This window comes from Drosophila sechellia, chromosome 2R (assembly GCF_004382195.2).
Source record: "Drosophila sechellia strain sech25 chromosome 2R, ASM438219v1, whole genome shotgun sequence".
Lineage (NCBI taxonomy): Eukaryota > Metazoa > Arthropoda > Insecta > Diptera > Drosophilidae > Drosophila > Drosophila sechellia.
Window position 1 is genome coordinate 8,686,507 of NC_045950.1, and position 272,474 is coordinate 8,958,980.

The following is a 272,474-nucleotide window of genomic DNA, read 5'->3' on the forward strand; positions in this document are numbered from 1 at the left end:
AATTTTTAAAGTGATGACTTCTTCTGATATAAATGCATATGATTAATATCCCACCAGCAAATGTGCTCGAAAAAATAATATTTGTTGTTTTTGATAATCAGTAATTGACTTTTGTCCTAACTTTTGAATTACGCGCCATTTGGTATAAATTGCTTAACTGACCCTAACGCGTTTTTGGTGGTGTGCACTCCAGTATCGATTGCTTTTTAAGTTCGATGTCAGTCATCAAAATATATTATGATTCAGTTAGGACGAAGACTGAGCACTATTTCCTACGTTACTTATGGAAAACCATTTGTAAAATGATAATGAATTTATAATATGCAAGAATACATATATGAATGCTGCGAAAGTAATTTAATCGTCATCGATAGTAGTATGACAATCGATAAGTATCGATAGCGGATGTGTTTTCGCATCACCCGCGCAGCCAGGGATTTTTTTGACAGTTTCGGATTTTTTTTCGGTCGTCGAGGTCGTTGCGCGCATGTATACACGTTAGTGACGAGAAAACGCGTTTTGCCAATAGTAAAATCCATCACAAATGGGTGGAAAATTACAATAAGTGCAGCCAAAATCGAAAATAAATCAAAAAGGCACTCAAATAATACATAAACCCGATGAAAATGTGATTTAAATAGAACTGCAGCTGCAAGTCCTGATGCCTGCCGAAGGTTAGAGCGAGACGACGTTACTTACTCGAGTGTGTGTGTGCGCAATTTGTTGATAGTATTTTCTGTTGTTGTTGTAAAAAATGCCTCGCTTGCAGGCGTGCAACAACAGCAACAACGAGACCTGAAACAACAACACTAGGCGGTGAATGCCGGCAAAAGAAAAACGCGTAAACGATTGATGCGAATAGCGTAAAACAAGAGAATCGAAAGCAATAATCGCCGAAGAATACACAACAAAAGTGGAGTGAGCAAAAGTCGCGTGTGAGTGTTGCGTCGTGTACCAACGCGCGAGTGTGTGTGTGTGGGTGCAAAGGATACGAATAGGAAGCGCAAAAGGCGATTGGCGAGTATCAAGAGCCAAAATGTTGTAAACAAATCGCAAAATCCAAATAAACCTGAGCCATTCGAATTACCTCCGATCGCAAACGACGGTTTCCAGTCAAATCAGCGAAAAGCAAACAGAAAATGGCCATCACAACAAACAGAAGCAGCAGGACTTTGTGGAACTGGCTGCTCAGCGGTTGTCTCATATTCCAGCTGATTGGAAACAGTTTGGCAAGTCAAGGTGAGCATTTCGATCTAAAATGATAAATATTTTGCACAATAGTGGCGCAAGAGGGCTTTATAAAAGTGTTGATAGTTTCTATCTTTCGTTGTGCAGGTGGTCAATCTATAATTCCAAACAAAAGTCCCATGAAATGCAATCTTAATTGCTTTTACAGAAAGATTATAAAATATATACAACTATGAATATGTGATTGAACTATAATTCTTGGGCTGGGGCTTATTTGCCTTCTGACAGAAGGAAATAATCTAAAAAGTTGTACAAATTCGGTAGATTAGATGAGTTTATAACCACTCAATAAATATTACGATTAAATGGTACAAATGTACATATAAATAAACTTAAGACCCAAAAATCTACAAGGTTTGTCACTCCACTCATCATACCATATTTCATGTCACTATCTGTACTTTACTCTTTGTACAATTCCCTATCTATGTTGTGTATTCGGGGCCATAAAGTTCGATATCTGTATTTTAACAAATATGATTGCAAGTACAGTTTTGGCGACTGGATGTCTGGTCGACGTGCCAGAAAGCAGGCATTGGGACCACAAAAAAATCGTCATGTGCGAAAGGTGATGTCAACGGCGAACTGATCCGATAAGCTGTCATATTTCGCAAGTCGCGCTCTTTTGGCACTCGTAAAATTGAGGGACTTTCGAAAACCATGCCCTATTCCAGACACATGTGCCAATCACCTGGGGTAATTCACCGTAATTGCTTCCCATCATATCACCTGCAGATAAGAACTCGAAATGGGATAGTTGCGAAACCGATAGTGCTTCAAAACTTGAACATTACTAATGAGTTTCGCTTGAAGAGAGATAAACTAAACACTGCACAACATGAATTGAAAACCAGCGCACTTGTTTGCGATTATTTGAGCCAAAACAAACACGATTTCCTGTGAAAACGTATTCTGAAATCGAAGAAATAGAACCTAACAAAATGGTAGCCGTAAGAGTCATTATCATTAGCTCAAACCCAGGGAACAAGTGATCTTAGGGGATCAGGTAAGCGCAGGTAGAACCAGTGCAGGCAAAAATGCAATTAGGTTTAGGGATCAGCCATAGTTTCAGGTCGAGTTTAGGGTGCCAGAAGAAGATTACCCAAGATCGGTGGGCAGCTGCACAATACACCAACTGATTGATTTGGTTTTAAAACTATGCCTGGGGTGGCTTAAAGGCTTATCATATTTCAATTTTCGGCTCGAGAAATAAACAATCGCGGGAAATGAGGGAAGGGATAATGGAAATCCCCGCAAAAAGCGCAAATAATGCAAACAAATTAAATGTCCTGCGCTGAATCTTGTCTCTGCGCCCCTTCGAAACGAGAAGGAAAAGCCACCCCTAAAAGTGAAAAGTGTCCTGGAAAAACGGGGAGCCGCCTTATCAGCTGCGAAATTTATCAATGCCAGCTCCAAGGCAGCCCGAAAAATGACCCCAAAAAAAGTCTGGTCGTAAAAAATTGTCGGGGCATGTCATATGCAAATGGAATGAAAAATCTTTGAACAAATTTTTAGGTCATGGCATGTCATAAGTCGCAGGACTTAATGCCAGATTTAATTAAAAGCATTCCCTCACATAACTTCAAGCTTTATGTGGTGGGTATGTAATTAAAAAAAAACAACTTTACTTACATGGGTGTAACTAGCTGAAAAGAATTGTGTGACAACAATGGACTCACGTGGCTTCTAGACCATTTAGTACCCTATAATAACGGATCAATTAAGGTTGATGAGATACTATAAAAGTAAGACAATGTAAGATACTTCTGTGAAAGTTAAATTAAAATTAAATTATAAAAAAGCATTTTAATAATTTATTTTGATCTTTATATCTATATATGTGGAATTAAGACACCCTGGTGTTTTTTTTCTATCTTGCTATACAAGCTAGTTGATTTTATGGAAGGAAACTACCTATACCGTGTACCAAAAACTCACGTGCGAGCTCCTGTTCCCATTTTCGTGCTTATTTGTGGCGCTCTGTGTTTTCACTTTCCTGGTCATATTTCCTCGCTCTTTAGCCTGGGAATTGTGGCAATTGTTTGGTGTTGTCCTGGGCGAGTCGCCTCACCCTGGCGTTCGCTGGCTTTTACCCGTGGCCAGGAGCACATTTAGCCGCATTACGTGATACAATATATGAGTGACATGTTATTCTAATTTCGCACCCCTTTTCATATTCCTGGACACATTTTTTCCGCTCGTTTCGAGGGTGCGCTTGTCAAAATAAACATTTCCATATGGTGGTTATAGCCCCGGGACTGTGTGTCGCAATGGGAAAAAAGAAGAAAGAATGGCGCATTCGGTCGGGGAGAGAGTGTTTAGAGGTCTCGAATGAGGTCACTTCTTCTCCGTTGAATGCAGACTAATTACGACCCGATACAAAGTCCCTTCTCAATGGTGTTTAAAACGCGGACGTCACTCTGAAGTGTTGACAAAGCGCCGGAAATTGTTCGTCTTTCGAAGGTTGTGGGTTCTTAAGATGCGTACTCTATATAGATGTATGTTCAATGTACATACATATATGCATGACTAAGAGCCGCTTGAAGGACTCGGAAATATCTCACTTCTGTGGCACTTATTGATGGTCGAAGCGAAATGTCTTCTTCGGTTTCTTTCTCAAGAGATTTGCATTGTGCCAGGCTTTTCATCTGCCAACAATGACAACTTCTGTTCCGGCACATAAACTTTTGCCAATGCAGTGTGGTTTAACAAAAGTTGGTCTTGTCATTTAATTAAAAATGTTCTGTTCTATTTGTTTCCTTGCAAGCGGAGGCAAAAAAAAAAACAGCTTGTAGATGTTGCATATACTTGGGGAAACTCATGTTGCGGGAATTTTTATGGAAAACAGCAGGAGGAACCGTATTCGACACCAAATAAACTGAAAAACAAAGCTATCCAAAAGTCAGCAGAATTTTGACACCGGGAAAAAAGTTTAATACACAATTTTCCAAACTAAACAAATCAAATGTTACAAAATGAGAAATAATAATACCTCATTGGTATTAAAAAAAGGAAATAAGTTAATAAAGTTGCTGATAAAAACGAACTGCACTTTTTTTATCTGTGTAACTTCTGCTGCGTTGGCAGAATGCAATTTCGTTTGCAGCTTCGAATTCGGACCAACCCGTCCTCCGCCGATTCGACATGACAACATGAATAATTCACTTGAACCCGCCACAAACACCAAAACAAGAACAACAACAACAACAAGCCGAGACTGATTCTGCAACCCGAAATGTTCGAAAGGTTCAATGCACGCAACCACAAAATCCAGATTTTGACCAACCTAAAGTAAGGAAGGGAGATTCGTTGAAGAATCTGCAAGAAAGAGAAGAGATCTGTCTGCAGTTACAGGAAATCATTCTGACCATAAAAGCATCTGGGCAACAATCTCGCTTTACATTTAGCACACTGTACTTTTTGCGGGGGCGTTACCTCAAGGATTAGGGCCTATTTGCATAGGACTGCGTGGGTGATCCGTAGGTGGGGCCAATGCATTACAGCGAAGGACACGGCTAGAGATTCCAGCGAAGAAATGCCATTCAGCTCACTTGAGAAAAAGGCGATCTTTCCGTACTTAACTTGTTCGGCTGAGTGGCTTAAAGTGCCGTTAAAACAAGCCTGGCCTGGCCTGAACGGCAAATCTCACACCTCTGGTTGGTTGGTGGGTTGGACACACGGAGCTCCTCCATTTGCCCATTTAGCATTCCCGACTCCATACACACCAGCGGGGCTATAAAATATCAGAAATTATCTGCCTCCACGCCTCGAATCGCACTTAATCACCTCGAGCAGATGCCAAAGGAGTGAAACGGCCGAAACGGAAGTCGGCAACAGTTTTTTTAAATGCAGTCATTTAGCCGAAGTGCCAAAGTGCTGGCCATGGGGTACCATGGGTACTCTCTAGCTCTCTAGGCTCCCGAGATTTGTGATATGGGCTGGCCGCCACGCCCTGGCCAAAAGAACTCAATTCTACCGGATGATTTTCTTCACTTGAGGTGGGGAGCTTGGAACTGGCTTCGGTAATTATTTTGTGGCCAGTGGAGCGAGCGATAAGACAGGCTGGCAAAGTAAACAAAGTTTTTGCATTGTTTTTCCACCAGCCCCCCTTTTGCATCTTCGCTTCTTTGGGCTCGCATTTCTTTTTTATGCTTTTTTTTTTTTTGCATTTTCTGGTTTCAGGTTTCGCGTGCCCATGGGCTACATTAATTGAAAAAGTCGCTCGCTTTGGTTGGCAAGCAAATGAAGTTGGTCTTGGCTTTGGAACTTACTTGACTGACGACCACGAGCCACCTCCACCACCGTCTTCGCCTCGTGCTTAACCCCCTACTGCCCACTCTCGCTGCTCCTCGTGCTTAACCCCCTTCGGACTTATCGGTCAACAAAATGCAGTCGCCGGTCGGCGATAAACTGTGGCCATGGCTGCCTCAAAGTAGATCGATCGCTTGATTGGCGACGGAAAAGCGCCTGCCCCATCTGCGGCTCACCCCCTCCCCCATCCCCTTTGTCTGGCTGCTTTTCACTTGGAAAAATAAGTTTACTGATTGGGTCTCGCATGAAAGTTATTTTTAAAGAGCTTAATTCCTCGTTGGTTGACTCCAAGTCATCAGAACTTAGTAGTAGTTCTTTGAAACTACCCATTGGAAAAGTAACAAAAGCTAACAGCAATTAAAGATCTAACCTTTTCTTAGCTTTTTTATTATATTTAAAGCAACTCGATTTTCGCTGTGCAATTATCTGGAGAGCTAATCTATTGACTGCAATTGCCGCAGAAAAATGGAACATGAAAAACGAGCAGTTACAATGGCGACGACATTGTCTGGGCAAGATCACCAAAGATCAGGGAAGCAGCGAAGCGGGGAAGTGGACGGGCCCAGCCAAAAGTAATTTGTTACAACAGCCACAAGACCAAGTCACCAGCTTCGTTTTGTTCCGATCCAATGGTATCCAATCGGATTCGAATCAATTCGATCCGTTCGGTTCGGTTAGGTTCGGTTGCGATCCAAGCGCCAAGACGACCAGCCAGCTCTCGCTCTCGACTCCAGCTGAATGAGCAGCCGTTGCTATTATTTTATTATTATCTACGAAATGCACGTACTTTATACCACTTACGAGTACGAGTCTGCCACAGCCACAGTAGTCGACGTCGTTGTCGAAGTCGTGTGGTTGCAGTTTCAGTTTTGGTGGAGGAGAGTGGTACAGTGGGTGGGATTACCCGATCCGGAGATTCCTAAAACATTGGGGATATACTAGGTGTGTCATTTGTCCGAAATATTACCAGCAACTGTTTATTTCATGAGTTCACCATTTCGCACTTTATTCGTCACTCAAGTAATATTCTTGGAAACTTTGAGTACTTTTTGCTATTTATTAGCAAGTTATTTGTTGTTGCCATTTATTTTTTAACATATTTGAATATTTTGTGAGCAATTTCAGAGGTAACAACATGAAATCATTTGAGTGCGATTCGTCACTACGTAGATTGCCTTGTTGGTTGGATTAAGTGTATATAGAGCACTTTTGAATTGCAAACGTTTGAAATGAATGAATTTATATGCATGCACTAAAAAATATAGTTGCCAGCTTAAGTTTTTGCCCCACTGTGGTGGCATTAAGCCACAATCCGCTTTTGCCGCTGCTCTTGCCAGCTGTGTGTGATCTTATCTGAAGCCTTGTCCGCGTTCGCGCAACTTAAGTAGGTACTAAGTGCTGCATATATCATAGATGGCCATGCCCATGCCCAGGCCCAATCCCTACCGCTCGCATCCCGTCCTCCCTCCTCCATTCCCATCCAGATGTTGAACCCCAAGACCGGACTTTTTTGTTCTTTGAACCGAATGGCAAACGCTGGTTTAGATGTAGTGTGCTGTGCGGCTTATGACGTGCCATGTCCATGTGTGGACTCGGCTGATTAATGGCAATTATCCGCCGCACATTTTCCGTTTCCACATTCTGCGGCATGGATTGGATTGAGCTGTCAATGGATGCGGATGGCGGTGCACATCTGCCCATTAAATCCTGTGAAATGCACCCAAGCGGCGATGGTTTCAGTTCTGTGGCCATTAGGTAAGCGACTTTATGTAGGAACACTTGACGACCGAGTGGAGCCTAATACCCAAAAACAGCAAATGCAGCAGATACACAGTTGTTATCCGTGGCTTTTAAGATTTAGCTTCAGAAGTGGCAAACACTTGACTCGCGAAAGTTGTGGCAGGAAGACATGTTTTCCAACACCGCTTCCCAGCGGTTTTCTAAATTTAGGTCTAGTTTTCTGAGTGCGAAAATATCCTTGAGCTGAGATGAAGCCATTGTCTGTGCTTGGCTTTTGTTCTCGGGGCCTCAGACAATGGCGGATGCAAATATGTAAATCTTGTAATGAGGTGGTAAAATACAAGTTCTCTCGCTCTGTCTCGCTCGTGCGATTCGGTCCCTTTCTACACATAAAACAGTTGCGTCCAAATAAATATTACTAATGATAATAAAATTAAATAAATGTATCTTAGTTTTAACATAGTATTTCCTAATTAACCAGCATATTATTATATTTGCAAAATATATTATACTCAAAATGATTTATTTTATTCTATTTAATGCTTAAAGTACCCATACTTTTATCGTAATTTATACTTACCACCAAAGTGTCACAATTAGATACCAAATTGTTGTCACTTTCAAGAAGTTACATGTCTTGATGCTATTATTCTGACCGCAATTGTGTTATATATGGCTGCTGGCAATGACACAAATTGCTTTTGTCTGCTCACAATTTGCATTTGCCAGAGTTCCGTAGTTTGGCTGAGGATGATGGCACCTACACCTACTCCTAATTGAATGTCGAGCATAAAATTATGTCAGCTGACGAGATGAGGAAGGGGAAGTAGGAGGAGGAGGAGGAGGAGGAGGAGGAAGAGGCCCCTTCAGTATTCTCCACAACGATGATGGAGATAATGACGATAATGTTGACTATAGTCATAGTGAAGTATGTGGGCGTTCGGATCACTTTACAACTAGAAAATTAGAAAACTGACAGCGCCGAGCATTTATCTAATTAAGTTGTCTGTGCACAGAGCCACTACGGAGTGGTTCCATAAAGTTCTTGGAACTTAACCCACTCACTCACCGCTGCATAGTGTTTGGCCTCTAAGCCGATTTTACTTTCGCCGAACAAATGAGCTTTTGTGTTGCCTGCGACACTCTACTGATGTTTCACACTCCATGGCGTTGTGGGCTGTTGGCGCCAGGTAAGGTTAAAAAAATAAAGAGGCAAAACTTTTTCGCCAAACTGACAAGCGTGAAATTGGCGGCAGAAGTGAAGAGAAAGGGCGGCCAAAGCGGCTGGTTAGGACCCGCACTTGAACTTTTGTGCCGAGTGTTTGACATGACAACAGCCAAGTAGATAAATGCAAGAAGAAGCTGGAGAAGCCCCCATTCCCGCAGAGCACAGAGGTTGAGAAACATGGTATCGTCGGGTAGGGAAGTGAAGCGATGGAATAGGAACTTGGAAGCTCGCGGGACAAATGGGCAAGCCAAGTGACGGAAGTCACGTAGACAGGAATAGAGAGGGAAGTACAAACGTACATATGTATGTACGTACGGGCTGAGCTGGATGGAAAGCATGTGGAGCTGCCAAAACGTGATTGATGAGACGAGATCCGAAAGAGAATAGCCAGAAACCAGACGAAGGAATTGGAAAAAGTGTTCCGCAGGGCTTTCGTAGTAACGATTTCTTAATACCTCGTACAAAGGGATAACAAAAGTTGGAACTACCAAAGTCAAAAAGTGCAGAAACACCTCCAACAGGCTACTTATGAAGCCTTGACCAATTTAAATATTAAGAAATTGAGTAGTAACTATATTTTCATTCAATGGGTAGAATAATATTCTACACCCTTTTAACTATATGGTATTCTCTAGGCAGAGCAACCACATCAAATGCGTTTAATTATGCTTTGCGTATGGGAAGGGGATTGAAAGTCAATCAGCAGAGCTCTGTTTATTTTTCATGCAAACACCGTCGTTGTCACTAGAGACATATGCAAATTGATACGGATTCGACGACTATTTCCCATTTAGTTTTTCGGTAGCCAACTGACTATCATCAGCTGCCAAATGCATGGAAATGTATGTATGGATGTATTTATATGTACATGCAATTATTGATGTCAATCAAATCATTTATATAGAGATCGGGATCGGTCACGCTCCGGCGAACGTGGAATGAATATCAATTTAGAGGCGAGTCGCGGAGAGGAGCACCATCATCATCGTGGTTTGTTGACACGCACAAATATTTTTGTCCAAATCTTTACCCCCCAACCCGAATCTGTGGCATTAGTCGTGGGTAAATATTGTCTTTCAAATATTTTCCTTGACACCCAGTCGCATGTGAGTGCGTGTGTGTGTGCATCTCCCCACATTCAGGTAACTAACTTGGGGTTCTGACTTCTCTGATTCGCCCGCAAATATTTACGGCATTATCATATCTAAATATGTTTGTAACTGATTCCTAAACAAACTTATTTGAGATATTCCACTGGCAATTTACTGAGCCCTTTCGAAAGGCGAGCCTCTGCCGAAACTCAATGAACCGCAACATAAATCACCATTAAGCAAGAAATAAACAAAACTGCAATCGAATGGAAATAAACGAAAACCGTCTTAATTGCACTTGGCCCAGCTGATACCACGGAGGTTTCCCCCTGTTTGTCCGCAGGGGGGTTCAATAAACCTCGAGCCGTATGTTTGCCTTATTGATTGCCTTATCACCAACTTGGAACTTGGAATCGGATCGGATCGGCTTGGCTTGGAATCGAAATTGAAATCGACTGGGACGACGCGACGTTGCGCTAGATTTCCCATTTCCATTTATCAGCTCGTACATATATGTAGGAAAATGGCGGGGGGAAAACCGCAGACGTCGGCGATCTATAGATAACTTTTCGGGGGTCAATTCCGATTCGAACTTGGAGTCGTGGCTGCGACCTGCGTGCTGTCATAAATAAATATGTGTACGTACATGGTGCGTTTGTGTTGAGCATGAAAAATTTATTGTTCAGTGCTTTTCTTGTTTTTATTTCGGTTTTCGGTTATTATTTTTTTTTTTCAACCAGCCAGAGCAACCAGACAATCGTATCAGCGTTTACCAATTGGATATGCAATGCATCCCAGAAACGCTTTCTAAATATGAAAGTTACCAGTTGTTGGGGCCAAATTGCTTTCGTGGCCAGCAAACTCCAGCAGCTTTGGGTTATAAGTTCAACTGTTCTCCGCCGCCTAAGTTATAAACGAGATAACGATTTCCCCCCCAGCTTTGGATTAATCAATATTAATTAAGTCTTGGGGTTTGTTTACAGCATAAATCGTACCGTATGCGGTTGCAAAATGGAAGTACGAAAATTATGACCAGTGATGACGGGCAGCATCACTTCAATTAACTGAGTTATTAGATGAATAAATTACCCTACATTGCATCATCTTAAAAGTTGAAAAGTGTTTGGTAATAGTGTTCGAAATCTGTCGAAATTGTAGAGATAATATAATGTAGTCTTGAGTCTTATCCTTAGCAAATCAGATGCAAAAATACTCAAAGGTGTATTCATAAAATTATTCATATGATATATGATTCTTTGGTCACTTCCTGTCACCAAACTATGACCATCTCTATGTCCAGCTATGAATTGAAAATAAAGTTTAAACTGCTCTTGCTAAATGTATAAGCACTCGTATCTTACGGATTAATGCCCAGGGTTGTGAAGGGTGAAGGGCGTAAGGGTTTCAGTGAGATACAAAGGCTGCCACTTGTCCAAACACATTCATTGATTTACCCAGCAGCACTCGACCTGTTCCCAGTGTCCAGTTACCAGTTTCCCCCGGCCATTCGCAACATATTTGCATATGAGTTGCCAAAAACATTCATTGGACAGGATGGGTGAATGGAGGAGTGCAGGAGTGGTGGCGACCAGGCAACAGACCCAGAGGGGTTTTCCTATCTAATGCGGTCAGTGCAGCTCCATACCATCGTGGGCAGGGCGCCAGATACTGTTGTCCAGTTTTGCAAGAGCAACTACAACAGCAATAGCAAATGCGTGTGTGGGCGCCAATTGCTGCCAGGCCATAAAGCCCAATCCGGGCGAATGGCTCTGGAGAATTAAATGCGAAATTGTAAAATGTATCTCTGGCCGGAGTGCAATGAGCTGCCACTTGAACTTAACCCGATGAAGAACCGCAGCTGAATCTCGGAGTGGGAAATCGGAGAAGGATTGGCGGTTGGGTTGCGCACAGACACATAATTCATATGTTCGAGGCATTTATCGATTTTTCCTACCCCCCACCCTCACCTACAGTTCTCAGTTCCACCCACCATCCAACAGCACCACCGCCTCCTTCCTCACCACCACGGCACGTTCTCAGCTGTTGGTAGTTGGTAGTGTGTTGGCCCAGTCCGCCAGAGAGCATCCCTCTTAACGCACAATGTTTTTTCGATTTTGCAACAGACGCTTGCCACACAGGGCATTCCCGCCATCCGTCCATCCATCCATCCGTCCGTCCATCCTCCCGCACCCTGATTCTGTGGCACTCTTCTGGCACACATCTCATCCCCTGCCCCGCGTTCAGATCCCCAACCCTCGGCACAAGCTGTGAGCATCGTCATCGTCATCTAACGCGACTCTCAACAGCTTCACTTTATTATATATATCCCATAGTGTATTTCGTGCACAAGAAACATATTTCTGGCGTTTTCAAAATGGAAATAAACCAAATCAACTAATTTTAAATAATATATTACCCTGTTAAAAGTATTATTGGTTTGAAATCAACACTTTTCTAATACGGATCGGAAATAATATGGTACTAATATAATACGAAATATTTTTATGTTTATCAGTCTATGTAGATGCAGTTAAACGGCAGATTACCTAAATGTTGGCTTCATGAAAAATTGTTTTTAATCTTACAAGACTAATGATACTTTTCTCTGTTTGATTGCTTTAATAATACTAATTTTTTCAATAAAAAAGGAAAATAAATGTGTGTTTTAACTTTACAACATGAACTCAATGAATAGCTGTGCCTCCAAACATAATTTGATGGTTTATTATGTGTATGTATCATTTCTATCGCATAGAAATACCATAAAACCATATGTTCAGCACTATTTATGGATAATTTCTCTGAGTGCATTCGTTGTCGCTGGATCTGTTGGTTGTTTGACTCTCTGCGGTTGCCCAACGCAGAAATGTTGTTTTGACGGGGCCAAACGCCGAGACATCGGGAGAAGTGGCAGAGGGCCTGGGGTTTTCCATGGGTCTGAAGTTGAGCTAAAATAAAATGCCATAAAATTCAGAAACGGGAAACCGGGGACAGAAGTCAAATGGCAAGTGCTTTCGGTTTTTCCAGCTCCTGTTCCTGCCGCTTTTCCTGCTCATCTTTTTGTGATGCTGATGATTCATAATGGGCGCACTATGCGTATTGGGGAAATATGCTGTACATATTTATTTAAATGCAGCAGAAGGGCCACACAACATTTAGGCAGTTAAATGTGATTTAAACGCTGTCATTTGAACAAACAATCGCACTTATCTGAAATGTTTTATACACCTTTATGGCCTCGATTTGTACTTAACCAGTCCGTAGGTTTGGTTTTTCCCCTTTCTTTTGTTTTAAGGGCGACCCTGGTCGTAAATAATAATGCATGTCAAAGTCAGATGATTTACGCTGCTTTGATGGCATTTTTCATTTTCCATAATTTGTTGCCAACTGGAGCGCACAAATATCTGGCTCTGTCTTATCAAAAACTCCCCTTTCTTTTTTGTGTGTGGGTGTTTGGGCCAAACAAAATATAAAGGGGGGCGTACAGGAATTATTTATTCAACTTTTGTGCCCTTAAAATGAAGTTAGCCAAAGTGTGTGTCTGCTCGGAGGTGTGAACGCACTCGTTTTGAATTATGGGCTGCTTAAAAGTTTTGCTTTTTATTTGAAAAACTACAGAACTCATTATTCATTAATTGGATTTCTTCATTCTCCATTCTCGTTTGCAGGTGAGTGCACAAAGCAACGAAAATAAATTTGATAATGAGAAAATTATCATGATAAATGGGCAAACAGCATTTTCTCACTCGTAAGTTTCAAATGGAGCAATTTTAATATTCTTATTTCAAGTTTTTATGGCTTTCGAGTGAATTCTTTCCATGTCTATATGCCAATAAAATGGAACAATAAAATGAAAACACAAAATCCAATCAAAATCATGAAGAATACTATTTTTCAATCGAACGATAAATAACCAAACGGTTGACAGATACTTATTTCGAATTCGGGTTTCATCAAATATAAATCAACAAAATGTAATTCCCAGTTATTGTGAAATATTCCGCCCAACTTGGCGCCCCTTCATTTGCATTTGCATTTGCCAATTTAAATTTGAATTTCGGTTAGCTAAACTTTAAAGAGCATTCTTTTTTTGCACCATTATGCCCCACTAAGTATGCACTTGTTATTGCGGTTGGCTGTCATTATCCCCGATAAAATTATGCGACACATAAATTGACGTCAAGTGCAATTAACACTTGCTGAAATTGACATAAATTTGATCAAATCGAAAGGAAACCCGTTTCATTTTTAGGCAAGCTAGAATTGTGCTGTTGGTATTAATATTATTATTTGTATTATTATTATTATTGTACACGCTTATTTATGAAGCTCATGTCGTTAGGCGAAAAATTCAATTAACAGACTAAATGTGCGCAGGCGGCAGTCGTCCAAGTCGTGCGTGGGATGCAACTTCAAAATGCCACTGCAACTGCAACCCAAAAATGCAACTGCATTTTCCAGCTGCCCCAGACGAGTTGCATAATCCCCGCAAACCAAACCCACTTGCACTGATATGCAAAAAAAATAAAATAGCTTTGATTATGATGGTAACTCAACTCTCTCTTTTGCCTGACAGGCTTTTCAGTTCAAATTATTATTCGCAAGCTACAGGTGAACCTATTTTTTGAAGAGAAAAACATTTTAGCTGGATATATAATTCACAAAACGTCATTTTTGTCAAGGTTGCTGAAATATTTATTCCCTACCAATTAGCTCGCATTTCTGACTGATAGTTGTTCGTGTTATTGATGTCTACCTGTTGTCTGAAAATTAGGGAAATGTCGCTTCAAATTAGAGCTGTCAACTATGGCATAAGATAAATTGAAATGCTTTCAAATCGCTCACATTTCACTTAAATTACGGCAGATAAGTTGGATATGGCCAAACAGCTATATCTACTGACTCAGACAGTGGAAAATAAATTCAATGCCAGACGCCAGCTACCTATTTTACATACAGTATACATACGTACATACTTCGTGGATGCCTCAACAAAACAATTTGAATCCCAGACCACGTACTTGGCGCGTTGTTCCTGCCGCTTCCTTTATTTCCATCGAATGTAAGTTGCCAATATTAAACGCTTCGATGGATTTTATGGAGCATAAACAGGAAATTTGAAGAAGAATGTCCAATTTGCCATGGCCAAAAGCGAAACAAAGACGCGGCGACAGCCCGAAAGAACTAAGAAGAAGTCCGTAAAAAGGGGGAAAGAAAGTCGGGCCCAAGGATTGGCATTTTCTTTTGTCACTCACAGGAAACTCTCCATGGCAAATTGGCATTAGGAAAAGCGAGTGGAAATACCAGAAGGCAGAAAACTGTGGAAATTACTCCCCTTTCTCCAATGTCCAGCTGTCGTATTCATTGCGTTGTGTGTGTGTGTGTGTGCGGTCGCTGCAGAAACCATAAAACATTAATTTCAATTGGAACTGCTGCCAACGGAGGGATAGGTTTGGGATACGATGGGATAGCACAGGATGGGATCCATCCAATCGGCCATCCCGCACACATGTAACCCGAGTGGCAAATGAACTGCAATGCCAGAGTTTATGTTCACGCACAGCCGAGGTCAATGGAATATATACAAATAAATGAAAGATCAATTATATTGTTGTATATGAGGTGTTTATTTAAATAACTTAAATCAGTTATCAAAATAAATTTATAAATATTAGCGAAATCATTTACTACTCTTTTGTGAAGTGAATTTTAAAATCTACTGTATTTCATAAATAAAAGGCACAAAAATTTCAAAAACGTAGCTATTATTTCGGCCGCTGCTGTGCCTATATAAGCGGGCGGTGGTAATATGAAATTAATTTGTTAGACAACCACCGACAGCATAAACGGTAACCGAAACAACAAAAACTGCCTGGGAAAAGTTGCAGACCGCAGCAGCTGTTTGGAAAAGACAAACAACAACAGGACGTCACAGCATATGTTAATTAAAGAAGTGTTCGCTTGCAACACAGCCAACTTGGCCAACTCAATCGAGACCACTTTCACATTGCACATTTTGGCTTTAATCAAAGCAGCAGCGCGATGACTTGACACAATCTGGCATATGCATTTCGCCGCAATGTGTCAAAATCTGTCGGCGGCACTTAACCTGCACATAATTTCTGAATTTTCTGGATATTTTTGGAGAACGCTTCCGACAGCTGCCAACTTCCGCTTAGTTTTGATTCAATTTCGGAAATATATACATACACACACATCTTTGGTTCTTGAGGCAAACTTTGTATGTGAAATCCTTGTCACTTGATGTGGACAAAGTGAAGTTGATTCGTAGGCAGATCCCCAAGGAATGGGCATCTGTTCGCTGGGACATCTGTCGGTGTTTTCCTCGACTTTCTTGGGGGCGTGGCATCTTCGATGTGCCACTAAAGAGCCCATTCGAAACATGCCCAAGTGATTGTAAAATGCTAATAATAATTGAGGAAAAACTAGCCGCCGCTACAAAGTCTCGCTGGTTTGTGCGTACTTCCTGTAGGAGGTAGCGCATATGCTTTCGATAAATCATAAATTTATATTCTCCGGCGCTCTTTGACACCACGATTTATACCCGATACTCGGGGAGCGGCCCTGCCTTTCTTTTTTTTTTATGCATTCAAGAACAACATCAACTTCAAAGGAGGGGCAGGAAAATGTGTGCGCCGCATCCGACTGTGAAATCCATGGATCAATTTGAAAGTTTAACAACTGGCCATTAGCACTGGGGCGAACTATTTCTCATTCTCATTTCCATCGTTGTTCTCATTTCGCTGTGAGCCCATAAAATATGGGAAATGAAATGAAATCCATATTTTTACTGCCAGGGGATTATGGTTTGTCAAAGCGCAGCGATGCATAAGTTCATAGAGCAGACTTGAAATGGAAAAAAAGGCAAAAAAAATATATATATATAAAATAAAGGGATATTTACACAAACTACTGTGACACACGTGCCCAAAGGAAAACTACCCTTCAAACGGAAAATTGGCATAGGGCCCGGATCATTACGAGTCTCGGAAAATGCATTTTAATCCAGCGCCCGGCCATCCCATCAGTGAATCACCCTGTCGCGATTGGGTAACTGATTTTTCCCCTTTGGAACTGAAACAATATATCTAGATCGGGATGAATAGCAAAATCCAAACATTTCGTAATAAAGCCAATTTGATACACGTATTTCAAATGTTGATAGATTGAGTTAGACAACCTATATGGGGGAATATTTTTTAATTTTTCAATTCAATACAGAGAATCCAATGTATTGAATATAAATATCCCATATAATCTTACTCCTCGCACAGAAATCATAAACTGGCTAAAATGTGAAGCCAAAAAAGTTTATTAAGCTGTTTAAAAAACACTTGGGGTGAGCACGAAGAGATTTCAATCATTGATAACTCAAATTACAAAAATTACTTTTCAATCAGAATCAAATTAGAAAATTCTGTAACATGAATTCATTCAAATTTTATTGATACGCAAAATGGGCAAATAGTAATTTAAAATATTTAGTCGGAACTCTTTCTGCCATGAGGTTTACAATAATCAGAGTGTTTTGCACTATAATATTGAGTTTAGAGATCCGCGGAGAAAGTATTACCCGACATACAAATGTCAAGTGTGAAGTATTGGACAAATCGTTTGCAGAATTCTCCGTTTGTAAGCTCAATGTTTTGGGTCGTGGTATAATCGCAGAACTTTGGTGTCTATAAGAAGTTTTCGGGATACCATCCGTTTCTATTCAATGTCAGGGTTGATTTCTGTCACTATATGAAACATCCCAATCCTATGAACATTTTTCATTACTTCTACACCGCTGTGAAGCCCTATAGTAATTTCAATCATTCTTGTCCTTATAACGTAAGTGCACTATATATTATATACTGAAATACTATTATCCTTTATTAGCAAGGCAATTCCTTTATATTTTTTATAGCATGATATACTTGTAAAGGACTTTGTCTTGACCGATCAAATGTTCGCGAAAATTCCCCTTCCAACGGGAAACTACATGTTTAGTATTAAATTGGCCACCGACGATGTGTGGAGAGCGGTCCTTAATACGTATTTTGACGTTAATGTGGAAAAGAAGAATTAAGTTAAATAAAAATTAAAGGTTCAATAAAAGCTTCATTTATTTGTTTGTCTTCAGCTAGGGAGAAATAGACTTAAGTCGAGCAATGAAAATAGCATAAGTTGATAAAACAAATGCTGTGCGAAAACTTTGAACAAAAGATAAGAATTTAATTTCTCACACCACAAACCAAATATATATCTATATAGATGAAAATTCGTTTTAAGGGGTGAAAAAGTTTGTTTTTCTCCTTGGCAAACTGCAAACGATTTTTCTAAAACGTTCGGACAGCTCGAGGCAACCGAAGTGCGTAGTTACACTGTTGAACACGTACTAGTTTCAAGCATTAAAAAGTTAACAAATTTGGGGTTGGGTAAGTGTGTTTCATTATTACAGTTGGTAACACTGGAATCAAAAGTCTGACCTTGTTCATTAAGAATTATGTCCTACCATTTTCATTAGAAATGTATATTACTAAATTTCGCTGAGACTGCAATTCTGTTTTTGTGCTACTTGTTAAGTAAATTTTTGGCTTAACTTATTCTGAGATTTTTGTTAGCAGAAAGACATTTCAGCCACCTGGCTGATGAGTGTTTCTTTCAGATTGTCTGTTGTCTAACATTTACAATTTCATAATGCAAAAGTTTTTGCTGCGCAACAAGGAACGTCCTCCCTGTCGCTGGATGCCAAAGGACAAAGAAAAGGCAACGCCGGCAGCGGAAAAGCGCTCAACTTAGACCAGCTTAGCGACTTTCCTCGGGCGGTGGTAAAATGCGAGAAAATGTTGGAGTCAGTGGGGGTGGAGCGGGACCCAGCATGTGGCCAAAGTCATTTGCCAGAGCAAGTGAAAAATGCCTCTGAGAAACCAATGAACTCTAGGTTCTGGGTGGGTGTGTATATGGGTTTTTTTTCTGTGTGCAGGCTGTTGAGCGGAAGACGTAGGGCGGCCATTTTGTTAGACAACAACAGTTAGGGCGGCCATTTTGCAAATGGCAGGAACAGGAAGAAGTCGAGGCCCCGAAATGCCCCCACGTCATGTGTCAAATTAAAGGCAAATGAAATGATATATGTATGTATGCGCCAGAGGAAATTTCCCAGGTGGCCACCGCCCCGAAAACCATTTGATTGCTGCAACTAAATGTGCCAGGCAAATGGAATGGATGAGCAGACCGAAGCAGCCGCTCCCAAGATTACCCATTTCTTTCCGGCCTTTTGCGATGGTCATGCAAAAAACTCGTTTGTCCTCGAATAATTGAACATTCGCTCAGTTAGATGGCGAGTAAAATTCAATTTCGGCTCCGTTTGCCCAGCAATCAAGCAACTCTTTTATGCGCTGACTCTGGCCTCAGCCCTAAATAAAAACCACACACATAGTCGGACCTCCGAAGGTGTACAGTGGAACTTCGTTTTAGTCAAATCTCATAAAGTTACATATCTACAAGCTTTTTCAATTAATTAGAAAATGTGATTTCCCATATATGAAGTGAAATATGCCTTACCAAATACAAATCATAATAATAAATAGATTAAAACAACCATCATACTTCTAGCAAACGTTATCTTAAGTTTAGTCCACTGAGACTCCACTGTATGTGGCGCGTGCCTGGGCCAAGTTATTGACCGATAGTTGTGCCTGCTAACTGGCGACGCTCCGACCGGGCAGTCGCCTCCGTCGCCGTAGTCGTCGTCGGCTGCCTTAATTAAAACATCACACATAGAAGCAGAAAGGCAGCCATTCGTGGGGACAACTTGAGACGTGGTCAAACCTCGGGGTAAGCCGCTTAAGTTGCCCTTTCCTTGCGGCTGCCACGTTTCGTTATTATGCTAAAGCCCCCTGATCCGACCTTTTCCCTTGCCGGCAATCTTATCAGAGTCGATCGGCGCTGAAAGCCTGGAAATTGATTTATAATTTCCAATGGCAGACCGCGCTCTTTGACACACATCGATAAAGTAGAGTTATCAACTTGGAGCTTTTGTACCGACCCGAGTGCTGTGTGGTCTTCATATGCCACATACTTTGTATATATGCTATATCATATCTTATCGGGCATGTAATCGAACACCGTTTATCGATTCCATGTAACTGCTGGGTGGGGGAAGTCGTTAACATACAGGAATCGAGGTTATGCTGCCCATATTACATTTATTTCCAATTAATTTTATGTATGTGTATCAATTACTAATTGGTTTGTATTTCGTTCTCTTCTCTTTACAGGTATGAAACTAAACGGCACATGCTTTTGACCTGTAATAAGTTCCCAAAAAAACAAAAAGTTATGCACTTCAGGTTTATATAGCTTAAAGTTTGCCACTTATATGAGAAAGAACTCTTTGAAAACGTGGAAACCTTATGCTTTTGGCTGTGGAAAGCTAAGTTAAGCTGCGAGTCGAGTGAACTTGATATTCTCCACTCGACAGCAGCTGCAACGCTATCATCAACATCATCATCGCCATCATGGAAGAAGAAGAAGGGATCCATTGAGGCACGAACTCATTGAATCTGACGCGTCATAAACTGCTGAAGGCTTAACTCTGTACACTCCATTCAATGAATTTCCTTTTGTTGCACTCGCTGCTTTGGAAAAACTCGCAGGTTAGGGAAAACAAAAGCCGCGCGCTGAAAGGAAAATGAGAAGGAAAAGAAGTGGAAAGATCTCAATAAGCTGCTGCACATTGATTGAAATCGAAGACGGTAACGAGTAAACTTGGAATGACACAACCTGAATTCCATGATGGCCATAATTACGATGAAGATGATGATGACGATGATATAACTTGGGCCAACTCCCAGCAGCATTTAAGGGGAAATGCATTTGAAAGCCATCTTGCAAATGCCACTCGTACTTCACCGTCGACTGGTGGCTAGTTACACAGTCGAGAACAACAAAAGCAACAGTTGAAATTGAATAAAACATGAAGTTTTTGAGGCGTAGCTAAGATGACGATGACTGCATTCCAGGAAATGCCTCCAGAAGTCTGCGTGCCTACCTCTTGGCTTGATAAAACTTTAATTAACTTGAGGAATGAATCGAGATGGAGCGAACGAATAGCTCCCTGTATTCTCCTCCAACAAGTAAACAAAAGTCAAGCCAAGATTTTGCTTGCCAAAACCCAGGGAAAAAAGTCAGCGTTTATTACTTGGCTTAAGCATTATTATAGCCAGCAGCAAATTAGCTGCAGAAGAAGGTATATATTCTTGGGAACCTGCAACAGAGTTGCTGTCATCGTCACTGGTTTTTTGTGTGTTTGCATAGCGAGTCTTTTGTGAGCAGGAGGCTTTCACAGCCTGCGGCACTTTTGCTGCCAAGGAGCAGGAACAATAAGGAATAGTTTATTTCGTAATGCCCCCCATATCCAGCCATCTACATAACCTATTTTGTGGCGGCGCTTCACACGCAATGTAGGCAAAAAAAAAAAGAACGAAGCCTGAAAGGAAAAGAAATCTCTTCTGCATAATAAAATTTGTTGCTCCGAAATGAAGTGGAGCAAGCCCTTAGATGATTATCGGATTGCTGCAGACAGCTTTATGGCATACACACACACACATATTAGTTGTAATTTGAGTACTTCATTTCCAGGACAAAAGGCGCAAATCTCCTGACTGTTCCTTTCTTCTCTGTAGTTTTGCGCAGAATTTCAGGGGCAAAAAAAAAAAAATAGAAAAGGGAAGGTGGGAATCTTTTGTCTGTGCGGCATGTTTACAACATCGAAGGGAACGAAACTACTTTACTCCAGGGCCGAGAACGCTATGTTTTATTTACAAATGGAGGAGTAACGCTCTCGAGGATTATGGAATGGGTTCACTGCAAGCACATAAATTAGCAGCCAAACCGCAATAGCTCAATGACAAAGCGCCAAAGAGACAGTCTGCGGTGGAAGGGGACAAATTGGGGTTGGACTTACATAAATCCTGCTCGAACCCCATAGCCATTAGGTGTTTGATGGCTGCTTGTAATTAGCATAATTGAAATGTAGCCACAGAAACCGGGGTTCGCAACGGGGTGAAAAGTAAAGTCATCAATTTGATTGCCTTTTGCCTGGCCATTGAACTGAAACGGCATGAAATGTCAAGCGCCATGCAGAAAAAAAAAATGGAAAAATGGAATCAAAATGAAAGCTGCTACCCACTCCATTCAAAATCTCCATTGATGTTTTCACTTGATGCGACAATTTCCATGAACCTGCCCAGACAGACCAGACTAAATTTAGACCCATCTAATGGGGAACATGGTTTCGGTGTGGGTGTAATGCCACGCCCCAAGCCAAATTGGACCAGAAACTGGGGGGTGTTTCGGTATTCGGTATGTAGAGGGTGGGTATCCAGAGGAGGGAATGGTGGCCATCCAATGCAGAACCTAATGGCCGAGCAGACGTTTATAATTATATTTGTGCAGCTTTTCGGACCTATGTACAACGGTTGGGTTGGCGAAAATGGGATTCAGGATGCGGCATTGCGGCTTTGACTTTATCCTGTAGCTTTTGAATTTGAATCTCTGTTGCTCTTCAAAGTCACGGCCCTCGTTTCTCATCCGTCTGTCTGTCTGACTGACATTTTATTTTTTTAACACACCGCCACTCAACATAAAAGGTTTCCAGCCCCTGGGCAGCTTTTCACTTAATTTTTTTCTCTATCCCTCTTTGGTCTTGCCATTTTGTGGCTTAGTTAGTGGGCCGAGTGAAAAGTGTCGCAAAAGGTGTTAATCAAAACGAAGAAAGTGACAGTCAATCGAGCGGAAAACTGTGGTTAGGTGGGAATTGCTTTATGATCAAAAGAGAAAATTTTGTGTTCAGCCGACTAACTCTAAGCAAATTTCAGCTAAATTTACAAATTAACAAAGTTATCACAATAAATAGCTAAAGGAATCATAAAAAATATCTATAAGAACGTTCTGCGTAGTTTCAGATAGTTGAAAGCATCTTATATTATTCAGTTCTCTTAGCTGTTGAGCAATTTCATGATTAATTCTATTCTATCACTTAACCTTTTAGTTAAATCGAATGCATATGGATACTTATTTAACCCTCTCTTGGGATGCATTATTATTCCGAGTGCTATACACTTTAATCTCTTCTCCCTGTGCGATCCTCACTAGCCAATTAAATATTCATCCAATTTGGTTTAATTTTTTGCTTTCATTTCCCCTGCGCATTTTGCACTTTGGTCAACGTGAGCAATGCGATTTTCTTTCGTTTTTCCTTCGGGGGAACTCCTGCACTGAAATAACCAGCCAGTGGGGGTGGGGAGTTGGGTGAAAGGAAGGAGCAACTGCCTCCATGGCGAATTCACACGCACGTGGGTGGAAAAGGGGTCAATGCAGTCGTTGGCGATGCAGTTTCCGTTCGCAGCAATTTTATTTATTTTTCTTCTTCCCTTACTCTTTCCTTTTCTGCATTTTCTTTTTTTTGTGCATACATTTGCGTTTTCCTTCTTATTTCCTTTTTTTTTTGTTTTTTGAGGAGGGGAATGGGTCTGGAGTTTGGAGGTGAACTAACCAAACGGAAAATCAACATTGGCAAGCCAATCGATGGCGGACGGATGCCCAGCTCTTCGCCCGAAGTCGATGTTGCTGCAACTGCTGCTGCTGCTGCAACTGCCGCAGTTGCAGTTGCGACTTTAGGCGCTGCTGCAGTGGCGAGTGCAGCCTGTGGCCATTTTTCGAGTCGCGTGAGCGTGCGATGCGCATTTCGATAGTGGGGCACAAAATGCAAATGCGGCCAACTGCTGCGAAGCTCAAAGATTTTAGTTGTCGATTTTCGGCTTAGTGTACCATGGATTTTCAAAGTGAAAAGGGGTATTGTGTTTTGGCGAAGGTTAAAGGCTTCTAGAGTAGTAACGAATTCAACGCAAGAAATTTCGTTACCAAGACCAATTCTAATTGCTAGCTTATGCTGTTTTCCGAGTGTTCTTATAAAGATATTCCTAATTATTTTCCTTTTTGCTTCAAGTACTGAGTATATAGGGTACCTTTTCGTTAGGACAGGCTCGAACCTTATCCTCTGTCCCATCTCGTTTCGCTGTTCCCGGCTAGCTGCGTCATTTGCGAACACCCGCCCGCATCTGGCTTATTGGCACATTTAACCCTTAGTTTGCGAGCTGTGCATAAATTTGGCCAGCGATAAGGTGACCAGTTTGGAGCCTCGTCCTGCCCAATTTAACCTTAAAAGGTGCTACCATTAGTTGGCTCTAATGGCCTCCCCGCTGTCGCTGCGATCGTCGTCCGCAGATATGCGAATATTTTTGCTCATTTTGTTTGTCTCTTCGAATATTTTCTGTTTGCCTGAAAATCGCCTGACTGGCAATGCAAATTTCTGGCTAATTGTGCGCTTCTCTTGCGTGCTGCTGGCTCCTTTTTAGGGAGTTTTCTCCTCTTTTGGCCATATGCTAATTTGATTGGCTTCTCCGCTGGCTCTGCTGTTTGATTGGAAATCATGTGAGTGTACTGAAATTTAAATAGATGCTTTTCCCAGGCCTGTTGATTTGGTTTCAAATGTAAGAGGCGTCTAAAAAAGTTATAATAGTAAGAGAATAGCTTTCCATGGAAAGCCGAGTTTCCTTTCAGTGTATCAAATTTTTCCTCACCTTGCACATAACTGTCATGTCTTTCCTGGACAGGCATTTTTCACTAGACCAATGTTTACAAAGTCCTCACCACCGAACTGCTAATTTTTTATCGACCAACATATTGCAATTTGCATACGGCAAAAGCGAGTTGTGTTTATACTTTAGTTTAAAGGAGCTGGAGAGACTGTCGCCATCTAAGCCTGTTCTGCTCCTTCTTTGGGCTTTATCGTCTGTAAACGAAAATCGTAAAATATGCTAATTCATTGGGGGATCATAAATATTCATGTAGCGATAGCTATAGCCTCTCCCTCGCCTTCTGCGTCCACGGATGCGGATCACTTTTTCACTCAAAGCGATGGCAAGAGCAGCTACAAAGTGCATCAAATTCATTTTTAAATTTTAAAAATTTTCCCTCTTCTTTTTTCGTTTGATTGTCGTTAATCTTATGTAAATGCCTGCTGCGTGACTTGTCGAGTTGATTTTGTGGGTCCGGTGCAACAATTAAACTCAATTAAGCCATTTTTCTCCATTTTTCCATCTTCGGACGCAGAGATCCAATTTTTTAAAGTGGAATTTCTAGGAAAACGAACGCACAAATCTGACTGAAATATAATTGTTTAATTTGATTCAATGAACGCGTCCAGCGTAATTACGGAAATGGCAAACTCAATTGAAAAACAAAATTTGTACAATATGTTTGCTCAATTAAAGCAAATCAACTCTTTTTTTTCCAGCTTTATCTTGCTGTTTTTCCCTTTTTTTTGTGTTTACTTTAATTTGCCAGCCGCAAAAAAAAGATTTTCACGATGAAAAAGCCGGTGAAAACTTTGAGGTGGAGCGTTGCGTTTGGGGGAGTTTTTCAAATAATGCAAAAAGGGTTCGTTTCCTGTTGCCGTTTTTTGTTTTGTTCCAGCAGACAAAGGCCAAAAACAGTTTGGCTGAAATGCATAAGGTAAAGGTTTACAAAAAAGTACCCTGAAATAATAATGTGCATTTCCTAAGGTTCCAAGGGCTCACGAAACTTGCATTTACACAAAAGTAGAGGTATTATCTTTTGTTTTTGAGCCACACAGAGTGTCGATTTTCAAGTGCAGAATAATTATAATAATGATAATGCACATAAATTCGCAACTTCATAATTAATTGAACTCGTTCGCCATCGCAAAATGCAAATTAATTTCTCTTCGCAATTGCAGTTTAATGAAATGCCACTTCAAATCGAGTCTTTTGTATATAATTGGTTTAATTTATTAATTATGGATTTTTTCGAGCATGTGTTGTGGTGTGAGTGCACGGGGCGTGGCACTTCGCCGCCCCGCCCCCACTGTCATAATTAAAAGCGTCCAATAGATAACGAGAAATGGAAAAATGTATGGAAAGTGGGCACTAAAAAAGAGGGAAAGAAAACCAATTGACACAATTTTTTTGGGAGCAGCGATAGCCTCTTTTCCCCTCCGACTTTCGAAATTTTATCTCCCTTTCTCTATTTATCTGCTGCCAAAGAGGCGTACAATAAAAATCAATTCGAGCAATAAAGTTTTTAATTGGATTCAGCTCCCTGCTGCTGCGAAGAAGCCATAAAAATCGAATAGTAGCTAGATGTCTCCATTTGATTTAGAACGATACATTCTCCTCCCCCTTTATAATTGTTTAATAAGCTTTAAAACTCCTGAAATTTATTGCAACCCCGTGTCCAAAAATGCGGGTCTGTTCCTCGAAATTGAGTTGCATTACAAAAAAAAAAAAAAAAGTCAGAACAAAAGGGTTGAAAAATGCAGGTAGCAGTCGAACTGCAGCTGCCTGTAAGTGAATTCACTCGAATTCAAGATTTCATGCAGCTCAGTTCACCTTGACAGTTGACGGGGGTTAAAAGGGGTATATAATACAGGGTATATACAGTAAATTATATAGATCAATTACGCATCCATGATTTCGCATCATGTTTGTCTTAACAGCTCCTAAAAGCTGGCCATAAACAAAAGCTGGCAATTCGAAGAGCAGACGGGGGGAAAAGAGAATTTCATCAAGTGAAATGTGGAAGTAAATAAAAAAGAGTTGAGGTTCTGCTCCATCAGGCCAAGACCCCAAAAGCAATAACCATAAAAGCCACACGTTGAGTCTGAAATACTCGAATAAAATGTGAAATACAAGGAACACTCACGCGGAGCAGCAGAGGATTGGAGTGGAGTGGAGAGGAGGCAGCACCAGGGTCGTTAAGTAGTTTACCCTAATAGAGTTGAGTCGAGTTAATATGAAAGCCGAAACCCACATAACTTTGCTTCAACTTTGGCTCAGAATTGCAGGCAGGAATTGGGCGGAAACAGAGCGAATAAATGACAGGCATACTTCTGTGAAATTCCTGGCCAAAAGCGGCTAAGTTCACGAGCGGTCAGCGGGACTATGGAAATGTGATTCCGAGCCGCAGAGGAAACAGTCCAGCAGTCCGGAGCAGCAGGTGCAGTCTGGATCCTAAGTGCACAGGTCCTGCCTGACTCATCGCACGTTGAATTGCAATGTAATTTCATGACGCAAGCATTTTCAGCTTGTACAGCTGAATAAATCTCGTAAATTAAGTCATCATTCCAGCGGCATTTAACTCACGCTTCTCAACGTCGAAACCCGATGCCTAATTAAGGTTGTTCTTCTCGTTTATATATAATTTATTTCGTCCAGTGATGAGTCTGAAAATGTCTGTCTAGGCTTTTAACATTGATGTAATATTTATCTTGATTAACGATTAAAGACACAGCTAAAAATTATCAATGAAAAAAAAACAAAATAATATAATTTGGTATTGCCAGTTTTTGGCTAATACTCCCAAGCTTTTAATGGCTAAAAGTCTCAGCTCCTGCAGATTTTCTGTCTGTATCACCTTTATCCTCGGCATCTAAGCCTTTAAGGATATCATGCAACGCGCCCCTTGCATTGCCCGATTTTTCTTTCAGGAATGTTGGGTTATTCATTGGCAGGTCCTGCCGCCACCCTTGCATCCACCGGTGTCCCGGTTCATTCAGTTGGCCCTGCATCCCGTCGAGCCCAGGCAAAGTGGAAATGCAAATATTTGCGTGCCTCCGGCGACCCCTTTGCAATTTCCTCCGACTCTGCCCCTGCCTTTGCCACTGCATGCCTTCGAGAGAGAGTTGGCCTTTGTAGCCTCAATTATTCAGCCATGTTTACAAGTTGACAGATTGCAGAAGCTGCCGTTCCTCGAGTGGAGGCACACTCCGGTAAACTGGGGGCGTCCGACTTGAGCCGCAGCGCAAACTACCCATTCGACTGTGCCAACCCCACTCGGAAAAAATCACAATAACCAAAGTATTCTAGTTTCATAAGCAATTGTGTAAGATTGTAAATAAATATATATAGGACTGCATCATCCAATTTGTGATTTTCTCCATCTTGGATAAAGTAATTTGAATTCCCAAATGTACCAAGTATATAGCGTATCTTTACATAATCCCATAAATAATTTTAAGGATGCTTTCATTTATATTTCTTGCAGTGCATTAATATCAATCACTTTGTGCATTTTTTTTGCAGCGCTTTCGTTCACCTTGGAGCCCCAGGATGCCGTGGTGCCCGAGGGCCACTCGGTGCTGCTCCAGTGTGCGGGCACTGCATCCACGGGACGCGGAGGCAAGAGCAAGGCCAGCTCACCCAGCTCAGTGAGCATTCGGTGGCGAGGACCTGATGGGCAGGACCTGGTCATCGTGGGCGATACGTTCCGCACTCAGCTGAAAAATGGATCCCTGTACATCAGCTCCGTTGAGGAGAACCGTGGACTGACGGGAGCCTACCAGTGCCTGTTGACTGCCGAGGGTATGGGCAGTATACTCAGTCGACCCGCACTGGTGGCCATTGTCCGACAGCCAGATCTGAATCAGGACTTCCTGGAAACCTACCTGCTGCCAGGTCAAACGGCCTACTTCCGTTGCATGCTGGGCGAAGCCAACTGGCAGGAGGGCGTTAAGCACTCGGTGCAGTGGCTCAAGGATGACCTGCCACTGCCCGTGGATAAGTTGCGCATGGTGGTGCTGCCCAACGGAGCGCTGGAGATCGACGAAGTGGGTCCATCGGATCGCGGATCCTATCAGTGCAACGTGACTTCGGGCAGTTCCTCCCGGCTAAGCAGCAAAACGAACTTGAACATCAAGAAACCCAGTGACCCGGGTGCCGATAACTCAGTGGCTCCATCGTTCCTTGTGGGACCTTCGCCCAAAACCGTGAGGGAGGGCGACACCGTCACCCTGGGCTGTGTGGCCAACGGAGTGCCAAAGCCGCAGATTAAGTGGCTGCGAAATGGCATGGATTTGGATTTTAACGACCTGGACTCACGCTTCTCCATCGTTGGAACGGGTTCGCTGCAAATCTCCAGTGCCGAGGACATTGATTCAGGGAACTACCAGTGCCGGGCCAGCAATACGGTGGATTCGCTTGATGCTCAGGCCACGGTGCAGGTACAGGAGCCACCCAAGTTCATCAAGGCGCCTAAGGATACGACTGCCCACGAGAAGGACGAACCGGAATTGAAGTGCGATATCTGGGGCAAGCCAAAGCCCGTCATTAGGTGGCTTAAGAACGGAGATCTCATAACGCCGAATGACTACATGCAACTGGTGGATGGTCACAATCTGAAGATCCTTGGACTCCTCAACTCTGATGCTGGGATGTTCCAGTGCGTGGGCACCAATGCCGCCGGCAGTGTCCATGCTGCAGCTCGTCTGCGGGTTGTCCCGCAAGGAGGTGAGTGGACTATCTGAAGATGTAACCAAAGTAGAACTAGCTCGGTGTCCAGTATTTGTGCAGCTTAAACAATTGGCGCCTCTTGGAGGCCTGTAAATTGACCCAACGAAATTCAAAGCCGAAAACCCCAACTCCACCGTCTCACTTTGTTGTACAAATATCCTTTCATTCATCCTGCTTTTGTAAAATAATTTCCTATGCTTCTATGTGTGTATTGTTTGTATAGTGATAAATTAAATTACTCGGATTATTTGATCTTAAAATATGGAAATCTCTTTTGTGTGTGCTTAACAATTGTAACAGTTCTTAATTAAGTCTTGTACCTTATGTTCAGAAAGTATTAAACTTGTTTACCATTCAGCAGTTTTAATGCACACATAATTTAAATAGGTTTAAACAATCGGCTTAAGTGAAGTGAATAAATTATTGATTGAGCACACAAGAGAGATTTCAGTACGCATTATCAATATTTAACCACATGAAATGAATTTTATTAATTTCGAATATAATTTATTAACTTATTGTTTATTTCGTTTGTTCTTTTATTTCCTTTTTCCACGCCTCATTTCCATTTAATATCACCCCAATCACAAACATCCAACCACCAACAAATCCCACTCCCAAAGTGAAAATCAAAAAACGAAAATCCCAAGGCCACTCCACCAAATCCCTCCAGACCTTTGACAATCTGACCAAGCGTCGCAAACCCTTCAATTCGGGTGAGCAGCTGCGAACCAAGTCCGGCGGGAGTTTTCCCTTTCCGGACGAGGACGATGACCTAGACGACAGTGACGCCGGTACGACACGACTAAGGATCCCATCCGGAAAGCTTCTCAAATTTGAGCAACCGCTCAACGACCGCAGATTCAATATCCTGAACGCGGGTAGTGCTTTGCCGCTGGAAAACCAATCGAAGAGTTACGAGGACGATGACGATGACGACGACTATGACGAGGACGATCCAGCTAAGGAGGCTCTCCTGGAGGCCTACAAACAGGGCGAGGACGCACATAAAATACTGGACTCCTGGCAGCAGGCCAAGAGCAAGAAATCCCAGCAGCAAAAACAATCCCCTGCTTCCCCAGACTCCCCCGAACAGGATCCGAGTGCTCCGCATCCAGGTGGCAAGCCGTTGGACAGCGGACTCCAGGCCCGATTGCCCAGCCAGCCGCGCGATCTGGTGGCGCAGATAGTGAAGTCTAGATTCGTGACCCTCAGCTGGGTGGAACCACTACAAAACGCCGGCGATGTGGTCTACTACACGGTCTACTACAAGATGAACAACAGCGAGAGGTGAGTGGCGGGAAATCATCGCATTACCCAATCGCATAATTGCCATCCGCTCCATTAGTCAGCAATTAGCAGAGATTAACCCTGTTTGCATAGTTAGCCCATCGCCTAACGACTTCATCTCCTCAGCGAAGCGGAAATGATTTTGCTTTCGATTCAATCTAACTTTCCGTCTGGATTCCATCCTGTGGCCATTTCCTCACCGCCCTTAAGCAAGGTGTTTGAGTGTGAAATCGGAATTCTTTTCAGAAATATGTAGCTTTCCGAAAAAGAACAACATTTAAGTCATGTTTTTGTTGATAACTTGGCTAGAAGCAAAAGAGAATACAAAACATTTTAATAATATCTATTTAGAAAATATCTAATAAACTTTATGTATCAAACCCTTTTAGGGAACAAAAAATGGTTACCAAGTCTCATGACGACCAGCAGGTCAATATTCAATCGCTGCTGCCCGGCAGAACGTATCAGTTCCGAGTGGAGGCCAATACAAATTTCGGCAGCGGTGCATCTTCTGCTCCCCTAGAAGTTAGTACCCAAGCGGAAGTGAACATTGCAGGTCCGCCGCGCAACTTTGAAGGATATGCACGCAGTCACAAAGAGATCTACGTCAAATGGGAAGAGCCCACGGTGACCAATGGAGAGATACTCAAGTATCGAGTGTACTATTCCGAGGTGAGATACAAAGGACACCAAATACCATAAACATAAAGCTCATATTCCGATCTATTCTATCTTACAGAACGACAGCGGTGCCGATTTATATCACGATAGTACTGCTTTAGAAGCAGTTCTTGCCGAGTTGCGTCCACACACGGATTACGTGATTTCAGTAGTGCCTTTTAATCGAAACGGAATGGGGGACTCCTCAACGGAGATACGTGTTAAGACGTTTTCCTCCACACCGTCGGAACCCCCTAATAATGTTACTCTTGAGGTGACCAGCTCCAGCGTAAGTAGATAACCAAATATAAAGTCCCGACCCATTTAACGTATTTAATTTATTTTCCAACCAGTCCATTACCGTCCACTGGGAGCCGCCGGCAGAGGAAGATCGCAATGGCCAAATTACGGGCTACAAGATTCGCTATCGCAAGTTCAAGGATGCACCGCAGGTGAAGAGTACTCCTGCCAATATTCGTTACTTTGAGTTGAGCAACTTGGACCGCAATGCCGAGTACCAGGTGAAGATCGCTGCAATGACAGTGAATGGTTCCGGACCCTTCACGGAATGGAATCGTGCTAACACCCTGGAAAACGATCTGGACGAGACTCAAGTTCCGGGCAAACCAATTTGGATTAGCATTCATCCTGGAGCCAACAACATTGCCCTGCATTGGGGTCCCCCACAGCATCCGGAAATCAAGATACGCAACTACGTGCTGGGCTGGGGCCGTGGCATTCCCGATGAGAACACCATCGAGCTAAAGGAGACTGAGCGCTATCATATACTCAAGAATCTTGAGTCGAATATGGATTATGTTGTGTCGCTAAGGGCTAGAAATGTTAAAGGTGACGGTCCGCCCATATATGACAACATTAAGACACGCGACGAGGAGCCCGTGGACGCACCCACTCCACTAGAGGTTCCGGTGGGTCTGCGAGCCATCACCATGTCCAGCTCCTCGATTGTGGTCTACTGGATTGACACGATGCTGAACAAAAATCAGCATGTAACAGATAATCGCCACTATACGGTTAGCTATGGCATCACGGGATCTAATCGCTATCGCTACCACAACACCACGGATCTCAACTGTATGATTAATGATCTGCGACCCAATACGCAGTATGAGTTTGCTGTTAAGGTGGTCAAAGGACGAAGGGAGTCCTCCTGGTCGATGTCTGTGTTGAACAGTACATATCAGAATGTTCCTGTCACCCCGCCTCGAGAGGTTACTGTGCGCTTGGATGAGCTGAATCCGCCCACTGTGATCGTCCAGTGGATACCTCCGAAACATACTCTTGGTCAGATTACCGGATACAATATTTACTACACCACCGACACCACGAAAAGAGATCGCGACTGGTCAGTTGAAGCATTTGCCGGCGAGGAAACTATGCTCATGCTACCGAATCTGAAACCTTACACCACGTACTACTTTAAAGTTCAGGCTAGAACTACCAAAGGGGCTAATAATGCTCCTTTCTCGGCTCTGGTATCGTACACTACAAGTGCAGCCGTTACCATGCAGGAGCCCGACACCATAGCCAAGGGAATCGACAACGAGAAGCTGCTGTACATAATTATAGCAGCTACAGCTGTAGTGTTGCTTGTGGTGCTCTTGGGCGTCCTATTGCTCTGCCGACGTAAGCCACAATCTTCGCCAGAACATACTAAGAAGAGGTGGGTCTCTCTAAACAATATCTTCAACAACCTTTTCTAAACTTTATGCACTTGCAGCTATCAAAAAAACAATGTTGGCGTGCCCAAGCCACCAGATCTATGGATACACCACGATCAAATGGAGCTCAAAAACATAGATAAAGGCTTGCACACAGTGACACCCGTCTGCAGCGATGGAGCCTCGAGCAGTGGTGCCCTCACCCTGCCACGATCAGTGGTGCACAGTGAATACGAGGTGGAGACGCCAGTGCCCGGTCATGTGACCAATTCTCTGGACAAGCGGTCCTATGTGCCAGGATATATGAGTGAGTGGCAGCAACCTCTTTGTAAGATAACTGAATATTAAAGACACATTTCTTCAACAGCCACATCAATGAACGGAACGATGGAGCGACCTCAGTACCCGCGCACCCAGTACAGCCACCAAAATCGTTCCCACATGACCATGGAGGCTGGCCTCTCCCAGCAGAGTCTCACCCAACCGCAAAGCAACTCGATGGCTCAGACCCCAGAGCATCCTTATGGCGGCTACGATGCCAACTTCTGGTGAGTACAGTGTGCGGTGCTTTAGTAGTATATTTTAGCTTTCGGTTCTCACATTGGCAAGTGCACACATATTTCGGAGATAGAAATTCCAAAAAAATCCCCTAGTTTTTAATTTACGCTGCGAAAAAGACCAAGATACGAGAATGTGCCCGAGGACTCGTTGGGGACGGATCGATCCCACTGTGGAGGTCAACTTGGTGCACGGACCGTCGAGCAAGGTTATCAAGCTTGACAACCAAACGCTGCCACGGCGTGTCGAGCAGCAACTCCTTCTAATGGCCTCACCATCGCCGTTCCTCAATTTTATGAACAAATTTCGCTTGGACGAGATCCTGATTAACCATCAGTACAAGGGCGTCTACAGTATGCGTACCGCGGCCACCATCACCGAACTGGCCATCTACACGTGGAACGTGATGTCCATCTCCGATCGACAGCCGTACATTCGGTTGGCCCGGCTGGCGCAGCAGATTCAGCAATCGCGGAAGCTGCGCTTTCTGGGCCACAGCAGTCGGTCGGTGAACAAAAGGAATCCACAATGACCCATTGTTGTTTAGGACTGTCTTGGTTTTTGTAGCATTAAAAAGTTTTGAATAAATATAAATTCTCCAATTAAATTGTATGCCTTTCTCTTTATACGTTACAGCAACGCGGGAAATGCAGCTGCAGGCAATGGCTGTGTGTCCACCATTGAGAGTTCTAAGCGTGGCCATCCTCTAAAGAGCTTCAGTGTGCCGGGTCCACCACCCACTGGCGGAGTCACCCCAGTTACCAAGCATAGTGAGTATTTTGAACAGCCCAATCAGACTAAAATCAGACTAACTAATCGCAAACTTTGCTCTACAGCTCCCGCCGTCACAATACGTCCACAAAATCAATCGCCCTACAAGAAACCATCTTTCTCGGCTGCCACGCCCAATCGCCTGCAGGGCGGTGGCTCAGTAGTGCACTCAACCGATGAGATTCAAAGACTTGCCCCCAGCACATCTACCGAGGAGCTAAACCAAGAAATGGCCAATCTGGAGGGCCTAATGAAGGATCTGAGCGCAATCACGGCCAACGAGTTCGAGTGTTAACACTGAAGCCGCCTTAATAATGTCCGGCTGGCTGAAAGTATTAGTCGTCAAACAGTGGATGTTACTTGTTTTTTAGTTTCTGTTTTATTTTATTGATTTAACTCGAATTTGTGAAATGCAGTGAACCGACTTGAATTGTGTTCCCCTCCAGCGAGGTCCGTTTAGCTTAAGTTAATCAAATGTGCGATATATTAATGACCGAAAAGAATTGTAAATACGAACGACGCCGCCATATAAATTTTTAAGTCTAGATACACACATTCATAACTATAAATATAAATTAGGCATAGTTAATTATCTGATAAGAAGAGTGTAAAAACGGGGACAGAAAACAGAGTAAGAAATTAGGCGAACAGCAGCGTCTATTGTGCAGGATCGGTTCTGTCTCTAAACTGTCACACGACATTTCATATTTATCAATCTGCATCATCTTAATTTAATCCGCACCCGAATGCGGATAGTCTAAGTCTACATACATATGCCATTCTATATTCATATGCAAGCAGCATCCTAGCTAAGTTTCATACTAGTAAAGACCCTAAGAACGTACTTTTATGCTATCATAACACAATCAAACAATCAAAATCATTCTATCTAGACTTGTCCCCTAAAGTGTTCTTCTAATTTGTTTATCCATTCATACGCATGAGTTTGATACGTGCCATTCAATGAATTACCGCCAATCCAACAAAACTACTTAAGCTTAAGTCAAGGTCTAGACTAAGCCAGCAAAGCATTTACAATTTAAACTAAACTATTATAAAATGGTGGCATTGCATTGTCTGTTTTACCACATAAGGAGTAATTAAACTTTTTTAAAAGATTTTGATGTGTTCAAAGTTTTTATTGCCAAGAAAGTTTACTGTTTTTATGCGTTGTTCACCAAAAACACTGTATTCAACATTGCTTTGCACAACAATCTCATTAAACTCAGCAAAACATTTCAAACAACGCAAATGCACACGAAAGGCATTTACGAATTGTGAAATTTTTATTGTATTAAACGTAAACTTTGTAATCAAAAGAAAATTGCTAAATATATAAAGAATATGTGAAAAGAAGTCTCGTTTTGGTTGCTTATTAATTTTATTCTTTTCTCTCTATGAACACGGTTACCTGTACCCTCCAAACTTTGTAAGTGGCAAAACGAAGTTGTATTTTATAGATACCTTGCGGTAGAGGCAAAGTCTTAAGGAAATCATCTGAAAATTCCATGTTATCCATAATAATGTCGTGCTATATAGTATGGTTGTACAAAATAAGTGATCTTTACTGCGATTTGTGTATTTTCAACTTACGTTATATGGACTCGAGTGATTTAAATTCGAGCCCGTCTTAATGGCATTCATAACGAGTCCTTGAAACGATATGGAATTCGGGTTACCCAAAAGCTGGCAGAGATCGGTGCTGATATTGTACAGAAACGGACGAAATCCATTGTAGCGGCGGTACATGGACCAATTAATCTGAGGAAATTTTTAAGTACATTTCAAAGGAAAGTGAAAATAGGATATAGTTTGATACAATTTTAACTCACCCAACAGTTGTCTATGGGCGTTTGAAACAGCTTTAAATATATGTCGGCCCCCACACGACCTCTTCCAAGTAAATTGAGTTTACATTTCTCAAAAGCTGCATACGACTCATTGTAGGATTCGCACTGCATGTTGATAAATCGGGACTTTGGACGGCATTCGGTTCTCAAACTTAAGCTGCACAAAATAGCAGCGGTTACTATAATCAATCTGCTAGATACAAGATCCGCCATTATTGCAAAAAGACTATGTGTTGCGAAAACACCTATTTTTTTGGTACCAATCAAATGTTTATCAATAATGGCCAATCATTAGCTATAGCTCATTGATTTCGTATTTTGCTTTTAAATAATGTTATAATAATCAGCGTGAAATGATTAATAATGAGCATTAGCATTAAAAAAATTGTACTTTTCAACGTAAATAGACTGTTTTGATTTCAAGCGTTTCATGTTGAGAGTGCTGCATACTTTTGGGCTTATCTTAAATGTTGCATCTGGCTTTTCTATTCCAAGTCTAATCTGATCATTTGAACAAAGTTTAGGGTTCAGAAAATATGGGCGCAGGGAATTTAGCTAGCTGTTTTCCAGCTTAACTATTTAGTTTTCCAAAGAACATCCTAATGAAAGTGGAAATATTATTTCACCATTATTTTTCGAAGATAAGTGGGAATTTTTATATTATATTTTTCTAGGCATTATGAATCTTATGAATAGTGATTTTGCAATTATTTGCAATTAACGGATTTGTAAGCATTTCCTGAAAGGAAATGTTTTCCAAAGCAGGTATTCCTTAAAATTTCTATCACAAAGCTTCTGTAAGAGTTATTCCGGAATATTTCTGCATTTGTTCCGAGTATAACTATACGTATTGCTTGTTCCGGCATAGCTATCTTATGCAAACACACTTTACAACATAAAATTCATGTTGCTTTTAAGTTAACCATCAGTATATGGTACGCATTAATTGACTACAGCAAAAAGTTCGTTGCACAGCGAAGGCTTGCTTCGTTGGCGGCTGAACAACGACTGATTTGAATTTCGTTCGCACGTGCCCAGCCGCACACGCCTGCCAAATCCATTGTATACACTAAGCGACGGGAGGGAAACTCCTTAACCCGCGGGCCAGGAAATTGGACACCTCTGGAGTACAATAATGCGAACAAACTTTTTTCAATAAGTGGAATGCCGTTCAAAGCGATTTTTATGTCATAAAAAAAAGTATATAGCATGCAATAATTTTGTCACTTTGGCTTATGATAAATATCAAGAGGATAATAGGATATTTAAATGCTTTATTTTTTAATGACTGACTGACAAGAAAACAAATAACTTGGAACAATAAAATATGGTAATTGAGCTTAGAGTGTTCAGAACATCATCTACAGAATATATACGAAAAAATTGTTTACATTTCAACAGTTTTTAAAACAAACCGCCTAATTGTAAAGAGCACTTTCTCTTTTAAAAACAGCCAAGAGAGTCAGCTGAAGACCTTCCGAACGTAGCTTGTTTGGATCGGCGGAGCTAGAGCCGCCAGTAGTTTGCGCCAGGCAGCCGTTGAGTGTGGAACTTGATTGCGCTAGAAGCCAGTTTCGTTTCCCCGCCGAGATCAGTGTGTCAACGTCAACAGAAGACAATTGGAAATCGAGGCTTACGACCAGTGAAATCTGATTTGAATTTAAATCGGTTTGGACGAGTAATGAACAATCTGTCGCTGAAAGTTTGGCGTTCCACAGTCTCCTGTGGCCCCAATCTTCGGCTATGTGTGCCGAGGATCGGTGGAGCAGGTTTCAGGCGAGCGCAGTGCCGCGAAAGCTCCACGGGCGTGGCCACTTGTCCACATCTGGCGGATTCGGAGGAGGCCAGTGCACCGCGAATACACTCCACTTCCGAGTGGCAAAACGCTCTGCCCTACAATCAGATTCCCGGACCTAAGCCCATCCCCATTCTGGGCAATACATGGAGGTAACCGAAAACCAAACCAAAGCAAAACCCATCATCAGAAAAACGAAAGACTTAAGACACGAACTCGCTCGCTTTCTCCAAGCTAACTGCAATTGCAATAAAACCAAACACTCTCCGTTTCACTTGACCCAATTAACTTGGCGAGCTTGTTCAACACTTATTGAATTAGCCATGATGATGATGTTCGTTTATTTACTTGGATTTTGTGCAAAAAACACGCAACCAACCTCGTCTAGTTTTTAGCCCACCTCGTAAAAATTATGTATGCTAACTAAATATTTATGTGGGACTTTGGTTTTTCTAACGATTCTTGTTAAATGTGCGTGTGGAATTCCATCAATTTACACCTGTCCAATCCAGAACCTTAAGTTACAATCCGTTCGATGGCACGTCATCCAGTTAATTAGCGTTCAATTAGCGCTAAATTCAAGGTCGCCCTAATAACGTGTGAAATTTTGCTGCATGCTGACGAATTTTGCTCACTAATCATATTTTTGCGCCATTGGAAAAAGTCAATGCATCTTTCATTGTCACAGAGAGTTTGTTTAACCTTGACTATTCCATAGACTGATGCCAATAATTGGTCAATACACCATCTCTGATGTGGCCAAAATATCATCGCTGCTGCACGATCGTTATGGCAGAATTGTGCGTTTTGGAGGTCTTATAGGACGGCCCGATCTTTTGTTCATCTACGATGCCGATGAAATTGAAAAGGTAAGCTTTAAGACACGCCAACTTGGCTTGGGACTTTCCGCATGACCAACGAACCACGAAGGCACCAAGCCATTACACAAATTTATGGCACCGTACAAATTGCCCGCAGTTGTCGGATATTAAGCTATAGCAATTTTATGAATTTCCAGTGCTATCGAAGCGAGGGACCCACCCCGTTCCGTCCCTCGATGCCCAGTTTGGTCAAGTACAAGAGTGTGGTGCGCAAGGATTTCTTTGGGGATCTGGGCGGCGTAGTCGGAGTGTAGGTGGAATCGCCTAATTTGTAGAGCTTCTAATTTATTCTGCCTTAATTCAGGCACGGAGAGCCTTGGCGGGAGTTCCGTTCGCGTGTCCAGAAGCCGGTGCTGCAGTTGTCCACCATTCGCCGGTATCTACAGCCGCTGGAGGTCATCACCGAGGACTTCCTGGTGCGCTGCGAAAACCTGTTGGATGAAAACCAAGAGCTCCCCGAGGATTTCGACAATGAGATTCACAAATGGTCCCTGGAATGTAAGTATTCCTTGCGAATATTATTAAAATACAAGATAACACAATGTTTAATCATCAGGCATTGGACGCGTGGCTCTGGACACTCGTTTGGGCTGCCTTGAATCGAATCTGAAACCGGATTCGGAGCCCCAGCAAATCATTGACGCCGCCAAGTATGCCCTTCGCAACGTGGCCACTTTGGAACTGAAAGCTCCTTATTGGAGATACTTTCCCACGCCTCTGTGGACGCGCTATGTGAAGAACATGAACTTTTTTGTGGGGTAAATACATTATAACAGCATTTGTTCTATAAAAAATAATTTCTATGGTCTCGCAGTGTCTGCATGAAGTACATTCAGAGTGCCACCGAAAGACTAAAGACCCAAGATCCCAGTCTACGTGCCGGCGAGCCCTCGCTGGTGGAGAAGGTCATCCTTTCGCAGAAGGACGAAAAAATAGCCACCATTATGGCGCTCGATTTGATACTCGTCGGAATAGATACGGTATGATATGATAAATTATAAAGAACTTAAAAATTCTAATTGATATGTATGTTACAGATATCCATGGCTGTTTGTTCCATGTTGTACCAACTGGCTACACGTCCAGTGGAGCAGCAAAAGGTTCACGAGGAATTAAAGCGGCTGCTTCCGGATCCAAACACACCACTCACAATTCCGCTGCTTGATCAGATGCACCACCTGAAGGGCTTCATCAAGGAGGTGTTCCGCATGTACAGCACGGTGATTGGAAACGGACGAACTCTCATGGAGGACAGTGTCATCTGTGGCTACCAGGTGCCCAAGGGAGTGCAGGCGGTCTTTCCGACTATTGTCACGGGTAATATGGAGGAGTATGTCACGGATGCAGCCACTTTCAGGCCCGAAAGATGGTTGAAACCACACCATGGTGGTACTCCGGGCAAACTTCACCCGTTCGCCTCGCTGCCTTACGGCTATGGAGCCCGGATGTGTCTGGGTCGTCGATTCGCTGATCTGGAGATGCAAATACTGCTGGCCAAGCTACTACGAAACTACAAACTGGAGTACAACCACAAGCCACTGGATTACGCAGTCACTTTCATGTACGCGCCGGATGGACCGCTGCGCTTTAAGATGACACGAGTTTAGTTTGTAGACTTTAGTATTTCGATTTTATACACTCTGTTGTAAATAATAGGCACTTTACACACCCAAATGTTTAAGCATTTATACATAAGATAACGAGTATAACAAACTACCAATCACGCTATTATTTTCTTTTCCACATACGATACCAGTTTTTAACTGTTTTCAAGCTTGTATGGGCATCAGCCTTTGTCTCGCCCTTAAGTTCGAATACTATATCTGATTTGTAGGAACCACGGGCCTCTTCCAAAATGGTTCCGAAGATCTCGCACTGAATATTGGATGTCAGTTTCTTTTCGTTGTAGTTGCGCTCCTTCAGACGATCGTAGAGCGTTGTATTGGGGCAGGTGACCACGAAGACGGCTTGAAACCAGCGCTCTGGGAAGAAATCACAGCCATGATACTCGACGACGTTGCCCCCCTTTGCCATCAGGGGCTCCAAGTGATCCATCAGCTGAAACAATACCATATATACATAAAGCTTATTAGGTTAATGAACAATATCTATACCTTTTCTTCATCCAGAATGGGACAATCGTACTCCTCGTCATATTCCTCTACAAAATTGTTTTCCTTGGCGATTTTGGAGCAGTCCAGCCACTCAAACTTTAGTTCGGAGGCTATACGCTCGCATAAATACGATTTCCCCGCTCCAGGAGTTCCTAAAAATACATTAGTTTTTATGTAAAACATAAACCTATTAATTTTTGAGGGGAGCAGTAATACCCACCGGTTATTAGTATGTTGGGCTTGACATCTGGTTCTGGTTCCGACATAGCGTTTACTAATCAGTTGGGTATATATTGGACCAGAAAAAATAACTTTTATTTCAACACGTGAAGCAAAGTTGTTTATATTTAAGAACCGGAGCTGTCAACTTAGTTTCTTTAGTGCCCCTGGTAAAGCTGCCAACATGTTTCAGAGCAAGAATAGTGCTGCCAGACTGTTTGCTCGCGTATTCGTTATCGTTGTTTGGCGCAAAATGACTACATATGTAGTTCAATTATTTCAAAAAGGCTTTTAAAAATTGCTCAACAATATAATGTAAATTAGATTTTATTTAATACTTTAGACCAATTAAAATATAGGAATATATTACAATTATATTGGCGTATAATAAATTCGTTTAATTTCCCTAATAATACCTATTTGACCCATTCTAGCATCCAGTTCAACGGACAAAAGTAATTGACTTAATTATGCCATTATTTATAAGTCACTATAAAGTCACTTCGTGACCAATTTTTTAACACTAACAATGTTGCCAACTTGAAACGTACACAGGGGCCCTTTTCGATTCTTTTTGTCTATCTTCGGTTAGTCAAGAACCGTTGCTTTTGCCTAGTTCTCTCCTTCATTCCCTTTTCTTCCTATTCCCGCGAGGAGAGAATCTGTATCTTCCTCTGCTTTGACATTCCTCCTATTGCCTTCGTTCTCGAAAGCTAGCAGGTTCATTTCCATTTATGAAACTGAAAAATGTCCGTAAAATTAGACGGTTTTGAAGAAAAGATGGAGCTGAAAAAACATGTGCCGTACATCCTGAACGGGGAGCTGTATCGCATCGAGAAGCAGGTGGGCGACAATGTTACAGTCAAGTGCTGCTACTGTCCGCCGGATCGGATTTATCGCGGCAGTGTCCGCTCCACCGGGAACTTTCACATGCACATCAAGGTAGGGATTCCACCCATTGGCTAGGGGTAAATGAAAGCTATTAACGTGGTTTTATTTTTGCAATCCCCGGTCGCAGAGACGTCATAGTTTCTTGTTGGGCAAACTCCATGAAATGAAGGTGGCTGCTCTGGAGGAACGCCGTGATCGGATCATAAAAAACCGACGCTTTGCCAAGTCGCGCAAGAAGGCAGCAGTTGCGTTTGCAGCCACATGTACAGCTGCGCAGAGCGATACCGGGGTGTTCGTGGACATGCAAGCTGCTGTTCCGTCAGGAAACGAAAGCCACGAGCTGAAGATCAAAACGGTTTTCCAGCGCCACAAGCAAGAGCAGGAGGGAGCTACCCGCAAGGTATGTTTTGGGTGGGCAGGAGCGAGATGTCGGCATCTCTCACCTTGCCTTTCACCGTTAGAATCGAATACTGTATCTGTTCGGATAGCGAATTAGCTTAATGTATTGTTGTGACATGTATTGGTGAGCTGATATCTCTGTTTCTTTCCAGCTCGAAGATTCCACTTCAGATAAAGGAGTCAAAGCTAATCTACCAAATATCCCTAAGAACTTGGGAGTTGTCATTCAGAACGTAAGTTTCCTTTATTCGCAAATAAATATACATTGTATGTATATTTATATTTTGTAGGTCATATTTTAGATATCTAGTTTTGGACATATTTATATATACTTAGTGAATCCTATTTACATGTTTTTTTTCAGGTCTCAAACATCTCGGTGGAAACACTGCCTAGCGGTTCAACTCCTGCCAGTGTCTCCCTTCTGGGTCGTCCCGTCAAGCCTGAGCAGGGTAGTGGTTCGTCATTCCTGGCTGATCAGCCGGCTGCCATAGATTTGAGCCAGGTTCCGCCAGTGCAGGGCGGGAGTAAATCCAGTGAATCGCTGGCTTCATCGATGGAGGACGTGTCCATGGAGTACTCACGCTCCCAGGCCCTCTCACAATCGCTATCCATGGCCCACTTCTTGGAGCATCCTCAGCGGGATGTACTGCAGCGCCTGGAGCGCTCAATGGCCCAAATAGGTCAGGAATTGCACTGCCGCAACCGCATCGAGCACAACCGGATGCTGTTGGAGGCAGCCAAGTTCAAGTTTCTGAATCCGAATTTTCAGTTTGAGCCGAATCTGTAAGAGGGTCAATAAGAAAACCAACTAGACTGCACGCCAGATTCTGAATCCAAACCAAATGCCAAAACGTTCAAAAATCATGCATTGATAAAAGACCTAAATATATTTGTAAAATTAAAGAATCTCTACAGAAGTTTTTGATTTGATAACAAAAAACGGTTATATTTCGCTTTCCACATATATTTCAATAAAGTATCTTTAAAGGTTCGCTCTCGAGATTATCTGTGAAAAAAGCCCTCCATAAAATACCAAATAATCGAGATTTTGGTATTTCTTAAATGCCCACGAGTAACCATACTCTCATTCGGCTTTTGTTCTGTTGCTGTTTCTTTTTATTGTTTGTTGTCAGTCACTTGTGTTATTATTGTTTTAAATAATGGGCGATTTGAAGGCACTGATTTCCATCGATGGCGAATCAAGCACTGAGGATGATCCAATCGTAATACAAAAGGAGGCAGGTCCAACTTCCAAAGCTGTGCAGGATTTTGGACTCCACCAAAGCGAAACGCCTTCCACTAGTGCTAGAGGAGCGACACTTTCGAGGAATAACCACTTATTGGATGTTGATCAGCCGCTGATAATGGGTAACGATTCAGTGCCTCCCAATATTGTGAGTATCCATCAATGTAACTAATGTAAACTAAATTAGAATGAATCACCGCTTCGGGTTTTGAGCGTGCTTATCTCTAGGGCCTTATATTAATTTTATTACTTTATGCGCATTGTTTTAAGCCAATTAATGGAAGTGCAGGCAGCTCAAATAGGAACATCGACAACAGCGAACCCATTTTCCACCTGAGATCCCGCACAGCAGCTGCATCCACGCCCAATTACGAGGTACGTACATACATATGTTCCCGTATGGGGTGCACCTTGATACGATTACCAAAAACTTATCCACTTACAGAGCTTGGACTACGAAGTATGCGAGAACACGCTCTTCCAGGATGAGCAGCGTAAAAGGCTGACAGAGCGATTCTCCCTGCGCAAGGATATCATAAGATGGATAATTTTTATACAGATTGGCATTATCACCGCACTGATAGCTTGCACCATAGATATTATTATCGAAGAGCTCTCGAAACGAAAGTACACATTCCTTTACAATTGTATGTTTTAGTTTCCCTTTTGATAAATTTATTTCATGGAATATTAAGTTATGAACATTTATTAATGCATACTAAATGTTTTCCTTTCAGCTGTTAAGGAAAATGTACCCCTAAGCGATGCTTCCGATAGAGATCTGCTCATTCCATACCTTTACTGGCTCCTCTTCAGCATTGTGCCCGTGGCCTTTGGAGCAGCCATGGTCACCTACATTGAGCCCATAACCGCCGGCAGTGGCATTCCACAGGTGAAGAGCTATCTGAACGGCGTCAAAATACCGCGTATTGTAAGGATTAAAACGCTGGCTGTGAAGGCCATCGGAGTTATAACCTCGGTGGTGGGTGGTTTGGCCGGAGGAAAGGAGGGTCCAATGATACATGCTGGAGCCGTGGTCGCCGCCGGAATTTCGCAAGGCAAAAGCACCACGTTTGTAAAGGATTTCCGCATATTCAAGGCTTTCCGGGATGATCACGAGAAAAGAGATTTTGTTCTTGGAGGCGGAGCCGCGGGAGTTTCAGCTGCTTTTGGAGCTCCAATTGGAGGCATGCTTTTTTCACTGGAGGAAGCGGCTAGTTTCTGGAACCAGAATCTTATTTGGCGCACCTTGGTGGCCTCCATTATCAGCGTATTCACCTTGAACATCGTTTTATCAGCTTACCATGGCTTAAACGATTTCACATTCACGGGTCTCTTCAACTTGGGCAAGTTTGATACGCCCTTGAAATTCGACTACTTTGAGCTGCCCATCTTTATGATTCTTGGAGTAACTGGTGGATTACTTGGAGCAGCCTGGAACTCTCTTAATACGAAAATCAATAAATTTCGGAAGCGCTTCATTCCGTGGAAAATCGGAAAGGTTCTCGAAGCTATTGTAGTGGCAATGATGGGCGTAACTTTGGCTTGTCTGATGATCTACTTTATCAACGATTGTCGTCCACTGGGCAACGATCCGACCAACAATCCTGTACAGCTTTTCTGCGAGGACAACGAATATAATGCCGTGGCTGCCTTGTGGTTTCAAACGCCAGAGGCTACAGTCAGATCCTTGTTCCACGATCCTCCAGGTGATTATTTTTAAGAATAAACTTCTATAGTTTTAATCATTTTGGTGTTTGTTTCCTAGGATCCCATAAGATTCTGACGCTAGCCCTTTTCACAGTTGTTTACTATGTGTTGTCCTGCGCTACGTTTGGTCTTAATGTATCCTTGGGTGTCTTCATCCCAACTGCTCTGGTCGGCGCAGCATGGGGTCGTCTTTTAGCCATGCTTACCTACTATGTATTTCCACAGGCGGTAAGCAATGTCAGCCATACCGTTTTCAATAAACTAAATCATGATATTCAGGAGTTCCTGCATCCGGGAAAATATGCCCTAATTGGAGCTGCAGCTAACTTGGGTGGAGTGCTTCGGATGACCATTAGCTTGTCAGTTATTTTGATGGAAACCACTGGCGTGGAGACGTCCTTCTTCTTTCCCCTTATCATTGCACTTATCAGCGCCAAGTGGGTCGGTGACTACTTCAACGAGGGCATCTACGATACGCAGATCCAAGTAAATCATGTGCCCATGCTGACATGGGAGCCATTGCCGCAATACAAGGGTCTGAAAGCTCGCGATATTCTGAGCAAACCAGTGGTCTGCATCAAGCTCCACGATTCCGCTAATTACATATACCAGATGCTCAAGAAGTGCGACCACAACGGATTTCCGGTGGTCGATGATGTTCGCGGGGTAGGATCAAAGAAATTTTACATAACTCCATGTTATTAGTATTTTACCAATCTTGCAGGATCGTCGATCGGAGGGTCGCGTTTGTGGCATCATCTTGCGCTCGCAACTGATTGTTATTTTGCTCAAATCCCTGTATGTGGAGAATAAACGATTCTGGCTGCCAGAAACTTCGATTCAGACTTTCAGGGACGTCTATCCGCGTTATCCATCAATCAAGGTATTGATTAGTATTACAAAATTATTAGGGAAAATATTTCAAGTTTCTTATTTTAGAGTGTTCGCAAGCTAGATGACAAAATCAATTACACTGTGGACTTGTCCATGTTTATGAATCCATCACCTATTCGAGTCAATCCGGTGAGTAATGTTACATTTTATGAAATTTCCCCAAGCACTGATTGAATATCAAATTGTTTTTTAGCACGATTCGGTGCCTAGAATTTTTCAGATTTTCCGCGCTTTGGGATTGCGTCATTTGCTGGTCATCAACAATGAGAACCGCATTGCTGGCATTATAACGAGAAGGGATTTCATTTACAAGTAATTTTGCATTCAATGCACTTTTACGAAAATTTATCGAATACCAAAAGTGGGTCTAATTAAATCAAATAATTCCATTCACTTTTGATAAACTTTTGTTTTAATATCTGCGCAATACATTTTTACAATTTAACTTAATAACCTTAAACGCGTAAAATATAAACAATAGTATTCACAAGGAATTGTACAAGGTTTGTATGTGGGTGTTTTGCTTGATTTGTATTAAAAATACGTTACACTTATGATAAAGTAAAAGAGCTTGGTTTTATAAAATCTTAAAACACTAAACAGACGTGTTCTGGTTCCTAGTTACTGCACAACTGTCTCGATCGGTTTCTAGTGCAAAATCGTTAAAATTATCCGTGACTTAAATTGTGGTCTTGCGATTGTGTTTAAGGTGTATGTGGCTCTAGGCATATAAACTTTATATCTTAATTCTAAAAGCGCATCAATAAAACAGGACGCTGCCGTCGTAAAATTAATTCTAAAATTTATGCAACGTAAGACTATAAAATTCTTATTTAGGAGCACTTTCGCCTAAGATTAAATGACTTTTTGTACAATATGAAAAAGAGCTTTCCTTCGTTCATCAATCAATTTCCAGAGCCCAATGCCATGCCGGACATTAAACAGTCGATCGCGGGTTGGTATAGCTGCAATCTCGATGACCGCGTCGAGGAACTGGTATCACATTTAAAACACTATTTATTTTAATGCAGGCAATTCATCCCACATCTTCTCATTGTCGTCATGAGAATGAAGAATCTGGCCATGCAGCGACCACTGCTGTTGTTGCTGCCATTCACGCCGGTTAGCTCTCCATGGGTCGCACCTGTTGCAGTGCCTCTGCATTCGGTGTTGTCGCAGCTGCTGCACTATTGCAATGCTGCTGCTGCTGTGGTGACGCATTGGTATTGGTGGTGGAGTCCGCGGACAAAATGCTACTGTTGCACATCGAGTGGGAAGTCGAGGATACTGTCGCCGATCCCTGCACATTGTTCACCGTTGAAACTGAGCCTGGTGGCACGGAGTTGACCGCCGGAACTGTCCCATCTGGAGTTGGAGCATTGGCACTCATCAAACCGCTCACTACACTCTGCACCACTCTGTATCTGTTGTAGATGCGATACGGTGTCTTCGAAGTATCCTTCTGCTGTACCGTCTTGGTTTTACTGGCGGATCCCCAGCCGCTGGCATTGATTTGGTCTGCCGTCTTGCCCAGCAGCCAGTCGACGCAGTTCTGCTGCAGTTGCTCGCTGACATGTTGCTGAAGCCACTTGTTAACGTACGTTTGGAAGTGAGCGTATTTCGCCTGAGTTACGCGGCAATGACTCTGCACAGAAATAAACAAATCAGTAAAGCTGCTTTCCTCCAAATGCCGCGTTTAAATAGAACACTCACCTTCTTGGCACGACGCACTGCATCGTACTTAAGTAGCTTGAGATTCTTGCTGGTCACAAAACATCGTCCGTTGCTGATATTTGTGCTGATCTCGTCGCGATCATTGAAGGCGTACTGCTCGGCCAGACCCACTTGTGGGGCGCCCAGCCTCTCCAGACGTTTGCCGCCCCAGCTGTTATTGTTATTATTATTATTATTGTTATTACTGCCGCCACCGCCGGAGGTGCTGCTGCTTGAAATGATACTGTCGACGGCGATGGATTCAACTGCCGCCGCAGTACCATGCTGCTCAATGCGATTCCGCTTATGTTCAAAAAACTGACGCACTTGCTCCTCAAGAAGCTTCGATCTCCGCTTGTTGCGCTGCAAAAAGCGCGCTTTGCGTGCTCCTCCGATTCCACCTTCTCTGTAGCGCAACTGGAATGAAAGCAATGCAAAAGTTAGTCTTTATTGTGAGTAATTGCGACAATTGCCGGCGACAATGCAGCCAAGAGCACTTGAAATACGGCGGCAATTTAACATGCTCACAGAATATACGAGAATACTTAAAGCTGGGAATGCTGAGATGTGTGGGCTGTGTATTGTAGCGTTACGGAACAGTTTACAGATATGAACTATATTAAGGGAATTGTAGACATAAAGAACACAAGAGGATGAACACCAGGCCAACAAACACAAAGCCGAAGACATAGACTCACACGCACATGGGGACAAGGACAAACACAAACCAAAGTACATAAAATACAGGGTGAAAGGCGGAACGAAACAAAATCAATCACAACTACAAGTACAATCAAAACACAAAGAACATAAATATAACAAATATTAAGCTTAATCTAAGTGAATCAAAGAGTTGCACAATGCGATGATGACTTACCTTGCTTAAACTTAAGTCTGTGTGGCAATTACTGAGTTCGATTGTGGCTCTAGCCCGGAAAAAGGAAACCCCAGGACCCCCTCAAGACAGACCATCCCATCCCACTGTTTCAATAACTTTGAACATGTCTTTTTAATGGGCTGCTCCAGATATATTTCTCATTTTCACTCTCCAGTAATGTCCACAGTTGTGATTGTGTGTGCCATTTAATTTACAATTATTGAGTGTGTGGAGTGGTGTGTGTGTGTTTTCTTATGCCTAGATATAAAAATGTTTACCGAATTTAAAAGACATTTGTCTGCTTCCTTTACAAAATTAGCTACTACACGTTTTACACATAATAATACATACATTGACCGATTACCATTAGCATTAGCATTACGTTATGTACAGTTAAAACACGTTAATTACTATATACATTTGTGTAAAGTGTAATTTAGGCCTATAGTTAAACGCAATAGTCTTATTAACATCAGAAGCACCACTCACACACACCACAGCCCAAACCACACCATTACCATCTTTGTATGCATCTTCTTCATCTTCATGTTCAACCTCACATCATCACATCATAGGTACCGTATCTTCGATCACCCGATATAAGAAACTCTCTATATCGCTATAGATAACTCTTTTGGGTAACTCAAGGCATAACAAAATCAGAAGGGAATGCAACAAGCGCGTGCCTACGTTATTGTTATCATCATCTACTATTTTACATAATGTCTGTTGTTATGCATGTTCGTGGATGGAATACTACATTTAATTAAAGTGTGTACTTTGGGTTCTGTTTCTTCGTTGGTTCTGCAGGTTATTGTTTGGTGACTCTGAGAAAATAATGCATTACATTTAATGTGTGTGAGTGGGTGGCGGTGGAGGGTGTGTTGAGCGTGGTAGTAGTAGTAGTAGTAGTAGTGGTGGTGGTGGTGGTGGTGGTGAGTGAAAGGGTTTGGTGTTTCAATTTCTCTTATTCCGGTTTTGGTAATCAAAAAACAATTATTACTATTTCATTTTGCAATATGACTTTTTCTTCTTCTTATTCAATGAAATTATCAAAACTATGTTATTTCAAGCCTTGGTATTGACCTGGTACGAAAAAATAAATTGGAAAAAAATGAGAGAAAAGAATGCAAAAAAGCATTAATTAGTGAATATTTTCTTGTCCTTTTTATGTACTTTCTTTGCTCGTATGCAAGCAGCGTATTCTTTTGTATGCATACGAAATGTGGGCGATTAATAAGTTGGCGGCATGTTGATAAATGATACCAAAACGAAAACATACAATAATAGAAATAATGTCACAAGCTGGCGAAACTAAGGGATTTAAATAATAGAAAGTGCAGCGGAAAAAGTCGATAGGTAACAACAGATAGATAACAGAAGATATATTTATATATATAGATATATATATATACAGAATACAGTACGGTAGGATGTGGAATGTCCTGTCCATCGTCTAAATCAGGTGACAGGTTTGTATGTACAGTGGAAGTACCGAAAACACAACTCATGAGTAGAACAGGGAATCAAAAACGTAAACGTAAACATAATCGAAATGAACAACGAAATACACTAACAACATGGTTAACCACTCTTCAAGCACACACCACACATAGCTGCTCCGGCTCCGGAGCATCTCATCGCTGCCTTGCGACACTTACCTCGGCAGTATCTTCGTCCGCCTCCGTCTTGATATCGGACGCCTCTACAACGGTGTCATTGCCGAGCGCCGAATTGGAGCCGGCAGTATTGCCACCACCGCCGAGCGCAGGATTCGCCAACCGCTCCACATACTTGCTGAACTTCTGGGCCTTCAACGCAGCCGGCTTATCGACTTCCTCGGGCTCCGAATCAAGCAGCTCTATGGTTACTCGGCAATCGATTTTATACTGCAAATGTAGTTTTTGTTAGTTAACTTCTTTAACTTCGGTGCTGCATTCTACAACTTACAATGTACACTTTGAAGCAATTCTCATCGTTGAGAATGCTCTCCGCTTTCCGCTGATACGACATCTCCCTGTCAAATGTCTTGTGCGCATCTCGACAGAATCCGCCGGTGCAGCCACGCCTTTGCTCCGTTGCAAACAGCTCCACACAATCCAGTGCTGCTCTTTCCGTGACACAATATTGCAGCTGGCGAACAGCATTGGACACAACCTAAAGATGAACAAATGCGAGAAGTTTAGTTTATTATGGTTCAAAAGAAAAGGTTTTAAGAAAATATAGATATCACTTTTTTGAATAAAATTTGAACACTTACCTTATCCAGCGTGAAAGAGATGTAGGCATAAATGCCAAACATTTCTCGCATCGTGTCCTCGAACGTATTCGAGTCCATGTTGCCGTCTAGGACGTTCTTGAGCATATCAAGGAAGGTGGGATAGTAGTCTTCAACTTGAATCTCCGGCTTGGGCTTAAGCCGCAGCGCAGTGGCTGTGCTCTCCCTTCGATTCACCCTACAGCGCTCCTCCTCGATGGCCAGCAAACGCGCTCGTTCATACATAACATGCAAACGGTCGCAGAGAATCGCATGTAGCCGCAGGAATAAATACCAATTGTTGTTAGCGAAGAACAGCGTGTAGGATTCGTCCTGTTTAGGATAAGAAAACAATATTTAATACATGTTGTTTTTAAAAGCGTTGTTCAACATACTTCACGTTGCCCGTGCGCGTGCGGTGGTAGAAGCTTTGGATTGGAAAAGTCCGCAGGATGTTCCAGTTTGATTTCCACATCGACGCCTGCTCCTGCAGTGTCTTGGGCTTGCCTGGGACTCGTGGCAGCTCCAGAGCTGGTGCTACCGGCTCCTTCCTCTTTGTGCGACGAAAGGGGGTCATCCTTTGGCTTGCCTTCGGCTCCTGAAACAGTTGACGATGCCGCTGATGCTGCCGCCGCTGCTGAGGATGTTGATGGCGTTGCATCGTCCACAGGCGTCGCTGAAGATCCCGTTAACGTGGACGCTGCAGAAGATCCAGTCGTCGCTTTGGAGTCATCAGTCTCTTTCTTAATGCCCGCTGGTGTTCCGCTGCTACTGCTTGCATTGCTACGCGCTGGAGAGGCACTTTCACTGGGCGTACTCTTGGCATTTCGAGTCGAAGACTCCGTGCGACCCAGTGGCGAGTCCACGTCCATTTTCGTATTGTCATCTACCAAAAATGGAAAGGCTATATAGAGAAACGGTGTGCACAACACATATGTTCGGATATTCGATGCAGTTCAAGGGTCAGTGTGTGGGTGTTGGTGCATTGCAGTCCAGTTTTGGTTTTATTTTATTTAATAGCATTTTGATTACGTTAAAAAATTTGTTTTTTTATTTGTTTATGTTTATTTTTGTTATTAATTGCAAAAAAAAAATGGAGAAAAAGAAACAAAAAACATACACTATGTTAAAAAATACAATCGGGCAAAAGTTATTAAAGAGAAACTTTATGAATTGAAAGAAAATTAGTCAATCAAATTTCTATCGGGTAGTAAATTTTTTACATGACTAGTTAACGTTTCAAAATCACAAAGCACAACTCCTTAATAAAAAAAATTAATATAAATATTTTTAGTATGAGTACTGATGATGAAGAGTTTTAAGTCAACGCTTAAAGAGCTCTTGGAAATATTAGTTAGTTTTAGAAGCTACTAAATTAAAGAATAGTGTTAGCGCAACAGAAATAATAAATACGTTGGAGGTTAATTGACAGTGAACTGATGGTTTTAGGAATTTTGACCAAGATAACTTACCGTCATCGCGTTCGTCGTCGCTTAGTGGCTGTCGTGGCGCGAAGAAAAGGTCAGGCACAAATTGTCGGATGATCTGCTTAATCTTTTGCTTCTCCTGCTTCTGGATGCCAGTCTGGCGCTTCACATGATGAATCAGCAGGTTGGCGGCATCGTCCAGAATGGTTTTGTCCTTGTAGGGCAGCACCAGATGCGGCCCAAACGGTTCCATGGCGTCGTCCTCTTGGTCATGCCGCTCATCGTACAGCGTCTCGATTTCGTTAAACAGACTCTTTGAGCGCAGGGCTTTCATGTCGTTGGGCTTGAAGTTGATGGCCTGGTGATCGAGAGACTTGAGGTAGTACTTCTCGTTCTGTTCCCGCCATTGCTTATTGAAGGTCTGAAAAAAGGAAGTGTTCATTTAATTTACATAAATGTAAAGCAATGAGAGAGTTCACTTACCTTTTGCGCTTCTCGCCACTCCTCCTCCTTGACTTTCAGTCGCTTCAGTACAATAGGCACCGCCACAAACGGATTTTTCTTCATTCCCGTGATTATTTCTCCCGACTTGTCGCCGTAGATGCGATGAATGGCCCGCTGGTGTATCGTTTGGGATGTGCCGCCCAGATGATCGTCCAGATGGAATTTGCTCAATTCTTCGGTGGACATTCGTGACATTTTCTTTTGTAAGTTCTCCAGCACTCGAATCGTAGCACTATTAACCTCGATGACCAGGTCCAGCTCGAATCGCTCGTCCTCCGTTCTGTGAATATTCCTTTTGTTTAGAGCGTGCGCATTGGTTAATTGAAATAAACGAAAGCCAAAGAAACAGAAGATCCAAAACAAATGATAGATGTGTAAGTTGAGAGTAGAATATAGATGCGGTTACAAAAAATAACATGAAACTAAATCTATCCTTTTTAATAAATGAAGATTTAAAATTTTTTGGTTTTTTAAAACAAATTTCTTAAAATTATAACCGCACATATTAGACTCAAATGAAAACAGAAAGGAAACAAAAGTACCAATAAAGAAGTAGTATTGATTTTTCTCGTGACTTATTTAATGTGGAACTGTTAAGTAAAAAGGTTAAAGGAATATTTCTTACCGGTAAATTGTCTCCTCGAACTGAGTTTTTCGCGATGTAACAAAAGTGGAATCCTCGCTGGCCCACGTCGGGAACGATACCCATTTGTCGTTGAGCACTTCCCGGCAGAGAGCCGTCCGTCCGCTGCACTTCTTAGGTACTGTGGTCTGCGGCAAAGCACAATAGGATGCACCCAGCCGCTTGCACGAAGACAGATCCACATCCTGGACGTACTCGGCGGCACTCTGGTGACTGCTACCTCGATCATGGGAACTATTACTACTTCCACCTCCCTGACGTTGCGTTGCGGCTAAGGGCATGCCGTCAATCAATCCTCCAGCAGGTTGACCAGAGGGCGGTCCCAGAAAGTCGGTGAACCATCTCAGCAGGTCGGGGAACTTCATCAAGAACGGTGATACCAGACCAAGAAGTTCCGTTTTGGAGACAATTTCCTGGTTAAAAAGGGTCAGGCATCGCAGGAAGTTGTCGTAGACCTCTGGACTTCTTAACGCCTTGCGCACCTTGTCAAAGAACGCGGCGTCGGAGATGGTGCACTTGGTCGATGCTTCGGAAAAGCTGACATCGCGACAATAAGGCTTCGGTCGCTTAGCAGGCGGCGCTCCACTAGAATAGTGTCCGACTAAACTGTCATCACCCGGCCTCCTCGTAGCTGAACCAGAGTTATGCTGTCCATGTGGACCAGAGGACAATGGTGACGTGGCGTAACTAATTCCCGGCGAACTGCGGTCGAGGGAATTGTCCGAAATGTGCGGCATGGAACCAATCACCGAAGGGATGCCATAACTTGGCGATTTCTTTGCGTTATGACCGTGCGTTAGATTCTGGTTTGGCACATGGCCAACGTACTTTTGCACATGATGATTATTTCGGTGCTCCTTATCGTACGACACCATCACGCTGGCTCCCACTCCAGGCCGCCCGATATTGGCGCCCGCTCCAGTTCCGGCCAAATGATGATGGGCTCCAACTCCAGCTCCTCGCTGATGCGCTTGCTGCTGCAGACCCGCGTGATAGTCCTTCTCAAAGAGAATATCGTTCCGCGTCGCACTCAGGCCTGAACCGATCACATGATTCTGCTGTTGCTGATTATTATTGTACGTCTTAATGCTGACACTGGTGTTCACCGCCGAAAGGTTTCCTATAGCCGCTGCATGGGCGCTATTGTCGATCTGAGGAAGAGTCGTTGCACCCAAATGCAGAGGGGATCCACTTGGCGCTGGCGAAGCAGACGACATGGTTATGTGAGCTCCACCGCTCAAAGTAGCCGTGGGACGCTTGCCATGATCATTGTGCACAGATGCTGACTTGGACATGTACTGTCCGGACTGGTTGGTGGCATCAGGAAGAAACTGGCCAAACTCTCTAAGCAAATCCTCATCCTGGCCAAAAAGCTTAGCCACCTGCGTGTACACCTCCTGTTCGGTGAGCATTTTACCCTGGTTCAGGCTGCCCTCCTTCATCACCTTTTGCTCCTTCTGATAGGCGTGCAGAATTTCGAGGAATTTCTTGTACTTGGCCGGCTGGTTTTGGAAACGATTCTGTTTGTGAAAAAAGAAGAAAAGATTATAAGTAACCTATAAAGTTTTTAATGATGTTGAGCAGACGTTACCTTGATCTTATTTACATAGGTTATGGCGTGATTGAACTCCACCGGCTGATTCTGCTGTCCCGTCTCCCCAAGCAAAATCGATTGATGCGCCTGCTGGATGTGATGCAGATTGTGCTGCGCCGCTCCCGCACCTGGCCCACCTCCTGCTCCTCCATGAGGGCTAAGCTCACTTAGAGAATTGGGCGTTGGAGGTCCACCGACAACTATACTAGCAGACGCATTCACGTTTGCCGCAGCCCCAGCCACTTGCCCAGTAGGTGTTATGGTGGCCCTTTCTCGATCTCTCGAGTAGTTCTGCGGTACATTGTGCGCCGATACGGAGATGCCTGGCTGTCCGGGCACTACGGCGTTTGTCGCCGTAGAGTTTGTTACACTCACGTGTACATGACCACCGCCTGGAGATTGTGATTGAGGAGGCGTCGCCTGTTGCAAGGCATGAATAGTGGTCTGGGTAAGCGAGGCTCCGCCGTGGGTCATAAGATTTACAGCTCCAGCGGATTGAATCTGAGCCACAGCTGCTGCTGCGGCCGCTGCTCCAGCCCCTGTTGCCGGTGTTAAAGTTGCAGCATTGTTCGTCTTTATGGCGATATGTCCGGCACCGGACATCGAGCTATTTCCGGTAAGCATGTGCACCGTTCCTGTGCTCGTTGGCGCTCCCGGTGGTGAGGGCATCGAAACCACCGGCACCGAACAGCCAAGAGCATCCGAATGAATTTCGATCTTGTAACCCGGAGGCAAGAACATGTTGAAGCCGTATATCAGCTCTGTGTGCCCCTTGAAGAGTGTGGAGACTCGCTCAATCACTCCGGGTGTGTCGATGCAGTGCGACTTGAATTCCTTCATGATGTCGAGGAAGTTGTTGTAGATTTGCGGCTGGTCTGCATACTGGTACTTTACTTGGTCCAGGTAGCTCAATGCATCCTCCACTTTTAAGCGTGGCGTGGCATTTCCCGACTGTCCTTGTGGTGGGGTGGTTCCACCCACTGGGATACTGTTGGCAACCACGGACGATGGAGGAGTTTGGGCCTTGCCCAAAGGTGACTGTTGAACTGGTTGTTGCTGGGAAATCGTGGCTAGATTGCCCACCGCAGTCGCCACTGTCTGGGTGCCGCTGATTGTACGCTGACGGATTGTGCCCGTTTGTGAGCTGCTGGATACAGTCTGTGCACTGGCAGGATTGTTCGCAGCTCCTCCTCCTGTGACATGAATCTGTACCGTGTTCGCGCCATCCGCTGTGTTGGCTTTCAGAGTTCCACCAGCCTGTATCGAAGCCACACTATAAGCTAATAAGATCAAGAAAAAAATCATATGAATGTCAAATGTATTTCATCAGAGGTGGAAATAGATTACTTACATGTTGTATACTGTAATGTTTGCGTTCCCGTGCTCCCTGTGGAGACCACCACGCCTCCTCCGCCGGCTGCAGAACCAACTCCTACGGCCACCTGGGATCCTGCTCCTACTGGTCCTCCAGCGGTAGTGCTATCCACAATCGAACTTGTGGTCTTCAAATTCGTAGCCGTCGGCGTGGTGGACGGCAAATAGGCAATGGTCTGTGCTCCTCCATGCTGTGGAGTAAGGATGCGATGGTGAATGGAACCGATCCCGCTGATGGTGGCGTTATGAGCACTGGGCACGACGGTACCAATGGTAACGCCCGTCGTATTGACGCCCACAGTAGCAGTGCCACCGCCGCCGGATGTTGGCCCACCTCCAGCTACGCCGACGACACCAACACCCACACCTCCTGAGGTCTGAGGAACGGGTCGTGTGCCAAATTGCACCTCGTCTACGCGGGTGCGTTTCATCATCTTTTTTGTTGCTCTGTTCTTGGCGGAGCTTAAAATCCTGTACTGCTGCTTCTTCTTTCTGAGCACTTTGTTTCTCCCTGGATCCTTGCCCAAGTGCAAGGACTCTGGCTGCTCTATGTGAGTGACCGCCCTCTATGAGCGTATGTAATATGCAACGAACGGTCGGGGTCGCAACTCTTGATCTTGGACTGCTCGTGGATGCGACATATGTTGTCTATGCATTTGGTCGCCCCGCAAGCGGCAAATGCGCTCGAGTTCTAAGGTAGAGAAATTGGACTGACGGCTGGTTATCTGCTGCTGGTATTGCTGCGCCGGTGATTCGCCTCTGCCACGTAGCGTTTGGAGTTCTTTCTGAATATCACTGCAAGCAAGAGAAGGGAAACTGTTACAACAATGTCGACATTTAATGTATAAAAAAAAACCCCAAATAATTAGGTTTGCGTTTCTTTTTTAATGAAGTTAGTCATCATTAAATTCTGCATTAGTTATCTTATACATTAATACTAGAATTTCTTCACTGACACTGGTTTTGCTAAGTTTGGTTTACATTGAAAATGAGAAAGGCATACATTTATTCTTCCAAATATACTTTTCCATATACTTTAGACCACGAGTCTTCCTTATTTTCCCAAAACATGTTAGCTAGTATAGCACAGCTGATTGATCAATTCGGTCTATATCTTCACAGATATCGAAACGATTGCACATTTCAACAAGGAAAAAAGGTGAAATAAAAAGCCACGGGGGAATTCTTCTTTTAGCCGTATCACAAAAACTGCAGAGTGGAGAACGATGTCTCTGTATTGGGGGTTCTGGATTCGGGGGAGGAGATAGAGATGGGGGACAATAGGAATGGAATGAAGCGGTGGAGCTGTGACCAATAACAACAACAGCAACCAGAGAATGGTTCATATAGACGGGAAGGAGATCGTGGAGTGGAAGTTGAGTCTTGGAGGAGAGTGAGTGCAAGGCAAAAGGAGGAGCGCGTAGTTCACTTTGGTGTGTGTACGTTCAACCGGAATTGGGCGCGCGCTTTGTTATTGCTTTCAGCGGTACAGTAAAAACTTCCTAAGCGAGCTTTCTGTGTACACCTTCGAGTGTGTGTGTATGTGTGTACATTTCAGTATTTGTAAATGTGGAAGGTGCCAAATGCCCCATGCACGACATCGGCTTGCATAGAATTCAGACGCACACATAGAAAATATTTATATATCGATACCGCCAAGGGGGAGGGCGGGTTGGTTTGTGAGCACTGCTGGTACATATTCTGTATCTACAACTTACAAGAATAAGAAGAAGAAGAGTCAGAGGTAGCAGCAGCAGCAGCAAACGCAACAATGCAAAGGTGGTGATACGGTGGTGGTGGTGCAGCCACAGAGAGAACCGGAGAGAGCCGCATTTGTTGTTGAGGCGCAGTACATGGCTGATTTTTTTTTCAAAAAGGTATTTCACCCGTTTGGGGCCAAACTCACACACACAAATACATGGACACGGCCAGCATTTGGCGGGCATTCGAGAGAGAGAGCGACAGAAATGGAGAGAGCGCAACGCTGCGCAAACCAAAGAGCGTGAGCAAATATTAGGTGAATGGAAACCGCCTAGAAGATCATCCTGCTCCAACTAATTGAGACACCTCATCGAACCAACAGCTGCCCCCTTTTAGCATTTGTAAACAAATATTGGAGCACAGTACAGCCGCACAAAAGCTTTAGCCCTCGTTCTCTCTCCTGTCTCTGCCACCACAAACTATCCTTTAATAAATGAAGGTAAAACAAGTTCGCTCTTTTGAGCTCTCCCAACTGCCTTTGTTGTTATTGTAGTTTTGGATCCGCCATTAGTGCATATCAAACACATTTGCTAGCTCGCTGGTGTGTGTGTGTTTGACGAGAGAGGCTCCAAATTGGGGCGTTGTGTGCGTGTGTGTGCTTTGGGGAGACATGTGGGCAAATTTTCCCTCCATTTTTTAATTTTTTTTTTTTGGTTCAGCCCGCTCTATTACGTGCACACGTATAATCTTATCTGTTTTGTTATGTGTATACACAGCACAGCAGAATACGCAGCACAAAAGGCAGGCAGCGGAAAATATGCAAAAATTGTTGAGCACTAGCACTCGGTTTTGAACAACTGCAATACGAATCGGAATCATCGCGAATTAATATTTAGTTTTTTTCTGTTACTTTCTCACTCTGGCACACTAACACAGACGCAGAGTGGCGCTGCGCTATTAATAAATTTTGCAAATAAAACATATGGATGTGTAGAGAAATATGTACAATATATTCACATACATATATACTATTTCAGCATGAAGAAGCAACGGCAAACGTTTTGTGTAAATTCAAAACCGAATGAAAAAAAAAAACAGGCGGAGCAAAAACAACAAACGACGGATGGGCTGGGGAGCATGAAGTCGAGGAGCAGAAGGAAGATGTGAACAAAAAGAGGGCCACAAAATGATGCTCTCATTGGGGAGCCACACTCACACTACACTTGGCTGCTCTCGCCAGTACATGCGAATGGCGCATCAAAGCAAAAGTCAAGATAAGCGCACGAACTGAGCAAAGAACGAATCAACGAACGAAAATAAAACGACACTACGTTGAAAAAATACAGTCAGTTCATAAGCGAACCAAAAGCAATGGTTCAAAGCGTATGTATGTGTGTGGCTCTCCTCTCCGCCCTCGTTCAAGTGTGTGTGAGGAGAGCAGAAACTGTAGAGGCAGCAGCAGCAGCAACACAAACAACAACCACGTCTCCGTCGACGACTTTTTGTCTGTGCGCCTTCTATATGTATTCGCTATGCCATTGTTGTTTGAGTGTGTGTGAGTTTGTGCGTGCGTGTGTATATAAACCAATTGAAATTGACCTAACCTAAAAATGTTGTATTTTTCACAAGTTTTCAGTGGCACGAACGAGAATATTGTTTGAATCCGAATCCGCACTCCAAGTGCACTTGAAGGATAATGCTACTCTGCAATTTCCACGCCCCCCAACCGCCCACCGCCCATATTACACTTACATCAGCAATAAGCAGTTAGCTTCGTCGGTTGATATTCGGCTGTGTGTATGTATATTCGAAATGTATGTATATATATATGTACGGGGCGCGTATGTATATTTACTACAAAACTGCCGTTGGTTTTGTGGTGTTATTGGAAACTTTCACGTTTTACGCAGTATTTTGCACTTGCAACTACTATATCCGCACTCACTGGCACACCGAAATCTTTATTTTCACCGTTTTCTTTTCTTTCAGTAGCTGGGGCTCCGTTCCCAAGTTCAGTTTAAGTTTAACGCTTATTTCGATCACTTTGCACTTGGCTCTCTTCCTTAACTAGATCACACGGCTCGAATTTAAGACATTTTCTCCTAGGTAGATTGCTACTGCTATTCTATTCACAAATTTTTGGCGAGAGAACGTTTTCGTACATCTTAACGCCGCCGCAAACATTTTCGATTAAAACAGCGAAACGCGGCGGCCAGTCAGTTGGAGTCAGCAGAGAGAGCGAACAGAGTGTAAAACGAAGAGCGTGAGAGCGCGCGCGCAGTGTTGCTTTGGAATTCATTTTCTGCTGCTGCCGCAGCTAAAACAGGGTGGCAACTCAGCGGCGCAACAACTAAAATCCTCCGTCGAGCGCATTGAAAACACAGCAGTAGCTGACGGCAAAAAAAAAATAGTTTATATATCATTCATTACCTATAAGCAAATAATCACAATCAGTGGTTATTTTTATTAGCGGTGAGCGGTACCGCATGCAAATCGTCGCAAAATGGCGCTTAGAATTTGGATAAGAAACGAAATACGTGAAGCTTACGTAAGTGCGAGGACCAACAACAACGCTAGGAAGAGAGAAAAAAAGTTGTTTAGCAAACAGGGTGTACCGTTGTCACCTAGCCATGTGGTGGAAACGATGATCGGAGCATCTGGGTGAGACACCCTGTTTGCGGCAAAGAGAGAGCGGCTGTGAGAGCAGCGCACCCACACAAGCGAAACGAGTATACAGCGGATAGCGACGTCGGCAGAGCGTTTTAGCCGACCATTGCAGTACATATGTGAAATCGACGAAACCGAAAATCAGAAACCAAACGGACCACTAGCGAGCTACAACTCTGCCACGGCTACACTTTACACACTCATGTACTCCTCCACCACCTCACTCGCCAGCGCACTCACACACAGACGCGTGCGTGCGGAGAGAGGAAGTAAAAAATATGAAGGTAAAAAAAAAGCAAGTGCATCTCACCATGACAATGGCGGAACCATAAAAACACATGTTCCCATCTCGAATCGAACCGAATTCGGCGGCCAGCTCCTTCACAAAATAAAATAATACAGGAAAAAAATCTGTATACGCGCAAAAGTTGAGCTGCTAAAACATGGAAACCTTGCAGTTATCGATTCGTCTCGCTCATTGCGCAATGAAAAAAAAATGCAGCGGGGGCGGCGGATTCGAGAGAGCCTCTCTCTTTGTGAGCCACCTGCAGCAATAGGAAATGCAAATCCAACCGCCTTCCAATTTCCAGCTCGAAAGTTCAAAGTTCACATGCAACTAACTACTGGGTGCAGCGCATGTCCGAGGTGCACCGAAGTCCCTGGACCAAACAAAAAAATGGCACAAACCAAACTCTCCGACTTCCAGGCGCCGCAGGAAGGTTTGTTTGCCCTTCCATTGGGTATTATTGATGCTTTTTTCTATTGATAATAAAGCCAGGTGGTCTAGCATGTTCTAATTATTTATGTGCTTATTTCAGATATCGACGTCATGAAATGCGGCACTAGGAAATATTTACTGAATACAACGCTGATCAAGTGATATCTGAAATGTGGTAAAGTGCTTCTTGTCACACGGACACGGATCTCTATAAAAAACCAATTAGTTTGATATTCGTACGTGTTCTACAATTTATCAGATGTTTTTAACTCTCTTGAGTCACATGATATTTATGGTGATAAATACTTTTGGTTATTTATTGTTTGTTTGTCCTAAAAAATTTACAACACAGAAAATTTAAAATTTTTTTTTTATATTGCTTTACTATAAAATATATTCATTTTTTTGAGAAAAATATTAATATGAACTTTATTTAAATTTATTATTAATTCCCATCAAAACTATAAATCTATTTATGGATTAGAGAACCCTCCTCTTTATGTAAAAGATTATTCATAAATGTGCAGTTGAGCCAAATACGTGTTGTATCAAAATTATAAGCAATTGGAAAGTTTATAAATTAAAACAACGATTATACATTTGGGAATAGAAATAACACGATAGAATACAACGGCTTCAGTCTTGTTTACTAATTCAATACTTATCGAAATGTTAAAATAGTATATTCTAACATTCAGTTCAACTCTTAATAATATTTCGTCATTATATTGACTTGAAAAGGTTACAACTAAATATGTGTAAAGTGTTCAACGTCTAATACACTTCAACTTCGTTCCGACCATCAAGTTCAAGAGACTTGTTCGTTGGCCTCTGGCTAAAATACAATTGCGAATTGCAAACAATTGGTTGGCGACGCGGCAAGTGTTTTTTTCTCGGGAGAAAGATCGAGAGAAGTGTGGAGAGACTGCCAAAACTGGGGAGTTTGAGTTCAGAAGTAACTTGTTTTTCAAGTTTTCAAACAGCCAAAACCAAACCAGACTTAAAAGCCAGTCGAAACTTGAGGCGCTTCACAAAGAAAATTTGAGGAAAACGAGGAAAGCACTGATAATGTGCTTGTGTGTGTGCATTACAATTGGACCTCACAGAAGCAGTGAGCCCGATTTCAACGAATTATTTAATTAGAATCAACGTAAACCCGCAAATTGAAGGCTGAAACTGCTGTCTCGCTCACCTTGTGCACAATCACACATACGCGAGCACCAAAAGAGTACACTGAGCTGCCAACTGATTTGAAAAGCGAAATTAGAGTTTAAAAAATTATTTCAATTTTTTTGGTGATGTGGTTTCTTTTTGTTTTATTTTTTACTGCACAATTTGTATTAACCTTTTTCACGTTAAATAAGTTCTAAATTGTTTATACAAAACAAGAAATGACTATGAATTAAGAATGGTTTTGCGTACAAAGAGTTTTTTTGGCATAAGATTTCAACATCTTAACAAGTTGGCAGTTCTGGAGCGAATAAACGCAACAATAACAAAAGGTGAGCGCGGCAAACGCGCTCTGCCTCTTTCAGACAGCCACACACATAGCTGCATTCGTAGTGTGCGTGACTGCGTCATTGTTGTTGCTGTTCTCAATACCTTCCTTTCTTATTTTTATTTATTTTCTGAGGCACTTCTCTTTTTTTAAGTTATTTTATCCAACCGAAGATAATTAAATATGTTCAGCCACAAAAGCACACGTGCCAACAGATGGCGGAACCTTGTTTTTAATGTACATATACAAAACGGCGATAAGAGCGATTTCCATAAATATACACAATCGCAAAATTTGAATCCCAGATTCAGCTTGAAAACTCAAGTTCCTATCCCCGAAGAGGAGAATATTTAATTGGAAAAAGGCAGCAAATGCATTATTTTAAAAAGATTAATACCACTGGAAGTTGTGGTGCCGCCTAGCGTAATCAGTTGGGGCAAATTGAGGTTAGGTACGAACGTATTCTGGGCACCCACTCACTCACACACACACAAACACTCGACATGCATACAAGGGCGCGCACTTTTATTTTTCTATACATACCTGATTTTAATAAGTGATGTTTTTGTTTTTAAGTCTTCTTTTTACTACTGCCAGCAAGCAGACTTTTGGAAACTTTTGAATGTAGTGCGGCTACAACTTTCAGCTCCTTGAGGAGATAATGGGGGAGGGGGTGGAGAGAGAGAGAGAAAGGAAGAGAGTAGCGCGTGAGTGGCTACTTCTTCTTACATTTGCAACAAACACATGCAAACATTCTGCACACAAGCACATGCACCCGAAATCGATTTAATACTGCCTTTGTTGCAATATCTCGAAATATTTTTTTAAATTTTCGTTTAAATTTAACGCACGTAAATTCACTCGTGCTTTAGATTACAATGGAAATACACACACGTACACATGGGTATATGTATGCGCTATGATCAACCCCACGCCAGGAATTTACATTTTGTTTGACGAGATCTTCTAGATGATTTGAATTACTGCGCGCTGCGTCTGGTCTTTAGCACTTATTTATTAAGGCTCTCTTGTTAAATTTAATTAGTCGCACAGCCGTGAAAAATGACCAGCAATTACAACGAAATCCCAACTCGGTTTGTGTGCGGCGTCTATCGGGCAGTGGACATCGATATGACGTGGGTGGTCTTCAGAGCTGCTATTTCATTTCGATTTCGATTCCATTCGATTTCGCGTTATCGCATCCAAGACGGCAGTTACAATTGCGGTCACAATATTATAAGTTCAAAAAAGGGAAATGCTTACAGCCTTGTAGTTTTGTACTTTAACATATCTATTTATTTAAGGATTTGTGTTCGTTATATAATTAAGATATAAAAAGTTATAAAGTATCTATACTACAATGTATTTCTCAGCTGCGCTTTAATGTGTTTAAAATCTGGCTTTATTAAAATAAGCGAAAATAAGAAAAGAGTGTTGTTCGGAATACAATAACATATTATTGTCTTTCATTCTTCATATGTAAATGTAGTTATATGTAGTAAAGATCAAACATTCCTTAAAGAAAGAACTCCATATTTGAATGCGTGTGAAAATTAAATACAATTTTAGGAAAGTGGTATAGGTAATAGGAATTGGAGAGGAAATTTTGTATGATGCGTTATAGCTTCCATTTAGTTGTTTTATTTGAATTTCCATATAGCTTCGTTGCAAAGTTATTAGCAAGTTTTAGAATAAGATTGGCTTGGGGAAAAGGTTTGGAACACTGCTACCGCTAGTAAAGTTTTCCACGCATCGGGTTTTAGTGCGATGGTATTTCGCTCGCACAGTCACACTGCATGCTCTGCCGCAGCTGAAGTCGCGTTCTCTCGTTTATCACCGTCGTCTTCCACGCACATTCGTCGCCTTTTCTTCTCCGTTCGTCCGTCGACTACTTGTGCCATTTGTTTTGAATATTCCGAGCGAATTCGACGCGCCCGCAGAAGTCGCATTGCCAAAAAAATATCGGGGCCGTAAAATAATATACATAATACCGTTAACAAGTGTGTGGGGCCGATATTGTTTAGTTTGTTTTTGAAACATAAACACAACACACTCGGTTGTTTATCGTGCATTTAAAGTTTCCCGCAAACGGAAAACTGTGCTTTTTCCAGTTGTGCCAATTACTAGCGAAGGCAAAAGTGCATATCTACAAAGATAACATAATATCAAAAATAGCAATCCGCAGCTAAACACATCGCTGAATGACCGAAAATAAAGGCATCATGCTGGCCAAATCTGTTCAAAAACACGCTGGACGTGCCAAGGAGAAGGTGAGTTCGACTCCAGATGCACTTTGCAACGCCCACGCCACACCACGGGAAGGTCATAAAACCCACCACCAGTGCACCGCCACCCCCCCGCCATCGGCCTCGCTAACAAATCCCTTCCAGTCGAAGTCGTGGCCCTGTCCTAGTTCTCCAGCTGGGTCACCACCTGCTCCTGCCCAAGTCCTTCAATTTCCAGTTATCACGGGATTACTTCAGTCCTTTTATACACGAAATCGGATTTTATAATTTAAAACATATATTTAAAACAGTTTGAGGTTGTTCTCAGTACATTCTGCAATGATAAGAGCTTATGGAAATGGAATATATAAGGCAATATACATATATTATTTTATGTACATTGATGCTCAGTGTAATTGAAAGTCTTACACCTGTTTAGCCAAAAAGTACTGTCTCTTTTAATAAACTATAAACCTTGACAAATTGCAACAAGTTACTTTGAGGTAGAAATGTAGTCAAGAGTGTGCGCTTCCCACAAAGATTTCCCTTGAGTAAATCACCCAGAAGACGTGGAGAATGTGTGCGACACCTGTCGCGGTTTTAAGCCCATCCCAGCTCCTCCGATGCTTTTCATCTTGCCCATTCATGAGATGCGTCTGTTGGAGTTTTGAATGTTTTTCATCTTTCCGCCGATGCGTACAAGTGAAAGTTGTGTTGTTGTCTTATTAACATTACTGTCGTTGTTTATTGTTGTATTTTGGTCGTATTTTGTTGTTTTTCCTGCGTTCGATGCCAGGCGAAATGTCAATGAAGCGGCCCAAACAACGTGTAAAAGCTGACCCAAAACGGGTTTAGAGATGCCTCCACTTCACATTTTACTCCGCTTGGTCGGGCGCATTCCAAGATCTCCAGAGTGGCTCGGCGCTTCGGCCAGAAGTGCTGTAATCTCAGCCAGAGCTATTGATTTCTATGTATATCCGTGTGAGTTGGCATTTGGGACCGATTTCTAAAGTTCGTTGGTATTTGAGCTCTTTTTTTTTTTTTTTTTGGGATGCGACGAACTTGGTAGCACCAAAATTCCTCAACCAAATGTCACTGTGAAATGGTTTTGGGCTTAAGTAGGAAGATCTTCCATATACATAGGTATCGAGTATAGACCCAGTTAACTTCCCAATTCGCTTGATTTTCGCCCGGCTCTCTGGTCTAGTTTATTTCATAATTTTCCCTCTAGAAATTTGAAATGTATTTTTAACAAATTTCGTTCTCTGGGCGGAATTCACATAGCTTTATTATTTCGCATGGCGTGTGCTCAATTTTCGAAATTTCTGCTTGTGATTTTTCACATTGAGTTTCTCGGCGGCAGAGAAAACTTGTCATCTGCACACACACACACAGCATCTTGCGGATGCCTAGATACATTTTTATTTGAGGTGCGTTGGATTTTCCCCCGGCCCAGTCAGCCGCGGGAAAATGTCGCCGTCGCTCTTCCTGGCAGTAGTCAATCTTTAAATAGAACTCGCTCTTTTTCGAATCTACTGAATGCGTGTGTTGTGTGTGTGTGTGTGTGCGTGTGCTGTGCTGGGCATTGGGCTTTTGTTTTATAACTCTACGCACACTTTGGCTTTTAGTTTTTCTAAGTTTTCTATTTGCCGAATGGGAGGAGCAATGGGGAAAGCACACAGCATTTCGCCCGCGCCGCTTTTCTCGCTTTTCTTCTCGCTCCCTGGCCATTTGTCTATTTTTATGCGGCACCGCACAACAGCTGCCAAAATGTGCTTTCCCCTGCGGCCATTTGCCCCGCGATTCGGCTCGATGCAGTGCATCAGCACCGATTGACATTTTATTGGCAGTAGTCGATCCAAACTTGCCTGTTGCTTATTGAACTTCTTGTTGCATGCCGACGAAATGTCAACTGTTTTTGGGTTTTTATTTATACACCTCGCTTGTCCGCAGTTCAAAATCAATGCGAAATTCGCTGTTAATTGTAATCACTTGAATTCTTAGCTGATAAATATAGACAATTGGGGCCTAAAAGTCCGGGGAAGTTAACTACAAAGAACTAATAAAACCATTTGATTCGTTTTTATTTGCTGCAGCATAATATATAAAGTTTTGCTGTAGTTCGCACTTCCCACCAGTTCTTTGGTTTCCTTTCCAGTAATTGTGCAAAAAATCCTTAAACTAAGCATTTTAATGCTGATCCCATCAATACACAATCAATTTGGTATCGGTTTTCGCGAACAAACAAGTTCTTATTAACCCCAGAGGGATAGAAATTCAAAACCAACAAATGAAGACCTATCAGATACGTGGAAACATTTGGCGGCTGACTTAAAGAGCCGAAAATAACAACAGAAAAAGCCATGTTTACATATAGTTGACGTGAATGTCTGCACACTGCACTTTGAGACTTTCGAGGGGTTGTATTATATATCACATTATACAAATATATATATATATATATATAGATACGTGGTTAAGCGCAGTCTGGCCTTACGCCCCCTTTTATCCAAGGGGGCGTTTTCAAAAGTACTGACCACAGATAGCTGCTACTTCAATAGCTTTATTAATCGAGCGTGAAGCAATCTAAAAGTCAGAAATACTCAATAAAGATACAGATACAATGCGACTGATGTGATTGTTATGAGTTTATACACAGCGCAGGTTATTATAGAAAAGAGTGCTCAATTATTGAAATTGCCAACAATCGTGCATGAAAGTAAAGGAAACGTACGGAGGAGCTGAGTCTTTGTGTCACTTTTTGATTGCATAACAATTGGAATTACTTCACAGCGTCTCACTTGGGCTCATTATTGCACAATTGTGCAGTTCGTTATGTTTGAGCAGAATGATAAGGTACTTCATTCGGCGGTGTGAAGTTCAAGTGTTAGTCATTCAACTGCCACTAACGCAAAACCCCCAAAAAAGTTCTATTTACAGCTGCCAGTTTGTTGAAAAGGAAAAAAGAAGAAAAACTACAAACACAAGCAGAGAGCTGAAGAAAAACGAAAACAAACTTTTGGAAAATGTGTGGCGCGTGAAAAGACGCAAGGTCAATTACTGTCGATTTGAGCACTCGAGTCCAAAACGAACGAACGCATACCCACACATGTGCACTCGAAAATCACACGGCCACAGGTCGTATGCGTAATTCTTTATTAGCGCACTCACTCAGCACACACTCTTCGCCATCGATTCGATTTGGTAATCGAAAATCGAGCTGGAACTTCATATTCTGAATGGGTCTCGCCTTGCCCACTCAAGAGCACAAGTTTATAGAGTTCTTAATTTTGTGGAATTTTTGCTTATTCCCCGAATTATAACCCCTTTTTTCGTACTAATGAGTGAGTCAATGTATGTACTACTTTTCTGATTTACTGAGTTTATCTAATTGTTTATAAGATAACTAAATGCCAGCAAGTTGTATAAGTTTCTATTAAGTTTCTCCATTTAAAAGTGGCTAAAGCTAGTCCCGAAGAGCAGTGTGTTTGTCTACCTGTCTGACCCTCAACTGTTGCTCCAAATTCGTGGCCCAACGGGGGAAGCTGCGCTATCTGGGCTCCAAGTGGCTGGCAAAGACGTATGTCGCATCTGCCAGTGCATATAATACATGATCGTATCTGGCGACTGTGTCAGAGGGGAAAAAAGAAGGTATCCGATTTAATTCAACTGTGCACTTGCGGAAATGGGTAGGGAAAATGGGGAAAGCCTAGAGGGGAAAGCTAGAACAAAAGGCGGTAGATCGGAAAACAGATCCCAACGCAGATACACAGCACGCGATTTGCTAATGCTGCGGCTGTTGTTCTACTTTGAGGTGCAGTGAAAAATAGAAAAAATAGGGGAACAAATCGGAAAAAATATAAAAACTAAGGCGACTGCCAAGGCATGGGAACCCACTGCTCATACTGCGAAAGTGTTGTCGTTTAGTTAACTTGTTATAATATTTGTTTTTATTATCCAGCGTTGTTTTGGGTGGATTGCAAAACCGGTTTGCCGGACCCTAACTGCGTCTCAGCTTACGCAATCATTGGGATATATTTTATAAATTTAAATATTAATGCGAATGCAAATGCAGTCGACGCCCCTTACAGTTTTAGATGGGAAAACTTTCTTTTTATCGCCCGAAAAAAAGTGGGAAATACTGCTATGTTACGCAAATATCGGTTGCTTTGCAGCTTAATTGTTTCGTTCTCATTTTGGGATTTTTTTTTCACTCGCTTGTTACGCTCAAATGAATCCGATGTTGGTGTGTCTGTGTTTTGGGCATTAGCATCGGAATTAGCATAGTTCAAAATTTGCATCGAACGCCATAGCATTCCCTCTTGTTAGATTGCACTGAGAGAAATTGCAACGTATATACAAAGCTGCTGAGTTCAGTATTCAAAGATTTCATGTGCACTAGTATAACTCAATTCAGTTGAATTCAGTTGATATTGGTTTTGTAAAAGTGCACTGGCTTTTTCTCTCTGTGTAGCACCTGCAGTATTTCATTTTTATGCCAGCAGGGGGCGCATTCGTGCCGCTTGTTTGGAAGCCTTCGAATTTGATTCCATTTTTTGCAGCCAAAGCTATTGCCGACTTTTTGCTATTGCCCAATCAGGGACAATTGTTAGACCGCCCCCCTTCACCCTCCCCTCCCCCCTCTAACCTCACCCCTCTGACCAGAGAGCCAAGTTGCACTCGCAGATGATTTCCCGCCGCTCTGGTCGAGGTTATGAGCAATTTTCCAGCGCTCTGGAAGCGTTTTATGCAATTTCCGAATGCAAGAGATGCAGGTGCCCCTGCAGTCGGGGCAAGTAGTTAATTTCAATGAGATTTACACTGGCTTTTCAGCGGACGTTTATATGCATTTGACTTTTTCAATGTCAGTTGCATAATTTTGCAACAAGAGATTTCTGCGGTTCCATTCGTGTTTATCATTTTAATTGTACAATTTTCAACTGGATTCTTGAAAAATGCATTAAACGCTGGCACGAAATCGCTGTGGAAAACAAACGTTTTCAGAACGTGCAAATGGAAATTGAATTGGGGCACGGCAAGTGCATTTGCTATTTGTTTGATCTCCGAAACTAATGTGAGAAAAGTTTCAGGCATTTAAAATGCCTGAAAACTTAAAATGTATTAGAAAAATGTATATTACGCGGCTGCTGCTCGCTAGGAAATCTCCAGAGCGCATTTTCACCGTAGCCGTTTTTCGTCTTCGATCAAGTGGAAAATTCAGTTTTTCATCGTTTTGTAAATATCTTTATAATAATGTACTGCTGGCCAGCTGCGTGGATTTGTAATTAAAAGCAGTTCACTGACTTTTGCACAGTTTGCCATTGCGAAACGTGTGTAAAAATGTACAGATAAAGGGGGGGGTATAAACGAGGAGCAGAGAAGATTGAGAGATTGCTCGGAAAAATTGTCAATCGCCACTGATGCGTACTGTAACTTTTCATTCCACTTTTCCTGTTTTCCAATCATTGTATTTCAATTTCTCAACGTATCTATTTCGTATCAGTAAAAATGAATTTCCTACGCGTTTATGATGTTTCTAAATTTAAGTCTGATCAACATGACGTATGCGTGATATTCGCAATTGATTGTGGCAAAAATAATTGAAAACTCATACCCTTATCGTTGAGATTTGACTATTATGGCACAGAAACAAAAAAAAAGGTAATGGGGCCTGATAAGCCCTCGTTTCAGTGGTTCTGTAACGAAATGGAATTTTCCAACCCCAACCCCCCAGAAATTCTAACCATTCTATATACTTTCTTATCAGCGAATCGTTTTGTTTGGTTCGTCTATTCTTCGGAGTTTATTCACATATTGAAATAGAGATAAAAAAAGAGTGCGGTTTAACCGTGACCATGTTATGCAACAAACACATTTCACATCAGATTGAACTGAAAGCAACATTATAGTTGAATGGGCAAATGCTGGAAATTTTACAAAGCTCAAATCGGAATGGATATTTTTTTTATGGGAATTTTACTCCATTTCTATTGCTCTTGACCCGATTTTCATACGCCAGTGATTTTGCCGACGATTTGCTAACGATCTGTTTAAAGATTGCCCACACTATCCATGTAATTCGTCACGTGCCATAAAGTAGCTACATTTTTTTTTGGGCTTGTCTATGCAAATCACGTGGAGTTTTTCTTCAATGATCTCTAATGGCAGGCACTTCAATGAGTTCACTTTGCGCTTCAATGCTAAACGAGGCGGGCAGAAAGATACAATGATTCCCAGATAAAGATACCAACTACATGCGGTTGAGCTACTTGGAGATACTAGTGCTAAGTATTCGCTCATGATTTGACCGCGTTCACAAATATTTGTGAGTTACGAGAACATTTGCGGCTGTCTGAGATATGCTGAATGTGTGTTTTTGGTTTTCTCGATATCTTGCGATCGATTAGCATGGATATATCACAAATACGCTTATAATTGTGTAACCGAAAAAGGGTTCTTCTAAAAGTTGAAGGTGAAAAGAGGATGTCGAAGTAAGATCAGTAGCAAATGTTTAGTAAGTTGGCTGCTTGAAAAATTGCGATTTGATATTAGCCAGGCATTAAAGTACACAAATGTTATCTTTAGCTGTGTTTTTAACCTGAATTGGTCACCGCTGCTAAGATAAATCGAGATATATTGTAGTTCATAAAGAAACCATATGACTAATTAAAAATTTTCTGAATTATCACACTCTCTTTTGAATAGAGCAGTATCTGACTATGATTTATTCAAGATATACACGTGGTATATACCTTTCGAGACGTGATCACCGAAATCGTTGAAAAATTCTCGACGTTACATAAGCAGATAGTAATGCACACACAGCCAAACGAAAGCACTTGAAAACAATTCGCAAACAGAAAAAACCTGTCGCCATGCAATAATCTCGCAAGCTGCTGAAACGACAATTATTGTGTGGCTTTTGTCTAGCTATAATTGTATCTGAGTATCTGAGAGATACACACGGCTGAGGCCGAGTCGAGCTTAAATAACTGTCGCCGAATGCGTGCTCAGCGGAAGCTTTTTCTTTCTTAATAATCGCATAAAACCGATAATGAAATAAAAATTAATAAAAACCTGTCCGGCGGACAATCCACCCAAAACCGAAACTTCCCCGCCACTCTCTTGAATATCCGGTTAAGACCGACTCATATTCACTTATTCACTTATTAATTGCATTCGATTGAATCTAACCAATATTCGTTTTGCGCTCGTTAAAACTTTTCACTTTGATGCCGGGGAATCCGCTGACTTTGTAAAACGCTTTTTGGCTTTTCATTTCAGTTGACCGCTTCTTTCTGTTTACTTAGCCCATTCGTATTCCACTTGCAATTAGCCCGTCATGTTTTCTATTTTCTATTTGTTTCGAAATAACAACAAGAGCAAATGTTTGGCTTGGTTCAGTGAAAACGTTTTTCATTTCAAATGCAGTGCCAAATGAAAGTGCTGGGGATCAAGACAAAGGTCTTTATAATCGGGCTCAATTAAGAAAATTAACATAAACGTTCATTATCTATTCACTTTGCAATAAGATCTCATAATAATATTGAAAAATGAATCATGGAAACATGCAGCCATGTCTCAGATACTTTTATCAGCCAGCTGAATAACGATATAACGTTTTGGAAACTTGATAATAAGTTTGATTTATTTAGCTCCGAAATATGCATTTTTTTGAGTGCCAACTCTTCGCTGTTTCCAAACTCGTTTGGCGAAAGATTTCTCTACTAATTAGCAAGAAACTCCCCAAGTTGACTAGAATCCAGCGAAATTTGCCCAGGCCGCTGGCTTTTCTTCGACTGTGGCCAATGGCTAATGCTAATTGATAAATCACATGACAAGACTAGCTGACTGGCTCTGGAAACATCTCATATTCCCCAATCCGTGCATGCATGTGGGATAAATATTAGTTTTCTACGGCTGCCTCTTCTTCTGGCGCCGATTCCTCCCTTCTTTCGCCGATTCCAACTTTCTACGAGTACAGACGAGTTTCACTTTCCACTTGCCTGAGCCGATTTGACCAAAGAAAGCGTTGGAAAAAACAAAATAAGCTAGAAATGAGAGCTCGAATGAAAGATTATGCAAAATGGGAATGGTATTGATATCGTTCATCGATGTTGCGCAACGGAATTCGATTTACATATGCATGTGTGCATGAAAAGAGTCCGTCCATTTGCGTTTTCATCTCAATCTTTACGCGAGCTTAATAACCATTTGAAGTCAATATTAATCGCAATTACCATAACCATATGTCAGTTCTCTGTCACATGACTCTCGGGGGTGGTGTTTGTGTGTACTTTTTGTAGGGGACGAGGTGCCAAAACCGGTTACTGCCCACAAATAATTTTTTGCTGTCATCATCGACTCAATAAGCACCGCTAACCAAACGGGGCAACAAGTTGAAAAAAAAAGACACAGATAATAGTCAGAAAAAAGTGGGTTAGGTCTTTGGCTTGTCCAACACAGATACATAAAGCTTCGAATACCTGGAATCAAATGCGAGTGTTCACCTGAACACTGACTTTCTTAATGAAAACAATACTTTAGTCATTTGATAGAAGTAGTAGTAGATGTAGTATAGAAGTGGTATAGTAAATGCATACTTATGTTCAACTTTTTACAAACTATATATTATGATTTTATATGTAGTATTATTTATTTTCTGAATATTGTACCTTTCTATATGTAGATGCGTGTCATTGAACTGGCCGGCCTCAACACTGTCACAAGGCAAGAGGTTCCGAGTTGGCTCGAATAAAAAGTCTTCTTCGAGCACACTGATCCATAGACTTCCCCCCTTTCGTTTCCCAGCCAAGTCATGGCACATTTCCACATTTCTCTGGCCTTTTCTCCTCCTGCCGGCTATCCCCCTTTCTCTTTTCTGGCTTTTCGCCGGCGGGCGCATTATTCATGCCAATTTCTACAAGTTTTTTCACAATTGTTCTGCGTCTGTTATTTGTTCTCAGTATAAGTAGACAATGTAGATATATACATGGTTAGATACTTTTAGATACTCGGATGTATATAGCTTGTATATCTCCTCTTTTACTTGTTTTAAACCTTCTCTAGTCTGTGATTTATGTAGGGTAAAAATGGGTTTTATTCACTTTGGAAAGTCGGAGAATAACATATCTATTGTACAAAAAAATAAAAAAAAGTTTGCACAGTTTGTAGAACTTGTAACGCAATTTTACAGAATTGGCGCCCAACGTGGGGCCGTCATGTGTAATCAATTGTTGTTAGTAAAAAATCATATTTGATTTAACAACGAAGAAAGTAACATTATTCATTCGTTATAATCAAGTTCAACAAGTTATGAATGAAATAAATATAATTGAATAAAGCTTATAAGTTAATAACAACTTTAAACATCAATATCTTTTTCAAATCTTCCAATAAATGTGATAGGTTTTAAAATCCCTATCCATCAATGAATGAAGTAATGATTGTAGAGCATTACAAGTGTCGAATTGGCTTACTAGACTTGTTGCGCGCCATTGTGGGTCTCTCTTGCAACTGCCACTGTCTGCCACTGTGCATTCCTTGCAAACTGGGCCAACGTCTGCTTATGGCCAAATGCGAGCGAACATGCCCCACATTTCCCCCACCGATGTGCACTTAACTTTTGTTTGTTTGCACTTCGCTGAACGTTCCGTTTCATTTCATTTCATTAGATTGCAGTTGATTCCCAGCTCCGAACACATCCCGAGCAGCTGTGCGATGTTGTCATCCATTTCAGTCATCCTACGACCCACATCCTACGCCCAAATCTGCACATAAAACACATCAAAATGAGACATTTTCCAGTGTGGCCGAGGTCGTTGCTGTTGCTTTTTCTGGTCTTTATTTCTACTTCTTTTGCCAGACAGGCAAACTGGTTAACCGAAAGTTAACCTAAAGTTTAGCCCACGTTTAACTGCAGGTTTTGAATGGGTGCACTCAACAAAAATGTTTACATATCGGTTAGAAAGCCAATGGAGAAATTTACTAAAAATTAATCGGGTTGAAATGTAATATGTAATATATATCTAATATGTAATCATAATTGGATGTTTAGTTTCAGAGTTCCTCACAAACCTTAACATTTGGTCTGTAAAATTACACAATTCCTGATCACGAAGTCTGCTCTTCTGTGTCTGTGTGGGAAGTTCCACCATATGGTATTAAATCTCTGACTAACATGGATTAGCCGAATAACCTTTTTGTGGTTACACGTTTATTGGCCGCAACTTTAAGTTCTTTTGACCCATTTTTGGGCTGTGGTCGGGATCCCCCGCGTAGAAAAGTTAAACGCACATGTTGCATGGGTGGTTGCCGACGAAATAGGAATACACAAATATATATAGGCGTACAAATATGATTTTTGGCAAGAGATCGAGAGAGGAAAAAGAGCTACAGAAGGCGGGCGAGAACGACGTCAGTTCTTAAATAAATGACAAAATCTGCAGAGGCAGACGTTCCACACATACAGACTATATGTACGCGCCTCTAAATATATACACATCAAATGAAAATTGCCAAGAACAAAATTCGGTGACGCAAACTGTGACAGACATTACACATGGCCGACATAAAACTAGAAAGAATCCCCAAAACGGAAGTGACCAGCCACAACTGTCCTTGTTGAGTTCAGCCCCCAAAAAAAACTGATAAGAACTCCAGCCTTGGCAACAAAAGAATCACAATATCTATTCGGTTAACAGTCTGCCCGCTTGATAATAACTTTTAATAAGACAATCTTTAGCTTTATACACCTGACTGACTCACACCGCCACCCACTTTAGTTCGCGCCTCACAGATCGAACCAACTAGGGAAGTGAAGTAAACAAAGGCCTTAACCAGAAACCAACCGCTTGGTTTCAATTACGAAAATGGTCATTATAATGTCTTGAGGGGCCAACCAGTTTGTTGTTTAAGCCATATTGCCAGAGGTATTGAGCGTGTGTGTTTGTGTGTGTTTTGGCCTTAAATGGAGCTGCACTTGCTGGATGTGTGCGACATACTCTTGGCCGAAGAAAGAACTTTGAGTGGCTAATAAGTCGCACAAAAAGATTAACCATCATACATCGAATTCTACTGATTGCTAGCACTTTAGGTATTAGCATAACATCGGGCAACTGGTCTATAAAACACTCGTAACTGACTGAAATACCTTGCCGATAAGATATGCTCGTGTAAGGGCATTCCATGTTCTTGCTGTTCGTTTCTTTCCATGTTTTGACTTGGCTAATTCCGTATGCGTGCCACATGTCGTGGCTCATTTGACAATCGCTCATAACGGGGCTTAAGCGAGCGGTGAAAAAATGGTTTAAAAAAGGCACTAATGTTCCCGCAGAGGAAGTCCAATTCAAAACTTCCGACCGACTCGGTAACAATGTTATATGAATACACACAAAAAAACAGTTTTAACTGGTTTAAAAATAGTTTAAAAACATAGTAACCCTGAATAAGTTACTAATGAAATGTTATATGTTTCTGTTGCCCTGTTATTTGGGATCAATTATAATTAGTATGCAAATTTCTTGCCGTGCATCTATTTAAATGTACGAACACCTGAGAAATAACTGCAGGTATATCTATTTATTTATCTGCCGAGTAGCGCGCAAAATTCAATTAGCCAAGCTTGTTATCTTCTTTTTGTTATTTGGCCAACTCAGATAGGACTGCTAAGGCTGCAAATATTTGGCCAGCATTTGTTGAATCTCGGCAAATAGAGTATATTCTCCGCTTATCGTCGGCTATCCGCTAGCACGTTGCGTATACGCACAGATGGCCGAGAGCAATTTACTCTGAGTTTCGAGGCGTGGGTGTCATTCTGTAATGACGATGATGGAAATGGTTACAAGGCTGCGTTGTCAACGTGTTCCACAGCCACCATCCAAGGCAGCAAAGTATTTCCTGTGCGCCACGCTCCCCATCTCTTTGCACTTTGTTCTGCTCTTTAATTGGTCGTCGAAAAGCCATTAAGTGTGGCACGGATAAGTGCCACAAATTGACCGGAGGCAAAAAATAAGTATACCATCGTTCTTAACCCAAATGCCGTTGACAGCGGCATTTTGAACACACATTGGATAAGCCCAATTCCTCGCCAGCGATAAGATAGATTGCGGAGATCCGCATGTGCCAGATAGCGAGTTTTTCTATTTTCCGACACCAACAGAATGAGAAACAGAGCAACAAACAGCCGCCAACAATTGCCAAATAATTATATTTTATTTCTAACTTTTGGCCCATTTGCGGTTCCGTTGAGTGGAATGAATGAGTGATTTCAAGACGAGTTTAACGCTGCCCACATACCAAACATAGTTGATTTTGAAATGCTGCTATTGACCGACCTTGCCCTGCCCACACAAACAACTCGAAACGAACTCGAAAATCATTCAGATGTGTGGCGAAAAAGTGCAACACCAGGTGTGGAGTGTCTATAGCGGCAATAAAAAGCAAAGTACAGTACATAAACTATTGAAATAATAACATTTATTACTCCAAATTTGTGTACTCATTCGTTTCGTAGGTGTTTGCTTAGCTGTATAACAATTTAGTTTATATTCTTTTTCCTAATCACCGGTTTTATTTTCCAACAGATTCTACAAAACTTGGGCAAAGTCGATCGCACTGCAGATGAAATCTTCGACGATCACCTGAACAACTTCAATCGCCAGCAGGCGAGTGCCAACAGATTACAAAAGGAGTTCAATAACTACATAAGATGTGTTCGCGGTAAGTTCTCGCCCTAGAATTCTGTTAAATCTAAGCTGATTTATATCTAAAATTCCTATAGCCGCACAAGCCGCCTCCAAGACTCTGATGGATTCCGTTTGCGAGATCTACGAGCCACAATGGAGCGGTTACGATGCCCTGCAAGCACAAACTGGTGCCTCGGAAAGTCTGTGGGCGGACTTTGCGCACAAATTGGGGGATCAAGTCCTCATTCCGCTCAACACATACACCGGACAGTTTCCCGAAATGAAGGTGGCCTATGACTAAATGCAGAATATGAAGTTCAATCATCCCAATGTCTTCAATATTTTTCAGAAAAAAGTGGAGAAGCGCAACCGAAAGCTGATTGACTACGATGGCCAACGACACTCTTTCCAGAATCTGCAGGCCAATGCCAACAAGCGCAAAGATGATGTCAAAGTAAGCACTTTTATTGGTTAATTGTAAACGATTTTGTAAGTAATTGGTTATGGATTTTTAGCTAACCAAAGGACGCGAGCAGCTGGAGGAAGCTAGACGCACCTACGAAATCCTGAACACGGAACTGCATGACGAGCTGCCCGCCTTGTATGACTCTAGGATACTGTTTCTGGTCACCAACTTGCAGACGCTCTTCGCCACAGAGCAAGTGTTCCACAACGAAACGGCTAAGGTGGGTTTGGAACTAACAACTAAGTCACTCCATAAGATCACTATAACTATCACTATAACATAAGATATAATCAAATGATTGAAGAGATCTTAAAACTGCTTATATGTCAAAGGAGCGTTGCTTTGTATGCAAATACCCACTAATGGCAAACCTTATTTTCATCTTTGCGACAACAGATTTACTCGGAACTGGAGGCAATCGTCGACAAATTGGCCACAGAATCGCAGCGCGGCTCCAATACGCTACGCAAGCAAACAAGTAGGGAGTCCAGCCTGAAATTACGAAGCATGTACAATAACTATAGTTTCTACTTTTGCACAGGCAATCCCATCAAGACATCGAGCCCAGTGCAGTCGCCAGTGAATAAGTTAAACAATGCCAACATCAACAGCAACTATCAGAATCAAATAACTACAAACGGTGGCTCCAGTTTGGCAAACAGCCGTAAGTCCTTTTATAAGGTTTATTATCCGATCTCCATATATATATATATATATATATATATCTACCCCGAGAAGCCTAAGTATTTTTTATTTATTTATCAAATCTTATGTTTCTTTGCTTTTTCTTGATTTTCTACGTTTTTTAACGGTCGGTTAAACAAACAAAAAATAATCATTATAAATTGCTCAAAACTGTACAAATAATAAACAAACAATCTCATACAAATCCATTAAAGTTTAAATATACATTTATGATTTATTGTGTTGTATAAAAAGAGCTGAATATAATTCACAACATTTAGAACCTTTATACAACTAAACATAATATATCTTATATATTCGCACCATAAAATCTGTATATATCCAATGGAAATTGCTCTATGATGATGGTTCCCCTCAAGTTTTTGGCAATTTATAAGAAATTATTTGATTTATTTGTTTGGCAACTAATTTTCCTAACTATTCGTTTTAAATTTTAACCCAAAGTATCTTTGGCATTGCGAAAACATTCCATTTGTAGACAATTTGTTTGTAAATAAAAACGAAATTGTTGGCGGCGGTCTGGCGATCTGGGCTAGCTTTAATCTAACTGTACAAGGGATCCTTTAACTATTGTAATTTCATATTCTATTATTTAAACAATTAAAAGTCGAGATTGGAAGCCATGTAGATGAGATATCCCAGGTTGCTATCGACTGACTGCTCGAACAAATGGAATGTTGCATGTTCTTGTTGCTTTTTGAAAGTTCTGATTGAGTTTTTCCTTTGCCCTAACTTGCATGTCCTGAGTTTTATTTGATTTGTTCTTTTCTCTTTTATTTTATTTAATCTTTTGTTTGGAATGATGCTAACCACAAAACAATACGAAACCAAATTGAATGATGCAACAAAACAAATGCATTCGACAATCAACAACACCAAAACGTATAAAATAAAACAAAAACCAAAATAAATAAACACACGCGAAACGACACAACAATTAGCGACATCCACCAGCTCGTCGCTGCAAGAGCCTCGATTTGATTCAGTTTCTTCAACACCAGAACCACGCCCGGAATCCCCAGCAGCAGCACTAGTATCAGCCACGCCCAGCAGTCCCGTCGAGAATGGAGTAACCACCAAATCAGTGGAGCGTCCCGAGCTCAGTGGTCTGAATGCGAGTGCCAAGGCAACCACAACCACGCAGACATCGCCCACGGAGGATAAGGCGGTGGTCAGTGAAGCAGTGAAGCCATCGGAAAGTGAGGGAGCAGCGGCAGCAGCGGCAGCAGCTGCAGCAGCAGCAGAAGCAGCATCTGTGACACCTGCCCCGCCAGCGACACCTGCCCAAATCAATGGCAACAACAATGAACCCTCGATTGCAAAGGACGGTGGCAAACAGCCCAAGGAACTGCCATCCACCACATCCAATGCAGAAGCTGCTGCCGAGGCGGCGGCCAACAATGGCAATTCCATCGAGGAGCACAAGCAGAAGAAACTAGGTAATGACACAACAGTCACAGCCACAGAAACAGTAACAGTCACCCAGCACTCAGTTACATCAACAGATACCGATAATATAGTAACCATATCAGATACAAATACAGATACTAAGACCAGCACAGGCACTAGTCAGAAAGGTAGACCAGTACCAGTAGTTAATAGGCACAGCGTAAATAATCTTAATAAGAATCCGTTCGAGGATGACGACGAACGCATCTACGAGGTGCCCGCTGGTGAGTAAACCTCAAAAACGAGTCCACTGGGTGTCCAGCTCGCTTCCTATGTCTCACTCTGTAGTCTCTTCCACACTATCTCTTCACATCCTCCGAAGGATAATGTCTGTCTTCTGTAATCTAAGCTTTAGTTCGTGTGTGTGATTGTTGTTTAAACCGAATTGAGGATTACTGTATTGGTATTGTATTGTAAATCGAATGTGTGGCATGCTGAGTGGCGCATCCACAATGGCAATGGCAGGATCTCAAACTCATTTCCCGGGCTGTGCATCTATCTTCGTTTCTCATTTAGTACCCACCCATAGTATGGACTAATGTTGTCTTTATTCGGGACGCCAACACGTAGGTTATCGTACAACTACAACAATCTATATAATGATCACACATAAATCCAGCATTGCTTGCACGTTCGCTGCTTCAGTCGTTTATCCGTTGGTTGGTTTTTGCCCAACTTGCTCACCCCACCGACAACAAAACTAACAGCCCATAAAAGTAAAAGCCTGAGAAAGTGCTAAAACCCACTAACCCCTTTTGGCCAGGATTGCGTTTCCGTTGTTCTTTGCGTGCCTTTGTCTACTAAACTCGGTTATGCAACTTTCGATGTACACTGTGTGACGACGTATGAGTCTTTAAGGGTTTCGGTGTCCAGAACTTGCAAATGGATCTTAAGATAGAAACCTTTTCTTTCTCTAAACAGATGCCAACACTGCTGACTTGCCGCCTGGAGTTCTGTACCGGGTGAAGGCCACCTATGGCTACGCCAAGGAGGATGTGGATGAGCTGAGCTTCGAGATCGGTGACCTTATTCGCGTTATTGAGTACGACGATCCCGAGGATCAGGTAAAGTGGTTTGGGTTGGGTTGGTATACCCTTTGCAAATGATGTATATATATAACTTCAAACTACTTTCAATGTTAATGGAATTTATTATTCCCTCAATTTTAGTAACCTAAACTTGTTAGACACTATCATTTGCAAGGGTATGACTTCGGAATCCGGAGATACACACTCCCTCGAGCTTTGCACGCGCTAGTTTCCCCCTCCGCGCCAAATGCAGATCTCCGCACTTCCTGTCTATATTGAGTTCAGTTTTTTATTGCCAACTTACAGGAGGAGGGCTGGCTGATGGGTCAGAAGGAGGGCACCAACGAGAAGGGACTCTTCCCCGCCAACTTCACGCGTCCCATCTGAAGCGACGAACTGGGGAGCAACTGGGCTAGCAACGAACCATCAGCAACTTCAGATCAACCATAAAAATCTTTACGAACGGAGGTCCAAATCCAAATACAAACTTTTGGCCAAATTTTCTTTGTGAGCGCTGCTTTTGTTTTTGTCAAATTAATAAATTCTTGTTTTGTGAAATGTATTCGTGAACTGGCAATCCCATTTATAGTGATTGTTCGTTAGGGCAGTGCTTCCAACCATAAAATTGTTATTGTTAACACAAAGAAGAACACGCAGATGAGGAACGAGAGAGAGAATATTTTGAAAATGTTTCAAACATTATTTTTTAGTTCTAAGTTTCAAGAAAACCTAAAGCATAAACCTACGTATACATATATTATTTGTTAATCCTATTATTGTGCTCATAATGCGAACAAAACGTATCTAATTTGTAATTTGTTAATGGCAAACCACAAATGTAAAACATATCACTCGAGAGCCAGAGTAATTGTTAATCAAAAGTCAGAGGAGATAGCCAGCCTGAACCTTTTGTATTTTGTGAATTTTGCAAATATGTAGTACGAGTTTTTTATAGTCAATTGAATGTATATTTGGGGCGATGCAAAAAGGCCAGATGTAATTCCTCTGTGGTCCCCGAAGTTTTGGAAATTGTTTCAAGTAACAACAATAACGTTTAGCGATTACGTGTATCTTAATTTGTACTTTGGTTTTTAATTTTTCGTTTGAGAGACTCGAACTAGCTACAGCTTTATAACGCGAACACAATCCAATAGTCACTAACCGATCGATTCGATGTTTTTATTTTATTTAACTCGATTGTAAATCACACGAAACCCGAAATAATTGTTTAAATTGTGCACACACTGTAAAGTTATTATTTTAATTTTATTTAATTAATTTAAACACTTATTTATCGCATGAACATATTGAACAAATGATAATAATTTACAGAAAGCCAATAAAACATAGATTAAATAATACAAGTCTTTTGATTTCGCGGGCAAATGTCTTCTGATTTCGATGATAGGAAGTGCCTGAAAATTGAACGATTGACCGGTGTTTAACTATATTCGCTTTTTTGTAAGTTCTTAATGGTATTTATAAAACTCATTACGTATACTCAATATCTGAAATTCACACATATAGATAGTTAGTTTTCCCGACTTCAAAATTTACGATCATAGACAATGGTTCGGGTCACAGCTTAACGAATATGAAGTGCATGTCCGTGGTAAGTGTAGTTGCTGTTGTCAGGGAATGAAAAAACCACAACAACTTCAGTAATTCTAAGGCTATCGGCATTGCCATCCTTAATTTTGAGAATACTGCGCGCTGCCATCCTTTTTTCTAAGGATATACGGCGTTGCCATCCTTATTTTTAAGGACGTCAGGCGTTGCCGTCCTAAATGCTAAGAATGTGTATTGACACACATGTGTAGAGTTCGGTATGGCAACACCGACATGTGTTGAGGTGGGGATGGCATCTAAAAAATACCGAAAGTAATAAATTTTCAAATTGAGCTGAACTGCTAGGAAATTCCTTTTTAAATGGTTTAAACCACTTCAATTATTTATTGTGCTGCAATTGAAAACTCTTCCTTATGTAATACAATGAAGACTTTGATTTAAAAGCATCTATTCCAACATCGATGTCTGTCCACCACTAGTTTAAAGACCGTCCGATAGGATCGACCATCGATATCGACGAACGATAGGGCTGATAGGTTCGGACAAATAACGCCTCCTGCTATCGAAAGTCGGGTCGTGCGTCAACGTTAGCGAAAAATGCAAAATTAAATATGTTGTGAGTAGCGAGCGATGCCAAATCGAATATGTTGTGAGTTTCGAGCAAGATCCCCGTCAAACGGACTCCCCGCCAGCCAGCGGTCGCCATCCGCAGCCGCCTGGCAGCCACCCGAAAAAGTCCCCCCCTCGACAAAAAAAAAATTTAGCAGCACCGAAAACGTTCCCCGAAATGCCAGTGTAAAGTGTGTTTTTTCGCCAAACAGTGCTGGCCATTAAGCAAGGCCCCCCCATAATTGTTAAACAAACGGCGAATCGAATCGCGAAATCTTCGAATCGCATTGCTATCAAAATTTTTTCGTTTCGTTAACGCCCTCGCTTATATTTGTGTGTATTCGTTCGTAAAGCAGTGCGCAGCAAGTCGCACTGCTTGCCCGAGAAAAACACTGCGAATAGGAAAAAAGTTGAGAAATATAAAAAAGAAATAGTTTGTTTAACTCAATGTGGTTTTCTTTTGCCACTAAACGGTGCTCCTAACCGAGAAGTTAGTTGGGGTCGCGGAACTACCTAGTGGATTGTGCAAATTTTTGGGCTTAAAACGGGTGGGCTAACCAAAAAATGAAAAAAATGGTAGCTGGTGTGTGTGTGTTTACCTTAGCCAGTATGATGATGATTTTCCGGAATGCATATTCCCACCTTACCACCCATAATACCCCCCCCCCCCCCCCCCCCCCCCCCCCCCCCCCCACACACACACACACACACACACCGTCGTTCTTCTCCTTATCTCTCTGTCTCTCTTCTTTACTTGCAGTTCCACTGCATACAGAAAAATAAACAAATACAAGAAGCATAAAATATGCAGAAAATTAAATACAAAAGGAGCCACTAAGTGTTTCGTGTGAAATCAATTTGAAGACCGCTCGTCGTCGTCGTTGTCGTCGTACATACTTTTCCGTTTCAATTACACTACAATGAATATTTGTTGAAACTTCGTTGCATTTACAGACTGGTGTTTAAAAACAACAACAAGAAGAAACGTTAAAAACCAAGAACAACAACAACAACAGCCCTCATACACACCGAAAACTAGAAGCAAAAAGGGAAAATTATATATAGATATATATCTACATATATAAATAGTATCGTATCACACATTTACATTAAAAGGAAGCCGAACAGACGTTATCGTAACTTTTATATTACAAAGCACCAGTAAAAAATATATAACCAACTACACACGTTCCTTAAAAACAAATGTTTTCCAAACCGCAAACCAACTAAAAACGAAATGCTTTTGAAATTAGTTTAAGCTAACTAAAAAACGTCAGACCAAGAAACGCACCGCAAAGCAAATCGCGTGATTAAACTAAAAATATTTAAAACAGACCGAACATCGGCAGGGAACCAAAACAAAAATTCAAAGAACACGATCAATCCGGAAGAACTTCAATCGGCGTACTAAAACCCGAAATTCAATATTTTTTGTATAACATAGTGGTAGCTAAAACAAATCGAGACGATAACCGGAACATCTTTTTGGAGAATCTCGTCTGAATATGTTTAGTCCCGTGTCTCCGTAATGTTAAGTAAGTAATACTGAATACTGATTCAATACAAGAATCGTAATATCGTGGTTAATTTTCGACTCGACCACTTGTTGGTTGCTAAAAACTTGCCGAAAAATATTATAATCCAAAAATCGAATTATTCTCCAGCTATGTTTGAAGGATTGTCATCCACCTTATTCAAATCCATTCGAATATATTTATTTTGGTTAAAAGCCATGCTTTCCTAACTGCAAGATCTTATACAAATGTTGCAATTCATAATGAAAGGGTACTTTTGTATCTAAAATATCAGCTCATAAATACTCAAGCGAAAAGAGGGTGAGGATGCGATAAGGAACTGCATGAGTAACGTAAAGCGTTTTTCGGAAATAGGTTGCATTAGAAAAGTGATTTTTAGAAGAGCAGTAGTCGTCTAAAGATTAAGAAGGCAAATCAAGCGTTATCTCAGAGTGGTTTATCATAAGCATATACAAAATGTAAGGCAGATAAGACCAGTTCGGGGTGGGTAAGTCTCCCTCTGATTTGGTGGCATGATATATCTGGCAAACTATTGTTAAAAAACGCTTCATTGCGCCAATTGCGTGCCCCTGCCCCTGAATTTTGCTGCCACTGCTAATTAGATTTTGTGGCTTTGCTCAGCGAGCAATGTGTTCCGAGTGCAGCCCACTAATCCTCCCGAATCCTATGCGTCTAGCCATCATTATCCAGATCTCCATATTCGCCAACCAGAGCCCGCCAAATTCCCCTGGTCAGACTTTTGTCAAAATTATTGCTAGGTATTCCATCGATATTTGGTAGTGGTCATGCTGAAAGCCTTACCTCGACCCATGTCAATGTGTTCGCCAAACGAAATTGGATTAGCCATCACTCGATATATAAACTGGGGGTTGGAAAAGAGAGGAAATAGCACCAGTGGTTATAGGCTATATTCTATAGGCATACCCTATGCTGAACCCATGAATGAACCACGGATTTGGGTGGACTCATATCTTTAAAAGATAAAAGTACATTAAGAATCGGTTTTAAAGTTAATGCAATGGTATTCCTAGTTTTGTGTATAGAGCTGTGTTTTTGCACCATGAGTTTCGCTGGGTGACTTTTTTATTTCCGAATTAGAATGGTATGTTAATTCTTCTTATCCATAGACTGCTTGGTCCACCCAATTGGAGAACACTCTCGCGAACTTGTGGCCAGCGAAGCCATATATTTTCCAAAATCAGCTTTCTTGCATTGAACTTGGCTGAGGGGCATTGTGGCGACCGCTTCCTCAATCTATTGCCACCTGGTAGAGGGCGATCCCAGGTCTGCGCAGAGAGAGCACGCCCAGAACTTAGAACCAAAGCCAATGCCATGGTCAGAGGAAGTCCCGGGGTAGTCATGGGTAGCCATGGGCCATCTATATCCGACGTCGTCATCGACGTCGCTAGCTAGTGGGGCAGGCTAGCAAATATGAAATGTTAATTGCCAGCACGGGACACAACGCGGCGAACTCTCGTTGGGCCAACAACTGTGTTGGTCCGTAGCAGCAATAGTTGAATAGATCCTACAGTTCGGTTATGCAAGCACTAAATCAAAGCTTTGTCTCCTTGCAGATGTTCTTGGATAGTTCGATGTGGTCTTTGTTCATTAGTAGCCATCACTCTCAGCCTCCGAGTCACCGAAATCTGGTCAAGAACTTAGCGTAGACCCGTAATTAGCAATAGCAATAGCCAAAGAGAGCCTGGATCGTAAGCGCTGGAGGAGGTCTGCAGAGCGAGCAAAGCCGAAGTACAAATGCACCAATCGAAACTGAAACAGAATCTATAACTTGGAACGGGTGAATTCAGCGCCCGCCATACAACCAATTAGCTAGGTGTCCGAGGGTCCAGAGAAGGGAGTCCAGGAGACCATCCCACCATCCAAACAGCATACATTTTATATACGGAACGGCCTGTCGAGCGTAGTGGCAGCAGCACGCGAAAGCGTCTATAAATCTAGTTAGCATGGAGTGCTGTTTATCGGAGGAGGCCAAGGAACAAAAGCGCATCAATCAGGAAATCGAGAAGCAGTTGCGCCGGGACAAGAGAGATGCGCGCCGCGAGCTTAAACTGCTACTACTGGGTAAGTGGAGCATGGCCCATTTCGATTGCACTTAGCCTGGCTTAATGCAATTGAAGCCGCCTCGCTAATTGCATTGTATGCCCGCCGCTTATGGTTATATATATTTTCCAATCCTATATCCCCAGGCACTGGAGAGTCCGGGAAGTCCACATTCATCAAACAGATGCGTATTATCCACGGCAGCGGTTACTCGGACGAGGACAAGCGTGGGTACATCAAGCTGGTTTTTCAGAACATATTCATGGCCATGCAGTCAATGATCAAGGCCATGGATATGCTGAAGATTTCCTATGGTCAGGGAGAGCATAGTGTAAGTGAATCATTTACGCAATCAGAATACGATTAAGCTCAAACAACATCTTACGATCCACAGGAACTGGCCGATCTGGTGATGAGCATCGATTACGAGACCGTTACCACGTTCGAGGATCCATACTTGAATGCCATCAAAACGCTTTGGGACGATGCTGGCATCCAGGAGTGCTATGATCGTCGTAGGGAATATCAGCTGACTGATTCAGCCAAATAGTAAGTTACCCGTTGGCATGCAAAGGGAACGGATTAAATCCTTCCGCAAAATGACCCAAAAACGAACTGATGAGACTGAAACTACCGTAACGACTGTGCAAACTAAATCAATTATCTTGTTTATGTATAGTTATCTGAAGGATCTCGATCGTGTGGCTCAACCTGCATATTTACCCACTGAGCAAGACATTTTAAGAGTTCGTGTGCCCACAACAGGGATAATTGAGTATCCCTTCGATTTAGAAGAAATCAGATTTAGGTACATACCATCTTTCTACCCTTACTTCATTGCATGTGCATGACCTCTTGTTTGGTTTTGGTTTAAATATATTTTGTACTTTGTAACTACACACTAAAGAATTTCTCCAGCGCATGTTTCTTCAAGCAAATGATTGATTCAGGGACCTAATTAGGGCCTTCAGCGAAGTTGATGGACTGAGACGGGTTGCAAAACTACTTTTGCCACTGCTTTTGGTTCCGTTCATTGTTATAAAAGTGTATTAATTTATCTAATTTAGCTACTTGAGCGATATAGCTCGAATTGAACAGGCTGATTACTTGCCAACCGAGCAGGATATTCTGCGTGCTCGAGTGCCGACAACTGGCATTCTTGAGTATCCATTCGATTTGGATGGCATTGTGTTTAGGTATCTATTAAAAGTATCAATTGGTGATTACCGGCAAGGCTAGAAATGTAAATGGTCATTGTAAAGCTAGTGAAAGACGATGTCTTACAATTTAGTTACAAATAGATTCGTCGCTTGCGCTCTAGAATTAAATGCTTGTATATTTGGCCTTAAATGTAGTTAATTTGTTGGTTAACTTTCTTACAATAATATATTTTCCCTTATAAACAGAATGGTAGACGTCGGAGGTCAGCGATCCGAGAGAAGAAAGTGGATTCATTGCTTTGAGAATGTGACATCAATTATATTTTTGGTAGCGCTATCGGAGTACGATCAAATCTTGTTTGAATCTGATAATGAGGTATGATTTCAAGTTATGAGTATATATTTTCTATCAAATAACCAAATGTATGCTTTCACAGAATCGAATGGAGGAATCTAAAGCTTTATTTCGTACTATAATTACATACCCTTGGTTTCAAAATTCGTCAGTTATTCTTTTCCTGAATAAGAAGGACTTGTTGGAGGAGAAAATAATGTATTCGCATTTGGTAGACTACTTTCCTGAATACGATGGTAAGTGTTCCGAAGGGTAAAGGTGGCCATAATTATGTACGATTTTATGCGGCAATGAACCAGGTCCAAAACAGGATCACGCTGCGGCCAAGCAGTTCGTTCTGAAAAAGTACTTGGCCTGCAATCCAGATCCCGAACGTCAATGCTATTCGCATTTCACAACGGCAACAGGTGGACTTTCACCTAATGTACTTAAGATCTATGTAATTGCCTCAAATCGCCAATATCATCCGTAGATTATTTGCTAGTTTTCGTAGAACCTCGCTAGACGTAACCTCATGTTTGCCTTCTTATCGAAACAGGTCCTCAGCGAGATGCAATAACGGCCCGAGAGTTTATACTGCGAATGTTTGTAGATTTAAATCCAGATTCCGAAAAAATTATCTATTCTCATTTCACGTGTGCTACAGGTAAGTTTGCCGCCAGTTCGGTGTTTGGTCAGAAATTGCGTGTGGATGTGATTTTAGTTTTCAGCCTAAAAGGGACTGGTCAAAAGGTAAACTTTTGTGTGAAAAACATTTACATTTGCATATTTGCTTTTGCCGCTGATCTAGAATAGAGAGTAGAAGTGTATCGCTAGTCAAATTTGTAAACCTAAACGAACTGATTTCTAATAAAACATCGATCTCTTGGTAAACAGATACCGAAAACATCAAACTTGTGTTCTGCGCTGTCAAAGATACAATTATGCAAAATGCACTTAAGGAATTCAATTTGGGCTAAGGCGGGCAGTGCGGATATCAGGAAAAGTGGCAATGCAAATGAATTAATTATTTATAATGTATATGATTTGTTTTTCAAAGTCCCTCAATAAAAACTAAATATAGTCTGTTAAATATCGTGAATGGAATATGTGTGCAGTTTACTATCATAGTATTATCTGACAAAACCAAACTAACTACGTCTTTTTCTCTTTGTCTAGATACGGAAAATATAAGGTTTGTGTTTGCAGCTGTTAAGGACACAATTCTGCAATCGAACCTTAAGGAATATAATTTGGTCTAAACTGGATTTGGATCGAAAAACTATTTTTGTGATTTTTATACAAACACACATACACATTCATATAATTCCTTTTTCGCATATTTACTAAATATAAAAGAAGAATTGAGCAGCGAGCGAATGTGGCCGAAAATTAGGCATAAATTAGACCCGAGAAAGTTTCTTACGTTTGTTACATCAGGAACCGAAAATTGTAGCATAAATAGAATACTAAACTGAGATGCTAAAACCGCATCAGCAGAATGATGGAAAAGATGTATACATTTTAATTTGAGAGAAAAATAACACAAAATCTGATACAGCGTGACAACAAATAATCAGGGCAGAGTTTCTCTTACGAATATGACGATTCGTAAAACAATAATTTATATTGCAGTACTTGTATTCTTTCTAGCGGCAAAGTTTTTAGAAAAAGTTGTTCAATTTTTGTTGGTGTTTCGACTAGGAAAACTCTTGAAAGTCAAAAAGACAGTGGCCAGAAATGATTGGGATCCAATCGATAGAGTTTTTGGTTAGATTTGAATAAATCTGATGGTAGTTTTTCCTTCCTACACAAGAAACATGATTTCCTTGAAAAGTTTTATACAAAATATCGTCCGAATTAGTTGTTGTCACTCTGTAGTATTTAAATAAATTTATTACTATAGTAACTTTTGTAATAAAATCCGAAACACAAAATATGAAACGTAAATTTAATCAAAAGCTTGATAAGGAACAACAAACTGAAACAACTTTGTCGTACTGAAGCATAACATAATATAGCAACATTTTACTAAATAACTACAGAAAAACAAAAACATACTTTTGCGTATAAATCCCCGAAATATATATATATATATTCAAAGAATTATATATGCAAGAAGTTTCTTATTAGAATTTCAGGGCATATAGGCGTGTAAAAATAATAAACCGAAAATGATAAGCTGATAAAATGATAAAATGAATGAAAACGAAATCACAGATAATACCGTATTTTTTATTAAGCTAAACAGTGAAGCGTAAATATTGATACTATTGTTTACCGGAATATTTAACTATACATGAAAGCAGATATAATAATTCATAAAACGCATATGTAACAATTTAAAAATTAATTAATTTGCATTGCGCGAGCTCCATTCATTGTAAATTACGATTCGTATTAATACCATGAGAATGAAAAGAAAACAAATGAAACGCATGCAAACCAATACAAAACGATATAGGAGCTAGATTTGTATGAGAAACGCCAGAAACATTTACATGGAGCATTCATAAAATACGTGTTTGTAAAAATGTCGATAACCACCCATGCAACATGCAACAGCAGAATCCATACAACTTATTGATATTTAATCAGACATCAGGTTAAATCCAATCAAATGCGATATACCACTGGTCGAGAAACACAACTATCAGAAGGGAAAGTTTTGCTCTCACGTACTTTTGTTGCCATCAAAATTTCAGTCGAAACATTGTTATCAAAAATAGCTTGATTTTCGTAATTTTTACATTAACTTTGTTAGTTGTTTGCTTATTTTATAGATCTTAATGTATGCAACAAGGGACTCGCTTTTGGCGGCTAGCCAAAACGGCGAGGTCTGCCGAGCGGGTCCAGTGTTTTGTTTTTGTTTTTATAATTTTAGTTTAATTTAATATACAAGGATAACTAAATGAGACGCACATAAATAGAAAACCCCATCAACAAATTATTTATGTAAAAATCCAAATAAAAACAATTCTACTCTACGCATATGTGGAAACAAAAAATAAATAAAATGGAAAACAATTGAAACGTACATGTATGTAAAATAAATATGAAGCAAAATGTTTTTCATAATTTAGAGTACACTTATTTTGTTCAACCGAGCGAGATTCCCCCAACCCACATCCCCATCACTTGGAGTTTAGTTCCCTCGGGGTCACAGAGGAGTAGACACTTTGCCACAACTCCAAGCGGAAGAGACTACCCATGGGAGTGGACAATTGAGAATCCTATGTCCGCGAATAACCAAAAACCAAGACGCATCTTAGTTTAAGTACGATTCAACAGTGTGTTGTATAAAGCTTTAATCCTCGTAACCACATCTAGTGAAAGTAAAAGTAAAGTAATTAAACCATTTTTATGATTAACCAATGGATTAGCTTTTAAAAAGCTTCATTAAGTCAATGTGTATTTTAAAAGATGTAGCAGAGAACACAATGAGAAAAAGCCAATGAGTTTTGAGGCCCGATCGGTATGGATATGGAATCGGTTTAGGTTCTTGCGAATATGCGAATACAAATTCACAGCTGGCATCCAATTTAGTAGCTCCGATTTTGGCCTGGCCCGTTTTTTATATCCACGGCATTATAGACATTCACACACTGACATACATATATATAGTTTTCCGTCCAATGAATTGCATCAGCATCAGCGAGCAGACAAAGTCTCCCATTTATTTTGATCCTTAACATTTCCGATTTGTTTCTTCCGAAAATTCCATCCTCAAATACAAGAGCTTTTCGGCGGTTTCAATGATAAAATGTTCCGACTTTGCAGCCACACATACGCACACTATAAATTGATCGATTTCGATATGATTTCCCCAGCATTTTGTGCCTCTCCAGCATAATGAATCCCCATATTTTATATAGGACAGACTCCAAGTGGGCACTGTACCACTACTGGAGCCTGTTAAATGCCCCGAAACATTCAGATTATCAGCATGTGTGTATGGCCAGATTGTTGTGCTTTGGATTGATAGATTGGTTCCTTAATTTTATGATACGCACCGATAGTCAGACAGTTGTATGTAAATATTTGCAAATTACTCGCGAGGGGATTCGAAGGCCTCCCGAGAGATATACCACATAATCGAGCATGTGTATGTAAGTGTACATTAAACGCAAAGTGAACTATAATAAAATGAGAATTTGATATAAACCATTAATGTATGTATTTTGTATTTTTATATACAATTTATAATTTTGATTACACTTACAATTGTTACGATTAATAACTAAAATTACATGATAAAACCAAAGTAACGCAGATGAATCTACTAGATATGTATTTCCAATATAGAGATGCCGAGTACATACTACACAAATCCGACGATTGCTAAAGGAATTTCAGAATATTGTAAGGAATTAAGATTAAACAAAGTAAACAAAGAAATTTTCTAAGCAACAAACTCAAACAGAACTGCAAGCAAAAGGGACAACAATTTAAATGGGAAATTTATGTAATTGTGTAAATCTAGAGCGGAATGAAAGCGAAGGATGCAATTTGATCCTTCGGGCCGGATACTTGATAAGTATGACCACGATTTTCAGATACTTGAAAACCATTTAGGCATGGCATTCGGTGGCTAGTTTTTACTTTAACTATGTATGTAAATGAAATGAATGACCACATTCCACATAAGAAAGCTTGAAAAGCAAAAAAAAAATTTAAAAAAAAATCCTTAAAAAAGAATCCCGAATGAAAATCGCCCCCTTGACGTTGGAGAAAACTACATTATCGATAATAAGAATGGCTAGACGAAGTTTTCGGTTTTGAAATAAAACCCTATAAACTCAGCATCGGGATAAGCAGTAAGAAATATTAGTTGTGAGTTCGGGCGACATTAGGGAGAAATAGTAATATTCGACTCTAGTTTCTCCATTGCACACCTAAGCATATACATACATACGTGTAAATCAGAAGCTAATGAAACATCCACTGGAACTGCATGCTTAGCCTAGGATTAAGGCAATCCACACAGACCCCCGATTTGGAGACAGAGACAGTCCAACATGTCCATGGGCCGACTATTGATAACTGTAGCATTTGAATTGAATTGAATTGATATTGGACGGACGGGGTTTTCCTGGGTGTCTATACATTTGTCATACAAATCATATTGACGGAGCAGACGGCGATTGTATGCGTGGCAATTGTAACTAAACAAATTTTTTAGATAATTAAAAGTATCTATGTACACCTTAATATTAATGAAAAAACCAATATAATATAAATAAAAGTATATTGAAAAGACCTCATGAGTGTTTTGCTATTGCGACTACGATATGCTATCCTATACCTCTTGGAAAACGGATTTCGATATAAAATCAATATTTTAGTTTTAGAGTTTTAGAGCTGTGTGGTGGATTGGATTAATTAATGGATATGTGCTCACTGGGAATTGGGAGTTTCAGAAATCCGCAGGGATGTTTTTAACGATATTTATGGGTGTTCTGATGTGCTTTATCAAGAGGTCATTAAACATTTTTAGGGCTCGGGAATTAAATTTTTTAGTTTTGGAAATCAAAATCAGTTTTCAGCCATTCTCGATGGCCTACGGACATGCTTGTGAGCATCGCATAGAAGAAAAAGTCTGGTTTTAAGGACACTAAAAAGAAAAGTAAACGATGCGAAAAATCGCATCTTACATCATAATATTTAGCAAGCCAATGAATAACTACCGAAACTGATCGGTAGCGCACAAAAAAAGATACATTCCCGTTTAGATACTATCAAAAAGTGTCTTAATTGACCTAAAAGCAGAGTAAAGTATACAATTAATTAAAGGATTCATAAATAAAGTCAGCATGGATATGCACTGCTGTTTATCGACCGAGGCAATGGAAAAAAGGCGTATCAATGAGGAAATTGACAAACAGTTGCGTCTGGAGAAAAAACGGTCTAAGCGCGTACTCAAACTACTGCTATTGGGTACGTGGAGAGGGGAATTGGGATGTATCCAGGATACAATGTGTGTATATCCACAGGGGCATGCGAGTCTGGGAAGTCTACGTTCATCAAACAGATGCGTATTATCCACGGCAGCGGTTACTCGGACGAGGACAAGCGTGGGTACATCAAGCTGGTTTTTCAGAACATATTCATGGCCATGCAGTCAATGATCAAGGCCATGGATATGCTGAAGATTTCCTATGGTCAGGGAGAGCATAGTGTAAGTGAATCATTTACCCAATCAGAATACGATTAAGCTCAAACAACATCTTACGATCCACAGGAACTGGCCGATCTGGTGATGAGCATCGATTACGAGACCGTTACCACGTTCGAGGATCCATACTTGAATGCCATCAAAACGCTTTGGGACGATGCTGGCATCCAGGAGTGCTATGATCGTCGTAGGGAATATCAGCTGACTGATTCCACTGAATAGTCAGTTGGGACACCAGGAGCGACGACACCGAAAATGGTTTTTTAATAATTTTTTATTTCAGTTTCTTGGGTGACATACGTCGAATTGAACAGGCTGATTACTTGCCAACCGAGCAGGATATTCTGCGTGCTCGAGAGCCGACATTTAATATTCACGTTTATCCTTTTGAGTTGGATGGCTACGTGCTGAGGTATAAATCGAATTTTTAGGGCGTTTTTCATTTATTTTATTGTTTTTTTATTATTATTTTTTATTATTATAAACAGCATGGTGGATGTAGCAGGACAGCGAACCGAGAGAAGAAAATGGATTCACTTTTTTTCGAATGTAACATCGATTATATTTTTGGCAGCACTGTCGGAATATGATCAGTTCATGATGGAATCCGAAAACGATGTATAACTTAAAGGCATTTTATTAATTAATCGCCAAAAATAATAAAATCGGATTATTGCAGAATCGACTGGAGGAATCAAAGGCTCTATTTCATACTATTATAACATTCGAATGGTTTAAAAATACTTCAATCATTCTGTTTCTAAACAAGATGGACGTGTTGGATGAGAAAATAATGTATTCGCATTTGGTAGATTATTTTCCTGAATACGATGGTAGGTGTTAAAAAGTTATATAATCAAATTTCAATCAATATATTTGATCCTAAATATTTTACTGGGATACTTTACAAAACAGGTCCAAAACAAGATGCAAATGCGGCCAGAGAATATGTGCTACGTATGTTTGAAAGCATTAGTTTAGATACACAGAAAAAGATATATTCGCATTTTACATGTGCTACAGGTAAGTGAATTGTCTTGATTTGTTTGTCCTAAAATGCAGTTGTTCTATTCTTATAATGGGAGGTAATGTATTGCTTAACAAATAGCTACAAATCCCATCTAATTAAGTTCTTTATTTTGTTTTTAGATACGGAGAACATTAGGTTTGTGTTCGTTGCAGTAAAGGATACAATTTTGCAAAGCAACCTAAAAGAAAGTAATCTATTTTAATATGAACGTGGATCTGTAACTTTTATGTGGTCTCCCCATGAAGATAATAAAAATAAATTTTATTTTGTTTTGGTATTAGCACACAAAAACATATATGTTTATGCTTTCGCTTTATATATCAAATTTCATTTGATATTTGCATGTCTTATAAATTCTTTGGCTAAAGATGTATCTGTATTATACCATTAGTTTATATTAGCTATATGTTTTTTAGGACTTTTCAGTTTGGTTTGGTGTTTTTAATAAATAAAACACGTTATAAGCGCTCTGCATTGGTGGGCTCTTAAAAATAATTATTCGTGTTTTTATTGACATTACAAATTAACTTAATCTACATTTAAAGAGTCAACCAAGTACAAGGGAATGGGAAAAGATAAAAAATTCTCTTAAAAATCGCTCTTAGTGACTTGAGTAGGGCGAATTAAGTAAGCTCAGTTCTCGACAATTTTCAATATCGTGCGGGTGAAAATATAAATTCGTCGCCAATTAGTCTTAGAAAAACCCTCAAATTAGAACATACATAGACTGAAAAAATTGTGTTACGTCGACGGTTTTGGAAGTTTAAAATTTATTATATAACCTACAGAACAGGAATAAAAGTTAAAAAAAAAATAAAATAAACCGAACCTGTAAAATTGGTGAAATAAATTGAAAATCTACAAAAAAATAAGAAATTAATCACGTGCCTGAATTGCAATAAGTCGTCCAATAAGAAAAACGCCCAAAAAACGAAAGCAGTTAAATCGGTGAAATAAATGTTAAATCTTATATAAAAATTATAAAGATAATATTTTGTAAGCACGTGAGTCAGTTATATATTAACGTGTTATCACTTCCTTTATCCGGAACTCGTAGAAGGATGAGAAATGCCTACTAAATATAATCGTACATACATTACATATGTATGAGTGATTCATTGCAGTCGACAGAATCAAAAAATTATAGTTACTTAATTTTATTTATGAAATACTTTATTTAAAAATACTATTTAAAACTATGCCAATTTGGGTTTCGGCATACATTTAATAATCACAATTCGATAAAATGTTCAGCTCGATATTTTAGTCGTGAGTAACACTTTGTTTTGTATTAATACCCAAAGCGAAGATAATATTATTCGTATGGGCAGAGCCCTATTTCATATGATAATGTTGAAGGCCACAAGGCGAGTTGATAGATCCGCGTCGGAATTTTTGAAAATCGCTGGAGTAATGCGTTTAAGAGCAGACGATATAAAACCTTCGGAGTCGTTATATTTTTTCGGAGTTATAATATTTCGATACACATGTGTCACTGGCATCTGCATGCAAGATTCGGTTCCAGTGTACTTTTTAGTCCTATAGTTTCCAATATTCCGATTTACTGACAAACGGACGGACATACTTTATCTATACTTGTTGATAATAAATAATGAAGTTACAGGGTAGAAAACTCTTCCTTCTACGTTTTACACACTTTCAACGATCAAGTATACCCTTTCAAAGAATGGGGTATATATATTGATATATTGCGATCTTCACTCGACAAATACAGAATCTAAATAGTCCAGGAACCAGAGGATAAACCTGCAGGAATGTTCATGGACTGCTGCTTATCGGACCAGGCTTGTGAGGAAAGGCGTATCAGCAGGGAAATCGATAAGGTCCTGAAAGCGGAAAAGAAGAAAGCACGAAGAGAACTTAAGATATTGGTCCTGGGTAAGTGAAATCGGAGAATTATTAATTCCATGGCAAATGTATATAACCAACAAATCCACAATCGCAGGCACAGGTGAATCTGGCAAGACCACATTCATCAAACAAATGCGCATTATTCACGGAAACGGATTTTTGAAGAAGGAGAGGGAGCAGTTCACCAAAAATGTTTTCCAAAACATATTCATGGCCATGCAGTCGATGATCAGTGCAATGGATACTCTGCAGATTCCCTACGGTCAGCAGGAGCATAGTGTAAGACTAATTACTGGACCAATAATACCAAGTGATTTGCATCCAATGGAGATCATATGATCCACAGAAACTTGCTGATCTTGTGAAGAGCATCGATTACAAGACAGTTACCACACTGGAGGCGCCCTACTTGAATGCCATCAAAACGCTTTGGAAAGATGCTGGCATCAAGGAGTGCTACCATCGTCGTAGGGAATATCAGCTGACTGATTCCACTGAATAGTGAGTGAGCGGGTTGATTTACTAGCAATATCTGAGGCATACGTTACGATTATAAGAGCACAGAGGAGTTTAATATCTACTCTAATTATACATACTTAAAATACTTTCTCTTGAATGTGATAATAGTTACATTTTATCAAAGCATTTGCATTAAGCATAATTAAAGGCTGCTGAATAACTTCAGTTAAAATCGCTTCATTCTTCATCCAATTAGCTTTTTGAACGACATAGCTCGAATTGAACGGAGTGATTACTATGCAACTGATCAGGACATTCTTCATGTTCGAGCGCCAACAACCAATATTGTTGAGTATCCCTTTAATTTGGACGGTTTTCTGATTAGGTATTAGTTTACAATATATTGAAATTAATAACTTCAATTAAATACTACAACACAGATTGGTGGACGTCGCTGGTCAACGAACAGAGAGAAGAAAGTGGATTCATTGTTTTTCCAATGTGACATCACTTATGTTTTTGGTTGCCATGTCCGAGTTTGATCTAACTTTGGCAGAATCGGAGAATGAGGTATTCTTTTGAAATTAACTTTTTTGCAATGAATAACCAAATTGCTTATTTCAGAATCGTATGATGGAATCTAAAGCTTTGTTTCACCATATAATATCGTTTGAATGGTTTCAACGCTCGTCCGTGATTCTGTTTCTAAACAAAGAGGATTTATTTAAACAGAAAATATTGTCATCGCATTTGGCAGACTATTTTCCTGAATATAATGGTAAGTTTACCCCAAGCAATCGTACATGTAAAGGATTTAATTCGACATCCTATTAACCAGGTCCAAAGAAGAATGCTAGGGCGGCCCGAGAATTCATACGGCACATGTTTACTAGCGTGAAAACTGATCCTTACAAGTTAATCTATTCTCATTTCACCGTTGCTACAAGTAAGTCTGCTTTTTATTCTGATCTTTGAAAAAATCAGAACTTTTTGAATTCCTTTTTGGTGTTTTATTGTTATTCAATACAAAAACTATAGACGCTTAGCACACAATATTTAAATAAGTGTTTTTTGGTTTTGTAGATACTGAAAATATTAAGTTTGTGTTCACTGCTGTCAAGGACACAATTCTGGAATTGCATTTAAGTGAAACTAATTTGCTGTGACCTCGATTTCTACAAAATGTCTATTTAAATCATATTGATGAGGAACAAGGTTTGCGTATCATATTTTAAAAATAAGAAAATAAATGTATGTACAACAGAAAATAATTTTTAATTTATTTATAAGCTATATTTGCCATCATATTATAAACTGATGTATTTTAAAGGCGCCTTGTTGCTTTTGGACGTTAAAAAACTGTTTTTTATTTCAATCTTATGTTTACATATACAATCCATTAAATATAACACGGTTTACATACTGTTCTTATTCAGCCTAAACGCACTAACTATGAATCCAGCTGCTTTTAGCCGGGGTTTCAGTACACGTGATCTATCACAATAAAATCATATATATGTCATGCTTTGCATTAACCGTAGAACCTTATATGGGCAAACAAGCGAATTAAACATCACGATGATCAACAGTTTAAAACGAAACTCTCACACACTTAATAAGCTAAATATAATCTTGGATGGGGGCTCGTATTGATTCGGTTTTGGCACGTAAACATTTACATGACCACAAAGTCGCTAAGGTTGCGTTCAGGTTGCACCATGCTCGGTGGCATCAATTGCACCAGTTTGTTGAACAGGAAAGCTCGCTTATTCTTCAGCTCGGGTGTGCACTCCGTCCGCGCCCTTTTGGTGCATGAGGAGGAGCTCGGGCTAGATGCAGTGTCCGAGATGCCAGAAGAGATCATGCTTTCGTTCGACTCCAGGGAGAGGTTCTCGGTAGCGGGCCCATCAGCCACTTCCTCTGCAAAGATACAAGTTGAGTTATCCAATAAGAATTCATTATTGACTAATAAAACCTTTGATCTTTGCCGATACATCGGAATCCGTTTCGAGATCGTCTGCATCAGCACACAACGCAGGTGTGTTGCATTCTCTTTCAAGGTTACCATCATGGTTTTTGAAGAGTAAAGACGCAAGCTTGTGGAACTAAAAGAATAAACACCGATATAAAAAAGCTACAAAACCATAAGTAATTTCTTAGACAAACATTATTCAACTGCTCCGCATCGCTGTGATCAATAACATCGGCTATATGATGCCGTAAGTACTGCATTGCCTTTATGGGATCCTGGCGCGTCATCTCCTCGTAGCGCAGTTTACGCACCAAAAACCGACAATGCTTCAGGATCTCCTCTCTTTTGGGTCTAAAATATAAGGAAATTATCATCGATTACATTCAGCTAGTAAATTACATACTTTTCCAGGCATAAAAGCCAAAAATCATCAAGTCTCAGCTGCTGCTGCTGACAGATTCCAGGATTTCCGCCAAACAAATAGTGGGTATTGGTCACATCATCATAAACCAGCTGGTGGGCATAGCGAGGGCACGGCTCTAAGGTACCATCACCCTTGCTGGCGCCCAAAATATTCATGTTGTTAATGGAGTTCGCATCCTGGCCACTGTGGCGACAGTAATATATCCTCGACCACTTGTGATTGCGCAAGGAATAAACCCAAAAGGAGTTAGATGCATCAATATGCTGTATATCACGACGATCCTTAACCTTACTTAGGCTCTACAAATAAAGAAGTTAAATACGAACGCCGAAATTATGTCAGAACTACTTACAGAAAAAACATAAATTTCATCGCGTTCACAGTCAATGGTGGCACGCAATGTATAGCCAGAGGAAGGCTCGAATTTGGCTTCGTTGCCAGCGGTGGTTCCGTGATGGGGGTGCTCCTTGTTGAGAACTGATATGGCCTGGGTGTCTACATCGTAGCTAAGAAACTCATCAAGATCCTCCTTGCCTCGTTGTCCGCCGTATATGTAAAGTTTTCGATGTTTCTATAATAGCGCGTACAAATACATATATCTGCATGCATAGCTTATAAAGTATATTTAACCTACGTTATGGAAAACCATGCAGTGTGTGATCCTGGACTTGATGGACATTACATCTGCCAGGGAAGCGCTGGCGTGGTGGCAGTCCACCAGAATCTGAGCCCAGGTGTTCGTTGCTATGTGATAAGAGAACAGCCCCGAATATTCTGGTTCTATCGCACCAGTGGCATTGACACTACGAGGCGTGAGTATTTTGCCTCCGAAAACGTAAATTGTACGCTTATCGGTATCCATGCACATCTGGTGATCATAGACAAGCTGAGGACCACCCACTTGGCTGGTGTCATCGCATATTTGCATCCAGTTGCCAGCCCTCGTATCGTAAAGGTAAAAGTCGCTCTTTATATAATCCGAAGTTCGAATTGAGTTGTCCAGGTAACGGCCAAGCATGAATACATTTTCGCTGATGGGATCAAAGACCATTTTGTGGCAGGATCGCGGTGTGGGCCCATTGGATAGCTCTGACCTTTCGCACAGTAGCGTCCACTGATCATCTTCGATATTGAATACCCAAAGGTCGCTCAAGTCCTGGTAGCCATCCCAGCCGCCGTAGAGATAAATAAGTCTTCTTTTGGCATCCACTACCAGCTGGTGACCACCGCGGTTGCCTGAAATAAAGGAAGTTAACTGCTGACGATTGCTATTTGGAGAAAAAAATAGTTACCAGGCTTTATGTCGCTTTCGGTATGCTTCATATGCCAGCTGTGCTTGTAGTCCTGCTTATTTAAATACTCATCCATTAGGCCCTCATCTATGCACTCGACTATAAAGCGTTCAGCCTTCTCAAAGTCGCCCTGCAAAACCTAAGAACCAATTTTTTTATGGATTTAATACCAAACTTCAAAGGTTTTTAACATGATCTATGCTGGGGATTCTTTTCTTACGAGACACTTATGCAGTTCGCTGATCAGCGGGTGCTCCAGTTGCACATTCGTTTGCTCCTGAAGCGCTCCAAAGGCACTCAAATAGCCCTGCTGGCGGAAGTGCTTCAGACACAGCTTGATGATCTCCACCTCGCGCAGCGAGTTGTAGTTCTTCATGCGAGCACTGGTGTACATGGGGTCGTCCTGGCCGTGCAGCTCCACGTACCAAATGCTGAAATTGAACGACGGACCCCAGGAGAGCAGGGGCACGATCTTGAGGTACAGTATTGGTAGGTTTTCCGAACCGTCTTCGGTCAGGCAGCGCAGGTTAAATACTTCCGGTACGTTATCGTTTTTCAGGCCACTAGGGAAAATATTTGAGTTATATTGAAGAATGCATTTCGGAGAACCAGGTGAATAACCTACCCCTCCAGCAGTAAAACCATGTGCTCATCCTCCAAGCCGCCGTAAACACGGAATTTCTTGATGTTGCACACATGCGACTTCTCGAACTTGCCAAACTTGATTTTCTTCACAATGGCGGGACGGCGCAGCTTCAAGGTGAGAAATTGCGGCGGGCTGTTCGTGTAGGCGGACCACCTAGATGTTTGGTCGTTGGGACAGTCCACCAGGACGTTTCTACGAATCGAATGGTATGGAAATTAGAAAGATGCCCGTTTAACAATTACGAGATGCGAGGCATCCATTTTCTTTTCAAAATTAGTACTTACTCTGGCAGATAGTTTGGCGAGTAGCTGGAGTAACGGTAGATCTCAAAGTTCAGGCGCTCGGAAAGCGAAAAAGGCTTCTGGCTGCTGGTATTCGTGCCGGAGACCGGGTTCAAAGATGGATTAAGGGCCGAGGACAGCGCCACCGATCCGTGCGAGCTGTTGTCCGTGGGACTGGATGTCGAGGAGGAGGACATGGCGAGTTCTATTCCAACGATCCTAGCGGTAAAAGGTTAACGGAGCTCGGCTATAGCTGTTATTACCGTTCTTTCTTGTCCGTACTTCTGTGCTTCCCTGTTCCACACCCAAAACAACCGAGTAACAGCTGATCGCCAGGGGCGTAGCCGTTATCTCATAAGGGGGTCGATTAACCGATTGTCTTACATTACATTTGCAAACGGTTAGCATTTAAAAACAATTTACATGGTGTAAGTAACCTATAGAATTAGGCTGTAAAATCAAAACAAGTAATATAAATTTTAAGTTTACGCTTTCATACTTCCGAATGATAGGCGAGTGCACTTCTAACACAACTTAATTTACGTTAAACCGATTTTTGGCTAAAGTGTAGATAAGTGTATCGCGGCGTATCGATTATTTATTTGAAAGCTGTTTGTTCGTTCAACCGTGATGCCTTTTTATCAAGCGTACATAGTTATTAAAATGTAGTTAGCGTTTGCTTTAAGTTGTTCGGTGGAGTTATGTTTATTTGTTCTGATGATGGCAAAGTGGCTTGATGTCTCTTGTGTGTACTTGGGCGTTTTATTATGCCTTCAAAATACCATTGTGCGTAAATAAACCCGTATAAATACAGCTTTAAAATATATTTTAGTTTTTAGTTCTATTCCAATGGATACTTTTTCAAAATCAGAAAAACTGAGTGCATAGCAAACGGAGCATATTTTAGCAATGTCTCTTGCATTCTGAAGCCAATAAACTGGACTCGATCAGTATTGAACATGGATTGCGACATAAGGGACGCGTTGACAGATATTAAAGTGAGAAGTTTCTTAATTTAAGTATTACAATAACATTGGCAATTTTCAGATGTCAGTTGAAGTATTCTACAAGGATTCTTCGAATTTTTACAAGCCCTTTGCCGTAAAATTTAAAGTTGATGTTTGCCAAATGTTAAATAATAAAACACAGCGTAATTTTTTGGAAAAATACGCTATTAGCCATTTGACGGAATGGACTAATGTAAACCACAGTTGCCCATATAGGGTAAGCTTATATAAGTCAAACTTCCTTTATATATGCAATATTTGTATGTTTCTAAAGGGTCATTTGATTGCGCGTAACTTCCGTTTGGACGAGGTCTCTCTGCCCATACTTCCAACTCAGGATTACAAAATTGCACTTAACTTTTCAGGAGCCAAGCCAGGAATTCACTTCGGAATGGTTTTGATCTATTTTGAAATTCTAGAGGATTATTACAAGCACAAAAAAAATAAGCCACTGCCCAAGCCGTTGAACTTTGTTTAAGATTCATATAGCTGCTAAGGAAAAATACACTTTTAAAATTAGGTTTTAATAAAAAAAATAGGTTTTAATTTTAATGATTCCGACAATTTTTGTCGGGTGTAACCGGCACCCATCGATATCGTAGATTTATGATAATTTTAGAGTACGGTCACTCTGTCAGTGTCGTGGCTTGGTTTTGCACGGATTTTGTATTTTTAGTTTTAAACCCATAATTAATAAGTAAATATGGCATTTGACTCGATACCCAAGGATCTGAGAGGACTTCGCGCATGCCTCGTTTGCTCCCTAGTGAAGGTGGGTTATATTTTGCCTTGACTCGACACACATTTTCATTGAAATCATTTATCGCCCGCAGAGTTTTGATCAATTTGAGACTGATGGCTGTGAAAACTGCGAGGAGTTCCTGCGGATGAAAAACAACAAGGACAATGTCTATGATCACACTAGCAACAACTTTGACGGAATTATTGCCCTAACTACGCCCACCGACTCCTGGGTGGCCAAGTGGCAAAGATTGTGTAAGACCTTAATAACTTCCATTCCAAAAGGGTATTACTGATATATTTGAATTCATTATCCTTTAGCCCGCTTTACTCGTGGTATCTATGCCATTTCTGTATCCGGAACACTGCCGCAGTCCACCTTACGTGACATGAAAAACCGTGGAATTGTCTACAAATCTCGGGACAGAAGTCAACGCTAAACAACCAGATTGCCGTACAAAATACATGTATAAATCTTTATTCTTTAATTTATAACAATACCACGAATACATACAATAGCAATACAAAACGAAACCGCATCAGTCCTCCAGCGAACTAACGCGCAATCCCTCGCCGCCGGCAGTCGTAACATGAACACCAAAGCCCGCCGATTCGAGCTCCTCCTTAAGCTTCCAGTATACCTCGTTGCACTCGTAGTTCTCTGGAAGCAGAACGATGACATAGCCACCTGCGCCGGCGCCCGTCAGCTTTGAAAAGAAGCCACGCTTAAAAGCGATGGTGAAGATCTGCTCCAGTTTCGGATGCGACACTCCGATGGCCTTCAACAGATCATTGTTGATCTGGAACAGGCGTTCAAGTTGCTCGAATTTCGAGCTATCGTCTTGGGCGTTGCCAAAGCTTTCGTAGAGTGGAACGGCGGCGGCAACAAGCTCCTCGCAAGCCTGCCAAATGGCCTCGATGAGCTGCGGAAAGGCCTCTCCCAGATGACGCACCTTGGCCACAATGTCTGCGGTGCTGCGAGTCACACGACTGTCCACCAGCAGGATGTTCAGAGGTTTCTGAATCTTCAGCGACTGGAAACCCTGTCCCTTGACATACCGCAACATACCGCCGTAGGTGCACACAGTGTTGTCCAGACCCGAGGGTGTGCCATGATTAACGCGCTCCGATTCATAAGCCCAGCTCGAGATCAACGCCTGGTTTGCTTCCGACAAGTAGCTGTCTCTATCGAAGTGTCCGGCCAAAATGAGAAATGTTGTGGCCAAAGCTGCTCCGAAAGAGGCGGAACTGCCCAAGCCCGCACCCACGGTTAGCTGGCTGTCTACCTGCACCTGGAAACCGGTTTGCAGCGTCAGTTTCTTGTCGCCGGGTGCGGAGAGTACAGCGCCGGCCAGCAAATAGTATATGGAGATGAATGCCCGCTGGGTGTGCTGCTTGGGTGCATTGCCTCCGGATCGTTCAAGTTGTTTGGACACCTCTGCGCGGACGGCTTCCAACAGATTGGCCGTGCTGTCTGATGGGTATTTACTTCTGAATTCAGCCAGGAAGCCATTGAACTCCGGCAACTGGATCTCCAGTGTGCAGTTAAGGGCCTCCAGTTGAAAACTTGCCACCTGGATGGCCTTCAACTGTCGGAATTTTAGAGTAGTGCCCAAACCCACTACGGCGGCGAGGGCGGGACGATGATAGACCACGGCGTGTTCGCCATGGAGTATGACCTTGCCCGGAGAATGGACCTGGAACTTGAGCAGCATTGTTCTTGATGATCTCCGTGTATTGTGTGTTCTGTATTCCGTTTGGCTATGGCTTTATCGGTATATCAGCTGTTTCGAATTGTAATGCTAATGCCTTTCGAGCGGACGACCTGCGACGAGTACTTAAACTTTTATGGCTGTATTTCTTTATGTAACTTATGCATTTAGTGGATCATTTGCGTTGTTTATTCGGTAACTCCTATTTCTGCGTGCCGATTCCTGTGCTTTCCCTTTCACTTTCTTTGTGCGACTGGCGTTTTTCGGCTTGTTCGTCTCTTCGATCGGAAAGCGCAACCAACCATCAGCAAAACGAACAACAGGTTTTTGCGGCCAGTGTTTGCTGTTGTTGTATATACCGTGTATATGTATGTGTGACGTTGTTTTTTTGTTTTATTTGGTACTACTATTGGGCTTTCACTTTCTCCCACTCTTCGGGTGTGTAGGATTTCTGGGAGAATGCATGGATTTCTTTCAGTTCTTCGGCCAGCGTTGAGTTGACTAATCTATGCTTCTGGAGAAGAGTCTTGCCGCTGAAGGCTGGCGATACGATTACGGCGCTGAATTTGCCGCCACAGCCGTCTGATTCGTCCGTAACACTCACGTACTCCGTCTGCAGTTCCCTTTTGAGCTTCTCCTCGAGGTACTTTGAGTCGTATTTACTCATTTTGGATGGTTTTTTTTTTTCAAACGAAACGAGGTGATGGAGTGAATGTGTGACCGTACTGGGCTTTGGCCAAAAACAGGTTTTCCATAAGCCGGGTGGTGGTTTTTCTATCTGCGCATACCTTGGCCACACCTAGCACTATTTTAAATGTTTTTATTCGGGGGGTTTCCTGCGATTTAACTATTAAAAAGTTTAATATGAGGGTTGTCTAAGTGATTCAACAGATTTTGTCTTTGTTTATAAAGTTTGGGGCAGCCAAGTCTAAAACTACTAAAACTACTTTTAACTACAACATATTGTATTTCGATTTACTTTTCTTTTCCTATATGCTATATTTCCTCATCTCAAACTTTAACATTAAGCAATCATTTTTAAGCAAATGCAACCAAATTGAAAGATAGCTCATTTGATTAATCAGAATAACGGCTTTTTCTAAAACTAATAATAACGGCACACGGCCAGTGCTGCCATTCATAGTAAACGCTGCAAGCTATGCTTGTCATAACCTACTCTATCAAAACTATCGATAGTTCGTGTTCTCGAACTGTTTGCCGCCACCGTCGCTGCCGCAGCCAACTTCGCCCATTCATCGCATAATCTTGCGATAGCACGCGCAGATTTCCCACCATTCATTAAAAAAAAATCGCATGTAATTATTTACAATTTGTTTAAGCGAAACAAACATTGTTTTGTGTAAATTGCCTTTTATTTGTATATTGAAAGTGTGACTAACAGGTTGCACACTCGATTTTCAGTACACATTAAACGAAACCAGTGTGCAGCACGCTTGATTGGCGAGGGGAAATTTGTGGAAAAATTAAGTTCATTTAGAGAAAGACGCCGGCATTGCAAACATGTCCAAAACAGATACATCTGCCGTGGAGGCAACCGAAGAGAACTCGGTAAGTTAATATATAACAGGCTTTGCCTAAGGACTCCTCTACATATATTCTGATCTCTGCCAGAACGAGACGACTTCGGATGCGGCTACCAGTTCATCCGGTGAAAAGGAGGCAGAGTTTGACAACAAAATCGAGGCTGATCGCAGTAGGCGCTTTGATTTCCTGCTAAAGCAGACGGAGATATTTACCCACTTCATGACTAACAGCGCTAAGAGTCCCACGAAGCCTAAGGGTAGACCCAAGAAGATCAAAGACAAGGACAAGGAAAAGGATGTTGCCGAGTGAGTTATACTCCCCATATAAAAAAGTCAGTTACTTTATTTATTGGTATACTTTTGTCTTAAACAGTCATCGGCATCGCAAGACAGAACAGGAGGAGGATGAGGAGCTGCTGGCGGAGGACTCGGCCACCAAGGAGATCTTTCGCTTCGATGCCTCACCCGCCTACATCAAAAGTGGCGAGATGCGTGACTACCAGATTCGCGGTCTCAACTGGATGATTTCGCTTTACGAAAATGGTATCAATGGAATACTGGCCGATGAAATGGGTCTAGGAAAGACCCTGCAGACCATATCCCTGCTGGGTTACCTTAAGCATTTCAAGTGAGTTCATAAACATCTAGTGTTTAAAAGAAATGTCAAAATATCATATTTGCATGCAGAAACCAAGCCGGACCACACATCGTCATCGTGCCAAAGTCAACGCTGCAGAATTGGGTAAATGAGTTTAAGAAGTGGTGCCCTTCTCTCAGAGCCGTCTGCCTTATTGGTGACCAGGACACCCGTAACACCTTCATTCGAGATGTGCTCATGCCTGGCGAGTGGGACGTTTGCGTGACCTCCTATGAGATGTGTATCCGCGAGAAGTCCGTGTTCAAGAAGTTTAACTGGCGCTATTTGGTCATCGACGAGGCGCATCGTATCAAGAACGAGAAGTCGAAGCTCTCGGAGATTCTGCGAGAGTTTAAGACCGCTAATCGTCTACTTATCACGGGTACTCCGCTGCAGAATAACCTTCACGAGCTGTGGGCCCTGCTAAATTTCCTGCTGCCCGATGTGTTTAATTCGTCAGAGGATTTCGACGAATGGTTCAACACGAACACTTGCCTGGGTGACGATGCGTTGATTACGCGCTTGCATGCCGTGCTGAAACCTTTCCTGCTCCGTCGTCTAAAGGCCGAAGTGGAGAAGCGTTTAAAGCCGAAGAAGGAGATGAAAATATTTGTGGGTCTATCCAAGATGCAACGCGACTGGTACACCAAGGTGCTGCTTAAGGACATTGATGTAGTGAACGGTGCTGGAAAAGTGGAGAAGATGCGACTGCAGAACATCCTTATGCAGCTGCGCAAGTGCACCAACCACCCATATTTGTTTGATGGCGCCGAGCCCGGTCCGCCATATACCACGGACACGCATTTGGTGTATAACTCCGGAAAGATGGCTATTCTGGATAAGCTGCTGCCCAAGCTCCAAGAACAGGGATCGCGTGTGCTGATTTTCTCACAGATGACAAGGATGTTGGATATCCTGGAGGATTACTGTCACTGGCGCAACTACAACTATTGCCGCCTGGATGGTCAGACGCCGCACGAGGATCGTAACAGGCAGATCCAGGAATTTAACATGGACAACAGCGCCAAGTTTCTCTTCATGTTGTCCACCCGAGCCGGTGGTTTGGGTATCAATTTGGCTACCGCTGATGTTGTCATCATTTACGACTCGGATTGGAATCCTCAAATGGATTTGCAAGCTATGGATCGTGCTCATCGTATTGGCCAAAAGAAGCAAGTGCGCGTTTTCCGGCTGATCACCGAAAGTACAGTGGAGGAGAAGATCGTAGAGAGGGCAGAGGTCAAGCTCCGTCTGGACAAGATGGTCATCCAGGGTGGCAGATTGGTTGACAACCGCTCCAATCAGTTAAACAAGGATGAAATGCTGAATATAATTCGTTTTGGAGCTAACCAAGTGTTTAGCTCTAAGGAGACAGACATTACCGACGAAGACATCGATGTTATTCTGGAGCGCGGTGAGGCCAAGACAGCCGAGCAGAAAGCAGCACTGGACAGTATGGGCGAGAGTTCGCTGCGGACGTTCACAATGGACACAAACGGCGAAGCAGGAACTTCTTCCGTGTATCAATTCGAGGGCGAGGATTGGCGCGAGAAGCAAAAGCTGAATGCGCTGGGCAACTGGATCGAGCCACCGAAGCGTGAACGCAAAGCAAACTATGCTGTGGATGCCTATTTCCGTGAGGCTCTCCGTGTCTCCGAACCCAAGGCACCGAAGGCTCCCCGCCCACCCAAGCAGCCTATCGTTCAGGACTTTCAGTTCTTCCCACCCCGTCTGTTTGAGCTGCTCGACCAGGAAATCTACTATTTCCGCAAGACTGTTGGTTACAAGGTGCCCAAGAACACAGAACTGGGCTCGGATGCCACCAAAGTGCAGCGCGAGGAGCAGCGCAAGATCGATGAGGCAGAGCCGCTTACCGAGGATGAGATCCAGGAGAAGGAGAATCTACTCTCACAGGGATTTACTGCCTGGACCAAGCGCGATTTCAACCAGTTCATCAAGGCCAACGAAAAGTACGGTCGGGATGATATTGACAACATTGCCAAGGACGTGGAGGGCAAGACTCCGGAGGAGGTTATCGAGTACAACGCCGTGTTCTGGGAGCGATGTACTGAGTTGCAGGACATTGAGCGAATAATGGGACAGATTGAGCGTGGAGAGGGCAAGATTCAACGACGATTGTCTATTAAGAAGGCTTTGGATCAAAAGGTAATTTTCATTGTTGTCCTTTTCTTTCCGTTGAGTATCTTTAATATATATGAATATATTTTCGTTGTAGATGTCGCGGTATCGCGCCCCTTTCCATCAGTTGCGGCTGCAATATGGCAATAATAAGGGCAAGAATTACACTGAAATAGAGGATCGATTTCTGGTATGCATGCTTCACAAGTTGGGCTTTGACAAGGAGAATGTCTACGAGGAGCTGCGAGCGGCTATAAGGTGAGCACAAACTTGGTTTTAAATACGAGTAAGCCCGTCATACATTTCCATTCTATTACAGAGCTTCTCCGCAATTTCGGTTTGACTGGTTCATCAAATCTCGAACAGCTTTGGAGCTGCAGCGTCGCTGCAACACGTTGATTACCCTTATTGAACGTGAAAACATTGAGCTGGAGGAGAAAGAACGCGCCGAGAAGAAGAAAAAGGCTCCAAAGGGCAGCGTGTCCGCGGGAAGTGGAAGTGCCAGCTCCAACACTCCAGCACCCGCGCCCCAACCGAAGGCCAGTCAAAAGCGGAAGAGCGAGGTGGTGGCAACCAGTTCCAACTCGAAAAAGAAGAAGAAGTAAAGCGACAAAGCAAACAGATATTTTTTCTGAGTTTCGGCTCTACACTCAGCACTAGGCAGTTAAATAGTTAAGACAAGCGATTACTTAAACATATTTTACTCGATATAGTTAATAGTTCATATCTCACACCGGAAGCAATCCACCCCCAACCCCAGTTCTGAAGTTTTTTAAACACCCGCCTACACATCCGACTACATTACTATTGCGTGCCGCTGTATTCTATTCCAAATAATTGTGTATTGTGTTCTAAGACTATAATCATTATATTTATATAAATCAACACTACAATCTGTATACTTTATTTTATATTCAGAAGTGGATTCCCCATAAGTAAAAGCCGACATATTGAATGTTTTGGTACTGTTCGCTTTATGTTTTGGAATGCTGAGCAACTTAACGTAATAACATATATAAATTCTATGAATTGCAGCTTAGTTTGTGTAACAGGGCACTTAAACTTAATATCATCTTATTCATGCAGTCAACGGCATCGGCAATTTGGCATCCGAGCCGCTTGACCATGTTCGACATGGCCATAAGTTGGGTCTGATGTGGACGTGGGCTTTGCCTGCTTTTTGAACTCATACTTGTCTTTCATCGCGCTTCCATTGTTGGAGCTACCTGCATCTAGTGTAATACTACGTGTCTGTTTGAAGGTTGAACCCACACATATGGAATCCTTAATCGTCGCCGCTGTACATTTCGATGATCTCGTTGATGCTGGCGACGGCACCAGCAACCAGGGCAAGAATGGAGAACACGCCCAGGAATATGTTCTTGACCAGCTTCCACTTGCACACGCCGAGGCGGTCGGGCCACAGGTAGACGGTCTCCACGAAACTGGGCACAAAGATGCCCAGCAGCGAGAAGAACACGGCACCCACCAGACTGATGAAGGGTTCCAGGTTGGGGATAGCAGCAGCCACACCACCGCTCAGCAGGATAATGCCGCTGCGCAGTAGAATCTGTGTAATGTTGTGCTTCTCGGGACTGAACTTGTGATTGATCTTGCGCCAGAGGATCTCGTTGGGCACATAGAACTGCAGACCAAAGGTGAACAGGATGGCCACGGCCATCAGGAGCTTGGCCGTATCGCCCAACCAGGCGCCTTCCGGCAGATTTAGCGTGATGCTGCCTCGCACCTGGTCGCCAAATCGCACATATCCAAAGAATCCGATGATGGCATAGAGTGAGACCACAGTGACCATAGCAATGTTAAGCACGCCGGGGCATCCCAAGAATTGCTGGGGCTTCCTCATCGAGTTCTCCACGGGCATCACAACACCGATGCCCTCCATCGCAAAGATCACGGTGGCGAAGAAGAGTGGAATATGGGCAGCCTTGGCGATCAGTGGCTTGTCGGAGTAAACCAGCGGCTCGTCGAACATGTAGTACAGCGTGATAGCGAATGTGACCACAATGAAGATGTTGGCCATCATGGAGAAGGGCACCAGCCACTTCAGGTCACGGATCTGACCGATAAGCAGGCAGGGAATCACGGTTAGGGCAATGTAAATGCGCACATCCCAGTTGATCTTCAAATCATAGTTAATGACATCGTGGAAGGATGTCGCAATAAATACGATATAAACACATGCCGCAGCATAGTAGGTGGCCATCAGTCCGATATCCACAAATTGCCTGGAGATAGATAGATAGATTACCACTGAGGATCATCATCTCCTGAACCATCTGTAAGCTCTACTCACTTGGCGAAATTCGAGTAGGGTCGCATTCCCTTGGGTCCGTACTCGAACACCTTCTGAGCCGTCTCAGCAAATCCCAGAGCCGAAACCTTGGCATCCCTGCAAATGTCATGCGAAGTTTTGACCTGCAAGAATGAATGAAACCAGTTGGAAAGTAAGTTAATAGGATTCATTCAAACTTTGAAAAAATAAATCTATAATATAGACAGCAATTTATTGTAGGCTCAAAGCTTCTACTCCATCAATCAAACTTTAATTTATTGCAGTTCAAACTCATACTTTACTAAGGCTATCATTTAATTGCAAGTCTAAATTAATAATACTACTTCAATATTAATATATAGTATTAATCTTACAGACTTGACTTCCACTTTAGAGATAATCTAAAGCTTAAGAGGATGCAGTTTATTATTCCCTAAGCGGAAAGCGATTATAAAGTATTACCTCATCATATGTTTATTGTAAATCAAATTAAGTTGAAGTGAGGAAGTAGCTGGCTAATCAAATTAAGAACATTTTTAACTAGGAATATATATCACAAAAAGTACTAGTATCAAAGTTTGTTACCGAAAATAGTAAATCAAAATGATCGCAGCTAAGCACTTGAAAAGTTCCAAAATGACTGTCCTAAGGCCATAAGTCTGCTGACTCGAGTGGCTAGTTTATGGAGTGGAGTATGCTCGCATTTTTTTTATTTATGACCGATGGATGATCGGTGACTTGGACTTTCCGAGAAACATTTGCTTGATTTACGCAATGTTTTGGCACGCAATTCCTGATGTCTGGAAATTTGGAGTGCAGCTAATTCTGGGAAATTACGTCTTCGGGATTTGCGAGGAATGGAAGTCGTAAAGCTACAACAATCGCACTTTGTATCTTCGGCGATAAGAACAAGTGGGTCTGAACTTGGTTTTCGAGACGCGTGCAACGATTGGACTGCACGTTGCAGTGTGCTTATCTGGGCACTAGGTACGATTGATTCATTGGCTCCATTGATTGGACACCTTGAACTACTTAAGACCCACGGTACTACACATACGTCAGCCGTGGATTATGCGGCTCACCTGGTCTGGCTGCTGTCTGTCGTAAATTGCTTGAGTCAACAGCCAGAATCAGGTGCTAAAATTGTTGCCACTTCGCTTACCAATATATGCACGCAATGGGTGCAGAGGAATCCAACGATCAGCGTCATGGCCATTCCAAAGGCCAGACCGGCATTGTGGAAAGCCATTGGCATGGCCAGAATGCCCGTGCCCAGGGAACTCTTGAGCAAGTGCGCCAAAGCGCCGCCGGCACTGGCTCCATTGGGATCGCGGTGCTCGAAGGGATGGTAGGGATCATCCGTGAGGGAAAGCTCCTTCTCCGTCAAGTTGGCTCTGAGAAAAGAAAAGATGAGAAAGTATTAACTTTGCATTCTATCACAAATATATCTACATATGTATATTTTTATTATTTCTATAAATCTATTAAGTTTACATCCTTTTCTTTGGTATTAAATAATTTTATATTCATTTATAATCACATATTTACAGAGAAGGAATTCTTTTTACATATTTCCTTCATTATACTTCATTTAAAAGGACAATGATGAGTTTGTTATAAAATTGTTATTTGTTTTAACGTTAAGACTGTGGTAACAATAAACATAAAATCAAAAATTGCCTATTGAAATTTACTATAAAGAAAGGGAATAATATTGTTTTATCTATTGCATCAATACAATGTAATTTTTTAAATAAAAGAGGACAATTAGTACGTTTTAGGGACTTTTAAATGTAAATAAATTTTCAAAAAAATATTTAAAATATTTTTTGGACTTACACAGTTTATAAGTTTTAAATAAAACTGTTGTAGAAAAATACTAACTTAACTTAACTTAAATTATGGGTCAAATTTAAACGAATGCGAACATAAAGCTGGGCGTACTCACTTCGAGTTGAAGTCATTTATTGCGTTAGTGTATGAAGGCGGATTCTCGGCTGGTGGCGCCGATGACAGAGATTCCTGTCCATCGGGGGTAAATCCCTTGTTATCTGCCATCTGGAAGCGTAAATAATCGTGGATCGATTGGTGTTTAATGGAATTAGCACACTTGATTGATCGGCCGCACACGAACAGGCTTTATCGGCGAAAGGAAGCACGAGATTCGCTTTCGTTGGCCATTTAAGGCTTGGGTTAATCCGCTCGAGGGTTGCTAGGCACAAGCCGGGCGTATCTTATCGACTCTTGGAAACATTCGAGTATTAGAATTGCCTAGCAAAGAGATTTCTGGCACTGGCCGATCGTTATCGCAACTGGCTAAGAATGGGACTGGGAGTAGGGTCGAGCAAATAAACAACAATGGCACTTCGTTCATAAAATGCAGCTTTATGGTGCCCTAAAAGCGCTTGTAATTCGGCCATATAATCGGACCCTAAATCAGCGTCCATATAGTAGTCACCACCAATTTTTCCTATTAAGTTGATTCATTCCTGTGGGAAATATTTGACGTTCTTTCGCGGCAGCTGATCCACTTCGAGCGTGTTCTTTGAACCCAGATTAGCCTAATCTTCGATTCATTTGTATTTATGGCGCGCAACGTATTCTTTAAAATTTATGAATCTTTTATTGAAGCACTATGAAAATATGGTATTGAAGGCCACAAATTTGTTGACAATGGAATGTTTAACAACCAATAAACGAGGTCACATGCTTGAATTCTTAGCTAATCAAATTTCATTAAAAATTAGTTAAACTTGAACTAATTAGTCTTAATCAAATGAATAAATTCATCCGTAATTAAATAAGATACCACTGTGATTACTATCTCCATTCGAATGGCATTCTTAACTTCGATCGATCATAAAGTCTTAGAGGAATGGAAAATTTTCGAAATTGAGCCCGTATTTACCCAAAAAGTTTCATCACTGTTTTCGATTTCTCTCGCAAAGTTAATGAAGTTGAACTTTAAGTTGTTTAAAATGATACAGTACAGTACACCGTACTTAGTCATGCATTTTTGACGAAACGTTTAAATTAGTGTATATTATTTATAATTAAACAACTGGTTGTAGTCCCATGATTTATTTTGAAGTCGCGATAAGTATACGTAACATCACGTTTCCGGCTACTTACATTTCAGCTAGGATATTCGGATCGAGCAAGTTATTGGGAGCAAAGGAGGACCGAACACGTCCTCTGGCCAAAAGCAACTGAACGATCGGTTGGCCAGGCCAATGGGCAAGGGTTCTGGGCTCGGGGGCTACGGCGCCGAAAAGTGTCGGAAAGCGTCGAAATAATAATAATAATAATGTCCAGATATGATAACGACTTAAAGCAAGACAGGCTACAACAATCAATAAACAACAAATGCCCGCTGCATGCCACATTCACAGCCAATAGAAATAAAAAAAAAACTTAAAGCTACCTCTAAAATCAATTATCAACTGATAACAACCAAGCCGAAAAGAACCGAACCCATCGGGGATCCGAAGAACTCAATACAGTTAACTGATTTGCTGACCACGGAAGACTAGGAACTGAAATCAAGAGTGCTCTGCCTATCAATGATGTACTAGTTCTTTGATTTAAGGCAGCTCGTTTCAAATGATAGTAATTAGCTATTATGCGAATCTATATCTATAGACCCTTGATGGCTAATTACGATCTAGAAAATCAAATAATTACGGTTAATGAACACTAATCGTGGTGGAACGCGTTATTATTATCAATATTATCTGTGCCCCGATAAGATTAGTGGTCAGTAATACACACTATACCATTGGTTTAACTCTTATATAAAGAGAGCCAACCCGTTGATTTGCGACTTTGAAAGCCCTAAATATCTTTTGATCGGACATTATTTGCTGTTTACCCAATGCGATTGCCTTTTATGTGGGGCGCGCAAATCGATAAATCGAAACGCTAAATCTTTATGATCTACTTCTAATTGGGTTCCAGTTACTGTGGGGGCCCCATTTGTTATACGATATCACGCGCCCACACTGCCCCTTTGATCATCATATCAATCATATCGGAACATTCGGACATTGATTAGTTTTCCCAGTCGATTCCAAAACTTTCGTCTTATTCGCTTTATGACCAATTACATTAATTAGTTCCGCCATTTGAACTATAATTTAATTAAGGATCGCGTCAAGTGCGTCATCGCAGTACGTACATATATAGTCTTCGATTTGGGCTTTACAATGGTGCTAATTGGCCATTAAGCCTTGGATCCCTGGCACAGCAACTAACTTCTTGGGTTTTGAGGGGTTTCTCCTAATGAGCGAAACGGAACACGAAAGATTCCGATTTAAATGTTTACTTAAACAATTATATAGGGATTTATAAAATCTTAATTGAAAAATACTACTTCAAACGATAAAAGCGATGTGCGGTAGGGTGCGGCTTTTCGGATGTTGACCTGAATTCCTTGGAGAATTGTCAAAAAAAGATACAAGATACTGTTATGATTCCTTCTCCGCAAGGTTTATGGCTTACAAAACACGACCTTTATCTCCGGTTTTGCCTTATCGAAGCCATATACTCCAGTATTAACTGCATTATACCCTGACCTGCTTCCATAAGCGAACGGCCTTCCCACCTGTTGCATAAACCGAAAAAAAACAGCGTACACCTGAAAAGGGTGGGTATTTCGTGGCTATAGGAATTTCTCCCTGCCAATTCTCGAGCACCGCCTTAAGTACCTTTAATTGGATGCCGACTTTTTGAATGGCCTTTCGAGTGGGATCTCTTTTCGTTCAATGCATTCCATTAAAGACAAGACAGCCTTTTTGTTACCAGTTTTCATTTTTGTTTTGCTTCGTCTTTGTTTCGCTTTTTTGCTGCTTTTGTTTTGCTTGTGCGTTCGCTTCACGTGCCGCAAGAAGAGGCAGTGAGCAAAACCGTTGACCGTCCTGACAGACTGTCAATATCATTCATAAAGCCCCTAAAAACACTGAGAGAAATATCTGCAGCCCATTTTATAATAAAATTGAAGTTTACTGAATTATCACAAATCAGTTTAATTAGTAACTAAACTAAGTAACAGTTAAGCAACATCTACATTTTTTAATTTTTCTTCAAGTTTTTTTAAACTAACTTTCAATATAAGATCTTTAACAGTTTCTTAAGTTAAAGTGATCCTGCTTGGTTCCTAATTTATGATCTGTTGACATAAATCGCAACTTTTAATTAATCGTTTTTTTTTTTTAATTTTGTTTTAAATTCTCTCAGTGCAGGGGGGGTTGCGGGCTGGAAAGGGAGCACAGTGTCAGGAGATCTTTTGCTGTGAGGTGGATTGGCTGGGAACTGCCTCCCACGACCTTATCGCACCCACTTTCGATATGCAAAACGTGGCATAATTGATGGGACAGCTGGACAGCTTTGTAGTGCTGAACTTGCAGCTATCTATCTGATTATTCAATTTTCGGGCATTAACCATATTATATATTAACGATGATGTGATAATGTGCCACCTTGGGGACTTTAAGTGACAACTGTTTGGGTGGGTTGTCAAAAGTGGGTTTTTTTTTTATTTTCGTTTCGCGAATCTGAATTAAACGCCCGGTTTATTGTACCGTGAGTAGTGGAACCGTAAGGTAGCCGTCAAGATAAAACTGAGTCAATAATCTTTTATGGCATCCAATTCGACGCTTATCACCGCAACAAAAACAAAGGAGGCACAATGATTTTTCCCACTTTGCTTTGAAGGCAAATGGGAGTTCTGCGATCGAAGATTTCCAAGTTAAAGCCACTTCCTTTTATTATCACATGCATCCGATAAATATGCCTGATAACTTATTTGATGTGCGGGCATTAATTATAAATAATTGGGGCACATAAACACGAAGAGCGCCGTGTAAACAAACAAATCATTTGCCCAAAGCACAATAATTACCTTTTGGCCCGATTAAGTTCGCTGCGAACTTTGATGCGAATTTATAGAGAAATTATATTAATTGCCCGATCCAATCGTTTCTCCTCGACATTGACGCCGAAATTGTGACTTTTTCACACAGTCGCGTTAATGACGGATACGCTCGGCGGTGCGATTATGGGGTCAGAATTTGCAGTAGTAATGAACACTGTTTAACCATTTGCTTGTTTAATTATTTAATTTTTAACACCTGCTCGGGTGTTGCAAGGATTTACGAAATTCGCGCGCGCGCTCTTCGTTTTTGATTTTGATCCCGCTGACGATTTGTTGTTAACTGTCGGACGATCGCTTAGTGACTGATATTAAGCCAATGTTTGTGCTTTAATTTGTTGCTCCGGTGGCGTCGCCAGAGCGGCTATAAACCCGGCCAGACACACACAGAGAGATATTGTGCGTTTGTGTGTAACCACATCCCAGCGAAGCTCGGAGGCGAAGGCGTTTTGGCTTTGGTTCGGGCAATTAGCGCAATGGACAATAAACGTTACGGTGACGCAGGTGGTTCGAAGTCGGCCTCTCTCTCAAAAAGGTTAACAAATACAAATATATATATATTTATATATACATATATGCGCTGTGGGTATGGGTGCTTTCTACAGATCGCACAGCATTGGGCATCCGACGGCCAGACAAGTCTGCCTCGCTCCATTACTCATACGCCGTGTGGCCGCGGAGGAGGTGGAGGATCGGTGTGTTCGACGGATGAGGATAACTGGGTGCCCAGAGTGCAAGCGAAATATATTGTTGTTAGGGGCGGGATTCTTATCTGCTGTATGCGGTTGCTACTTTGTCGAATTGCATTTGTTTGGCTTACGAACACACACTGCTTATCTGATCGCATTTCTTTCTTTCGGGAAAATTCCCAAGTCCCCGTCCAGAGTTTTAGGCATACTTTTGGGGGCCATCACCTCTTCGCTGATTACTCTTACTTTTGAAGAAAATCAAATCACCCTGTATCCTACACAGATAACGATATCTATCAATCAATTGCAGCAGCTAAGATACTTTAAAACTGCACAGTAAAGCTAAAGTTTGGCTTTATAAAGAAGTTGAGAACACAAGAACAATTGAATTTAAAGATCATTTCTCTGAAACTAAGAACCTTAAAAAGTTCTGAGAAAGGAACTGTGCTAGTACTTATTTTATACTTAGTCAACAAAAGCTAATTATAGGAATTTAGGTGACTATTGTTACAATTTTATCATAATTAAGAACTTAATAATTTTACAAGCGTAATAAAGTTACAAATCCCCGATAGGCATTCATATCTTTTTCAGTGTCTCTGCCAACTTGCAGCACGAGAATGCGCGACACCTTGCAGCTCTTTGGGCTCCATAGCCAATACCACCCATTTTACAGGCAGCCCCCTCCTAACAATCACTTAGTGCTGCCTTGGAGGCTTCTCTTTTAGACGGAGCTTAGTGATTGACTTGTTTCAAGTAGCCAGCTCCCCTTGCTAGCTGGTTTTGTTGTCTAACCATAAAATATGAAAAAACGATCGGTTTTGTTTGCTTAGTTAGTTTGCGGCGTCAGTGGGACAGTGGAAAATTTTAAGCGGCATGGAAAATGCTGTAGACAAAATGCAATTTCCACGTGATGTGCATTCCAAATTCGACGAGTTCAAACAAAGTTGAGCCAAATCGATTGTGTGAGTTTGTAGCTGATTTATGGGGGCACTAAATCTGGAGGCAGTTTAGGGCCAATGGCGTAATTAACTATCGGTTAGACAAGCGATTTCGGGAATTGCGATTATATGTCAGGAGTTGATTGGATATAGTTCTGCCGGGCTATGGATATTGTAAACAGCGTATCTTTAATTGCAGAAGACCAATTGATAAAGTATGATGTACGAGCCGTGTTGTATTGTTTAACAAGGTTTTCTATTGACGCAAGACACGTTGCGTATACGACATGTGGAAGCCTTGGAAGGCTGATGGACTGATAAGCTAAAAGGTTCTGCGATGATCGAGACCTGAAACCCTTTTGAAGCATGTCAAGTACTTAGTCTATAGCCGCTGCAATATTGACACTACGATTTCTTATCGATGTGGAATTTGGAAAACATTTACTACCGCTGCTGTCCGCGTATTGACAATCTTCGTTGAGCCTGATAAAGTTGTACCGCCTTAATGGAGAATTATCGATTGTGAAAGCCTCCTGGATGTGTCCTCTTAAGTGTTTAAAATATTATCGGCTACCCACTCATCTGATATACATTTTGGCCATTTTGCAGCCACGAAACGTCTGATCAATCTAATTGATTTTCAAGCGGCAGCTCAAGCACGAATACAAATACCTGGAAAAAGTTAAATCAGAAAAATCCCCCTCCCTTGAAAAAATACTTAAGGCCTCTTGTCACCGGATTCCGCTTCCCTGCCTCATTACAATGCGCATCGTATTGTACTGACATTCGTATATCTGACCAACTGATCGAGCTTGAGCAAATGGAAATTTAACGTACTCCCGCCGAGAAATTCGCGTCCAAACCACATTGTGTGTGTGTATGTGCTGATTATCGTTCATAATAACGAGTCAAAACAATAAATAATTGATTTGCTTCCGCAATTGGCTTCCGGATCTACCTTCTCGCCATGTCTTGGGGTCAACTCGGTTCGAAATGGACGCATCGAGCACTGAGTAATTAATTAATTGACTAATTAATATGCACACTGCGCAGCTTGCCGGTTGAGATTTTGGACTTAGATTCCTACATTTCGGATATACACAGCTTCTGCCAACGAAACTGACCTTGCCCGATGTCAAACACCCGCGACGCATTTTTAATTTATTTTAATCACATTCGCCAAATTCGATCATGAATGGAGGTGAGATGGTGACGCAATGTAGATTCGCGACCAAAATCTGGGCTAGTGGGGGTGCGCGCTCCCAGTCATCCGTGTGACAACTTCCTTGACTAACCGGTTACGTCTTAAACGGCGGCTCCACAAAGTGAATTTATTTAGCGCCTGTTTTGTCTTGTTGTTGCAGGTGACAGAACCCCTTTGTTTGAGCGGGCCCCAAAAACACAATAAGTGTGGCGGAGCACGCCCTGTAATATAAATATTTGCAGCATGCAAATTACCTGTTGTGCAAATGACAAACGAAGGCACACTCATCTGGTAATAAAAACTGCCACTTGTAGGTTGATTCGCCATGCAATCACACTCAGCTCGCATGACAATAGAAAGTTTCTAACTCTGGGATTCTCAAGAAATTCCGATTTCCGCATTGTTCGACGACAGAACTATCAAGGTGAACTTTGCATCTGATTTGCAGTTCTATGCTGGGCGAAATCATGCAATGCAAATGGGAGTGTATGTCGATCGGTTGTTTTAATGGCTGTAATTAGTATCCCATGTCTAAATTGAGATGCGTCATCGCAGGTATTAAAAATTGTTTAGCTACAATTAGCGTAATTCAAGTTATTTGGCAGCTCGATAGGATCGAATGCTTTTTATAAAAACAATTGAACTGGGCTTTGCCGCTTGAGTGTGTCTACAACAGTGCAATTTTCAGCTTAACGTTAGGGGAGTGGCTCGATATCTATTTACTCCCCCTTGTAGACGGGCTTCCGCTTCTCGGCGAAGGCAGCGAGTCCCTCCAAACGATCCTTAGTGGGTATCACCTGCGAGTAGCAGATCTCCTCGATGGAGTACCCGGTGGCCAGGTCCACCTGCATGCCTTTGTCGATGGCTAATTTGGCCATTCGCACGCCCACGGGACCATTGGGCAGAATTTCCTCTGCCAATTTAAGAGCCTGCTGATAGGCGGCATCCTTGGTTTCGTTCTGTTTCACCACATGGTTGACCAGACCCAGATCTTTCGCCTCTGCTCCGTCGAACACTCGGGCCGTGAAGATGAGTTCTTTGGCCAAAGCAGGGGACAAAATGCGGGGCAGTCTTTGGGTGCCACCAGCTCCTGGTATGATAGCTAACCTTGTCTCCACCAGACCCATCTTCGTGTCGCTAGCAGCAGTCCGGATGTCACAGGCCAGAGCCATTTCCAGACCTCCACCGAGAGCAGCACCATCCACAGCAGCGATCACAGGCATAGGCAGCTGCTCAATGGCAATAAGCAGGCCCCTGAGCTCTTTTACAAATTCTGTGGCTTCCTCGGGTGTCATGCCTGGGATATATAATAAATTAAGTTAGCTTTATCAAAGGGATGTAAGACAGTTAAGGTATAACCTTTGCGCTCTTTCAAATCCGCTCCGGCACAGAAGATTCCAGGGCTCAGACTCCTCAATACAACCACCCTTGATCCATTATCCTTCTTTATATCTTCCAGGACATCGTTGAAGGTCTCTACCATTCCCCGGCTGAAGGAATTCTTAGCTGCTGGTCTGTTTAGGCCAATAACTGAGATCCCCTGCCGAGGTCCGTCCAAACGCTCCACGAGAACTTCACTTCCATCTCCATAGGGCGCTGCCGAAGCCAAATTACGTGATGCAACAAGTGGCCGGGCTAACTGTCGAGCTAAGCCAGACGCTCTTTTTATTAACATTGACATTTTATCGTTGAAAACAGATAAAAAGAAAGCAAGAAAAGGCAATTGGTTGATTATAAAACAACCGGCAGAAAACAGCTGTTGCCGACAGTGCTGACAAAAGCTTAAAGCCTATCGATAACAGTACTAAAGAGTCCAAGGCGGTGAATAAGCTTGTTCAGACTGAATTGGCATTTTACGGCATTCCTCTGACCAAATATATTAAATAATTAATAGTATTGTATATGTATAGAAAAAGCATCCACTTTATAAGAATTATAATAAATGTTTTCAAGGTGTGAATGCAATCTTTGCATTTATTTGCGCATGCCACTTTTTAAAATGCTGCACAGTGAGAACAATTGATAAGCATTGTAAGTGTGACCAAACTGTTTCGGCATGAAAAGAAAACCACAACATCAACGGCCAAAGCACAGACAAAAAGCGCCAGCCGGTGATGGTTAAATTTTCAGTATAAAAAAATCGCCAATGTATATTTAAAGTATATTTGCAAATACGTCCTCAACGCTCCAAGGATTGTGGCCCCAGGAAGGATTGGAGCATTCCACAGAGCGACTCTATCTGAAGTAGTTACGTCCGCAATTCGTATTGCACCCGTTCTATTTGGCCCGCATGACGTAGTTTTGCGCTAGAGGAGAAACCACGGAGCACCCCCCACAATAGAAAAGAACTGATTGGAATCTATAGTGAGATAGTGACGCAGCGCGCCGTGTAAGCATTACCATATGTGTGGAAGAGATAAGCATAATATGTATTCTTTTCCCGTGCAGGATGCTGTTGCGCGGCGTGCAGATCCTGCAGCGAAGACACCAGCACTTTGGAAAGGCTTTTAGCCAGTGCTCCTTACGTCAAGATGCCAGGAACCCTTGGAGGCGGCATGACGGCGAGGCATTCAAAATACAGCCGTGGAAGCGACCAAGCATGTTCCTTCAGTTTCGCTGCAGCGCCAATGACAGTGATTCCAAGAAGGAGAAACCTGTGCAGAAGGAGACCACCGCTGGTCCAGTTGCCAAGCCAAAGGAAACGAAAAACTTTGAGGTGAAGACCACAAAGGGTATCCTGTCTATCAGCACCACCATCGAGGACTCCAAAATTAACGAAATTGTGTTTGAAAAATACGATCTACCACCGGTAACCAAGGTGGCCGCAAGTGCCATTAATCTACGATCTACCTCCACTGGAGTAGCAACTGGTGCTGTTGGATTGGGAGAGAGTTCTGGTTCCGTTATAAATCCTCCTGAAACAGTGAAAAGCGCAGCTAAAAATTCTCCGGCTGGTGCTGCGCTAGCTGAAAAGGCAGGCGAAGGTATTCGAACATGCCCACCTGCAGAGGTAACGCCTCCAGCGCCTGTGATTCCTCTAAAGCGACCCCGATTCGATTATCGTGCTTCCCTAGAGCGAAACTTTGTGACCCCCAACCGGGCCATCAGCGATTTCTTGCTGACCGCCGCTCAACTCGAATGTCTGCCCAAGATCAAGCGGAGATCGCCGTACGAGCAGGAACCACCCATGACTGTATACTGGCGACGCGACGTTGAGGCTAAGGCCGTAGACGTTTGGGGGTCTAAGGAGAACCTGTTGCGGGAGCGACTCAAGCGGGAGGTGGAGCGCAAGCAATACCAGCAGAGTAAGTGTCTTTGTGTCCTGTGTCCGTTCTCCCTTTAATATGAGTGCTAAAGTCTATGACTCCGCAGATCTATTCACTGTCAAACGGCGGTTGCGTGACTACCGCAGGGAGATGGGATCTCGAACCAAAGTAATGCTCGACAACAGAAAGGAGTCGGAGAAGTCCGGGCAAGTGGTGGCCACCGCCATCGCTATGTGAGTTATATAACTTAAGAAATAATAGTTTCTGTGAATAAGATTTGTTCCCTTTTAGCAATGCAGCCAATTTGCTTTTCAAGGCAGGAGGTTGGCTGTACAGCGGTTCTCACAGCATGTTTGCAGAGGTTATCCATTCTTTGGCCGACTTAATCAACCAGCTCATCCTCGCCTTTGGCATCTACAAGTCCTCTCAGAGTCCCGATATAGATCATCCTTATGGATATATGAACATGAGATATGTTTCCTCGCTGATTTCGGGCGTTGGTATCTTTTGTGTAGGCTGTGGCCTGTCCATCTACCACGGTATTGATGGCATTCTCCATCCGGAACCCATAACAGATCTGTTTTGGGTGTATTGTATCTTGATGGGATCATTGGTTTCTGAGGGAGCCACTTTGGTGGTGGCCATTAATGAGCTTAAGCGATCGGCCAAGGAAAACAATATGTCCTTTAAGGATTATGGTGAGTTTATCATGTGTAATATGAAAATAAATCATAATGCTTACTTTACAGTGATTTCTGGCAAGGATCCGTGCGTGAATGTGGTGCTATGTGAAGACGCTGCAGCGGTAACTGGCGTCATGGTGGCTGCAGCTTGCATGGGATTAAGTAGTTACACAGGATCGCCCATCTTTGACGCCGCTGGATCACTGGTTATAGGTGCTCTCCTGGGCGCCGTGGCCTCCTTTATCATTTATACAAATGCTAATGCGCTGGTGGGGATATCCATTGCTTCCGAGCGCCTAGAAAAGATTAATTCTGCCTTGGAGGCTGATGTGATGATCAGAGCGATTTACGATGTCAAGGGAATCGACATTGGCAATGCTCGGGTTCGGTATAAGGTAAGACCTTGCTCTTAAAGGGCTTCAATGAGACTAAAGTTCATTTCCGTAGGCTGAGCTCGACTTTGACGGCCGTGAGCTGACCCGTTCGTATCTGGACAAACAGGATCTCGCAAAACTGCTCACGGTATGTGGTATTGACCCATTTCTGGGCCTGTCATTGACCGGTTTTTGATTTACCCCGCAGACGGTTCGAAGCTTCCAAAAGGTTGAGGATCTGGAGAGCTTTCTGCTGGATCAAGGCGAAAACATTGTGGACCTGATGGGCGGTGAAATTGATCGCATTGAGATGAATCTGCGGGTTAACTATAATGGATATGATAATCTAGTTATTCTATCTAAACTTATATATTTTAACAGACACAATTTCCGGAAATACGCCATGTGGACCTGGAAATACTCTAATCGCCCTCTATTCGCCTGGGGGACTGTTAAATACATAAAGCATTGGGTGATTTGGTTGCTTTCTATAAGAAATTATTGCCTGTCTAGCCTATATTTATTTCCCATTGTGTACTTCTAGATGTAAACCTAAAACTAAGCATTAAAAGTGTATTGCCGCGGGCTTGACAGGAGCCCTATCTATTTCTTAAAGTAGTTTGTTGTGAATTAAAGAGCCTAGATATTCCTTCACATCCCGTGTCTATAATAGTGTACTTGTTGTGCAACGTTTTCCCATTCTGGTACCACGGGTCGGAGGTCAACGAAAGCAACAATTTCAACGGACGATGCGCTCTGTAGCGCACTTCCCTCTGTGCGAATAGATTTCGATCTTTAACAGCGTTTTGCTTTCACTGTTAAAAGTCTGCGGCTCTGGGTCCGCTGTTTGTGAATTTTTTCAGTCTGACTTGGCGCGTGAATTAAAACGGTTGGCGGTAGGTGTACGCTTAGTGCCGAATAAATAAATATTATTTCCGATTCTCTGTGCACATAAATTATTTGCAAATAAGGCAGAGCATATATATGCACTGTATATTGAAGTTAATTGACAAATAGAAATTTTTGAAATATAAAATCGATGACAAAACTTGTGTACAAGAAACCTTAACAAGTTAACGTGTTAAATAAGCATTGCATGCGGTTTGTTTGTTCGTTTAATTGATTCCAAAATCGAGTAAAGTAAATAAACGTTCGAGTGGTAAAGAGCGTGAACTCTACTAATCGCCACAAAAGTATTACAACTGGCTATTGAGTGATTTTGCATAAACGAATTTCTTTTGAATCTCATAACGGGTTAGTGACCTATGACAAACAATAGAATTGTTTGTTTAACAAAGAGTTTTCTGCATACAAGAGTGAGAGATCACATTGTATTCAACATTTTAGGGCTTATTATAATAGGCCACATAAATCTGGGCAATATATGAACGACTGGAAATGCATGATATAGTTTTTAAAATATATTAACATGAGACTTGATGTGAAAAGTGCTGCAAACTCGATAACATTTATGTTATGTTATTCTATGTGAAATATATGTTATTAAAGAAAATTAATAAATTAATAATATAATTTAAGTCAGTTTCTAAGAAAAAAGTTTAATGTGCCTTATATGAAAGTGTTTAAACTTTGAAGATTCTATATTAAAATTAATTGTTAAGTCATAAGAGCATTAGCAGTTCGATATGTCCAGAAACAAATTTCCGAATCTAATTTGGTTTTTTAATTCGAGCTTTCCGATTGCCGAGTGGTACTTGTTGACCCATTAACGGTGCAAACAGCAACAAACTCAATTTACATGTTAATTAGGTGCCACATGGAATCGCTTTGAACAATGGCCAAATGAATATACTCGTTTCCCATCACGTATGTAGATAGGTTCTTGGGGGGTATCCCTACGATTCATGAATCGCAACTCAACTCGCGAATCAATTCATTCAGTGCAGGTGAAGAGCAACCCACTCATATTGAGGTCGCATTGAGTGCAATTGCTGATTCAGTAAATGTATTCCAACCCAGATGACGATCAATGCCATTCAATGCTATTCAAAACGCTGGAAGATCAATCAATCGAGTATAGTTCGTTCTCGTAATGCCTGTCACTGTGATTCTCTGCAATAAATCGATTAGTTAACTAACTAATTGTTTTTTATGCCTTTGTTTTTAAGTGTCGAATATAAATCACAAGCTTCTAGTTTTTCAGGCACACAATGTGGTTTTTATGGCTGATCTGCTTGCTGCTGCCAATTATAGATGCAGCTGAGAATGAGAAACCTCCTGCGAAGCCCAACATTATATTTATTTTGGCAGATGATTTGGTGAGTTTCGTTGATTACTATGAATTTAATACACATGTTATCTCCTTATTTAAAATTTTTTATTTTTTTAGGGCTTCAACGATGTGGGTTTCCATGGCTCGGCAGAGATTCCCACGCCCAACATAGACGCCTTGGCCTATTCTGGCATTATTCTGAATCGTTACTATGTGGCACCCATTTGTACTCCATCCAGATCTGCCCTTATGACGGGCAAATATCCCATACACACGGGTTTGTTTAGGTCATCCTTTTCTTGTTATTATAGTTATTAGTTTAATTTTCTGCAGGAATGCAGCATACAGTTCTTTATGCCGCTGAACCACGAGGTTTGCCCTTGGAGGAGAAAATACTGCCCCAGTATTTGAATGAATTGGGGTAGGTCAATGCCTATAATCATACCCACTTTATAAACACAATCTTAATTTTCAGTTACACCTCCCACATAGCTGGCAAGTGGCATTTGGGCCATTGGAAGCTGAAGTACACTCCGCTGTATCGCGGCTTTAGTAGCCACGTGGGATTCTGGTCGGGGCACCAGGATTACAACGATCACACCGCCGTGGAGAACAACCAGTGGGGTCTGGACATGCGCAATGGCACGCAAGTGGCCTATGACTTGCATGGTCACTACACCACGGATGTGATAACCGATCAATCGGTCAAGGTCATTGCTAACCATAATGCCACCAAGGGTCCATTGTTTCTCTACGTTGCCCATGCGGCCTGCCACTCGAGTAATCCGTACAATCCTCTCCCAGTTCCGGACAACGATGTGATCAAGATGTCGCACATTCCCAACTATAAACGCCGAAAATTTGCTGGTAAGTTTTATTACCAGGGAGAATTATAGGCATTTTATGATTTTAAAATTAGTTTATTTTGTATTATTCTAAAATGTAAATATTGTTGGCACTTGAGTGGTTCTTTTCTTTTATTAACAACAAAACACCTTTCCAGCTATGGTTTCCAAAATGGACGACTCTGTGGGTCAAATTGTGGACCAGCTGCGCAAGTCGAACATGCTGGAGAACTCGATCATCATATTCTCCTCGGATAACGGGGGACCAGCCCAAGGATTCAACCTTAACTTCGCCTCCAACTATCCCCTGAAGGGTGTGAAGAATACCCTGTGGGAGGGCGGAGTTAGAGCGGCGGGTCTCATGTGGTCACCTCTGCTAAAGAAAAGCCAACGAGTGTCCAACCAGACCATGCACATCGTTGACTGGTTGCCCACGCTCCTGGAGGCTGCTGGTGGTCAACCAGCCTTGGCTAATCTCAGCAAGCAAATCGATGGCCAGAGCATTTGGCGGGCACTGGTTCATGACAAGGCATCCCCTCGCTTGAATGTGCTCCACAATATCGATGATATATGGGGCAGTGCAGCTCTCAGCGTTGGAGATTGGAAGCTGGTCAAGGGCACCAATTACCGGGGTAGTTGGGATGGTTGGTATGGTCCGGCCGGGGAAAGAGATCCTCGTCTGTACGACTGGCAGTTGGTGGGCAGGAGTAGGGCGGGCAAAGCGCTGGAGGCTCTCAAGATGCTGCCAAGTCGGGCGGATCAGCAGAGGATACGAGCAGCTGCTACGGTGTCATGCCCGGGACAATCCTCCCAAGGAACTAGTTGTGTGGCCACTGCCTTCTCTGCTCCGTGCTTGTTCCACATCCGCGATGATCCCTGTGAGCAGTACAATCTGGCCAAGCAGTAAGTGCTGTAAATTTCAATGAAAAATGCTTATTTTCTTACAAATCACATTTAAGATATCCGGAAGTGGTAAGCGCCTTGATGGCGGAACTCGAGCGATTCAATGCCACCGCAGTGCCGCCCTCGAATAAACCAGCTGATCCTCGAGCCGATCCTAGATTCTGGAACTTTACGTGGACAAACTTTGGGGACTATCAAAATAACGATCTTGATACTTTTAGTGGGGATATTACTTTGGCAAAGACTGTGTAGAATAAAGATATGATGTAATATGATATGATATGTTTCGAAAGATCTTAAAAGTAGTAGTTTTGAAATAGGAACATAATTTACAAAATTTTGATAGAAAATTATTTCTGAAAGCCTTGTTTTAAACTCAACTAATATCACACAAATAAGAAAATAAGACAATCCCCATCACTTCAGTTTAATTTCCTTTTCAAGGAAATATGATTTGCTTATTTTCCGAGTTCTCTCCGTTCTTTAAATATTTGAAAAGTTCATAAACAATTGCGATTATTATGAGAGCCCTCAGACGGGGCAAAAGTATTTATTTGTTTGTAAAATTGGTTTACAGCTTAGGTTGCTTAGCGCATTATGAAAATACAAATACTTGCACGATTACAAAAAAACATCAAATGCGACAGTTTTGAGTCCGAGTGCGTACATTCAATGCGTTACGTGGTACGATCATACATACATACACTAGTTACATGGGCTTACGAGTATATCAAAATTCTACTATAGTACCAAAAAACTGTCTAATCTAGCTTGCGAGTGCCTTGATGCATCAGTAAGTTCGGCTGAACACGTCAAAATTTTGATTAGATTTGCTTGCTTGGTCTTCTGCTCTTCTACTGAGATTCCTAATCCTACACAGCTACTGAGAGATTGAAAGTGGGCAAAGGTTTTGATTAGAGCCATATGGAGTAGTCTAAGTGTATGAAGTGGATTTAATTTGGCATATAAAAGGTTACAAAGGGTTCGGATAGAGTTGCAGAAGCGTGGTCTCTGTGCGCTAAGCCTGGCGAAAGGACACCGCCGGTCCGTTTCCCCAAGTCCAGTCCAAGTCACCGATTTCCGGAATCCTCGGGTACACCTGCTGCGACTCGCTTCCCCTCCTAGCCGTGGACCAATTCCGGCGGCGGAGACTCCGACGAGCCGTACGGCCCGTCTAAATGCGCTCCGTGACGTAGACCTTCGCCGAGGCGGGCGCATTGGAACGCCGCACCGCAAAGGTGACGATGATGCCGATGAAGATCAGGGTGACACCGATGGCACTGGTGATGTAGTGCTCCACCAGCTTGTTCTCACTGCTGTACAGATATTACGAACAAATTAACCAAAGATATCAAAGCTTAAATTACCGAACTATTCTTACCTCACGCCCACCTCGTTGACGGTCTCGCGCTCCTTCTCGATCAGTCCCGTGACGGATGAGGCAATGGCCAGCCAGAAGTTGGCCAGTCCCAAGCTGGCGTGGATGGGCACCATGGCCGAGCGGCAGCTGTAGGTCTTGTTCTCACAGCACAGCATTACCAGAAAGCTATAGAAGATGCTGATTAATATGCCGGATTAGGACACCGAGTTGCGGAGACCCACCTGAAGAAGCCGATCACAAACTGGAGCACGAACATGCCCATTGTCACGAAGCCCAGCCACGAGTGGAGGCTATAGAAGTTGACCTTATGCAACGCGTCGTGGGAAGCGAAGACGGATATGAAACCCAAAGCGATGCACGGAATGGCCACGGCGTGAAAGAACATGTGGATCAGCTTCACATAGATTTGCTTCACGCAGCGGCACAGACGGTAGATCAAGATGGCTAATTGGGGGAGGGTACGAGTATATCACATTAGATTAAGATTGGTACATCTGAACAATTGGGATGGGCTTACAAAATCCGGAGAGCGTGACGAAGCCAGCGATCATGAGGATGGGATGCAGATTGAACTGCTGCTTGGGACTCTCCGACCAGGCGAAGCCATCGCGGTAGAACATCACCCAGAAGAGGGTCAGCACCAGCACGCCCACCAGCAGGATCGTGGACAGGATGACGATCAGCAAGTACTCGCACCAGGAGCAGCAGTTCCAGGCATTATCTGGATCCTCCTCATAGCGCCTGTAACGAGATAGGAGCATAGGGCAATCCATGATAGCATATGATATAGAACTGAAACCATTACTTTTTAATCCGAGTTTTCATGAAGTTGGGTCGATGGAAGAACATGCGATTCAGTTCATCTATAAAGGGTCCGTCAATGGGTTTCATACTTTGATGTGATTGTATTTGAGACCATAACCAGTATATATCATATATTTCTAGGATACAAGAAATTTACAGATTCGGATTTCTAGGGATAGAAGCTAGTGTAACTACAATCTGGGGTATGTACGTTTGCTTTCATTAAACACAATTTACGATGATTCCGAGGGCTGCCTTCGAATTATGGAGATTATACCAGAGATTCTCAAGAGATTACGCTAATTGCGGGTTGAATGTGCTCCTAATCGACTTAATTGATGGACAACAGATGTATAGATGGATCAAGTGGGATTACAGTGGGCTTAAGAGAAATCGCAATTATCTAATTTGCCTAGCAAATATCCAATCTTCCCCAATGCGTGGAGTAAGTCTGGTCCACTTGTCCTGGAATTTTTGGTTTGTATTTGGTGTAGATGATTTGGAAAAAAGTTTATCCTATCGCATGATTTTGACAGCTGGGGAAAGGGTAATGGAGTCAGAAGTGTATTGTTTCCACCCAATTGCGGCCTGTCTGTCATATCAATTTCATCACTTGTCGTGCGAGATCGTATGACATACAATTTCGATGGCTCATGATGGGCGCAATGATCTCATCCAGCCGCATAGCACAAAGATCCGTATGATCCATCATTCATCAGTGCAGTGCAGTGGGAGAAGTCCCAGAAAAACACAATGGGGTGCCAAACCAAAGCCATCTGTTGATCTTTCGAAAGTTAACGGCCTGCAGACAAACTGGAGTAGAAACATTGTGCACTCGGCGCAATTGGACGCATTGCTGGCCGCCAACCAACCGCCTAATCATCGCCAAGTGCAGCTCCTTGGTTTCGTTTGAAATTCCGAAATCCATTGGCGCAACAAAGTATCGAGTGTAAACAAAGCGATTATTTAAATTAATAGTGCGAGCCCCCTGTTGTGATAATGAAAGCAAAAGCGAATCGAATTACCAGACATCGCTCTCGCTTTCACGACACTTGCATCACTGCATTGTGAAGATAATGCCATGGGGCACCGTCGATGCTGCTCCAATTTACATGCCACACTATCCGCGGATTGCAACTGCAACGGACTTGCCGCATCGGACACGGCGGAGCGAGATCGGCGTGGCACTGAGTGCCCAAAGATCGGAGGCACTCGGAGAAAATGCGTGGACTCTCAACTGGGATTGCTAAATATATTCGATCGTTTAATTTTTATGAAATCTAAAATTGAATTTTTTAAAATATGATCTTATAATTCGGGATCGGGTATTTTCCATTTAAACATCGTTTATATTGTAGACAAGGGCTTGATCATTTCTTGATGTGATTTTCTTAATAGATTTTCAAAAATAAAAATAAAAAAGGCGATTTATATGCGCTGTCAGTTGTCAGGAGGGCTAAATTCATTCTGTGGGTTATATGAGTTGTCATGCATTAAATTTATTAAATTTATAAGCTATTTATATTCAGAAGTAAAATCAAATAAATAAAATTATAGTTAAAAAACAATTCAAGGGATTAAGCATAGCGGATATCCATAGTGCCAAAAAAGCTTGCTAACAAATATTCTTTCACACTTTCACATCAAAGATGATTGAATTATTTATGTACTGATTAGATCGAGATCGTTTAAATTGAAGATAAGAAATTCGTTCTGTTTGCACATAGACGAATGTTTCTGCCTTTAAAATAGATTAATGACGATCATTGATCATGTTTCTTGCTGTGCATCCGATGGCGGTGTCAATGAACGAGTGTCTGACACAAGTTGCACTCCTCCGCCGCGGTGGACGCGAGTGTGGATGTCGATGTGGCTGCAGCTGCGTCTGGGTTTGGGCTTGGGAATGGGTATGGGTATGGTTATGGGTTTGGGATTGGTAGTGCGGTTGGGGCAGGCATTTAGCTATCAACACATTGCAGGGGGATGATGATGGGGGGGAAGCTCTAGTGGCTGCAGTGGCTGTTTGCTTTAACACACATTTCACTTGCCGCAGATTGTTGGAAAACAAGCCCACACCAGTGTGCGGTGTGTCTGCAAATGTATCTGTATCTTTTAGCTGCACATTTGTATCTCTTTCACTTTTCATTTGCCCGCTGCGCTGAGAAATTTTCGTTAAAGGCTTTTCGTTTTATGGAAAACTCGTTTCTTGGCCGCCACCTGTTTTATGTATTCGAATCTGAACCTGAACCTCAGCTTCAGCCTCAGTCTGAGCCAGACTCATTGAGCCGGGTTTTTGGCCTAGGTGCAGCCACACATGGCTAATGGGTCATCGTGGATGAGAGGCTATTGACTTGGAGGTGGCACCCCCACTGCAAATGGGAGGTGGGAAAAACAGAGAAAGCGCATCGGATTTGCAGCGTAATCAGCCAATTCCAGCAGTCATTTAGCAAATGCAAATTAATGCATTATTTGTGCAAATATAAGCCGAGAAAACTACGACGATTGATTCAGGGATTATTTATGACTACAAAATTATTATAAAATGCAAGTAGTTGGAAAAGCCTAATGAAAAGCAGTAAAGTTTGATGTCTTAATTTATGGGATTTAAATGTTATGTATTTAATGTATAAACTCACTTTAATTCTGGCCAAAAACTTAATGAAAACAATGTCTAAATCTAAATCCTATCTTATCCTATCTAAGATATGCAAATTGAATTTGCTTTCCGCGAGCATCAAGCTTAAAATATTATTATATTTTACAGATATAACGTGTTTAGTCAAGTCTAAGCCCTTTACATTTCTTATCGCAGATAAACAAACTCTTCTCGTGAAACTGGAGTGGGATAAATTTAGAAAACATCTTATCTCGGTCATGTGATGGAGATTATGATGACCATGACTGCGGGATGTCCAACTGCGAGTGGATCTACAAAAAGTGTACTAATCAGATGATAGGGAAACGAGAGCTTCTGCGAAGGCCTCTATATAACCAGGCTAATTATGCCTATAGCTTGATTTACTTGTGCAGTAATAAAAGTGGAGCAATGCTACCGCTAAAAAGATGAATATATGGGAAAACCTAGTGGCAGAGGAATGGTAGCAGGAAGCCAGGGCACAATTCAATTAAAGAAACCATCAGATGTAACAAGTAACGAGCTGACGCGGAATGCACAATTAAAAGTCTGCGGATCGAGGCAAATTAAAACATTTGCTGTCGCACGCATGGCTGAAAATCACTCGAACACTCCAACACACTTCTGCGTATCCTGCGGGTTGATTATGACGAAGTACTCGTACGGCATACTATATATGTATATACTGGTCTGATCCAAACCGATCTGATACGATTCGATGCGGCAGGGGGTTACTATATACATTACAATGTCTGGCATTTGTTTAGAGACGACGTCGATGTTGCGGCTTGTTTAATTGAAGCGATCTCTCGAGGGAGTGCGGGTACGATCCAATAATCCGAGCTGAACTCGCAGACATACATGTGTACATGTGTGCTTGAAATTGTATCTTGCAGATACAATCGAATTCGCGCTACAACAACCTGACACTATCACTTAACATATGTACCCTTGTACGATCGAAGTACTTTTCTCCACAAGCGGCAATTGTTTAAATTAAATAAATACACTCGAGAACAACACGCAATTTGCTTATATTATGTTTAAAGTCTGGCCCTGGGGGTTGGTTTTCTTGGTTCGATTTTGGGACTTACGATGTTGTCGTTCCTCCACGCGGCATTTTGGCCAAGTGGCGATCTCGCATTTAGCCAAGTGTTGCTATTTGGGCCGAAATTTGTTGGGTTTTTCTTGCTTACGCTGTCACCGCCACCCACTAGACGTAGAATTGCTGGGCGGTGCGTCACGGATCGGCTCTATATAGGTGTTTATATATATATATATACAATATATCTGGGATGGCCCAACTAAAGGTCGCTTTCCGCGTAATTGTGCTTCTATATCTGTTCTGTAAAATGCCACAATCGAGAGACAATTGAGAACCGAAGTCTGGCTAAGGGATCGCTAATCGCTAATAGAACTTTTCCAGTTTGGATACAGATGCTAATCGAGCTGAATGCGTTAATTTGTCAATCACACAAGGCCGAAAAGCGATCCCAAAACAGTGACGGATTCGGTTCGTTATTTATTCATGTGCTCATGTAAGGGGCCGCAGGTTCACAACGAATTTAATCAAGGCGGGATTGTATAGATGCAAATTTTGATGTTCGCTTAACAACGCGAAAAAGTACTTTTTAGTCAAAGAAAGTGGCCGATCCACAAGTAGCGTGTAAAAGGCACCCAAAAAATGTTGAAAAGTGGCACACAAGTTGGGCATAAACAAAGCACTTTAAATAAAAAAGTGATTTTTTTTATGTTCAATTTATCTATGCTTTTGTTTATATAGCTCCTTTTGTTAACAGCCGCACTAACACAAACAACCGCACGAAAATCCTCAATTAAATTCACTGAATTTTACTATCAAATGAAGTGTAACGACGATCAGATCGCGGCGATCAGCTAGAGACAACTGAAAATTTATTTCAATTTTCTGCTCGAAGCTTTATGGAACTAAAAAATCGAGCTGGGTTTTAGATCCTATGGGCATTCTTCGCAACGATACTTTAGTCGAGACATCAACTGATCCCCAGCTTTTAAGCAGGCAACGGAACCAATTTTGTGTAAAAGCAGAGAAGTAAACCATTGGAGGATCTATGTCGTCGAGACATCAACCGAGCAGCTCAGCAAGGAAGCAAACCATGAACAGAAATTTGAATTTAAGAATGTGTGTTAATTATTTACCTAACTTTTTTTTAATTAGCGAGATTTATAGCTCGGTTTCTTTCCGACTCGACCTCGTATTATGCAATCTTTGGTCTAAAAGGCTGCTACTTGAGCTCTTAAGATTAGGGGCAAATAAAGTTAAGATAAAAGATAGACCAGTTCATCATCTGACTGGAAACTGTCATCAGAATTAAATGGCACTGTGATAAGAAAAAACTTTTTTCATCTTTAAGTAAAGACAGAAATAGTCTGCTAACTACATACAGAAACTAATTAGTGGACACCTGTTTGTCAACAATACTCCGTGTCTATAAATAAATAAGCAAATGGGAGTATCAATCAAAACACCTGCCAGCAGCAGCTTGTATCAATCAAATATTTATGGAAGCGAAGCTTCCACTAATTCCCAGCGAAATACTGGGTCAGCAATTGGTCGTGGAGCGGGAGTTAGGGAGAACCTCATCCACATTCATCTACCTCAGTGCCCATGCCCACTCTTACTTTCCCGCAAAGACAACAAACACACCCTCGGACTTTGGGTCATTATTCCGGCTCCTTGGAGCACATAAGCCAAGTGGGTATTGTTCGGGCACCTCGCCCAAAAATTACTGGAAATCAAATGAAAATGAAATGAAAACGAGGCGGCGAAAAGGTTGAGTCCTCGGGAAGAGAAGGAAAAATACCAGTAATTACTTGAAGCTTACCGAGCTTCGTGCCAGAAATTGGACGCCAAAGGACGTGGGAGAATGGAGAATTCCGGGCGGAATGTTTACGGCCAGTTACTATGTGAGTTGGGCGCACGCGATCAACTGTTGAATTTGTGGGCCTGTACGGGTTACAGGAAGGATGTGTCCGGCTCTTTGTGTGATTTGCAACGAGGTCGCATTAAAATAAAATTTACGACTTTCAAGGATACGTGAATTAGGAAATTGGCGCGTAAAAATAAACTCGACCTCCTGAAAGGGTGTGTAGGCGTCGACATTTGCCGTTCACCGTCATTGTTAATTAGTCTTTGGGGCAATTCCTGACGTGCCCGGGCACTATTTCATGTAAATATTACACATACGCCGCGTGGTGCCATTAAAATCGATTAAAGCAGGCGTACGAATGGCCGGCTATCTAAGTCTTTTCATGTTTTACATATCTCTCAGCCCAAGTTAGAGCTTCTAACCGGCAGATGAGCATCGCATCGGTGATGGGCAAGGCCAATTGCCGGCTAGACATGAGCTCCAAATTGGCCTCCGGGGAAATTGGTCTCTATGTTCTTGTGCCTGCCTCGAATTTGCTATGCATAAGTGACACAATTTACTTAAATATTGATAAACAAATGTGTTGGCGAATCTGTTGACTAAATTGTGTTGATTAGCTGGGCATGGGGGATTGATTGGTCGAGCGGTTGAGAATTTGGGAATTTTAAAATATAACCGAGAAAATGTAAGTTACATTCTTATAAGAATATTTAAAAGTAAATAGAGTAACAATAAAGGATCTTCATGTTAAGAAATATAATTGCTATATTGCTAATTGCTTCAAAGCGTAAGGCTACTTAACTGATGAACTTTTAACTTAATTTTTCTTAAGATTTTCAGTGGCAGGCAATCTTTGACCATCTATATCACACTTCATCCTATATGAGAGCTGTTTTAATATTAAAAGCAACAGACTTTACACAGATTTATGGTCTATTTTTGGCTCAACTCACTTTTCATCCGGCGGCGGGGGCATCTCGATGCCATTGGGAGTACCCGGGGGCGACTTCTCGCTGACCCTGTCCATGGCCTCCTCCATCGGCGGGAGGGGGCTCACCGAGTTCGTGTCCATGTGAAAGCAATCAATTTTGATGCCTCTGCTCCGCTGACTGGCTGCATTGCGAGAAGAGAAACATTTATGAGGCTCGGCATTTAAATGTGGCATTTTAATAGAGAGAACAACAGAACAGCAGCAGGATTCCGATTCAGATTCAGTTTCTGATTCCACATCCGCAACTCTGCATAATAATAGGGGGTGTAGGTCTCATCTGTTGATGAATGGCGGCGCCGCCATAAGTCTGTATATATATAGTTCTGTACAATGTATGGGCCTTTCGAATGGGGGGAGAACCAAGCATTATAAGCGGGGAAGTCGCTTTTCATGGCGGGAAGTGGAAATGGCTTTTGGCATTTATTTTTGGCGACTCCACAAGGTGGCAAAAGTGCAGCGTCAACTGAAGTCCAGGGCATTGCACTTGGCTCGCTCTCTGTTTTTGTTTTTTTTTGTCTTGCGGATTTCGTGTATTTTTTCCGCCGCCTCTACCATGTGTGAAATTGGCTCATCACACGTCCGAATGCGTTCTGCAGAGAGCGCCAATTTCCGATTCACGTCGCCCGTCAAGTCGAAGATACTCCAGATACTCCAGATACTTCAGATACTCCTGCTCCGAATGTGTGTGGGTTCTTTCGTTCGGCGCCCTTTTCCTGCTTTCCCACCAATCAATTATTATCGGACGTTCTAGTTCTTGGGGGTTCGATGAACCCGATGCAGAGACACTTGATGGACACATCAATGCCTGGCATTTGCTGATGCCGAAGCCAACTTCCTTTGCCCAGCCAACCAGTCAACCAGTCAACCGGCAACCACAGTCCGCCCCTCCATTTCGAAATTCCTGCGAGTCGTTTGCATAGCCCACTGACCCTATCCCCACACACACACACATGTGTCCAGTTCCCACGGCACTGGACGATGGGGATTGACATTCCCTCTGCCTGGATTATGCTGATTATAAAGGTCCCAACTTAAGGGTATTATTAGTAAATGAGAGAGAGACATGTTCGGGTTGTGGGTGCATGCAGTTCGGTTTTGATTGGAATCACCATATGCTCTCGCCCTCAGTCATTTGATTTACTCGTTTGACGAGCAAGTTGAAGTTCTCAAAGTTATAAAAGTTAATTACTTTGAATTATATCCTGAAGATTATTTTAACTTTGTAACAAGCATGTAAATAAAATGTTTCTAACCATTAATATTGCCTTGGTAGCATAACATATGAAGCAGTTGGATTTATTATTATTAATTAATAAATAAGATTTCTTTGTTAATTATTGAGTTTTTCCCCACCATGAAATTCTATTATCAATTCTACATTGTGTGATTTGTTCTTTAATTAATATGAACTAATTAGCTGGCGCTTCAAAAGCTTTTCGAACCTCCTAAGTGCTTGTCCCCAAAACAATAATCAAGAATTTCCTATTAGATTTGAGATCTTGTTGTTCCCAGATGGCAGACCCACTTCCCAGTCCCCAATCGCTTTGGGCTACTTTCTGGAGAGGAAGCTGGACATTATGCAATCCCGCAGCTGCTGACGCTGCCCGTTGCTGCGCCAAATGAAGCAAACAAACAAAGCGAGCGGCCAAAAATCCACTCACAAAAGAAGGGCTCCAAATATTTCGAGGCCCGGATATGCAGCGACTTGTGCAGAGAGATTGTCAATGTAGAGGGGGGAAATGCAGAAATCGGGGCCTAGGAGACGGAATGGGTTGGCATGGAGACTGCCTAGGATGCCTAGTCTTCCCACAACAGACATCCTTTTGTGGCGGGGACTTAATAATCCGATTTGGGTCTGGCGAAATCTGTGTGTTTTATGCACTCTTATATGAGAAACCAGCTAGCAAAGCGGAAACGGAAACGATGCTCCTGTTGTTCTTGCCACTCTCGATTTGCTGTCTTTGCGGCAAAATGTGAACCTACCCCAAGTTCGTGTGGCGTGTGCGTTGCGGTGTCAAAAACCCTTTTCAATGAAAACTTAATTACTCTATTATGCACAAACTCTACGCGAATGGGGTATGCGCTTAATTGGATTTGCGGCCGCTTCAACGAGCTGGAATTTAACAATTTTCCACAATTAATTCATCTGCCCGAACGCGAACGGAGTGCATCCCTCCTCCGGCGGAGATGGTGCGGCCTGCAAGGGAGCTGCTGACGGATGATGGAAACTCCGCAAACAAACCGGCACGGAACACAAGCGCTGCGAGTCAATAACACACCCACGTCCGAACTCCACGAATGCTGCGAACGAACTGAGCCATGCGGCACTGGGAAAACTAACCGACGACATGCCATAATGGTGCTATAATCCAGCTTCGTATCTGCTGGCTTCGTGTAAAATACGTTCGGCTTTTAAAGTTTATAGCAAATACGTGTAGAGGGGAACGTGTTATTTACATTAAATGTAGAATAAATTGATTGATGGAAGTGTTTGAATTAAATACATCGATTTAAAAACCCCTAACAATTGTCAATGAATCAATTCTAATTTTTCTGGTTTGCTTAAAAATATCAATATAATTTAATTTAATTTTGAAACAACATTTAAAAAAGGATTTAATGAAAATATAAAGTATTTTAAAAATTTGAATTCAATGATTAAAAAGGTATAATTACGATTTTTTATTAGAAAATTTGTAAGTAAACATCTTTCATTTATTATTATTATTATACATCATGTAAAATCTTCCGACCACAAAAGACCCATTAAGTAACGATATGCCATATATTTTGTGCGTTTTCAGCTAAACATGTATATATTCAATCGCTATCAAGTAAATATATCCGAAGTTACATATGATCTTTTCAAACGGGATTTTTAATACACATTCAAACGCATACAAATATCAATTGACAAGTACGAATGCAATACATGTAGGCGGGTCACAGACCCCAGTTGTGTGGGTAAGTTAGATATCCGTTAAGATTATTGTCATTGTTTCGTAGGATAACATGGAATTCTTGTGGCTAACTAAGCGCTACCAAGTACAAGTACAAATGCCGCTCGTGCAGTGGATCCGCCTCGAAGGACCACGACTTGCACGTGGGATGACTACTACAAATTATATAGGACTAACCAAGCAGCGTGAACTGATGGTATTTCGGGTACTCTTAACTTTAATCTAATACATCATATATAAACTAAAATGTTGTGCGAATAATTTAGTCAGAGAGATTCTGCTGGGATCCTGGATCTCTGTACGCTTATAGTCCCGGCTTGGTTTTGTCATCGATGCTGCTGCCGGCGCTCGCCGTGCTGCCCGCATCCGATGGCACCGGGCTGGAACGTCCTGATCCTGGCCTAGATCCGGATTCCACGGGAGTGGGAATGGGACTGGTTGTCGGACTGGTCTCCAGGTCGCTTGTGCTGCAGATTTCCTGGAAGGTGAAATTGGAATTCAGCTTGAGAAAGTCATTTAGAATCCTTGAATTTTGCCCCAAAAGGTCCCCCGTCGACAGACTTGCACATGGACTTGAACCTGGACTTGAACTTGAATTTGAACTTGAACTGACCTCATCCGCTTGTGTCTTGCTGGTCACAGCCTCTGGCTTGCACTCCTCGCTGGACTGGTCGGCCTTCTCCGCCCAGGAGCGAAGGAACTCCACCACGTGGCTGTGGCCGAAGTTCTCTGCCTCATCCACGGGCAGATTTCCCCAGCGATCCTTGGGGTTGTGGGGTACATGACACTGTTCCAGCAGGAACTTGACGCACTCCAAGTGTCCCTCGGAGGCAGCCAAATGGAGGGCAGTGCGACCATCGTAGTCGGCCAGGGTGATATCCATTCCGGAGAGACGATGACGCCGCAAGGCCGTAACATCGCCGCTGGCAGCTGAAAAGAGCAGATTCACGATGGACAGACCCTTGGTCTCGTAGCGATGCTTTCGCGGATCCTTCTTGTTGGACAGATGCTTCAGGTTGTCGTAGCGATGGAAATTGAACATGGAGACCAGCTCCTCACAAAACTGTAGTCCTCTCACTGTATTACCCAAGTGATCCAAGGGCGGGGACCAGGCAAAGATGCCCATTACGTTGGGGATGACCAGCATCATGCCGCCACTCACTCCAGACTTGGCTGGCAGACCCACCTTGAAGGCGAACTGTCCGGAGTAGTCGTATGTGCCGCATGAGTGCATGATCGAGAGCACATCCCGGATTACCTCCGGCCGGAACACCTTCTCCTCGGTGGTGGGGCAGATGCCACCATTGGCCAAACTGGCCGCGATCACGGACATTGCTTCGCAGTTGGTCTCCATGGAGCAGCACTGGAAGTAGAAGTCCATCACCTCCTTAAGATTGGTGCGCTTGGGGAAGCACTTGTTTTCCCGCATGTAGAAGCCCAGGGCGTAGTTCCTATCGGCAGCCTCGCGTTCGGACAGGAATACGGCGTTATTAAAGCCGATATACTCCCCGCCGGACAGCCGCTTGAACCAGGACATGGTGTAGTCGAAGATCTCAGCGGAGGTCATGTCCGGCTTGACCAGGGCATTCATCAGGGAGCAGGTCAGAATGGCACCAGCGTTGATCATTGGATTGTGTGGCTTTTCTGTGGAGATACAATTATATAACTGCCATAAATAACACATCGAGGCAAACTTACTGTTCTGATCCAGGACCAGTTCGTTGAAGTTCCTGCCACTCGGCTCCTGTCCCACATACGAGTGTACGACCTTGGGACCCAGTTTCTCCAGGGCAATGGCGTAGGTCAGTGGCTTGCTGCAACTCTGGAGTGTGAAGGGCACATCCACATCACCGATGGAGAAGCGCTGACCATCAATGGTGCAGATGCTCAGGCCCCAGGAATCGGGATTGTAGCGCGCCAGCTGGGGAATGTAGTCGGCCAACTTGCCCAAAGTGTTGGTCTTGCAGCGATTGTAAATGTCCTCGATGTCCTTCACGAAACTCGTAAAGTCGGGGATCACGAACTGCTGCCGGAAGGCCTTGGCAATCAGCACAATATTGGGGGCCACCACACTGAATACGATAGGGATTACAATGACGAAACTAGGATTGGAATGACTAAGTCAATAACTTACGCCTTGAAGGTATCCCGATTGAGATGCTGAGTTTCCGCCGAAGAACCCGTCTCGTAGTTATTTAGCTTGTGCACTTTCTTCAAGTTGTCCATCAGTTCTCGCACTCGCGGATCGTTCCGGCGAATACCGGTGGTCTTCAGCCCGGCCAGGAACTTGCCCATCGAGATGAGGCCCGTCTCCTCGCTGGCGAACATGTCGAATAGCACATCCTCCGCATTTCGCTGCTCCTGCTCGCGATGGCTGTGAATAGAAATATAGAAATTCCAGTTAGTGGGGGGAAATTAGCGAAATAGTTTCGAAGCCGCAGAAAAGCAATTGGGTTTAGGGCACCTGCTAATTGAGCGGCGATCCCCGACTGAATTTTAGCATGCGTGTGTGGAAAAGCAAGTCAAAAATTCACAAATACAAAATACTGTTACTACTAAGGGGTGTAGAAGCGGAAGGCGGAATTTTAACGGGGGGTTTGTCTTTAGCCAACTGGCGCTGAAGTCAAAGTGCTAATTGGCTCACAGACATCAAATGCAGCGCGGCCAAAAAAAAAATCTGCACAGATCCAGTTGGACTTCTCTAAATATAGATCTTCCTCCATGGTTGGCCGACTTGATTAATTGGGGCTTTTTTCGGAACTATCAATTCGGGAAATCATTTCGCGCAGACCACAATCAACTCCAATTTAGTCGAGTTGGGCTTGATTAAGAGATCGTTTGGTTTATGGTGTATATAGCATGGCAACTGATTCAAATTCTACTGGGGGAGTGTACAAAAAACAGAACAGTTGAATCGATTACTCACGGCCGCATCGAATAGTGGCGTCTCTGACTGCTAAAAGAGTGATAAACAGGATGATCAGACAGCAATTGTTAGTTAGATTTCCATATGTTGGCCATAAATGAGCGTGTAATGAGCGTCAATCAACGCAATTTTCGTTTTGGCATAGTTATATACTTATATAGGGGGTTGTGGGTGTGTCATATAGATATGGGGTGTGTTATGTGCACTGTCTATTTTTACGATCCACTCTGATATACTTTGAATATATATGTATTTTGTCCCTGCCCCTGACTGTCTGCTTGGGCTGCACTTTCCGGCACTATTTTTACCTGATTATCGCGGAAATAGTACGCACTATGGTGCCGCGACGATTCTGCAGCGACATGCCCTCGATAATCTCCTCTATGATGGCCGCCGTCTCCGTGGTCTCCTGCTCCTTGCCCCGCCTATAGTTCTCCTCCCGCTCCTTGGTCTCCCCATCCTCACTCTGCCGCTTCAGCGCCTCCATTTCAGTTGTTTGCACCATCACGGCGTATACGTGATATTCGATGTCTTTGGCTGTTTTGTATCGTATTGTATTTTCTATACTGGATTTCGAACGCCTCGGATCGCCTTGACTTGAGCGCCGAGCTGTTGCAAGTTTAATGGGAACAACAGTAAGCGCGCTGGCATTTTATACATTAGCGGAAAGTGTGATTTTTGCTGCTCCCAGCGAACGCAGCACTTAGATAGCCATACGGATAGACGACCGGAGATCGGAGAGCTGTTAGCGGTGGCGGAGAGTACGGGCCACGAAGAGCAGCGCAGGGCCGGAATGTGCTAATTTCTAAATCATGTTATTGCCAATAAAATAAATTAATTAACTCCTTTTTCTCTACACACATAAAGCCCGCACGAGCACACAAAACCGCGGAGTAGATATGACTGGATTTATAGCATTGTAATGGCACTGGCACTGGCCATTGTCTGGCGTTCTATGGAGCCGATATTCACATGGGCACCACTCCGAAACCGATAAGGAGGTGGACGTCACGCGGCGGAACCCCGTTTCTTTGATTCCGATAAGGCGGTGGGCACGTCTCCGGGTGATTCACATTTACCTGATATACTTCGTTATCACCTTGATGAACGTCTCCTTCTGGCTTTTGGTGCACAGTCCTGCGACCATTTCGGCTATGATACCGGCATCTATGAGATCCGCATCATCCTGTACTCGTTCCTTGCCCTCTTCGGTGCCGGATAGGGGTTCCGTGGCCGGAATCTCCACCTTCTCCTCCTCCACCTTGACGGCATTCTGCTTGACCAGCTCTATCAGCTCCTCGCCCGTCATGGACTTCAGATCGTCTACGATCTTCTGCCTGATGCTGTCCTTGAACTCGGCCGCCTCCTCGGCGGTGTAGCCGTCCAGTGGGAGTGGCGCCTTCTCGGTGGCATACTGCAGCAGGTTCCAACTACGATCGCCCATCATTTCGATTTGGTATATCCTGCTCTTTCACTGTGCAAACTTGCGGCCCGTCGGCGCCCAAATGAGACCAGTCGGCGAACGGCCAATGGTTTTATAGTTCGCCAACATCATACATCAAAAGCCAATACATACGAGTATGTGTGTAAATCATTCAGAAGACCCGAAAAGAGCGAGCGAATTCGATTTTTATCTTCGTTTAATAAACGTATGTTAATTTATTTCTATGCGCCTGAGATTGCCGGCAATTAGCGCGTGGTATCGGCGCAGATACTCCCAACTCGGAGCACCGAACCCCATAATATCCCCCGGTTCTACTTGAAACAAAAGGGGATCTCGCAAATATGTTTACCCCAAAAAGCGCCATCAAAATATTTTTCGCAATTTCTTTGGACTTTGCCGTACAGTTTGTTAATTGTGTGTGTCAACGATTTCGGTTGTTGTTTTCAAAACAATATTTTCCGAACTAAAAATAGCAATGCAAACTGCAGCCGATCTAAAAATGGATCATTGGTACATAAAGTGCAGCCTGGCAGCAGCTAAACTGTTGACCCATTTGGTTATGGCCACGTGGGAAATAGTGGGTAAGTACAGCAACCACAGACGAGCAAGGTGCAAATGAGTGGATCAAATATTTTGCAATCCCAATTGGATGATTGCATACAGTTAGTTGTGCAAGTGCTATGTGCTCTGGATTGTTTTGCGGTGTAGAATGTAATATTGACGGTGAAAATGTACAGGGTCAGAGGTCAAATTTCGATAATGTACTCACAGCTTGGCATTATCCTCTTTGGTCTTGGGCGTGGAACTGGTATCGTAGAAGGACAACTTCCGATTAGCAAACACCAAGTTCATAAGCGGTGGAGCGCGCAGTTTTTTCTGAAATGTACAAAATATTCGTATATTACAGCTGATTGTTTAGGTCGGAAATTCTCTGTTCGCATCACGTTTTCCCAGTTATGTCAAAAATCGAACTTAATGGCACGTACTAGCATATTTCAGAGGTATATCCAGTGTATACCGCAACTGGTTCGAAGTGCAAATAATGGTCATACGCCATTCACGAGCCCCTTTTATAGAAAGAAGGGGTTGGTCTATCCAAACATTTGTGATATCCCCGAAAATCGGCAACACTTTTGGTGCTTACAAGGATGGTAATAGCTCTCATAATCAATCCTTTGATTCTTTGATTCTTTGATCTTCTGTTTTTTTTTTTGCCTTATATTTGCAATGCCAACTTATTGCACATTATTGATTTGGAATACATATTGGGCATAGCCTACTTATTTTGCCCACAGCATTTATATTTTCGTTACTGGAGAAATCGAAATCATTCATTAGTGTAACTGAATACTGTCCTGCCTTCGATCCTAAGTACTATTGGATTGGATAACCTAACCGCATGACATCAGCGAAGCAGATGTCTTTGTGCCTTTCTTCAGTTCCTTTCAAATTAAATTGATTGAAAATATTCCAGCAACTTTATATACTACTCATTGCAACTTTAGCTTGCGAATCTTGTGGAAATATACATCTTAAATTGTTTGCACGTGCCCAAATCCCTGTCATAAATTCGTTTCTTGTTCTCTGGAAGGGTAAAGCTTTGCCTCCCAAATCTGTTTTCATTGTTAAGCGTTTTTCGCACTCGCTGCTTATTTGCATATTATTAAACACTTATTTAAGCGAAAGAAAGTCATGTGGCGCATATGTATCTCGTTCAACAAAAACAACACCGTAAAAATAAAAAGAATAAGATATTGAGCAAACAAGTTCCGTTCAAGGGGCCTGTCACATTAGCGTGGGACTTTGGCACCTTTCGAATTTGGATACCAAAGCCGACGGAACATTGACGCACAATTCGCGCGGAAATGCAGATTATAGTTATCAGAGGGAAACGTATTCCGGGGATATGAGAAACCCATCTTGTGCACCCAAGAAATCATTTTTTTTCATCATTTCTCAAAGCGTTCGCTTATTTTCTACGCAGTTCGGCTTTCAATATAATGATTACATTAAAGTAAAGCCATTTTCGAACGGATTTTACGCGTATGCTGCTTTAAATATAATTTATTGTTGTAATAAACTTTTAAACTTTTAAAACTATAATTAAATTAAACTGAAGGCCCTTAAGTCACTGATAAGCGCATAAAATATACATATTTTACATTTTATCGCTCTCAATTATTCCTAATGGGTTATTTCCCAGAAATAAATGTATTTGATCTAGAAACTTCCTCGCTAATTTCTGCATATTTCTTTCAATCGCGAAATACCTTACTTTATTTGAATAAAATTGGCAAAGTTCATGAAATATCCATTTGTTTGCCTAAGAACAAACTAACTCTCTTATTTTCCTCCTCTCCACTTTTCTCCAGCGACCATGTGCGTGAAGGGGAGTGAGGGAGAAGGGGCTGGGTTTTACTGTTGTGGCAGCTAAAATATTAATATGTACATATGTACGCACGGTATGCTAAATATTTATGAATGTGTGCTCTCTCATTTCTATTTCTCCCATGGCAACAAAAGCAGCGCAAACATTTCGACTAGTGATGGACTTTTGACAAATCTTCGCCTGCTTTATACCGATCCATAATTATTTTCGCTTGATTTACCACCTCCGACTTTATTTGTTCATAAATGTGTGTTTTTGTGTTGCCATGCTCACGTTTACTCTATTTATTTTCGCGTGACTTTAATACTTCAAGAGTCTGTGAATCACATACACTGTAAAAAAATATCTTAGTTATGCACAAGCAAATTTTAAATAAAATATACTGCGTTTTAAAGATTTGTTGGATTTGATATAAAAACGATTTATGATATAAAGTGGGATGTTTATGGTTTTTGTCCCTTGTCTGGGATTAGATTGTAATAAGCTACCGATAAGAAAGTACCTAATTTTAACCAGACTCCATAACAAAGTACAATAGAGTTTAAAAATAGCACAGACAAGTTTTCCTTATCAAAGTTACATAAATTATCATTTCATGTTGATAAGATTTTAGTTCTAATGAATAAGATTAAGATTGTCTTGCCGGAAATAAGCCATATATCAAAGAAAATGAAACTCATACATAACACGCCTTTTTCTGAGTGTACATATATATTTGTTTGATTGTTTCACGAGCCAAAGATTAATAAATAAACAGACTTTTATAACCATCTCGACTCCCATTTCCAATCTCGCCATCATTGTTTGAATGCCTCGGTCAGCGTCTCGCCGTCGTCTGATTTTTTGACATTAAATAATAAACTTGTTGATAGCGAGTGCTGCTGAATTGGGAGTTCCACATGTGACATGTGGTATTTGGGGATTAAGGATGAGTGTGTCAGTTGATTTGCACCTGATTAGCGCCTAGCCCCCGAAAATTTGTCATGATAATTTCACAATTAGTTCGCCCGGTAGTCTAGTCGCCGCAATCACAGATGCGATAAGATAAACTCAATTATCTTTTCTTTCTTTTTTTTTTTTGGCAGAGGCAGGACAGTGGGTGTGTTATCTGGATATTGCGTCAGTCACGCTGCGCCTGGCATTTATCTAATTAAACTAATGCCCGGCGTCTTCAGCGAAGAATTCAGCGTTGTCAGGCTGCAAAGAAAGTCATATGCCAAAATCACTTCCAGGCAAGAGTCCATACCTCGGTTTTTGTTTAAGTTTCGAGATCTATTTTGGGATTTTGGCAAAACTGTTTGTGCTTTCCGCTAGTATCTGCGCATCTGTGCGGATTATGCGTTCGCTTTTGTGGATAGCACATGAAAAATCAATAGACGAGCGAAATTTAGGCCCAAAAAAAACGTACTTAGTCAGCTGTTTTTCGGCCAACCACCCCCCGCGTTTCAAATGCTCCTCAGAAACTTACCTCATTGATTATTTTCTGCTGCAGCTGTTTGCCCGTGTGTCCGAACTTGGCGCGCTTCAAGAGATCCGTATCCTGGTCGAAATCCTCGACGGGCTCGACGGCGGACGCCTTGGCGCGTTGATGGACCAGCACCTGTGCCTGGGTCGTCAGGAGACGAAGGTTTCGACCGGCTAGCGTGGGAACACCTTTAAGCATTATCACAATCACTGACTCGGCTAATTGGTTGCCCTAATGACGACGATGGTCTCTCTGATTCACGGATTATCGGATGCCTAACAGGGTCAACCTTAATGCTCGTACTTGATGTCTTCGTTCACGTTCACGATGCGTATCCGCTCCGTTGTCTGCACATGCGTCCTCTTTTACCAATCGCTGGGTACTAAAATGCCAAAAGCAGAAAGCTCATAATCAGCTCAACGCTGCCGTAAAAAACGTTGGCGGCGGCCAAAGCAGCGGTGATTAATTCTTGGGTTGTGAGTAAGCATAAATAGCCGCGCTCTCTCTCTCTCTGCCTCTGTTTATTTGGGGCAGAGTTTCAAGGCGGGGGAGACACTACCACTTCCAATGGTGGTAGTTCTCTCCCAAAAGAGAGGGTGATGACGTTGCCGGGGGCCCGTCTAAACCAGTGACGTCATTAGCACAACAGTGCAAATTAGTTTTATACACTGGGAATCAAGGAATTGCCTTTATTACATGGAAAGTTATTTGTTCAATTAACTGTTTTATTAAAAATCATTCTATCTGTGATAACAAAAATTAGCCGCACTGTTTTATTTTATGTCTACATACTTTATTTATAAATCCATGAAATACTTTACAATCGAAGGGCCAGCCGCTCAGTCGCAGTGGGGCAATACATTAAAGAGGGCCGACATCAAATGGAGGTAGTCCTCCTCCACCACTTGAACCTGCGACAATTCACAATACCCAGGCTCTGTGGGCGGGGGAAAGTGTTGCAGTTCGATGGCGGCCAGTTCGTCCTCCAAGAAGGCGTCGCCCGCCTGTTGAGCGGGATACAAACGCTTTCGGCCATCTCTATGATCCGAGCTCGTCGACATGGTTGCATCTTGAATTGCCGCAATGGGACTCAGATCGCTGCTCATGTCAAAGTTGTGCGGTGCAGGAGTTCGCTGCTGTTGCTGCAGATGCAGTCTGCGTACGACATTAACACGCAGTTCGTTATTTGTGTTGCTGCGGCGCACAATTTCTGAGCTGCGGGAAGAACTGCTTGAACTCCTCACTGGGTCCACGCACTTAAGTTTACAGAGCCCGTGTTTTCGTCGTATCCAGGGACTACGGTTCTCTTTGTAGTCTAATATCACCTTGCGGCGCACGAACTCGTTGAAGATTAACAGCTCGTTGTTGATGTCCCGACGCACGATTTGCTTCCAGAGCGTTTCGAGGTTCGGTGAGCGAATTATACAGATGGCTTGCGAAGCGACCAGCATGAGCAGATGCTCCAAGGCAAGCAAACAAAGCTGGCCGTCCATGTTGGAGAGCAGCTCACTGGCTGGACAGCTTCCGGTTGAAATCGATGCAGTGGTCAGAGATTTGGAGAAGGTGCGGTTGGTTTGGGTGCCTACACAAACATCAGCATCATCGTTGCCCCCGGAATGCTCCACGTTGGGCAGTGAGTTTAGTGGCACCTCACTGAAGCCATGATTTTGCTGATGATTTCAATGGAATGAGAATAGAATGGACACACTTATAATGTCGCATATACATACCATATTCAAGGCCTTCACGTATATGTTTACCAAGTTGAGGACTATTCCAAATGTGAGCGTCAAGTTCTCTTCGTTCAACTTAGGTGCACCAAACTTGACGTCTAGTAAGACTGAGTGTTTGGAGGGCTCATATGCACTGCAGCACAGTAGTTCCATTAAATCCGGACTGAATCTAAGCAAGGCTTTAACGCAATAAATTATTATATCCGTGAGGCTGTTATAAAATGGAAATATTTAGTATAGTATAACACCATTATTCAAGGCAACTCACTCATTGCAGGCGGAGATAAGTTCATCGTCAACGATTAGAGCCTCTGTGCTGCGCAGGATTTCCAGCTGGGAGCGTCGACCAGCCAGAAGACACTTTAAATTTTTTTGCTGATGAAACAAAGATGAGCAGTGGCACAGCAAACTCTGAACTGCACGCTGTGGATTTCAGATAAGCGATTAAAATATTATTTAGTTGAACAACTAAGACAGAACCCACCATTAGGTTAGCAAGCGAGAGATCGTTGTCTTGTCTCCACTCTTTGTGGTGCTCCGTCAAACTGGCTACTAAGCTAACAGCAGCCTTAATTAAGTGCATGGCTGACGGTTCCAAGGATTGCTTGCTCAATAACAATGCATCCTCCAGAAAAACAGCATGAATGCCCACAAATTGAAAAACATCTTGTAGAAAGCACTTCTTGTGCTTCTCGTAAATGATGGTAACGAGCTCAATACCTCTGGCGTATACAGGCCACCACTGCTCTACGGTCCAACCTTCTACATCCGCAGCCGTCGTCTTAGTGAACTCATGTTTTGACTGCAAAAGTTCACTGGGAGGCAACAGTTTCAGCCACAAGTATTCTCCCAAATCGCAATGCAGAAACTCAACGGAACAGTGGCCCTTGGCAAATACAATGAGCACATCCAGCAGCTGCACACTTAGAACTTGTTTGCTAAACAATGGAAGGGTTCGAGACACGCAGCGCACGAGCCGTTGAAACAAACGCACCGACACAAATGGCAGATCCCAGTTTCCGGGACCATCGTTGTGGAATATGGTAGCGACAGCCTTTAGCAAATTCAGACAGAGAATAAGTGAGTTGGTGGATGTCTTGCTGTCTGAACTGTCCGAATTATTGAGGCATTGCGATTTTTCCAGGCTCACCGAGTTCTCCATGTGCTGCAGTTCGCTGCAGATGATGCCTACGACTGAGTTGAGAAAACGTAAGGCTATAGACGAGTCTCTGATAAGAAGGTCTGTGTATAGATGTGTGCACTTGGTCACAATGGCCAGGCATGCCTCCTTGGCCCTTACGTGCTGATCCTCATAGCAGGAGCAGATGCGGTTCATCAGTTGCAACAGTAGGTCCATTAGTTTCTGTTCCTCCTCTAAACTGTCTGTGTACGCGTGCTTAAATTCGAGTAAGATGAACACATACAGTTCAGCCAGTATGATGAACGGTCGCATGTCCTCCAAATAATTTGAGCGATCAACCAGGACAACCAAACACTTCTGCGCCATTAGCTTGAACTGCGAGTCGGGTATGGTTACGAACTTTGGCTGTTTCTTTAGCAAAATTACAATTAGATCCTTAAAAGCCTGCAGGCAACAGATCCAGTCTGGCAAATTGTCGGAAGAACTCGAATTTTTTTCAGCCGGAACCTTGGGCATGTTAAAAACGTAATAAAGCCAAGGTCCAAAGTATTTCTGTTCAAAGAACTTATTCAGGACGTCAAGCAAAGCGGTATCGGTTCCAGTTCCCGTATAGACTTCAATAGATATAATATTTAGAAGCTGAGTGTAGATTCGTAAATTTGGCTGAAGCTCGGAAAAGAGCGGCGAGCAGAGTTTCTGCCAAAACTGTTTATCCTTCACTAGATCATTCACTAGCATTTGCAGATTATGTTTCCACATTGAGTGGAAGATGGTCATGATCTTAGCCGGCAAGGCCTGTTGAATGGTTAGTGGATCCACTTGAAGGGCGTCCAGAAAGTCTCTCATATAAGTGACAATACTCTCGCCAATATTGGGAACACAATCCTTACTGAAAAATGAACGGGAACGTTTATCAAGGTCATAGTTAACCTTGAAAAATGCCTCGGTAACACCCGGTTGCTTGGCAATGCATGCGTCCACCAGCTCAAGGATGGCTATCTTTATGGAATCACTTTCTAGCTCATCAGGCAACTTCTGCATAAACGTCAATCGGATTTGATCAGCCTCCATATCCAGACAGGCCAAGAGAGACATATTGAACTGGAGAGCGATTCTTTTCAGCAGGCGGCAAGACAGAATCGGTAGCCATCTATCAAATATGTTGCTCATGTAACTGCATACTGTAGGTATGATCCGCAGAGTATCACGCTGTTTGGGTTGTGTGTATATCAACGCCTCCAGCGGGGAAAGGGTTTCACTGTTTCCATATACCTCTTCCTTAAGGCGCAGTAATTGCATCAGGATACGCATGGATAGACGGACCAACATCATTAAGCCGTGAGCTTGTTGCTGCATCCAATTTGTCTCTAGTTCCATGGTGTACTGGACATAAGAATTGCCCACACCCACAAATCTAAAATATAATTATTATTTAAATTTATTCTTGGTTGGAGTTACGGTAGCTCTTACCTCAAAAGAATCAGACCATTTTCCAAATTTAGAAGGGAATAGACGCACACCTTTACCAAAAGTTCGCTTTGTTGGCAATTAGGGTTTTTAGTAGTGTTAAACAAGTCCAGGATGTCGCATATAAAGCTAAGAATCTCGAAGTAGATCTTGTTTCTCTCCACTTGAGAGTTAAAGTGCCAGGTGTGCACGTGCGGGAAAACATCCCTTAACAGGAATATAAGGCCGGGAATCTCCATCTGGATTAGGCGATTCCGTTTCAGGTTGGAGTACGCTCGCAGGAACCCAATGTAAGAAAGCAAGAATTCGTAGCGCTCCCTTTTCTTCTCCACATTATCAATGACGGAGCCTAAAAAGCGCGACTCAAAACCCACTCCATTGGCATTGGCATACATTTTGAAGTCGCATTGAGATCGCGGGCTTACTGTCGGCAAGATGTGTAGGTTGCTTATCCGTGAAAATATCTCCTCGTCTACCAACGGCAGCAGCGCAGTGCAAACATTCAGACAGCTGGACAAAAGTCCAACTGGTGGGCATTGAACGTTTTTGAACGTGTGCAGCAGATCAACGCACATCTCGGTAGGATGCACCATTTCGGCGCTGATGTCGGATATCGATTGACTGCGCTTCACAACACTTTCCAGAAATCTTAAACCAGCTTCTACATTGCGTATGCGCTCGCTCGATTCAAAGTCACCATGCATGTGACCCGTCTCGCCTAGCAGACAGTTGATTTCGTGGTGCAGCGCGTCAAAGTAGTTTACCGGAACACGAAAGTGCATAAAGCAGCCGGACGGATGTTCGATGGCTGTGCAACTAGTTCCTGCGGGTATGGTAAAATCAATTCGCGGAAATGGTTGCACGCTGGCCAGGAGCTCGAATTCATTTGTGTCCACTTCTCTGAGTTTGTGCTGACTTTCATCGTAACGAAGAGCCAATATGGGCAAAGCTTCTATTTGACTCTTGACCTGAAATATTGGTAGAATAATTTAAACTGATGCCTTTCAGTATACGAGTAATGGCTTACATAGTTGCTTTGCCCCGCTTTTGTCAGTGACATTGCCAGTTTGGACAGATGTGTTAATTCTAGGGGGAAGTTCTCTAATAGAGTTTTGTATAGCGAACACGGACCATCATCTAGATAAATATAAAGTTGTTCGTTTGAAACTAATTTTTTCTGTTTAGATCTTTTGGTTATATGATACTGACCTTCCCGACTGCAAAAGTCTTTAGCTAAGTGGGGCCATGAGACAAGTTCGCAGAGCAATTCGTAAATGCCCTCATACCGAGCGCAGCTGCCATCGCCGTCAAAGAGGTTGCACAGATATCCAACCTGGTTGTATATGGTTTTTCGCACAATGCGTGACAGCATAGAGTCATCGGCGAACATAGAATGCCTGGCAATTAGGTGCAGTTGGACAAAACACTTAAGATCCACGGCTCGCTTGCCCAGCTGCCGACAGCGAAGCAAGCTGGAGGCATCGTCGGCATCGTTGGTGCCTCGCAAGCGAAGCAGCATCCACGCTAGGAGCAAAGGTCCGTGCTCTGGTCTGTGGTACATGCTGGCAATGTCCACCTGTAGATCCTCTATAAGTTTTTCAATTAGATCCGAGTGCTTCTCGGGCTTCTCAAAGTCGAGGCACTTTAGAATCAACATCAGCTCTGAGTATGAAAGGCTTCGAGAAATCTCCTGATGGTAAGGTTGGGTGTCATCCAGATAACTTTGCATCTTTCCGAAGGAGTGTTGCTTGCAGGCGGCAAATATTCTCTTTATCTGCTCCAACCCCATGGGCAGGTGTTCCGCTAGCACCAGAAGGATGTGCAGAACCTCGTTGATCTCACGAGCGTTTCGCTCCGACCATGCAACTAAGCGTTCCGCAGAGTGGAAGCATTCTCCCGCGATTAGCTTCCTGGGTGGCACTTCGCTAATCAAGCTCTCCAGTTGGTCTAGGTATGAATCTCTAAGGCGGGGGATGGTTATCTTTTCGACCACGGCGCGATACTCCTTGTGATAGGGATGATTCGGTACCCGGTGGAAGACGATAAGATTCTTAACAATCTTGAGGACAACCATGCGTTCCAGGGAGTAGTAATGTCGTATGTCCTCGTGCAGTTTGGCCATATTCGTTTCGGTAGAGATCAGTTGAGTAAGGAGACTCGCCGATCCACGGTACTCCTGCGTGAGGTAGTAGCACAGGATTTCCCAACATTGGGCGGATTCTAGATCCAACAGGTCCTGCAGTCGTTCGGTGAAGGGCAGCAGCTTTTCCTGCTTTTTCTCTTTGAGCAACGTGCCCAGCTCGAGGTTTGAGGCATTCTTGGGCTTAAATTGAAGCACTCCAGCCTGCAATTCAGAAGCCACGTTCATCAGCTCCTCGCGTACAGTATCCTGTGGCGTCTCATAGTGGATTCCCGAGACCATCGGCCACAGGCGCTTCCAGTCGGTGCTACATGGCAAATCGTAGGATTTCAGTTAGTCATTATTCGATATTGTCGCACTGCCTGTACTCACATCACGCTCTTTTCCACCGCAGGCATTGTCTAGTCCCCCTTTCTTAACAACTACGATAAAAAATTATTTAATAACAAATATATTCTGTTCCACGCGCAAATTCGCGGCGTTGGAGTTGCCACCTAGCACAACAAAATGCCGGGACTATCAGCTGGTAGCACCGAAGGTGTATCGATAAAACGATAGTTCCTGTTTTAAAAAGCCAGTTAGAAAATTGTGATACAGTGCGCACTCAAGGAATAATATAATTATAAAATTACTTTATACATTTTCTTTAGCTTACTAAATTTTACTTAAATCAAGGTATGAAATCTTAGATCTGATGATAGCTTATCGATTTACACAAATAAAATATAATTGTAAAGCATATTATTATTGTATTACAGGTACATTGGTATACATTTCAGACGAAAAAGTTTAGAAACCTATACTAGAGGTTTAAAATATAGACGTTCGCCTGTGGCCCTTCATTCATAACCTGACACTTGTTTATAGTATTGAGATCTTGATCCAAATATTTCAATCCAGTCGGACTAGAACTATTTAGGTTAGACTTTCCAATCACATAAAGCCATTCCAGTGAGGCTGTGGCTGCGGCTAACAGACCTGCGAAGTCAGAGTGCAAAGTGCGCAGATGCTGCACTCCAGCGCCCGCTGCACCGCCCAGCCACCCATTCTAGAGGCCAATTTCTTGGAAACTAATACCACTACTCCTCGGCTAGCCGCAGCCTCCCATCTTTTCCAGATCTAAGAGCGAGCGAGAGAGGAGCGGAGAAGGCGCGAGAGAGTAGGCGCACTCGAAATTCACGTTCACGGCGCCTGGAAGCTGCAGCCCGAAAATTGTCCTGTTAGTACGAGAAAACTATTGACAAGCGAAAGGTCTAAAATTGCTCATATTCTGGCAGAAAAAGCAGATTGTCTTCAAAAGTCTGACAGCCGCAATGGCTCAAGTTCAGCTCAACGCAGGAAATGGGCAAACACCAAGCAACGGGAATAATGTCGAGGATAATGAACGTAAGTCTGCCGATTGGCAATTGTGAAATCATAATAGAAAATTGTGTGATTGCCCGGAAAGTGCACAAGTGTTGGTCTGTACAGTCTTAGTGGAAGGACATATGTACATACCTGCGCACATAGTGTTCGTCACGTATCAGGATATATGTAGGTATATATGTATGTATCATAAAGGTGTATGTCAGCAGCAGCTAGCATCTTTGACATAGCTAGGATGCTTTTTGGCCTGGCGTTGGGTGGTAACTTAAACGGGAGAGCGAGAATGAGAGCACGATAACAAAGAGAGAGAAATTTCTGAAAGGATGCTGCGAGAGCGCCAGAGATGCCACTGCTGCCCAAAAGCAACAAGTTTTTGAACTTAAGCCAAATCAGATAAGGCTAGAACTATCTCGATTTCCTTAGGTATTTTCGTAGTGTATAAAACGGTATTAAATATAATTATTATAATCTGCAAACTCTTATATTTTTCAAGACTAGGGCAATATTAAAAGTATCTTATTTCTTTTATTTCCTTAGCCTATCAAATAAGTGACGATGATTTGGATGACCTGGATGATGATTGCTTGCTCGAGGAGGCAGATACCTCAGGGGCAGGCAATAATGTGGGACGTGGTCCTTACGAGCGTGCTTGGACCACAGAGGCCACCAGAGCATTGATTCACATACGCGGTCCCATGGAGGGTAGCTTTACAGAGGGCAGGTGAGCAAGGCTATTATTCCACAGTAAAGACATCTTTGTAAAAGTAACTCCCTTACAGACAAAAACGGACTGCTCTTTGGCTGCACTGCACTCGGCAACTACAGCGACTGGGATTTCGCTACTCCGCCGCAAAAGTGCAGAAGAAGTGGCATAACATCCTCATCACCTACAACAAGAATCTGAACAAAAAATACGTATCCGGCTATGTGCACTGGGAGTTCTTCGAAGAGATGTTCAAGTATCTGCAGGGAAAGAAGGCCGACTTTGATATGCACTTGCCACAACAGCCTTCAAATGCGCCACAAGTTCCACATTCTGCAAATGGGCAAAACACGAACCCGGGAATTACCCAGCAACCTTTACAGCTTCAACCTACTCCGGTGAGCCTAAAGCCTGGAACACCCCAAATGCAGCTGCAACATCCACCCCAGACTGCGGCCAAAGACAGCCAGCCGTATATTACACCTGTGGATCAGGTCCTGCTGCAGGCCCAGATGAATCTGGACAGCAAGTCCAACGATGAGTTCGATGAAGATAGCAACAGCATGTCGGAGGTGGTCCGTCAACCCAAAATGGAGTACGATGGCGATCAAGCTGCGGAGGCGGAACGTACAAACGATAGCAGCCAACATCTGGAAGTTAATGGCAAGCTATACGATCTCGCACGACCAATGGGCTCGCACCAAGCTCCTGGCATTCCCGATGACATATGGTGGAAGGATTATTTTGAAAGAAAACTGGAGGTGGAGCGGGAGAAGATAGAGCTGCAACGAAATCTACAGCGCGAACAGGTGCAGATCCAAAAAATGACGCTGGTGCAGCAGGAGCGCATTGAGCGCATGAAGATCGATGCTATCAACAGCCTGACGGGCACGCTGCAAAAGTTGGTGGAGGCCAAGTGCCGCCGGGCCTAAGATGAATCAGTTCCCTCCCAGAAAATTCCGATAACTTTAGGCTTCGATTCGTCTGTATCTAGTTGTGTGTGTAAATACAATTTCGGCCAACTAAAACACTCTACGTCTGCCAGTCAATCTCGAAAATGCTAGCCAGGGAGGTCTGCTTTCCATGGGGTTTCTCCAGTCCATAACTTAGACTCCAGATATCTGTGGTAAAGATGAGACCTTCTCCTGCATTCAGTCGCATCCGCAAGCTTGGACATATTCCTTTATTGCAGGGCTTCTTTGGATGGAGAACCATCTCAAAGTGGCCACTTAGTTGCTGGATGAGCACCAGGCCACGTAAGTATATATCGGCTTGGTTTCGCTTTTGCTGATGGACTGCCAATAGCCAGCTGGAGTAATACGGCGCCAGGTGAAGAGGATAGTAGTAGGGACGATCCAGGAATAACCGAGAGGACTTTACAGCCTTCTTCTGGCAGTTCCTCAGTTGAAGGTGCCAGGAATTCGATGTCTGTCCTTGCCATGAATGAATCTTATCCAGAGCCGCCTCTAGGTTGAATAGTTTCCTCAGCAACAGATTGCTGGCAACATCACAAGGTTCACTGGCTAGCCACTGAGGTGACTTTTTCTCGATTTGCTTTAGGAGACGAAGAACATCCGTTTGCAGTCCAGTGTCTGTTATAATCACTGGTTGCCCACGTTCTAAGTGCTCAGACTCCAAGGAGGGGTAGCTTACATTGGAAACGGCGGCTATTCCCTCTGAAAATTAAATAAATAAGATATAGGTAATTAGCAAATTAAAGAACTGAACTCACCTAAACCTTCACAAAGAGCACAATTCTGCCACAAAGTCTCCCCTTTACCCAATGACGGTGTCTGCTCTTGGACACTTTGATCGCGTGGTATTAGGCACTTGGCCTGATAGTAGGGCCTCCAATCCCAAAGTGGAAGGATCTGTATGAGCACCAATCGACCCAGAGCACTTAGCCACCAAGAAAAGGTGTCACTACATAGCCAAAGCAGATAAATAAACACCAGCGGCAATAGGATGAAGCACCATTTCTTGATTCTAGCCAAACGGATTCTCCAAATCAAAGGTTGACATACAGCCAGCATTTCCTTTGCGGAAAACCCTTGACCACGACACTCTTCAAAGAATACTTTCAGTTCCTCCGCCATGTTCCTAACACGTTCAAGGACTAAACACAAATGAATCCCTTCTGGGCAGGAACGGTTTTCTAGCCACGCACATGCGCGCGATAAGCAATTTCCTCGCGGAAAATCTAATTTTCTAACTCATTGCACACCCAGACGTGCATCCTAGTGATAAGTGGCATAAAGGATGCTCCAATCGGCGAAAGGAAAGTGAAACCATATTGAGCTTTAGATGTTTATTGGCTTAAATTGAAAGATATTAAAAGTTCTGCTTGGTAGCGGTAAATTCATGGCGGGTTTTCAGACAAATAGGATTTCTTGGGTGCCTTACATATCTTCGGCGGAAGGAGGAGGACCACGAGGTGGCCTGCAGTTGGTAAAGTACTCTTTTATGTCAGTACACTGCTGGGAATCATTTCGAATTGAGTCTGGGCAATTCTTCATCAAATTGCGGAACACACAGCCCATAAGGTGACCAGCATCATGAGGACACATTGGGAATCCGGGTGGGGGAGATGGAGCAGGACGAGGAGGTAGATTAGCCTCGAACTCCGCGACTTTGTTGGCACACGTGGTGAAGGCCTGGGTGGCAGCGGTCTGCAGATCGGAACTGTCCTCGAACACCTCCTCCAAATAGTTCTTCAGCTTCGCCTCATCCAGTTTTCGGTTTTGATAGATGCCAGTCTCGTTAAAGATGCAGGAGAAGAAGCACTGAACGGAGGGAGTGTAATCAAGTTATCATGATCAAGAACAATATTCCTGTAATACTAACTGGTGGGGGATGCGGATGATGATGACGACGCTTGCTCTCAAAGGATCCACTGGCTTCCCCATCCGACGGCGGCGGCGGAGTCATGTCAAAGTTGATGCACTTTTGCTTCAACTCGTCGGACACGAAGTCCGGCATTGTACAACAAGTTTTGGGATTGACATACGATGGCCGTTTGCTGCAGTCCACGTCAGCCGAGACGGCTGAATTCTGTTAATAGATTAGTTATAACCGGGCTAGAGTCGCGTGATAACACATCATCATACCAGACAGAACCCGACAACGAGCAGTAATAGCTGCGATATCGAAAGCATTTTTTGGTTCGGCGGCTCAAAACGATACTGATTCTCCAACCGACATGGGTCCCCAATTTATAGAACCCACCCAGAGCGGTCAGAAAAAAAAGCCATTGATGTATGATTATGATTATGTGGGTTTTTATAGCGTATTCACAGCGTGTGCAAGTCAATTAATTTTTTTTGCTATTAATTTAGCTTTGGTTGCAATTATATTAATTGGCAAGTAACGCACCAAAAGGGATCGGATTTATCTCTTTATCTACCTTTCGCACACGTTGAATAATTCTTCTGAAATCCCCTTGTAGGTACACGCTGTTATTTAGCTTGCAGTTCAAGATTACATGTTGGTTTCGCAAAGATTCCCCTTCAGGCAATTAAAGTTTATACACGTTTTATAAATCGAATTAAGTCAACGATTACATTTAATGTGGTACCAAAATAATGATGAAATACTGGTGGACAAGACTAATGAGTAAACAAATTAAGTGGGTCTATTTTCGGAGGGCGTGATTCACAAATCCCCACTATCGCAGAAATTCATTTTAATTTGCGCTTGGTACTACCATCTATTTAATATACAGATCGCTTTTGAACAAAGCATACGTATAACCAGCATTCGGTGTCTATTCAGTTCATCCTTTGAGGGTCAGCTGCGTCACAGCCTCCTTGACGCTGGGATATTGAAATTTAAATCCGGATGAGAGCGCTTTCTGTGGCTTGACTTTAGCGCCACTTAAAACCAGAGCTGCCCGCTCTGGTCCAAAGATGGCATGGACAACAAACTCAGGAACGGCGAAGATACACGGGCGATGAAGTGCTTTGGCAAAGGCCTGACAAAAACATAACATATTATAGTGTTTGTATAAGAAGCTGTGATTTTTTTTTTACTTTGCTAAACTCCAAATTGCTGGTTATTTCTGGGGCCACCGCGTTGACCACTCCTGGCACTGGTTTTTCTATGATGTACTGTATCAAGCTGCACAGATCGTGCAGGTGTATCCAGGGCATTATTTGCTTTCCATTGCCCAATGGACCTCCCACGCCAAGCTTAAACGGTAGCCACATGGACTGAATCATGCCACCGCCATGACCCACAACAGCGCCACACCGCAGGATGGTCTGAAAAGGATTATACCTGAAAAGTTTTTATACCTATTGTAGATGCTCTACAGTATTGACTTACGGTTTTACAATCCTGCTCACTACCAGTGTGGGCAGCCTCCTCCCAGGCCAAGCACAACCTGGACATGTAGTCGAATCCTTGCACCTGGTCCTCCTCGGTGTAAACCTTGGACTCCGAGGGTTGATAGTGACTCACACCGCATAGATTCACGAAAGAGGTGACCTGGGGTGCCGACTTAATAGCCTGAGCCAGAGTTTTTGAGGAGTTGATTCGCGAGTTCCACACATTCTGCTGGAATCCTGGAGTCCAGCGTCTCGTTGGATCCAATGTGTTCTGGCCCGTGGCATTTACCACGGCGTTTACGGTTCCGGGAATACCATTCTTCTCCAGCTCGTGCCAGGTGATTCGCTTCGCACCTGGCATGCGGGAGATCACCGTCACATCGTAACCCTTTTTGGTCAAATGGTTAGCCAGGTTGCGACCGATGAAGCCCGTGCCACCACCTGAGCGAGATTCCTGGTTATTGGTGGCTGCGCCCGATGGCTAACACCTTTGAACGTACCTATCAGAGCATGCCTCGACATTTTTGGTATAATCATAAGAGGTTGCTCCAAATTGGCGACTTTTCCCGAATTACGACACTTAGCAGAACGTAATGTAAACAAATTACAGCTGATGTGCGGAGGATGCCAGATCTCCAAATTAAAACGGTGTGCTGCCACTTTTTTTAACTAGGCGCGAAAAATAAAATTTCGAATGACTAGCATAAATCCAACTTGCAATTTTTAAAGTGATTCAAAGACCTTCCCTCCTTAAAAATTATGTTCGGGATGGTTGGTTTGTGGTCCATATATATGATGGTATAAAAATGCTGTATGAACGATTAAATTACTAAAATGAAATACTGCCAAAATGGTCGCTTTTAATTTTAAAACCTTTACTCGAAAGTTAACCGCTGTGTAAAAAGAAGCCTATATCTTTAAGTTTAAAGAAAGCCTTTAAAATTTAAAGAGAATCTGATAATTTTTCGAAGTCTATTGGATTGTGTTTAAAGCTTAGGCCATTTCGCTTCAACATATTTCCTTAATCGGCACCTCCTTTTTTAAAATATTTACTTTTGAATGCTTGAAGGCCTTTAAACGATTTTCATAATGTAAAGACGAGTTTTCCCATATGTTAAACGGCCAAGTAATTATATTATATAGGAAGCCTTTGATGTTTTTCCATATTCCTTGAAATAAAGCTAACCAAAAACGGGCTTAAGTGATTTAGTATCGTAAATGTGCAATGCCTGCTGGTCTTCCGACTGGAGAGGCTTTTAGTATCACTCCCGCACAGCATTTAAGTGCACCGATAGGGGAAATAGAGGGCAGACAGTGAACCTAAATTGCAATTCGCTTATCGCTTTAAGTTGAGCGTTAAAAGGAGCGGACCCCGAGAATCCAATAAAGCGCAAGTTTCGCATAAAATGCCTTAAGCCGAGCACAATACACGTGGCTATGACGCTTTCACTCCGCCAGCGGACTCACTTGTATCTCTAGATATGTACGTCAATATATATATATTTTTAGTGCATATTGGCAGACATGGGGCAGACGCATGGGGCCAAGTTAATGGGCAAGTTCAAGTGCAGCAGGCGACACAACGTCATATCCTTCGTTTTGCTGCGTGCTGTTTTGTTTTGTTTTTGCCTCGCTTTCGTGGCAAGTCATTGGAAACTCATTTGCATACACTGTGCCGGCTTGCATTAACCGACCACCACTTTCTCCGCCCTCCCCCTAACGCCAGCTAAGTGGGCGTGGCTGCCCTTTTGGGCTAAGAATTTGCATTAAGCTCCGCAATTATTGCGCTTCATTGAGTGAGAAAGGCGCAGTGATGGCGGCGTAAAAAGGATCTGAGGCCATAATTACGAGGTCTGCTGCTTTTATCTAGTCCTGCAATCAGGCAGTAATCACGTACAGCCAGTTGAATAACGGCCAACGAGCGTGCAGAGTAGTTTAGGGGGGAAATAACTAAATATCAGTTGGATATTACTGTCTGCGCAGTGGAATGTTGATATTATTACCACTTAAAGTGTGGTTAACTAAGGAATGTGATTTTTAAAAACTCCCACAAAGAGATAATTAGTGCTTGTGTGCTTAATTTTATCTGAATATTTAGTAATATCTATACCTTAAACTTTCATAAATTCCATAAATTTATTTTGTTCCATTTAAATGGATTCTTTAGTTTCTTATTACATGTTCCAATGACACTCATCATCGATTGTCGGTGGGCTGATGGGTTCCGCCAATGGAACTTTAATTTCCATGGCTCTTTTGCTTCTGACACTTGTCAGTGATAAAAACAGGAGTGGAGCTGAGTGGGAAAACTTTCTAGACAAAAGGAAAATATGGAAACGTTGATGGAAAGGATCTGCAGCAAAAAGTTGTCTCGTGTCTCGCTGTTTGAGTTGCACTTCCGGTGCAAATGTAGATACACAGATACGGATACCCAGCTGGTATCTTTGTATCTTTCGCACACTGCCGGTTTGGGGACAAACTTCTTTGTTTGTTTTATTGGCAAACAGACAAACAGACAAACAGAGCAACAGAGCGACACAGCCGCAACAAAGTTGCAAAGTCAATGGCACAAACATGGACGAATATCCGAATATGCATCCAAATGCACCCATCCACATTCACCCACCGGAGTGATTTGTGTTGCACGTGGGTGGTGGTGCTGGCATGGATCGGAATCCACATCTCGCTGGCCATTGACACACCGCAACACACTCCCTGACAGTTTTATGTGCGGTTTGTGTCGCTCCTTTGCCGCCTTGCGGTTGTCTGGCGGGGATTGGGGACCGGCCACTGCTGTCGATCGGGACTGGGCATGAGGAGCGGATCGGGTCGGATTAGCCGGGTCTGACAGTTGGTCACCTCGGTGGCACAGCATAAAACTTAATTCTGTCATAATTGCGATGCGGCTAACAAGTTTTGCAACCCGAACTCGACTTAATGCACGGAAAATAAAGCATACTCGTATGTAGACACACCATGCACTTAAATATTAAATTAATATTTCGGATTTAATAACAAAATAGTTTAAAACTGTAACTAAGGCCTGTAACCTGTAAATATCTTACTCCTAATTGGGAGCTTCCATTTATTGGATTGGCTGATGGTTTTCAGTGCATTTAACTTATGCAACTTGCAGGCAGCTGGTCTCTCGGTTTTTAAATAATTGAAAAGCCCAGAATGCAGCAAAGTTCAGGGTTCAAACTTTTCCCCAGCCGGTCAGATACAAACAAACTGGGTGGAAAGTTTCGTTGATTGCTCTTGACGTTAATTGAAATTTGGCCAGGACAGCAGAAGCCAGAAGGCCAACTAATTGGCATTGGCCAAGGTGTTGCGATGCTCAGTGGTTATCTCTATCTCCATTACATTAGTTGGCCTACTCACCCCGTTCAAATTGGCCATAATTGAATTCGGACTTTGGCATGCCTTCGAGGTTTTTTTTGCGACTCAACTATGTGTTTTCTGCGACTTCTTTAAAGGAAGGTTCAACAGCATCATAAACAATCTGCGAAGCGCACATATCGCGCAGACAATTTGTCTGCCCTGAAATATAAAACTGGGTCAGACGAAATGGCGGCGCCGCCGAAAGATTGCCGCAGACATCGTCTTGGCGGTCGCCAATCATCCTTCGCCTCAGCCTCCAGTCCCATTGGACTTAGCCATTCCACTCGTGAATCTGTGACGCATCTCCTTCGACTCTTTGCCACGAGGTAAGGCGAGAAGTCATCCGGCGATGTGGGTCAAAAGTCATGGAGCATGGAGTGCCAGTGAGTCTCATCGAATTTAACAACTTGGCGAAAATCACGGTTGATGAGTGTGTTTATTGTGGGAAATGTGTTTTTCACTTTTCCGCTTTTCCGCAATTACCGGCCATAATTAGCTGCCATAGAAACTTGGATACTTCAAAGGGCCTAGTTTGTCAAGCGGATGCCGCTTGAAAGGATCTGCTGATCTCTGTGTTTCTGACACTCGGGATCACCCGGCCAGCAGATCAAAGGAAAGGAAAACTGCTGGAAAATCGAAATTGGATTGGACTTGGCGTGGCATGCCATGGCTGACGATTTTCTCTCCGTAGACTCATATATACATATGAATAATGCAACTGGACGGAACGGTCGCATATCAATTAATGGGAAAAGCGAATTACGATGCCACCGGCTACTTGGCACTCACCCACTTTCCCGGCACCGCAAACTCAAACTCGTTATCCATCAATATCGCTGATAGCCACAAACGGTGAATGGCTAAGACCGAAATCGAAAGACTCAACTAAATGCACCTGCAGCGCTGAAGGAAAAGCCGGCGGCCTGAGTATGTGCAACATGATTGGTACTGGGACTGAGATGTGCGGCAAGTAGCTCCACTTTTACTGCCCCAGACCCACCTGTTGGAGCTTTGGCAAAGGTCTCCCTGTCCCTGTCCCTGTCATCCTACCTGTCCCATTTTAGGCTCATCAATCAAAGGCAATCGGAAGGGCAAGTCGCGCTGCTGGAATGCCTAATTGCAGCTCCTGCTCTCACTTGTCGCCAAAACTTGTAGCTACAGAGAAAGAAATTATTTAATGTTTTAAAATTAGCAACTTAAGTGAAATAAAAGGGCTGCAGTGAGCAGTATACCCAAGTTAATAAATGCATTTCTAATGATACTTTTAGCTTCTGAAATGCTAATAGCTTGAGAAATTTCAATGTAAGTTTTTCGTGTATAAAATTATAGTTTTCCGTGCAGCAGCTGTTCCTCCAGAAATCCTTCTAAATTGCTTTAATTATTTAGTCATTTTTACAGCATATTCCAGTGACAAACCTGCCTTCTTCCAGCGACTAAAAGGGCAGGTGAACTGGAATAATTCACACCTGCGGCGGCCACCGGCCTACGTGCAATTATTGACGTTTCAGTTTTGTAATAAAATATAAGTCTCAGTGCTGGCGACCTGAAATTAATTAGGCTTTTAATATTTATGCCTTTTATGTTTTGCATTTGCATTTGGTGGCGACAGGTCGCCAAGGACACGAGTGACAGGCGACCGAGGCAGCAGGAAGGACTAAGCACTCTGGCCAGGACTCGCGTTCGTGTAAGCGGGCAATTAATAAGCCAGAAATGCGACCGCTAATTCAAGAAGTCGGACGCGCTGTCCTGCGAAAGGGTGCAAGATAAGTATCTATTATAAATATTCATACTATATGTCGGCGGCGAGCACAGACGACATTAAACCGTGTCCGACAAGTCCGGCGATCCCATTCCTAGTCCATATCCGGAATGGAATGTCTACGGCGCTGGCTACATTGAAGGAGCCGAAGCCTTTCCCCAATTCCACTTTCCATGTCGTCGGATCCCCAGGCATAGCGCTCCATTCATGGGCCTAAGCTATTTCTCATCTGTATCAAACTTGACAGCAAAAAGAGGCCTTTCATTCGCTTGGGAGGCCACCCAGTTCCTGGGGCTCAGGAAAAGTAATCAGATTGCTGGCGTATAATAGCGCAACTCTGCACATATCCTATTGTTACTACTTTCATTCAGAAACTCTTTTTTGAACTGAAAAGCAGATTTGAGATGTCTCTCTCTTTATGAAAGTGACATACTAAGAAGGCTTGAAGGCATTTCTGAAGGACATATATCCTGGTATTTCTTATATCTTATGTATATATTTCCGATAAACCTATTTAAATTACTAGCATACAAAGTCCAATTTTAATGTTATATAGTTATATAGTGTTATATAGTACATTTTAGATTATACTTATAACCTATATTCATATATCAAAGTGTAGCTGCAATCGAGAGCATAAATATGTATTTCTCGTTGGTTCAATTAAACTTTACTTTTCCTTTGATGACCAATTATAAAGTAGTATCGCCCGATAGTAATTCCAGAGCACCGCTGTGCTAAAAACATTTGAGTATCAAAAAATATGTTTTTAGCCGAAAATGGGCTGCTACTTTCACCCGTCTCGTTTCGGTTATCGATGCACAACAATCGCGGCAATCGCCGTTGAAGCAATGAAATTAGCGAACCGCAAACAAGACTTCAAATTACCCGCATTCATCCCGAATCAGATATTCGCACCAGGCTGTTAGATTTCTGGTGGGGCGGGGAGTCGGTGAGTCGGGAGGTCGGTGCTAAAAAGTATATATACAAGGTATGGATCGTATGGATCGTATCGATTGCCATCGACAGCCGTTCACAATGGATCAGCCAGTAAATCAGACGCGAAAGGAAGGAAAGCCAGCGACTTCAATGAGTAAGAAAGAAAGAGCAATTGCATTGGGGCAGACATCCGCATCTCCAACTCCAACTGCATGTCCACACAAATGTATCTGTATCTCCGCATGGCACACTTCCAACTGTGGCGCATAATTAAATCGCAGCATAAATAAACATAAACACACATAAAGCTGTGATAAATTGGCCAGCGACGCAGCGGAAATGTGCGTTAATCCAATTAAATGGGCCATTTGCATGGCTGAATGCTGCGAGAATGTTGTTCATTAAAATTGCCAATATTTGGCATCAAATCCGAACCAATGCATTGCAGCTGCACTTTGGCAAAGGACCCTTTTCGATTCGAGGAGGTCAATTCTGGATTTGGGACAATGTCCTGCCGCCAACTAATCGTCTAGTCTAGTCTGGGTTACTGTCTCTGTTTCTCTTTCTGGCCAGCTTGTTTGTTTTGGCCACTATTTTACTACTTTGCCTCTTTGTTTGGGTTCTTTGGCCCCAGGCGGATTTCTTGTCACAGTGGTAACTGCGTATTTTTAAGAGCACTGAGAAAAATAACCATGGACTTAAATAAACAGATAATTTCCAACTTTAGAAACTTGCCAAGATTAGATCTAGTTGCTAAAACAGACGGCTCTAATGTAAAATCATTGCCAATAATAACACTCTATTTCGGCTTTAAGGGAAATGTCTCATTCTCAGAAAAACATGCAAATGAAAAACCTTTTTTTTTGTAAATATTTATAGATATAGATACAACTTTGGTATGTTTTTTGTTTTGCATCATGTTAACATCCATTAGGCAGCGATTTGAACAAATCAAAGTCAGCAGCAGACATACTTCATTCCATTCCCCCCTGCGAGTGGCACGTGCCGCATGGATGATAACACGGGCTGGCAGGCCGAATCCTTGCAAATAAACTGCAGCGTAATGGGGTCCATTGCGCGGTGCAAACACTGTTTACACAGACGCCAGCCACCCTGGGGAAAACGCTTCTGGAGAGTCTGGGGGTGGGGCGAACGCGACCCCTTCAAAAGTTTAACTTGTTCAATTTGCATGAGCAGCGGACCCGGCTATAAACGATACTTTGCCCGAAAACTTTGGCCATAAAGCAGCTACAAAAGCAGACGGAATACGCGGCTGGACAGGGGGAATAATGAGCACGCGTCCCTTTGTCACCATCAGGACACATACTCCATGGCCATGTCCTTCGGCTGCTAAGCCGCCACCGAAGCAAACGGACACGTGCGACAAGGACAAAGAAGTTGTGAGTGCAAAGAGGGGCTTTGGGGGTTCAAGTACCCCAAGATTGGTAAGCATTTAAATACTATTATTATTTAAATCTATAAGTAAAAGTAAGTTCTTGAATTTACCATCATACAATTATTCATTATTATAATACTAAAATGTATCATTATTCATTATTATAATACTAAAAATCCCCTTTACAAAAATGTTGATCATACACCCCTGTAAATAAAGTTGCTTGGCCTGAAGAGGTGATTCCTTTCTGGGGGATGCAAAACGCCTGCTATGGATTGTTTACAAGAAGCCGAGTCCTTTGAAAAACGCGATCTAATGGCCGGTATTCAGTTCTTGCAGGGCTTCACTCGTTGACCTTGTCTGCAACACTGGCAACTCCTGGAAATTTGCACATTACGCATTCGTTTTGAAGGTGGCAACCCTCCTGCGGTGACAATTAATTTCGTACAGCTCATTAGGCGTTGGAAAACTTTCGCCAAGGGTGGCTTTGTATTCTGGATTTTAAACCTGTCATTCCAGCGAAAGGTGGTGTATAAAAGCTAATTTCTTGGGTCCCTTCTGTTTTGATATATTCTATTAGCACGGTGGTAAGCTCAATTAGGCGATTTCACGCTGGCACAGCCTTACTTCAACAAACAACAAGGGAGCCTATTGAAAACTTAATAATTTAGCTGAAATATGAAAAAAGTTACGAAGTCCATTAAGCGGGAAAGTCCCAGAGATGAGGAGTACACTTTGGAGGAGGACCCAATCGAGTTCGAGTTGGAAAAGATGGAGAGGGGCAGTTCCAATGGGGAAAGCGACGAAGAAGGTCAGCGGGATCAAAAGCAAGTGGACTCCAACATCGACGAGATGGACGAGCAAAACGACAAGGAACAGGAGGCAGCCAGGGAACAGGATGCGGAAAGGCAGAACGACCTGCGCAAGATGTATGGTGAGTGGTTTCCCGAGGTGATAAGTTCATAAATACCTACAAAACTTTCTCCAGAACTAAGTCTCCTCCCGCCGGCGGCCATAGCAGCCCAGATCCAGCAACTGGAGAAGGAGATCTACGAGCTGAGCCAGTGGGAAGCCAGGGAGCTCATCCGGAGCAAACACCTGCGCGTCTTTGGCAACTGCCGTCGTCGCGCCAACAAGTGAAGAAGTGACAAATCTGCTTACAGAACACTGTATACTGCACTGTTGATGACTTTGATGGTATCAAATAAAGGGTCGTCAACGAAAGTGACTTCAACTCCATTCGGTTTCCCCTTCCAGTGGCAAAGCACACATAGCTCCACATGGCCCAAGTGGCCAGATGGGCGAGTGTCGTGGGCAAAGTCCCATGAAAGCCGCTTACAGGGCTTAATTTCTGAAAATGGACATGCCATCGACACTCGCCCACGACATCGCCTCCATCTGAAGTCAAGTACAGTGGGACTTCTGCAGCTTGAATTTGAAAAATAAATTTTTTGCTAGGAGAAAGAATACTATATCTACCAAATACTACACATTTTTATTTTAATAAGTTTTAAATCTTCATATCTGAATTTATTTGAAAACACTATTGAAAATGTATATCAATTAATTCCTATTATCGAAGCTCTCCTGTCGTTACTAGGAAATGCACGTCGCATATGGAGGTGGAGGCAGTGCGTCTGGGTTTGGGCATTAATCGTGCATTAGAGTCTAGAGTTCAGATGGCCGGAGCTGCGGCATCCGTTCCGACGGGCTTCCTGTGCGCTTAGTGGCCTCCACCGCACTCGCCAATCCTCCTGCCGTTGAGGTGGAGCTCCCGGTTCGGCGGGGGCTTTTGTGGAGTAACTCGATTCAAAGCAAAGAGTAGCCAGTTTATCACATGGATTTGTGCTAATTTTTCCATTTCCTCGCTCGCTCGCCTGGGGAGTTGTGAACCCGATCCGCATTGAAGTTGGCTCTCGAGTTTCCAGGGTTCTTAAGTTGATTAAATTTCACGCGATTTGATTCGATTTTCAATTATACGAGTACCGAAACACCGAGTGCCTCAAATCCATTATGCTAAGCAAATACATCTACCGTGTTTTCAGTTTCAACTGCGTGTCAGTTATCAATGCCCAAAAAAAAAGAAATGAAAAAGGGAAAGCCATGGAAATCAGGGGGAGTTGGGCAAAGCTTTTTGATGCCCGTCCGAGCGACTTCCTGGCATATCCTTTCGAATGTCTGGCTGCCTGTCTGCCTGTCCGTCGGATGATGATGGTGATGCAGTCGAGCACTCCTGCCCCCAAAATATCAGTTGTTGTTTTTGTCGCTTTCGGTGGTTGCGGGTGCAAATGTTTATCAGCTTCAAAGGGATTCCCCGTCCGTCAGTTTGGGCGATTTGGGGTTTGTCACAACACGGCATTACCCAGACTCCGGCGAAAGGAGACATTTGAATGCAACATGTGTCCAGGATTCGGGCTTTGATAATTTCCAACCCCGAGAACTTAAGGGTGGAACACAAACGCGACTAATAGAATATGCTCATTATGGGATTCCGAGCTGAGTGAGTTTCAGTGTTTCGCGCATAACTCAAACTAAATTATTATAAATGAATTCATAATCTTGTGCACATTATGATGACTTCAGGGGCCAAAAGGGGGATGATTGAAGTGCTCGTTTCTCCCCCAAAAAATGTCAAATATTCAAATATAAGCGAAAGGATTCGCCATTTATTGGAGTGCCCAGCACTGATTGAATTTACTGCGCAGTTGGCGAGGGGGTGGAGAATTCGTTACTCTTCTAAAAGCCATAAATTGTTTTGGGATCTAAAAGCCATTCATTCAAATGATTTCAATATGCAAAAAAAGGCTAGTTCCGTTTGTATCCATATTTTGGAATTTAATCCCTTTATCATTCAGTAAAAATTACACTTTTTTTCAAATTTTTTTTTTTTGCTCAACGAAAGGCATTTATAATTAAATTTCAAAAGGAAATTCTGATGAATGGATATGTGCTTACATTCAGACACATTTGTATAGTTCAACGAATTCGTTGATTGGGAAATCAATGCGTGTCTGTTATTGAATTAAATTTTCTGAACAGAATACTGTTTAAAGGTAAAGTAAATTTTTTATGAATTTAAATAAAATTGGGCAGTTAACAAACTGACGTTACGAATTATTTTAATCAAATGAAGTTGGCATAAAATCAATTGAAAAGCAATTATTCCCACACTAACGAGCTGATTTGAAAACTTTCTGCTTCTTTCTTTCACTTCAAGTTTTAGGGTTTTTGAACTTAATGAACTTTCAGCCCATACATTTGTATCATACATATAGTTATGTGAAAGACACCTGTCTCGGATTGCATTTAATTACCTGTACAAACGGTGGCAGCATAAGTGTATTTATCTAATTATGGTTAAGTGCCAGTACACGCATTGTATGCTAATTTATGCAAATGGCGACACAAATCATATCAGTTCCTTCTGCATTTAATTGCACCCCTTTCCCGTTTATGTTGTGGAAAAATGGCATTAAATTAGCCAAGTGCAGCATAAATTTCACACCGAAAATACAGAAAATACAGTGAAAAATTGCGCTCCCAGGGCAATTCACTTGGCCGATTCCATTGTCTCCGACATTCCACGGGGGATTGTGGAAATGGTGGGGTCGGGAAAATGGAGGGACAGACACAAAGAAAATGCCAAGCTAAGTTCGCTAAACCCAACGGCAACATCTGCACCAAGACGGAGCAACAAGAACGACAGGCAACAGAGTGGCTATATCCGAGACAACCAGACAAAGGATAAACAGAATCCTGGTCCTTTTTTGGAACCGTGTTTATCAAACCAAAGTCGTGTTTATGCCGGGATGCGCCTCCTCCACCTGATCCAAACGTTTCGTTTCTATTCAAATATGCTGGATACTGCTCACTTGGGCGCTGTTTGGGCCCCCAACCAGGATGGAAATCTCCGCTGGGCAGGTTAAAAAACTCATTAGGAAAATCCTTGGGCGGCGGAAATTAAATGAAATCCTATTAGGCGCTCTATTTGCTGTGTGCGTGTGTGTGTGTGGGGGAGGGAAATGGGAAAAGTGCGGTCTGGAAAGAACTCCACACTTAATTTATGTGCACGCATTTCGTTGCCGTTACGACATTTCAGCACAGAACGAAATCTAATTATGATAGATAGCTGCGCCCAGCTCATCCCACTCCGCTTTTCCCGCACCCCTCCCCTCATTTCGTTTTGGGGAAAAACTCATGTGCAGGTGCATTTTGTCACTTGGCGGACTGACAACCGAAGATCTGCCTTAATAAAGTCGGGAAAACAGGGAGTTCTGGGGCGGGGCAGCAACTTTGAGGGGCGTCACATCTATATCCTAGCACATTGCTGATCAAAAGAATCCGAAAATGCTTTGATTTCGCAGCTCTCTCTTTGCGCTTTTCGCATTTCCCATTTCCGCATGCTAGGCTGCTTCCACTTGTGGATTTTGATGCTTAGAGTAAAGTAATCTCCTGCAAAATATTTCAATTTTAGAGTGTTTAAAGTCTAATATATTCTTAATTACATAAGCCTAAAATGTTCAAAATGTAGGAGGAGAAAAATACATATGGTGAACAGAAAAATAGCAACTTAAATTGTCAAACAGAGTTATGTATATTTCTCATACTAGAATCAAAATTATATCTTTTATTCTATATACTAATCGATCTGGAATTATTATATTAAACGAATTTAAAATCACTTTTAAAAGGATATTAAATTCAATGACACAAGCTAAACCTTCTCACATGTTTTATGTAACTGATATGCTTTTGTTTATATGTCTGCCCTGCAAAAGCAAACAAATAGTCCTTCAGCAGGATGAGCTGGCCAAATGAAATTTTCGACAATTTGGCAAATGTTAACTTTGCTAATTTGCATAAACCGCAGCCGCCACAACAAAAATAAGCTAAAAAAGAGGAAAAACCGTCAAGTCAACCCCCATAGAGGGCCAACACGAATTATAGAAAACTGCTGGCGAATGCAACATTTTTTGGAGGGGAAACAACGTTGGACGGGGGTGGTGTTGGCCAGACCAGACGACGACCAACTGACTGAGTCCTGTGGATCCTGGCGGCTCACTTTCACTGAACGACTCGCCTCGACTCGACTCGACTGTAATCCCCAGCGAAGGCTGCCAGACACGTGCTCACGACCCGGCAATTTGCGTGTCTGGGTGTATCTGTGTTTGAAGGCTGTAATTGTGTGCGTCAGTGAGTGTGTGTGTGAGTGTTGCAAGAAGGACGATCCAAGACTGAAAGGCCGCAACGCAATCAGTGGGGAAAAAACAAAGATCTTGGGTTACATTTCAGCAATTTACTTGAAGTTAGGAAATCATTAGTGGGCATTTTTTTTAATTGGAAAAAATCAAGGATGTAATAAAGTTAGTTGAATTTACGCTATTTATTTTTTGAAGCATTTTTTTTTTTTAATCCTAAAAATATGTACATTGTACATCAGTTTTAAATTTCTATCCATTTAACTGCTCATATTACTTTCTCATTATTTAATCGATCTAAAATGAAAAAACATCTTGTTCTTGAATTTTTCGAGTGCAAAGACGGGCGCAAATGTAAATGCACTGTTGGCACGCCCAGCGTTTCCTTTTTGAGCGGAAGTCTATGCGATAATGATGGATTGTGTACAACAATGCAAGGGTCCTGCGCCCAGCTGCCCACCCCCTTTTCCAGCCAACCCCCTTTTTAGCCACGAATTGTGGGCACTTGAGCGTGTCGCTATTGTGAGTTTTGAATAAGTTTTTGGCTAAATGATTTGATTATGTCTTGGGATTATGGGAAAAAAAGAGGCTAGAAAAATAATTATCCTTCAGAGAGAACAAAGAGCGGTTACTTTTTTGCAGCTAATCAGTGCTATGAAACTTAGCTTGGCTTTAAAGTTATTGCTTTTAAGCCGCAAGTACCGTCTTATACTCTCTTCTAAAACTATAGCACTGTTATGCACTCTTCTACAAAGAAATATGAAATGCAGTTTTCCAGTTTCAGCTTATACGCATTTTTTTTGCCGGCAACTTCTCTCTCCTCTCAATCAGCTGTTGCGGCGAATTGAAGCGCTGTTAATAACAGCGACGGTTAACAGCGTCGCTGCACGAGTGAGTATAAGTCCGAATATCATTCAGTCGTTAACGAAACTTCGCCGTGCGCGGTTCACTTCGTTTTCCGGTCCGCGTTCGCTGCGTTTTCAATTCAAACTTTTCGCCGGCGTCGTTTGTTGTTGTTTGCGAATGCATATGTGGGTGTGCAACTTGTAAAAAATACGAATACGAGCATGTGTGCGCGTTCTGCTCATAATTTTGCGCGTTTGGTGCGTTGACAGCTGCGAACAGCGACAAAAAGAGAGTGCAGAAAAGTGCAAAGCAAAGGCCGACAGCTAAACAAACAACAAACAAACAAAGCAGAAGCCAAAAGAAACAACAACACACCTGCTGCCGCCGTCGTTTTTGTTTGTGTCGGTGCTTTTGGTCCAGAAAGAAATGGGAAATTCGAATGGCAATGCAAAAGTGGCAGCAGGATAGCGAATTGTGATTTTCCGGCGAAACGGAGGAGCCTCGCACAAGAAGCAGATGCTGCAGAAGAGTGAGTTCCTATCGCCCAAGTTCAATGACTGCGGCCAGACTTAATGAGTTCCACCCTTTGAACCACTCCGAAATGCCTGATAACAACAGGCGACAAAGCCCATTTACATGTAATTATCTCGCACTGCCCCCCATTCCATCGTTTTCACTTCAGGCACAGTCAAACTTCTTTGGCTTGAACTTTGATGATACCAAAATTAAAGACTTAAATCATTTATTAATGTTAATCAATGATTAGGATTATGGATTAGTAATCGTTTTGGAAATTGTATGTCAATACTTTTCAACTATAACTTTGTTGTTAAAAGCCTTTGAGCTATCTTTCAACTTAAGTACTTCTATTTACATTATCGGTATCATTATTATCACTTCACAATAAAAAATTAGGATATTTCAAAGATGTGTCATTTCTAATGATTGTTCAACTTTGCTCATCATAAACAAGTTTTATTATGTCTATAATAAAACACATTTTTAATGAATATATTTCTAAAGCGGTTACAATAATAAAACACCCATTTTCGTAACTTAAAACCATCATAATTTAGATTTCACTGTGATAGTAGATGGTTTAAAGAAGTTTCACTGTAGTTATCAGCGATACCCTGTCACCTCTTCCCCTTGTCAACCGACCACCAATATGTTAATTTGAGCAGCTATAGGCGCCGCTCTAAGATTTTTGTTGTGTTTATTTGCTCTGTCCCTTAAATGAACTTGTCAATTGCTCAATGATTGCCGTCAATTATCAGTGTCATCGATGCTATCTCTGTCTGATAGCCGCGGCGATAACGATAACGATTGGCAGGCAATACGCCTATACGCTCTTGACTTCTTGCGGAAAGGAAATAGTGTTCCTGAATTCTAATTCATACCCCTTCCCTTTCCCTCCCTACCATTTCGATGGCTTGCACAACTTTATGGGAGCGTATGCGTAATATTATTGCGCATACGCCACATGGCGCCCCATCGATAAGGGCTCCCCTGGTTATTGTTTATTGAATTTTGGTTTGTCATTGATTCAATTAATAATCCCAATGGGAATGGAATCGTGGAATTGCGGCTCGAATTGCCACCGACTTTCGGTTCGAAAGCCATTTCGCAACCCTAATGGCTCAATGAGTAATGGAAAGTGGAAGAAGTGGGGTGCCTCCGCCATCCCAACCATTCGGAAAACGCATTTCTGATAAGATTAGGGCCGCATTTGTTCACTGGAAATTATTAATGAATACTCCCCAAGCCGACTAAGCGAAATGCTGATGGTTCATTGCACAAGCATTCGCCCAAAACAAGAAGCAAAAGTGACGAACTCAGCGAAATGAGGGGGAGAACTCTTCTCCAAACCTTGGAATTATGCAACCTAGGCGCCGATGGCCATAAAAAAAACTCTGTACGAAAAAGTCAGCACCGCAGACGTGGCTGTGACTGTAATTTCTAGCATTTTAATTACGACTGTTGCCACAACAATCATAATGGGTTTGGGTCCTACCCCTTCCCCCCCCAAAAAAAAACCAACTGGCGCAATTTTCACGCACGTGCTGCCGCCACAAAAACCGGAAGCAGAAAGGTGCGCCTGCGTCCGAAAAGGTGTGCGTGTTTTTTTTTAGGAAACATAGTTACACATGTACAAAATTATTTGATTTGCATAATGAATGAAGACGGCAAGCACAGGCTGGGGAAAAGAGTTTCTGCGAAAATTCAGTTTAAACTCAAATGAAATTAGGCTGCAATTGTCTGCCACAGAAATCCACCGCAAATGCGAAAGGTGTGAAGCTACAGTAGATAATTCTATATATAATGAAATGGTTATGAATTCAAAGTAAAATTGTAGAAAATAATATCTTGATTTATTATTCTATTAAATGCTATTGGCACTGGTCAACGATGTGCATTTAACAGAAGCTTACATTTAAACTCAATTAAATGGAACGGAATAAATTCAGAAATGTGTGTTGACAACAATGATTTAGAGGATGAATGAAAGCAAGAGCAGATGAAAATATTTAGTTGCCCAAAAACAAGCCATTGTTCTGCCACAAAGCCACAAAGTCATATGAAATATATATATATATGAAAACAAATAAATTGTGAAAAATGCGGTAAAGAGTTGGTCGAGTTGGGATTAAGCCGAACTAGAATATATAGAAAAGAAGCATTTACTGCAGAAATGTTGCTGTCAACAGAACCACAGGAATTCATCGAAAAAAGAGGAACTGAAACGTAGAGAGAGTGACTTCTCGTGTCGCTGGCAAATAAATAAAGCCACAGCTAGGGTTGCTGCTCCACATAAGCTGGCATTTGCATACGCATGTGGCAGAGGGTAGAGGGTAGCGGGGGTTGGGGTTGGTTTGGGCCAAGTTAATGGGGTGGGAGGTTACCCGTAGGTGGTGGCGCTATCCCAGTTGTATATCTTAACTACCTAACTTCTCTGCCAGGGTCGCACAGTCTGCCCAACTGTCTGCCTATTCGGGTTGACAAACGCAAACACATCAGCCATAACCATATCTCATTTGGGCTCATATCATAAATTCCTTGAGGCAGAGCAGGAGCAGCGTGATGGAGATATGGGTATATGGGAGCACAGTAGTTGTTGACTCTTCGCAATTCCACGGGGCCCAATCTCATGGCAAACCATTTGCAGGCACGCACTAATTTTTTCCGCTTTTTCGTCGGCTTGGTGCTGCTCCAAAGTTTGGTTTAGGGCACGTTTCGCATTTTATGGTAATTCGTTTTATGTTGTTTCTTCGCATTTAAATTTGAGTTTTATATGAATTTCAAGCAGGGCAAGGTTGGCTTGACACCTTTTCTCGAGCCCATTTTACGGTCAACAATTGAAATCAACACACGCTCTGTCTGCATCTTTTCCACACAAAGTGGTCGTAGTATCTTTTCACTCGTATCTAAGCCTTTGTTGGCCCCCGCCGTAGTTCGCTGTGTTAGCCAGCAACTTGCCGAACTGGTTCTGATTCAGAAATTCAGATTCATAACACAAACAGCGGCCACATCCTACTTGGCAACACCTTCCCCGAAACCCCCGAATTGGCTTTTTAATTTTTGGCAACAGAACTTTTGTCGCCTGCGAGTCTTTGAAACCGGTAACTGGTTTACTATACCATAACTATATGTATACTCGTACGTTTTTAGTCAATGATGGTGGCAAAGCTTGAGCTAAAGTTAAATAAAATGCCAATGCTGATGGTGATGGTGTCATATGTGCTTTTGTTTGCCTTGCGGTTGCTTTTTTTTCGGTTTTGGCCACTTCCTGGGGCTCTGGCTCTTAATTGGTTATTTCATTTCATTATTCAATTTGCTACTTAATACAATTACTTTGTGTCCACCATTCACATTCACTCAATCTTTTGAGCCGGCTTATGCGGCTGCAATTTGCGCTAATTACCCAAGCAAATAATGAGGCTTCCGCTTCCAAATTTTATGACTGCCTTCGCAATTTCGCCGGGCCTTATCTCCGGCTAATCTGGCCAGAATCCACGCATATACGCTCGTAATACGCTCATGGAAGGCCCCCGCGAATGCCGGAATGCCTCTCGCCTTGGCATAGTTTCTACTGACTGCCGCAGTCCATAGAAACGCAGAGCTCAAGATAAAGCCACCCAGAGATTTACAACATCGAGGTCAGTGGGTGGGGAAGTGGGTGGCGCTGCTACCCACCGAGACACTAGAAAGCAGGAAGCGCGAAAAATGTTTGCCCAGCATAAATGTGTTTACATTTCCGCGACGGTTTACAATTGAGACTTTGGCTTAGTCGGGAACAATTTTCCATCAATTGATTGGGCTCGACAGGCTGCAGATAGTGAACATAGATATATGTGGCTGGCCTACAGTGCTTTGCAAAGCTATAAATCTATGGAGCTTCAGTGGAGATAGCCGGGTTCGACAAACTCATAAAAAGAGGAGCATACCAAGTTGTGATTTTGGAATGGGAGCACCATGAATTCGGCTCAATGAAAGGTAATTGTAAAGGTGGACAAAACACACAGAGTAAATAACGATACATACCTGATTGTTTATGTCAGATTCAGAAATAGCATATTGACAAAAACGTTCTCAACTGGCACTCCTATTAATTAAACATCAATCTAGAGGCGAGTAAAACCCTTCTGATCAAAGCTAAATTATCTTAAAGATTGGAATATTGACAAAGAACTATTCATTTGGCACGGCATCTCATCCCAAGTAATTAAACCTCATTCCCAAAAGCATTTCCATCAGTAATGCCAATCTAATCCAAAGTAGATTGGCAAATACAGCATTTTAATTGGATGGCAAAAATGGGATTTAGCACATTCAAGTGCTTCCTGGTTGCCATTCCTGCTTCCCATTCGCAAACACACCTGTATTTCCCGCCCTTACACCTGTCATCGAGAGGATTTCCGTAGTTGTTTTTTCACCTACCCCACCTGCGCTGGCACTTCAATAAAAGTTGAAATTGAGCTGAAGCCAGAAAAAAGGGAACCAAGAGGTACGGGCAGCAATTCCCCGATCGGAGTTTTATGGGTTAAATGTGAACTTTTATTGGCATTTATTATGGCCAGAGCCAGCACTTGAAAGGGGGGCGGGGGGCGAATAGTTTACGTGGCAGTTTGTCAGGGAATGTAAATTTGATTGCATTTCACTCGATTAACCATCAAAATGGTGGTGAAAAACAAACAAGTGAATGGGGCGAACATTTATTTACACAGCCATTTTTCACTCTAATTGGACACACACAAAAATCTAGTTTCAAAAAATGCTGACATCTTCAAAACACGCAGCACAAAATGTATCTGCGCATCTGTGGGATACACAGCGAAGCGCAGCGATACGATAGAATCTTATATTCGCCCAGAGATCAGGCATATTTTTGGGTGGTCGCGGTCATGTACACAGCCATAAAACATATTTTTCACAGATTTATGATTTGTTTATTTTGCGCTCTCATTTCTCGATACGATTTTCGCGGGACTGTGAGGTAGCCAACTTGGCGACACATTCCCTGTCGTTGGAATGCAAAAAAGTTTAACCAAATGGAAAGGAGGAGCCTTGCTCGCCGAGCACAGCACTTTATTTCCTTACCCATTTGCCCATCTTTCGCATATTGGCATAAATGGACTTATGCGTGCCGTTGGCGAGTCGCTGAGTCTGCGGATCCGCCGGGTTTATGTTTAATTATAAGTCCCGTTGCCCAAGATCTTCTCAAAGGCGGAAAAGGGGGACGGAAAAGGGGGATATTGGGGAAAAGGGAGGAAAAGGAGTTCTGCCATGCAGCTGCTGCTCCGTTTATGGGCAGCCAAGCAACTCGAACCGCACTCAGCCAGCCATATTCCCCATCAGCGACTCGTCATCGGCGGCATCAGTTGGCTCAGTTGTTGCACTCCCCCCCTCTCCATGCCACCCACCAGCCCCCTCACCCCTTGCATAACCAACCCCCCCTGGCAGCCCACAAGCGGCGACGTGCCCAAATTGCATTTGCATTCGAGTTATGTGCGCTAATTTCACGTTATGAAATTTTTATTTCGCACATTTGCTCGTCGCAGTTTTCTTGCCTCATTTTTTATTTCATCTGCCAGCAGAAATAAAAAAAAAGAAAAAAAAAGATTCTCAGCTAAATTTGGCAACAAATCTGTGCACTTTATCGTCACAAGAGTGTTTTTATTTGGGTCTTATTCTTAAAGTTGCCTTCTTAAATTGGTTTGTCACTGCATAGTTTTGCTTAATCATATTACATATATGTTCAGAAAGCATTAATAGTTACAAAACTAGTAATTTTATTACTTCTGTATGTTTTTATAAAATGACTTTAAGATTACTTATAAAAAATAATATTTTAATAAAGATTTTAATAAATTCATGTGTGTGTTTATTAGTCATGCTTATGTGGTTGCACCTAATAAACTACTGTGGACCAAACTAAGTGAATTCTATTAAGAAATCATTTCCATTACTTTAGCTTTGGGTCAACAAAGGCAATCTGGCGAATTCCTTAGCCAGTTGAGCGGGGATTGTTCTCTAATCTCGAGACTGTGCCATGTGGGTGACACTTTCCCCCTGCACTTAAGTCCGTCCCCCAATAAAATTTGAGCAACTCTTTGTTGTTCAATCTGTGGGCGTTGAGTCTTGGATTTCACTTGCTGAAGAGTGCAAAGTAATCAGTAAACGAGGGCATTTGGGAGAGGGGTGGAGGAGGAGGAGGAGGAGAAGGGGCACAAACTGCAACGGCAGCCACTTGTGGGCCTCGAGTGTTGGTAAAAGCGTTTTGTATCTGTCGGATACAATGGGCCATAAATCAGAAGAGTTCCACTTGCCGGCGAGATTGCACTATTTTTGAGTTTGAGAAACCTATGATATTTAGATGGTGGAGAATGGACTCCGATTCGAATTCGTATTCGTATTGGGATCCGGATCCAGAAGCACTGTTTTGCGGTGGTAATTGCACGCTCGCTGAGGCGTATCGTATGCGGCAGGTTTCCGTTGTTCATTCAGGGGAAAATGGGCAGATGGGAAAGCGGGAAACCGGGATAGGAGGGCTGAAAGGGAAAAGCGTAAAAAAAGGGGGAACGACCCAAAATAGCGGCACAGCCAAGTGCAGAACATAAAGCATAACAAGGGCGACACGGTAGAAAATAGTGCTATCACTAACTTCTACATCGAAAACATAATATATATGGCAAAAAAATGCCTAAAAATGCATTTAAAATATTACTTATCTTATCGAATGAATACAATAATAATACATATCCGCTTTTTATCATAATTTCAAATATGAGGTATACCAAATTATTATTTGTATATTGATGTATTGATGAATTGATAAACCCAATCTTATCAATATATTAAAGCGTGTAGTCTTTTCTCTCCGTGCGTTGAGAGAAACCGTGATACTACGTGTTGCAATCTTCAATAGATACAGTATTTAGTACTCCACTGGCAGATGCACAGTCTCAGATACAGATACAGATACGAATGCCAACGCGTGCGTGAGAAGCTTCAAGTTGGTGCGTTTTGCTTCCTTCACGCTCTCGCTGGCAAGCTGGTTGGAAAAGCGGGGAAAACAGTGAAAAACACTGAAAAACATAGAAAACAACCATGTTCTTTGTCATGCATGGCTGAGTGTAGCTGCAGCTCCATCTGTTGCCGCTTCTGCACTCCGAAAATTCGTATGTGAGCCAAGTGCAGGGCCGAATACTGTAACCGAATACGCCATTAGCACTGGAAAAGGGGGCCCAAAAGAACGGGGAGCACTGGGCCATAATTACATCTGCATCCGTTCTGGCCAAAATGGATGGGGGTCACACACAGATTGAGGCCATGATTGATGTTCCCCGTTCTGTTCCGGCGCAGATCGCACGGCCGCCTTATCAGTGGGCATCCATCCGAATGGCCAGACATTCCCATTCTCCAAACGCCAGCAGACTCCGGCCTTTCTGCTGCAAATCTCCCTTGATTCCATCAAATTCACAGACCATAAATCTTCGCTTCTTCACTTCTGCGGGCTGGGCCACCAAATGCCTTCGCACAGTAACAGTTGTTTTCCAGCCAAATGGTTTAAGAAGGTTTTTGCGGCGTTTAATTGCCAATATCGTTAGACCCGAAACATCATTAAAAGTTTTCAAGCTAAGTATCTGCTCTGTTCATTAATAAGCACTAATTGCTACAGGTATGCACCATTAAGTATTTGCACATCCAGATTTGGAATATCTATAGACGTTCTAAACGTGTTAGCTTGAATACGAATTAAGAAAGCTTTGTATGAATGCAAGTTCACATTCTGAGATGTTTTTAAGCTTTGCTTTTATGTTAGTTCTATATATATGTGTTTTAAATTGGGCTTTAATTTGATCATAGTTCTAAAATTGAACAACAATTGTTACCCAAATCGTTGATAGTACTCTTGTGTACATGAATTGGCAATAAACGAAAACGTGACCCTGTCAGCATTGTATATATTCTATTAATTTACCATTTGTGGTTTCATAGCATAACGAATAAGTGTAGTAAATTCGAATTCCAAGTTTTGCCCGGCAAGAATTACGACACTGCTGGCTGATGCTGTAACTCCTCAAAAGTCGAAACCTAAAATCCGATTCGATGCGACTTGTTGGAGGCGAATGCTTCGAATTTGTCACTCGACACGTCAATTATATAAATCGCTTATGTGACCCTACCGAAATGCCCCTCTTTCATTTGGCAGCTTGTTGATACAGATGAAGGGGTAATAAATTTGAAAATAATGTGTGAATTTCTCCTTTTCTCATTTCAGCGCCCCACAGCGAAAGATAGAAGACCAAAACCACGAGGAGTTTGTCAACGTGGAGCGCAAATGAAGTGAATGTGAATGAAAATATCTTTTGGTGCATTGAAAGTGTTTGTGCGTTGGGAAATGGAAATGCTCGATCGCGATCGCAGCTGAGGATTATTAGGAACTACGAATTACGAATTTCGAGTTACGCACTTCGAATTACGGATTGCACAATCTACAATCCGTCCGCGTATATAGAAACAAATCTCCGGCGAACAGTTGCAGCTGCCCACTTTGGCTAATTGATTTTCATTTCGGTTTGTGTTTCTGTTTTTCCCCATTTGTTTGCTGCTAGCTGGTTTGTGTTTGTCTGGCCCACCTCTTGCAATGAGGCGTCCAAAAGCTGCCAATCGCCACAGCAACAATAGCAACACAAACAACAACTCGCCAAATGAACAAAAACAATCGGAAAAACAACAAGTACGCGTACATGAAGTGAAGCTGCGCGACAATTGCGTTTGCGCCTTTTTGCTGCTTTTTTAATTAATTTTAAGTGTCGCCGTACTCCGTTGCTGCCCTTTTTTTTCGTCGTCGTCGGGAGCGGAAAAGATAGCCCCCGGAAATCGGCAATTTAATTTACAATACAACATTAGTACGGACATAAAAGCGGATAAAGGCGAGCGGACCAAGGAGAAGCCAAAATGTTCGCGGGAATAAGGAAACGCCTGGCACGCAAGTAAGTCACCAAGAAAATTCCAGCACACTGGGAAAATTACACAGTGAATAATCCAAGTAAAATAAGAACATATCTAAAATAAGATCTTCTTCTGTCTTCAAATTTTCTCTAATTTAATGTTAATTCCCAGACGAAAATTGATATAATTTTCGATTCAAATAGAAACAAATTAAATGGCTCCGATTATGCATAGTTAATTTATAATATGAAAAAAAGCTTAAACAAAAAAACAAATATTATTCATTTAATTTTGTCTCGTTCTTTCAAACGTTTATCACATTGTTTTTGTATTGAATTTTTATTTTTAAATAACCACATTCGTAATACAAGCCACTTAGCTATGTTTCTTGGAATTGTATGACATTTTCTCTGAGTGTAGTCCCTCCCCATTTGCCCCTGGAGACGATTATGTCCAGCAGCTTTTATGTGTTTCCTTCCACTTTATCAATGCTGTCCTTCTTGGTCGTCCTTCGACTTCGACTGCTTTTCCCTGCCATGCCCCAATTCCTTCGTTAATGACTTTCGCGATAAAGGTCATTGGTCGAGGGGGGGATGAAGTCGTGGGGTTGGGGGCGTTGGGGAAACCTTTTCAATTTGCAAAATTGCTGACAAAAATGGGCGAGTAAAGGAACGTTGCAGTGGCAAAACTTACTTTTGTATACCTAATTAATTTCTGGCGACTTGCGATACACTCCCTCTTCAGTTTTCCGAAGGCCATGATTTTGCGAGCGAGCAGTTATCAGTCATCGTCATTATTATTATAATGATTTTTTTCTGCGTTAAATGAGCCAATTAGTTTAAAATCTTTATTATTAGCTGATTGCCGATCGCTGATGGCTAGCATCTTGTGGACCGGTTTCGTTTGGCCTAAAGCGAAAATTGAATTACGCTTCGATGCGATTCGAATTTCGAGATTGCCTTGCGGGCCATTACCTCTCCAAAAAATTAGCAGCCAGAGCAATCAAAAAGCCATCTGCCAAATGATTTTCGTGGGAAAAGCAATCGCGATGGGAAAACAAACGAAAGTTTCCGCTAAACTATCGAAGTTTTTGCATAGACAAAGTTTATGTTCAAAAAAGGGTAATTTATCTTTGTACGTAAGTTGTAATAAAAGCTGTGTTAGAAATAGTTGATGAAATTTAAGATAAATAACTAAATAATTAATGTTTGGCCAGATTTTGGAAGTATATCATTGCTTTCATAGGTCAAAATCGTTAAAAATTAAGTTAACTTCAGGAAATCCTGTAGATTATTAGATAGTTAGTGTTCAGATAATCTAGAGTGGTTAGATTTTATGTGGAGCACGTAGTGATTGTCCCACGAAGCACTGGTGGCCTTTATTTACAAGTCATGATGTGCTAATTATTACAGAAAAGTGCAGTCGAATGCCTTTTAGCACTTACCGGTGACACGCCCCCCCCGGAGGCGTACGATGATGATAACTAATGCCCCAAACACATCAGGCAGCCATGAACCCAGGTGCTAAAAACACCTGTGCAAATAGAAACGCAAAAGCCCAAAGCACCTTGTAGGTGGAAGTCTCGCATTTACATAACATGGCTATATACAAATGTATCTAGCAGATACATAAGCATAAAGCCAAGTGGAAGGGGTGTTTTTTCGGAGCTTGGCCCCAAACCTTTAAGATCTCTGTGTCTTTTGGGGGCCCACACACGATACGATGTTCGTTTAGAAACGCCTGTAAAGCCTTTGCCCCCCTTCCAAACCCCCCTCTTTCCTAACGTGGCATTCAAGCGCGACTAAAGCTAAAAATAATTACACAAAAGACATAACACACTTTATTAAGCACTAAACATTTGATGTGCCGGGATGTGAGCTCCAAAAGTCGGATGGAGGCAAGTGCAGCTGCATGCAGAACACTCGAAGAAAATAAAAACCACATTAAACTTCTGATTAAGATTCAGATTTAAGGCGGTTTATTTTGGGAGTCTTAAGCAGAAGTCTTAAAAAATTCTCTGTGTGGGTTTAAATGATTTGATGAAATTCTTGATATTTTCTCTTGAACTTTGTTACGACTTATGACCTTTCAGTTATTTATTCAAACCTCTTAGTAATTAACCAAAAAATCAACCTGGTAGAAGCTTGATTGTTTTTAAAATTCCTTGACTTTTTATTATGCACAAATTTATTTACTTTTTGTATTTCAAAATTAAAAGTATTATTGTTTTGAACAAAGAATCTTTAAAAATCCACATAATTAACTACTAATTTGTAGCTTTCAGCTTATAAATTGTTTTAAATTCGTCCCCTTTTCATAAGTTTTATATATCTTAATAATTTTTTCTGTGTATGCCTAAGATACGATAAGGATGGATTCTCACGAGCGTAAAAGCTAAAGTCATTGGGATTAATGCCAGTGTGCGCTGGAGAGTCGGGAAAACATTAAACTGGCCTCCTAATTATGATTGATACGGGAGGAAGATTCGTGCGACCCACAAGAGTAACGCCGGCAACAACAATAAGAACTAACATACAACGATATATCCGCCGGCAGTTTCTTCATACGTTCTCAATTTCAAACTCATTTCGCCCTGTTCCCATTGTTTTCCGCCTTTTGCCCGCCGTATCAGATGTATCTTTTACATCTCGACGCTGCGCATGTGCCTGGTTTTTATGGGTTAAAGGAAATGTGGTGCAACAAAGCGTGAGGCAGTGGGAACTTACAGTTAAGTAGGCTATATACTCGTAGAGTGCCCCCGCCGTTTTCCAGCTTAGATTACACACAAAAGAAAAGGCATAAAATGAAAATGAAAATGAAACCAAGGCAAACTTCAGGGCTCCGCTCTTTGGCAATTAGCGGAAATCCAAACTGATACTTTTCGTGATGATAAAACAATTTACGCAGGGGTTTATTCAGCTGTTACAAAAGCTGCATATGCATGTGATTGGGGTTAGAGTTTATTATGCCAAGTGATGAGAGGACAAATTGATCGACTGATAGACCACACACACACAACCCTGAGTTTTGCGATTGCAACCCTGTGGTCATAAATGCGCCATTAGCACTAGCAAACGCATCTAAAGACTCCAACATCACTTGGCCGTAAAAATCCAAACTCCCACTCCACTCGAAGAAAAAACACCACTAAAGAGGCAAAAGCACACGAGCATTCATTGCACACACAAAAGAAAATGCCATTTTATGCATTTCAAGTGCGTCTGCCTCCACTATCTCGCATCTCTCTATTTCTACTCGGGTCTGGATGGATGGGTTGGGGAATTATGCTTATGTATCTGAGCCCCGGGTCTGTTTTTGATGGGCGTCCCGCACTTCGTGTGTCACAGAAACTGAAGTGTCAATTCCATCATAAGCCAAAGTGGCGCACATATCGCATAACGCATCCCATCTCATCTCGAAAAGGGGCCAAAGATGACAACAGTGACGGGACGAGAAAAAGGAAAATTATTGAACAATTTCACAATTTCGATACATGCCGCATATGGCCAAGTTCACAGCGAAAGCGACATACTCTTACAACAAAAATAAGTAACTTGATAGTTACTAAAAGGTTTTAAGTTCTTTCAATCCCGTTGTGATTTTATATGAGCATAAGAAACAAAATGAATATCATTCGGAATGAAGGAAAATATGATGTACAAACTGCACAATGTTATTTCCCTTATTACGATTGCCATCACGTTTATTTCTAGCATTTATACTATATTCAAACGTTAGACTTTGACTAGACTACACTTTAGATTTGCATACGAACACGTTTAACGCCATAAGCTTGTTTTGCTTAATTCCATTAAATAGGCACCTTGGCATCTATATTTGGCTATAAATCAAACATAAATACTTCGCTAAACGATCAAGTCGCGAAATTGACTTGGAAGTAGTGGTATAACCTTTTCAACTACCAGGAAATGTTGCATTTGCACCTAGCATGATTTATAAAATCAATCAAACGATCATTACTTGGGATTACTATCGCTGCCTTGAATTAGTTAAGCGATTTATAATCCTAAAATGCCAAACCATCAGTTCATAAAGCTATGTTTGCGTGTTGCGAAAATCCCAAAGATATACTCTTCATAAACATCGATCATTTCGGTCTTAAAGTCGTTGTACCTTGCCCCCATTGAAATTAATGAAAACATCTGAGGGGCCCCACATTTGTCCCCCTGTTGGAGCGGATTTTGACAGCAAACACGCCGCCGCAAAAAGATCTTGGCGGCATTTTCACTTTGGGTGCGACAACTACAACGGCGGTCGCCATAATGATGAATACCTTTTTAATGAGCGGCTGACACATGCAGAATGCAGATACAGATGCAATGGAGATGTCAGCCTGCGATTTATCATCTGGGAATGGGGATTTGGGGGCGGCCATTCGGATCGGCATCGTGCCACATGGCACAACAGCCACAGCGCCCCAAGCCAATCCCTGATGCGTGGAATGACCCTAACCTACCCCATCGCAACTCGCTTGATTGCCAACCATTGTGCGTTCAATTCCGTTATTGGGCCTAAACATGCAGAGTTCGCTGGCTCGGAAAAGTCACTGCCACCAGTCAAACACGCATGCACCGAAAAAAAAGAAACTCATAAAAACAATAGTAACAATAGATTCTTTAATGCTGGATACAAATGAAATAATAAGTATCTTCAGTTGATCAAAACTTTTGCTAATGAATAATTTTAATTTTTTAATATATCAGCTTGTAGTTATAATAATAATTACTTACATTTTGGAGTCCCGCCATTTCTCTCAGTGCACCGATATGTACAATGTACATGTGAACTTCGCATACACATAATGAAATATTCCCGTGCATAGTTTCCGTATTTGCCACTGCTCCCCAGCCATTTTCCAGCTGACCGTACTTGCTTTCTAATTAAAAGTTTGCCCCTAACGTTCGCTTTAAACGCAAGTCTGTTTTTTGGGTTTGGTCGTCGTCGTTGGGTTCATAGGTAGTTGGGTGGATGGGTTGATGGGTTGATGGGTGGGGCTCCCCAAATGAACCCCAGAGCGAACGCAAGACCCAGCCCCAAACCAACCGACACGACCTGGTGTTTTACAGCCAACTAGGTGCCATTGTTGTAGTGGGGCCAGCGAAAATGTTTGTTGATAAATAGAGTTTATGTGTGTGGATACGTGTGTTTATTGCCCGCAGGCCAGGCCTTCGTTATACATGTGCCCGTTTTGGGCAAAAAGGGGCACTGGGGCGACAGGTGGCCCCCGGGTGGAGGTGCGTTATCTGGCCAACGACAGCGGATATGGCCTATTGAGCCAGTGTTTATGGGTCATTAGGGTGCGCGGTGGTGGTGTTGTGCTGGCTAACAATTCGACAATATCGGGCTGCCTCCGCCCTCTGCTCCACGCAATTAACGTGCCATTGTCCTTGAAGTGAGAGCGATACTGATCGCTTCCGCTTGGCCAAGTGCCAATCACAAATCTGCATGCAAAGCACCCGAGAGTTGAGGAGCGGCTCCGCTTAAAGCGTGGCATGCAAATAACTTTCCAAACAGACGGCTGCACCTAGACGGCTTCCTTTTGGAGGCAGGGAGCCGCCGCCGCCTGCACTGAGAAAAATTCGTAGAAATTACGTGAAATTCAGAGGGTTGCATTCGCCGATGCAAAGTGATTAACAACTTGAACAAATTCGATTGGCAGTCAACAGCAGAAGCAATAACTAATGCAAACTTATAGTTGGCTGTGTTTTTCGTTTACTGAATACAATTAACTAACATGCTCAACCACTCGAAAGCCCAATAAAATGTGTTAAATATGCAAATGTTAAAATGAAACTTGCTATTTTATACAATAAGTGATTAAAAAGTTAAAAAAAAAAACATGATTTTAAGTAGCAGTAAGTAATTTTAAAAGTATGTGGTTTTTTTTAGTAGAAAAGTAATTGTACTGATTAAGAAAACTGTTTTTGAGTATTTGAATTTTTAAACTCTGCTGTAACTATATGTTTGGTTTAAGCCATGAGTTATGTTAGTGTTGCAAATAGTTTTTGCAAGTTGCCTTTATTTTTCGAGTGCCTTTCTCGATATGCAAATGCAGTGGCCACCACCATCGGCTCGCGCCTGTCAATCAGCGGAGGTCCCAGGTGTTTGGCCAGGTAAGCAGCAAGTGTCCACTTGACTTCCGTTTCGTGTTGGAGGCTCCTGGCTCATTGGATTCCTGGTTCCTTGGCTCCCTGATTCCCGGAATGGAACGTGACACAGGCCTGTCTCTGGATGGCTTTAATCTATTGCATTTGGCAGTAGCATTGTATTTACATGGCAGCCATTCGGCCCTTGTTTATATTTGCATAAATATTTACACAGACCAGCAGATGTGTATATGGCTGCGGCTTTTAGCTTTTTCGTTTTTTGGCCCTTGGCGCCTCTTTCCCATATTCATTGTACCTTCGAACTGCCGATGTAGGCAGAATAATGCCCCCCCGGGAGAGGGGAGAAACCCGTGGATTCGGGTGTCTACTTTACAGCGATCTCATTTCGATTCGGCAACATGGCACTCAATTATGTCGTCGTAATTTCCTGCTCGGCACAATTATATGATGCTTATCGCCAGCCCGCTTTTTAGCCATATTCGGCTTGGCTCATATGAAGCGTGTATAATAAATCCTCAACTCGACTTGTCGTCAAATTATGCAAATTTCCAGTGTGGGCTCAGTATCACTTGGGGATCAAAATAAGAGCCGTAGCGTCGATATACACACATGCACCTCCAGATTTGGGTCATCAACTCGGGCGCATCGATAACAGCGGGCGAGGAGGGTGTTGAAATGAGAAGGGCCAACTACTCGCATTTCTCATCACGCCCACGGAGCAGTTTTGGAGCAGCGGTGGGAAACAATGCCATAACTACTTAGCTGACGACTAGCTGAACCCAAAAGCCCCGTGCACACGCACAGATGCGCATGCAGATGCACCCAGTTTTGGCCTCTTGTTTGACTTTGCCCAACACTTTGGGCCATACTTTGTCAACTGGCAAAATACACATTCAAGGGGCAGAATAGAGATAGTGGTGACGGGAAATATCTAGCTTGAAGAACTAAAAAACAGTCATATCACTTGTATCTAGTATTGTATATAATGAGTAGAGATACTTTTGACAATTAATCCTTTAAACAGTATTATCACACCAGTTTGCAGATGATATACGTAACGTCAATGTTTTATGTCTAGTAATAATGGGTTATACTAAAATAAATATGTAATTAATATAATTTCATAGAGAAATCTAAGATATCGTACAGTACAATTACCATTGCAGCATGTTCAACTTAACAGAACTATTTATTGTGTTATCTATGACAACCTACCATTAACAAATACCGCCCAAATAAAGATCTCCCCCTGTTTAAATGGCGCAAGATATGTGGCCAGATCCGACGTGAAAATATCCGCAGTTGACAGACCTGAATGAAGACCTCGTTCTAGAGCAAACTTCTGAGTGGAGAGGATGAGGGACAGGCAGGCGGCACGCCTATTTGGGCTGCTTTGCTGGATTTGGATTTGTTTCAACTCTGCGAAATGGGTTACATGTGAGCCGAAGACGAGGGCCCTTTGGCGAGCAAACAAACGTGGCAGTGCGAGTGCGAATGAGATGGGCGAGTGTGGGAGTGAGATGCAGCACCCACTGTGCAGCGGAGCAGAAAGTGCACTAAGCGCGGATTTATAACGGAAGCTTAGTCCGCTCGCCAGCTCATGAATAAATTAACACAAGAACATATGTACACATGCATGCATAAGTGCCTGTATCTGTATCTTTATCTGTATGTGCATGTAACGGTGAATGCATACAGCACCAACACGCCCCCTAGCACATTGTTCTATCCCACCGACTGACTACTGGCCATATAAGGCCGTGAGATACAACAGCAACGATTAAAATCGATCTCGAGACTCATAAATTATGCAATTCAATAAACGGAAAACTCCAGCGCTTCGACAAACAGTAGTGCTGTGCTCTACAAGTTGCAAGATTGCACTATTCTATCAGTTCGGATCGTTGCCACAGAGCAAAGTCTCTAAACGGAATGTATTAAGTGGGGTAGTACTTCAAAATTAATATTTGGGGTGTGCTGTTATAGAACAAATGGTCTGAATTTTGAAGTACAGAATGCTTTTCACTTTAATTTCGATACTGGATAAATGAAAGCTTTTTTCCGAAACTTGGGTCTATTTTTGAAAAACTTATTTCGAAACTATTCTTCATTTTTCTTGGCTAATTAAATGGGCTTTTCAGTAAGCAGGTATATTTCTTTTCTTGCTAAAATTTCATAAGTTATGCTGATGATCAAGCATGTTTTGAAGCTAAAGCTCGGTAGTGCATATGGCATATCCGCCCTCTAGAGGCTTCACTGTATGTGAAGCTGCAGCTTCATCTGCGTGTGGTCAGTGTGTGTTTCTGTTTCGATTTCAGTTATAGTTTCTTTTTTCCGGCCCACGCCCATGTCAGTGGGCACCCCCACAAGTAGTGGAGCAGTGGAGGCTCCATGGCGGTTGGACATTCAGGCACATGGACAGCTGGACAGTTGGGCGGTTCAACTTTAACTTCGATTTTCAATATTCATGACAGGAATGGGGGCGGCGGAGAGTTCATGGTGGGTGATGGGGAGGGGGGTTTTGGGGCATAGCCGTGTGTTCGAATGGCAGTCGAAAATTATGGCAATTACTGCAGAGTACTGTAAGTTATTTGCTCTGGCGACCTCATTGTCAACACACACACACATATAATCGCTGGAAAAGGAAAATTCATAACAGCATGTGTGCAAATATTCCCACATGCACTTTGCAGTTGCTGTTTAATAATTCGGTGTGTTTAATGCAAATTGAGCGTTTAGCGGACGTCAGTAGGCAGAGCAAAATGATCAACTAAGTAGGTGCATGACTCGAATAATAAACGTGGCCAAAAATACCTACTTTTAGATTGTGCTCATTGAATTTAAATAGCTCTATACGAAGGTCTTTAATCTCAACTATAAAGTTCTCTTATACCTTGGCAAAAAAAAACAGTTTTTTATATGAAAAACGATTGGAAATTCATGATGTCTCACTTTGTTACCCGCGTGATTAAGCGTGGGGCAAAAGTGACCACTCAGTGGGTCACTCATCACCGAGGAATCCGCTTAAGCTCATGGCTCCTTATCTCGCGATTCCCGAGACCACAATTATGCCCCTTGGCTTATCGGCGTGAGCAGCCCTCAATTACACTGTTCGCATAATTATGCCCCTCAAATCGCTCTGAAAAGACAGCACGGGATTCCGACGACGTCCCGGTCAGTAAATCGGAGTGGGTGAGTTGGAGGGGGGTGAGTGCGGGGCGGAAGCGGTAGTAAGCGCCTTATGCGGCTTATTTGTAGGTCGTATAAAACGCCGCGCGACGGCTACTTTGCCCGATTTTATTTACTTTTTATACGCATTTGTGCAATATTTATTTTTATGCCAACTGCAGTGGCCGAGTGATAAGCGCTGGACAGCCGGCGACTCAGTCTGGATTGGATGGGGATATATGGTGTATATCTGTGGAGTGACGGAGGGCGCAGAGTAAACGGACGGGAGCAGCGACAGCGGAAATTTATGGTCGTCGCATAAAAACGCATAATCAGTAAACGAATGTGCCACAAAGGCAGAAAAAGAACAAGGCGGGGATTGGCGATTTTGGAGTGGGGAACGGGGAACGGGGATTGGGGGTTTAGCCGAATGACCGCTGGATAGGGAATCGGAAAGCTATAGCCGTGCCGGAACAATCCCCCCTCCGGGAGCTATCATTCGCACACTCGGCGGTGAGCACTTCGATAGAAATGCAAATTCAAGCAAAACTTGTGCGTAACTTATGGCTACTGAATACGTACACTGCGCGAAAGAAATGGGTACACACACTATATGAAATTATTTAGAGAAATATGTGTTGTTATGTGTAAACTTGTTTGCATCTTACTAAAAGATAATCTATTGCCAAAATACTAACTAACTTGTATTAGGTATTAGGTATGTATTAGGTATATGACAAACTGCATCGTAGAAGCTCTAAATTAAGGATCTTACGATTAAATATTTAATGTATGCTCAATATTAAATATATATATTTTCTATGTGATTGCTAGCTTACCCATTTAACATAGCTTTTAGAGTCTTTTTCTCAGTTTACTTCCACATTCCCTTACTTTCCCCGTTTTTCTCGCAGTGCATTTTGTGCACACATAAGCTGGATGAGTCAGTGCTAAATTGGTCCGCCTAAAGTGCAACGTTGCACTCTGCACCTTGCCGCCTTCGTCACTATTTCACTGTCAATTGATCGGCTGATGGGATGGAATCGAGGCATCGAGGAATGGAGAAAGCGATGGCGGGTGGTGTGCGGTTAGGGGTACTTTAATTAAAGCCCTGTAATGTCATTAGCTGGCCTTTTGACTCGACTAATTAGGTTTGCATCTAACGCAAACGCGGCAGAATGATGACTGCCAGTCTGCGGATGACTTTCAGATGGCTGACGCACTTGCACGCGATGCGCTACTTGGCGTCTCACTTAATTACCAACTGCCAATGGCCAGCTTGATAACAGTTAAATTGATTTTGATTGCTTTATTCGATGCCAATAAATCAAAGACGGATGGAAATTCTATGCGGCACGTGGGCAGCAGAATGCTGCGAGTGCTGGAAAAGCGATACGCGCGATATGGACACCGATATGCTGGGCATAGCATATATTTGGCCATATTTGTGTATCCATCGGTACCGTCCACTGTCCACTGGCCACTGCCCACTTGTCCCGGTGTCAACGTCAAACACGAAACGAAACATTTTGTGCGATTAGCTTGTAAGATTGTTTGCAACTCTTTTTTTATTTTCTGCGGCCATTTATTCAACTGCAACTCGATAGTTAGAGTGTGTAAAACTGGATTGCAGCTGGACCGGGCTAAAAGAGCTAAAAGCCATGATGCTGAGCTAGCTGAGCGGGTTGAGGGGGCTGGAGTTTGGGTTAGATGTGAACGTAGACAAGCTGGCAAGCCGAAAGCATTTTGGCCTCATGGTGATTTCGTAGTTTTTTTCATTCGATTTTCCACTTTTTGGCCAGTGTGTGTGGTGTGTGTTTGCCCACTCGAATGCCTCCGAGTGGCAATTTTATCGAATTATTTGCACTTAGCTGCAAATTCAATTGGAAATAACGAGCGACTTTTCGTCGTTAGCACTGGGGATGCTGAGGATACCACGGCATCCAATGGGCAGGCAGGCACACCACATATCCGAGTTCCCCCGAAGGCCCCGAAAAAGCAGCAGGTGATCCCATGCACCACCATGCACTTTGCACACCCGAGTCACCAACACAATTGATATCTCTGTCGCAGTCTATTTGGGTCGTGTCAGAAATGGCCTCAAGGTGGTAGCCCCCATCAATTGGAGTTACAGTAAACATGGGCTACTCCATCCCCATACTTAAGCTGCTAGCCTAAAACGATGTGATATTTTATTAGCACTAAAAAAAAGCTATACAAATCCCAGTCATTTTATAGTTTTGCTTTAATTTCTTGGTTGGTTGCAACTATCGGACATATCAATTTATGTAGAGGCACATAGTTTCGCTTAGCCTATATTTACTATACTTGGTTTGGTTTATATCTGCGCATTGTGCAATAAATTTGCCTCTTGTTTCGTTTTTCGGAGTTTTCCGATAAGCGATGTGAACAATAGGAAATATTTTGACACTTCTTTATGGGGCAATCTACGAGAAATATGCCAACAATGCAACCACTTTGGAGTTTGAATAAAGTGAATAATTAGTGGAGATTCGGTTGGGCAATCAGCTACAAGAGTTAATACCTAAGAATCAAGCATTATACTCATTTTATTCTTTGTGTTTGCAGGCAAAACGAGAAGGACTGCGATGAGGACGACAAGGAGGATGTGCTCGATAGTATGCCACCACCTCCGAACTACATACAGATCTCGCAGGGCAGGATTCAGTTGGTCCACCAGCCGAGAACGCCCGTGGAATCGGAGGCGGGAACTCTGCCCCTGGAGCGGCACGGGAGCTCGATCTCCGGATCCGGCGGCTGTGATAAGGTGAGTTCTTGGCACCATAATTAGCCACTAGTCCCCTTGGTATCTGGTAACTCCCGGCTTTTGGGTTTGAGCGGAGGCACGTAGCGCTTTTGGGATAGACGTAGACCCATCCAATTACAAACAATCAGCTCGAATCAAATCATAGTCCCCGTACATAGCTATTACTTACCCGCCATCGACTAACCTTCGGCTCTGGTGTTTTCAGTTTTTTTCTGCTTTTTGTTAACCCAATTTTTGGGCAGTTGCTGGGGAAAGCAAAAAAGAGCAGCTCGCTTTCCATTGTTGGCGTGTGAAAAATGTTCACAAAGTGCGGCATGCAAACGAGACTCTTGGCGAGGCAAACACCTTTGAACTCGTCTTTTTTTTTAAGTTTGAGCCACTTGAACTCGTTAACGTGCCATTCGAGACACATCGCAGCGGCGTTGCACAGATTGATGAAGGACTTCTCGTGGGCCAAATGACCTCTTGACATGCGAGTCTCCGGAATGCCGGCAACTCCGCGGGGTCGGGTCACGCCAACTTTTGCGTCTTCTGCCGCTCACTTACCGGCAATTTCTGTCCAATTTCGCCACAATTTCTCCACCGAAATTTCTCAGCCTAATTGATCGCGTTCAAGCCTAGGGACTGGTCTAGGCTTTCCCATGGATCGATTGTACCGCGATGCCATATGTTGGCTCCATGGCATTCGAATTTCAGATTCTCGCTGCTGCTCACGTTCCGACTTCCGTGACGTTTTAATAGCACTAAGTATGGCGCATGCGCAGCCGCTGCAGTTGATTTATGGTAGTTACGGCCTGTGGATGTGCCTGGATGGTCCATAAGCGGCTGCAAATGAGCCGGGTGAGCCAAGCCAGGCGGGAACGCGGTAACTGCTCCATGTAAATGGCAGTTGACGCGGTAATGCTTCCCAGAATCCACTGGAGAGTCAGTCTGCCCAGCCTGGCAGAAGTCACGGCTCCCGCTAATTGAACCCACGAATCCGCTCCAGAGTCTGCGTGTCTCGATTACCAAGCTCCGAGTCCATCGAACAGACCAGCTGCCCAGTTGCCCAGCGACAGACACCCACTCCCGGCAAATTTGCCAAATGGCATCTCGATTATTTGCGCACACACAATGGATCCGATGCACTGCATCCATGGCTGTCATCAGAACCCAGTCACGTTCTCTCCCCATAACTTGCTGCCGTGCTTTTTGAAGTTGCTGCCGCAGTTGCTGTTGCAGTTGCTGCTGCAACTGTGCAGTTTCGCACTGGCGACGAGTGATTGAGGAGGGTTCAACGAACTGCCAGCTATTTATTTGCTGTGTTTGCCCAGACTGGCCCCGCATCCCGCTGGAGCTGCAGCTTCTGGCTCTGATTCTCCAGCTCCTCCAGCTGCACATGCGCACAGTTTCGCCAGCTGGAATAGAAGTCTATGGGCTGGCATTGTTGTCGCCGTCTCCATTTCATTGCCTGCATTAGCATATGGATATGTGTGTACCTACTACTTCTGCTATATTTGTTTACACAGAAAATGCGTCGAAGTGCGGAATTAATACTTTCGAGAAATCAGCTGGCCAAGGATTGGCTGGGATTCTCGAAAAGCATGGAATATGTATCTGCATAACCAGATATACATTTACTACCAACTATTTAGTGCGATGGATTCTTTAAAATGGCTTAAGATACTTACTAACTTATAGGAAAAAATCATCAATTTTTTAATACCTTTTGAAGGTTAAACTAGAGTACTCATTAGTCTAGATGTCAGCTTTTTCTCACTGTGTAAGACTGGCAGCTCCACCTCGAGACTGGATAATTTCCTGCCACAAATCATGGTGTTCATTCCCGCCTAGTTGGCCAACACTAACACTTTTGGCCATTCATAATCACGCTCGGATCGTAATCTTTATAAATTCTCTCTCGTTACGGCAGAACAACAAAAATCAATTTGTCTATTGCGCAAAAAGGCCAAAAACCCGTGCTTCAAAAGACAACGCAACCCATTTTCCTCAAGCTATAAAAATTATTTTTACAACTTCCACAACTAATATTAAGTGTTTAACAAAACAAAAAGGCAGCGAAAAACACAAGACAAAAAAATCGAAAAAAGCAAACTGCTGTTTTACGAGCGGCGGCGGCTATCACATTAGTTGCTGTTTTGTTTTTTGTGATTTTTGTGCGCTGACTGTTCGAGCCAAGAAACATTTGCTGGCCATTTTTAGGCAGGGGAAAACTTTGAAATTGCCATTTCCATTTCCTGCGATGACTCCACGTCATATATACCAGTATGTAAAAGTACATAAAAATCGTGGCGAGTAAATAGTGCACTAAGTAGTTGATCTTTCGGGGGCTTTTCCTCATCGATTTCAGCTCGAAAAGTCGGCTTTCGGTGCCACCGTTCTTCTGTGGCATGTCAGCCTTGCTCTCGGTGAATTATTGGCCATGCACACCTGCAACCTGCCCACCTGTCCCCACTTTTGCCCCCTTTGGCCACTTTTTCACCTGCCCGAGACCTTCTCCTCATCGCGTGCGGATTAAGTTGAAACTCATTGTGTTTTACTTTGGTCCGATTGCAATGCACTGCTGCATTCACTGGGAAAATCGAGACCGAATCCAAAAGAGTTCAACGATTTGCTTTTTACACCTCGAATCTGTTTTCTGTTTTCGTTGCTGTTGCTGCGACAAGATCGTAAATTAATTTCAATTGCTTTTCCATTTTTTCGAGCTGTTATAACTATTTTTATCGCTTGGCTGCTAATAGTGTTGTCATCGCAGAAAGATACTAGAAAAAGTATCTACTCATTGGAAGTGATAAATTACTCGCTTTTGCACTCTTCATAAGCTTATTGCTTTGTAATTAGTTGCGGTCCAGTTGTATTTAAAAGATGCTGTTATAAGCTGTAACATTTGTTTTGTTATAAGGTTACACATTTGTATTTATTATTATTAAATTAAGCGCACTTAGTCATGCTTTAACAACTTTAATTGCTATATTCAAACAAACGGCTACTGATGGTGAATATAAGTTTAGTTTGGTGTTGCTTGCATATTCGGCTCAGCTGAAATTAATCAATTTAAATTTTAGAAGTATCTTTAAAACAGGAAAGCACTGAAATCGCCTCAAAATCACACACTCACATCCGAAAACTCCATTGGTTCACTGGCCATATACATCTATGTACATATATATATATATACATGGAGATATATCTTGGAGATACACCCATGCACATACGCGTATTCAGCTAGCTTTAACCTTTCGTTTTTGGGAACTTAGCCATAGCATTTAGCCTTCTTGTGCTGCTTCCTGAGTTTTTGGTTTTTCTGTTTTGTTGTTCTTGCAGGATGTGTTTGAGAAGCGGATGATTGAAGTTGAAGGCGCTCTGCTGCGTTTGCAGGAGCAGTTCCAGAAAGTGAGTACTCCCACGGAAGTGTATCCATCCATTCATCCAGCCATCGATCCATCTATGTACATGCATACCATCTCCATATCCAGCCCCAGCGACTCCGAGATGTTATTACCCGGCCCGGACATTGCTCTCGAAATAACTTTGAATTCGATGTCGCCGGAGTTGGGTTCGGAGTTGGGCCCGTTCCCCAAGCATTTTAATTTCCTGTGCGGTCAGCGTGTGAGAGATTTTCATTCGGGCCACTGGGGTCTCCGGCGGTGGGGGGCGGTGGGGTCTTCCGGGTCTAGATGGACATGGGGGTCATTAATCGTGTTCAGTCGTTTGCGCTCTGTGCGGTTTATGCGGTCAGGCTGGCCAACAAGGTCGCCTGGACGGGCAATTAAAAGTTACAAGCTTAAATTACATGCATATGTACCGACATCAAATTATACGACAGCAGGAGCAGAAGGCCATTGAGGCATGGAGATATGTTAGGACCACGCTGGACACGCCCTACTTTAGTACAAATTAAACTTTAATATTATAAACAGGAAACAGGCAAATGATATAGATTTTTGTTAGCAAATCTATCAGCTCATGTTCGCCAAAACTTCCTCGAACTCACATGCAAATTGGCCAAGATAAACTCACATAAAATAAGTAACTACGTCTTGGAAAAAGCCGGGGATAGGAAATTCCGAATGTTTATTACCTTCGGTCCACTCGATCAAAGCTCCTCTCAATGGCAAATCACAATCTAAACTGTCATCACAATGGCCGGGGAGGATGCCCCTGGTCGGCCCAAAAGAAAGTTTAATGGCCGGAACTTTCCGGCGGAAGGAGCTTGGTTTGGCATACGCATTTCCGGCTTTAGGTAATTGAATTTGATAACAGAGAAAAAGGAGCAGAACGAGCCATGGCCAGAGCCAGAGCCCCCAAAACGAGTTAACTGCTGCGAGTTTATGGTGTGAAAAGGAGCAGCGTGTGGCCTCCGCATCCTCACTGGCATCCCATCCGCGCCCACGCCCACACACATTTTTTGGCCAACGATTTCCGCAGCCAAATGGCCAACCGCCGCCTTCTGTTCCTGATTTTCACAGGAAGCGGCGTAGACAAAGCGCGTCGAGAGGAAAAGTGGAAAAGTGGAAAAGTGCTTTCTGCTATGTTTTTGGCCCGTTCTGGCCATTGCCTGATTTTCTATGCTTTTCCCTGCTTCTGGCAGGCGGCCCAGCTCACAGCACAATTTACGAGTGCGGCTGTGCCAGTTGCCCCCGACCGCCCATTCTCCGCCTTATCATCTCGCCAGGCTGCAAACGTGGACCACGGGAATCCGATTACTGCACTCGGAGAAAATTAGGGTTTAAACAGGAAACAAGTTTCGTGATGATATACCTTAAAAGTGAACAAAATTACTATTCAGATTGCTGTATATATAATTATATGACTAAAGGCTTTAAATACATTATTAAACATTTAAATCCTTAGCTGGTATTCATTATATTTTTTCCAGTGCACGGACACACACGAATGCTGCTCTTTCTTTTCCTTGCACCACAAGGAGTTTTGGCAGGAGTGTGGGACTGTGGGCGGAGTGGATACATGAGCTACCGTTGCGCTGTCCCAACTTCCAGCTCCTTTGGCAATATTTCTGCACTTTATCTGTCTGTAAATAACGATTAACTATGCTCGCTGCCCCTTTCCCCGCTCCACTCCACTGTCTTCTTGCCACTGTCCTTCGTTTTCACTTAGTCAAAGAGTCCCTCCCCCACAATGAGACTGTATGGGTGTGTATGTGTATCAGTATGTGTGTGTTCTTTATTGTTATTGGCATATCAGTGGCTCAATGGAAATGGGAGGAGTGCGCACTGAGAAAAATAATGGGCTTATATTCCGAACCAGAAGATTGAAGAAGACTGCCCGAACCTATTGAGTTCAGTATATCAAATAACAAATAATTTAAGCATTGAAAATATAATATTTAGAATTTCAATCATTTAAAATGTTTCTATTTTTAATACCCCCAAATGATATAAATACTTTCATATGAATTGACTACTTTTTAAGTACAGTGTACATAGCGGGGAGGGAGTTGGCAATCCATTGACAAGTCGGGCCACCAAAAGTGTGAATGTTGCAGAATTCTTTTTTCGGTTCCCGATGTGGAAAAGTGGGTGGCATAGGAGGGAGGAGTTAGAGGGTGGAGGGCAGACTTAGGCAGCTTGTTGGCCATGTGGCATGCAATAAATGGCACGATTCAATGAATATCCATCTTCCGATTCGGCATGCTATCCCCATCATCATCATCATCATTCTCGCTCCCAATCGCAATTCCATTTCCGGACCCACTTTCATCATCATCGCTCCCAACAGTTTCTCATTTCGTTGGCAAGTAGAGTGTGGACTTACTTTAGCGTAATTGATTCCCAAGACAAGAGCTCTGCGATTATGGCCACCTAATTGATAAGAAAGTCGTCCTTCAAAGGGTTTCGTAGGCGGAACTTTGGTTGCTAGGCTGCGGCTCCCAAGTCTTCCATCTTCATCCCGCCCAAATTGCTCACAGTTGCCTTTTTTTAGCAATCCCAATTTCTTTCTTGTTACAACAGCTGAGCCCTTGTCCGTAAAACAGGGCACATGGCAACACGACATTTAATCCATTGGGCCCTCAAATATTTGTGTTTGTTGTACGAAATGCTGGCAAACAGACGGAGAAGGCAGATGACTAAACGGAAGTCTTGTTTATTTGTTTGCCTTTAATCAGGCGACAGATCAACAAGCCAAATCTGAATGGATTGGCATGTGCTAATGAAAAGTTGATTTAAGACCAGCTGGCAGGGTGCGAAGATGCACAATGCACAACTTTCGCCACCAGCACGTGCTCAATTCTTAATTCCATGGCAGACCAGCCCCTCCAGTCTTTCGGTTCTTTACATCACCACCCCCACTTTCTCCACCCGCCCGCCGTCCCCCTGCCCTTGGAAATATGCGCCTTTAATAAGCTCAGCTGCATTCAGCTTTAGAAAATGGGAGAGCTTGTGGAGAAGGGGGCAAGGAGAATACGTTACAGTGAGCTCTCCTTAGTTGATACCCAAAAGGGGATATTCTTTGCAATATATGCTTGTTTAAGCAAACATGTTAATTTAATTGAATTTTAAGTCTTGAACATTTCCCTTTGGCCATTTACACTAGGAGAGTACTTTTGTGATGGTAATACCACTTCATTTCGGTTCAGCTCGAGTGGGCCGCTGGCAGAAGCTCCACTGTACTGCGAAGCAATAAAGGCCAAAGAAAAACTGTCGCTGTCAACTGTCAAGAAGGGGGCGTGGTCCTGGTCTCGGACGATGTCTCTTGAGTGGCACTTGCCTCGCTTACAAGGGCCATCGAAGTTGAGCGAAGTGAGGCCAGGAGCACGATGGAGGCGAAGAAGTCGCAGCATGGGCACTTTTTATTATCCACATCAGTAGATTGTCCCTGCTTCGCTACCACCACCCACCATCTTAATCATCATCAGCATCATCGTTCGTAGTCTTCTTCTTGTGCCTTTGAATTGCTAATAATTTTGTCGCAAGCGTTTGATGGTTTACTCACTCGGAAATAAAGGCACCACCGCCGACTTCGCTGCTGCTGCTGGTGCACCACCTCCAGCCATTCGCAGTGCGATGGCAACCACCCGGTCGCGGATCCTGGTCCGGAACTAGAGTTATGTACATAACTGAATATATAGCCATAAATTTAGGGTAGGTCATAGCCACTCTGCAGTGTAATATGGTTGCACATACTTACAACTAGTGCCCATTAATGCATAGAAGCCACCCTTTTCCACGCTCAGTTTTTTATGGCTAAGCCCAAAGCCAACGGGATGATTCATACGCCCCCTCTTCGCGCGGTGAATTTCGGAACTACCACCACTATAAGGCATATGGGGAGGTCGACTCCACGGAACCCTTGACAAAAAAGTGCAATGCAATTAATTTTTCGCGAAATTTTTTTAAAGGCATGGGAATTGCTTCGCCCCTCCCACTCACTAACCTACACTGGCAGAAAGTAGTTTTGTTTAAGGTTCTAATTCAGAAAATATATGTACATAAGGCTACGTATAATACCATATAATACCATTGATACAACTATATATGAATGTAGTTCTGCATAAAGCGATTTCTTGCTCAATTGAGAGCATATTCGTAGGGTAATGTATGTTTGTATATGATAAATGGGTCTAGTGCAGTGCTGCTTTTCGCTCAGTGTATTTATTTCACTTCTCTCTTCGTCTTGCTCAAGTGACGTTTGTAGTGTTTGCATTTGACGAACGCAGCGGACGAGAAATTCACAATCGGAATGGATCACCACCAGTTCCAGTATATATATACATATATACACATATATATTTGGTATAGATATAGGGTTGTTCCTCTGACTCGCATCTGCGAAATGTTTATTTTATTGTTTGCCCATCTCGCTGCCACTCCCGCAGTCGCGGTTCATTAAATTAAAAACGGCCAATTCGAGTGACTCGAATTCGGAGTAATACATCAAAAAACATCGCATTTCGTTGGCTGGGGAAACGAGGGGTGGGCGGGTGATAGGTCGATAGGGTGCTGTTTTGCCGGCAGTTGCAGCTGATCGGAGTGGTTGGCGGAAGTGAGAGGGGGCGCAAGCAGGTTCCCAGCAGCTGTTCTCTCGTTGAAATGCGGCGAATTCGCCAGTCTCTCTCGTTCTCTCTCTGAATTTCCAAAGGAGCTGCAACCGAGGGTTGTTTTCGCAGTTCCCTGCTCCTTTCAGTCCTTTTTATCATTGTTTCGCCGGCATTCGGGAACAGCACAAATGTTCGCCAACGGTCGCGTGTTTTTTTAAAGTATTTTTTCCTTTTTTCATTTCCTGGAAATTATATCTTTTTCTTCTAATTTGAGCTACGTTGTTTGCTTTTTGCCGAAATTTATTCCACTTTGGGGACGAGCAATCTCCCCAACCCATTGGCTCCCCAGCCAGACAGTTTTTCGGACTCCAGCTCGGCTGTTGTTACGGTTTTGTGGTCGCGAAAGTTCCTTAAAGTTTGTCTACCGGCAGAAGGAAAACAACTTAAGGACTCACCAGAGTAATCTCATTCGACATGGAATAAACTGTAATAATAACGAGGACCAACGATGGTAAGAGTCCATTGTTGAGGATTTTTAAATCATCATTCAAAATGGATGCAGGCCACCCACCGTTCAATCTGCATGTTAATTAATAATAAGCGTGTTCATATTTTTCCTTTTTGTTGAAAACGGGGGTTCAGCGTAATCCCAACTCGGATTTTCAGAGCGATCGTTGCGAACACGCGTGGAATTTCGTCCTTTAATAAACTTCCCCTGTCAGGACAATGAATGATTTTTATGGGATAGGATAGCACTAAAGATAAGGGGGTTACTACAAGCAGGAGAGTATTAAACAATTTGCTATCTTGTTATTTGTACACAGAGGGAAAAATGCATGCTTAAGTCTAGTTTCAGTAAAGAGTTATTTAAATTTCTGTATTTGACTACTACATTTAGTTTTAGGGATTAGCGTGATTAGATTGGTCTAACTTTCAGTACAACCCCACCTTTAGTCTGCTAAGAAAAGTATGTTGTTTGCTTTTTCCTGTGTAAATTAAAGCTTAAGTCTGTGGGGTTGTCCGGACATCTTACGGAAGTGCGTTTGCGGGTGCAAATGGCCGTATGATGTGCCACCCCTCGCAAATCCTGGCTCGTTTCCAATCCACCGGCTGGTGGGCTCTTTTTTATCCCCGGGACACGGGTGCAACATGTTGCCGGGATTTGTTTTGTTAATTTCTGTTTTTTGGGTGCGGAGGGCAGTGTGTAGTCGCTGAACCCCTTAAATCATTTTTTGGGCCACCCTCGGCGTGTTGCAAGCCGCATGCTAATTGAAACCTGTGCTTAGCTGGGGTTTTGAACCTCTCCGGCTGCCTTGGTAGCCAAAAGTTTTTGGGTACCGTGGGGTTCGACGATTAATTAATAAAGAATTCATGTCTGATTTTATAACTTCATCAATAAGCTCCGCTGTCGGCACCGCTTTCGCCGCCCGTCCCTCCATTCCTGCCGCTTTTATGGGGGAAATTCACAATGAATATTTATGCGCGTCGCTTCTTGAATGGGAAATGTGAAAAGGGAGTGGGGACTTTTGGGTGGCTGGGGGGTGGCTGGGAGGTGGTGCAGTGGCCAACAGCTGCCGACAGGCGCACCAGTTGCCCGAAATAGCGACTTGGGTGGGAAAATCTTGGGGCTGCGCCTGCGAGTGGCCCAAACGCTTTGGCTCTCTAATTTTATTAACACGTTCATCATTCCTCGCCATTCGACGGCACAAGTGGCGCCTGAGGACGGCAATCAGTCTGGGGATCCCCATTTTCCGCCAGCCAGCCCCCTCTCTCCCCACCATCCAGCGCTTTTCCAACGGCTGCCGCCTGCTGTTGCCCACAATTTTCGTATTTTCCTGCAAGGTGGGGGCATTTTCATATTGGTCGGCGCGCGTCTCATGCATGGAGGCGAATTAATAAAAATTATTGCATATATTTGTAATTCCGGGTGCCTCTTTAATGGCTGCTGGGCAAGGGGTGTAATGAGGGGGTTGTGGGTGGGTGGTGTTTGGTTGCCGGGCGACTTCTTTATTGGCGCGTGCTGCTGCGTTTTATCGCTCCCTCTGCTCCCACTGCCACCCCTTCTAGCCGCTTCTATTATGGCTTCCTTTTTTTTGGCCGCTGTTGCAGATGAAAGCGTTTTCGGCATATTTCACTACACAATAAAGAAATTTAGAAATATATTAAATTGTTGCTGACTTCAGAAGCTGCAAGCCAAGGAATGACAATAAAAAGAGTTTGATGTGGCTAATAAATATTAAATTCGCATTTGACAACTTAGATACAGTAATATGTCGTAGTAACAATCAAATCTTGCAACAGTTATGACAGTAAAGAGGGTTCTTTCCAATACTCTTATATAGACTATATAGACTAAAGACTATGATTTCTAGTATAAGAACATTTTTCAAAAGTGAATTATTACGTATTTTGAAGATACTTATTCCCTGTTAAACAAAGGGAAACTTAATAGAAACTTAAATCGATTTCTCTGCCTGTAAAATTTGTTGGAGCTACAAAAGACTTGCAGCTCGAGCCCAGGAATTCGTAACCAAGTGGAGCGAAGAGTTCTTTCTACCGGGAATTTTGGGAATCTGAAGCAGGTCTGTGCATAATTAATTTGATAAATAGCTGGGGCGGCAAAGAATTCAGCTCGCAAGCCACAAGGAAGTTGGGATTTCTCGGAAAACTCTCGGCTGAGCAAACAGCATCGACTGCTATCTATCTATATAGTATCGGCTATCTGCAACTACATATATGTATCTCCATGTGCTGTAATCTCGGACTTGTGTTGGCACTTCAATAGTGCGATATTCAACGATTCATTTACACTTGAATCCGTAAATGTTGTGGCGTTTGTCATTCATTTTGTTAGCACTAAGGCAAACAATTTATAACAAACCGTCTGCGTTTGGCTGGCTGTGTGTTTTATCGTCACGTCACACAGATGAAAAAGTCGTGATGTAATTCTTTATCGATTACCGTTGACGCGGGGGGAAAAGTGTGGAGAAATTGTAGCCGGGGGTCTGGGTTGTTGACTCCGGTGATTTATGGTGTTGCATGCATCCAAGTTCTAATGTATCTGCGGCACGTTGCCCCTCGGATTCCCAACCAACCCCTCGGCGATTCGGATCCTTTGTCGCTGTCCATTAGCTTGTAAAACGCTGCTGATTGGCACTGTGATATGGACAATTAAATTGTCGTTCTTAATCAGCGCCAGCGAGTGCACTAATTCATTGTGTTTAATTTCCTTCGCATTTTATTTAATGTTTTTTTTCCATTTCATTCTTTTTTTCCGCCGTGCCCTGGTCAATTGCACTTTTTACAGAGCCAATGCGGGTCGCCTACGTTCGAGAAGGAATTGCGCGAACAAATTGAGAAGTAAGTGACAAATAGGTTAAATTGTTAAGAGCGATAAGAACACGCGTTCGGATCGTGTGGGAAATGAGGAAAGAAGGGAGTGGTGTGTGCTGGATGGGCTATAGGCCAGAACTTTGCCCGTTTCTATTGGTGGAGTCAAGCTCCATTTAGCGTATGGCCAAGTACCGGCCAAATATTTATTTAATTCGTCTAGCCGGCAATTTTCGAAGTAGTTTTCGCGCTGCTTTTGGCAAAGCGTACGTAAATAACTCATACCAAAACTCGTGACTGGCCACGCCCACCCTTGGCCCCTTTTTGGCCATTACGCACAGAACAAGTTAAGCACGGTGGTACGGCGAATGCAATTTTCCAAATTGCCAAGAATCCGGAGTTGGAGCTGGAGGTTGGAGGATGAAGAAGGAAGCGCTTACCCGCGAAACCCATCAATCACCGAACCCTCAGCAGCGCCCTCTGCCGGCCCGAATACGCAATTACCGCGACTTGGAAATGGTGCAAAGTTCTGGTCTAGGCCGAGATTGAACTCCACTTTTGGCCCTTTCTTTCTTTATGACCGCCATTAGCTGCTAATTTCCATGCAGATTGTTTATGGCAAACGTTTTGTTTTCAACACAATTCGGCAGAGAATTTCGATTAGTGATTACTTATACGCATTTCATGTAGCTACTACTACTATTTTTAAAGTAGATGAGTTTATTAAAGTTGAGTCTTTTATATACTTTACTATTCCAGAATTATATACACATAATATTTTATTTTTGACTCATTTGAAATAATATAAATATTTTAAAGTCATACATTTTTGTTTACACACATTTATTTATGCTTTGTTTGTTATCTTTTACCCACAGCACAACAAATAGAATCATTTTTGCCATTCAGTCAGTCACAAATAAGTAATCAATACTCGAAACTCTCTGCATTTGCGATGATTTTCGCAACTCGTTTTCATTTATGCATTTCTATATTTGTCCTCTTTTTTTCGCTTTTCCTTTGCAATCCGCAGCATGAATCGCATTATGAAATCCAAAGAACGCAAGCAAATGCAGACATGTCGGGATCACAAGGCACTGCAGGTATGTATCGGATGGAAATGGGCTGGGGTTGTTGGCAGTGGGGAGGGGCTTTTCCGCACGGAGCCGCGCAGCATGTGGAAAATCAATTTGCACAGCGCGAGTTTCCTGGCGGGCGGGGGGAAGGTCGGGGGATAGCGGGAGGGAGTTCCCTCCGAGTCAAGTCATAAATAAACGCATAAATTCATTTTTAAGAACAATCTCTCCCCTCGCTGCCATTCCGGCGCATACAAATTGTCTTTTATCCGGACGGAGTAACCGGAGTACCAGAGTACTGGAGTCTTCCTCTTCGACGAGACTTTGTTGGAGCATACTTCTGGCCCGGCACATTACATTTTTTGCCCGAATTGATTGAGCGTCGGCATTAGAGACGCTTCACTGCGCCCTAGTGGCAGCTTTTCATTACCATTTTCCGTCGGCGAGGGGGGTGAAGTGGAAAATGCTTTCCCTTTCTGGCGGCAATCTCATTTGCCCCGCCAGCCAAAATCTCGACCAATCTTGTAAGGCCCCGCTAATGAAGCCCAAGGTTTTCACGTCCAACGTCTGAGCATGTGACCTTCGGGCCAGTTAACAAGTTGGCTTTGATCGAGATTGGATATTTGTTACCAGCCGGGATGGAGGGGGTCTTGTAACTACTGCTCACTTAGCACTTACATACACAAAAAAGAAAAAGAGCCGGTTGATGGATGAGGAGCCGTGTTAGCCAGCGAGTGACCCTCATCAGGGCAGCTGTCATGGGGCGAAGGTTGCCCCCAGCACTTGATAAATACTCGATCTAATCAGTTGGCCCTTTCTCAACACAGGTTTCAATCCCCCACTGGATAGATCGTTTTTCCAACTTTGTGTATTCAATAAAAATCTCGATAGTATGAACTTCGCCATTAAAAACATTGCTACAAGTTTATATTTATCATTATCAGGTTTTATAATTGCACCATTATAATACGAATTTATAATTCTATATCACATATACTTCCATTGTAATAATGGTGTTATAACCCATATGGTTACATTAACATCTTATCTAAAACTAACTTTTCATATCTAACTAACCTATTCATAGATAAAAAAGAAGCTTTCATACATGTTTCATTTTCATGTATGTTATCTTAGGGAAAACCAAACAGATTATAAATCAGATCAACATATGCCATTGAAATGAGATACAAATATAATCGGGGTAAACACTGATTCAAGACCGCATAACTAAAGTTCATTTTGGTCATTGATTCCATTGCAGACGCGCTTTGCTCGCCAGGAGAGCCTGCTCCAATCGATGCAGCAGGAGAATCGATCCTTGCTCACCCGCATCCGTCAGTATGAGCACTGTCTGGATGATGTGATGCGCAAGGTGGTGGACGCCATTGTGGCAGAAGATAATCTCCGGGAGGAGGTGAGCATGCTGAAGGGCCGGGTTCGAGATCTGGAGGCGCAGAATGCCGCTCTGTCCGCCAGTCCGGTGAAGGGCAGGGATGAAGGCTACTGCACCATGAGCAGTGGCCAGCCGCAACCTTCGAATGGGCACCTGGAAGATCTGCCCGAGGAACCGGAACAGTGGCTCCTGCCTGCCGAACCCTGTTCTACAGAAATGGAGGACTGGAGCATGTCGCAGGAGGAACTGGCGGTGATGACGTTTGACGACGAGCGGGATCCACATCACCCTCATCTCCAGCAGCAGCGGAGGAAGAGGGATCATGACTGGCTGTGGCCATCTAGCGACTTTATCAACTCCACCACCGTGGAAACGGATTCAGTGGCCGATGGTATTACCCAGCTGCTGCAGCAGAAGGTAATGAGGGATACATATATATTTCTTCTGGGTTACTTCTAATAACTGCCCCAAATTTCAGATTGTTTACTCCGAGGACGAGGAGGTGGCCTGCACGGACTTTACCAACGACTTCTACAAACTGGTTAACATCCGTTCGAATTCCTCGCGCAGTCTTTACTCATACTTAGAGGGTGAGACGGATGACGAGGATGAGGACGACGATGATTGCGAGGATTCCAGTATCTCAGAGAGCCAGGTGGGTCCTGCTGGCAGAATCAGTCCCACGCCCAGCGAGGCGGGAAGGGCCCAGTTGACCAGTTGCTCCTCCAGCGAAACGGACGAACTTTCCACCAGCCAGGCAAAGAAGGATGAGGAACCGGACTACGCGGTTATCGACGAGTGCCGGCGGAGGGTAAGCGACATTGAAATCGAGGATGTGCCCATGATTGTCAGCAGCACGCCAATGAAGCCACTGGATGAGCAGCAGTGCATTGCTCAGATCATCAAGAGTGAACTACGTCGACCGCCGCACGTCCTGGTGAAATCCAAATCGGTGCTAGAGGACCAGGAACCCAGTTGCATCCTGAGACACAATCAACGCCGCGAACTGGAGTCCACCGTGGTGCGCAGCGATAGCATCAGCTGTGCCATGATGAACAAGTTGGCCAAAGAGGTGGTGCCACCGGCGCCTGGAATGGTTACCAAACTGAAGGAGCGGATGCTGCTGAGGCAGGCTTCTACGCCTCCGACGGCCAGCTCCTGGCGCAGAAGCAATGGCTGGAAGAGGGTAACATCACCGGTTCATCCACCGATGGCTGTCTCGCCCAAAAAGGTAAAGGATTCATAAAGTAATGCTATGATGAATAATATACACTTTTGGATTTCGATTTCCAGAAGGCAGCCAAGTCAACGGAGCCGACAAAGAGTTGCCTGCCCAAGGCGCAGCCCACCAGAATTCCAACGAGCATCCATTCGTCGGTGTCCTCGTCCTCCTCGATGTCCTCCTCCTGCTCGCCCTCGCCCTCCTCCCCCTCGCCGCAGTCGCCACAGCAAAGGTCACCGGGTCAGCAGCCACAGCAACAACAGCAGCAGCGAAAATCGAAGATTCCTCCACCAGTTCCCGTGCGAAGATCCTACGCCAGTTAGGATCTATACGAGCACTGCTTAATCTCAAATCAATAATCGTCAAGCTAACAAATATTTAAAGATTTAAAAAGACTAAATTGTGATATATTCAAACAAAACAAAACAGAACCGAGAGTTACACAAGCATTAAGAGATGACGGCCAGGATGAGCAGGCGCGTTTTGTACGTACGAATACGAGTATTTATGTATATTGTAAATTTTTGGAAGATGTTTTACTTTGTAAGCGGCACTGCCAACTGTTCCCCCTATGAGATAGAAAATCGAAAGAAAAAAACCGAACAGCTCGCCCTGCTCTATACCACATATATTTTGTAGAGCAGCGGTTGCAGCATCCAAATCAGCGGGTTATACTAACTACATATAATGGGACATTTTGAATGACTTCAAACCGAATTCAAACCATTATTAGCTATGGTCACGTAGTAGGTGAACCAAAACTGTAGTCTTCCGCACAAGTCGAGTGTATTCGTAGGACTTGGTTAGAGTTAACCACATAAGCTAATCCGGATTAGTGCTCCTCAGACACAACAGCAGTTGAAAATTTGCATTTAAGGGTGAAATATTTCAAAGTGTTTACGATGCAGTATATGATGCATATATATATATATATATATAGATACGATATATATATATATACGGTTTCTAAGCGATTAATTAGACGACAACCATAACAATAAACTGTACATAGCAGTCGTTCTTAAAGCTAATGATTATGATAATGACAAGCTCTTCTTCAACCGTAGTTAGCTCCTCCGGACTGCTGCCACCGACTACTTCATCGCAGCAGCCTGATTCCTAAGCATATATACATACTTACACTATATAGAACAGAACGCACTATGATCGTGAGGAGGGAACCTAGACATAAGCTCGTATGAACATTATAAATGTATTTTCTTAGCGTAGCGAGTACAAAATAAACAAAAAGAAGTTACAGAAAAATGGATTATTGACCTAACCAGAGGCCACGCCTCTCGAAAATCGTTTATCGCGGCGGGTTGGTAAAATCTTACATAAATACGGGTATGTACTACGGAATCAATAACATAAAATGCAAACACACACGATCACTTAGACTACCACCTAGGTGCTATGACAGAGAATGAATTCCAGCTCATGCTTCAGCTGGATAGAACTCAATCGTGATTCCGGGGCGCTGACCCAGCAGCTCTTGTATAGTTGGGAGTAAGCGCTTTCCGAGCACACACTGCCCTCCGGCGCCGGACTATCAAAGTGGAGTGCTAATCGGTTCCGGCGGCGCTTCTTTTTCAGATCACGGCCGACGGTGTAAGATGGATCGAGGGTTAGATTACGGCGCGCCGAGGTATTTGCCCTTCTGCAGATCACGTTGGCGGTGCTTTCATGGGCCAAATCCCAATCGCAGTCAATGGGCGAGTCCAAAGCCAGAATCTTTAGTTGATGATAGTTGTCCGGACGCAGTTCGTGCTTGACCACCTGGTAGGCTATGGTCTCATTGCAATCAAGCGTGTGATAGGGCAATCTACGCGCTTGCAGTTGCCACATTGTAATGCCCAGGGAGTAGATATCGGAGGCTTCGGTTAGGGTATCCGATCGTAGCGCTTCTGGAGACATGTATCTCAGGGTTCCTTTGGGAGCGGTTGGCTCCTGCCAAGCACAAAATTCGCCCACCTCGATAGAGGAGCCGAAATCGCAGAGTTTGCAAATGTAGCTTCGCTTCACTTTGATCTTTGAGGAATTGCCAGAACCCGAAGACTTTGTTCCCAGGGCAACCAATATATTGGTTGGCTTTACATCCAGATGTAATACGTTTTGGGAATGACAGTATCTCAGGGCAGCAACCACATCCAGAGTTATTCTAAGAAGATCATGGTTAATTACAAAGTATTTAGGGGGGATAAAGTGTCATACAAGACCCTGTGCATCAGTGGTAGAGCCAAAGTATCAACGATCCTCTGCAGACTTTGTCCCCTCGGACATTCCATGATGACCAAGCCGAAATCTGCGGCGATCTCCAGCTTAAGAAGGCGTACAATGTTCCGGTGCTCCAGATTCAGCAAATGAGACTCATTGTGCAAAGTTGAGGCTGCCTGGGCTCGAATTATCTTAACAGCAACGGAGCGATCTAAATTATATATAGAAAATTATCTACAAAGGATTTAGTTTTAGTGCTTACCTCTGTAAATAGCTTTAAAAACGGTGCCGTAGGCTCCACGTCCGAGTACCTGACACCTAGTGGGTACGGGTGCACCATCCTTGAGCAGCTGCTTTCTTTTCGGTGTGTTCAATAAAAGGTCTCCCATTTTTCAGCCATCCGCAAGTTTTTAAGAACTCCACATGGTCACCGATTATAACGGATTATTAAACAGCTGAGTGGCTGATAACATTGCCCAATTATTCAAAACGATATTAATCGCACCATTGTCAAGTTTGTTAATCACATTTATTTGAAGATATACTCTTTTTTATATTATACTATTTATTCCCTCGGTTCAAATAAGTTTCAATAGTATATTTATACTAATAATGCACACTGATTTACTTATAGTTCCTATCCAGCAATAACATCATGAAGAACTAATCGCAATACACGGAAATAATTATATTTATAATAAATGGATCAAAAGGTCTTCGAGGGTTCATTTTAGGCTTAATACTATACAAATAAATATTATTACAAATGTCTGCCGCTATGCTCTTCCATGATCACGTTCTAGTTGCGCTCTCGGTGCAATTTCTCTGTCTCCGCCCGCAAGTCCTGTAAAAAAATGTAATGTAAAAAGAAACTGCATGTTAAAAAATATAAATTTTAATTGGAAAATTACTATTACCCGAAAGGCTTCCTGGATTTTGTCTGTGATAAGCTTCCGCGCCGTTGGCTCTGGCACTTGTCGCTTTTTAAGGTCCAGAATAAAGTCGTTAAGGTCCAAAGGTTGGCCCACATTCAGCGTCACCTGCTTTCCCCGCTGTATCACATAGGGCTCCACATTGGGCAACAGTTCGTCCATGCCCTCGTGCCACATGGGAAGAATGATGGGAATCTTTGGCGACTCGTAGATGATCCTGCCCACTCCCCACTTGAGTCGCAGCTCCTCCTTCTCCATGTTCACCTTGCCTTCGGGAAACACATGGATCCAATGGCCCAGTGCGGCCTTCTCGATGCACAGGTTGATGGCATCCTGGTAGACGCCGATGCCACGCACAACTGGTATGCACTTGCCTGCGGATGGAAAGAATGATGGCTCGTTTTATTGTGGCCTCCTCAAACCAGGAAATACGCAATGAAATACCTACCAAACATGAAGAAGAGCGAGTGCAGCTTGTTGGTGAAGCAAATGTCGTGGGCGGCCATCGACCAGCGAATTTTATAGGTGTTGCAGACGATTCCCAGGGGAAGGCAGCCCCACAGCCCAGGATCGTCGAAGCAGGAGTAATGGTTGGACACGGTGACCAGGGGAACGCCCTTGGGTCGCTTCGTTATCAGCTGGATCAGTCGCTCCTTGTTGTAGACGCGGGGTTTATTCAATAACACTGCAAATCGAAAGAGAGAGGCGAAAGTTCAGCATTTGCATAATTGTGGCGGGGGGCGCCAATTAACAACACGGCACACGTTTGACCTCGTTGAACGAGATCGCCAGCATCCGCACACATCGTTTATCAATCGAGAGACTCGCTGACGTATTCGGTTTCGCATTCACGGTCAGGGGCATGAGCTCTCCGAGCAAACGCCGCATCTCTTGGCCAAAAATAAACGTGCCTTTGGGCCAGTTGTTTGGTAAGGTCGGCTCTGCCGGCTAGATACTCACTCAGCACAACCTTGCTGAAGATTCCAACGGCGGAGACGACGAACTGGCTGACCACGTACCAGAACTTCGAGGGGTTCCTTAGCCTAGGGAATATCCAGTCGATGTTGTATGGCATCGCCACGCCGGTGGCCACATCCAGGTTGGGATCAGCATCCTGGTCGGACATTGGGGGCGGAAGGGTAGAGGAGTTTAGGGTCTGGGACGGCGATGGAGGCGTAGGCGGTCGCAGGTCCTTGGGCTTGCTGCTCCGCACGGTCTGGGTGGCGATATCCTTCCTATCCTGCTGGCTGCCCGGATAGCGCTCATCGGGCACTGGCCGCGCCTCCGGAGCTTGGACGTACTGCTGTGGAAACGAGATAAGGGCGGAAGTTGAATTACCGACGGCCACCAAGTGCACACAACAAATCCCACTGCTGACCATGGATAGTCTTCAATCTTATCGTGCCCAAGAATAGTTTCCTTTTGTGCTTGTATCTATCCAAACGCCTCTCAGAGTTACGCATTTTGATTTCTATTTGAATTATTCCTTTGTCAACTGTTCGTCTAACTCAACAACCCCCGCAAAAGCCGCCTTTGTGCTACAGGTTAGCAGCATGCGCACTGAAAATCTGCTGCTGCGAGACACCGCACTGCATTTTCGCGCGAATAATAATGCAGGAAAAACTCACGTCGTCAGAGATCTATGGCGACCTTCACTCGGTGCGAGATGTATTACATTGGGCACCTGAGAATCTTTCGCATCCGGACGGCGGGAACTTTCGAGCGTAACTGATTTTCGTCTCCACTAAAATCGCCAAGTGCAACAAGCTCTAAAGCAAAAGCACGCACAAAACGAGGGCGTTTGACCCAAACAAAGAGAGACAAAGCGAGAATGAGCAAAGGAAAGGGCCCCAAAGTAGAAGTAGTGAGGCAACAGTCAAGTGGTCGACTAGAGATTGTGAAACTATCTTTATCAGTTAGCAAAAGTGCTTAGCCGAGCGCTTCCGTGCATAATGATCACGCTGGTTCGGTTTGATATGATAAGCATTTAAATTTCTGCGCCCATCGTGGTGGGTTTGGGCTCTGGTGCTTTGTGCACGGTGGTGAGTTTGAACAGTGTTCCTATCAGTTGCTCAATCTGTATTATTTTTCTAGATAATAGGTGCCTTTGTTTACCTTTGTTAGGTATAGGCTAACGAACGTAGAAACTCATCAACAAATATTTTAAAATAAAGTACTCTTATATTCCAAGAGAGTTAAAAACATTAAAATGATAATTCCCCAATTTACTGTGTCTTTGGAGTATTTATAATGAAGTGATCATAAAAAGCAATTTCTCTTCAGAAGTTAAAGCGCCTAACCAATTGATACCTAAATCTTTTAGCAATGGCTAATTTAAATTTTCCCGCCACCATTGGTGGGATTGGAACTAGTGGTCAGTTCTGAAACGTGGTGAAAATAAGGAGAAAGCGATGGCCTGATTTTGTTTATATTTATTGCCTGATTTGGGTGAAAATTTTCAGGGTTAATTGCTATAATTAAGCTTACCCGCGCCACTGCCCGGATCGGCGGTGTATATCCTCCGCTGATCAGCCAGTTTATATTTCGCGCTGCAGATGCGGCGCCCACGTGCCCGGGACGCCTTAAATTGGAACACACGACCATCAACATTTCCACAAGTTCTTAATTTTACGAGTAAGATATGTGTGCAGATATTTTGCCTATACGTTCTTTACATAACCGGCTTTTGTGGGCCGAATAAAATTCACTTTGCAATTTGGGACGCGCGCACTGCTTGCTTCTTCACCCAACCGCCACTTCTTCACCTCAGCAGCAATCTCATGGGCGTACGGGCAGGAGGCGCCGTGCTCACTTGGCGCATGTCTGAAGGGGGCGTTATTGTGGTGGGGAGCGGCGAAAGTTCCAAGGCCAATCGAATCTAAAGAAACTAGAAAATTTGAGGATAAACCAAGCCAAAGCAGCTGTTTTTTGCCATTTACATCCAACTGATGTTTAGACATTTTACAACACCAATAAATCGTTTACTCACACTTAGTTCTGGCAGTCTGGTAACACTGAGGGCAGCTCAAAATATTTTATCGTGGTTTTGTAATATCCACATAAATATCAATTAAAAGCGAGCTTTTTCCGGGTTTCCATTGCAAAAATGTCTCGCAGCGCTCGCCCCCTCACCTCCGCCCGTGTCCTGCACAAAATCAAGGAATTAACAACCCCGCAAGCCAGCACTGAATACGTGATCAACCGGAATCCACGGAACTTGGAAAGATTACGCATTGCCTACAAGCCGGGCGGCTATCATCTGGAGAAACCCGGTCGATCCTACTGGCACACTTTGGAGATCAACGCCAGTGGCCGCTACGTCAGCGCCGATGTCAAGCACTTCGAGAATGGAACCATACTGAGTGCCAGCACCTCGGAATGGGCCATTAAACAGCATTTGTACAAGACCAACGACACATCTGCGTTTGTAAATCTCGGCAGAGTGCTCGCACACCGCTGCCTGCAGTCTGGGATCACGGAAATGACCTGCAACGTGGAGGCGGTACCGGGTAGCAAGCTGCAGAAGCTGCTCAAAACCATTCAGGATAATGGGGTGTCCTTCACGGAACCCTCTCGTCTGCCCAACGAGCAGCCCTGGGATGAGAAGAGGCATGAAAAGCCCTGGGAGGTGTCGGAAGAAGCACTGGAAGTACTGGAGGCACCCAAGTCAAAATAGCCCAAAGAAACCACACTTAGTTTTCGTTTCGTTTAAAATAAACGTTGATTATTATTGCTAATTACAACGAATCATGTTGATTTATTCGTATTTGCCCTTAATGTCCTTCCAGAGTTTCTGCAAAGCGGGGAAATCTTGAGATTTGGCAAGGAAACTTTGCTTACATAAGAGGATCATACTTACGCCTTTGTTGATGCCCTCGAAAATCGCAACCGACGTGACATCGAGAGCGCGCTCGAAGAAAAAGGCCGACGCGATGATGGCCACTGCGTAGGTGGAGGTGCGCTTGAACAGGGTGTTGTAGATAACCTTCATGTTGGCTAGATTTTTTTAAAAAACGTTCGATTTGTTCCCAATCAAACTTTTTCCACACGCCAAACACACAGCTGATTTGTTAGGTTGAGTTGACAAACAGTGTTGGAAACGTACAGAATTTAAATACTAGGGTCACCGCCTATCGACATTACGCATTAGTGCTTATTCTTGAAAAGTGTTTTTAATTGAGGTCGGAGATGTTTCTTGTCGTCTTTCAAGCGGCCACACTGGTCGATGGGGCAAACACAAACGATTTGTGAATATGCCAAATTACCAGGATATTTAGCGTAATTGGGCCGTATCTGCGTGGACCATGGACATAGGCACTATCGAGTTGAGCGTGGAGGCGCTGATTGGATCCTTGCTGGCCCTCAGTATCCTCTTTGCCTTCTGCCGCAGCCTGCTTTCCGAGGACTTTGTGAGCACCTTCAAAACACGTCACAGCTGGAAATCAATAAAAGTCTTGGAACAGGTGAGCGGATTCACTTGCCGCGAAAGAGATACCATAGGATACATGCCGTTCATTCTAGGCCTGCTTCTGCAACGTGTGCGAGATCCTGCTAACCCCTTCCGCAGGACTATTTTGCGACTGCTGCGGCCTGTGCACCCATGCCACGCCCCCTTGCCAGCGGAGGGCGGACAGGGAGTACCGGTGCAAGGATAAGTGGTTGCGCAACGAGTCCACCGTGCGGCACTTGTGGGTGCATGGGAATCTGCCTATGGGAGTGCATTGTGCCGACTGCAACGAGGAGGTGGATCACCATGTCAGCACCGATCCGGGATTATACGGATGGCGATGTGCCTGGTGTCAGCGGTGCTACCATAACGATTGCTACACCCGCGCTGACTCCAAGGAAGCCTGCGACTTGGGCGAGTTCAAGGACATGATCTTCCCGCCCTACTGCTTTGTGGCCGCCCGAACCAGAGACTCGATGCGGCTCCACTTGGCCAGCATTACCCCGCCAGACATAGAGAACTGGGAGCCGCTTATTGTGATCGCCAACACCAAGTCGGGCAGCAGCACGGGTGCCAATGTGTTGTCCCTGCTGCGCGGTTACCTGCATCCACTGCAGGTGATGGAACTGGGCTCGAGGGGTCCGCAGGACGCCCTGCAGTGGGCCGCCAAAGCCAGTCCTCGCCCGTGTCGCATACTGGTTGCCGGCGGCGATGGCACCATCGGTTGGGTGCTCAATACAATCTACACGCTGAATATCAAACCCCAGCCCTCGGTGGCCATCATGCCGCTGGGCACCGGCAACGATTTGTCGCGAGTTCTGGGCTGGGGAGCAGAGCCGCCCTCTGTTCTCGATCCGGTGAAGATCCTTAGAAGCATACGGCGAGCCCGCTCCGTGAATCTCGACCGCTATGACCTGCAAATAGAGAAACTGCACTATCGACTGCCCATTCAGAGGCATCCCACGAAGACGATTCATGTGTACAACTATTTCAGTGTAGGTGTGGATGCGTACATCACTTACAACTTCCACAAGACGCGCGAATCTCGATTCTATCTGCTCAGCAGTCGAATATTCAATAAGGTAGGCTACAATTTAGTGTGCTCACTTAACCTTAACTAATGTATCGTCCTCGACAGCTGCTGTACTTTACCTTCGGTACGCAACAGGTGATGCAACCTGGCTGCGAACACATCGAGGAGAAGCTGACCTTGTATCTGGACAACAAGCCAGTGCAACTGCCTGAACTGCAGGCGCTGGTGTTCCTAAATATCGACTCATGGGGAGCTGGCTGCAAGCTCTGCGAACTAAGCAACGCCAATGGGGAAGTGCGCATCGTAAACTCCATCTCCGATGGTATGATGGAGGTGTTTGGCATTGTTTCCTCTTTCCACATTGCCCAACTGCAGTGCAATATAAGCAAACCTGTGCGAATTGGCCAAGCCAAGCAAATAAGGGTAAGCTCTGCACTAATGCAACCGAATATTTATTAACCCAGAATCTTCTTTAGCTACAAGTCAAGGAAACCGTGCCAATGCAGGCGGATGGCGAACCCTGGATGCAGGGTCCAGCGGATATTCGCCTTTCCTCGCGCAGTCAGGCCCGCGTCCTCAAGCTGGCTGCAACCTGAACGTAATAGCTAATACATAATAGAATCCCTTATGTGCCAGTCCCTAATCTCAAAGTACTTAACCTGGAACCTCAATCTATACTTAATCGAATTCGGTTAGCATGGCAAGCAAAGACACCCTAGTGGAAAACCGAAACTAGTCGAAAAATACACGCAATCGTATTTGATTGGTAATAATTCGCTTTTATTAAGACGCAATCTTTTGAAAAATAATTAAATGTTCGACTGGTGGTGTAACATGCTGCCCTTGAGGGGCAAATGCACAACATTTGGGTCAGTATTATCGAAAGGCGGGTAAACAACAAAATCAGGAGTGCAGCAAACGCTGAAGCCCGCTCTAGAGCATAGTCAGCTCCATGATGGCGTTGACGATGTCATTGTTGTTGTTCTTCAGGGCCTTGATCGCCTTGGCCCTCGTCGTGTTGGCCTGCGTGATGACCAGCTCGATATCCTTATCATCCACGCCGGTGTCATCGACATCCTCCTCGTCTTCCTCGGCAATCGGGGCCACCGACGTGGTGGCGCCCACGCTGTCGGCAGCACCAGCAGCCTCCGGGGCCTTGAACTTCTCGGCGGCAGCCACCTGGGCCTGTTGCGACAGATCCTCGATCTTGGCCTCACCGAACACGATGTAGGTATCGCTGTGGGGGTTCTTGTACACATCCGGGTTGTTGATCACGAACAGGATGTTCTTTGACTTCCTGATCGTCACGCGGTTGACGCCCTGGATCTGCTTGAGTCCCAGCTTCAGCATGATCTTCCTGGCCTTCTTCTCGCCGCGCGATTGCTTGGCCTTAGAGACGAGGTCGATGGGCAGACCGGTGGCTCCACCACCCAGCTGTGTGGTGGCCGCTACAGCCTCCTCAAGACCGGGCATGCCACCATCGGAGTCGCTATCGCTGCCATCATCCTCGACGCGGACGTCCTCGGGTTTCGCCTCAGCGGAGGTGGAGGGAGCAGCCTCGCTCTTGATTTCGGTCAGTTCGGGCATTTTAATCTGTCTGGAAACGAGTGGACAACACGAGGTTAGGTAATTGCTTTGCAAATAGTACCAATTAAGCTAAGGGTAAAACATCTGGTGCCGGTTCAAATGCTCAGCGATGAGTCTTGGCGGGGGTCAGCTGTCATCGATTTTTCAAGTTCAATTGGAAAATCGGTAATTCGCTACCCCCGTAGCTCTAACTCTTAACTATGATATTTTACATAATTTAAGGCGCTGATTCACGGATATTTCGGCTAAAACTTAATCTAAGTGAAAAAATGCGGAGTACACACACCTACCGGAAACGAAGAAAAGAAATATGGCGGATGCGAGTGTGACTGTCGCTTAGCACGATTTTTCTTTAATTCAAACGATATATTCTGTCAGTGTGAACGTATGCGAATGAAGTATGACAAATTCAAACATGGTGGCTACTCTGTTTCATAATTTCGTTATTTTCAAATAACTGGCAGTTTTAAAATACATTTTTAATCCTTTACCTGTATAGTAAAGCATTATGACTAAAAATTTATAATTTAATTTGACTATCAAGGGTTGTTGAAATAATCAAACTTTAAGCATTTAAGGTAGTAGCTGATAAAGCAATAATATGCCAGCAATATAATTCCTTTTCGTAATTGTTTAAAGCCAGTGTTAAATATTTTTGTAAAGGTGTAGTTCACTAATTGGGTCACATTTGCTCACAATCTTCTACTGGCGTCATATTTCAGTTTGTGACAATGCAGTTATAATTTTACATAAAAAAAAAAAACATTAAAAACAAATTGATAACACCGAAACATTTTAAGTGGCTTACTCAAAGGGAAGGAAAGGAACATCACAGATTAGGCTCAGTGTCATGATTAATTTCTGGAATTACCAGCAATAACTGAACTGCTTAAATAGTAAGATTGAACGAATGAATGTTGTCACAATCGAATGTTTGACGGCGTTTCCTCCCCACCCAATCTGTCACTTGAAGATCTTCAGTTCGCCAGTGCAGTCTACAAACGCTTCTCGAAGTGCTCCTTCACGCGCAGACGCCTGGAGGAGTATTTAATTAATTGAACTAGCCTGATAAGGCGAGTGCCTCCACACTCGGTGCTTGATTTCACTTACAAATTTGACTCCGCTGACTTTATTAAAGGAAGTTCACCGAGAAAAATTGTATACCAGTTTATTGTGATTTAAACTAGTATCTAGAAAAATGGCTTGGATATTCGATATAAGTTTTTACATGAACTTAAGAAATTGATCATATTAGTTAAATTTTAATTAAGTTACATATGTGCATACATAACGTATACACTTTGCTCTTTCGAAAACAATACAACACAAAAAATGTGGTCATATTTCGGGATAAGTTTATTTGGCAAGATCGAAATATCTTGGTTCTATTTTACAATTAATTTAATTAAATTTTCTTGTGTAGGAAGCACCTTTAGACACGTCTGGTTCGGATGACAAAGTCCAGAGCTACTTTGTGGTAGGTTGGATGGGCGATTAGATCGGAGGAGACACACGCCAGATGACTGATCCCCTATCGCCATTAGATAACGTTCCGTTTGAGTGGCCACTCATGGAGCTAATAAAAACCACGACTAGGATGGGACTCCTCACAGTGAACGCTGCAACGTTCAAGACACCCAACCTTTGAAATGAAACTACCAATCCTTCTGATAGCCCTTGTGGCCATGGTTGCGGCCAAGTCCGCACCTGGTGGTCGCATGGCCGCGCGCTACGACCACTTCCGTATCTATCAGCTGACCATTGAGACGAACTTGCAGATGGAGGAGCTCAAGAAGATTCACGAGCACATCTCTGTAAGTACATTTTAAATTTTTCCTTTCTGTAAAACCATGTCATGATTTGACCCAATTTATAGGTGCACTTCCTCAACGAACTGGGTGCTGTTGGAAACAAATACAATGTAATCGTTGGTCCCTTGTTCCACAGAGCCCTCGAGAAGACCCTCAAATTCCTCGAGATTGTTTACGAAGTGATTGTCGACGATCTGCAGAAGTGAGTGCTTGATTCTCAGATGAGTTATAACATTACAAAAACCTACACTTGAATCCTTGCAGATTGATAGATGAATCATCTGTTGGCGACGATTCCCAGATGGAGTGGGAGACCTACCACACCCTGGACACCATTTACGATTGGCTCGATCAGGAGTGTGCTGCCCACGATTTCCTGGAGTGCAAGGTTATTGGACAGTCCTACGAGGGTCGCGACATCAAGAGCATTAGGTTGTCGAAGCGTTCGGGCAACAAGGCCATCTTCCTGGAGGGCAACATCCATGCCATGGAGTGGATCTCGTCGGCCACCGTCACCTTCCTGCTGAACCAGTTGATCAACTCCGAGGATCCGGAAATGCAGCGTCTGAGCGAGGAGTACGATTGGATTGTGGTGCCCATGGTGAACCCGGATGGCTTCGTTTACACCCACGAGGTGGAGCGTTTGTGGCGCAAGAACCGTCGTCCCAACGGATACCGCAACGAATCTGGAGATTGCTACGGCATCGACATGAACCGCAACTTTGACTACCACTGGGGAGGTATGGTCTAACAATTACCCTATTCTCCAATCCCCGCTGATTATTAATAATAAATTATTTGAAGGTGCTGGCTGGAACATCGATGAGCCCTGCGATCACTGGTTCGGTGGTGAAAAGCCCAACACTGAGGTGGAGATCATCTCGCTGCAGAACTTTGTGAGCTCCTTTGAGGATGGCTACATTCGGTCCTACATGGCCTACCACGCCTACGGACAGTATGTCCTCCTGCCCTACGGTCACTCCAACACCGAGTTCCCGCCCAACTACGAGCAGATGAAGCGCATTGCCGCTGCATTCTCCGATGCTGCCGCTGATGTCTATGGTTCCACCTTCACCTATGGAGCTAGTGGTCTGCTGAACTGTAGGTTTATCTAAATTAGTAGGGAGTATCTAGTAAGACTTAATGACTTTCATGATGCACCACCTCGTATAGATGTCGTTTCGGGAGCTGCCAAGGATTGGGCCTATGGCGTGAAGAAAATCCCATTCACCTGCACGGTGGAACTGCGTGACAAGGGCACCTTCGGATTCTTCCTGCCCTCCAACCAGATCACCGAGGTGGGTCTCGAGGTCACCGCTGGTCTTAAATCTCTGGTCAAGAAGGCTGCCGAGGAGGGCATTTTCGACTAGAGCTTGGTCTGTACCAGCTTGGGCGCAGATGCTGTGAAAAATAAATAAATCATTTTTAATTATAATGTGAACATTCAAATTTTCTTGTAAAATGATTTTATTTATAAACAGTGCAGATTAGCTGATTGCGTATAATAAAGAGAAAAGTTGCTGTATACACAAAAATATTCTATATTTTTTATTGTTAATTAACTCTTGAATTAAAGTGACATATTCTTTGAACGATTTTTTATAAAAATGTATCTATGTACTTCTGAAGTATTTCCATTTTATGAAATTGCTTTATATATTTACTTTGGATGCTATTGAACCAATGAACAATATTTTACTGTGCTTGTACGCTTTGTTTAAAACATAAACAAGCATAAAGGAAAGTAATAATTGAATTGATTTTGCTTCAGCAGACATTTTTAGAAGACTCTCCTGTGGGAAATTGAATTAGGGAGCCTAAGATTGTTTTGACAACACACAAGCACTTATTTAATAGTTTCTCTCCTCCTTAAAAAGCTGAGAAAATGCACCGAGAGGCGGGATGGAAGATGGGATTTTGTCCAGGCAAAATTACTGCACTTTGGTTATGGCATAGGCAAATTATGCCACGTGGCTGCAGTATCAATAAATATTTATATGCCCGTCTCATGAGGCTGTTGCTTTTGCAGGAGTCGAGGTCCTGCAATTTGCCCTGCGTATCCCATGGTCATGGGATTGGGGATTCTCGGATACCGAGGGGATGGATAAACTTTGCGGCACGCAGCAAAACTTTGGCCAAATGCAGCGGAATATCTTCGCTCCTTTGCAGAAGCCAAAGCCATCAACACCAACCGGGCCAACATAAAATTCCTACTACAAAGTGGTTATTTTGTTTGAAGTAATCCGCAAGAAGTCGTTAAAACTGTCGTTGCCAGTGCTTCCAGATTGATGATGGTTTCACGTGTCCGCCGCAGAGAGCAGCCGACCTGCCAGGATGCTTTTTATCCTTGTCTCGTCCCTTCGCCGTCCCTTTGCCGTCCCTTTGCCATCCCTTTGCCACCACGCAACTCCTCCAGATGTCCCCACTCGAAGATGCATTTGAGGGGAAACTGATGCAATGTCTGCAGCCGACGAAACGGGTCTCAATGGCTTTTCCAGCGATGCTTTGACATGGAAATGCTAAAAAGTTCCCGGCAAGAGGCGATGGCTTCCGGAAAAGCCTTTGACACCTGATATGAAAAGGAGCCCGTAATCAAATATGGCTGCAAATAAAATGCCAAAGCTGCCGAAGGAATTCGTTTGCCGTACCTTAGCCATTTTCAATTAACTTTGTCTAAATCGCCTCCACCTCCAACTTCACCTCCCTCTGCACCACCACCTCTTTCTTCCCTTCCATTTCCCGGAAAAACTCGACCGACCTTTATTGCCCAACACACTTTTGCGTCACGTGGCAAGTGGCAAGGGGCAAAGGTTATAGGGCCCATAAAACGGCCAACTCATTATGCAAACGCTTTGTTATACGAGCAGCCCCAGGCACATAACATAAATCGGTAGTGTTATGTTTACACGATCCAATTCGAATAATATCTTTTCCGATAATTACACAGCTCCGATTTCAATACAAACCCAATCGAAACCATGTTGATGTTTCGAACTTGTCGTTCTCAACTTATATCACGATTGCAATTAGAAATGTAGCTGCGGAACTGGTTAATCGACAACAATGGGAACCCTTGTGAGTCAATATTGTCCATAAGTACTCTTCAGATTAGATTTATTTGCAGCTCCAAGTGAAATCGAGGGTTTGCCACCGCCGTCATTATTGGAAAAAAGGGAGGGAACAAGTTTCAATGGGAGTTTATGCTTGTGTATCTACAAGTTTTACTTATTTTTATACCCGTTACGCGTAGGGTAAAAGGGTATGCTATATTCGTTGAAAAGTATGTAACAGGTAGAAGAATGCTTTTCCAAACATGTAAAGTATATTTGTAGATTCGATCTGGCCCTGTCCGTTCGTCCGTCTGTCCGTCCGTATTTAAAATCACACATAGATGAAAATGTATCTGCAGAATTCATAGATAAATACTTTGCTTACAAAGTTTGGTTTGCATTTCAATGACAAGCCCAACTTTTAGAGAATTTAAGATATGATCAGCGCATCAGATTTAAATATGAAATGTAATGCTACTCTAATAGAATTTTAGCCACAATTCCAGTCGTACAATTAATTTGTTTCAAATCCCTTTTTAATGTCGTGGTAAATTAGCGGTAATGTATACGTATATATCGTTCCAGGAAAGCGCAGCATGACTTTGGTAAATCAAAAATTCAAGCCAACAAGTATGATATGACATTTAACATTTGTCCGCGAATTGTGTCGCAAATTCAGTAATTGTCCTGTGGCCAATCCCCCCCGAGTACATAAGCTCCCCCCCCTGCCGACGGACCAAAATGTTGTACATAATTAAACGATTGCGAGGGCAGAAAGCAGGGCAGAGCGAAATAAAGATGGCCAGTCAGGTGGGTGGGTGATTCGGGTGGGTTGGGGGTGTGGCAGTGCCAAAACCGCAGACAAATAGCCGCTGGCCAAGTGGGCGGCGGTTGGGGCGTGTGCAGATCTGGGGGATTCAGTCAGTTAGCACACACAAAACAAAACAGAACAGGACGAATGGAACGAATGAAACGAGGCAGAAGGGAGCGGCGGACGAGCACACGCAAACGGAAAGTTGCTTGTCATTGAACCATGAACTGGTCACCAGCCATCATTCACTCACTCTCGCAGTCGCTCACTCTGCCAGTCACTCACTCACTCACTCACCCACTCACCCAGTCATTCACTTTGCCGAGTTGGGGAAGCCCCCCAGTGATGGGGAGGAGGAATCAAGTGGGCGAGCTGGGCAGGCGGAGAAAAGCGTCACGTGTTTGTGAATCGGACCAGGATATTTCGTTTGAGGAAAGGATAAGCGGGGAGGGGATGTTTGATTTACACTTAGAGAAAATGGTACTTGCTTCTCGCTACTCGCCAACATGAAATGGTAGAGGAGTATGAATATTAGCGTCATTTATTCACTTGCATTCATGACTATCTTACCAAAAGCTTATTACATATTTTACAATAAAGTACTAATATTAATCAGAATTCAGATTTGTAGCTTAAATTAACAATAATGGTGGATGTTCAAAACTCCTTCACTTAATCTTAATCCATTTCCATTTACGATTCGATCAACTAATTAATGTATATAAAATCTTAGCATTAATGACCTATTTAAGCAATATATTCTACGTGCAGCCGGTGAAAGGGGGGTAAAATAAACAATATGCACTTTAAAAATGAGCATGTAGCAAATACTTAAATATTTATTCTCGGATTTGGCGGCAAGCGGTATCTTCCTCTTCTACAGCTGGTAAAACTAAAGCAGACAGCTGATAAAACTAACGGCGAACAGGGCTAATGTTTTGCAGCTCTCCATGATTAATGTCGAATTAATGGCACTAATTGATCTGATCTACATTGATTGATTGATTGATTGATTGACGGCCGGCGGGATGGAAAAAAAAACGTGTGCAAAAACCATAAACGCATATGGCCGACGTGTAATCCTTAATTAGTTTACTCTGGACCGGGCTTATCCGCTTATCTAAATTACACTGGGTCAGTGCACATTATGCAGAATGCAAATACTTGAGAAAGAGAGGGCAACACGGTGCGACAGGGACGGCGAGTGCGACACCATTTACCGCCAGCCAAGCTATTATTAAAAGAGCATTTATATAATGGACTCAACGGACTTTTGCCAGTTCGCTTTGCACGGCTCTTCCTATAAATGCACTGCTAGAAATTCAAAGGGTTTTCAATGTTAAATTGAATATACTATATAATATGCTTAATTTATCATTTGATATTCGACCTTGATTGCTCTTGTCTTAACTAACTTATTTACAAGGAGATATTATCAACTTTTGATAGCCAATCTCTATCTCAAAGTAAACAATATAATTGCTAACTTTTTAAACTACCTGCTCTATTTCGCTGAGTGCATTTGGTGCAGTGTCTGCAGCAGTTTGCATGGAAGTTGGCCAGTATTTGCGACCCCTTTCGGATTGGTCACGCATTGCTCCGCTGCGGCGCGGAGTGCATATATCGCCCGACAGCTGCTGCTTTTACTGCCCCTGGGAGTACGAAGGACTCCAGCCGACTGCTGGTGGCTTCTGGCTCCTGGCTACGGCTACGAAGGTTCCCGGCCAGTGCACACGGGGCGTATGAGTTATATTTATTTTATCTCGTGTATGTTTGAGTTTCGCATTAAAATGCGCTCGCTGGAGCATAAAATGTTGGCTGTTTTTATTGAAATCGACATCATTAATGCGGGAATTATGCGAGCGGTCTTGCTGCTTATGGGTCGGAGTCACTCCTTCCCTGCACAGCCAACGTTTAATCATCATCCACATGGTTGAGCTTTAAGTGTAACCATAAACTTTTGTTTTGAAACCGGATCGCTGCGGTATGGGAACGTATTGGGATCGGATCGGATGAGATCGCCCGACCGCCGCTGACCAACTGGCCAAGAGACGCTTATCGCAGGCACACTTCAAACAAATGGCACACCAACTGCCATTGTCCTGCTGCTCCTGCTGTTGGTGGCAGGATATCGATACCGCAGACCGTCGACCACCGACACTCGACCAGTGACCACACACAAGGTGGCAGGGTGCTCCTGCTGCTCATGCTGCTGGAGCTGCCTGCTGCTATGTTTAATAGTTGGCCACAACTGTGACCCCGCAATTTATGAATATGATTTCGGATCGGAGAGAGAGGGAAGCCCAAGTGGGGCTTACATTGGCACCCCAATTAATTGCCCGGCTGACCACCGAAATTGATGGCAGTTTGGCGAAAGTTGCCCGACTTTTGGCCACTGCCCCCGCCAAACGGCGACAAATGTCAGTTGGCCGAAGGAATTGAATTTCCGCCGTTGCCCCATGAACTTTGGCTACACTTTGGGGTAATTGTTTGGGGGCGTGGTGGCATGCAAATGTCGACATGCCAAAAGTTCAAAATTGCAGCTAAAATTACGGCCATCGACAGGTAAACGACATTGGCCAAGTTAACAAGGCACTAAGTACAGGTTATTTCTATTTTGCCAGAGAAGGTGGGACAAGCTTATCTCGGTGCCAAAAAATAGTTTTCAGTATTCAGGCGAGGTGACATCATAAATAAAAGCAATACCACAGGTGTAAATAGTCTAGCTTAGTGGAGGTTGCTGCAACAAATATATGTTTCGCTTTATATGCGTTTGCCCGATTGCAGCTGCAATCTGCCCAGGATCTGGGGATCAGGATCAACCCCAGGGGCAATATATCAAACTGTTTGGCAGCCAGCCCCGACGATCATCACCAGCAGGTGCAGGGCTCCCCTTTCTGCTGGCCAGCAGCAGACCATCAAACAGATTGGAACACGCATTTGTAGCATGTTTCGTGCCACGAAAGCTGCAATTAAGTTTTGTTAATTTTAATGAAGCCACCAGGCGCATCTGCTTGCCCCGACCGACCGAACAACAACAAAAAAAAAAGGGGGACTTTTGTACGGATTCAAGCAAGTCAAAAGCAATGCTCCGGGGAGCAGCTGCTCCTATTCGCCTGGCTAGGGGTTGCTCCTTTTGCTCCTGGCCATGCGATCTGCCAGCTCCTCCTGGGTCCGCTTTTTTCTCCATTTTAATTAAGAGCACCCGTTGGATTCAGCGATAGGATCTGCCACATGAAACTCTAGCCGCAAAAAATACAAATTGGAAAGCAGACGAAAGTGTTTGTACGGCAGATGGTTGTCCATTAAACGGGGTGATTATCACATAAAAATCATTTTAAACTGTGCAGTCTGGCAGGGACAATTTTTTATGGCCAGTTAAGATACATATTTACGTAGATACAGATGGATATTGCACGAAAATGTTGCAGATAAATAATTTGATGCGCTCATTAAATGGCAATGTGAGCTTAAGGTTTAAATTCACATTTTTCACTTTTAATCGGTAATTAACAGTGGTCTGATGAAATACAAAACATTTAGTCCTTTATTCATATTAAATATATTACATTTTTATTAATGTTATAAAACCAAATAATAGCTTTAATGTTAAGCCCATCATCTCCTTTTAATGATCAAAGAGCCTTTCGACCTCTTCACTGATGACATAAAATATTAAAATTGTATTAAATCAAAATGAAAAACATTAATGCAGCCAAAATACAGTTACACATTTGCCTTAGAAACCCCAGAAATACATTTCCATTTTCCTTTTCTATTTGGAATTAATTCATCGTCAAATCGAAAATTGAATAACAAGCTCTTTAAATTTGATGAGAATAACTTGCACATTATATTGATTTTATTTCGTAACAATTTTATGGACATCACGAGCAGTTTTCCTAGTAACTCCAAGCAACAAATGGGGTGACAGGACTTTCAGGATGAGGATGAGGAGGAGGTGGGATTCCGGGGAAAATTGCTAAGACGGGGAAAGCCAAACAAGAAATTGACTGTACTGAACGCTAGACCAGCAGAGTTTACACTGTCTGCGTGTTTGCTGTGTGCGTAACCTCCCGGTTTTTCCCCCAACTCCCACTGATTCTCCCCCTTCCATCCGGCGAGACCCCCTGGAAAAACATGACAAGTCAAGTCCTTTTGGCACCCCAATAAAATTCCCGCTTGGCCGTTTTTTTGCTTAACGAAGTGGAACTTTTTGCGTGCGGACGGCAATAAAGGCGGAATGAAAACAACGAAAAATTAAGTATGAAAAGAGTATGAAATATAATAAGCGAAAAATGAAAGCCCGCTTTAAATTGGCAAAAATCCACGACGACTGACTTGAATGACATTAACCGCTCCGCGATGGCACACTAATTGAGCCAATCCCTCGGATGCCGCTGGCTAAATAGCGATTTACACTGTCCACTTCGACCATAATTCAGTCGTATGGCTGCAATCCTTTTTTACCAGCTCCCAGCCGCCCACTCACCACCGCCCACTTTTCAACGCCACGCCCCGCTGTCCAGGCTGTCGACGTTTAAATTGCGGTTGCCAAAACAAATGAGGAGGCGGAAAAACCAGAGTGGCCGGCGGCGGACTCGATTCATTTCGGATGAAACATTTTAAATGATTCCATGCCCGGCACCGCATGCAATTTGCCGCCTGCCGTCCCAACGCATTCAAGAACGTCAGAGGGGGCGGAGCAAGGGGGCGGGGCGGGTTGGTTCCATTGCAAGGTGTGTGCCGCAATCCTGGAAATGAACAACACGAACTGGCTGGCGTTCAGTGTCCGCACTTTTCACAGGGCTCCTGTTCATATTTCATTCGCAATGACGCTGACAGGACAATGCGGTCCTGCATGTCCTGGCTGCCGGCTCGCCGCCTCCGCCATCCATCCCAACCATGCCGATCCCAGCTTTCCGCTCCTGGCATCCTTTGCCTGCTCAGCAGTGCGTGTGTATGGGCGGTCGGGGTTGCGGGTTGACATCAGTGATGCCGCGGGGCAGCACCAGGTGTAAGGCAAAATGCCAAATAATACTTATAGCCCAAAAAAAAAGTTGAATATAATAAATAATAGGATGAACTTTGCTACAGACTGAAAAAAACAATCTCAAGCTTTAAGTTTTAGAAAAGTTAGATACATCTTACCAAAAGTTTTCAAGTTTCAAATCAATTAACTTGTGGCATGTGTGATATAGCATAAGTTAGCTCTTTTCAACTGATCTTATAAATAATGATTTGTTATGGTAGTATTATTATTATTATCTTAAAGTTCAGGTTTGTTAATATAATCGATGGAAACATAATCAGTTCCACAACATACTGCATTTAAACCAATCCTTTCTTTGAAATGCTTAAGATAGTCTTTCAAATCTCTAAGTCGCACTACCAATACATTATAATATGTCTAGTATAGGTAAATTTTCTTATGGTTCTTATGATATATTTTTTTTTTTTTTGGATATATTAATTTAAAACTGTCCTTCGCGGACAATCATTAAATTTGATGACTAAACTTAACGGTAGAGAATTAATTGATTACATAAATTGTTGCGAAACTATACAATAACTGTCGATATTGTATGTATGAAGTATATAATAATGTATGTGTATAATTTAATTTAATTTGCGTGTCTAATCCCAGAGAGGTCCAAAGGGTGTGATCGGTGCAGCCTCCTGGTGCGTTGACTGGTGTCCATCAGGTCTTGTGCCAGGTTGTTTGGGTGGTCTTGAAGCCTCTGCATGTACTGCCTGCTGCTTTTCTTAATCTCATCCTTCACCCAGGGGAAGCTGAGGACCTCGTGTATAGTGGCATTATCGTGGAAAGGGTGAGCGTTTGTGACTGTGCGGAGCGTTTTGTTTTCGAATGTCTGGATAATGTTGATGTTACTTTTCGATGCAGTGCCCCACAGTTGAATGCCATACGTCCAGATTGGCCTTATGATCGCTTTGTAGATAAGGAGCTTAGTGGAAGTCGGTAGCTTAGATTGTCTGCCCATCAGCCAGTAGAATTCACGGACTCGGTTCTCCGCCTGTTTCCGCTTCTTTAGCAGGTGTGGTCTCCATGTAAGTCTCCTGTCCAGTGTAAAGCCAAGATAATTTGGATTGGCTACCTCTGGGATTGGGAACCCGTTGAAACTAACTGGTGGGCAAGTGCCGCGTCTAGTTGCGAAGGTGGTAGCGGTTGACTTGTCGCTGTTTACCGATATATTCCATCTCGTGTGCCACGTGTTCAGTAGATCTAGTTGCTCCTGCATAGTCTGGGAGGCCTCTGCTGGGGTATCTGCTGTTGTTAGGAACGCAGTATCATCGGCGTAAGTGGCTGCCATAATGTACTGGCTCGGTATCACCGGCAGGTCAGCCGTATACGCGTTGTAGAGGAGCGGACCGAGAACGCTTCCTTGGGGAACTCCTGCACGGGCTTCTTTGACGTCTGAGCGCGTTTCTCCACACCTGACGGCGAATCTTCTGCCCTCCAGGAACGATTTTAAGAACTTGAAATATGGCTGGGGCAGGCCGTTTTTGAGCTTTAGGAGGAGACCGGGGTGCCAAACACGATCAAAGGCTTGCTTAATGTCCAGCATTACTGCTAGGCAGTATTTCTTATTCTCAAAGGCGTCCAGGATATATTGCGCTACTCGGTGGCCTTGCTCTGGTGTCCCGTGGCGGCGCCTAAAGCCAAACTGGTGATCAGGGATCAGACCAGCCTCCTCAATCACCGGCAATACTCTGGTCAAAAATACTCTTTCGAGTATCTTGGAGAGTACTGGTAGTAGGCTGATCGGGCGGTAGGAGGCGGGATTGGCTTCGTGTTTACCAGGCTTCAGGATCATAACTACTTCGGCGCGTTTCCATGATGAAGGGAAGTGCCCCAATTGCAAGCACTTATTTATTATGGTCGTGATTAGTGACTTGCTAATAGGGGGGAGGAGCTTTAAAGCAATGGCATTGATGGCATCATCGCCTGGAGCCTTGTGGTTACCCATTGCCGCTATTAAATTGCTGATTTCCTCTTCCGTGGCCTGGGGTATCGACTCGGAGTCAAAGAGAGGTTCTGACAGGAGCCTGGCTGTTTCGGCTGCTTCATTTGGGGAACATCGATTGGCTGGTGTGAAGACTTCCTCCAAGTGCTCGGCGAATGCGTTGGCTCTTTCGGTCTCAGTTCTGCACCATGAGTTGTCTTGTCTTCTGATGGGCGGGATCCTCTTCAGTGGCCTCTTGATGCGCTTGGTAACATTCCACAGGTTGTGGTGGGGATCACCCGGCGCGAGATTACCAACAAAGCTGTCGAGGGCCTCCTTCCTTAGCCTGACCAGAGTTTCCTTCAGCTCCTTGGTGGCTCTGTTGAGAGCTGTTTTGTCTCTAGGGTTCCTGGAGAGGAACCAAACCCGTCGGAGACGCCTTTTCTCTGACTTGAGCTCATTAACCCGAGGATTCCAAAAGTGGACGTCTCTACTTCTGTCCCTCGTTTGGTTAGAGAACCTTGGAGCAGCATAAGTTGCTGCCTCCTGAATTTGCGAGGTGAGGTTCACAACGGCCGCATCTATAAGTTCAGGGGTATCCAATGGTGGATTAGTGACTGTCGAGTTGTTCAGCCAGTGGTGGTATTTGCTGATGTCGGACGTTTTGAAGATTAACTTTTTACCCGCGGATCTCAACATGGCTGAGGCGTAGACCGAAACGGCAATGGCACTATGGTCCGAGAGAAGGTCTTCCACCTCCCTGGTCTGGATTCTTGCCGGGTCCAGGCCGCCAGAGATCGCAAAGTCCAAGATGTCTGGAGTTTTTGCAGGGTCAGTGGGCCAGTATGTTGGCGTCCCAGTTCCGTGGCAATTGAGGTTGCGGGAGAGAACCTGCCTGCATAGCGCGCGTCCTTTTGGATTGCATACTCTGGAACCCCACCAAGTGTGCTTGGCGTTAAAGTCACCTCCTATGACGAATATTATACATAATATTTTTATTAAACAGCAGAATCTCTGTTCGCATCTCTGAATGGCGCACAATCTGCAATATTGCCAGCTTGCACACACTGATTTCAACTGATGAAGTTGGCGTGGCATGTGCGGTCGCCCCGCACCCCCGGCGAACACTTCACCGCCTCCCACCCCCCTGGGGCCCACCTTACGCATAAATCAAAAGTTCAGTGTCAACAAAAAGTGATTTCTGTGTCAATTCCGTTCTGCCTTTGTTTCCACAACGCAATATTTTCCTTACAATTTTTCATAATTAAAAATAAATAAAAATCAAGCCACTTGACAGTGAGCTCCGGATGAATGGATGGACGAATGGATGGCTGGATGGCTTGATGGACGAATGGATGGCTGGATGGATGGCTGGATGGATGGCTGGATGGAGGAGCTGAATCCTTGCCGGGCCCTTAAGCCATTGAAATAAATACAGGAAATATGCAGAAACGAAGTGAATGCAAACCAAAGGAGCAGAAAGCGCAAAAGGGGAAAGATGCCAGGATGGGAAAAAAAGGAGGAGGCGTAAGCATATGTTTTATTTGCAAACGGAAACAAGACGCTCAGACCAACTGAACCAACTGAACCAAACTGAACCGACCGAAACGACCTGGCGGCAGCTGACTGACTGTCGGGAATGCGGAATCCAGAATTCAGAGTCCTGGTGCCGAGAGTCGTTATCCTCGGCCGCATTGCTTTTTAGCGAAATCGAACGGATACGGTGGCAGGGGGCAGGAGGGGGCTGAAGGGGACACCTCAAACAAACACACCACACATTTCCCATTTCGCTCCGATCCTGGCATTTGTTTCCTTCGCTTCCTGCGGTAGTTGGCAGCAGGTGATATGTATAACGATTTCCGGCTTATGATTTGACTTCGAATGGATGAAGGGTCTGGTCCGGGGTTATCTTGTTACCTGGTTAAGACCATGGCATCACAGCCAAGCAGCCGGCGACTCCTCATTATCCCAGCGGCTTAGTGGCTCTCGAGTGGCTGTAATGATACGCCCGCACCGCACCGAAGGTCCTCGATTGGGGGTAATAAGAAAAGTTTAACTTTATGATTTCTTGCTTAGCGGTACACAACGAGGCGTATACGCGATGTGGGCCGCAAGGTGGGTGGGTGGGTGAATGGGTGGCACAATAAAAGCGTAAAGTGACAACAAAGCGGCAAACAACAAAATAAATAAATCACAAACAAAAAGCAGAGCCAGCAGCAGAGCTCCAAAATAGCACACGAAGGCAGAAAAACAATAAGAGCGAGACTGCACTGGGAAAAATTTTTATGTGAATTGCAATAAAATACTGATTACTATACTAATCACTAAATACTATACTAAAATACTAAAATACTATTAAACTGTAAGTTTAATAGAAAACTTCGTACGGTTAGCTATATTAAGCTACTGGGCTATTTTATAATTATATTTCTTCAAACTGTTATGAAGTTATACATATATTGTTATTCTATTGAAAATCTAGATGTTTGGATCCAAATTCAAGAAAATGAAATCGATTCAAGTTGCTTGTAATGTCAAATATTCTCTTTGTATGTCTTTTTTTAGCTTAAGTTTTAAGATTAAGATTTGTAATAAGCAGAAACATTTCGATGTTGCTTTTTTCTCTCAATGCATTAGTCATCCGAAAAACAAGCTGGAAAAGCAGTCACAAAAAGAACAGAAAACAGCGAAACAAAGCTGAGCGAAACTTTTCTTTCGTCCTTAGCTGCTTTTTGTTCTTTGGCACGCAATTCATATTTCCTTGTCCCAAAGAAAATGTTTCATATGCCCACCGGAGGGAGGGGTGTTTGTGGGAGGATTCGGAGACGGTGGATCCCACGAATCCACGGAGAAGGACTAAGTGTAGCGACCAGTTGACACAATGCAGCAACAAGGTGGGTGGGCAAACAACAACGGAAACTTTTGTAATCCTTAGGCCAGGCTCCATCCTTTGGACCAGCTCCTGCCCCTCGGAGCCAGCTCCTTTTCCTCAGCCGGCGACTTTTATTGTTCGAGTAGCGCTAAACGCTCCATCATTTTGCGCTCTGTATGTTTTTTGTATTTCTGTGTCGTGGTATTTCTGTTTTTTCTTCTTTTTTTTATATTTTGGTGTCGTTGCACGCTGAAAAATTTGCGCCTGGCCATTGTTAATTTATAATGACGCTCCGAAAAAGGTTCACTAAATACGTGTGCATGACCCCGCTGGCTGGGGGTCATTAGGGGCATTCCTGCAGCGAATCACCTCCGGATTTCGAAACTGTGGAGCTGAGGAGCTAAGGAGCTGAGACAATGCCCCCGGGCAATCGTCATGAGGAACGAAAGTTTGCATAAATTCTCGAAAGAATTTACGAGCTGTAAGCTAGCAAAGTTTAGCCTTCTACCAGCTTTTACATGCCGCCTGCCCTTTTTCGCTAGTGCTGTAACTTTTCTTTCTTATGCGTAATTTACGATACAATAAATTTTGTCAAAGATTCTTTTTTTCTTTCTTTTTTGGCCTTGTGGGCCCGTTTGTTTGCGTTTGTGTTTGATAAGCCATTAGTCAAAATGACAAACGCTTAGGTTGATTCAAATTGAAAAGATTTACGTGGCCGAAACAATGCCCGAATGCAGGTTCGAGTGCAAAGGAGTCATTGAAGCAGGCCGCAAATGCCGATAAGACCCTCACAAAATAAAGGGCTTTAAGCCAAAAGCAAGTCGAGTTTTCTTCTCGGGTAAAATTGGTTCAATAAAGGGGCTTTCACGCCGTAAAAGTGCCGCAAATAGAACGCAACTTTTAAAGGGGGAAGTTTTTGCGAGATGGAAAAACCGCTGGGGGTATTTATTACATAAAATTAAATATAAAATGAAAATCGATAGATTCCAAAATTTAAACCATGCTTAAGCTTAAATGCAGGAAGATTTAAGGAAGGCGAGCTCACGATATGCAGCTTAAAATACTATTCTTTTTAAATAAAAAAATATTTGTTTATCTGCTGCAAGTAATCTAGATTTTATAAAAGCCAATGTAGCAGAAATCATTGCCCCTTAAAAGCCACAATTATTAACTGCAACATTTCAGGGGAATTACGATTGTAGCTCCATATCAATTGGCCCGATTCTGATTCCGATTTCGGTCCAGACTAAAACTTTAAAAATGCAAAAGCCCTTCTTCCCGCAACATTCCCACATATGTAGAAGGGGGGTTTCTTTTTTTAAGGCAGAGGTCTCGAACAGAGGTTAACTGAAATGTTTCGCATTCAATGCTGGGGAGACCCTGACATTTGGGCCAGTTTTGCCGTTCTTTCTGGCCTGCAGTTTTGGGCTAGTCCTGTGCTATGTTTTTTTTTTTTTGCTGCACTCTGAATTCCGCTTTTTATTGTGCAGTGTTTTGCAATTGGAATGGGTTTCGCTTTGGTTTGGTTTGGTTTTGGCCTGAGCTTGGGCTTGGGGTTTCATATCCTGCACTGGGGCAATTAAGTTCGTAATCTGAGCGACATCTGTGCATTGGACACAGCATCGGGAGCAGCTGAGAATTTTTTGCTTGCCTGTCGTCCTTCCCAATTTTTTTCCTTTTTTTCTGATTTTTTGTTCACAATATTTCGTCGAAAATTGCTGGGATTGAGGAGTCGGCGGGTGAGGCATTGTTTACAGCTTGTTATTAACTCTTTCGCAATGTTTTTCGCTGTTTTTGTTCTGTTTTTTTTTTTTTTGAGTTCAGCTGGGTCGTGATTTAAACGCTCCGAGCTGTAAAACTGCCAACAGCTTAAATGCCGCCAGCCTCGTGAGTCCTTTTCCCTGGAATTTTCTCCTCGACTGATTGTCATTGTCCTCAATTTACCTTCATTTAAGGGTAATGAATGGCGATGAAAACTTTAAAGTGTGTGGGAAACTCCACAAGGTCGAAATGTGGGCCACGGAAAAGACTTACTGAAATGTGTTCACATTTACTGTTTATTTTTTAAAAAGTTATTTATAATTGATTCTCTGCTTTTGTGACATCGTACAAAAGGTGGAAACAATTGTTATAGTTTATTTATTTGCTGTATGTTCTGAACTATACATTATTTTTTCGAAAACAATATCAACATCTTTACCAATTACGCGCAAAAATATTAACATATAATATTAACATATTTTTGCGCGTAATTGGTAAAGATGTTGATATTGTTTTCGAAAAAATAATGTATAGTTCAGAACATACAGCAAATAAATAAACTATAACAATTGTTTCCACCACGATTTTATTACAATCACATCTGATATGTTTTACTATTAAAAATGGATGGTATTTATGAATAACATAACATTTACATGTTTTTGAATTTTAAATTACTCTCCGAAAATAATTTTCTTAACAAATTCCTGGAATTTCCTTGTCCGTTCGTTATTTTCTTATATTAAGGCAAGGTTAGGTTTTAAATTGCTATACCTCCAGAAAATTCACCTCACACCCTCCAACAATTCACCTCACACCCTCCAACAATTAGGTGTCTTGAAAATTCTTTGAATTTCCTTGAATACTTGCCTAAAATTGCGAACAAAAGGGCCGCTGCCCTGCTCTCAATGGGCCGCCTGTCAATTTTCAGTTAACACAGTTCATCACTTGCAAATCTGACATGCTCCAGGATCCGTTATTAGGGTGCATGGCAAATGCGTAGTACCGAGGATGAGCAGGACAATGAATGCCCCGAGGAGCCTGCCAGCTGCACGTCCTGCCACCTTCGATGCACACCAAAAACGCGTTCGCCTGTCTTTCGTCATTATTTGCCCTCCTGCAGGCTGGGCGATCGGATATGGTGCATAGGCATAGGGACGAAAGGAGCTGCAACTGTTGCAGCTAGGTCCTTTGGCCTGCCCATTAATATGGTTCGGCCAAGTGGCTGAAAGCCGAAATCCGAAAACCAAAATCTGTTGATTGCAGCGGGGGAGGGGAAGTACGCCGCAACGACAGCTGTGAAGTCACAAAGGGCTCTAGGAAGTCGCCCCTCTTTTCCTCTCTTCTCCTCACCCCTCCTCGCTTCCTTCTGCGCCGATGTGTCCTTGTGCTCGCTGTCCTGGTGCTCCGTTTAGCTCCGCTTGCGGGATGTTGATGTATCTGGTAGTTGTATCTGTATCTGCATCTGAGTCTGCAGCTGTCGCAGCCGGTTCGATGCTTCTACGCTTCGTCTCACTAGGATGTTTTCTTTTTGTAAGAAATACTCATGGTTTTAAAGGGTTGGGGGTGCAGAATATTGTTTTTAACTATTTTTGGGCTATGAAAACAAGTCAGAATCACTTTTATTTCGATTTGAATGAATTTGAACTTTACCAACCTAACGCAATATATTTATTTTAGATTATTTGTTGTGGTATATCTTGAATAAATACGGCAATGAAATATTGGCTATATAGATTTTATATGTTATAAATAAAGTATAACATAAGACCAATTTAGGGTATCTAATGGTCCATTCACATTCCAGTGCAACTGCTTTTTGATTGCCTTATGGTGGTCAATGGCAGCATTAGCCCTCATTCGGTTGATGGCTTCTAGGGATTGTTTTTATGGTCTGTCAATGTGTGCATTCCCCTGCATCCTCGCCGCCTCTTTCTCCCTCCTCTCCATTCACTCTCTCCGCGAAGAGCGTGCGAATGCAGTGACAAGGAGACCACAAACAGCGCTGGTGCGTTGGTGCGCTAGTGCGTTGGTGTTGCCAAGAAAAAGCCACCGAAGTGGATGGCTAAAACGGAGGCAGCCGTGCAGCAACAGCCTTGAGTGATAGCAAAAGTATCTGCGAGTGTGTGTGCCTGTCGCTGTGCCAGAGTGTGTGTGTGATCAGCGGAGCATGCAGGCAACAAGTTGATGAAACAACACGTAGCGAAGCCTTGGCACAGCAGCAACACCAGCAACACCAGCCGCTGCAACAGTAAAAAGGGAAAAAGGGAACAACAGCGGCAGCAACAGCAGCAGCAGCAACAGCGGTAGATTAAATCAGGTAGGAAATTTTCGTTCGAGTGGTAAATTTTTTGCACCTGCCGTTAGCGGCTGCAGCCGGTTTGGAAGTCTTCTTTCGGTGCTTCCTGACTGACTGGCCGGCCGGCCAACTTACCTCAGCTGTTGCAGCCGTTGTCATTCAGATGATTAGTGTTCAGTTTGGAACTGCGCCTGCGCAGCGTTCTTGTCGATCGTTGTTTTTTTTGGCCAGATACATTCGAAGGCACAAAACTGTCGCCTGGGCTGGAAATATATCGCGTGCGTCGTTGCGTGCTCCTTGGTTGCATGCCGCATGAGCGGAACCTGTCCTCGGCTCAGGTACTCATCTCGTATGCACACTGGGCAGAATCAACAATGCCTTAAACTTTATGAGCCCTCATCATCTGCCTGGCCAGAAAGGCCACGAACTGGTCAATGGGCAGATAAGAGACACCTGCTCCCGCATTCCGGCATTGATTGTTGAATCCAATTTCAGATACTCATTAAAATAAATGTGTTTTAAAGTGAGTTGAATTACTAGAGGCGCATTTTTCGAATTCCTGTACCACTTACTTTTGGAATCTGTATGGAGATTATACAAGCAAAATTTTGTTATAAACTGTAAAATATTTAAACTTTATATAAGTTTCATATGGTATAGTGGGCAATACTATAACAATAACTATTTTTTCATTAATGATTTATGAGCAGTAGTGCCAACCTTATATTTTATTCTGCAGCGAGGTGTTACAACCCAGTTGGTTATTACATAAAGTGATTTGTTTTTAGTATAAGTGCAATTGGAAGGAACAATGCTAGTCGCCCATCAAATCGCATAGAGTACCTGCTTTTAGCACCTGGACGAGACCTCAAAAGAGCCTTCAATGGGAAGCACCCGTTGAAATCCCCATCGAATATGAGTGGAATGAAATTTGAACTCCATTCGAGTCGTGCCACGCTCACATTTAATACCAATTCAGGGAGTGAACTGGAGAGCACCGGCAGACTTTCCAGGCCATTACCTTAATATGCTGACCATAACGTGAGCCATTCGCTGCCATTTCCAGCCACATTTCCCTGCATAAAAGCCAACAATATAACGGGCGACAATGAAACAAATGCTCTGTGGGGTGGTGGCATGGACACGAGGGCAAAGGGGTCGACTTGGTGGGGGACTGGGGGTGTGCCGGAGTGCCATGCAAATGGCGGCAGCCACCACTCCCAGGTGCAATGCCCCATCCCACTGCACGTGTGCAACAAGCTAGAACAGAATGACAACAAACAAAGGCATCAAATTAAAAACTAAACTGCGTCCACTCAAAATATGCAAACAGTTCGGCCGGATGGCAAGGGCAAGTTGTATGTCCCATGCATGTGTGGCATGGATGTGCATGTGGCCACCGCTTGATTATGCAGCCACATCCATTGATGATGGCCACCACAAAGGGGCTGGCTAGCAGCTCCGGCTTGTTCTCTGCCTTCTCTGCCAACGTTCGCTGCCAGCACTACATTAAAAAGTAAAACCGAAAACGACATCGAAATAATAGGAAGTGCGCGATTGGGAGACCCGAAGATGGGAATACACTTGGATAACTACTATATGCCCTTAGTGATAATTGGAGAACATACATTAATTGTTTAATATTAATATTGAAATATGTAGGAAGCAGCTATGAAAACTAGTTAAGAACTAGTTAAGATACTTCAATGAATAGAATAGGTTAATCTATGAACTTATTGTTGGATTGAGCTATTACTTTCTGTGGTAGATGTCCATTTACTTCAGCAGTTTTTTAGTAATATATCCTAACACTATAGATTATAATAACTCTTATTTCCAGACACATATATTATTCTAGTTCACCAAATGCACGTTTGCCATTTCAAAACTCCTTGCAAGGGTATGAAAATATGGCAAATTGCAACGCAGCCTCGGCAAGTGCCAACAATGGCAGACTGTTGCACCCCCTTGCAGTCGTTACTCGTGCCCCCTGCTTTTCCACCAATTTCCCCCTCCCCCTCCCTTTGCTCAGCCAAGCGCACATTCCATTCAGCTGACCCCGGAACCTGCCTCACCCCTTGTATATTTATGGATGGAACAAAAATAGTAAAATGCATAGCTTACAGCGCTTTTTTCGGTGCGTTAGGCGTCATTTTTGGCATATTTTTTGCACACATTTGCCCCACTTGCGATGGACGCCCTCCCTCACCCCCCACCTTCTTTGGAGCCATGTTGCAACAATGCAGTTAGTGGGCTTACGACCCATTCGATTGCCTGCCTGCTCCTTTTTTGCCTGTGACTTTTGCAGCCGCATTCCAACTTTGCACTTTAAAACCTTTTCCGGCTTTTATCAGCGAATCGCGTGGGTGGGTGATTTATATAGAGATAGATACATAGAGATTCTCTCCCACCAACTGTGCACTAAAAACAAATGTCCCGAAAAGCGGCAGATCTAAAGGGATTTCGGCCTGGATGATGAAGGCGATAGTTAAGCCATTAGTATCTGATTTCCTATCAATGTATTTGCCTCGAACATCTTTATTGTTTGGAACCAGGAAATCTTGTCACCCCAGGTAACTACGAGGAATTCCAAAGACAATAGGGAGTTTTCCTGCTGCAGTTTCTTTTGTGCGCCTATAGGTTTTCATTCTTCCTTGCAACTATCCATACTCCGGGACATTTAGCTCCGTCTGGTTGTCGTTCGTCTTGCAGTATATCTAGCACATCAGCATGTTTTCGCACTTCGCCGTCTGTCTGCCTATGGGGCCGAAACATCTGCCGTTTTCGTTGCAGTTTGTTTTCGTTGTAGTCTCACCGCAACCGCGCCATGTGTCGGGGCAGCAGGATGAGTGCAAAAAAGAGGCACCGGGTAACTAGACCGCCATTTTGCCTTGCTCTCGTTCACTATCTGAAACTACGAATGGGAAACTGCCTGCCTTAAAGACATGATCTTTGGTAATAGCAATCATTTCAAAGGACATTTTCGGGCATCTAACATCGAGTTTATTCAATGATTTTCTCTTAACTTGATGCGTTCTCTTTGTGGCTCTCTTCCCTGCTTGTTGCATGCTTCGGGCAGGTGGCTGCTCTCTTTGGCACTCTTTCCCGGCAACTCCCCCGCTAAATGTACCTTTGCCTTTACCGCAACTTCGTATTCGTCTGCTCTCTCGCGTTGGCCGAAGCGTGCCGAACGAAGCCGAGCATTCGGCATGACAGCGAATAAAAGGAAGTGCCGAAGACGCGCCGCTTCAGTCCTTCGAAGAACGCCGCGCTGAAAACATCCTTCCCTTGAAAGGTTCTCTAGTGAACTCAGTGATATACTTCACCCAGTGCTGCGAGCGAACTTTCCGTGGACCAAAAGTGAAAAGCACAGCTAAGCCAAACCACAAGGATTAAGCCCGAGGCAACGCCTGGAATAATTGTAGCATTGTTTGCCAGCGCCTTTTTATAAGGTGTTTGACTGTCACGGCGCCGGAAAGTCGAGGAGAATCGTTTGTGTTTGTCGGCATGCGTGCCAGTTATTTGCATAAATTGCCCATCTAACTCGAGTCCCTTTTTTGTGCGGTGTGAATGAAAGATTGGCAAACATTCCCGGACCTCCAAAAAAAGAAAGTTTCGCGTGACCATTTAAATTGCCCTGCAACAATGGGAGCAGGTTCAAACGTTTTGTGGCCAATACTCCTGGCCGTGGTGGTGCTCCAGATTTCCGTGGCATCCGTGAGTGGAGCGGCCAGTGGTGGGGTAGTCCTTAGCGACGTGAACAACATGTTGCGCGATGCCAAGGTGGTGACCTCGGAGAAGCCCGTTGTGCACTCCAAACAGGAAGCGGAAGCGCCGGAATCCAGCGTGGAGCTGCTCCGCTTCGTCGATGATGACGAGGATAGCGAGGACATCAGCTCGATTGAACGGCAGGATGGCAGGACAATGGAGAGCAAAAAAATGGCCGATCAGGTGCGCCTGCTGACCAAGCAGCTCAACGCCCTGATGCTGCGGCGCCGCGAGGATTACGAGATGCTGGAGCACAATCTGCGCAAATCCCTGCGGCTCACCACGAATGCGAACAGCGTGGACGCCGACATGCGCAGCGAACTGAACCAACTCAGGTAAGCTGGCCAGGCTTAGCCCACCTGCTCTAAATCGAATTTGAATTTTTAATTTGCGACGCGCCGACACAGACCCGCTCCATTGGTCAATGTCTCGCTGGCAATTTGTGGGCCTAGAAACTTGGCGCTAACTTTCCCGCAGTCACGTAGAACTTGTCGCCCAACTTTGGCCAACAAATTGATGGCCCTCTAAAGCGGGCAACAGTTTGTAAACGGGGTGAAAAATATAGCTTTCTTATTTGAGAGTCTACTTTTAATCCATTTAAATTAAGTTGGACATACAAATTTGTATGCGTATGAAAAGGTAACTGCGGGTCATGTATTCATTTTGGCTATATTCATTCCTATCACATCTTTCACTTTAAGATAATTAAAAGTAGAGTAAAAGGATAGATTCATTTCCAACCCTTTGAAGCATTTGACTAATAGGTATATGATAGTCGACACACTCCTATCCGGCGTTCTCTCTTGTTATATCACGGTTTTTTCCATCTTTCCTTGACTCGGCTTGCAATTATTTACGACTGTTGTGACAGCGAAAACTTCAGTTTTTCCCTCTATTTTGCGACTCCTTCAACTTTTTCATTCGTGGCCAGTGCAATGAAGAAGAGAATTCCTATGCGGCACATGATTGTGCTCCACTAATTCAGACAAATATGTGATGGGGAAACGCAGGAAGCGGCAGGATAAGACATCTAATCAGAGCAAAGACACGAGCCAGTGGCCCAGCCCAAGTTTGCGTAGCATTCGTGATTTGTTTTGTTGTCATTGTCATGGGCTGACTAATAATGATTGTCTCATCGAGCTGAACGCACACATATATCAGTTTCGCCAGCGCCACTACCGGACTACCCACCACCATCTATCCGGTATACCATCTTCTGTGTGGAAGCGTAAAAAAATACGTAAAAATGGCACACTCTTAATTTACTGAACAAATAGCCAAGGTTAGCCCGTTGTTGTTGCTGTCGTGGACATCGTAAACTTTGTCAGTGACACCGTAAATAATTCAGCACACGCTCGTGTTTATACACTCCATATACATATGAGGAGTGTGCTTTGCAGAAGGGACTTGTCCATGGAGATGGAGCTGGGGCTGGAACTCGCAACTCCCAAGGCAAACGCCAGTCAAACGTCATGTCAGTTGTGGTTTATGTGATCCACTATCTCCGCCGCCCACACAAAACCGACCACAGTACGTACCTTCGACCGACATTCACGCCCACTTACCACCCACTTACCGCCCACATTCCACCCACCGCCCACCTGGATCAGCTTTAGCCGCAGTCCGCTCAGTCGGACAACATCATTATCTGATTGAGCTGAATAGCGTGTTGGGCAGGTCCACTCTGTTGATTTGATAACAAGATTCTCTTCCAAAAGTTACACCGCTGCGTCCAATTTGGTAATTAAACTGGAAAAAATCAGAAAATCCAGATGCGAACACCATCAGACGTCATCAAATCAGGTCCGATGAAGTTCGGCATTTGCAGTGTTCATGTTGCGTTTTCAATTTGCTCGCTTGTCATTGACAGCATTTTCAATTTTCCGTTGAATGACAGTCATTTTTTTTGGTCGGAAAAAGCTGGGTACGGCAGCCAAGCGAAAAATTGCCAGGCGAAAAGGGAAATTCGGTTGGTTTGGCATTACTACAAAAGTTGCCAATGGGCAGGGCTAGAAACTGTTATTTTTTTTAGGGCTAGTAATGCAAGTTTTTCAGCTTCGTGCTAGGAAACACATTTTTATTCTATTTGACATAGCAAATGCCTGGGTCAGTTACGGCTTTTGATGCCCCAACTTTGCAAGAACCCCGAACTGTTTTAATTAAATATTTAAGTAATTGTACGGAAAACGGAGAGCCAAACAAATCCATAACTTTTATAGTCTGTCTGGATGGGGCCACAAAAACTTTTGCAAGCCATAAAATTAACAAAAAACGCCCACGCACAATGCAACAATTTTAAATATTACGTATACGCTGGCTGGCATGAATAAAAACCTAACCGAATGTGATGTATGTGTATGTACATCCCACAGTCACGGGGATGGGGAACACAACTTTTCTTTGGACCACTTTATTTTTGTCTTGTTGCCGGTTGGGTTTTTTCTTTATGAAAATTTCATGTAGCTGTGCTGTTTTGACAGTGAAAAATATAAGAACAGCGCCAGCTGCTCTGCTGCTTCTTCTTCTTCTTCTGCTGCCGCTGCTGCCTTTCGAAAAACAAAACTTTTTACCTACGCTCCGAATTTGTTCAGCTTCTTGCGGCTGTGCTTCCGTTTCCGCTTCCTTCCAACTGACTACTTTAATTGTCTGAAATGCCACAAAAATGCGTTTCGTTCGGTCTTGGTCTCATTGCGCTCTTATTTTTTGGTAGCTGGCAACTGCCACAAGTGCTACAACATTTTCATTTTCATTTTCATTCTGAGCATTTAAACAACGTTTTCAGCCCAGCACTTGTTGTTTGCGGTCTGGTCGCACTTGATTTTTTATTTTGTGTGTTTTCCGGCAAAGTTTGCCATCGCCATTTGTGAATTTCTGTCCACTGTCCGCATGATTTCTGTGATTTCCGTTTGTCGAGAATGTTCGGGGCTGGTGAAATAATCTCGCAGAGCTTAAATTAAACACTCGATGGAAATTTAGCGGTATCGAGGTGGGGCCGGAGCATGATTGAGTGCAGGTCGAAATCCCATTAGTGGACCGCACGCCAGTCGCATTGGCAATTAAGTTAGCCGACAGCCTGAAAATGTCAATTTAAATTAGATTTCCTGGCCAGAGTGTAGCAATTAAAGCATTACCTGTCCCCTGCTAATTAGAGACTTATTAAATTCTTTCCCCTTTTCAGGGAGGAGCTGGCCGCGCTGCGCTCCTCGCAGAGTGGCAACAAGGAGCGCTTGACCGTCGAGTGGCTGCAGCAAACGATCTCCGAGATTCGCAAACAGCTGGTGGATCTGCAAAGGACGGCCAGCAACGTGGCCCGGGATGTCCAGCAGCGCAGCTCCACCTTCGAGGATCTGGCCACCATTCGCAGTGATTATCAGCAGCTTAAGTTGGATCTGGCCGCTCAGCGCGAGCGCCAGCAGCAGACGGAGGTCTATGTCCAGGAACTGCGCGAGGAGATGCTCCAGCAGGAGCAGGACTTCCAGCACGCCCTTGTCAAGCTGCAGCAGAGGACTCGCAAGGACGGCACATCCGCCAGTGTGGAGGAGGAGAGCGGTAGCCAGGAAGCCAACCAGGAGGTGAGTACCCGCTTTATGGTAATCATCAGATAAGCACGCGACGGCCAAGGTAAAACTGTCGTGCACTGGGAAAAATACTAAATGATGTTAAAACAACTGAAAAGTTGCGAGAGAAGAATCTTACACTAGAATATTAAAAAGAAAATTTGCAATTTGATTCGTTGATTCCGCGTGTATTGGAAATTGAAAAGTATATACACATCTGTTTCTCCCAGTGTATCCTTTTATGACCCCCGAAAGAAAGCCGCTGGTTTGTTTTGTTTCTCCTTTAAGTGCGTCCCATAAAGCGGCCACCAACGTGGCGGGCCATTATCTGGCCGTTTTATGCCTTACTTTATACGCCAGGTGAAGAGCGCTAAAGGTTGTGGCAAAGAGGAGGTAGGAGGTGGGTGGTGGGCGTTGGGTGGCACGATGTGCTAACGAGTGGGTCCAAAATCGGAATCCGCCTTTTAGCCCGCCGTTTTAACGGCCCGCCACACACACACACATGTTGGTCAAATTACTCATACGCACCGCAGGACGTTGTCGTACTTAATATTTAATGTCAGACTCGACCGTCCCTGGCAGCCACTTAGGCCTCACGTTCAATGCCTTAATGTCCTCCTGGGCCTCCGGGCGACTCATAAAGAGATTGCTGCAAATGATGGAGCCATGATCAGTGGCATCCTTTTGTCAAAATCCCAGCATACTTACTGGGGCTCTCATGTCGGGCTTACAGTGAATGATGTGGAGTTCTCGAAATCGGATCTGCATATGAAGGACTCGGACTCGGACTTGGACTTGTACCGACTCCGACTCGTATGCTCTATGTGCAGGGATGTAAGGACTCGACACCCTTAATTATAATTAATGTCAATAAAGGGCTTGCAGCAGCAACAGCAGCAGCAACCTCAACAATGGAGCGAAAACAGAGGCAGCTGGCAAGGGTGGGGAACCATGGCGATGGAAGGGCAGCCAGGTAACCAGCTCCAGGTTGCTTCATTAAAAGGATTATGCGTCAGACCGCTCCAATATGAGAATGCGGTAACGTCGTTCGACCATCAACGAAATATGTCAGTGGGGTCGTGATGCCCCTCATCCCCCATGTTGGTCCTACCCCCCTTTAAACTGGTTTGGCAGCCACCTGTTTTGATCTGCTTGCTGGCTGGTTGTTGTCTGGTTTTCGCTCCACTTTGAAGTTTGGCTTATGCGAAATTTGCTTGCTTAGAAGCAGAATGTGTACACTTCTTGCCAGCGAATTCGCTGGCTTGGCTGGAAATTGTATATGTGCTCCGTTCGCCCACAAAGCCGACAAAATTTCGACGAGTTGACGCAATTACTTGCGAGTCTCAAAGGGCCAAATAGAAATTTAAGAAGTATATGGTGGAATTCAAAGGGAAAAATACGTCGTTGCGACTTCGGTTTTTGGTTTTTGTTCAGCCGACTTTGAAAGCTAACGTAGTATCCTTAAAGCATAAATAGATTCGCGAAACATAAAATTTAATCCGACTTAAGCATTTTAAGTACAATAGTTAAATACGATATAGATATATGCGATTAGGAATAGTTTCAATTAACCCAGATGACCATGAAGCTTTGGTAATTCAACCCGATTCCCCCGAGATCAATTGACCATGGTCAACCTCCACTTCACGCAGGTCCAATATACCCTTGAGACGCCTTAAGTACAAGGAGGGGATTAAGTGCTCAGCCGAGCAGCTTAAGCGGCTTTCGCCGGACCTCGGCGCACTCGCATCACATGCTGTTATCCATATATCCTCGCATCCCAGCAGCCTGGGTGTATGTTTATATATATATATATCATTTATGGGCAGGCCGTTGCCAAAATATAAAGCGAAATTGCTGAAAATTGCAAAACAAAAAGCAGGAAATCACCTTTTAATCGCCCTGAGTCAAAGGAGAGGCGGTTTTCGGGATGGGGATTGCTGGCCAGCTGCTTTGGGAACTGGCTTAGGTTGACTCGATGTATTGACTTGATGGACAGAACGCGCAGGAGGACCGGGCCTTTGTCTCTTGACTTGCCAAGTTTTGGCAGCCGACAGCAGGAGTTGGATGGCGATGGTACAGGGTAGAAGGTAGATGGAGCTGCGGCAGATGCTCTCGAGTGCTCCGATAATCAGTTGCCCTGCCACCTGCCTCGTATGCCCCCCTCCCCCCATTGAGGCACTTCGGCACAATTTGATCCTTTTCATTACTTTTTTCACTCTGACTCGCTGGTTTCTTTCCCACCAAAACGAAAAAAAAAATAAAAAAAAACGGGGTGGGGGTTGCTTTTTGACCAAGAAAACCAGTTCCTGGACTTTCTCATCACAAAAACCAAAGGCAATTTTTGAAAATTGTTATTATAGAAGCGCAGCAAAGCAGAAATTAGGTTAAATTAGAACAAAGAGCAAAAAGCAGATAACAAAGGCCAGGGAGCCGAAAATAGAAAGGGCAGATGGAAAAAGGGAAACATCTCAAGGATAACCAGCAGCAAAATAAATACAAATACAAACAATAAAACTGCACAGGTGGGCACCACGAAAAAGTAATACCAAAAAATAGACAATAATTTCCTTTGTGTATGTGTGAGTGGATGGTTGAATTTAATCACCTTTCCTTTATTTGATTAACCCGGAAAAATGTACAAAGCCAAAGCAGTAAAGTTATGCAAAAAACAAAAAAAAAAGCAAAAACCTTGGGGGATTAAGCGAAAACCAGAGGTTTCGCAAAAATTGCTAGCGGAAATGTTAAAGTGAAAAAAAAATAAATAAAAAGCTACACAAGTAGTTAAAAGTTACCATGGAGATACTAGACCTTCTCTAAGAATTAAATAACAATTTTTGGTTAAGCTTTCTGAAGCTTTTAAAGGTGAAGCACATAAATTTCAGATTTGTATTTTGTCAAATAGCCACAATAATTCACGCAAATAAACACTAATTTAATGCACCTTGATAAATTAGCCGAATTAAGCTTGATTTAATGGGCATAGCCAAACTTTGCTTTATGTATTTATTTATTTCCCTGCTCAGATGTGATAACACTTGAACCAAAAACATCTGCCGGTGACAGGGGAAAAGCCAAATATAATTTGCCAACTCTAATAACAATACATATGTGCTGTGTAACAAATCGCTTTGATGAAAGCTGTCACTTGCAACAGTTGGGCCAGATATTCGAGCCGCAAGAGGGAAAAAAAACACAAATGTTTATCATTGGTTATTGATGCTACTATATCTTGGGCGGGGATTCCGGAATGGGTCGTAGTGTATTGTACATATGAGGGACTAGCTGTTAAATTAGCAAGGCAAACAAATGCCAGGCACACAACGGCAGAGCGCCAGAAAACGAAGGAATCGAGGAAAAGCTGCAGGCGCTGGAGGAGCAGGAGCTGTGGCAGCAGCCCCAAGGCAAACTGACACGGAGAATCCGGTTTCGGATATCTTTGTATGTCTGTTTTCGTACCCCCAGCTACCAAAACTCTCCGCAGTGCCTGCCATTTTTACCTTATTTATGTTGATATTTGTTTTGCCTTTGTTTCATGTTACGTACGACCATCTCTCCTCCACTGGCAATTTGTTTGATTGTTGTCGAGCTGGTTTCTACCCTTTTGTATCGGTAAAATATACACTTCGCAGGAGTCAAGTTGTCTGTATTGAAACAATTGTCCTTTGCTTAGATTTCCACATTTTCTTGGAAATTAAATACGGTTTCGAAGCATATTTGTGGGCTACATTTTAGTTTCAAATTATGCACACGCCTCTGTCACATTTCGTTCAGAGGATCACGTTGACGTTGACTTTGAGGTACCGGCAACGAGCGTTTTTTGGCCCCCAAATGCGCATTAACTTAATGGCATTTTGTGGCGCCCAACGTCGACGCAGCCAGCCCACTTTTCCTCCTAGCTATCTGCCACTGAGCTCAACTTTTTCAAGCATCGCACAGAAGTCCTATTAAATTTTTACGACAATGCGCCGTGCAGAAGCCCAGGAACTGAACAGGAACAGATTTTTACTCTTTTTCCCATGCTCCATGCTCCATGCGCCATGTTGCATCCCCATTTCCCATTTTCCCATACCCATCCCTCGTGGAGTTGCTGTCGCGCTAATAGCAAATCCTTGTTAGCTTTCACTTAAGTACAACATGTAAAATGTTCACTTTTAATCCATGAAGCAGCCGGGCCAGCCCAGAAATTAATTAGTTCCCTTTTCCTGGCGCTTCGACCGTTCCTGTTCCTGTTCCCGTTCTGATCCTTTTGTTTATGACTTTGCACGAAAAACACTTGAAATATTTATGCTTCAATTTCGATTTCAATTAACGCGGCCATTGGCCAGTGCACACAAAACAAAAAATTCACTTGTCTCTGTGGCGGGGAAATTTGAGCTACATAAATCACATTTAATTATACCGTTGATGGGCGAAATTTATATGCCAGTGCTGGCACCTTTCCGCCTTAGAAATATATATATATATAGCAAACACGTTTGCCGGAATATATATTGAGGATTTCTCCGTTTTGATGGCCACTTCCCCGTCTCGGCCAGAGTTCATATAAAACGCGAACGTGTCGTATTAGCCGCGTTCGTGACCTTTCGCATAAAACAACGCCAAGGCTGAAGCAGCGCCACCCACTCAACCGCCCAACCACCACCCACTGCACCCCGACGAAACGTGCGTGAAGGCAAAGCAAACAACGGAGCGAAGGAAAAGCCGGAAAAGCGGAAAAAGCAGTGGCTGCGCCACCAATGAAAACATTTTCACAGCGGCCCAAAGTGTTCGATGCCTATGAGGCACAAACGCAACTTTGGCATAAATATTCATGAATGTTTTCCATATTTTCGGTGGTCTTTTGTTCGCCTTTTTTTTTCTTTTTCTTCTGGCAAGCAATAATTGAATTCGTTGCGGGAAATGGTCAAACATTTCGGAAAATATAATTTGCTATCGAGTCTATGGCAGTAAGTCAAATTGTGAATCGATTTAGGGATTTCCAAAAATAACCAAATCTTTGGAATCGACTTACGATTTTTCTTTTCGCTTTGCATATTTTTTTATGCATTTATTTAATTGGAAAATGTACAGCATTTCAAGGTTGACTAATTGGGATTAGAATGGAGAATAAAAGTAAAATCTACCATTGAAAAGGGGTTTCAAGGAAAAGGCATAATTGCTTTTATTTTATGTTTTATGTTGATGGCCCCTTTTTGCAGTATACTCGTATACAACATGGTTTCTTTGCGCACTCACTCATTGAATTCATTAGCAGGACACTTTCTGCCGCCCTTTGTCCCCGCCAGCAGCATACTTTATTAGTCAATTACCCAGGACATTTCTATAACTGATGGGCACGAACATAAATGAAAAGGATACCTTGGGGCGGCAGATATGTAGAATAGATCCTGTGGCGTTGGGGGCGCACTCATTCACGGCGCCGGCTGAATGTGACCCAAATGGCATTACCTTGGTTTACAGCTGCTCGCTGCTGTCACTCAGCAAAATTATTTCTATGCATATTGTATGTTTGTGGAAATTTATGCAGCTTTTACCATCGAGAGCTAGGAGATGCACGGTGGGCATGTGTATACGGATGGGGTTTGGGGCTGAGATTGGGGTTGGGGTTGGGCGTGCTGATATGCGGATGTAGATGCAAATCCACCCACGCCACGCGGCACCAGCAGCAGCAGGAGCAGCTCCGGGGATTTACTCGCTTTTGGGCAAAAGCTGCAGCTTGAGCTGGCTGCGTAGCTGCAGCTGACATTATTGTGGCACGCTCTGCCTGCCGCCTGGTTATGAAATGCATTTATAATAAATGGATTTAGCATTCAATTCCCTGCACATAATCCCTGCCAGCGCAGCGACAATAGAATCTCAGCCAGCTTAACAGCTCTCCCCACGAATCATCCTTATCATGGCTTTTCCCCATACTGAAGAATGTAATGAAATGTGGGTGGCACTGGGTCAGTTTGCGCCAAGGCATCTTTCTTGGTGTCTTGACTTGCAATTTTTCCTTTGAATCAACTTTTAACTTGTGAAGGTTACTTAACATATTTTTTACAACAAAGAGATCATTATTGTTTGGAATGCATAAGTTATGTAACATCTTTCTTATGTTTCCTTATTTTCCTTTCAGCAAACCGGACTTGAAACCACTGCTGATCACAAGCGCCGCCATTGCCGTTTCCAGAGCGAGCAGATCCACCAGCTCCAACTGGCCCAGCGAAACCTGCGCCGCCAGGTGAACGGATTGCGCTTCCACCACATCGACGAGCGTGTTCGCAGCATCGAGGTGGAACAGCATAGAATTGCCAATGCTAACTTTAACCTGAGCAGTCAGATCGCTTCGCTGGACAAGCTGCATACCTCGATGCTGGAGCTGCTCGAAGATGTGGAGAGCCTGCAGACCAAGATGGATAAGAGCATACCGGAGCTGCGGCACGAGATCTCTAAGCTGGAGTTCGCCAATGCCCAGATCACCTCGGAGCAGAGTCTGATCAGGGAGGAGGGCACCAATGCGGCACGATCCTTGCAAGCCATGGCTGTGAGTGTGAGTGTCCTGCAGGAGGAGCGCGAAGGCATGCGGAAGCTGTCCGCCACTGTGGATCAGCTGAGAACCAATGTGGATCGATTGCAGTCTCTGGTCAATGATGACATGAAAAATAAGGTGAGTTATGACCACATTTGCAATGCATCTATCATACACTAAATTCCTTTAATAAAATTGAATTCCATATAGTAACTCTTTATTAAATCTTCAAAACTTTTGTTCGCTATTTTACTTTTAAGTTCTTTAATGCTGGCCCCTGGCTAACTGAGATTTTCAATTATATCCCGTTTCGCACACAGCTCACCCACCTGAACAAGCCCCACAAGCGACCACATCATCAGAACCTCCAGCCGCAGACGCCGCAGGATGATTCCCCCATTGACTCCGTCCTGGCTGAAACCCTGGTCAGCGAGCTTGAGAACGTGGAGACCCAGTACGAGGCCATCATCAACAAACTGCCGCACGACTGCAGCGAGGTGCACACCCAAACAGACGGACTGCATCTGATTGCCCCCGCCGGCCAACGGCATCCGCTGATGACGCACTGCACCTCCGATGGATGGACGACGGTGCAAAGGCGGTTCGATGGCAGTGCCGACTTCAACCGCTCGTGGGCGGATTATGCCCAAGGATTTGGAGCGCCTGGCGGTGAGTTCTGGATTGGCAACGAGCAGCTGCATCACCTGACCCTGGACAACTGCAGTCGGCTGCAGGTGCAAATGCAGGACATCTACGACAACGTTTGGGTGGCCGAGTACAAGCGATTCTACATATCCTCGCGAGCCGACGGCTATCGGCTGAACATTGCCGAGTACTCCGGCAATGCCTCGGATGCACTGAACTACCAACAGGGCATGCAGTTCTCGGCCATCGATGACGATCGGGACATCTCGCAGACGCACTGTGCTGCTAACTATGAGGGTGGCTGGTGGTTCTCTCATTGCCAGCACGCCAATCTCAATGGGCGATACAATCTGGGCCTGACTTGGTTCGATGCCGCTCGCAACGAATGGATAGCGGTCAAGTCAAGCCGGATGCTGGTCAAGCGCCTGCCCGCCGTCGAGTGCCAGGCGAATGCCAGTGCCAGTGGCGCCTTTGTTTCCGTTTCCGGTTCGGCTGCTGATGCTGCGCCGTCTAGCGGTGCAACAACAACAGCAGCAACAGCAGCGCCGGCGACGGTAACGACGCCGAAAACCATCAACAGTGTGGTCCAGTTCGTGGCCGCCGGGCAGGCGTAAGTGAGCTGATCCCGCCGTTAAAGCGAGGGGATGAATACCGCTACAGTGAACCACCAGAGCCATGCCTACTATAGTTGGGAGTCCACTGTTTGTCTGTGGGAGGTGGATCTAAAAGATCGGTAGATAAGTGTAAAAAATAAACGGAAAATCGAATATCGAAGGCCCCCTCAACTCCCCCATTGTAAATACTCAGCACATAAGTTGTAGCATTAATCTTTCAAATGGAGCTTACACTAGGCGTATGCGTAATTTAGTTGGCAGCTGCCAGCCTCGTTTCAACCGTATAAATATTCAATTCTTTGGTCTTTCAACAAGATCTCATAGAGGCTTAAGTTCCGCGGTAGCATAAACTGAAGCGGGAGCAAAAGAGACAGAGAGGTGGTTAGAGAGAGATAGAGAGAGAGAGAGAGAGCATATCATTTAAGAGAATGCAGAGTTAATGTCTAGATATAATCGTCCTGCCCCCAAAACTAAAACAAAAACTTAACTAGTTGTAACATGTAAGAGGCCTAATCTCGATTAGGCTCATCTCAGACAAATAATAAATATACAAACGGACTCGCGGAGAAGAGAACTTTCTAGCCTAAGTCACCATATCAGTCATATGAAAAGTATACATTTATTAGTTTAGTGTTGGTAAATGTACTTGTAATTGTTGTACAATATAATAGGGTATACGCATCCGTTTTCCCGCTTACTAAATATCTGCTTCAGTCCCAAACCAAACCGATTTCCCTAACACCCGACCCATGGAGTCGCATGCCAAAGAGATCAAGTCAGAAATAGAGAAACAGATCATATGCAAGTTTTTACGAAACACAAGAAACTGAAAACTATTTTCTGCAGTTTTGCATATACCAAAAATTAAATAAACGAACAAATGAAGTGAGCGAAGGGCAAAAACCATGAGAGCTAAAAAATAAAATGCATTTAGACAGTAAGATATGAACTATATATATTATGTATACATTAATTTTATGTCCAGTAAGTTTAAGCTAACTAAAAAGAAAAGGAAAACCAGAAAGCTTGGCCCTTAGACCGGCGTATTTTACAATAAATGGATTGATGTGAAACGAAAAACCCGAAGGGATAAGGCAATCTTTTAATGGACTTTCGGGGGGCTGCACAAGTAATCCATGTTTAATTAATTATAAGTGCCAAGCCAAACTAAATCGGGTGGATTTTAAATGGCATGATTTCACCCTGGCAGCCCCAGCAAATATGCACTCGTTATTCCACTTGCATTCACACGAACACATATGTAGCCACCTATATACATATATGCATGTATATATGTATGGGTAGCCGGAGGCGAATGGAGATGTATTTCAATTGAAAGATGTTCGCACCCGGAGTGCAGATGGAATAGTTATCGTTCTATTTCGTTTCTTTTCCACCAACTACCAGTGCTGGGGGCCATTTATCAGCACGTGAAAAGTTGCCAACTGCCAGCGAGGAACTTTAATAATGCAAAACTCAAACATTTTTCATCATCTCGTTATATTGAGACCTCTTCGTGGGCGGGGGGAGGGGCTGGTCGATGGCTGCCCCCTCCACTGACACGATGATCCCCTTATTTATGCATTTATTTTGTTGACATTCTGCAGTCAAAACTTGCTGAGCTGCAAATGGATAACTGACTCTTTCGGCTACTTGGTCTGCGTTCGAAAGTTCAAAGTGCCGGCTCAAAAAAAAAAGAAAAAAAAACGAGTTAAAAAATGCACAAAATCGGAAGGAATGAGAAATGCATGGCAATTTTGTTATGCAAATGCGCCAGAGAGCATACAAATTGACAGCGAATGGAGGGCGCATTGGAATGTAGAACTCGTGACATTTATTTATTGAGATACAACGGACGGGATTTGGCCATTCGATTACTTACACAGAAAAAAGATGAAATTTATACGACGATCCGATTGATTTGATTTTTCATTTAGATTCGAAGATGCGTATAAATAAAAGTTCCACTTTGCTAATACTGCCAAAAATCAACTCAACAGGCCACGATATTTGTTTAACCTGTGCATAATTTTTTTTAGCGTGCACAAAAGTGGCTTTTAAATTCATTTCGAGATCCTACTTGGGGTCGGTCAGCCAGTCGAGAAGTCAAACAGGACTTTCTGCACCATTTAACCTGAGAGCGTCTTGCGAATGAAATCAAATTTGGTGTGAAGCCAAAGCGAATTGTTGTCCCAGCCGAGAAAAGAATAAAAAAGGAACAAACGATGGCCAAAGAAATGAAAATGGCGTGCGAAGTGGGGACCCAAAAAGGAAGCTGGCTCACCTCCAATGTAAATAAATGGCCAAATGGAGCAGCGGTTCGCACGCATTTAAAATGGAAATCATTTATGGTCGACAGAGCTCCATTCTCTCTCAACTTGCCACCCATTTGCATTTCCGGCAATTAACAAAGGACTTGAGCGAGGACAATGCATCCTCGCAAAAACAAGCCAAGTGAACTCAGCTACGAATTGATGCGGGCTGCTCTAGGGGATTTTTGTAATTTTAAATTGTTTAATTTATAAGATTTTTATTATGAATTTGTATGGCGCTCTTTTTTTCAGATCTGCTCCTCTTTTCGTTCTCCCTTCGAATGCATTTTTTATGGAATGTGCAACATGGCGTATGCGCAATTAAAATGCCAGCCAGCGCTTACACATAATTATCATAATTAATACGATGCCTTGTAATCGACCAAAGCCAGCTCAAAAACTCTGGGAGAACAACAACAATTTAAACGATTATACACATCTACACATATATGGGGCATATGTATGCAAAATTTTACTCCATTCCATTTTATTATATGGCTGACACACATCTCAACGGTTTAATTAAAAGGCATAATGCCTTAAGCCCGTTGCCTCAGACTGAAAAAAGTTACAATAAATTTTTACGACCCTAATGCGGAGCCCAAAATGACACAGAAAGAAGGGTGCCCCTGGCAAAGTGGGTGCAGTTTTTGGGGGGCGGGGGGCAGGACCCATATGTTGCAGGGCCGCACGCGGGGGCAAAGAGCAAACGCTTGTTAGCTTTCGCTTTTAATCAGCTCTGAGCGCGTAGTTTTCCACGTCTTCTTGCGGCACAGCCAGATAATGGGCGCCACCACCCCCTTATACGCATCTACATACATATACTTATATGTGTAGAGGGAATTGGGGGGAAATATATGCTAATTTTAATTAGCTGGAAATTTACATATGCCATGCACACTATCCTGCCAGCTCGTTTGCTCTTTTTTGAGGACACCAGCGTGACAATGCCAGAATTTGGATAGACGCTTTCAAACGCCCCCCGGCGAGGCGGCTAATTCAATAGTTCGGTGGAGCAAAAAGTTGGCTAACAGATTTATTTAATTAAATGGGTTTATGCTGGGAAGCGACTCCACAGCGAACCTATGCTCTGGGTATTTTAAAATTAACAACCGATTTATTTAATATAAAAACTTTATATAGCATCTGCAATTTCACTTCAGCTTATAATTATTTGGCTTTTAATTCTGAAATGGTCATTTGTTTAAATGTCATTGGCAGTGTTTCAAATTAAAATGCAACTCTTAAGTGCCTGATAATACCAATAATTGTCAATCGGATTTTGGCCCAAAGGTGAAAATTGCATAAAGTTGCAAATCAGTGTCACCACACAACTTTTATTAAGCCGTTTATAGTATTTCTCAATTAAAAGCGACATTTAAATTAGATTTAAATGGCAATTTATGATTTATTTAAATATTTGTTTCAAAGAATCACTATGTATGCCACAGGCACACACTAACCTGGTCGCATTTTCTCACACCCTTTGAATCCTTCTTAATCTCCAGTCGGCGAGCAAACAAAACGCAAAAGCAATCTTTCCTTTGTGCCACGTCTCGAAAGTCTGAAGAGATCCTTGCCAGCACAGCCTATTTGCTGCTGTTTGCTCCTTTTGAGGACCTTTGCTTTTTCGAGGGTAAACGCTGCAGTGCCAGAGGTGGAGAACTTTGCAAGACTGAATAAAAGTCGGCCTAGAGTCTTATTGTTTTCAGGTTTTTATCTGAAAGCTGCGCTGCTGCCTCAGCTCTGTCACTCCAGGTCCTGTGAAGTTGGCGATTATTGTTGCAAACTTAGTTGACAACTTGCCTGCTCGTCCTGCCATCTGCACCGCCCACTTATCGCCACCCACCCCAAGGCCATGCAGATGATGGGCCGCCGAGCGTAATAAGGACGAAGCCCAGGGAAAGAGGAAGTCTAGTGAAAATAAACAGTCGGACAGCCAAGTTGGGCATAGTTGAGCTTCTCGGCATCTCAGCTTCGCAGTCTTGCAGTTTCCCAGTTTCCCAGTTCATAGTTTTCCTGTTGTCTCCCCATTGTCCTGGCCATTCTTTATTTTTCAGTCCTTCCACTCCGGCTCTATATTATTATTATGTCCTGGCCCGGACTGCACAAAGTTTTGCCATTCTCTAACGACTTTGAATTTTTAATAACACCCCGCTGGAGCTTAACAATTTTGCTATCGTTCGGTTGAAGCGGCTTAGCTTTGTTACCAATTTAATGCATTTCTTGGTTGACGGAAATTGAATATCCGTTAAGATATATTAACAATTTATGCCGACCTGATTGCCGACCCCCAAATGCGGGTGCGGAATGAGGAGATCTATGCCTTTTTCTTTGCAGGAAAATTGAAAATTGAAAACGAAACGGAACGGAACCAAAGCACACAGATACTGTACACGAACGAACGGTAGCTGTGGCAAGAGAGCAGTCATCATCAGGGCCATAATGAGCAAGTCAATAGCCGGGCGGGCCAGCAGCAAAGGGAAAGGGAAAAGTCGAGGGAAAAGCCAGGCAATCGATGAGGGAGCAAGGAAAATGCCGGCTGCCAGCAGTCATGCAGCGACGTGCGATAAAAAGCAGATTGCAATTTGTTTTACTGATTTCCATGCTTTTGGCTTTATTTGCACGACGGAAACTTTCATTAACATCAAACAGAAACTGAAATTGAAGCAGTAATGGCATCGCCAGCACTGCAAAGGATACAGCCATGGGGGAAAACTGGAAAAGCCGGTCGAAACGCACTTAAATCATGGCAAGAATGAGATCTACGGCATGCTTAAGTGGCTTTGTATGTACATACATATGCGCATATACAGAATGCCATTATTAAGTTGCATCCTTCATTTACTCAATTTGGCCATTTGACCATTTGGCCATTTAATTGATACGGCAAAAGGTCGTTGGTGATGGTAGACCCACTTGACACCTCACTAAATTCCAGAATTCTTTGGGCAAACATTTGAGCAACATAAATGCACAAGTCCTACAACCAATTAGTTGGCAAATAATGGAGAGAAATGACTTTTCATCTCTCGACCGCAAACAAAGTCCTTTTGTATTCCAGCCTGGACCTCCTGCTCTCAAATTTATGCATGGACTCGGGCCGGCAGGGATCCCAAGGAGTGGCGGACGACTCTTGTTTTGTGTTCCAAGTAATTTGAACAAATTTGCGAGACATTTTGTGGCCTCCGAGCAAATATTTCAGGCCGATGCTAACCACCCCATCATCATCATCATCATTTCTTGGCCAGGCCTTTTGCGGACAAAGGCCAATAAACTTAAATAATTAGCCAGAAGTTTTCGCCATCGGAGATGAATCTCAGCCTACGAGATGCTCAAGTAATTTCAATAAAATGTTATCATTCGGTTTGCTGTCGAGTTGCCAGGGAAAATCCAATCAATTATCGCCCAAGGGAAGCAAATTCGTACAGGAAAGTTAAAGGCCCAGGGAAACATGGGAAACAAGCTGCGTCGCCAACCACAAAGAGTTGAAGTCGACGAGGAGGTGAGACACGAGCGCCCCCAGAAGAAGCCACCATCGTCATGGCCCTTCTGGCGCCTGGTCTACTGGCTGGGAGTTCTCATCATGGTCGTCGGCATCGGTGTGGGCATGTACTTCACCCTCAAGACGGACTTCGGTGAGTGTTCCTCCTACGACGTCCGTTGCGATTGAGTGCTCCTGGCGATATAGAAACTTCCACGGAAATGGCGGAATTCATTACCCATTGAACTTTAACTAATTTGGAGCAGCTTGCCCAGCCAAAGCAATTGCGAGAGTAAGTATGCCATCAGATATTAAAGTAAACTATTTAAAATGGTTCCCAAATTAGATTAAATTACAACTTGTATACCAGTTATGTTTTCTGGTCGAAACATCACTTTAATCTTTTTACATTTTATCATCGCAGTCTACATATGCCTGTTTGTTTTGTATATACTCCACGGAATTGGTAAAGATAATTAATATTGGGTTTGTAATATTATATATATTTCCTTGCAGTATAAACCAGCTTATCTTTTTGCAGTTTCATATGTAAAGTTATTCATTTGTCTGTTCTACTGCTTGAGTTGTGATATGCTAAGCTTGGTTATATCACTATCAACTTACGTGCAGTCCAATACTTGTCATACATGGATTCTTGCAGCTGGATCTTAATTAAAGCCGGATGAAACACACCCACCACTAGACCGCCTCCTTTATTGTTAACAATTACAAAAGCAAGGCCGAAGCCGCGCAATCGCCAGCAACACATGCAGATACATTTGTGCATGTAGACACGGGTGTATCTGTGATGCTATTCAAACTTATTGGAGCGCTTCCTTTTGATGGCGTTCTGGTTGACTCTTCAATGGCGAAACACTTTTTAGTTGAATGAAGCTAGTGAATGCACATATTTTGGGTTGCATATAAAAAATCCTACGATGATTCACTGCCCCTATTTATTTTGGTGTTAATTAACGAAGTGGCGAATGGCATTCATTGATAAAAGTGTACAACGATTTTTATTTCACATACAAAATGACTGCATTTGTATGCTACTGCTGTAATTAAAATATCAATTTAAATTGAAACTCGAATTTTAATAAATAAACTAAAATTGCACATTTATGGCTCATTTTATTTAAATTACCAGCTTAAGAAGTTGATTACTTCTACTAAACGAGACAAAAGTTATTTATTTAGGTGCGTTCGGGGCTTTTCTTAAAACGACTTCTTATGAGGGGCCATCAGTCAAGGTCAAGCTTAACAAAGATTTGTCGGCAATTCGAGCTTTTATTTCTTTGACACTTGCCAGACTTCCTTCGCTCGCACACAGCAGGTGAAATATAAATAAACTTTTTAATGAACTTTAAGATTTATTGCCAGCAGCAGCCGCAGCAAGTCAAGTCTGACACTTTGTGGCTTTAAATTTTCGGTCGGCTTAGATAAATTATATAGCACAATATATCCCGAAGGCTCTGCTGGCTGACTGAATATTTTGAATGTGAGGAGCACCCTGCCCTATAACTAAATATTCTGCAAATAATTGCACTCGGCCTTAGTTGAATAGAGCTAAGCTAGCCCACAAATAATATCTTAATGCTTGCTCTGCATTTTACGAGCTTCCATCCATTGGACGCACACACTGCGTATGTGTAATGTCGAAATAATATCATTAGTATAATTGAGCAGTCTTGGTTTGGCTCGGTCAGGCATTCAGACATCACAGGTGAAGCTATAAAATTCACAAAGCAAGCGGCAGATGAGCTGATTATTTACGTGCCAACATCTTTGGGGATAATTAACAATGTCGAGACATCAATTATCGCAATGTTGCAGCCCCAAACGAAATTGAACTTGAAAAAGTCAAGGACTTGGGACTTGGGAATTATTTGTGTGGCTCTTGTAGTTTCATTCTGTATCCTTGCTGTTTCCTTAGTTTTTTTCACTCTTAGCTATTTCTGTTAGCCGTTTCCCCCTTCCTGTTGCCAACAAATCCCAGCGGCTCAAGCACAAGCGATTTGGCTGTGTATTGACCCAATTGTGCTTACTTCTCTCTTACCAGAAAACGAAAAACTTTGGCTGCAAGTTAAGCTGGACACAAAACTTCAGGTTGAAAACGGTCGCCGGAGTGCTTAGCCAGCGATTGCTGATTCGAGTGCTTCTGGCCAGGTTCCTGATCCGGGTTTAATTTGTGCTCGATTGGCCAGTAAAAATGCGAACTAAATCCGAGTTATTCGGGGCTGGGGCGCCAATTCAACAGGCACGTACTGCTGCCAGGACGAAAACCACGGGCGCTGACATATCCACTTCCATAAAGGACAAACAAAACATTTGACATAATGTGGGAGTTTTTTGTGCCGCATATATATACATATGTATATGTATCTGTTTTACAAATGGTGCCACAAATACAGCCGCACGTGCTGTGGCATGTAAATAATATGCATGTGAGTGTGAGTGCGAGTGTGTGAGTCGTGTGTTTGCGTTTCCGTCTGTCAGGATGCTGCTGCTGTGTTGTTTATGCTCATCGTCCTTGTAATGATTGTCGCCATTCGGGACCCGCCTGCACGTGTTTCCCTTTCGATATTTGCGTTGGTCCTGCATTGTTACCATGTTGTTCCATGGAAATGTGCTTAAAGTCACAGCCCAGCCAAATGGTCCATGAAAGACCTCTGTGATTGCAGGTATCAGGAAATGTGTATTTAAAAGCAGTACTTGTGGTGAATCTTAAAAATGCAACATCCATTTTCACAGCTGATTTTAGAGTGCGCTTATTTATCACTAAAACCCCTTAATAAATTTATAAATATATATTGCTCACTCAATGGTTGCTCATTGATCAATATCATAATTTTATAGATTTAGATACATGTTGCTATACAAACAGTATCATTGCGCTTAATCTCTATATATCTTGTAACTTATACAGTAATTAAATAAAGTTATGTCAGCTTTATAGGGGTTATAGGGTCATATGTTGATTAATGATGCATACTTTTAAAAATAGCCGTAAAGGTGTAGCATTTCACTTATCTGCATATATCTGTTGGCATTTACATAGGTTAACAAATTCCTTAACTGAACGAAGTGCTTTCGGTGGTTTCTGGGCGCTCGCATAAATCATATTCCCCAGCTGGAAGAGAATGTGGAGCTGCAGCCATTTTCTATCCATCATCAGGCGGCAGATAACTTAAAGACCACTCAAGCACTCAGGAGCAGATGATTGCCCAAACGAAACCGAAGGAGCACATCCTGCTGACTCCGCTCCTGCTGAGTCTTCCCGAGTCCTTTTGCTCCAACCGAGGCTGTGTCCCCTGGCCAAAGCATTGTGGCCAGGCCATGCATTTGTTGGACTGCATCGGAAACAAGAAATTGTAAAGTGCATGAATACAAAATGAACTGCGAGTACATTAAAGTCTCGCATCTCGTTTTTTGCAACTAAAGGGGAATGAATACACTCGAGCGTAGTTCGCAAATACTTCACATGCAATAAAAACGTAAAAAGAAAGCCAAAGCGGAAACCGCAGTTACAGATACAGATACGGACCACATGCATATACAGAGATACAGATACAGCTACAGATGCAGATACAGATACAGATACAGCTACAGCTACACATTCGGAGGGCGGCACTCAAACAATTTGCATTGTCTGCTGCCGGCCATTGCGGTTTGTTCGGGATTTCCGTTCGACGTTTCTCTTTTGCCTTCTTTTGCTTTGTTTTTGCCCATTTTGGCCCATTTTGGTATGGTGTTTCGGGGGCGGAATGAGGGGTAAACCATGAATTGAGGCATTAATTGAATTGATTGAAATTGGCATCAGTGTCGTGGGCAAAAAGAGTGGATAACTCCAGCACCCACTGGCCATTATGCAAAACAAACCAAAAAAAATTGACCATGACTTTTTAAACAAACTGAAGCGGCCCACTGGCAGTTCGAATTAAGTGGACTGATAACCGAGGGAAAAATCAAAATAAACGTTTGTAAAATCAGTTTTCTTTTTTTTATTTAATATTTAAAACCTGCCCGAGTTAACTGACTAAGTAGTTTCAGTTTGAATGGGCATGGCTCTTTGCTTTTATGCATTCCCAAACTTGTCGATTTAATATTTGATCACTATTCCCGTACATTGGTGGCTTCTGCTCCATTTAACATAAAAAAGTTTTATTCCATTGTTGAAATTTTCAAAATCTTGAACTTTTGGGCACTGGAGGCTATGTAGTTATAGTGGAACAGTTTCAACGGATATAATACCGCAACGTGTGCATGGTGCGAAAAGTTTTTTGCCAAAGCACTTGAATCGCTTCCCATATTTCGATTATTTACAAAACGGTTCGGGCCATAACCAAATCCTGTCGATTGGCTAGATGTGGCATCGCAATGATTTTGCTGCTTTATTCCGTTTGCTGCGGCCTGTCGTATTCCCAGTGCTCCAGTGTTCTCGTTCCAAAGTTAATCGAAGCCTAATTAGTTGGCTTCCGAGTTGGGTTTGCTTTTCCAGTTGTTCTGGTGGATTTTCGGGGGCTGTCAGCTGGGGCGAAGAACAATTGAGTCACTGTTGTTAACTTAACCGGCATAATGAGTCGAAAAAGTGTAGCCAACTCGCAAACAGCAAGCCAAAGATGGCCAATTAGGCACCGACATTGAATGTATAGAAAGTTGTTCCTGTACTTTCTTTGCTTTCGGGCTTAAAGCTCTGTTTGTTGCCAAAACTGACTGCCAAAGATGGCAAGAAGTCGAAGTTAAAAGAAGGGAAAAAAATATAGGTCCTCTCTAGTATTTTGGTGCTTTTAAAAATTTTCTCGAAAAGTAACGCACACTTAATATATTTTTATTTATTTTGGTAGATTTTATATACTCCACTGTTAACAGCGCATTTTTCAAAAGTTCATTTAAATGAGATTAAAAACAAGATTCAGTTCATTTGCTGCGTTGAAAAAGCTTACAGAGTATTATATTTTAAAAGGAAAAGAGGTTTACCTTTGCAATTTTCACATGAATCCCCATTACTTTCGTTAAAATGTGCGTAATGAATTAGGTAAGCAAAAATAAACGATATATACACGCTTGTACTGGCAATGTTCCCACGCACATTTGTACGATTTTCCCTTTGTTCCATCGCATATATATTTAATGCATGGCTTTCTCTCGACTCAGACATGAGATGGTGTCGTGGAACGATTTGCGTATATAACTGGCGATGTACACATATGAGAATGGCTGACACGTTTTCGCCACGGAGACAGCTGCACACATATTACAAGGCAATGAAATCGCTCAGACTTCCCAGCCGAACGCCTTAAATTGTGCCCCGAAAAGTATGCCATTAAATTTTAAACTCGGGCGTGGTATGTTGATGTGGAAATGCCGATCAGATGCGGAGTGGAAAATTATATGAAAAATAAAAACAATTAAATGACAATGACGCGGCTCGTGGACTTGATGGGCGACACACATTTCAACATCATTTCGTGCATAATCATTTCATTTGGGCTGTAATTTTGCAACACAAAAAGCAGTCATTAAAAATGACTGAATTTTATATGGCTCTCTAATGAGGTTACACACCATTCGCACGCCCACGCAAATTAGCTTAAATACGTGAGGAATATATGCACGAAATTCGTTCATCTGTTGTTACTGCGCTGGAAATCATCTCACGCACTGTTAATTTTATGTGTTTCTTTTCTCTCTCTCTGGAGTAATTTAAATTTTAGTACCAGACTTTTCCACATGCGCTTAACACTTAAATGGTAATCATTTTAATAAAATTCCACATACATATACGGGATAAAATGGGAAAATACGAGACGAGCCAAATAAGAAATCAGAAGCAATTTGTTGCCCTCCGTCGACTGGGGGCCATGTGTTAGTCGGCCGGGTCCTCTGGTTGAATTTTTTAATGCGGAAAATGCATTTTATGTTTCACTCCACTGCAAGGATGGAGGATGGAAAAGGAGCTGGCGGTGGCAGCGAGGACGAAGCACAGCTGTCGAAAGCAGTGGAAAACTGCAAACTGCTAACTGGCGGCGGCAGCAACAGCAGCAGCTCAGATGTTCGCTCTACTCGAGCTGAAGGCCAGTCAACAGGACTCTGTATACCTAAGGAGAACATCCTTTTTGTCGACTTTCTCCTTTGTCCTATTGGGTTTTCTTCCCTTTTGATTTAGCACAGCCAGCTGACCGCAGTGTTATTGCAGTCGACGCTGGTAAAGCTTAGATGGCAACCAAATATCATATTGAATTCGTCTCGAATGGTAGGCTAGGCTTCCATATTTAATTGACGACAAACAGTGAGCCAAATGATGTGTAAATATTTCATTTAATTGCGCTTTCAAATTTACCATTTGGCCTTTGAATAGTGTATTGCCGAAAAATCAACAGGAATAACAACAACACGCCGCCTCGGCTGCCATAATAATAAACAAATTGTGCATGAGCCAAAAATATTCATGCAATTAGGCATTGAGTAAACAAAGAGCGAATGCCAGACGCGAGTCCTCACTCCTTTTCCCCACGCAATCACAACAGGGAAGTCGATTGCCAAATGCTTGCCACCACATCGTATACGCAATGCGAGCACTGCGGTGATGCCGAGGGTAGCCAGGGGTATGATGGGCACTGTTGGTAATCGAAAACTATAAAAATAATAATAATAATTTAAATTATTTTTGTATTCAAGCAAGTTAATTATGGCTTTGAAGTAAAGTTCATATCCTTCGTCCTTCCTATGTTGCTTTATTTACTTTATTGAGTTAATGATTCTAATTTTTGAATGGTGCTTTAACTTACAGCCTTAATATTCCTTGGAATATCTTTGTTCCAGGGTATGCGAAGATTGATTCCATTATGCACGTCCATTATTCGGTATTCATTTATGCGTGCGCAAATAATGTTGTTGGAATTTCGCTATGCATAACTAAATTAATCCCTGTTGTTGTGGGAGTTTCAGTTTTTCACTGCGAAATAGGAGCCTTAATGGGGCTTGGAATTTCGGCACAAACGAAATAAATTAGGCGACGGCAATGATTGCTTCCAGACTGCTGACATAAATATGAGTCAACCACCCTTTCGCAGCGTAGCCCGGATTATTATTATTGTTTTTTTTATGCCGAGCAAGTGGTGGCAGTAAACGTGGCAGAAAACTGCACAATAAATGGAGAAAAGCCAGCGGAATATGCTGGATAAAAAAAAAGAATAAATTTGCGACGCATTGAAAATTCATTCAGAGAAAGAACGACGGCAATGGCGGCTGCGGTCATTTCCGCTCTCTGAAGTACAGGATGCGATTTTCATTTTTATTTCCGGCAATTAGCACTCGAATGGAGGGCGCAAGTGCAACTCCTCAAAATGATTTAAATTGCATTTTTCTACCATCCGCGCTGCATCATTTTAAATGCCACAATGGTGCTCAAGGCGAGCGTTTCCACTTTCTCTGCGATTTTCGCACTAATTCAAAGCTCTGTCTGCCAGCCACTTTCCCCTTGCCGCTCTTTTCCTCTCTTCTAACAACTATTTCTGGGTGAACCTGACCGAATTTATGTTGCCAACTGTCTGTCCGCCTGTCTCGTTCACTTCCGCCTGCATTAGTATTTGCCGGAGGACTGCCGAGCAGGACTTCCGCTCCAATCTGGGATATAAGCTCTCGCCGAAAATTCCAAGTGGCACTTTTCCGAGGTGCGCCAGAGGAAAAATAACTTCCAGCGTTTGTTTAACCAAGTTAAAGGAAACGATTTAAGAATCACGAAACAGATGATTAAATGTATGTGTATATTTTTAAGCTTCTTAATTGCTTAATGTATCCTCTTAGTTATTAACAGCTGACACTGTTCTCTTTTATTAATTTTCAGCCCATACGAAGGTGTCTGGTAGCATTGCAGCTGACTGGAAATATTTGTCATGGTTTTTAATTTAAAATCGAAAGTTATTTGTGAATGTCAGAATGAATTCGAAATTCCTTGCGGACTTCGAGCGACAAAAGATGAGCCTGCACCAAATTGATGCCCGATGTCGGTGAGGAAGTTTGCCGTAATTAAGGCACCACATGACCCACGGATCCGTGGATACACGGACCGGCGGGAGAGAACGGAGCACCAGGCATATCAGCACAGTGGGTCTGGCATATTTATCAACCGGCCGCACAGACCGACAATTTGTTGCGCGCCATGAACTACAAACCAGGCAGACAGGCGCTGATTTATGAAGGAGCCATCACCGCCGAGCCATCGCTGGTCGACCGAGCGAATAAAATATTTAACCGAAAACTTCACAGAGAACTAAAATTAACAGTCAACTGCCATCGAGTTTTAAATTACTCAGGCCAAAGGATGCCGAAGGATGGAGATGGAGGCGGGGCGAAGGCGGAGGCGGAGGCGGCAGGACTTCAAATGGAGCTCAAAGGCAAAGGCGAGCTTACAAGACCCAAGCCAGATGTTTTCAGTTTCTGTGCTCGTTCCGTTTCTGTTTCCCGTTCCCGGGACTTCTGTCAGTCTTAATTGTGGCAACATTTTCAGTTGAGCTCCGCAGTTTGGCACTTCATTTGGCGAACGGCATTTTGAACGGCAATCAAAATGAAAGTAAAGCGCCAAGGATTTTCCCCAGCTTAGAAGATGCCTTTCCGCTCACTTCCCCCTGCTGCCACTGCTTTTCTGCTGCTTCTGTTGCAGTTGCAAAGAAATTTACAGCTTCAAAGCATTTTACATGGCATTAGTTCTGTATGAGTGTGCTTTACGACTGGAAACCCATTTAAGTGAATGTGGTGACATTGGGGAGCTAAAACCGAAATGAATATGCTTTCCAGCATCAAACCTTTTCTCAAGGGGTGAACCCCGCCAACGGTGCGTATGTGTAATGCGCTTAGTGTATTGGGCTTTCGACCGGCGAACCGG

At 43.0% G+C, this 272,474-nt stretch overlaps 41 protein-coding genes and 1 long non-coding RNA gene across 94 annotated transcripts; 24 read left to right on the forward strand and 18 right to left on the reverse strand.

Annotated features, from left to right (window-relative positions):
• The first annotated feature begins 449 nt into the window (after positions 1-449).
• On the forward strand, positions 450-35,311 carry LOC6608864 (neogenin). Of its 2 annotated transcripts, none has more exons than XM_032714604.1 (10): positions 450-1,239; positions 27,789-28,991; positions 29,618-30,284; positions 30,674-30,956; positions 31,024-31,233; positions 31,298-32,628; positions 32,686-32,933; positions 32,994-33,174; positions 33,821-33,954; positions 34,021-35,311. In XM_032714604.1, the coding sequence occupies exons 1-10, from the start codon at positions 1,140-1,142 to the stop codon at positions 34,248-34,250; spliced, it is 4,587 nt and encodes a 1,528-aa protein (XP_032570495.1). In that variant the 5' UTR covers positions 450-1,139; the 3' UTR covers positions 34,251-35,311. The 2 variants fall into 2 exon arrangements, with proteins under 2 accessions (XP_032570495.1, XP_032570496.1); XM_032714605.1 differs by having other exon boundaries at positions 29,645-30,284.
• On the forward strand, positions 17,142-17,710 carry LOC116800509. The gene is given in 3 exon segments (XM_032715913.1): positions 17,142-17,305; positions 17,307-17,487; positions 17,549-17,710. Coding segments are annotated over 3 exon segments (507 nt in total).
• On the forward strand, positions 33,188-33,797 carry LOC116800346. Its single transcript, XM_032714607.1, has one exon. It carries the CDS (start codon positions 33,318-33,320, stop codon positions 33,714-33,716), a length of 399 nt encoding a protein of 132 aa, XP_032570498.1. The 5' UTR covers positions 33,188-33,317; the 3' UTR covers positions 33,717-33,797.
• Positions 35,312-35,336: 25 nt separating the features above from the next.
• On the reverse strand, positions 35,337-36,415 carry LOC6608865. The gene is made up of 3 exons (XM_002033543.2): positions 35,788-36,415; positions 35,549-35,716; positions 35,337-35,486 (listed from the first exon to the last, which is right to left on the reverse strand). Exons 1-3 carry the CDS (start codon positions 36,016-36,018, stop codon positions 35,337-35,339), a joined length of 549 nt encoding a protein of 182 aa, XP_002033579.1. The 5' UTR covers positions 36,019-36,415.
• A 922-nt stretch (positions 36,416-37,337) lies between these two features.
• LOC6608866 (probable cytochrome P450 301a1, mitochondrial) lies at positions 37,338-40,197 on the forward strand. The gene is made up of 7 exons (XM_002033544.2): positions 37,338-37,752; positions 38,319-38,469; positions 38,619-38,731; positions 38,786-38,979; positions 39,038-39,239; positions 39,296-39,461; positions 39,519-40,197. The coding sequence occupies exons 1-7, from the start codon at positions 37,487-37,489 to the stop codon at positions 40,086-40,088; spliced, it is 1,662 nt and encodes a 553-aa protein (XP_002033580.1). The 5' UTR covers positions 37,338-37,486; the 3' UTR covers positions 40,089-40,197.
• On the reverse strand, positions 40,128-40,969 carry LOC6608867 (adenylate kinase isoenzyme 6 homolog). The gene is made up of 3 exons (XM_002033545.2): positions 40,816-40,969; positions 40,596-40,747; positions 40,128-40,539 (listed from the first exon to the last, which is right to left on the reverse strand). Exons 1-3 carry the CDS (start codon positions 40,859-40,861, stop codon positions 40,210-40,212), a joined length of 528 nt encoding a protein of 175 aa, XP_002033581.1. The 5' UTR covers positions 40,862-40,969; the 3' UTR covers positions 40,128-40,209.
• Positions 40,970-41,333: 364 nt separating this feature from the next.
• On the forward strand, positions 41,334-43,022 carry LOC6608868 (protein stand still). Its single transcript, XM_002033546.2, has 4 exons — positions 41,334-41,756; positions 41,833-42,105; positions 42,257-42,337; positions 42,469-43,022. The coding sequence occupies exons 1-4, from the start codon at positions 41,562-41,564 to the stop codon at positions 42,892-42,894; spliced, it is 975 nt and encodes a 324-aa protein (XP_002033582.1). The 5' UTR covers positions 41,334-41,561; the 3' UTR covers positions 42,895-43,022.
• A 176-nt stretch (positions 43,023-43,198) lies between these two features.
• LOC6608869 (H(+)/Cl(-) exchange transporter 7) lies at positions 43,199-46,350 on the forward strand. The gene is made up of 9 exons (XM_032715427.1): positions 43,199-43,501; positions 43,624-43,728; positions 43,799-44,000; positions 44,091-45,062; positions 45,122-45,291; positions 45,343-45,729; positions 45,788-45,946; positions 46,003-46,086; positions 46,151-46,350. Exons 1-9 carry the CDS (start codon positions 43,268-43,270, stop codon positions 46,271-46,273), a joined length of 2,436 nt encoding a protein of 811 aa, XP_032571318.1. The 5' UTR covers positions 43,199-43,267; the 3' UTR covers positions 46,274-46,350.
• Positions 46,347-64,047, reverse strand: LOC6608870 (paired amphipathic helix protein Sin3a). Of its 7 annotated transcripts, none has more exons than XM_002033548.2 (12): positions 63,474-64,045; positions 56,324-57,141; positions 54,970-56,252; positions 53,361-54,898; positions 52,715-53,015; positions 52,277-52,652; positions 51,200-51,708; positions 50,808-51,137; positions 50,498-50,704; positions 50,209-50,436; positions 47,671-48,087; positions 46,347-47,602 (listed from the first exon to the last, which is right to left on the reverse strand). In XM_002033548.2, exons 2-12 carry the CDS (start codon positions 56,778-56,780, stop codon positions 47,081-47,083), a joined length of 6,168 nt encoding a protein of 2,055 aa, XP_002033584.1. In that variant the 5' UTR covers positions 56,781-57,141; positions 63,474-64,045; the 3' UTR covers positions 46,347-47,080. The 7 variants fall into 7 exon arrangements, 6 of the variants coding, with proteins under 6 accessions (XP_002033584.1, XP_032571315.1, XP_032571312.1 ...); XM_032715424.1 differs by having other exon boundaries at positions 51,200-51,690; positions 52,715-53,027; XM_032715421.1 differs by having other exon boundaries at positions 52,715-53,027.
• A 707-nt stretch (positions 64,048-64,754) lies between these two features.
• LOC6608871 (myc box-dependent-interacting protein 1) lies at positions 64,755-82,848 on the forward strand. Of its 5 annotated transcripts, none has more exons than XM_032715428.1 (10): positions 64,755-65,200; positions 77,740-77,875; positions 77,937-78,127; positions 78,191-78,295; positions 78,357-78,527; positions 78,704-78,785; positions 78,849-78,971; positions 79,954-80,685; positions 81,383-81,525; positions 81,796-82,848. In XM_032715428.1, the coding sequence occupies exons 1-10, from the start codon at positions 65,132-65,134 to the stop codon at positions 81,874-81,876; spliced, it is 1,833 nt and encodes a 610-aa protein (XP_032571319.1). In that variant the 5' UTR covers positions 64,755-65,131; the 3' UTR covers positions 81,877-82,848. The 5 variants fall into 5 exon arrangements, with proteins under 5 accessions (XP_032571319.1, XP_032571320.1, XP_032571322.1 ...); XM_032715429.1 differs by having other exon boundaries at positions 80,014-80,685; XM_032715431.1 differs by having other exon boundaries at positions 64,757-65,200; positions 80,014-80,451.
• Positions 82,849-83,603: 755 nt separating this feature from the next.
• LOC6608872 (G protein alpha q subunit) lies at positions 83,604-91,322 on the forward strand. Of its 9 annotated transcripts, none has more exons than XM_032714766.1 (10): positions 83,604-83,707; positions 84,428-85,202; positions 86,777-87,284; positions 87,410-87,594; positions 87,658-87,812; positions 88,331-88,459; positions 88,670-88,799; positions 88,861-89,014; positions 89,078-89,185; positions 89,655-89,859. In XM_032714766.1, exons 3-10 carry the CDS (start codon positions 87,167-87,169, stop codon positions 89,735-89,737), a joined length of 1,062 nt encoding a protein of 353 aa, XP_032570657.1. In that variant the 5' UTR covers positions 83,604-83,707; positions 84,428-85,202; positions 86,777-87,166; the 3' UTR covers positions 89,738-89,859. The 9 variants fall into 9 exon arrangements, with proteins under 9 accessions (XP_032570657.1, XP_032570658.1, XP_032570664.1 ...); XM_032714767.1 differs by having other exon boundaries at positions 83,609-83,674; XM_032714773.1 differs by lacking the exons at positions 83,604-83,707; positions 84,428-85,202; positions 89,078-89,185 and adding exons at positions 86,593-86,699; positions 87,943-88,071; positions 89,317-89,424.
• A 3,379-nt stretch (positions 91,323-94,701) lies between these two features.
• LOC6608873 (G protein alpha q subunit) lies at positions 94,702-96,179 on the forward strand. The gene is given in 7 exon segments (XM_032715471.1): positions 94,702-94,935; positions 94,999-95,173; positions 95,176-95,344; positions 95,421-95,550; positions 95,612-95,765; positions 95,848-95,955; positions 96,082-96,179. Coding segments are annotated over 7 exon segments (1,038 nt in total). The 5' UTR covers positions 94,702-94,716; the 3' UTR covers positions 96,165-96,179.
• Positions 96,180-96,663: 484 nt separating this feature from the next.
• On the forward strand, positions 96,664-99,561 carry LOC6608874 (G protein alpha q subunit). Of its 3 annotated transcripts, XM_032715469.1 has the most exons (9): positions 96,664-96,966; positions 97,698-97,861; positions 97,929-98,113; positions 98,181-98,335; positions 98,550-98,678; positions 98,734-98,863; positions 98,918-99,071; positions 99,132-99,239; positions 99,377-99,561. In XM_032715469.1, the coding sequence occupies exons 2-9, from the start codon at positions 97,738-97,740 to the stop codon at positions 99,457-99,459; spliced, it is 1,068 nt and encodes a 355-aa protein (XP_032571360.1). In that variant the 5' UTR covers positions 96,664-96,966; positions 97,698-97,737; the 3' UTR covers positions 99,460-99,561. The 3 variants fall into 3 exon arrangements, with proteins under 3 accessions (XP_032571360.1, XP_032571361.1, XP_002033588.1); XM_002033552.2 differs by lacking the exon at positions 96,664-96,966 and having other exon boundaries at positions 97,219-97,861; XM_032715470.1 differs by lacking the exons at positions 99,132-99,239; positions 99,377-99,561 and having other exon boundaries at positions 98,550-98,640; positions 98,918-99,009.
• Positions 99,562-99,632: 71 nt separating this feature from the next.
• Positions 99,633-103,205, reverse strand: LOC6608875 (muskelin). The gene is made up of 11 exons (XM_002033553.2): positions 103,191-103,205; positions 102,912-103,127; positions 102,607-102,819; positions 102,202-102,544; positions 101,982-102,120; positions 101,324-101,925; positions 101,042-101,260; positions 100,669-100,988; positions 100,460-100,616; positions 100,269-100,398; positions 99,633-100,213 (listed from the first exon to the last, which is right to left on the reverse strand). The coding sequence occupies exons 2-11, from the start codon at positions 103,103-103,105 to the stop codon at positions 99,969-99,971; spliced, it is 2,562 nt and encodes an 853-aa protein (XP_002033589.1). The 5' UTR covers positions 103,106-103,127; positions 103,191-103,205; the 3' UTR covers positions 99,633-99,968.
• Positions 103,206-103,551: 346 nt separating this feature from the next.
• LOC6608876 lies at positions 103,552-104,442 on the forward strand. Of its 3 annotated transcripts, none has more exons than XM_032715631.1 (4): positions 103,557-103,694; positions 103,748-103,906; positions 103,956-104,132; positions 104,190-104,442. In XM_032715631.1, the coding sequence occupies exons 1-4, from the start codon at positions 103,626-103,628 to the stop codon at positions 104,391-104,393; spliced, it is 609 nt and encodes a 202-aa protein (XP_032571522.1). In that variant the 5' UTR covers positions 103,557-103,625; the 3' UTR covers positions 104,394-104,442. The 3 variants fall into 3 exon arrangements, with proteins under 3 accessions (XP_002033590.2, XP_032571522.1, XP_032571523.1); XM_032715632.1 differs by having other exon boundaries at positions 103,612-103,694; positions 103,741-103,906; XM_002033554.2 differs by having other exon boundaries at positions 103,552-103,694; positions 103,956-104,442.
• Positions 104,443-104,530: 88 nt separating this feature from the next.
• LOC6608877 (transcription elongation factor SPT4) lies at positions 104,531-105,195 on the forward strand. The gene is made up of 3 exons (XM_002033555.2): positions 104,531-104,687; positions 104,749-104,911; positions 104,978-105,195. The coding sequence occupies exons 1-3, from the start codon at positions 104,619-104,621 to the stop codon at positions 105,094-105,096; spliced, it is 351 nt and encodes a 116-aa protein (XP_002033591.1). The 5' UTR covers positions 104,531-104,618; the 3' UTR covers positions 105,097-105,195.
• Positions 105,106-106,395, reverse strand: LOC6608878 (mevalonate kinase). Its single transcript, XM_002033556.2, has one exon. It carries the CDS (start codon positions 106,369-106,371, stop codon positions 105,196-105,198), a length of 1,176 nt encoding a protein of 391 aa, XP_002033592.1. The 5' UTR covers positions 106,372-106,395; the 3' UTR covers positions 105,106-105,195.
• A 43-nt stretch (positions 106,396-106,438) lies between these two features.
• On the reverse strand, positions 106,439-107,101 carry LOC6608879 (bolA-like protein 2). Its single transcript, XM_002033557.2, has one exon. The coding sequence runs from the start codon at positions 107,033-107,035 to the stop codon at positions 106,775-106,777; it is 261 nt and encodes an 86-aa protein (XP_002033593.1). The 5' UTR covers positions 107,036-107,101; the 3' UTR covers positions 106,439-106,774.
• Positions 107,102-107,618: 517 nt separating this feature from the next.
• On the forward strand, positions 107,619-111,587 carry LOC6608880 (chromatin-remodeling complex ATPase chain Iswi). Of its 2 annotated transcripts, XM_032716246.1 has the most exons (7): positions 107,619-107,684; positions 107,791-107,937; positions 108,001-108,218; positions 108,286-108,540; positions 108,600-110,715; positions 110,786-110,946; positions 111,008-111,587. In XM_032716246.1, the coding sequence occupies exons 2-7, from the start codon at positions 107,890-107,892 to the stop codon at positions 111,291-111,293; spliced, it is 3,084 nt and encodes a 1,027-aa protein (XP_032572137.1). In that variant the 5' UTR covers positions 107,619-107,684; positions 107,791-107,889; the 3' UTR covers positions 111,294-111,587. The 2 variants fall into 2 exon arrangements, with proteins under 2 accessions (XP_032572137.1, XP_002033594.1); XM_002033558.2 differs by lacking the exon at positions 107,619-107,684 and having other exon boundaries at positions 107,692-107,937.
• Positions 111,588-111,638: 51 nt separating this feature from the next.
• Positions 111,639-119,233, reverse strand: LOC6608881 (proton-coupled amino acid transporter-like protein CG1139). Of its 2 annotated transcripts, none has more exons than XM_002033559.2 (5): positions 118,881-119,233; positions 114,930-115,039; positions 114,144-114,375; positions 113,003-113,124; positions 111,639-112,934 (listed from the first exon to the last, which is right to left on the reverse strand). In XM_002033559.2, exons 2-5 carry the CDS (start codon positions 115,037-115,039, stop codon positions 111,974-111,976), a joined length of 1,425 nt encoding a protein of 474 aa, XP_002033595.1. In that variant the 5' UTR covers positions 118,881-119,233; the 3' UTR covers positions 111,639-111,973. The 2 variants fall into 2 exon arrangements, with proteins under 2 accessions (XP_002033595.1, XP_032572144.1); XM_032716253.1 differs by lacking the exon at positions 118,881-119,233 and adding an exon at positions 116,114-116,214.
• Positions 119,234-122,229: 2,996 nt separating this feature from the next.
• Positions 122,230-123,496, reverse strand: LOC6608882 (methylglutaconyl-CoA hydratase, mitochondrial). Its single transcript, XM_002033560.2, has 2 exons — positions 123,104-123,496; positions 122,230-123,041 (listed from the first exon to the last, which is right to left on the reverse strand). The coding sequence occupies exons 1-2, from the start codon at positions 123,423-123,425 to the stop codon at positions 122,464-122,466; spliced, it is 900 nt and encodes a 299-aa protein (XP_002033596.2). The 5' UTR covers positions 123,426-123,496; the 3' UTR covers positions 122,230-122,463.
• A 76-nt stretch (positions 123,497-123,572) lies between these two features.
• LOC6608883 (zinc transporter 9) lies at positions 123,573-126,721 on the forward strand. Of its 2 annotated transcripts, none has more exons than XM_032716247.1 (8): positions 123,573-124,133; positions 124,193-125,049; positions 125,102-125,243; positions 125,302-125,708; positions 125,760-126,088; positions 126,141-126,215; positions 126,276-126,389; positions 126,449-126,721. In XM_032716247.1, exons 2-8 carry the CDS (start codon positions 124,194-124,196, stop codon positions 126,491-126,493), a joined length of 1,968 nt encoding a protein of 655 aa, XP_032572138.1. In that variant the 5' UTR covers positions 123,573-124,133; position 124,193; the 3' UTR covers positions 126,494-126,721. The 2 variants fall into 2 exon arrangements, with proteins under 2 accessions (XP_032572138.1, XP_002033597.1); XM_002033561.2 differs by having other exon boundaries at positions 125,117-125,243.
• Positions 126,722-126,811: 90 nt separating this feature from the next.
• Positions 126,812-130,323, forward strand: LOC6608884 (arylsulfatase B). Of its 4 annotated transcripts, none has more exons than XM_032716249.1 (7): positions 126,812-127,321; positions 128,224-128,346; positions 128,418-128,577; positions 128,634-128,721; positions 128,776-129,167; positions 129,304-130,048; positions 130,105-130,323. In XM_032716249.1, the coding sequence occupies exons 2-7, from the start codon at positions 128,239-128,241 to the stop codon at positions 130,298-130,300; spliced, it is 1,689 nt and encodes a 562-aa protein (XP_032572140.1). In that variant the 5' UTR covers positions 126,812-127,321; positions 128,224-128,238; the 3' UTR covers positions 130,301-130,323. The 4 variants fall into 4 exon arrangements, with proteins under 4 accessions (XP_032572140.1, XP_032572141.1, XP_032572142.1 ...); XM_032716250.1 differs by having other exon boundaries at positions 128,232-128,346; XM_032716251.1 differs by having other exon boundaries at positions 126,812-126,963.
• Positions 130,324-130,564: 241 nt separating this feature from the next.
• Positions 130,565-141,082, reverse strand: LOC6608885 (cytochrome b reductase 1). Of its 8 annotated transcripts, none has more exons than XM_032716254.1 (6): positions 140,752-141,082; positions 138,731-138,890; positions 131,947-132,170; positions 131,651-131,873; positions 131,430-131,594; positions 130,565-131,361 (listed from the first exon to the last, which is right to left on the reverse strand). In XM_032716254.1, the coding sequence occupies exons 2-6, from the start codon at positions 138,847-138,849 to the stop codon at positions 131,223-131,225; spliced, it is 870 nt and encodes a 289-aa protein (XP_032572145.1). In that variant the 5' UTR covers positions 138,850-138,890; positions 140,752-141,082; the 3' UTR covers positions 130,565-131,222. The 8 variants fall into 8 exon arrangements, with proteins under 8 accessions (XP_032572145.1, XP_002033599.1, XP_032572151.1 ...); XM_002033563.2 differs by having other exon boundaries at positions 130,565-131,364; XM_032716260.1 differs by lacking the exons at positions 138,731-138,890; positions 140,752-141,082 and adding exons at positions 135,963-136,213; positions 136,724-136,803 and having other exon boundaries at positions 130,565-131,364.
• A 457-nt stretch (positions 141,083-141,539) lies between these two features.
• On the reverse strand, positions 141,540-150,336 carry LOC6608886 (glutaminase liver isoform, mitochondrial). Of its 11 annotated transcripts, none has more exons than XM_002033564.2 (7): positions 149,956-150,335; positions 146,868-146,974; positions 144,655-144,684; positions 143,863-144,102; positions 143,427-143,800; positions 142,342-143,372; positions 141,540-142,206 (listed from the first exon to the last, which is right to left on the reverse strand). In XM_002033564.2, exons 1-7 carry the CDS (start codon positions 150,148-150,150, stop codon positions 142,033-142,035), a joined length of 2,151 nt encoding a protein of 716 aa, XP_002033600.1. In that variant the 5' UTR covers positions 150,151-150,335; the 3' UTR covers positions 141,540-142,032. The 11 variants fall into 11 exon arrangements, with proteins under 11 accessions (XP_002033600.1, XP_032570478.1, XP_032570475.1 ...); XM_032714587.1 differs by lacking the exon at positions 149,956-150,335 and adding an exon at positions 147,243-147,316; XM_032714584.1 differs by lacking the exon at positions 144,655-144,684.
• A 359-nt stretch (positions 150,337-150,695) lies between these two features.
• On the reverse strand, positions 150,696-156,925 carry LOC6608887 (nucleoporin NUP188 homolog). Its single transcript, XM_032714580.1, has 8 exons — positions 156,806-156,925; positions 155,503-156,740; positions 155,321-155,430; positions 154,297-155,261; positions 152,170-154,240; positions 151,954-152,108; positions 151,683-151,896; positions 150,696-151,622 (listed from the first exon to the last, which is right to left on the reverse strand). The coding sequence occupies exons 1-8, from the start codon at positions 156,829-156,831 to the stop codon at positions 150,792-150,794; spliced, it is 5,610 nt and encodes a 1,869-aa protein (XP_032570471.1). The 5' UTR covers positions 156,832-156,925; the 3' UTR covers positions 150,696-150,791.
• Positions 156,926-157,276: 351 nt separating this feature from the next.
• LOC6608888 lies at positions 157,277-159,518 on the forward strand. Of its 2 annotated transcripts, XM_032716402.1 has the most exons (4): positions 157,277-157,652; positions 157,711-157,819; positions 158,336-158,519; positions 158,578-159,518. In XM_032716402.1, exons 2-4 carry the CDS (start codon positions 157,747-157,749, stop codon positions 159,431-159,433), a joined length of 1,113 nt encoding a protein of 370 aa, XP_032572293.1. In that variant the 5' UTR covers positions 157,277-157,652; positions 157,711-157,746; the 3' UTR covers positions 159,434-159,518. The 2 variants fall into 2 exon arrangements, with proteins under 2 accessions (XP_032572293.1, XP_002033602.1); XM_002033566.2 differs by having other exon boundaries at positions 157,278-157,819.
• On the reverse strand, positions 159,515-160,652 carry LOC6608889. Its single transcript, XM_002033567.2, has 2 exons — positions 160,234-160,652; positions 159,515-160,177 (listed from the first exon to the last, which is right to left on the reverse strand). Exons 1-2 carry the CDS (start codon positions 160,595-160,597, stop codon positions 159,534-159,536), a joined length of 1,008 nt encoding a protein of 335 aa, XP_002033603.1. The 5' UTR covers positions 160,598-160,652; the 3' UTR covers positions 159,515-159,533.
• A 142-nt stretch (positions 160,653-160,794) lies between these two features.
• Positions 160,795-161,719, reverse strand: LOC6608890 (general odorant-binding protein 67). Its single transcript, XM_002033568.2, has 3 exons — positions 161,609-161,719; positions 161,346-161,552; positions 160,795-161,284 (listed from the first exon to the last, which is right to left on the reverse strand). Exons 1-3 carry the CDS (start codon positions 161,654-161,656, stop codon positions 160,901-160,903), a joined length of 639 nt encoding a protein of 212 aa, XP_002033604.1. The 5' UTR covers positions 161,657-161,719; the 3' UTR covers positions 160,795-160,900.
• A 312-nt stretch (positions 161,720-162,031) lies between these two features.
• LOC6608891 (epimerase family protein SDR39U1) lies at positions 162,032-163,434 on the reverse strand. The gene is made up of 4 exons (XM_002033569.2): positions 163,327-163,434; positions 162,825-163,267; positions 162,530-162,760; positions 162,032-162,471 (listed from the first exon to the last, which is right to left on the reverse strand). Exons 1-4 carry the CDS (start codon positions 163,361-163,363, stop codon positions 162,274-162,276), a joined length of 909 nt encoding a protein of 302 aa, XP_002033605.1. The 5' UTR covers positions 163,364-163,434; the 3' UTR covers positions 162,032-162,273.
• A 7,332-nt stretch (positions 163,435-170,766) lies between these two features.
• LOC6608892 lies at positions 170,767-171,519 on the forward strand. Its single transcript, XM_002033570.2, has 3 exons — positions 170,767-170,826; positions 170,882-171,235; positions 171,290-171,519. The coding sequence occupies exons 2-3, from the start codon at positions 170,980-170,982 to the stop codon at positions 171,439-171,441; spliced, it is 408 nt and encodes a 135-aa protein (XP_002033606.1). The 5' UTR covers positions 170,767-170,826; positions 170,882-170,979; the 3' UTR covers positions 171,442-171,519.
• A 4,911-nt stretch (positions 171,520-176,430) lies between these two features.
• On the forward strand, positions 176,431-214,174 carry LOC6608894. 6 transcript variants are annotated; one of them, XM_032716773.1, is made up of 9 exons: positions 176,431-176,874; positions 185,128-185,842; positions 197,687-197,885; positions 201,210-201,278; positions 209,192-209,244; positions 210,248-210,317; positions 211,555-212,103; positions 212,165-212,917; positions 212,980-214,174. In XM_032716773.1, the coding sequence occupies exons 2-9, from the start codon at positions 185,808-185,810 to the stop codon at positions 213,229-213,231; spliced, it is 1,980 nt and encodes a 659-aa protein (XP_032572664.1). In that variant the 5' UTR covers positions 176,431-176,874; positions 185,128-185,807; the 3' UTR covers positions 213,232-214,174. The 6 variants fall into 6 exon arrangements, with proteins under 6 accessions (XP_032572664.1, XP_032572666.1, XP_032572667.1 ...); XM_032716775.1 differs by having other exon boundaries at positions 212,983-213,231; XM_032716774.1 differs by lacking the exon at positions 176,431-176,874 and adding an exon at positions 176,911-176,983 and having other exon boundaries at positions 212,980-213,231.
• Positions 214,079-215,571, reverse strand: LOC6608895 (proto-oncogene serine/threonine-protein kinase mos). Its single transcript, XM_002033573.2, has 3 exons — positions 215,388-215,571; positions 215,123-215,336; positions 214,079-215,069 (listed from the first exon to the last, which is right to left on the reverse strand). The coding sequence occupies exons 1-3, from the start codon at positions 215,512-215,514 to the stop codon at positions 214,316-214,318; spliced, it is 1,095 nt and encodes a 364-aa protein (XP_002033609.1). The 5' UTR covers positions 215,515-215,571; the 3' UTR covers positions 214,079-214,315.
• Positions 215,572-215,672: 101 nt separating this feature from the next.
• LOC6608896 (tafazzin homolog) lies at positions 215,673-218,686 on the reverse strand. Its single transcript, XM_002033574.2, has 5 exons — positions 218,545-218,686; positions 217,018-217,360; positions 216,506-216,742; positions 216,043-216,431; positions 215,673-215,969 (listed from the first exon to the last, which is right to left on the reverse strand). Exons 1-5 carry the CDS (start codon positions 218,665-218,667, stop codon positions 215,925-215,927), a joined length of 1,137 nt encoding a protein of 378 aa, XP_002033610.1. The 5' UTR covers positions 218,668-218,686; the 3' UTR covers positions 215,673-215,924.
• On the forward strand, positions 218,601-218,940 carry LOC116800653. Its single transcript, XR_004361543.1, has 2 exons — positions 218,601-218,691; positions 218,828-218,940. It is a non-coding gene; the product is annotated as an uncharacterized LOC116800653 (long non-coding RNA).
• A 112-nt stretch (positions 218,941-219,052) lies between these two features.
• On the forward strand, positions 219,053-219,800 carry LOC6608897 (39S ribosomal protein L18, mitochondrial). The gene has a single exon (XM_002033575.2). The coding sequence runs from the start codon at positions 219,164-219,166 to the stop codon at positions 219,731-219,733; it is 570 nt and encodes a 189-aa protein (XP_002033611.1). The 5' UTR covers positions 219,053-219,163; the 3' UTR covers positions 219,734-219,800.
• LOC6608898 (cytochrome b-c1 complex subunit 9) lies at positions 219,754-220,157 on the reverse strand. The gene is made up of 2 exons (XM_002033576.2): positions 219,917-220,157; positions 219,754-219,850 (listed from the first exon to the last, which is right to left on the reverse strand). The coding sequence occupies exons 1-2, from the start codon at positions 220,046-220,048 to the stop codon at positions 219,815-219,817; spliced, it is 168 nt and encodes a 55-aa protein (XP_002033612.1). The 5' UTR covers positions 220,049-220,157; the 3' UTR covers positions 219,754-219,814.
• A 92-nt stretch (positions 220,158-220,249) lies between these two features.
• LOC6608899 (diacylglycerol kinase epsilon) lies at positions 220,250-222,307 on the forward strand. Its single transcript, XM_002033577.2, has 4 exons — positions 220,250-220,520; positions 220,579-221,586; positions 221,643-221,960; positions 222,014-222,307. Exons 1-4 carry the CDS (start codon positions 220,362-220,364, stop codon positions 222,131-222,133), a joined length of 1,605 nt encoding a protein of 534 aa, XP_002033613.1. The 5' UTR covers positions 220,250-220,361; the 3' UTR covers positions 222,134-222,307.
• LOC6608900 (nascent polypeptide-associated complex subunit alpha) lies at positions 222,296-223,425 on the reverse strand. The gene is made up of 2 exons (XM_002033578.2): positions 223,411-223,425; positions 222,296-223,134 (listed from the first exon to the last, which is right to left on the reverse strand). Exon 2 carries the CDS (start codon positions 223,122-223,124, stop codon positions 222,471-222,473), a length of 654 nt encoding a protein of 217 aa, XP_002033614.1. The 5' UTR covers positions 223,125-223,134; positions 223,411-223,425; the 3' UTR covers positions 222,296-222,470.
• Positions 223,426-224,723: 1,298 nt separating this feature from the next.
• Positions 224,724-226,472, forward strand: LOC6608901 (zinc carboxypeptidase). The gene is made up of 5 exons (XM_032716382.1): positions 224,724-224,938; positions 225,001-225,137; positions 225,200-225,675; positions 225,740-226,036; positions 226,109-226,472. The coding sequence occupies exons 1-5, from the start codon at positions 224,774-224,776 to the stop codon at positions 226,303-226,305; spliced, it is 1,272 nt and encodes a 423-aa protein (XP_032572273.1). The 5' UTR covers positions 224,724-224,773; the 3' UTR covers positions 226,306-226,472.
• A 19,484-nt stretch (positions 226,473-245,956) lies between these two features.
• Positions 245,957-258,871, forward strand: LOC6608902 (protein scabrous). The gene is made up of 4 exons (XM_032715895.1): positions 245,957-246,796; positions 249,640-250,033; positions 256,140-256,670; positions 256,853-258,871. Exons 1-4 carry the CDS (start codon positions 246,264-246,266, stop codon positions 257,789-257,791), a joined length of 2,397 nt encoding a protein of 798 aa, XP_032571786.1. The 5' UTR covers positions 245,957-246,263; the 3' UTR covers positions 257,792-258,871.
• A 4,618-nt stretch (positions 258,872-263,489) lies between these two features.
• Positions 263,490-264,670, forward strand: LOC6608903. The gene is made up of 3 exons (XM_002033581.2): positions 263,490-263,879; positions 263,934-264,073; positions 264,129-264,670. Exon 1 carries the CDS (start codon positions 263,558-263,560, stop codon positions 263,774-263,776), a length of 219 nt encoding a protein of 72 aa, XP_002033617.1. The 5' UTR covers positions 263,490-263,557; the 3' UTR covers positions 263,777-263,879; positions 263,934-264,073; positions 264,129-264,670.
• The last annotated feature ends 7,804 nt before the right edge of the window (positions 264,671-272,474 follow it).

Excerpts from the sequence above, each read along its gene's own strand:
- LOC6608898 (XM_002033576.2), bottom strand. The coding sequence starts at position 220,048 with ATGAAGGTTATCTACAACACCCTGTTCAAGCGCACCTCCACCTACGCA. Across the intron at positions 219,851-219,916 it reads TCGAGGGCATCAACAAAGGC|AAACTCTGGAAGGACATTAA; the intron begins GTAAGTATGATC and ends CCCGCTTTGCAG.
- LOC6608875 (XM_002033553.2), bottom strand. The coding sequence starts at position 103,105 with ATGTCCTCCTCCTCGACATCCAGTCCCACGGACAACAGCTCGCACGGA. Across the intron at positions 102,820-102,911 it reads TCGCCAAACTATCTGCCAGA|AAACGTCCTGGTGGACTGTC; the intron begins GTAAGTACTAAT and ends TTCGATTCGTAG. Across the intron at positions 101,926-101,981 it reads CGAAAGCGACATAAAGCCTG|GCAACCGCGGTGGTCACCAG; the intron begins GTAACTATTTTT and ends CCTTTATTTCAG.
- LOC6608897 (XM_002033575.2), top strand. The coding sequence starts at position 219,164 with ATGTCTCGCAGCGCTCGCCCCCTCACCTCCGCCCGTGTCCTGCACAAA.
- LOC6608878 (XM_002033556.2), bottom strand. The coding sequence starts at position 106,371 with ATGCTGCTCAAGTTCCAGGTCCATTCTCCGGGCAAGGTCATACTCCAT.
- LOC6608883 (XM_032716247.1), top strand. The coding sequence starts at position 124,194 with ATGCTGTTGCGCGGCGTGCAGATCCTGCAGCGAAGACACCAGCACTTT. Across the intron at positions 125,050-125,101 it reads GCGCAAGCAATACCAGCAGA|TCTATGACTCCGCAGATCTA; the intron begins GTAAGTGTCTTT and ends TGAGTGCTAAAG. Across the intron at positions 126,216-126,275 it reads ATCTCGCAAAACTGCTCACG|ACGGTTCGAAGCTTCCAAAA; the intron begins GTATGTGGTATT and ends TTTACCCCGCAG.
- LOC6608872 (XM_032714773.1), top strand. The coding sequence starts at position 87,167 with ATGGAGTGCTGTTTATCGGAGGAGGCCAAGGAACAAAAGCGCATCAAT. Across the intron at positions 87,813-87,942 it reads CTGACTGATTCAGCCAAATA|TTATCTGAAGGATCTCGATC; the intron begins GTAAGTTACCCG and ends GTTTATGTATAG. Across the intron at positions 89,425-89,654 it reads TCATTTCACGTGTGCTACAG|ATACCGAAAACATCAAACTT; the intron begins GTAAGTTTGCCG and ends CTTGGTAAACAG.
- LOC6608885 (XM_002033563.2), bottom strand. The coding sequence starts at position 138,849 with ATGGACACGAACTCGGTGAGCCCCCTCCCGCCGATGGAGGAGGCCATG. Across the intron at positions 131,874-131,946 it reads CGTCACGCTCTCCGGATTTT|CCATCTTGATCTACCGTCTG; the intron begins GTAAGCCCATCC and ends TCCCCCAATTAG. Across the intron at positions 131,595-131,650 it reads TTTGTGATCGGCTTCTTCAG|CTTTCTGGTAATGCTGTGCT; the intron begins GTGGGTCTCCGC and ends CATCTTCTATAG.
- LOC6608871 (XM_032715428.1), top strand. The coding sequence starts at position 65,132 with ATGACCGAAAATAAAGGCATCATGCTGGCCAAATCTGTTCAAAAACAC. Across the intron at positions 77,876-77,936 it reads CTACATAAGATGTGTTCGCG|CCGCACAAGCCGCCTCCAAG; the intron begins GTAAGTTCTCGC and ends AAATTCCTATAG. Across the intron at positions 78,128-78,190 it reads GACAGTTTCCCGAAATGAAG|AAAAAAGTGGAGAAGCGCAA; the intron begins GTGGCCTATGAC and ends AATATTTTTCAG.
- LOC6608889 (XM_002033567.2), bottom strand. The coding sequence starts at position 160,597 with ATGGCGGAGGAACTGAAAGTATTCTTTGAAGAGTGTCGTGGTCAAGGG. Across the intron at positions 160,178-160,233 it reads TGCTCTTTGTGAAGGTTTAG|AGGGAATAGCCGCCGTTTCC; the intron begins GTGAGTTCAGTT and ends TTTAATTTTCAG.
- LOC6608870 (XM_032715421.1), bottom strand. The coding sequence starts at position 56,780 with ATGATGAAACGCACCCGCGTAGACGAGGTGCAATTTGGCACACGACCC. Across the intron at positions 50,437-50,497 it reads ATTGCTTCAAAGTGTACATT|TATAAAATCGATTGCCGAGT; the intron begins GTAAGTTGTAGA and ends CTACATTTGCAG. Across the intron at positions 47,603-47,670 it reads CAGTGCGTCGTGCCAAGAAG|AGTCATTGCCGCGTAACTCA; the intron begins GTGAGTGTTCTA and ends ATTTCTGTGCAG.
- LOC6608884 (XM_032716249.1), top strand. The coding sequence starts at position 128,239 with ATGTGGTTTTTATGGCTGATCTGCTTGCTGCTGCCAATTATAGATGCA. Across the intron at positions 128,347-128,417 it reads TTATTTTGGCAGATGATTTG|GGCTTCAACGATGTGGGTTT; the intron begins GTGAGTTTCGTT and ends TTATTTTTTTAG. Across the intron at positions 129,168-129,303 it reads TAAACGCCGAAAATTTGCTG|CTATGGTTTCCAAAATGGAC; the intron begins GTAAGTTTTATT and ends ACACCTTTCCAG.
- LOC6608892 (XM_002033570.2), top strand. The coding sequence starts at position 170,980 with ATGAAAAAAGTTACGAAGTCCATTAAGCGGGAAAGTCCCAGAGATGAG. Across the intron at positions 171,236-171,289 it reads CGACCTGCGCAAGATGTATG|AACTAAGTCTCCTCCCGCCG; the intron begins GTGAGTGGTTTC and ends AACTTTCTCCAG.
- LOC6608867 (XM_002033545.2), bottom strand. The coding sequence starts at position 40,861 with ATGTCGGAACCAGAACCAGATGTCAAGCCCAACATACTAATAACCG. Across the intron at positions 40,748-40,815 it reads GCCCAACATACTAATAACCG|GAACTCCTGGAGCGGGGAAA; the intron begins GTGGGTATTACT and ends ATGTATTTTTAG. Across the intron at positions 40,540-40,595 it reads CCATTCTGGATGAAGAAAAG|CTGATGGATCACTTGGAGCC; the intron begins GTATAGATATTG and ends GTATTGTTTCAG.
- LOC6608891 (XM_002033569.2), bottom strand. The coding sequence starts at position 163,363 with ATGATTATACCAAAAATGTCGAGGCATGCTCTGATAG. Across the intron at positions 162,761-162,824 it reads GTGAGCAGGATTGTAAAACC|ACCATCCTGCGGTGTGGCGC; the intron begins GTAAGTCAATAC and ends AATCCTTTTCAG. Across the intron at positions 162,472-162,529 it reads GCAATTTGGAGTTTAGCAAA|GCCTTTGCCAAAGCACTTCA; the intron begins GTAAAAAAAAAA and ends TGTTTTTGTCAG.
- LOC116800346 (XM_032714607.1), top strand. The coding sequence starts at position 33,318 with ATGTGCCCGAGGACTCGTTGGGGACGGATCGATCCCACTGTGGAGGTC.
- LOC6608865 (XM_002033543.2), bottom strand. The coding sequence starts at position 36,018 with ATGGCGGATCTTGTATCTAGCAGATTGATTATAGTAACCGCTGCTATT. Across the intron at positions 35,717-35,787 it reads CGCCCATAGACAACTGTTGG|ATTAATTGGTCCATGTACCG; the intron begins GTGAGTTAAAAT and ends AAATTTCCTCAG. Across the intron at positions 35,487-35,548 it reads ATCACTCGAGTCCATATAAC|CACGACATTATTATGGATAA; the intron begins GTAAGTTGAAAA and ends CATACTATATAG.
- LOC6608864 (XM_032714604.1), top strand. The coding sequence starts at position 1,140 with ATGGCCATCACAACAAACAGAAGCAGCAGGACTTTGTGGAACTGGCTG. Across the intron at positions 28,992-29,617 it reads GCGGGTTGTCCCGCAAGGAG|TGAAAATCAAAAAACGAAAA; the intron begins GTGAGTGGACTA and ends CCACTCCCAAAG. Across the intron at positions 30,957-31,023 it reads ATCGAGTGTACTATTCCGAG|AACGACAGCGGTGCCGATTT; the intron begins GTGAGATACAAA and ends TCTATCTTACAG.
- LOC6608877 (XM_002033555.2), top strand. The coding sequence starts at position 104,619 with ATGGCATTTGACTCGATACCCAAGGATCTGAGAGGACTTCGCGCATGC. Across the intron at positions 104,688-104,748 it reads TCGTTTGCTCCCTAGTGAAG|AGTTTTGATCAATTTGAGAC; the intron begins GTGGGTTATATT and ends TATCGCCCGCAG. Across the intron at positions 104,912-104,977 it reads GGCCAAGTGGCAAAGATTGT|CCCGCTTTACTCGTGGTATC; the intron begins GTAAGACCTTAA and ends ATTATCCTTTAG.
- LOC6608888 (XM_032716402.1), top strand. The coding sequence starts at position 157,747 with ATGGCTCAAGTTCAGCTCAACGCAGGAAATGGGCAAACACCAAGCAAC. Across the intron at positions 157,820-158,335 it reads TAATGTCGAGGATAATGAAC|CCTATCAAATAAGTGACGAT; the intron begins GTAAGTCTGCCG and ends TTATTTCCTTAG. Across the intron at positions 158,520-158,577 it reads GGTAGCTTTACAGAGGGCAG|ACAAAAACGGACTGCTCTTT; the intron begins GTGAGCAAGGCT and ends ACTCCCTTACAG.
- LOC6608890 (XM_002033568.2), bottom strand. The coding sequence starts at position 161,656 with ATGCTTTCGATATCGCAGCTATTACTGCTCGTTGTCGGGTTCTGTCTG. Across the intron at positions 161,553-161,608 it reads TCGTTGTCGGGTTCTGTCTG|AATTCAGCCGTCTCGGCTGA; the intron begins GTATGATGATGT and ends ATCTATTAACAG. Across the intron at positions 161,285-161,345 it reads ATCATCCGCATCCCCCACCA|TGCTTCTTCTCCTGCATCTT; the intron begins GTTAGTATTACA and ends CCCTCCGTTCAG.
- LOC6608901 (XM_032716382.1), top strand. The coding sequence starts at position 224,774 with ATGAAACTACCAATCCTTCTGATAGCCCTTGTGGCCATGGTTGCGGCC. Across the intron at positions 225,138-225,199 it reads ATTGTCGACGATCTGCAGAA|ATTGATAGATGAATCATCTG; the intron begins GTGAGTGCTTGA and ends GAATCCTTGCAG. Across the intron at positions 225,676-225,739 it reads CTTTGACTACCACTGGGGAG|GTGCTGGCTGGAACATCGAT; the intron begins GTATGGTCTAAC and ends AATTATTTGAAG.
- LOC6608881 (XM_002033559.2), bottom strand. The coding sequence starts at position 115,039 with ATGGCAGATAACAAGGGATTTACCCCCGATGGACAGGAATCTCTGTCA. Across the intron at positions 114,376-114,929 it reads ATAAATGACTTCAACTCGAA|AGCCAACTTGACGGAGAAGG; the intron begins GTGAGTACGCCC and ends TTCTTTTCTCAG. Across the intron at positions 112,935-113,002 it reads CCCTACTCGAATTTCGCCAA|GCAATTTGTGGATATCGGAC; the intron begins GTGAGTAGAGCT and ends ATCTATCTCCAG.
- LOC6608903 (XM_002033581.2), top strand. The coding sequence starts at position 263,558 with ATGGGAAACAAGCTGCGTCGCCAACCACAAAGAGTTGAAGTCGACGAG.
- LOC6608887 (XM_032714580.1), bottom strand. The coding sequence starts at position 156,831 with ATGCCTGCGGTGGAAAAGAGCGTGAT. Across the intron at positions 154,241-154,296 it reads AATGGTCTGATTCTTTTGAG|ATTTGTGGGTGTGGGCAATT; the intron begins GTAAGAGCTACC and ends ATTATATTTTAG. Across the intron at positions 151,897-151,953 it reads CTTATCTCCGCCTGCAATGA|CCTCACGGATATAATAATTT; the intron begins GTGAGTTGCCTT and ends ATTTTATAACAG.
- LOC6608880 (XM_032716246.1), top strand. The coding sequence starts at position 107,890 with ATGTCCAAAACAGATACATCTGCCGTGGAGGCAACCGAAGAGAACTCG. Across the intron at positions 107,938-108,000 it reads AGGCAACCGAAGAGAACTCG|AACGAGACGACTTCGGATGC; the intron begins GTAAGTTAATAT and ends GATCTCTGCCAG. Across the intron at positions 108,219-108,285 it reads AAGGAAAAGGATGTTGCCGA|TCATCGGCATCGCAAGACAG; the intron begins GTGAGTTATACT and ends TGTCTTAAACAG.
- LOC6608894 (XM_032716773.1), top strand. The coding sequence starts at position 185,808 with ATGTTCGCGGGAATAAGGAAACGCCTGGCACGCAA. Across the intron at positions 185,843-197,686 it reads AGGAAACGCCTGGCACGCAA|GCAAAACGAGAAGGACTGCG; the intron begins GTAAGTCACCAA and ends TTGTGTTTGCAG. Across the intron at positions 197,886-201,209 it reads GATCCGGCGGCTGTGATAAG|GATGTGTTTGAGAAGCGGAT; the intron begins GTGAGTTCTTGG and ends TTGTTCTTGCAG.
- LOC6608896 (XM_002033574.2), bottom strand. The coding sequence starts at position 218,667 with ATGTTGATGGTCGTGTGTTCCAATTTAAGGCGTCCCGGGCACGTGGGC. Across the intron at positions 216,743-217,017 it reads CTTCAGCAAGGTTGTGCTGA|TGTTATTGAATAAACCCCGC; the intron begins GTGAGTATCTAG and ends TTCGATTTGCAG. Across the intron at positions 215,970-216,042 it reads AAATCCAGGAAGCCTTTCGG|GACTTGCGGGCGGAGACAGA; the intron begins GTAATAGTAATT and ends ATTTTTTTACAG.
- LOC6608902 (XM_032715895.1), top strand. The coding sequence starts at position 246,264 with ATGAAAGATTGGCAAACATTCCCGGACCTCCAAAAAAAGAAAGTTTCG. Across the intron at positions 246,797-249,639 it reads AGCGAACTGAACCAACTCAG|GGAGGAGCTGGCCGCGCTGC; the intron begins GTAAGCTGGCCA and ends TCCCCTTTTCAG. Across the intron at positions 256,671-256,852 it reads ATGATGACATGAAAAATAAG|CTCACCCACCTGAACAAGCC; the intron begins GTGAGTTATGAC and ends TTTCGCACACAG.
- LOC6608900 (XM_002033578.2), bottom strand. The coding sequence starts at position 223,124 with ATGCCCGAACTGACCGAAATCAAGAGCGAGGCTGCTCCCTCCACCTCC.
- LOC6608874 (XM_032715469.1), top strand. The coding sequence starts at position 97,738 with ATGTTCATGGACTGCTGCTTATCGGACCAGGCTTGTGAGGAAAGGCGT. Across the intron at positions 98,114-98,180 it reads ACGGTCAGCAGGAGCATAGT|AAACTTGCTGATCTTGTGAA; the intron begins GTAAGACTAATT and ends TATGATCCACAG. Across the intron at positions 99,072-99,131 it reads CTATTTTCCTGAATATAATG|GTCCAAAGAAGAATGCTAGG; the intron begins GTAAGTTTACCC and ends CCTATTAACCAG.
- LOC6608868 (XM_002033546.2), top strand. The coding sequence starts at position 41,562 with ATGTCCGTAAAATTAGACGGTTTTGAAGAAAAGATGGAGCTGAAAAAA. Across the intron at positions 41,757-41,832 it reads ACTTTCACATGCACATCAAG|AGACGTCATAGTTTCTTGTT; the intron begins GTAGGGATTCCA and ends CCCCGGTCGCAG. Across the intron at positions 42,338-42,468 it reads TGGGAGTTGTCATTCAGAAC|GTCTCAAACATCTCGGTGGA; the intron begins GTAAGTTTCCTT and ends GTTTTTTTTCAG.
- LOC6608876 (XM_002033554.2), top strand. The coding sequence starts at position 103,626 with ATGATGGCAAAGTGGCTTGATGTCTCTTGTGTGTACTTGGGCGTTTTA. Across the intron at positions 103,695-103,747 it reads TATGCCTTCAAAATACCATT|TTCTATTCCAATGGATACTT; the intron begins GTGCGTAAATAA and ends TTTAGTTTTTAG. Across the intron at positions 103,907-103,955 it reads ACGCGTTGACAGATATTAAA|ATGTCAGTTGAAGTATTCTA; the intron begins GTGAGAAGTTTC and ends GGCAATTTTCAG.
- LOC6608895 (XM_002033573.2), bottom strand. The coding sequence starts at position 215,514 with ATGGGAGACCTTTTATTGAACACACCGAAAAGAAAGCAGCTGCTCAAG. Across the intron at positions 215,337-215,387 it reads TTTTAAAGCTATTTACAGAG|ATCGCTCCGTTGCTGTTAAG; the intron begins GTAAGCACTAAA and ends TATATAATTTAG. Across the intron at positions 215,070-215,122 it reads CCACTGATGCACAGGGTCTT|AATAACTCTGGATGTGGTTG; the intron begins GTATGACACTTT and ends TGATCTTCTTAG.
- LOC6608866 (XM_002033544.2), top strand. The coding sequence starts at position 37,487 with ATGAACAATCTGTCGCTGAAAGTTTGGCGTTCCACAGTCTCCTGTGGC. Across the intron at positions 38,732-38,785 it reads CTGGGCGGCGTAGTCGGAGT|GCACGGAGAGCCTTGGCGGG; the intron begins GTAGGTGGAATC and ends GCCTTAATTCAG. Across the intron at positions 39,240-39,295 it reads AACATGAACTTTTTTGTGGG|TGTCTGCATGAAGTACATTC; the intron begins GTAAATACATTA and ends ATGGTCTCGCAG.
- LOC6608899 (XM_002033577.2), top strand. The coding sequence starts at position 220,362 with ATGGACATAGGCACTATCGAGTTGAGCGTGGAGGCGCTGATTGGATCC. Across the intron at positions 221,587-221,642 it reads GCAGTCGAATATTCAATAAG|CTGCTGTACTTTACCTTCGG; the intron begins GTAGGCTACAAT and ends CGTCCTCGACAG. Across the intron at positions 221,961-222,013 it reads GCCAAGCCAAGCAAATAAGG|CTACAAGTCAAGGAAACCGT; the intron begins GTAAGCTCTGCA and ends AATCTTCTTTAG.
- LOC6608886 (XM_032714581.1), bottom strand. The coding sequence starts at position 150,150 with ATGCTTAAAGGTGTTCCCACGCTAGCCGGTCGAAACCTTCGTCTCCTG. Across the intron at positions 146,975-149,955 it reads AGCAGAAAATAATCAATGAG|AAAAAACTGCGCGCTCCACC; the intron begins GTAAGTTTCTGA and ends TGTACATTTCAG. Across the intron at positions 144,103-146,867 it reads AAAGAGGATAATGCCAAGCT|CCATCGCGAGCAGGAGCAGC; the intron begins GTGAGTACATTA and ends TTCTATTCACAG.
- LOC6608882 (XM_002033560.2), bottom strand. The coding sequence starts at position 123,425 with ATGTCAATGTTAATAAAAAGAGCGTCTGGCTTAGCTCGACAGTTAGCC. Across the intron at positions 123,042-123,103 it reads GGATTTGAAAGAGCGCAAAG|GCATGACACCCGAGGAAGCC; the intron begins GTTATACCTTAA and ends TATATATCCCAG.
- LOC6608879 (XM_002033557.2), bottom strand. The coding sequence starts at position 107,035 with ATGAGTAAATACGACTCAAAGTACCTCGAGGAGAAGCTCAAAAGGGAA.
- LOC6608869 (XM_032715427.1), top strand. The coding sequence starts at position 43,268 with ATGGGCGATTTGAAGGCACTGATTTCCATCGATGGCGAATCAAGCACT. Across the intron at positions 44,001-44,090 it reads GTACACATTCCTTTACAATT|CTGTTAAGGAAAATGTACCC; the intron begins GTATGTTTTAGT and ends TTTTCCTTTCAG. Across the intron at positions 46,087-46,150 it reads CACCTATTCGAGTCAATCCG|CACGATTCGGTGCCTAGAAT; the intron begins GTGAGTAATGTT and ends ATTGTTTTTTAG.